We start from the raw sequence: 288,358 nt of genomic DNA on the forward strand, positions 1-288,358 counted from the left end.
CATTCACTTTCCATTCAGGTGTGTGCTATCCACTGGAATCTGATTAGATCTCAATATATAATATTTGGGTGTCTTTATCTTTCATCCCATCATCTTAATCGATTATATATTGAAGAACAAATACACTTTTTAATAAAATGGTATAGTATACACTGGCCTAGTATGCAGGGTTACAAGAGTCGCACATAATTTTGTTCTTATTTTCTAATAGCACACATAGCACCATTTATATATTTAGGAGGCTATGGTGGAAGGACAAGGGACTTGGGTTCGAAGTTTGGCCATCATCACTTATAAGGTACATATAGTACACCTAAATTTACCAAGTTTGTTAAAGTGTACTGTTAAAGTGTAAAGTATACACATAACTGTATTGTTTAATGAGCTTGAGGGGAAATATTTAACCTCTTTAAGCTCAGTTCTTTTACCTACATAATAAGGGTACTAATAATGACCTCTAGGATTTTGTGAGAATAAATGTATGTAAACTGCCTGATATACAGTAAGTGCTCAGTAAAGGTTAATTTCTTTTTCTCCTCCTTCTCTTTATCTTTGTATTCTTTCGTTCTAGTGGTGTTTTTTAATCTGTGCAAATTTCCATATTATTTAAAACAACCCCCCACAGATTAGACCTGATTGAGTGGTTCTGTTGTCATAAATCTGAAAGTGCTGGAATGAAAGTGTTATGCCTATAGAAAACTCATTTTTGAAGAAATATTTCTACTCTACCCTTATATGCTGCGATAAGCTTACTGTATTGCCTGAAGTCATCTGTGGATGAAGGAATTAAATACCTTTGCCAAAATGTAATGGTGATACCAGGAGTGGGGGAACCAGTGAGTCTAAACAGGTGGGGATAGCCTTTCTCCTTGGAGAAATGACCAGTTGGGGGAAAAATGTTTTTAAACTTCACACTTACATTGGATTTGTGATATAATCCTGGTGAGAAATACTGTCTGAGTGGGCCATCATTGCTAAAAAGATGCCTTATTGATAAGTAGTGTTAGACAGTGAGACAAAAAGAAAGAGTAACATTTTAATAAGCCATAATCAAAACAGCTCATATTTGTTTTTATAATTTCCTTATGAGATAGTAATATGTTCCAAGTCCTTTCCACCTATACCTAAGTGTGCCTACTGTGTCTAAGGCACTGGAATTCGTGTTCCGTAACCAGGACTAATTCGGCCTGAATAGCACTGAAGGGATGCAGAATTAAGAGGAGAATTTCTGGGGCCCAGGGTAGAAAGCATAGGAATAGCCTTGCAATGGACAACCTATTCAGCCAGAGCCAACATGAGGACAGAATTCTAGGAGGAAGGTAGAATTTGAAGATGAGGAGAGGTCTACACATAAAGAATAAGAGTAAACTGAAGATAAACTTCACTAATTCATAATATCATTCAGTACAACCTTGATATGGATTTATGGTAAGCATTATCCTTTTTTAGAGATAGACAACATGATATAGTGGAAGGATCACAGGATCAGAAATAAAGAATATCTTTGATAAATCCTAACTTAACCACTTGCAAGGTATGTGGCCTTGTGCTAGCCCCTTGACCTGTCTGAGCATCAGTTTTCTTAGCTGTAAAATGGAATGAATAATTCTTGTTCCATTTCACAAAGGGGTTAGTTAAAATGCTTTGAAAATGACAGACTATTTAAATACCAGCCATTATTGTAGATGTGCTTAAGATAACATCAACGACATCTCTCTGGATCCCTATGGATAGTTAAAAGTGACAGCATTTTTCCTCTTTACCCTCAGATATAGGAGAAATAATAAAGGATTTTTTTAGGTTTGCTTTTTATTCAGGCATTTATTCACAAGTGTTTGAGCATTTAAAGGAAAGGAAGGATAAGATGCTGGTGAACACTTGGATATTATTTTCTGTATCACTGAATGTTAGAAATGATTATTGATGATCCTTTTTAATAAAAATTGTTACCTGAACTTTCTACAGGGGAGTTGGCAGAAAAATTTTTTTTTTTAACTTTTTATTTTATATTGGGGTAGAGTTGATTAACAGTGTTGTGTTAGTTTCAGGTGTACAGCATAGTGATTCAGTTATACATATACATGTATCTATTCTTTTTCAAATTATCTTCCCATGTAGGCTGTTACAGAATATCAAGCGGAGTTCCCTAGCAGAAAATGTTTTTGACTTTTTTTGCCAGTGAAGCATATATCCTTTATGGCTTGGCTTTAATGAATACTTTGTGCATTCAACAGAGATAACATAGACCTTCTGATATGATATTTATTGAGTAGTCCTTGTAAAAACTACTGACTTAGGCACTGTGTAGAAGGGAGAGGAAAAAAAGAACGTTGTGGGTAAACAGGATGTTTATGAACGTTCTAGTATTTCAATTAAGTACTTTCTATTTCCAAGCAAGATGTTTCCCATGTTATACAGATGCTGTCATAGGTTCTAGAAGAAGTTGTCCTCCATAAAGATAGCTGCCATCCTAATTGTGTTAAGTCATCCAAATAGCTTTTATCAGAATTATTTCTGCCAGTAACCCGGGTGAGGAATCAGGGACTCTGGTGTTTTAGTAGTCAAGAAGCCAAGGAAGATGAGGCATCTTTCTCACTAGTAGCATAAGAGAAGAATATATGCAGCTGCATACCCAGGGATACATATCCTCACTTCTTTTTTTTTTTTTTTTTTCTGTTTTCCTGTCAACATTAGAATGCTGTGCTGTTTCCCTCCCTTTCCTCTTTTGTCTACACCAGACAAGAGAAGGGAATTTAAGGAAATGCACAACAAAGTGGTTAGAGGGAAGATGGAAAAAGATACATGTTGAGTTTGAGTGTGCTCGAACACTGATGGGATGTGCTAGGGAATATATGGAGGGAGGAGTGGGTAGAGACAGTAAGAAGGGACTCTGAGGACACCAAGTACAGAGGACAGAGAGAAATAAAGGATGCAGACGAGATAGAAAGACCTAGGGCCCAGAATGATAAGGACCAAACATGGACCATTTTGTTTGGTAATTGAGCTCATTAGTGCCTGAAGCCAACTAATTTTCTTCTTCTCCTGCTAATGGTTCAGATCTCTGATTATGTTTTCTCTGAAAGGAAGTGATGGGACTCTAATTTGTAGAAGAGCTTCTATAGGGAAGGTTTGCATAGGCAAAACTGTGAAGTATTTAGTTTGTATTTTTGGGAACTGGTCCTCTTTTTTTTCTGCATTTTTAATGTACTTCAAAAGCATATCAATTCCCTCATGCTCTTTCTCCATCACATCTCTCTTTAATAGAATCTATCCTGAAGAGAGGTCTGTTATAGTCACTTACTTTGCGATAAGCATGATGATTGGTAATTGTTTTCTAAGGTTTTTTTTTTTTTTTTTTTTTCCCCAAGGTCGGGGTGGGGAGTGCCGGGAGACAGATGAATACATCTCATGTTAGAATTCCACACATCAAAACTATTGGCAAAGTAAGTTTAAAATAACTCTCTAGGGCTTCCCTGGTGGCGCAGCGGTTGAGAATCTGCCTGCCAATGCAGGGGACACGGGTTCGAGCCCTGGTCTGGGAAGATCCCACATGCCGCGGAGCAACTAGGCCCGTGAGCCACAACTACTGAGCCTGCGCGTCTGGAGCCTGTGCTCCGCAACAAGAGAGGCCGCGATAGTGAGAGGCCCGCGCACCGCGATGAAGAGTGGCCCCCGCTTGCCACAACTAAAGAAAGCCCTCGCACAGAAACAAAGACCCAACAAGCCAAAACTAAATAAATTAATTAATTAATAAAAAAAAAAAAAAAAAAAATAACTCTCTATCTTCTAAGAGAATATCTGATTGAGAGGGAAGGTTGTGTAGTAGTTCAGGAGATGAGTTTCGAATTTGCCTTTGGGCAACTTGATTTCCCTGAGGCTGTTTTTTTGTGCAGAAAATTGAAGTACTAATAATCCCCATCTCATAGATGTATTTTAAGAATTTCATAAAAGAAGTTTTTTTACACTAGAAACTGTTCAATATATTGTATGATTATCATCATTATTATTCTCCAGCTCCTTTTGGCTGTGGGCACTAAACTATAAACTGGATATTCACTGTTCCCCAGTTTCTGAGACAATTTGGCCTAAAATGGTTTCTGACTTAATGGTGTAGAATGTGGAATTGTGTGAATTCCACAGATGAATCTCTGTTACGTCTGAAGGGAGCAGGCCGAAACACAGCCATCCCCTAACGTGACCTCTGATTTTACCTTTTGGAGAATAGATAGGGGCAGGGGGTGTGTCCTAAATCTTGCCATTCACCTTTCCTTTCCTCTGAGGTTTCCTATTAAGGGAGTTGTACATACAGAGAGTAAAACACAGTGAGATACCAACCACCAATTTATTTCTGGCTGAACAAATACTCAGTAGACTCTTCGGAAGGCTTTTTGGTTAAAGCTGCTTTCGAGAACCTGGCTTTGGCCAGGAGACGCAAGTGAGGAGTCTTGCTTAATCTTCCTTCCCCTTCAGTCTAAGATGCTGGGTTGAGAAGGTCAATTTTTGCTCTCCCAGCCTCAGGCAGGGATGATGGGAAAGAATGGAGGAGAAGGAGCATTTCCAGGTTGGTCTTTAAAGAGCAGCCCCTACTTGACAGCTCACCGCTGAGAGCCAATGGCAGAGAGTGGCAGGTGTGATAGCCACACAGACTCATGAACTAGGAAGAGCGCAGGCGAGACCTGGGTCTCCCTTAGCACCCAGTTATACCACCTATCTGCAAAAGAGGCTCAGTGACCAACCAAACTGAATATGGATTCTTTCTGTGGGTAAGAGGAAAGATAGAATATGGCAGGAACACGGTGGCAGGCACTGTCTCCTTTATAAAAACAGTGTAAGATTTGAAATATTATATCCATTTCAAAAGCTGAGTGGATCATTCAAAAAGAACTGAGTCAGGGTCTATACAAAAATTATTTTAGCTACTTCTATCACTCTGGCCCCCATCGCCCAGACAAGTATTTTCCTGAGTCCCCACTAATTCTAAAAAAAATAAACAATTTCTATAAAAAAATAGATCTGAACAAAATTAAGGAAATAATGAATAGAAACCACATATGTGAGGAGTTATCAATAATGAAGAATGAATAGCAATCCATTTCTCTGAGCTAGACGGCATCATGGCACACTTACAAAAATTAATAACAATACAAAATAAACAGAAACAATAAGTTAAAGCTATGGAGAGGATCTCATTATATTATCATTTTATATATATAATGCAGTGTTGTTTACAAAAATATAATAGATAACATTCTGGTATATATTATACATTTCAAATTAGTGTTGCATTAATAATTAGTACTCAATAATCTATAATTTTAGAGTCACTAACATATTCTTTTATTTGCACCTGTTACTTTAAAAAAAATCACTGTCAATTTCCTCAGAGATCTATCCATGCAATTAGTATTTTCGTGTTGACTTTGAGCCTTTATAAGGTCATATGTTCATTTTTCAAAGGAAAAAAGTATTTCCACTGTATAGAAAGATGTCTGTGGAGAAAATAAATCTCCCATAGGCAAAGTTTTAATTTCAAAACGTTAAAATACCCAGACCCAGCTAGTATTAGGAAAAATCACATCATATAAGGAATTAGCACCAGCAAAAGAGTAAGGATTCTGAAGGCCATTTCCAAGGCAAGAGCAGCACTGTTGAGGGTAATCTCAAAGGATGACTGACTTCAAAGAGCGGTGAGGTTTTTCTGCTTCAAGTACAGGACAGAGCATGGAGCAAGACTGATTGTCATGTTTAAGTATAATCAGGGTGAGAGAAAAAGTAAAAGGGCTTTTTAAGAGTTGTAGAAAAAGACCTTAAGACAAAATCAGTGGATATTAGAGCTTTTGTTTCATAGCAATATCTGCTTTCATTTATACACATTCCTGATTAATACAAATGACATGGTTACTTAGTGACATGAAAGTCGCTAATTTTCCTGTTAGTAGAAAATACTGCTAAGTGTGCAAATATGAAAACATCCACTGCTTGACTCTTAATTTACTCTGCTAACACATCAGGTTTTTGTTTTTTAAATTTTATTATCAGTGTGAGCAACTAGCCTCCAGGCATCTAGGTCAGCTCTGTTTAATTATTATTCCAATTAATTCATTCGATAAATATTCATTGAATGCCCCTCATATATGGGACACTAAGATATTTCTTAATGACACAGCAGTGAATCAATAGATAAAGTCTGTGTCTTCCTGATGCTTATGTACTAGCAGGTAAGATGAAATAAATCAAATAAAGAGTGATACACATCCACATGCTATTAGAACATATAGAATGGGGTTTCTAATGTCTGGAATGAGGACTGGTCTTTCTGAGACTGAAGTATGAATCAGAGTTAAGTATGGCAGGAAGCGGGAGGTAATGTAATTAACTTGGTACAGGACATTGAATTAAACACTATAGTAGATAGTTATAAATACTGTAATTCTGCACTTATGGAGCTTACAATTTAGTAATAATACTAATATCTAAATTTATTGAATATTTATTATATGCTAGGTATTGTGTTAGAAACTTCTTTGTATTAATTTCTTTAATCCTCATAACAACTTTAAAAACCATTTATAGATGAGGAAGCAAAGGAGCAGAGATGTTAAGTAACTTATGCAGATCTCTGAAGTAGCAAGTGGCAGGCCTAGGATATGAACATAAATTGTGTGGCTCCAAATCTTGTACTCTTAATAAGTACATAATTCTAAGAGAAGATCAACACATATAAATGCAAATATGCAATTAACGTCAATGCAAGGAGTGACAGGTATAAGAGAATCCTACATGGGAGTTCAGAAGAACATCTAGGGTGTGGTTTGGCCCAGGTGGAAAACCATTGCCATAGTCTTTTCTTTCTAGCCTCTCTCTCTGATGCACTTTCTATAGGCATGTTAGATAATGCACAATCTTCCCTTGAAGTGAGGTTGTTCTCTTTGACTGAAAGAAGACCCATGACCTCTGGATGCCTGCCATATAGTCTGCAAATAAAAAAGTTAAATTTGAAAACTTATGTGTCTCTTAATGGAAGTCCATTCCACTTCCTACACAAGAGTGGGTTGCTAAAGCTCCTGCTAGCCGGACCAAAACTGTTCTCAAAAAGCATTTCTCAGTCTGTGGAAAAGCTTGAGCATTACTGGTTGACATCTCAAAGCGATGCTCTAGTGGACCCTGTGTTGCATAAATTTAAGCACACGTGCATCATAAAGACTAAAATTTAACTTTGACTACCAAGGACAATGAGGGGATCTTCTAATATTATTTTCAATTATATTGAAATGTTTCACCAATCACTATCCTTAAACACTTTATGTATCTGGAAATACAGGTTATTTGTTGAAACTTAATCTCACTGGAAAGCTTTGATGCTCTGTAACAAATTAGAAGTAATTTAACTAAACTGTCTATGCTGTACATTAATATTAAGCAATTACATTAAATGGAAGCACTGTGAATATGTTAATTGCTTTCATTAAAAAACTGATTTCCTTAATTACTTTCTAGGCAAATATTCTCTCCTAAGCTATTTAACTATCTACAATACTCATTCAACAGGTAATGGGGGTGTCAATATTTATTAAATACATATTATTAAAAATCTATTTTGCTTTGCAAGTTTAAAAATGTATTTACAAATCCAGAATTGAATATGGTTTTAGGAGACTATTTTGATTTGAATAATGCTATAAATTTTATTGGGTGAAATAGTATCTCTCATTTTTTATCCTTTAGTATCTAAGGCTTCTGAGAACACCCACTTTCTCTCTTCTAAAGAAAAGGTCTCTCTTTTTTTTTTCTAATTTATTTTTATTTTTGGCTGTGTTGGGTCTTTGTTGCTGCACGTGGGCTTTCTCTAGTTGCGGCGAGCAGGGGCTACTCTTCATTGTGGTGCATGGGCTTCTCATTGCGGTGGCTTCTCTTGTTGTGGAGCACGGGCTCTAGGCGAGTGGGCTTCAGTAGTTGTGGCACACAGGCTCAGTAGTTGTGGTGCACGGGCTTAGTTGCTCTGCAGCATGTGGGATCTTCCTGGACCAGGGCTTGAACCCGCGTCCCCTGCATTGGCAGGCGGATTCTTAACCACTGCGCCACCAGGGAAGCCCGAAAAGGTCTCTCTTGTCTCAACATCAGTGTTGACTGCTGTTCAGATCTTCATGGTTTCAATCTTGCTAAGAGCTAAGGTAGCCCTTCAAGTTCACAGAGGAGGAAGGCTTAGGAGATATATAGGGGGTGCATGAATAAAGAAGATGTAATACATATACATAACATATATATATATATGTTTGTCTGAAAATGAGAGGGGTTTCTCTAATGCTCAGAACATTGGTCTGATCAAGGAGTACCAAGAATGAGCTAGAATTTCATACCAGCTTTGCAGTATGGAGACTTTGAGTCAAATCAAGTTAGTTTAAAGAAAACGAGAAAATGCAGTATCCCTTGTACTTGTGAGTTTCAGGACTGAAACTGATATACACTGTGTTATATGAATTAATTCCAAGTTTTGTAGTTTCTCTATATTGTTCTTTCTGGAATAGTGGTATCCTTTAAACGTACAATTTCTGCTAGACTGGGGACAGTGACCTGGAAAGCTGGCACTTTCAAATGGAATGTGATGTCCCAGAACATTTTCTATTCAGCTTTGCTAAAGACATGTCTTCACTTGGCTTTCCGTGTTCGTCCCTTTCAGGCAAGTGGTGAGCTGGTTTCACCGTGACCCTTAGTTTTGTGTGTGTGTGTGTGTGTGTGTGTGTAACTGTAGTAGTGATTATTGCAGATTAATTGACTCTGGTAAGCAGTTTCAAAGCTGGTGACTATGTACTTTTTTTCTTCTTCTCTCTGTTTCACCTGACAGTTTCTTTGAGTTAATTATTTGCACTACAGGAAAATTAAAATGGTATATGCAAGCAATTCATTGTTGTATCAGCTTTCTAGTTTTGCCTTTGACCAAATTTCACTGTATGTATTTGATAAATATTCTGCATAGTGTGCAAGTTTGGGATTGGTATATTTCAACTTCATTATAGATGGAAGTTTAGCCCCTAGTTTTTGTTCATTTAAATAGGTTTCCATAGTTTTTAAGAATATGTGTTTACTCTGCTACTATTTTACCAAAGTGTGTGTGTGTGTGTGTATGTGTATGTGTGTGTATGTATGTGAATACCACCAAAGACTCAGTTTTATTTTAAAACAAGTATTTTTCACCCCCCACCAACACCATATTCCCTTTCCTGGGAGCAGCCAAAGCCAAAGGCAAAGTAACAATTTGAATACAATTTATAAAATCATGCTTCTCTTATTTCTCATACTATGGTTTTTGTTTTCATATCTGGTTATTTGTTCTATGCATCCTTTTCTCCTGTTCTAAGTCTGAATCACTGTCAGTTAGCAGTGCTTGGTCAACACTCCTAATTGGTTTTCTACTATATTGGAGCTCCACCTCACAGATTAGCAAAGCTCTCTCTCATTTACAGCAGTTGAATAGTGAATGAGATTAATGAGGTTCAGTTAGATTTCTACTGCATCTTAATTTTGGTACCTATAAAATAAAAAAGATGAAGGGTTTCTAAAAAGGGACCACAGACCACATCTTGAAGCTCTATGAGCTGCTTATCCCTAAGGCTGACATTGTTTACTTCATTTCACTGAGATCAGAGTGCTGTAATTTGAACCCAGGTCTCTCTTATTTCAAATACATTACATTAGATTCTGCATCAAGTATTTTCTTCTGTTATTATCATGGGATGTCAAGAACTATATTAATTGAGACTTACCATGTGGGTGTAACTGAGTGTGGAATAATAATGTTACTGCTTCTCAATAACTGGATTAATTTGATACAAGAACGATAGAGTCTCGATTTGGTTCAAGATGGCGGAGTAGAAGTACATGCTCTCACTCCCTCTTTCGAGAGCACCAGAATCACAACTAACTGCTGAACAGTCATCGACAGGAAGACACTGGAACTCACCAAAAAAGTTACCCCACATGCAAAGACAAAGGAGAAGCCGCAATGAGACGGTAGGAGGAGCACTATCACAATAAAATCACATCCCATAACTGCTGGGTGGGTGACTCACAAACTGGAGAACACATACCACAGAGGTCCACCCACTGGAGTGAAGGTTCTGAGCCACACTTCCCAACCTGGGGATCTGGCAATGGGAGGAAGAATTCCTAGAGAATCAGACTTTGAAGGCTAGTGGGATTTGACTGCAGGACTTTGGCAGGACTGGGGGAAACAGAGACTCCACACTTGGAGGGCACACACAAAGTAGTGTGTGCGTCGGGACCCAGGGGAAGGAGCAGTGACTCCAAAGGAGACTGAACCAGACCTACCTGCTAGTGTTGGAGGGTCTCCTGCAGAGGCTGGCGGTGGCTGTGGCTCACCAAGGGACAAGGACACTGGCAGCAGAAGTTGTGGGAAGTACTCCTTGGCATGAGCCCTCCCAGAATCTGCTGTTAGCCCCACCAAAGAGCCCAGGTAGGCTCCACTGTTGGGTCACCTCAAGCCAAACGACCAACAGGGAGGGAACCCAGCCCCACCCATCAGCAGACAAGCAGATTAAAGTTTTACTGAGCTCTGCTCACCAGAGCAACAGCCAGCTCTACCCAACACCAGTCCCTCCCATCAGGAAACTTGCACAAGCCTCTTAGATAGCCTCATCCACTGCAGGGCAGACAGCAGAGCAAGAAGAACTACAGTCCTGCAGCCTGTGGAACAAAATCCACATTCACAGAAAGATAGATAAGATGAGAAGGCAGAGGGCTTATGTACCAGATGAAGGAACAAGATAAAACCCCAGAAAAACAACTAAATGAAGTGGAGATAGGCAACCTTCCAGAAAAAGAATTCAGAATAATGATAGTGAAGATGATCCAGGACCTCGGAAAAAGAATGGAGGCAAAGATTGAGAAGATGCAAGAAATGTTTAACAAAGACCTAGAAGAATTAAAGAACAAACAAACAGAGATGAACCATACAATAACTGAAATGAAAACTACACTAGAAGGAATCAATAGCAGAATAACTGAGGCAGAAGAACGGATAAGTGACCTGGAAGACAGAATGGTGGAATTCACTGCTGCAGAACAGAATAAAGAAAAAAGGATGAAAAGAAATGAAGACAGCCTAAGAGATCTCTGGGACAGCATTAAACGCAACAACATTTGTATTATAGGGGTCCCAGAAGGAGAAGAGAGAGAGAAAGGACCCGAGAAAATATCTGAAGAGATTATAGTCGAAAACTTCCCCAACATGGGAAAGGAAATAGCCACCCAAGTCCAGGAGGTGCAGAGAGTCCCATGCAGGATAAACCCAAGGAGAAACACGCCGAGACACATAGTAATCAAAGTGGCAAAAATTAAAGACAAAGAAAAATTATTGAAAGCAGCAAGGGAAAAACGACAAATAACATACAAGGGAACTCCCATAAGGTTAACAGCTGATTTCTCAGCAGAAACTCTGCAAGCCAGAAGGGAGTGGCATGATATACTTAAAGTGATGAAAGGGAAGAACCTACAACCAAGATTACTCTACCCAGCAAGGATCTCATTTAGATTTGATGGAGAAATCAATAGCTTTACAGACAAGCAAAAGCTCAGAGAATTCAGCACCACCAAACCAGCTCTACAACAAATGCTAAAGGAACTTCTCTAAGTGGGAAACACAAGAAAAGAAAAGGACCTACAAAAACAAACCCAAAACAATTAAGAAAATGGTCATAGGAACATACATATCGATAATTACCTTAAACGTGAATGGATTAAATGCCCCAACCAAAAGGCATAGACTGGCTGAATGGATACAAAAACAAGACCCATATATATGCTGTCTACAAGAGACCCACTTTAGACCTAGGGACACATACAGACTGAAGTGAGGGGATGGAAAAAGATATTCCATGCAAATGGAAATCAAAAGAAAGCTGGAGTAGCTATACTCATATCAGATAAAATAGACTTTAAAATAAAGAATGTTACAAGAGACAAGGAAGGACACTACATAATGATCCAGGGATCAATCCAAGAAGAAGATATAACAATTATAAATATATATGCACCCAACATAGGAGCACCTCAATACATAAGGCAACTGCTAACAGCTATAAAAGAGGAAATCGACAGTAACACAATAATAGTGGGGGACTTTAACACCTCACTTACACCAATGGACAGATCATCCAAAATGAAAATCAATAAGGAAACAGAAGCTTTAAATGACACAATAGACCAGATAGATTTAATTGATATATATAGGACATTCCATCCAAAAACAGCAGATTACACGTTCTTCTCAAGTGCGCACGGAACATTCTCCAGGATAGATCACATCTTGGGTCACAAATCAAGCCTCAGTAAATTTAAGAAAATTGAAATCATATCAAGCATCTTTTCAGACCACAACGCTATGAGATTAGAAATGAATTACAGGGAAAAAAACGTAAAAAAGACAAACACATGGAGGCTAAACAATACGTTACTAAATAACCAAGAGATCACTGAAGAAATCAAAGAGGAAATCAAAAAATACCTAGAGACAAATGACAATGAAAACACGACGACCCAAAACCTATGGGATGCAGAAAAAGCGGTTCTAAGAGGGAAGTTTATAGCTATACAAGCCTACCTAAAGAAACAAGAAAAATCTCAAGTAAACAATCTAACCTTACACCTAAAGAAACTAGAGAAAGAAGAACAAACAAAACCCAAAGTTAGCAGAAGGAAAGAAATTATAAAGGTCAGAGCAGAAATAAATGAAATAGAAACAAAGAAAACAGTAGCAAAGATCAGTAAAACTAAAAGCATATTCTTTTTTTTTTTTTTTTTAAAGCATATTCTTTAAGAAGATAAACAAAATTGACACAGCATTAGCCAGACTCATCAAGAAAAAGAGGGAGAGGACTAAAATCAATAAAATTAGAGATGAAAAAAGAAAGTTACAACAGACACCGCAGAAATACAAAGCATCCTAAGAGACTACTAAAAGCAAATCTATGACAATAAAATGGACAACCTGGAAGAAATGGACAAATTCTTAGAAAGGTATAACCGTCCAAGACTGAACCAGGAAGAAATAGAAAATATGAACAGACCAATCACAAGCACTGAAATTGAGACTGTGATTAAAAATCTTCCAACAAACAAAAGTCCAGGACCAGATGGCTTCACAGGTGAATTCTATCAAACATTTAGAGAAGAGCTAACACCCATCCTTCTCAAACTCTTCCAAAAAATTGCAGAGGGAGGAAAACTCCCAAACTCATTCTGTGAGGCCACCATCGCCCTGATACCAAAACCAGACAAAGATACTACAAAAAAAGAAAATTGCAGACCAATATCACTGATGAATATAGATGCAAAAATCCTCAACAAAATACTAGCAAACAGAATCCAACAACACATTAAAAGGATCATACACCATGATCAAGTGGGATTTATCCCAGGGATGCAAGGATTCTTCAATATACGCAAATCAATCAATGTGATACACCATATTAACAAATTGAAGAATAAAAACCATATGATCATCTCAATAGATGCAGAAAAAGCTTTTGACAAAATTCAACACCCGTTTATGATAAAAACTCTCCAGAAAGTGGGCATAAAGGGAAACTACTTCAACATAATAAAGGCCATATATGACAAACCCACAGCAAACATCATTCTCAATGGTGAAAAACTGAAAGCATCTCCTCTAAGATCAGGAATGAGACAAGGATGTCCACTCTCACCACTGTTATTCAACATAGTTCTGGAAGTCCTAGCCACAGCAATCAGAGAAGAAAAAGAAATAAAAGGAATACAAATTGGAAAAGAAGAAGTAAAGCTGTCACTGTTTGCAGATGACATGATACTCTGCAGAGAGAATCCTAAAGATGCCACCAGGAAACTACTAGAGCTACTCAATGAATTTGGTAAAGTTTCAGGATACAAAATTAATGCACAGAAATCTCTTGTATTCCTATACACTAATGATGAAAAATCTGAAAGAGAAATTTAGGAAACACTCCCATTTACCATTGCAACAAAAAGAATAAAATACCTAGGAATAAACCTACCTAGGGAGACAAAAGACCTGTATGCAGAAAAGATGAAAGAAATTAAAGATGATACCAGCAGATGGAGAGATATACCATGTTCTTGGATTGGAAGAATCAATATTGTGAAAATGACTGTACTACCCAAAGCAATCTACAGATTCAATGCAATCCCTATCAAATTACCAATGGCATTTTTTACGGAGCTAGAACAAAAAGTCTTAAAACTTGTATGGAGACACAAAAGACCCCGAATGGCCAAAGCAGTCTTGAAGGAAGAAAACGGAGCAGGAGGAATCAGACTCCCTGACTTCAGACTATACTACAAAGCTACAGTAATCAAGACAATATGACACTGGCACAAAAAGAGAAATATAGATCAATGGAACAGGATAGAAAGCCCATAGATAAACCCACGCACCTATGGTTAACTAATCTATGACAAAGGAGGCAAGGATATACAATGGAGAAAAGACAGTCTCTTCATTAAGTGGTGCTGGGAAAACTAGACAGCTACAGGTAAAAGAATGAAATTAGAACACTCCCTAGCACCATACACAAAAATAAACTCAGAATGGATTAGAGACCTAAATGTAAGACCGGGAACTATAAAACTCTTAGAGGAAAACATAGGAAGATCACTCTTTGACATAAATCACAGTAAGATATTTTTTGACCCACGTCCTAGAGTAATGGAAATAAAAACGAAAATAAACAAATGGGACCTAATGAAACGTAAAAGCTTTTGTACAGCAAAGGAAACCATAAAGAAGGTGAAAAGACAACCCTCAGAATGGGAGAAAATATTTGCAAATGAATCATCGGACAAAGGAGTAATCTCCAAAATATATAAACAGCTCATGCAGCTCAATATTAAAAAAACAACCCAATCCAAAAATGGGCAGAAGACCTAAATAGACATTTCTCCAAAGAAGACATACAGATGGCCAAGAAGCACATGAAAAGCTGCTCCACATCACTAATTATTAGAGAAATGCAAATCAAAACTACAATGAGGTATCACCTCCCACCAGTTAGAATGGGCATCATCAGAAAATCTACAAACCACAAATGCTGGAGAGGGTGTGGAGAAAAGGGAACCCTCTTGCACTGTTGGTGGGAATGTAAATTGATAAGCCACTATGGAGAACAGTATGGAGGTTCCTTAAAGAACTAAAAATAGACTTACCGTATGACCCAGGAATCCCACTACTGGGCATATACCCAGAGAAAACCATAACTCAAAAAGACACATGCACTCCATTGTTCACTGCAGCACTATTTAGAATAGCCAGGTCATGGAAGCAACCTAAATGCCCATCGACAGATGAATGGATAAAGAAGATGTTGTACATATATACAATGGAATATTACTCAGCCACAAAAAGGAATGAAATTGGGTCATTTGTAGAGACGTGGATGCATCTAGAGACTGTTATGCAGAGTGAAGTAAGTCAGAAAGAGAAAAAGAAATATCGTATATTAACGCATATATGTGGAACCTAGGATATGGTACAGATGAACCAGTTTGCCGAGGAGAAATTGAGACACATAAGTAGAGAAAAAACGTATGGACGCCAAGGGGGGAAAGCGGCAGGGGGTGGGGGTGGGGGTGTGATGAATTGGGCGTTTGGGATTGACGTGTATACACTGATGTGTATAAAATTTGTTGACTAAGAAGAAAAAAATCAATAAACTTAAAAAAATAAAAAGAACGATAGATTCTCACAATTTAGCCATTTTTTTAAACAGAAATTACAAGAAATTATCTTGCAAGAAATTCTGTCTTAAACTTTGATTAAAACAAGTATAATGAAATAGATTTTATACACATAAAACTCAGGGCTCAAAAAGAATGACACATTGCCAACTATGTATGAACTTTCTGTTAGCAACTTTAGTATGTATATCCACATTTTTACTTTTAAAAAAAACCCACCTCCTTTTCCCCAATTAACATTGGGGCGTATTGAATAATGCTAACCGGATGTAACTTAGTGATTCTCCATAACTATTCCTCCAACAACTGCTTGAATACAGGGTAAAATCAAGTACAAAATTCAGGTTCACTTCAATTACTTACCAATTTTTTAACGACAGGTGACTGGAAAGATCAAAATACACAGACATTTTTAAGACCTTTGAATAACTTATAAATGCTGTTGGCAATACTTTATTAAGAGGGGACTATGTTTTTTCCTAGGCAGTGAGTTGATCTGGTATTCTAATCATCTCAACTGGAACATTGAGATACTTATAAATATTTTTCTTGGTCTAAATGTAAAGACTTTAAAAAACTTCCAAATTATATTGGTTACAACTTTTTTTGTACAAATATGACTTTACTAAACACATTTTTATAGAGACTTGTGTGTTATAAACCAGAATAAAAAAAGAAATCAACTGTATGTTTCAAACCAGTTGACTTGAATATCAATCTATGGCTTTTTAAGTTCTGAATAGTGAAACCTGAGATGCATTCCTGTAACTGATGGACTGTCCTCCTGGACTAGGGCTCATTCAAATCATGCTCCTAAATAAGCTTCCAGTTATCACAGAGACATGCAGAAGAGAAGGGATTTCACATTCAGTCAGGGTACATACAGGAGGAGAAAATTCTTCCTGTATAATGGAAATGATAACCTTGAAATACTTGAGCACTCATCCTTGAGAAAAGCAGAAAGACCCAATCCTATAATATGATGAGTCTGTGAAGCCCAAAATCATAGAGGAGATTTAATTTCATAGCATCTGGCAGAAGAGCATCAAATGGTCACTCTAGACTCCAGTAGCTTGTTAATTGTCCTCATTTTATATTTAAATTCATACATAAGGCTTCTTTACATGAGTGGACCTTAAATATAGGTAATCTGTAGGCACAATTCTTTACAAAATATTTAAACAAAATTTCTAAAATTTTTCATGGTTTTATCCTATTGCACAGATTCCATTTCAGTTACAAAATACATGTTAAGCTGAAAGGTGTGAAATTCTTTTCTAAGCCACTACTATAAATTATATGCCAGAAATATAGGGTCACTTTCTCTGGTCATAGCAATAGGTACTAAGTTAACTTTTTGAAAGCACATTTTTAGAGGATACATGGACATCAACTATCACACTGCAGCAAGACCAAAGCAGCCTATAGTATTGATGCATTCCTGATACAGTCAGTAATTTCCATATAGGGCAGGGTAAGACAGTAGAACCCAAACTACACATGGAGTCAGATCCAGATCTGAGTCCTAGCTTTGCTAATTTTTAATTTTTAAAGAACATTGGGCAATATTCAGTATATGGGAAGGTTTCTTTTTTATCTGCAACATAAAGAAAATACACATCATAAAAGGTTGTACTGTGAATGCACTGAGGTGAGGTATAATATACAACTGTAGGGCAGGCAAGACTTTTTCCCCCTTTACTTCACCCCAGAGAAGAGAAGCCCTCTTAGCATTGATTGAATTTGAGGACACAGATTGGATCACATTTACCAGTGAGAAACTCTGCGTTAAAATGCCTGTACATAGGTGTGACCTTTCCCATCTCTGCAATGCAATGACAAAAGCCCAATCACCCGACGTTTTTATCCTATGTGACAGCAGGGGATATAGAGCTTTTGGCTTTGCTAGGACTCAGGCCAGTTTTTACTGTCGTGGGCTCAAATATGCTCCTTTTAGTTGGAAGATCACACCTCCTTTGAGTATGGAGGCTGACTGGACTGTTCTGTTTTAGTTAAAAATAAATTAGACCTAGAGTTGAGGATAAAGAGTTGTGACCACCCCAGGTTATTAAAGTTCTCCCAAGCCCAGCTAAAAATAGCCTGTGTCCCTTGGTCTATTAGGCATTTTCCATTGTTTTTTGCACATAAATATGCTTTGTGGATGCTGTAGAGAGAGGCAATTTTGGTATTCCTGGATCCTCCCCTACTGACTAAATACCATAGTATTATATTGAATAAAGTGTTAATTCTTCCATTAATACCAACACATGTCATGGTGGGTTGCTTTATGTATTTCTGGTAATAATCACCACTACTATTTGTTATTAATATGACCATTTCATCCTTGATTTCCTAATATGCTGGAGAAAAGTATGTTATCCAATTAACTTTACGCTAAACTATAGGACATTTAGCTCTTATTAGTCCTTTGCCTGCTCCCTAAGTGTTAAAGTTCCTTAATGTTCCTTCCAGGTCTTCTCTTTTCACTTTCCAGCATCATCTCATCCACTTTTATGACTTTAATTATCAGCTCTTCACTGTTTACTTCCAAATTTGTATTAATCTATTATTCTATCTTAATCTCCTCTTTGAGATTCAGTTTTATATTTCTCTCTGACTGTTGATGTATCTACTGGATTTCCCATAGGCATCTTAACATGGCTAAAGCCAAATTCCTTTTTTATTATGACTGATATGTATTTATTTTCCTGTTTTAATGATATCAGTTAATAGCTTTATCACCTTTCCAACACTCCATCCCATTCCATTCCATCCTAGCCTCTCCCAAACCATTCCACTCCATTCTGTTTAATTCCATTCAATTCTCATCTGTTCTATTCCCTCTTCTTCACTTTCACATTCATCCAGTTGTAAAATTTCACTTTATTCTGTTTCTGAATAGAGCCACTACTCTGTTTGACTATCACTGCTTTACTGTAGATTCTCATCAAATGTGGTCTTGTCTATTCCAAGAAACTACTTCCTGCCTCTAGTCTCCTCCCATTCCAATTTTTCCTCCATTTTCTCCCAGTTATTTTCCTAGAGAAGGAGGTGGAACTGTTAATGTCTTGCTTAAAGTCTCTGTTTGCTTCCCATAACCTACTCAATAAAATCTCAGTTATTTATCATCTTATACATGGTGTGTAATTATCTGTTGTCTACCTAGTCCTCTGGACTCACTGCCACAATATTTATCTCATTGACCGATGACTCAGAACATGACATTCCCAAAACCGAGTAAATTTTCACAGATTATTCCTTTCCACCTGGATAGGAATTCCTCTCTTTGCCTGGCAATTTCTGTTCATCATTTGAGACTCAGCTTAATTTCCTCCATTGTGAAGCTCTTCCTTATTATTCCCTAGTCAGTCACTCACTAGGCACTTTAAACCTGTATTACACCACTGCGATATTGATCAAGTACATAGCCGAATTAAAAGAAATATTTATTTGTTGGTGGATTGGTCAAGTAGCAAAGAATTTTGCCAGTTCTCCTTAATAATTTTTACAGAGCTGATTCTAAAATCCCTACTTTTATCCCCAGCCCCCTCCCCTCATCTTAGCTCCCTAGCTACCCTGCAGATCCAACACTTTATAAGGCAACGTTTTCAAAAGGTCACATAGGTCACGTGTAGATGTATTTTAAACACTGAAAATGAAGATAAAAAGTATTTGAATGGATAAAAATTCAAGAGAATTTATTTTCTTCAGCATTAGTTCAATATGTCAGTTTTTAAAAAATCCATATATCTTTTCTTCAGCTATATTGAGACATAATTGACATATTATGTAAGTTTAAGGTGTACAGCATGATGACTTGACAAATGAATCTATTGTGAAATGGTTACCAAAATAAGGTCACCTCACGTAATTACCATGTTTTGTGTGTGTGTGCGCGTGTGTGTGCATATGTTAAGAATGTTTAAGATTTACTCTCTTAGCAGTTTTCAAGTGTATAATATAGGACTGTTAACTGTAGTCACCATGCTATAACTGGAAGTTTGTACTCTTTACCAGTATCTCCCCATTTCCCCCAACCCCTAGCCCCTGGCAGCTACCATTCTACTCTCTGTTTCTATGAGTTCAGCTTTTTTAGATTTCACATATAAGTGACATCAACGATATTTGTCTTTCTCTGACTTATTTCACTTAGCATAATGACCCCTTTTATGTTTCTCATGTCGTAATTTACCTATTTTTATGCTGTGTAACAAATTATTGTAGCTATAGTTATTTTTAATACTTTTGTCCTTTAAACATTTTACTAGAGATAACTGGTTAATACACCACATTGTAGCATTAGAGTATTCTGAATTTGACTGTATACTGACCTTTATCAGTGTGTTGTCCTTTTCCATATGTTTTCATGTTACTAATTAGAATCCTTTTATTTCAGCTTGAAGAACTTCTTTCAGCCTTTCCTGATGATTTCCCTCGGCTTTTGTTTGTTTGGGACAGTCTTTGTTTCTCCTTCAGTTTTGAAGGATGGCTTTGCTGCTGAGAATATTCTTGTTTGGCTTTTTTTTCTTTCTTTCAGCACTTCAAATTCTTTATTAGATAAATTGAAGATCTCCATGTCTTGGGGTCAGTTACTGGAAAAATTTTTTTTTTTCCTTTGTTGGTGTCACGTTTCATTGACTTTTCTTGTTTCTTGAAGTCTGGCATTGCTGTCTTCACATTTCAAACAGCAGTCATCTCCTCTGGTCTTTACTGCCTGACTTCAGGAGAGAAGTACCTTCCACCAGCCCTGCTAGTGATTGCAAGGCCTTCTCAGTCCTTCTGTGGACACACCTGCTCCGTACTTCTTGCTCCCTCTTGTGGCAGAATCCTTAAGTTTGTGTGCTGTCTCTCCATCCTGTGGAGCCTGGTCGTGTGCTGGACAACCTCCCTTTTGCTTCCCCGAGGGCGGTCTCTCCTGGGACCACCGAGTCAGGCCAGCTTTCTGCGCATGCTCAGCTGGTGCGGGCTGCAAAGCCCGCTGGGGCCGCCCTTGGGAGCGCGCACACGGGGAGTCGGCCGCCGGGTGGAGGGGTGTGTGGGCGAGGCCTGTGAAGCGCTGGCGGTGCCCCTGGGCCTGCACAAGCGAAGTGTCCCCAGTGGCTCTTGGCCAGGCCTCCCAGTGGAGTCCCTGACACGGTTAGTAGGATCCCTGTCCTCTTCATACGTCCCACTCTGGGCCGCGGCTGCTCTTCTCCCAGCCGCCACGGCTCCCCCGTTGTGCAGCTCATGACTCAGTACCCCGATGAAGTGAGAGAGAAATGGGCTTCTTTGGCAGCATCCTGCACAGCTGGGGAGAATGGGCGTGCGCTCACAGGCTCTCACTTTTCCCCACGCGAGAAATCATGGGCCCAGAAGTCCTCTCCTGGCACTGAGCTTTGCCGCCGGAGGGTAGGAATGAGGCTGTGAAGTCTAACTGTTCCTCTTAGCCTCTCCAATGCAGCCTATCTGGATTTTTATTTTTTCCCTTAACGTTGTGGTGGAACGTCTCAGCTGGACTCCTGGACATCCACAGAGGCTCTCTGGTCCGTGGGTGATTGTCTAATTCAGGGTTCTCCCAGGGTGCTTGGACCACAGCTGAGGAGCTGGAGCGGGTTCACGGGCCACATGTAGGTCCACACTGGAATTGGTTTGGGTGCCCTTTACCCAAAGCACACGTGGGTGAGGCTCCTCCCAGTTACCCTGGTGTGTGGTACTGTAGTGAGTCCTCAGAAGTACAGAGTTGTTTCCAGATCTACAGCCAAGACCATGGACATTGACTCCACCACCTGGGTGCTGCTGGGTGCCTTTCCCAAGTGGCTCTCCTCCTGCTTGGACTGCACCAATTTCCTATGTGGTTCCCACAAAGGCTCTTTTGTCCATGGATGGATGCCAGATTATTGTTGGTTGAGGGGGGACATCTTTTTCAGTTGTCTCGTTGACATCTCTCCCCTAATATGTCATTTTTATGTAATATGTTTGTGAAATGACTATTTAATAAGTATTGCTATTATATTTATGGGAAGCCATGCAATCAGTTTAGTATATAAAGTAATGTAACCTCAAAATCAGAGATTTTTAAATTCTAAACTGTGATCATTTGCACAATTGAGTTCATATTTTTGATGTTTTACTGTAAATTATTGCTGAGTAACACTGCATAGATTTAAAGCCAGAAGCCATAAGTTTATTTTGTAAATTGGTGTCCTTATGAAATTTTCTCCAAAACTGTTCAATAATATATTGAAATGGGCAGAAAGTGCTCAATGACTATTTTTAATATATGTGTGTATGAATGAAAAATTAAATGGATGAATGGATCCCTAGGATCTGTCTTGGGAGGTAAAATAAGGGTAACTAAGTTGAATTTCTCCTATTTTGACAAAGGCTAACTAAACAACTGGTATATTGCCAGAAAGTAATTTAAACTATGGTCATGCTGCAACAAGCATCTGTTTTATAAACAAACAAAAATATCTTGTTCAGATGGCTAAGAGGTATCTTCAGTTCAGAAATGACCAGTCTTTGATGAAATACTTCTAATTAATCTAATTGATTAATTAAATCCACACTTGAGGGACATTTTTCAACCAAAGCCTCCTAATTGTTTATCAGTGTGTGTGATTCACATTCTGCTTTATCTATGAGCGTCTTCTTGAGCTCCTTAAAGATAGCCAAAGGGAGAGGAAAAAATATTTTAGAAACACTTTAGAATGGACTTGAGTCAGTGGTAGAACAACAGTTGGTAAGTCACAGCACTTTCTAGAATAGAATGCAGATTTTTTTTTTTTTTTTGGTCAGGGCACATAGTTCCTCATTCATATATAATTAAGAAAGACCTTTTGATCATCCTAGCTGTCCCTGGAGCTCTCTTTTGTGTGTTTGTCCCCACTCTTGCTATTCATCTCATGTACTCTCTTTTACATCCTCAAAAATACCTTCTCCCTTTCCATATTCTCATCATATATTCATAAAGCATGATTCAGGCCTGTAAGTCCTGCTGACTGCAGAATACCACTTCCGTGCTGTATTCGCATTATATGATGGACACTGAAAAACTAAACAGATGACCTCCCACTCTCCTTAAAAACTCCCTTATAAACTTCCCTTTCCATTAATAATAACAGCACTTTTTTTCAGGTGACTAGACATTTTAATTTGCTTTAACTCTTGTTTTCTTCTCTTGTCAGCAAGACTGGCATTTTTTTACTCTAAAAAAAAAAAGTTTTCTCTTGTCAAATCTTGTGGCTTCAGCTATCTCTCATGTTTATTACACCCAAAGCCATACCTGCTGAACTCAGTCACATGTAAAGCATTTAGTTCATGGCTTGGCACCTGCTAAATACTGTCCAGGTTTGGGCTGTTATTGGTATATTATCATCATCACTATTATCACTCATTATTATTGTTATATCAGATTGCCTCAGAGCAAAGCAAATGCACGTAATCAAATCTTTTCACCTTCCTGTGTTTTTTAAAATGTAGATTAGTCGGTTTAATCCTAAAACTTACCAATCTTTTCCTCTTCATTCTCTATATTGAATTGCTATTAATTGTTTGCCAATCTCTGTCAAATCCTTGCATCCATTTTCTTCTCTTTGTGTGTACCATATTCATCTTGGTTTAAAGACTCATTTCATTTCATTTGGATTCTGCTGTAGACTCTCAGTTTTCTCTTTGCCATATAATTCATCTTATGTATGGTAACCAGATAATTTTTTAAAGCGTAGTTCCATTTATGTTACTTCTGTTCTCAAGAGCTTTCAACAATTTCCTTGCCTACTGAAAATTGTTCACAGTCCTTAACCTGACTTTGATGTCCTTAATATTCTGCTTCTGGGTGATGTTTCTGGCTTTATCACCTACCCTTTCCTCCTATAGTGCAGCTCATCTGAGTAGTATTTAATGCTCATTCATTCAACAAGTGTGTAGCAAAGACTTCAGGCAGGTTTCATCCTAAGTGTCCTAACACAACGTGAGTCAGAAAAACTTAAGATCACTGCTCCGTGACACACGTCACTTTGCTCACACCACCTCTGCTTCCACCTCTGAGACATTTTTGTTCTCATTTATCCACATCTTATTTATCTGATATGAAATAGATATTTTGCCTTCTTACTTACAAAGCATTCTGGTCATTCTGACTGAAAGCTCCCTTTTTCTTTTTCGTGTCCATTATATTATATCTTTTTCATCACACAGCATTTTCACTCTTGGTCTGCCTTCCATTCAGTGCAGGAAGATTCCCTGAACCCTGGACAAGCAATGTTGAAGCTTGAATAGTCTTTCTAAATCTGGGGGCTACTCTCTTTAACCACATGCACCTTTCACAACTTTCCAACTTGTATGTGGAACCAGCTACTACTGAGTCTACTGTTGCAGAAACTTATCGTTGTAAGATTAAGTGTAGAACTGCTGGCAACCACAGACACAAGCTGGTATAAGTGGACACTCTATACCATTATATGTTTTCTATGAATTTTGAAGTTTTTCCTCACTTAAATTTCTTCAAATAGAAGACTGCAAAAGGGCTGTAAAGAGGTGAAGATCAGCAGTTGCCAAAATTTTTAAGCCAAGGAAAGTATATTGTTTGAAATATCCATATAATTGAAGGAAAAGTGGTATTTTAGCTTGGCTTATCTTGTGTGATAGATCTCACTATCCACTTCATGGAATATGTGCAGACACAGCTTAGTTGCAACCCTGTCTTAACCACTCATCCTTTTTATAATTTCAGCAGCACAAATATACTTTTTCTTTATTCCCTCTCATATCATATTACCACATAGTCACCAATTTGCTGAAGAAGTAGTTTCAAAAGAATCCTGATTTGCAGAAGACAGGTTTCCTCAGGTCAAGGTTGTATATGTCCTAAAGTAAAAATAAAATCCTTTTCAATGATTAAACTCAGTGGAGCTGAGTGTACAGTTCAGAGAACTTTAATAGCCGTTTCTTGGTGAATGTAGAGCACCTCTTTCTGATTAAGTTTATATATAACCTGGCAAGGAGGCGAGAAGCCCTGCCTCATCTTCATTTACTGTCCACAGCGACTTAAAAGCAAAGCAAAGAAGCCATAGGTATTGCTATTGGAAAATTCTGCCTGTAAATACTGTTATATTTGAAATTATGTATAGATAATTCATTGGAACAAGCTAGTTAGTCCAATAATATTTTCTTGTTAACAAAAGTTATCAGTAGTAAGATGAGCCAGTTATAATGGTCAATTGTAATTTAAAATTGATCACTGATTCCTTTTTCAACATGTGTGATTTGTCAAGGGTAGAGGTATATCTGTAGTACTTAAGTGTGCAGTCCCTGAAGGCAGATAGTGGATTTGAGTCCAGTCTCTAAGATTTCCTCCTTGTGTGGCCTTAGATGGTTCATTCACTTATCCTTTTTCTAAGTCTTCCCTCTCTCCAGGGTAAAATAGGGATAGTAATTTTACTTATCTCAGAGTAAGTACTCTATAAATTTTAGCTCATATCATTTATTAAGGAGGCATTAGCTATATTGAAGGAATGATGATATCTTTCAACATTCTTTGTGACCTTTATATATATCTGCTGATTTAATGCATCTTTTTGAATCAAAATATATAACCTATTTTACCTTATTCATCTGAGAGCAGCACCATTTAAATATACAACTAGTGCTTCTTCTCCCAGGTAATCAGTGAACAGTAATGGGCATCCAGCAGTTAGAGAATATGGTTAATTACCTGACATGAGGTTTGACTTTCAATGCCAAATAGCATTTTTAGTGTATTTTTAATAGACTTTATTTTTATGAACAGTTTTAGGCTCACAGAAAAACTGAGTAGAATGTACAGAGTTCCCATAAACCCCTCTCCCACCAATAGCATTTTTATTGAAAGTTTAATTATAGACTGAGGGTTACTTGCTCTTGTGTAATCCAACATCTTTTTTTTTTTTAGTTTCCTAATAGATGTTATCATATATGTCCTAGTTGAAAACATAAAAAATAATTATAGTATTAAATTGAAGGAATCGATTCAGCGTATTTGTATTTCAGAGCAGTAAGAAATATTCATGAAACCTACAGAAAATCTGAATCATCAGAAAAACTAGTTTTAAATTTTTATGTATGTTGATGATACTCTGTTTATCAATGTACCTGTGAACATAAATGAAAATTTTGGATCAGATGACACAGTATCCATTTCTATAATCTGAGTTCTGGGATAGGTTAGAATACGTAATGTGACTCATTATAAAACAATTTTCACTTTTCATGGAAAAAGTGAATCAGCAACTCTTGTAGAATGTATTTGATTAAGGGGAAAGTATTTTACAAATGAGAAAAAAAAACCCCCAAAACATTGACTGGCTATACAAATGTATTCACATGTTAGCACAAGCAAAAATTCTCAATTAACCAACACATCTCTTCAGTCCCACTAGACATTCCTCCCAGGACAAGCTCTTGCCTTTTAGACTACCAGTGATTGCTGCCAGCTTTAGTGAGATCAAAAGGGCTGAAACTTAAACTAGCCATTCCCTCTTGTTTCTAAAAACACAGCTCAATTTCTGGTTCTCTGCTCTATAACAAAAGCACCCACCCTTTCCCTTGGGGTCATACTACTCTATTGGGGCCAACTCCCACGTCACCCCTGTTCTCCTGTTAGCCTCTATCCAAACAGTTTCAGACTTTTCAGCAGCATAAGTCTTAGTGGCAATGTTCTGTGAACTTTAGTACCCAATCCCTCATGAAATTTGGCTTGAATCTGTCAGTGGATATTAGGATGGATTTCATATTTAGAACCAGCACAACCATTGGTTACAAAAATTTTCCAGAGTGAGGCTTTTTAAAAGAATGTTTGAGAATTTCCAAGTAGAATTCTTTAATTGTTTTCTTTCCCTTTTATGACTTTTGGCAGGGGAACTGCATAGTTTTAAAATATATATATTTTTCTAATTTTATTATTTTGAGGTCCTTCAATATCTGTATGACTCTAGCTTTTGTGCATTAATTTTGATTTTTCTTGTGGCACTAATGGGTGTGTGTGTGTGTGTATGTATAATATTGTCCCAGAAAAGAGAAAAAATTATTTTCACATAGAGATAGTGTGTACGTGCACACACACACACACAACTTGTATAATCATTATGAAGAATAAGCAGGACTTTAGGGTGCAGTCAGAAAGTGAACTTATTCCTTCCTCCCACTACACTATTTCTTTAAATCTCTTCAGTCAACCATTTTTCTTCTGTCCCTTGAATTTTCATTCACATGACTTTTCTGATTATTCACATATACCGAAGATGTACCCCAATCACTTTTAGATAGAAAGTCTCATTTCAGTAACTGTGGAATCCAGTCCAGTGTAGAAATCATGCTGCAAATTCATACCGAATGAAAGCTTCTCATCTCTGCCAGCTTTTTCTGCTTCAGACCTGAAGCTGATGGTAGGATGAGAAAGGCATATCCTTTCCTTAATTTTCCCAATGGGCCCTTTTACCCTCTTACCCACTCACAGAGCAGAATTAGAAGGAATGGAGAGGAGAGAGGAGGGTGAGAAGCAGGGAAGGTCTCACTGCTTGGCTTTTATGGGACCTGGTGTGAGTTTATTCTGGCTGTGCACAAATTTAAAGCTCTCTCCCGTGGTTATTTTCATGGGTTTCATGCATATTCCCCTCTTGACCCTCTGAACACAGGTCCTTCAACTCAGAACCTTGCCTCTCGTTCTTTTGGCTGCTTTTGGCTGCACTGCAGTTTCTGCAGCAGAAAGTTCATCTCCAGTTTCTTTCTGCTGAGAACGTCTCATTTTTGCAGAATCTCTTTTGGGCAGAAAACTGGACAAGCTAGTGTAGCTACACAGATTCCACATCTAGGTGCTGGGGGATAGATAGACAACTTTAACTGCACTCATGAGTAGTACCATCCCTCCTTAAGCTTGTCTTCCAGAGGCTACTATAGTTAGTCTCTTGCTTTTAGACTGTTCCTTAAGTATGAGTTACCAGCTCTTAGTGTCACATCAGCTTTAGGAAACACATATTGTGCGCTCTCCAACAGGGCTTATTTATTGAGGTCCCTTTATTAAGCTAAGAGGAGAGGAAAGCAACCCTGACAACTTTCCAAAGAAATACTCTAATTTTCAACTCATAGCCTCTTCAACTTTAATGTATTTTCAAATTCGAGAAAGGGTTATAAAACCGGTTGCCAACAAGGTCTTCTTCAAGCACTCTGTGGGCAGCTAGCACCTTACTTTGGGTTGTGGGGAGTAATTCGCTGCTGTTGTTTTGGGGCTTCAGTGGAAAATGAGACAGAAAATTTCATTTAAATATTCTGTTACAGTGGTGTCATTCACTTCCTTTTCTGTCTTATTTACTTTTTCCTACTCCATCTGTTAATTTCTAAGAGAGTCCAACTTTGTTAATGATTTTATATATATATATTATACGTAATATATATACTTGTATTTTCTCTCTATTTCAAATATCAGCAAAATGGTAATCACATAACCTACGTGTTACCGTTTCTGTACATAATTACATGCCATTACTTCGTTAGTTGTTTCAATAAATGTACCTTAAATCTCTTTAATTAAACCCCAGGCTCTTTGAAGCAGAAACCTTGTCTTCTGTGACACTTGTGCTATAAAAATTTGGAGGAAAAATAAATTGAGTGAATCATTCTTTCATAAAACTATTATGGAATAAAAATATTGTAGCTTAATGAAAACAACATTCACTTGGAGTTACTACGCTGGAGTTTGACCTCCAATAGTGCTGTTGATTAACATCAATTAGGTCTGTGGGTTTTGGCGAGTCACCTTCTTCTCTAGACCTTAATCTCATTTTTAAATGAGGCGATTTGCTCAGATTATCTCTGTAGTTTCCTCACTTTTAAAATTATGTTACTTTTCAAAAAGTCTGTTTCAGAAAAAAAAAGAATAGCTCAAAATACAAATTTGCTCAAATAAAAAAGGGAATTAGTTAAAGCATCACTTGAAGTCTTATTCATAAAAAGCTCTAATAAATTTATTTCCTTTTTCATATTTGAGTGTGTTTTCCATATGTTTGAATTTACTGTGTACAGGTTAGGTTGTGAGATGATTCATCCCTGGGACAATTCAGTGTCTTAAGGTGTGGTCTTGATAATTGGCCTATTGAAATTTGACTCTTAGTAACATGTGTCAAGTAAATACTTTCATAATATGATTTTTAAATTCCAAATAATTAATATTAGATGAATACAGCAAAAGGCTCTTAGAAATAAACCACATTGGACCACTTTTAAGAAATACTCTTAAATCAACTTCAGACATGAGTTCTTATAGCTTAGCCACCAAAATAATAAGCACTTTATCAAACCTCTCTCTTCATAATTTGCACTCTTCTAAGAATTATTGGCCTCTAACAACATTCTCAAAGAGCTACCAGGCAGGCTATTAAAATGCAAACTATGGCAAATGTACTCAGAATATAAAACAAATTGTCACTGTTCATTTACATCCATTTTCACAATGCATTTATTTTATTTTATAAATAACTGATAGATTAGTGGAAAGAATACTTAACCTCTTATGATTTTGAAGAAAAGGGAAGTGTACCTTTAATAATCTCAGAGGAAAATATTTCCCGGAGATTGTGAATATCTAACATATTGTGCTATCAAAAGAAATGATTTTATTTTACATTCTTTTTTTTTTTTAACATCTTTATTGGAGTATAATTGCTTTACAATGGTGTGTTAGTTTCTGCTTTATAACAAAAAAATATGGAATGCTTCACGAATTTGCATGCCATCCTTGCGCAGGGCCCATGCTAATCTTCTCTGTATCGTTCCAAGTTTAGTATATGTGGTGCTGAAGCGAGCACTTATTTTACATTCTTATTTGACATTTATTTGGGGTTTATTCAAGAATTCTTTGAAAAACTGCTGGCATATTTGGACCTTTAAATACATTTAAGTAATGTTTGAAGTGATCGTTGTAGGAAATAGTTCCTGTTTTAGATCCAGTTGGGATCAGGGAAGGTTTTCCTGAGGGGAAGACATGAGAACAGAAACTCAAAAGAAGTAAAGGATTTTTCATGTGGACATTCGGGAGAAGAGCATTCTTGACCTCTGCATGAGAAAAAGGTGTGGGGAGACTCTGAAGTGGGTCTGTGTCACGTGAACTCAAGTAACAGCAAGGAGACCAGCATCACAGGGGCAGAGGAGCAGAGGAGAAATTTGAAGAGATAGCCAGAGGCCACATTTTTAAAGTTTTGAGGCTATGGTTAGATTTGGATGAACAATGAGAGGCCACTGGAGAACTTTAAGGAAAGGAGTGACAAGGCCCCTTTTGCTGCTATAGGGGATGAAGGGTAAGAGCAGGGAGAAATATTAGGGTCGAGTACCCATGAAGCATTTGTGTCAGCTGGGGTCTTCTGAGACACAAATGCCAAGCAGGATTAGGTGTTGCAAGACCTAGCTAAATAACTGTGAAGGATTAAAGGACAGGGAGCAAGGTAGGCAGGGAGAGCCTTCAGACAGCAATGCAAATGGAGACCTATGAAAGGAGAGGGAAGATCAGACTGCAGCATGGGTCTGAGGAAGTACTGGCCAGCCCAGTGGGGGTCCCCTAGTAAAAGTTGCCCTCTAGAGGAATCCTATGTCAAGCAAGAGTGAACCTGTTCTAGTTCCCCTTGCCCTGCTACTGAGCCAGTCACTGGAAGAGCCCGGGGAAGAGTGGCCTTGGAGACAGAAAGTGTGGCAGCTGGTAGCTGTCAGTCACTGTGCTCCTTGAAGGGAGATCTGATCAGGGCACCTTCATGGCCACCGCAGTGTGAGTAGTTTGGATTAGTGGTAGTTGTGGTGGTTGTGGAGGTGGTGAGATTTGGTTAGAGTTCTAACATATTTTGAGGAAAACAACAATAAATTTACTAAAGGATAGGATGTGAGGTGTGAGAAATTTTTGACTTGAGGTATTGGACGAATGGTTATGACAGTTCCTGAAATAGAAAAGATTTGGAAGAAATGGGTTGCAAAGTCAGGGAACTAGCAGGATGGTGGGGAAAGAAAACAGTTTTGTACATGTTAAACCTGAGATGATTAATAAGCATTCAAGTAGATTTGTTAAAATAGGTAGCTGGATAAATTTCACAGGGCAAATATTGGGCTGTGGGTATTAATTTAGGAGCCATAGGTGGGTAAATGACTTATAGAGTTATAAAGGTTATCTAGACGGTGAGCACAGCTGGAGAAGAGAAAATGGTAATTCGTGAGTCCTGGGTGCTTTACAAGATCTAGAAACCGGAATAAGGAAAAGAATCTAGCAAGATAGCAGAAAGAGCCAGATTGGAGTAATTAGTATATATAAGAAGTGAGGCTCTGACTCAGAGATCGAGCCATGCAGATGAAAAGGAAAGGACAGATTTGAGAAATATCCATCCAGGATAGTCAAGTAAAGAAAGGACTTCAAGAAGGAGGGAATGGTTAGTTTTAAATACTGAGGAGAGGCTGAAAGGATGATGACCTCTAATGAATCAGTGGGTTTGGCTCTATGGAGGTCAGTGATGACACTGACAAAAGTGGTTTCAGTGGAACGCTGGGTGAAAGCTTTATTGACAAGAATATAAGAGAGAATGAGAAGAAGGAAGTGGAGACAGTGAGCATAGAAACTGTTTTGAGGAAATCTGCTATAACAGGGAATCAGAAATGGGAAATTGGGGTTGTCCTGCCAAGGGAGAGGTTTTTGTTTTAAGATGGGTGATATTACGGCCTGTTTAGATGCTTCTAGGAATGATCTATTAGAGCATATTTTATGGTCCAGAAGAAAAAAGGGGAAATCTACCTGAGCAGGATTCTTGAATATTTGAGAGGGATCCAGAACATAAGTGAGACCAGTTTGGCCTTGGAAACAACAAAGGTCATTCATCTATTTTAAGCAAAGTGTACAGGTCAGATGCAGTTAAACTGATTTATTTGGTGTTGGAAGTTTGTAGAAGTTCTCTTCTGAGTGCTTTTAAATTTCTCAGTGACATAAGGATCAAAGTCATTATTAGAGAAAGAGCTGTAAAGTAGGCATGTTGGAGGTTTGAGGAAGAAAGGTATGAAAGTCATTTAGGAGGGAAGGACAGTAAATTTGATAAATAAATTTAATACTATTGTTGGGCAGTCCTGGGTGTCCTCTTGAAGTTTATTTCCTCACATTTAATGTGAGACCAGACAGCGTATGTAGTGTTTTTCTCCATTCATTCCAGTTACTTGGATGTTGACAAGTAATTGGCATAGGTTGTATTTAATTATTGTTGTGATTTTGCTAAGCATATATGACATAGGAAAAGGGGCAAGGAAATTGAGAGTAAAGTAAGGGAGTAATTATAATGATGGGTATGAGATTTAAGCTGGGTTGTGAAAGAATTGAGAGCATGAGGATAGGATAAATGGAATGTGGGTTTGCGGATTCAAAATATTAAAATGGGGCTGGGGATGGAAAGTGAGATAGACAGCAAGAAATTGTTCAGGGAGTGGGATTCTTCCTATTAAGATCATGGAGGAGATGGAGTGAGTTTGGGGTGTGCAAAAAGTCTAGGAAATGATCGTGGAAGATAACGTGGAAGGCTAGAGTAGTGGAATAAAGGAGGACAAAAACCGAGCATCCTGGATATTGATAAGATTGTCTACATGGATAGAGAAATCACCAAGAAGAGCGACAGTGAGAAAAATAGCAGGCCAGTGGCTAAAATTATCTATGATTAAGAGGATTATAAAAGACTGAGGAGTGTGACAGAAGGTCTAGTCTTAGGTCATGTGCTTTGAAGGAATCAGAGCTTTTAAACAGAGACCAGGGAAAATGGTCTTGAGGTGTCCAACAGTGCATAGGATGTCAGAGGGAAAAGCACTCATCTGTTGAGGGTGTATTGGTTTCCTAGAACTACTGTAGCACATTACCACAAACTAAGTGGCTTAAAACAACAGAGGTTTATTCTCACACAGTTCTTGAGGCCTGAGGTCTGAAATCAGTATCAAGGACAAAATCAAGTGTGAGGACGGCCATACTCCCTCCAGTGGCTCAGGGGAGAATCTGTTTCTTGCCTCTTCCAGCTTCTGGTGACTTCCAGCATTCCTTGGCTTGTGGTCACATCCCTCGAATCCTTGAGGCCATCATTCTGATGTCTGTACGCTCCATCTTCATACTGTCTTCTCTGTGTGTGGTAAAATTTCCCTCTGTCTCCTTCTTAAAAAGATACATGTGATTGCACTTAGGGCCCATCTGGAGAATTCAGTATAACCTCCCCATCTCAAAATTTTTAACTTAACAACATCTGCAAAGACTTTTTTTTCCTCTTTTTCCCTCTATAGGTTATGTTCACCTGTAAAGGAAGATGAACAGTCACCTAAAATGTGTCTCCAGTGTCAAGACTGATGACGCCACATGCAAACCAAGAGGATATGAAAAGATCCACTATTTATACAGTGGAAGTTTCTGAGGAGGGCAGGTAGGACTCTCAAGTAGGTCTGAAATGGCCTGAAAAGCAAGGGAAGGAGACAGGCCTGAGTTTCTCTTGTGGTTGCGGGGGCGGGCCAGGGTTGAGTGAAAATTTCTGTGTGCAAGAAGGGGATCGTGTGATGTGACTTTCCCACCAGCGCCAACAGAGGGAGCATTCATTCTGCCTCATCAGATTTTCCAGGTGTGGGTACAAGTGAAGAATGAGGGGTGAGCTTGATGACTGTCAGCAGTCAAACATCCAGAAATGAGGTCAGACTCCTCGTTACCATGCCAGGTAGCATTCCCAGGTTCCAGAGATTAGGGTGTAGATGTGGTGTAGAGGTCGGGGGAGGGGCAGTGGTTTTTCAGCCTACCGTGATGGGTTGTGCTACATAAGCATTGTACTCTAGTGACGATCTAGATTCAGGTACAATCAGAAATTGAAGGAAATGTTACAGAAGTTAATCCTATAGGAGGTTTTTAATGAGCCGAAATCAATTTGCCTATTCTGTCGGTTTTGTTCATTGCTTTGTTCCCAACTTTGACAACAGTTCCTGGAATATAGTTGGCATTCAATACGTATTTTCTGAATGAATGAATGGATGAAAAATGAACATCATTTCTGATAAACAGAAATCGTTAGAAAATAACAGCAGAAGGTCGGACTTAAAGTTTAGGCATTTGCACAAAGTACATACACATTATTTTTTAAATGTTGTATAGTGGAAGGAAGAAAGTTTGGAGCTGGCGTATTACTTTGTGGAATTGGGTTATATTCTCACCCATATACTGACCCAAGGAATGAACTCTGTTGACCAGATCGAGAATTCTGAGGCAGAACACCCTACTTCTACCTGACATAGCTGTGTTTTGTTTATCTTACCATTTTCTGTCCTCATGTCTCCACACAGATGGTCTTCTGGCCAACTACTGTGTTGTAGATTGCTGCTCTGGCTTCCTAACCACTGAACACTTAATAGATAAGTATCACACACAAAAAGTCTCCCCAGGTGTAGTGTGGAAAGGAAAGCTTATTTTAAAAAGCAATTAAGACATTACGTGAAAGACACACACACACACACACACACACACACACACACACACACACACACACACACACACACACACACACACACAGAGAGAGAGAGAGAGAGAGAGAGAGAGAGAGAGAGAGAGAGAACAGAGATACAATATCACAGGGGCTCTAGCTAGAAGGTATTGGACCCCTGAAAGGTGAGGGGAAGAGAAAGAGAGATAATTAATCATAGCAATAAAGTAAAACCAAAGATGTTTCTTGCACATTCTCTTTTTATCCTCTAGAGATTAATTACAATAAAATATAGCCCCTGTATCTTCACGTTTTCTCACAGTGGGCACCCATTTACCAAATGACTCATTTCCAAGGTGTTCCACTCTATTTCTTTCCTCTTCAGAAACATCCAGGAAATGATGGCTCAATTGCCCTTAGCCAATCTTTTTAACCATTCCTATGCCTTGTGAGACGGCCCATCTTGAATTCTTCTTGTTCAGTGGCTGCTAAACAAAAAAGTAAGCTAGGGAACAAACATGTCATCTCAGCTGTCCTTCCCCACGCATTCAGGGATATAAGCAGTTCATTTCATCATACAGGGTGGGTGCTTTGCCAGTGAGAAGGTGTCCATTACCTCTGTCTTGTTCTTCTGTCCTGCACATCATGATACCATTATTTGACGCCTTTAAATCTGATGAAGTCTGAGAGACTTGTATAGAGGCTTCAGTTCTGTTGCTTGGCATGATACACTGTGATAGTTTCGGTTTTTGTCCTCCTGTCAGTGTGTCAGTGTCTTCCTCAGGTGAGTGCCTTAGCCTCCAGGGCAGGCCCCGGACCTTGGCCAGAGTTTCTAGAGAGAAATCTGCTCTAGGGCTTGCTCACGGGCTCAGAGAATCTTTCAGAGCCTTCAAGGTTTCAGTTTTCTTTAGTCCTGTTCTGCCCTCTCTTAGTTCCGCATGATTCTGGATCTTCCTGGTTTGCATTATTGGTTTTCCCTTTTCATTTTGTCCTGCTCTGGGCTTTCTATTTGTGACACCATGGGGTTGTCTGAGCCCCAGCGCTGAGTCTCACATCCTGATCCCTTTATATGTTTGGCATTGTGAATCCCTGGGGTGAAACAGGGACAATATTTCTCTGCAGCTGCGGATTGAAGAGTAGCAGTCACGAGGGAAACGATGCCGCCCAGGCTCTTTCAGAGAAGGAACCGTGTTGATCCATCCGCAGCATCTGAGAGGCTTATGGCCCCCGCAGTGTAATCCTTTGTGGACAGCGCTTACAAACGTCCACTCTTTTAGTACTGTGTGGTAAAGCAGAGTCACTAGGAATGGCCATTTCCCAATTTAAAATGTCCTGTTTCGCTTGGTCTTCTGTGGTACTTTGGCCACTGGTTATGTACAAGGATTTCAGCTATTCTATTTTCAAACAACCATGGTCTTTTAGATCTAACTATCAATTTAATGGCGCCAATGACCATCAAAACAAGGAAAATTACACAGTAAGTCTGTCTTTCTTTCAGAAAGGGAATCATTTTGCATTCATTGTGGTACTGGGCATAGTCTTTTCCCCCAACACTTCTGTAACCATCATTCACACAAGAGGGCGAACTAGGAATGCAAAGGCCATTTTATTTTCAGTGTCTTGCTTCAAGTAGGGAAACTTTCTATAGCATCATTTTTAGTACAGAGTGAACCAAGCAGAAAGTAATAGCTTTCCAGAAAGAGAAAAAAAAGAGTAAGCCTCACAATGGTGGTGAATGATGTGCACATGGAAAAGGAGTAGACACACAAGCACACAGGAGAGGGAAAACTTTTATTATACCTCGGATCTGTGTGAAGCTTTCATTTGGTGGAGTTCAAAGCACTTTAGAATAGTACTTTTATGGAATAAGGAGAAAGGTAGCATGAAGGAAAAATTAAGGAAATAAAATGTTACTTGATTCAACTGTATATTTTAAGGGGAAAAATTATGATTGAATCGTACCAATGGAAGTTTGGATTAAAAATCCGTTACCTAAGATGGATGAACATTTTCAGGGCCCCAAACTATGTGGTAGGAGGACAAAACAAAACAAAACAACTGATTGTACCAAAAAGGATGAACGCTTATATTGTTGTCATTAGTTGTTAGGTGCCTTTTAACATAGAAAGGAACTAAACTTGATTTCAAAAATAGCTTCATAATGAGGTTTTAGAGACTACAAATTTGAAGTTTCAACAGGCAGAATGAAACTATTCAACTACTCTCCCTGTAGTGTAAAAGCTCAACAGACATTTACTGCGTTCCAATCTTCTGATACTCTTCTAGGTCCTAGAAATCCAAAGATAAATAAAAATACGGTACTTGACTCTGAAATGGTTCCAATGAATAGAAGTGACAGACACATAAACACATATGTGACGCATAAACAGTATTTTTCATAGCATGGGATATGTGTTGTGACAGCGATATTCATAGTGGGCTCTATGAGCAGAGAGGTGCACTTATTTCAGCCTGTCATGAGCGTTCAGAAGAGCATTCCTGAAGGAGATGGTCGTTGAATGTGGTTTTGAAGGAGATTGAGTCTGATACATGAAGACAAGTGAAAAGAGTGTTTCTGACATACGGCAATGTAAGCAAAGATAAAGAAAGATGAAATAGCACAATATATAATCAAGGATTAAAAACAAGCCACTGTTACTAGTTTGTGAAGCTCATTGGGGGAGTGGTAGGAAACTGAAGCTGGCGCTTGCTTTGTATGCCATGCTAAGGAACTCAGATTTTATCCTCCTTGATGCTACTTGCCTCCAGACATTTTTGATTATACATCCATTTTAGTAAAACTTTTTTGAACAGTCACCTCTAGTATATCTACATGTATTTATAAATATCATGCATGTTCTGTTGTCTGTGTATTAGATATTAGTAATTTATTTCATTTTGTGGGATAAAATAAAAATATGTGAAGTTTCTAATATTTTCTTCTACGTCCCAGTTGTCTTTTCAGTCCCCTTGAGGACAGTCATCTAGGTTGTTTACAGGTTTTTTGGGGAGGGGGCGGGGAGGGAGTGAGGTGGTCAGATTTGCCTTTTCTGTCATTCATTCTGTCCACGTGTGGAGGATGGAGTTGTGGTAAACAGCGTTGATGAAAGGAAGGCTAATAACCAAGGTATTACAATAGAGCAAGCAAGAGAAAGTGAGGCTCTGACTCAGAGCAGTTGTGGAGATGAAAAGGAGAAGGTAGATGTGAGAAATATTTGGGCGTTAGAATTGACAAGTCCTGCCCATTGAATGGGGGTGAGGAGTGGATCTGAGAGGTGAGGGTAGAGAGATGGGAGAAGGAAATGAGTAAATTTTGTTTGCATGACCAAAAGAATAGCGGTGATGTTGAATGAGACAGAGAATTCCGTGGATAAGCAGATTCAGGGGTAAGAAATTGAACTTATTTTTATAGAGATTTGTTTCCTTTCAATTTTCTCTATCCACAATCTTCCAAAATTTGTTGTTTTAATCTTCCAAAATTTGTTGTTTTTCTACTAAACAACCTGTATCATTCTCCTTTCTTTCAATGTGAATACATTGTCTTTCTCTTGCAATCCAAGAGCCTCTTTTCCAAATGCCTTCTTGTTATTTATAATACGTCTTTTATTCTAGTTTTATAGATGAATTATTTTCCCTAATATATTATTTTTAGTCAGCACAGACTCTGTTACTGTTTAGAAATAAATGACCTCATAGTTTTCGTGGCTTACTATAAATAAATTTATTTTTTGCTCATGTAATTTCACTTTTTTTCATGTGCTTTTATCCCAATGTACATTTCAAAGTGGGTCCCAGACCAAAATGACCATTCAAGTGCAAGTGATTTATTTTATAGGTGATCCCAAGAGAATAAGAAAGTGAGACAGGGAAGAATAAAAAAGCCACAGAGCCTCCATTTTCAAGCGAGTTATCACTATGGACAACTGGAGTTTAATCTTCCTGTGGAACTCTAGATGCCAGAGTGAAATATGCACCTGAGTACTCCCACCCAAGGCTCAAGGGAGTTGTGATAATCATACATCAATTTCCATCAGCCATTGGTTGAGGCTGCACCAAAGAGCATTTATTCTCCAGTATTTTAGGTCTAGAGGGAAAGTGGCCAGAATAGCTTCAGAGTCAGAGAAAAGCCTGCACGGAAAAAATGCATGTGCTGGCATTTGTAAGTCGGAGAGGGCTACGTTGATGTGGTGAGGCTAAAGGGATATGGAGAGAAACCCACTAAATCCATCAAGGAGTAAGCAAGAAATGAACAAAGAAATAGGAAAAAACACTGCTGAGATAATTTAATAATTTTATTTTACCACTGTTTCCTCCAAAATTTGGCTAACTCCTTCTTCTATCATCTACTTGTGATAGCTAATGCGGAAATTTTACAGCATGCATTAACTTGAATCACACATTTGTAGTTACTAGAACACATCTTACTTTTTATATCTCTATGCTGTTTCCCCATTTATCCCTGATTTCTCTGTGTATGAAATGACTCATTTGTCAAGACCTACCTTAAATGAGATTTCCCTAAACTTTAGTCAAAATCAATCACTCCGTACTGGGTGCTCTTACAGAATTTTACCCATATTTTCATTTTGTCATCTTATCACATTATATTATAATTTACAATCCGCTTCTTAAAAAATTGTGAACATCCTCAACGTATGTATCGTTCCTTACTCATTTTTACTTATCCTGCAATTGCCACTCAAAGAAGGTTTGCACACATAATAAGCAAATACATAAATAGTCACAACACTTATTCCCTTGCAGTTAAGAAAGCTAATCCTCACATTCTTCAATGTACTTTTGGAAATGTCTTAATAAATATTTTTTGTAAATATGGAGCATTATTATTATATATGTTAAGGAATTTATCATTATATAGTTACATATAAAATCACTTATTTTATCAAATGAGCATGATTTTCAGAGTTATTTAAGAGAAAATTAATTTTTTTAACTTTTTATTTTATATTGGAGTATAGTTGATTAAAAATGTGTTAGTTTCAGGTATACAGCAAAGTGATTCAGTTATACATGTATCTATTCTTTTTCAAATTCTTTTCCCATTTAGGTTGTTATGTAATATGAGCAGAGTTTCCTGTGCTATACCATAGGTCCTTGTTGATTATCCGTTTTAAATATAGCAGTGTCTACATGTCAATCCCAAACTCCCTGACTATTCCTTCCCCCACATTAACCATAAGTTTATTCTCTAAGTCTGTGAGTCTGTTTTGTAAATAAGTTCATTTGTATCATTTTTTTTTTAGATTCCACATATAAGTGATATCATATGATATTTCACTTTCTCTGTCTGACTTACTTCACTCAGTATGATAATCTCTAGGTCCATCCACGTTGCTGCAAATGGCACTATTTCATTCTTCTTAATGGCTGAGTAATATCCCATTGTATATATGTACCACATCTTCTTTATCCATTCCTCTGTCAATGGACATTTAGGTTGCTTCCATGTCTTGGCTATTTGTAAACCGCTGCAATGAACATTGGGGTGCATGTATCCTTTTGGACCATGTTTTTCTCTGGATATATGCCCAGGAGTGGGATTGCAGGATCATATCATAGCTCTTTTTTTAGTTTTTTAAGCAACCTCCATACTGTTAAGAGAAAATTAATTTTTCAACCTCTAATAAATGTTACAGGATCCTTAGGAAGAAAGCATTCATGAAATTAAGCTTAAAGTTGTTATTTCTTACTTTAAAGAACAAGATTTAATAAAGAGATGTAAGGAGTAGTCACAGTTTAAGAGCATCCACTTCAAATTGTAGAAAAGAGTTAACTATGCTATCATTTAACTTTTTATATGAATAGCAAAATGATAGAAATGAGAAACTTGGAATACTTGTGAAGAAAGTATGGAGAAACAGTTCCCGTTTGGTGTCTGTTCTGTCAAAAGTTTTGGCTCTGCTCAGTATATCTGGTGGTAAAATTCTTTTAAATTCTATCTAATTTAAAAAGCAAGGTCAGTGTTTGTGCCGCAGCATTTTCTTTGCAACAATTTGTTATAAGAGGAATTACACTGACAAATCTCATGCAACACATACGTTACACAGAGTGTCCTGAAGAGTCAAGAGTTTTTTAAAGCAGTCATTGGGGCTACATTGTCATAATTAAAGTTCTTAGGCAGTTTTGCCACCATCTCAAACCACCTTCAATTTTTTCTTTCATAGTAGTATTTATCATTTATAAAAGGAGTTTCAACCTGTCTTTTTTATACTGTAGAAGGTTCATTGTCAGAATAGATTGGTCCCAGAATTACTGGAAGTGGTCTTGGGCAGCAGCAGAGCTATGCTGGGGCATGTATATATTTATTTTATGTATAGTTTTACCCGTATCTTGAAGCAGAACTGCATGTGCTGCTCTCAGGTTTGATGAATGAGGTGTGGTGCAGACAGAGGAAAGGTGAATATCTCCCAAAGCCAGACCTCTGAGGTTCATAAATTATTTGTAGAATACTTCATGTGCTGCTGCAGTGGTCAGGGCCAGTTTCTAATACAGAGAGAAGAGCTCTCTAATCACACCCTTCCCCTCAACAGAGAAAAGACTGGCATTTAACAGAAAACTGTAAGCCAAGAACAGGATAGGAGTGTGTCTGTAAGGGTAAATCTCCACTTAGGACGGGAGTTGCTTATCATTTACAGACCTTGAGAGTTTCCTGCCAGTTTCATGAAGCTACATAGTAACAGCAATAGCATCTTAAATTTATCTAGTATTTTTTCCATAATATCCTGAAAATAGTTTTAATCTATTACCAGCACTTGATAGATCTTTATAACAATAAGTAGAAAAAGGGCATATACTACCTCTGGGTTCCATATCAGAAAACTATTACTATTTTTGAGGGGTCAAAAATATGTACGTTTAAACATTTTAGTGCCAGGCCAGTAGTTGGAATTGACCAACAGCATTTTAAAATTTAGAAAAATAGTCAGTGATTATCCCATTGGGTAAGAAACTGAGACTTAAAGCACTCTGCAGTATCTAGAGGTTTTCTGATCCAAAAATGCAGATGGATGCAAATAATCAAATTATCATTTATAGTCTTTATTATTTACAAACATAATTCCTATAATAAAAAGCAAGTTAAATTATCAGTGTGGCCATGCCATAGTTGACATGGTATTTAGACCTCCCAACAGCATGTGCAGGAAACAAATGAAATAATCATTTGTTGATAGAAATCTGATACAGTTGCTAAAATCATTGATAGCAGAGTCCAATTTTAGGCATCACATTGCATTGCTTCAAGTTTAGACTCGACTTCAGAAGGTTCATTTGAGTGAAAGCATCTGTAGATACTTAACCAAGAAACATATAGTTTATTGTTTAATGGTTCCAGAACCCCTCAGAGGTAGGTTTTATTAGCTTATGATCTCTGTCGAAGAGAGAGCTTAAGGCTTCCTCCTACAGCAACCACAGAGAGTGGGAGTTCCTAGGGGCCAATGGCGCATGATCAGTTTTGTGCACACCAGGAAGTTGTAGGTTGGGGCGAGAGAGCAAATAGTTAAAATTCCCTTCTCTTTGGGGATCACTTACTGAAGTTCAAGGACTGGTGCAGTACAAGGGACCTGAGGCTGCCTCCTACAGGAAAATCCTCCTCTACAGAAACATCCAAAAGAAAAAAAAAGGTTATGGCTCGAGGGCTGCCTGGGGCACAATACAGCCTGCGGTTTATTTGGGAAGTAGAAGTTAATAATTAAATTATATCAGCTTCTTGGGTGAAAGGACCTTGTCTGTTTGGCAGATGTTTAAGGACACTGACATTTATGTGACTCAGAATAAATATTCATTAAAATGGTAAATAAACAAATGAAAGCTACCTGCATTTTGCTGCTCTTCAGAGAGGCCCATATATTAATGACTAGCTGATTTTCTAATTAATTTAAGGTGATTTTCTCATTGATGTTCTTGAACTCACTCATAATTGAGTATTCTAAACTTTAAGAACACATATGTGTAATGTTATACACTTTAAAAATAGGGTTTAGTAAAGTAATTTTCATTTTTAATAAAAAAATGCCAGCCATAAACATTTGAATTTTTTTTCTAGAATTAGTCCATTGTCTAAAAATTTATTCACCCTTAGACTGGCACAGTGATTCGCAATCAGGGGTGATTTTGCCACCCAGGATACATTTAACAATGTCTGGACACATTTTTAGTTGTCACAACTTGGGGGAGAGGGTGTTAATGGCATTCAGTGGGTGGAAGCCAGGGACGCCGCTACACATCCTGCAATGCACAGGACAGTCCCCTCAACAAAGAATCATCCAGTACAAAATGCCAGTGTTGCCACTGTGTTATTTAATCTCTAGAATTCATAGCTGGTAGATTTTCATTGTGAATTGCACACTTCTTTTTCCTTTTCCTCTTCTTTTCCTTACCTCTATGCTACTTTTTCTTCCTCACTTAATAAAGGTAAGAGAATCAGTGATCCCGTACAAATTGCTCACCTTCCTTATTAGTCCTATCAGAGCTCTATTTATAACACAGTGCTTACGTTCTGTTCCTGTCACATTGCCCATATTCAGCTTCTTCCACAGTTAGAGGTTCAATGCTCATTACCAGGCCCTTGGCTACAATTTTTCATGTTACAGCAACACGTGGCTCACTGATGTTTGTCCCATAGTAGATTTTCAAGCAGTTCCCATGGAAACAACGTTCCCTTATCTTTGAAGATTCAAAACCAGTTTGTGTTGCCTTTGTACTTGAATAAAACTACCATTTGATATAAAATTCCTGGGTTGCACTTTCTTGCTATAAGAATTCCATGGGTCTCACTTCTCCTAGTGTTGAATCCTATGACACCACTGCTTCTGTGACAACAGATTCAAGTTGATGTCAGGCTCACTAGACACAAACAAGTTTTAACCTGATACTTCATGTACCTGTCTTTATAGAAAGATACAGAACATGGGATACAAGTGGCACAGCAGCTTAATCTCAAGGGGAGGCTCAGTGGTGCCTTTTGCCCACTCACCTTTATGGGGCATGTGCGGTTGCCACAAACAGAAGTCAAAATGCTTGGAGGTCACCTCGATACTGAGAAGCCACTGCCTTGATTTCTCACCATCTTTTAAGTTGTTCTAGACGCAAAGGCACAGAAAGAGTGGACTGCTTGGTTCCAGTGGGCTACCTGGAACAAAGGAACACAAGAGATGAAGAAGACATTTCACCTTTATTTTAAATCTGTAATTTCCAAGTGTGCCTGTTAGCTTTGGCTGTTTAAGAAACGATCCCTAAAAGTAGTAGCTTAGAAGAACAACGATTTATTAACTCAGAGTTCTGCTGAAGAGTTCCAATGGTCTGGGCTGGGTCTAGCTAATTTCATCCAGGCTTGCTGCCAGCTGTGATCAGCTGGCACTTTGGTTGAAGCACTGGCTGGTCCAGGTAGCCTACGCACAGGTCTGGCGGTTGGCTCCCTCTGGGGCCATGAGTCTCATCATCCCGCAGGCAGGACAGACCTCACATGGCAGCTCAGAGTTCCAGCAGCATCAAGAGAGGACTAGTGCGCTGAACGAGCATTTTTCTAGCCTCTGCTTGGGTCACAGTTACTAGCATACTGTTGACCAAAGCAAGTCACATGGCTGAGCCCAGAATCAGAGTGGGAGGACGCTCCACATTTACCACCAGGGCAGCAGTACGATGAGAAGACAGACCCGAGGTCCTTCCCAGCAGGAACTCTGCTTACACTGCTGTTTAGACACTGAGGCCAACTTGACTCTCCACCCACCCACCTCACACTCTTCTGTTTTTTTAAGGCTGCTCAAAGGATTCCTTTCTTCACTTGATAAAGGTTTATCGATTTTACTAGGATTTGTCCCAGTGCTGATTATTCTCAGTACAGTTTTTCTTGGGACATGGGGTCCACAGTTACTATCTTACGCAGATCTTTTATTCAAGACAATCTTCATTTACTGTATCTTTAAAAATGTGTTTTGTTCCCTAATTTCTTTTTATTCTTTAAGATGCAATTTATTTAAGCTGAATCCCCTTTTCTCTTGATTTTCATACTTATTTTCTCTCTAATCCTCTTATTTCTTTCTATTCTACTTATTTCTATTTTTAATGCCTCTTACCATATTTTTAACAGTGTCCTGAGTTCTCCTTTCAGATTTTATCACTGTCTGCTTCCTCACCATCTTTTTCTTGTGCTTACATATTCTATCCTTTTTGACTTTTTTGGCTCAGTGAGGTGACTGTTTCATTATGTTGTATTTTTGTTGTTGTTCATTAATGGTAAAATATTTGGTTGCAATTTTTAGCTGCTCAATGGCCATATATATTTTTTTTCCCCAGTGAACTCTCTTTACCTGCTATTTGTTTTCTGCTCCTGTACTCTGTTTCTTTTATATTTATATATAAATATATACATCCTTTATAATTAATTCTGACTACTCATTTTGAAATGTGTTTTCTTTTTCCTGGGGCAGCTCTTCACCATAGGTGGAGGAAGGCATTTCACAGAGAAGTTAGAGCCATGATTTTTTAAATTTAAATTTTATTTTTAAAAATTAATTAATTATTTTAATTGAGATATAATTAACATGTAACATTGTGTACGTTTGAGTAGGTTAGAGCCGAGATTCAGATGTGGAAGACCCGCAAAGTGAGGTCTCCTGTCAGGCAGCTGTTCCTTTCCTCCAGCCCTGGGGCCTGGCTGTGACACCTTCGGTCACAAGGCAGGGCATTCCCTCAGTTCCTCTGCTGCCTCAGGGACAGTCTGCTCTTCCAAATATCGTGCATGCGAATGTATTCCAAATATTCCACGATTAACCCTCTGTTTCTAAATCTCACCCTGGAGCAGGGAAGATTGGTAGACGGTTCATGCCTGCCATTCCACTGTTGTGGGTGGGGAATTTCCATCTTGCCCTAATTTAGGATGGGCCGCTCACATAAGAAAACTGTTCTTCGCTGGGCTTTCTGGTATCTGTGGCCCCAGTGTCAGCTCTCTGCTTCTGCCGCCAGCAGCCCTGCTTGATTTGCACTGTGCTTGCAGCCTCCCTTCTATTTCGGCTTTTTACCTCACTGCTGTTTTTAATTAAAATGGACATTTCCTTTCTGTTTCTAATTCTGTGGGTTATTTTCAGAAAATGCTGTCTCTGTACCCATTTCAAACCGCACACACCCCCCCTCTCTCCCCCAACCCCACAATGACCCCCGGTTTTCCAGGAGATTTCGTAGCTTCCTCTTCCAGGCCTTTCTTTTTTTCAGAGGTGGCCAGGAATGTTGTCAGAATTGTATTTTCCAAGAGCCCTTTCTGGTTCTCTTGCTCTTTTTGACTGTTTACAGTGTGAGAGTGTGTGTGTGTGTGTGTGTGTGTGTGTGTGTGTGTGTGTGTGTGACACATTACGTATAGAAAGGTGTGCAAAATTTAAAGGTACGGTTTAACAATTAGCAGTAAAGCCAGTACTGTCTAACAACCACACAGGTGAAGAAACTAAGCCCTGCCAGCGCTTCAGCAGTCCCCAGGGTCACAGCACTCTCTTCCACCCACCCAGCTCCTCAATAACTCTCAATAGGCAACCACTTTTCTGCCTTTAGTGTAATCATGTTTCAACTGATTGAAAGTTCAGTATGTGAGTGAACTTGTTGGCAAGTGGATTCCATAGTTCGCCAGTGTTCTGATAGGGCTTCTTCTATTCAATTCCTTCAGAAATGGAAGCCCAGTAGTCTTACCTGGAAAGCTCAATGTGTGGCTCCTTTGCATTTCAACCGATCCCCCGATTTTTAGTCTCCTATCCTCTGATCTACCACGTGACTCGAGGTTGTGACACTTTCTGAGATTCTTTGGGTGAATAATATTTCTTCTCTTCTGGTACTTAAAGTGCAATGTTCTTTATTCCACTAAATCAATTACCAACTAGTCTGTTAAATTCACAAAAAAATGTTCAACGTCCTGTCTGCTATTATCACTTCTCCCATTCTTTCTGTGCTTGGGGGCTTATACATTTTTAATTTCTTTGCTCTCCTTTTAGTTGGTTTTCTTAAGGGAGAGCAGATAACGCATGTACTCAAACTACCACATTTAACCAGAATTTTGAGCAGGGATAGTTCAAAGGAAATTTCATATAAGATTTTCCCTTTTTCTTGCATTCTCTTTCTAGAAGCTCTTTAATATTTTTATTACTTGTAACTCGTGTGTGTGTGTGTGTGTGTGTTTATGTGCGCACCAAGATAGGATATTGAAAGTTGTCAAGTTTCAGAGTAGTAATAGTGATCAAGTTTATTTTAGTAGTCAAATCAGATGTTAACATTAAACTATAAGTTTGGAAGATTTAATTCATGCTTTTTGTCCCCCTGAATCAATATAAGATGAACATTTATAGTTCCAGTGCTAGATATGAGATTTTGCAGATGATGTATTGTAGAACAGACACCTTCAAAGGGAAAAAAGTGTTATAAACTTGTAGAGTTCTGTTACCTTGTACACTTTTCTCCTAACCTAATAAACTCAGTAATTGCCATCACTAGGATTTTGAGATTTACCCATTACTGGTTCTTCCTTTCTTCCTAAAGCATTTGTTTCACTGCCTCATTTTGTTGTCTTGAATTAATGAAATCCAGTTCTACAACCACAGTTTCCTCAGGTGTTAGCACCAGGGCTATCCTCCCGACGTCATCTTCTTTCTATCTGTTCAACTTCTCTTTCTGGGGACATTTCCAAGTTAAGGTTATTAACCTTACCTCATGCTTCCCCTTTCCCTCGTTTTGTCCGGTGTGGGTAATTCAAATGCAGATTGTTTTGGTCACAAAACCCACCCCCTCGCGCACTGAATAGCCTTTCATCTGCTTTTTGCAGCAATCAGTCCATCCTGGAAGGCACTCTGACATCTTTCTGAGTCCGATGGCACCTACCTCTGCCATATTAGCACACTCCCTGTTGCCCTTGGATCTGAACTTCAGTGAAGCCAGCAATAGATCTTTTTTTCTCTCTTTGTTTGACTGCCCCTGTGTCTCCTAATTTTTTCAAAGGTGAAGGGAATGATGGGTCTTAAAGTACAGATATAATTTTTCTTTGGCTTGATTTTGGAAATGTTGCTTCCAACAATGTATTTCCCCACTATAAGCATCCCTTTCTAGAGAATGTTTTGGGAGATGGTATGTTGTACAAAGAGTGTGTGTGTGTGTGTGTGTGTGTGTGTATACACACACACACACACACACACACACACATACATATATATATATTTTTAAATCAGAATGCTCCAGGCTTAAATGTAGGCTCCACCTCTCACAAGCTGTATAATCTTGGGGAGGTAGGAAACTCTCTTTACTTCTTTATCTATGGGACAGGGCTCCTATCTCCAAGGGTTGTTGGAAGGATTAAATGTACTTAAAGTTCCTGGTAGATAGGAGGCACTGCATAAATAGTGACCGTTTTATCATCTGTGTAGAGGTTAACGTTTGCCAGGATATTTTCGGATTACATACTCTGTAATTCAGTACTGCATTCATGCATTTACTCTGATAACACTTCCCTAGGGCACTGAGAAAAGGCTTCAGGACTGCCTGAGCCCTGCTTAGATATTTTTCAGCTGTTCTGGCTCTTAAAAAAGAAAGAAAAAAAAAAAATTCAGGTTTTTAAAAAGAATTAGCTCATTTATTTTTCCTGTGTACTCTCCATTTCTGAGGGGAGGCCCCACAAATCTTCTCTCATCTACAGCTCCAAATAACCACATGATGCATCATTGTGTCTCGTAAGGGCAGAAGGGGCTAAAGACTTGGCAGAAACCAGGGCTAACTGTTCTCCTGTTTTCCAATATTCCCAGGCACCAATCTTTGTAACAATCCTGAACTGTTTCAGCTTAGTGCTAAATATTGGGTTCTGGCCTGATAACCAGATCGTATTCCACTAAAAGGTTGCATTTTCTGATTTCAATATTTAGGCTGTTAAGTGAAATCTCTAAATCCCTCGTCAGAAAGTAATAAAATTGAAGATGATCTTTTCCCAGATGGATCCGCATGATCATCATAACATTTGGAGAACTCAAAGCTCAACATCAAAGCAATTAGTAGGGAGGGTGTGTGTGTGTGTGTGTATGAGGGTTTGTGTGTGTATGTTTAATTGAACATTAAAGTCATTTTTCAAAAAGATTATCATCTCTGGAAAACTTTTCCTTCCTCAGAATTTAGAGAGGTATATAGCTCATTTTCTTTTACTACATAATCTGTCTTTGGCATTTTAAAAACAGAAATACCTTTTTTTTTTTTGCTAATACTCTTTTTTTGATTTTTAGTTTCTCAAAGGAAATTCTGCTCTTTGGAAACAAATTAACAGGTACAATTTTTGGTTAAATCCTTATAATTGTCTTTGGTACATCCATGCTTTTAAAAAACATATTTAAAATTTGAAAATACATTTACTTAAGATAACCAAATTGTCTTTACTGAAATGAATAGCTGTTGTGTTCCAGGTTCTGGTTCTTTGTTTTTGCTGATTTTTTTTAAGGAATCTTGGATATTTTCTATACTCGTACCTGGTGTACACAGACTTGTCTAACTCACCTGTCCAGGCAAGTCCAAATAGTTATATTTTTCACTGTTGTTGTTGTGCCACATATTTGACTCCCGGTCTTCTTCAGAAGAGCTGGCTAGATCTCTGCTGTAGTGTAAGATTTATTGTCTCTGAACTGCCACTGCTTCTGAGCTGCTCACACCCATTAATCAGTCTGACTTGCTGACCTTGGTGCGATCTGGAACTGTGTGCTTACGTCAGATCGGTTGTAGCTAGTCTTTATCCATTATATTTCTTGGCTCTAACTTCTCTGTACAATCTCAGTGTAACCATACTGGCAAGTATCTGGGTAGCATTTAGCCTTGAGGGGTTCTATAAGGGAAAGTTCCAACGGGCTTGGATTATATACCCTATAATTCAGAGCCAAATCTGTAAAAGTTTCACATGCCATTTATATTCTGGAGGTGCTTCAGAACTGTCGATTTCAAATAGAGAAGGACAGGCGCTCTGATGGTAGTGTTAAGTCGTGGAAAGCTAAAGCAACGAACACCCACATTTAGCGTACCCTTGCCTTGGATTACAGGCTAGCGTTGCATGGTTGCATTTCACCTCATTTGCCTGTGGTTCACTGATTCTGACATCTGATTAAACTGATCAGCCACAACCATCACTAAAGCAACTGCTTGCCAAACACAGTTTGCAAAACAAACTTAGTTTATACTTGTGATTTACTTTATTGCTTCTATTCGGAAGTGTGAATAAATAAGGAATGCGAAATTGAACAGAATTTGAACTAGGAAACAGACCACAGTTTTATATCATAATATGTACATGTATAATAACCACTGTGCATTTGCTTTTTTCTTACTTTGTGAGTCTCTATAATTTCAGGATGCTTGTCATTTTTAGTTAATTCAATCTTGCATGTTTTCTTTCAACAAAACTTGCTATTCAATTTAATTGTCTTTTAAAAAAAACTAAAAGTGCCTGTCAACTTTCAAGTCATACAATGCTTTTGTTAACATCAATCTTTGTTAAAGCAAATATCATTTGAAGATTCAAGCAACATATAACTTGCAAATATTTGATTAAAATAGTTTCAGTAATGGATTTTTAGCTTGAATATTTCAAGACAATAAATCAATATTTTCTCTCAAACTCTGATAACATATTTTAAAAAAGAAGTTCTTCAAAACAATAATGAAACTCAAGGAAAAGTAATCAATAAAGCTACTGATGACTCTAGTTGACTTTAATTTAGAAAGCAAATCCAGTTGTTTAATTCAAATAATTAGCAGAAAGAAAAAATGGAGGATTTTAATTTTTCTCAAGAAAATGCTTTCTTATCATTGGTGAAACAGTGAGTTTAATCACAGGCATTTTTTATTCTATCATTCTTTGATTTAAGAAAAAGTGTGTGTGAAGGGGACGTGTTTAGTTTTTATTTTTTTCTAACACATCACGTCAGACTAGTTAAGACATGCTTTTGAACATGATGCAAAAAAGTATCTGCAATACTTGCCACAAAAGTAGTCACCCCCATTAACCAAAACGCCCTTATGTGGCAGGTTAGTATTTATGCATCTCTCCTACAGTCCTTATTCCCTTCTTCCTTCCACTGGGAGGGGTCTTTGTTAAAACAGAGTGAAGGGGCCAGCCAAAGCTTTGTTGGTATAGTAGATATAATTTTCTGGACAAATTTCATGAATGATAAAAACGCCAGTTTATTTCTTCTACAGCTGAGTGTCATTTTTATTTTGAGAATCCCATTTCATCAGGTAGTAGACACTTGGTGTCCATTAATTAAGAGTTTCCTTTGGCGATTTCAGTACCCTCTTTCTCCAGGATCAAATCTAACTTCTCGGAAGCATTTCTTACGCCAGGTATGCAGGGTGGAGGGGCCTGTCGTTCTTGGTCATGGTCCTGTCTCTGTACATCGGCATCTGCAGAGATGGACATTTTCTCGTTCGGTCTCCCCAGCTGCCAGTTCCCCGCTGAGCCCCCTCTTCTCTCACCACAAGCCCCTTTTATATCCATATCTTTCCTTCAGCTGCTTCTTCATCCCTTTTTGGCAAACAGAAGTATTCGGCTCTTTCCCTGGCTCTCTAGGGCCTTAGGCCCCCAGGTACAGGTCTCCGTGAACCTTTGGCCCAAGAGCTTAGACACACCACACAGTTTACTCTTATTCCTGAGTCACATGGTGTCCCAGAGGGCCTGCTGTTCCCCTGGACTCAGGATTAGGGCACCCCTGAGCTCTCATATTCACCAAACCTGTCTGGGGGTCCTAGTGCCCTCCCAGGAGGTATCTGGGGACCTTCATGGCAGTCAGTGGAGTGGAAACAATTAAGGGGAAGATGGAGTGGGTGAGGCAGGGAACAGTGGCAGCGTCCTGTGGGACATGAGTCTTCATGCTCATTCGTGGTGGATCTGTACAGGCAGAAGAGGAAAAGTAAGGTCCTGCTTCGAAGCACCCTCTTGACTCAAGGTTTCTTTGTGATTGGCCTTAATGAATTTTTTGTTTTTTGTTTTCTTCCTTTTAAAGGATTATATCCTTCCAAAACCAGCCTGTGGAACTGAAGTAACTGAGTATGTGTAAAAACAAGTCAAGGTTTATAAAATTCAAGTGAAACTTTACATATCATATATTATTTATGTAGACTCATCAGTCTTGACTCCTTCAAGCCCTCTTGTCTACCCTCACTCTAGTTTCAAACTCACACACATATATACGTGGGTCCCAGTCACCCTGACTACTCAGTTCCTACACCACACTGTGTTATCTCCTGTAGCAAGGATTTTTGTCTAGAACATTCTTTCTTTCTACCCACAACCCATGCTTCACATGGATAACTTCTGTCCATCCTTCAGATCTTCATTTTGGGTAATAGGCTTAGGAAAATCTTTCCTAAATCCTTAAGTTCAAGCCCAGAAACCCTTATATGTGTGTCCATAGTATCCCATAGCATTTTGTATGCTATTATCATAAATTTAATAACGTTATATATAATTGCCCATATTCTCCAATAGACTAAGCTCTGAGGGCAGGTTCCATGTCTGTTTTGTCCACTGTTCTATTCTCGTGCCTAGCACAGTGCTTGCTTGAGACGTGGTATAAGTTTTGAAAAATACGTATTGCGTATAGCAAAAATCAGAATCAAAGAATCAAAGCAAGTTCCAAGAAAAGTTATACATTTGATCTAATGACATTAAGAGACTGGCTTCAGAGAACGGTGGTATACAGGTCTTAGATATCAGGGACAACTTCTGTTTTGTTGTTTCCTGAATATATAGTCAGCTAAACATATAGGCAGCTAAAGAATTGTGGACGTGGCCTAAAAGAAACCTATTAAAACTAGGCTGTATTGATGATGACTTTACAAATAGATATTGATGGGGACCAAATATATCATGTTTTCTTATTCAGTTTATTATGTGTAAGTACAGTTTGCATTAACATAAAATCATATGAAGAGGAGGAAGCTTATTTCATAATTTTGTAATTATAATAAGAGAAGACCAGTGAATACAGTGTAAAAAAATAATTTTCCTACAGCAGATACAATAAATATTTCACTAGCAACTCAGTAGGACAAAGAAAAAACATTGTCCTGAAGGTGAAAAAGGAAATTTAATGTCTACAATGAATGTAGTACTTCATATAAAATAAGAAAATGCTGAATTAGCCCCTGATATAATTTCATCCTCACCCAAATCATACAAGTTGTTTATTATCCTTGTTTGAACAGGTAAGGAGACAGTTGTCAAGAATTTATTGCTAATAGAAGTTGTGTAATAACAACAACTTTCACTTATTACATTCTTATTATGTATCAGGCCTGTGCTAAGTGATTTATATTTATTATCTTTATATTTATGACAATCAACTAGCATAGATATTACCATTATTCCTTTTTTACGTATAAAAAATTTAACCTCGAAAGTTTAAGAAACTTGGTCAAGGGCACACCTCTAGTGAATGGCAGGGCTTGGATTTGAACACAAGACTGAATCTTTCCACCAGATACTTTCCAATCTAGATGAAGAGTTACAGTATGGTCTCGTTATCAGTTAATCTCATTTTCATGCTCATTTTTGCTTCCTTTGGCTGCTGTATCAAATTACTACAGACTAGGTGGTTTGAAACAACAGAAATTTATTCTCTCACAGTTCTGAAGGCCAGAAATGTGAATTCAGCATGTTGGCCAGGCTGTCCTCCCTCCCGAGGCTCTAGGGGCGATTTTGTTCTTTGCCTCTTCCAGCTTCGGGTGGTTGCTGACATTCCCTGGCTCGTGGTTGCTCCGTCTGATCTCTGCCTTTGTCTTCACATGGCCTCCTCCTTTGTGTGTCTCCTTTTCTGTCTCTTACAAGGACACTTGTCATGGGATTTAGACAGGAGGTCATCCAGAATGGTCTCATCTCAAGATCCTTAACTTAATTACATCCGCAAAGACCCTTTTTCCAAATAAGGTGGTATTCACATTTTCTAGGGATTTGCACATGGACATATTTTGGGGGGATTCAACTTCAGTCCGCTACACATGCCTTGAAATTGTTTTATAGGCAAGACCACCTAATAATAGGGACCTTTAATTAAACTCTGATGGATGATCTCATGTCTAAGTTATTTTCCAGTCTACTGATTATTCAATAATGTAGAACAAGGTTCTAATAAAGTTATTTATTGCCCTCAATACAGCATAGAATTTTATTTTCATTTTATTATCATTTTAACTCTTAGAAGTTTTTGATTCTTTGAAACAGTTATTTTTGTTTACAAAAAGCATCATACAAAGAAAAAGTCTATGCAATATTAAAATAATAAGTGTGAAAAATTTGGGATAGTTTGAAAAATATCAATTTTTCTTTGAGTGTCTCAAATATATTACTTCCTGCTTAAATACCCAAGGGATCTGACAGCATAAGGAGAGATTATTATTTATTACAGAAGGCATGCTAAGTTAAAAAAGTTAGATAAAATTTAACTTCTCACATTCAAAATAAAATTTTGCATTCAAACAACAGATTTGAAAGCCAGACTCTGTGAGAAAGAATTTCCTACACTTCCTTAGTCTGGATGATTGCAGTCATGGAAATGATAGAATTTATTGCTCAATGTGGAAAAGCTTTTTCCACCATGATGGTTAAGTCTTAGGTTTGTTGTTCTGTGTAGAAGGAGGATATGATCAATGAGAATGGGGGAAAGGCAACTCCTTTCTAATCCTGGAGGATGGAGACAAGGAGATGAAAGCCAGGAAAATGAGACAGGCCGGAGAGGCAGTCAGTCAAGCACGTGTCCTCCTGTCCCTTCCCTGGACTCCCGCCCACGTGATGAAAAGCAAGAGGAGGGTCTGCTAAGTTGAGGGAATGCAAAGCACAGAGGAGACTCAGGAGATCTGACACTTTTGAGGATCTGCTCTTTAGGGTTCTAGCACCATGTGAGGTAGACCCCATAGTTAAGTGGGACATGTATACACTATTGAAACTATGTATAAAATTGACAACTAATGAGAACCTACTGTATAGCACAGGGAACTCTACTCGATGCCGTGTGGTGACCTAAATGGCAAGGAAATCCAAAAAAGAGGGGATATATGTATATGTATAGCTGATTCATTTTCCTGTACAGTAGAAACTAACGCAACATTGTAAACTATACTCCAATAAAAATTAATTAAAAAACAAAGACGGGCTTCCCTGGTGGCGCAGTGGTTAAGAATCCATCTGCCAATGCAGGAGTCACGGGTTTGAGCCCTGGTCTGGGAAGATCCCACGTGCTGCGGAGCAACTAAGCCTGTGTGCCACAACTACTGAGCCTGCGCTCTAGAGCCCACGAGCCACAACTACTGAAGCCCGCGAGCCTAGAGCCCGTGCTCCGCAACAAGAGAAGCCAACGCAATGAGAAGCCCAAGTACCACAACGAAAGAGTAGCCCCCGCTCGCCGCAACCAGAGAAAGCCCGCGATGAAGACTCACCACAGCAATGAAGACCCAACACAGCCATAAATAAATAAATAAATAGATAGATAGATAGATAAATAAAATAAATTTTTTTAAAAAAAGGAGGGAGGGGCCGTGTGGGTGGGCAACAAGGGTCTACTTTGCCCTTTAAGGCTTTGTCACAGATATATGTAGACACTGCTTTATGTGCTTTATATTTAAATACTTATTTAATCTTCACAACAATATGAAGAACTTGGGGAATGCATTTTTTAAAATGGTGAGACTTACCCCAAATTACACTACTAAACAGAGAAACAGATTATACACTAGGCTATTTGGATGTAGTGCCTTTAATCACTGTGCTATATGGCTGGATATGAAGCTGTTATCTCAAAATATTAACACGAAGACTCTTTAAATTATTGGATCTAATGTCAGTTTCAACCAGATTAGACATTTAATTTTTTATGCTGTTTCATGGATGGGGTATAATTGAGAGGATGAAGTGAATTATAAAACAATAATAGAGGAATTTCCTCTACAAATGTGTTTTCTGCATATATAAACAAATATATAAATATACACATCTGTGTGTGTATATATATATGTATATACACACATATTTATATTCATACACACACACACACACACACACACACACCCTGAATTTCCCTTACCTTAGAACTTTTATAGCTATCTGTTTATATATTTCTTTGGAAGAGGATAGTGAGCAAGACTCCCCTAGAGGATGACAGCTGTCTGCATGGGCTCCTGAGTCACCAAGACTGACTCTATCCAACCCAACTTAAACTTCAGAGTGAATGTTGAGTCCACCTGCTTTGTGTGTGGTGTTCTGGCAGAGTTCAACAATGCAATTCATTTTGAAAACATTTATTGCACACCTATCATGGGATGGCTCATTTCAGACTTCGGGATATGTGAGTAACATACATTCTAAGGTGGGGAAAACAGATAATAAACACAATATAAAATAAAGAGAATTTTAGAGGGGGTTGAGTGTTACTGGAAGAATACAGCAAAAGGTACAGAGGATAGGAATTAGAGAATTTGGGATTGCCATTTCAAATAGAATGGCCACTTTAAAAATGTTTTCGAGTGTTGCAAATGTATTCAATGACATTTTAGAAAATCTTGGACAGTAATGTAAATCCAGAACTAGAATAAATAGTTGTAAAGAAATAAACTGAAAATCTAAAATTAATGTATTGGAAATATTTTGAAACTTTTAAATTATAGTAAAGTCACTGAAATAGCTTACTTTCGTAAAGGCTCCTACTTTATTTTGTTCTCAAAGGTTAGGCAAAAAGATATTTAAATCTTCAGAAATGCAGCTCAGCTCTGTAGAAATGAGAAAGTGGTGCATCCAATTATTGATAAGCAGGCCGAGTGCTGAAAGACCAGGCATCTGAGCCAGTGCTTCAATCAAGGCACGTGGTAGATTGACTGCAGCAACGGCTCAATTTGTTCACACCCCTATATCCATGCACTTTGGCAGTGCCCTCTCATGCAGACTCTAGGATTGGATATCTGATGGCTTTGACAAATGAGTCATTAGCAAATATGATGCATGCAGAGACTTGAAAAATGCTTGTGCATTAAGGCTTGTTTATTGCTGCTCTTGGAGCCGTAGATCACTAAGCAGATAAGCCCAGATCAGCCCTCTGGAGGATGAAAGACACCCAAATAACAGTTGATTATCCATCAGATATCTGAGAGGCCAGGCTATCTCAGCTGACCCACAAGCTGACCAAGGTTATCACAGATGCTTAGATAAGTCTACCTGAGAACCGAACTGCCCAGCAGAGTCCAGTCCAAATTGTCTACTCACAGAATAATGAGCTAAATAAATAGCTGTTGTGTTAAACCAGTAAAGTTAGGATGGTTTGTTACACAGCAAAAGGTAACTGACACAGTCTATTTAACCACTTCAGTTCTGATAGCTCATCATAGGATATTTTAGCCAAGAACTAGTTAATCTTATTCATAGGCTTTTATGTTTTTCTCAGTTGGAAATATTTCATAAAGACAAACTAGTTGCTATATAAATAAAATGATACATCATTATGCGTACTTTTTTGTTATTTATGTAGACAGTGAGCAAATATAATTGTTTGGACTCCTAGGAACATTTACAAGTTCTAGGTAGACATTTATCAAATTTTCATTGTTAGGTCTAGGCACACTCTTCCCCCACTGCTTCCAAAATAGTTACCTGCTTATTGCACATCTACGGAATGCATTTGTCAATTCAGAGAAACAAGACCAGCAGTTATGCTTGATTATACAGAATAAATACATAGTATGAAAATTGAAATTAGACATGCTTATTATAAAATGTGATGATTATTTCCATTCCAGCACCAAGCTGAATAAAACACCTGTTGATCTGGATTGAATTTCAATTTGCTAAGGTTGATGTGAGCCAACCTCTGTCCAGCAACGTTTGAATAGAAAAGCTTGCAAGGCCAGTAGCCTATTCATCGCAGGTGATTAAAAAAAAAGTCAGTAAATTACTTTTTACTACAGGAGAAATTTCTGCTTCATATGCCAACAAAGAGTTGAAATGCCAGAAGCAGTTGAGGACTAAATTACTAAACACTTATCTTATCACATCAGAACGGTAATTCCAGTGCTTGATTACAACAAGCAATCCAACTGCATGAATGTGGACTGCAAGGCACCCAGGCTTTTATATTCATTAGAAAAGTGATTGATTCTGGGAAGTTACCACTAATAAAGCTACAGTATTTTCTCAATATTTTAACAGAGCTACAGTATTTTCTCTGTTATATGGGCACAGACACATTGTTTGATCAATGACATTGAGCAAAGGAAAAGCACTCATTGCCTCTAATCTCTTTTCACATCCTTCTGAATTGTACCATCAGTCCCAGCAGCAGCATGGCATGTACATTTGGACCCCGTGTAAGCCTAATTTGGACTCCTCTGTGTACAACAGAAAGTTCTTATTTGGCTTCACAAGCTGTATATAATTTTTTTTCCTTTAAACCTTTCTTGGTGTTATTTATTTATATTTATATTTTTGGCTGCGTCGGGTCTTAGTTGTGGTATGTGGGATCTTTGTTGTGGCATGCAGCATCCTCTGTTGTGGCGTGAGCACTCTGAGGCGCATGGGCTTCTCTCTCTGCTTGTGACACGTGGGCTCTCTAGTTGTGGCCTGCATCCTCAGTAGTTGTGATCAGTGTGCTCGGTAGTTGTGGCGCGCAGGCTTAGTTGCCCTGTGCCTGTGGGATCTTAGTTCTCGGACCAGGGATCGAACCCGAGTCTCCTGCATTGGAAGGCAGATTCTTAACCACTGGACCACAGGGAAGTCCCCTGTATATAATTTTTGATAATAAAATTACATTGTTGAAGATATTTTGAAGCAGAATCTAATGTCACAAATGACCATAAAATAATACAAAATAGTTAATCAAAAAATTTTTAATTTACACAAAAGTATAATTTCTTGTTGTGATTTGGCTTCAGCAAAATCATCTGTAAGTTATGCAGTTTTCAGTTATCAGCTGCTTGAACTTCTATGCAAGTTAGTGTTTCATCTAAGAACATAGCTCTATAGAGTTTCCATAAAACAGTTTTTAATTAGTTTTACTCAAAGAATGTTGTTCCATAGTAGGTATACTAAATGAAGTTTTCATAAATAAAATTAAGATGGAAATCCTAGTTACTTTTTATATTATTGAAAATGTGATTTTAGCTATTCTATGTTTGTTTGATTTCCACTGAAATATTAGAATCAATTTGCTAGTCTCCACAAAAATCCTGCTGGTGTTTTGATTGGCATTGCACTGATTCTATAGATCAATTTGAGAAAAGTTTACATCTTAAAAATATTGATTTTCCAATCCATGAACAAGGGTATATACATCACCATTTATTTAGAACTGTAATATATTCTCACAGCAAGGTTTATAGTTTCCAGTGTGAACACTTCCCACATCTTTTGTTGAATTTATCAGTAAATATTATATATTTTGGTGCTCTTATACAAGGTATATTTAAAATTTTAATTTTCTGATTATTTGTTGCCAGTATATATAACTGCAGTTGATTTTTGTATATTGGCATTGCATCGTAGCCTGCCATCTTGGTAAAGATGCACTCATTAATTGTAATAGGGATTTTCTAGATTCCTTAAAATTTTTATGTGCAGAGGAAAAAATTTAAATATCTGCTCTTCAGAAATTCAGTATTCTTAACTGAATATGAAAAGTAAAATACAAGTGAGATACAGTATTTGTAATACTACATATATCTTACACAGACTTATATTCAAAAGGTATAAAGCATTTTTACAGCTACATGAAAATAATAATAATATTGATAATGATAATGATGATGGTGATGATGATAGGACAATTGAATATAGGCAAAAGATTGAAGCAGACACTTCACAATGTTAGATACATGAGCCACAAGCAGATGGAAAGCTGCTTGACATTATTAGTTTTCAGGAAATGCAAATTAAAATCACAATGAGATTTTACACACACCAAAGTAAGTAAAATTAAAAATCCTAAAATAACAAGATTTGGCAAGGATGTGGAGCAAACAGAATTCTTATATGTTGCTGATGGATTTGCAAAATGGTACAACTACTCTGCAGAATTGTTTACCAGTTTCTTACTCTTAGGTATTTACCCCAAAGACATTAAAACATATGTCCGCAAAAATATTTATAGAGACATGTTCACAGAAGTTTTATTCATGATAGCCCCAAATGGGAGACAACTCAATGTCCATCAAATAACATGGAAAAACAAATTGTGGTATAAGCATACAATTAAATATTCAGCAGTAAAAAGGAACAAACTATTGATGGTTGTAAAACACATGAATCTTATGTTATTTTAGATGTCTCTTCCAAATAGATGGATTGTTTTCCAATTCAGTAAGACAGTCTTTGCTAGACTACTGAAAACTTCAGTTGGTAGGTTTATTTGAAGTTTTGATATAATGATACTTATTTCTAAATTCTATGTTTTGGTGGTATTTAAAAGCACTGCCTCTTGAGACAGACTGCATGGGATTGAATCTTGCCTCCTCTCTTGGACAGTTATTTAATTTCTCTTCTTCTAAGGTTTGTATCTGTAAAATACAAATAATAATAATAATAATAGTAGGTGCTCAAAAGTTTATTGTGATTATTAAATGAATTGGTATATTTAAACATGTTTCAAACACTGGCAAATAAAAAATACTGTATAAGGCTTGGTTATTAGTATTATTGAACCTTCTATATGTCTTGCTTTTCCTGTGTTTCTTCTCTCCCTACTCCCCTCCCTTCTGAGTCCTTATGAAATGATTAAAGTTTTTAATTTTCTTCTCCTTTATGATTAGGAAGCTATGTCTTACATTATATTATTTTAATAGCTACTCATACATTTTGAGCATTCATATATAAGTCCTAAGGTTAATAAAATCTTTACTTTCTTCCCCCCAAATCCAAAGGCCTTAGAATACTTTATTTTCCATAAACCCTCTCAGAGTACATTTGCAATTGTCCAATTTTTAAAACTTCTAGCTTTTATAACCTACAAATTAAACCTTATTTAATATTTTACACAGTATATTTAGATTATCCTTATATTCCTTACTTTCTCTTCCTTGTTGGATTTCAGACCTTCTTTATGGGACCAGTTTCCTTCTTTTTGAAGCAGAAGTTATTTTATTGAGGGTCATTTAAAAGTAAACTCAGTTTCTCTTCATCTGTATTTTTTTCTCGTTCTTGAAAAATATTTTACCTGTGTAAACAATTCTAGATGGACCACTATTTTCCCTGAACATATTGAGGGCATTTCACTGTATTCTGTTGATAACCTAGCTGTCAGTCTAAATTGTACTTTAGTGGGATTTGTACTTCTTTCAGGTACCTGTGAGCACTGTAGACCCAGGTCTACTTTATATTCCGATTTTCAGCTTGTGTACTGAGGTCCACACCAACACTGTAGATCCAGGTTCCAAACCAAAGGCAGGTCAGTGGACTTCAAATTAACAGGGGAAATGTTTTTAATTTTTCTTCCATCCTCATTCACGTGGAGTCAGCAGTTAGGTGGATTGTTTTTCAGTTTTCCCAGGGTTCTGGCTTCATGCAAGTGGTCTCAGATTGGAAACTCTGGGCCACAGGGATCTGGTCCAGGATGCCCTGTGGTCCCAAGGGATCTTGTGGCCTCAGTGCTCACTTTCCTCCCTGTGCTTGTGCTCTTGCCTAGCTCCAGCCCACACAGACTGCCTGTTATGAAGTTAATTGATGAGGTTAGAAAACAGAACGGAATATATGAAGAGTATCCAAAAGAAATCACTCATAAAATCATTGGTACATTTAAAAAATTATTAGCGTATAACAATGCTAAGTAGTTTATTATACTGTAAGTATGTCCAATTTGTTATTATTAGTTTAAAAGTAAACCTGCTAATACTTCTCCCAGAAATTCATTACTGCATTGGATTCCTCTCATTTGAGCATAGCTAAGATTATTATTTAGATGTTGCGTGGGCATGACAATTCTCAATAGCTATTTGATTCATTCTAATTAATAAATGCCTATACTCTAAATGTGTTAATAGGGCTCCCTAGTTTCTTTCTTTTTTAAAATATTTATTTATTTATTTGATTGTGCTGGGTCTTAGTTGTGCCAGGTGGGCTCCTTAGTTGTAGCTCCAGGGCTCCTTAGTTGTGGCTTGCCAGCTCCTTTGTTGCGGCAGGTGGGCTCCTTAGTTGCAGCTTGCCGCCACCTTAGTTGCGGCATGTGAACTCTTAGTTGTGGTATGTATGCGGGATCTAGTTCCCTGACCAGGGATAGAACCCGGGCCCCCTGCATTGGGAGCACGGAGTCTTATCCACTGAGCCACCGGGGAAGTCTCAGGGCTCCTCAGTTTCTAATTCATTTATTTTATTCAACAAATATTGAAGGATTTTCAGCAGGGGAGCAACATAATCAGGTTTACACGTTGAAAGGATCACTTGGCAGTTTTAGGAGGCAGAATGGAAGCAAGAAACCCAGCTAAGATATTAGAGAAGGCTGGCAAGAAATGGTGCGTTACGGGCCAGGGTGGCAACCGTGGAGGAGGGGCAAAGTGCGGTTATAGGATCTCATGAGAGCAGACTAAATAAGTATGCAGAGTCAGATTGCAGGAGGATTTTTAGTACCTGGGGCAGAGTTTTGTTTCATTTTTAAATACAATGAAAAGTCACTGGAAGATTTTAAGTGCACAATCTCACTGTGTAATCTGACTCACATTACATTAAGGTTATTCTGTCTGGCATGTGGAGAATAGATCATGGTAGGGAAGAGGGGAGAGTGGAAATTTGGGACCAATGTAGGAAGCTATTGCCAGATGCTAGACAAGAGATGATTGCAGTGAGGAATGGGATGGAGACAGTGGAGACGGAAAAAGTGAATCTATACAAAGTGTACTTTGGAGTTAGACCAGATAGGATAATTGGATATGAAGGGAGAGAAAAATGGAGAGGGAAGGATTTCTGGTTTTGGTAACTGGGCTATAGTAGTTCAGTAAATTATAAAACTATAACTATATATATATAAACTAATATATACATATATGTACTTTTAATACTCTGTTTTGCTTTGATTTAATGGGATTGTACTATATGCATTACTCTAAGCATGACTTGCTTTATCACTTAACATTTTAAAGTGCTTGATGCATAGTGGGCTTAAATAATATTTTATTGAACTGAGCTGGAACACTTCCTAGAGTTTATTCTTATTTCAAGGATGTCCTATTTCTAATCCACCGTTTGTATAGAGTGAGTTTCCGAAACTTTTAAAAAAACTGTCATGCTCTTATTTGAAACCTGTCAGTGGATCTTCACTGTGCTCAGCATAAGACCAAAAGACCACAACATAGCACACAAAGTCCTTCATCTAAGTAGCTTTATTTTAAACAACTTCCTAACCCAAGCTGTCCCTTTTTCCTTCATTCAATATTGTGGATATACTGAGCTAATTATAGCTCCTCAAATGTGGGACTCCTTAGCTTGGAATACTCTACTTCCCCTCTTACTGTTATCACACATTGGTGATTTTTCTTTTCTAGTTTCCCACATCTAAGTTAGATGCCTTTCTATGTGTGCCCTAAACCATGGGCCCTCCCCTATCATAGTGGTATCTCATCGTCCTATAATTGCCTATTTTATATTTTCCCCATTGGACAATACATCCCTTAAAGCCAGAGATTTCTTTCCCTGTAGTTTTATCCTCAGGACCATGGTGCCATACTAGGAGCTTGATAAATACATTACACAAATAAATGGAAATTATTATACGGCAGAGAATAAAGGTCCTAAAGAAAATATGTAGAATGAAAAGAGCACAAGGCCTGGGGAACACTAATATTTAAGGAATGGGGAGGATCATAAAATATGAGGGAAAAAAACAAAAGGAACTCCTGTAAAGATACAAGGAGAATGTGCAGAGTTTTTACCACAGTGGTCCAGGAAAAAAATAGAATTTTGAGAAATGAGTGATCAATAATGTCAAATGCATGTAAAAGTCAAGAATAATGTCTGTGAAATATATAATAGATTTGGCAATTAAAAAGACATTAATGACTTTATGAGAGCAGTTTCAGTATATTGGTTGATACAGAAGCCAGATGATGGAGCGCTGTGTAATAAATGGAACAGAAGAAGTCGATGACAGCACAGCACGGCTGTAACACAGCGGGAAACACTTTGCGTTCTGTGTCATCCTCCTACTCACTGCTTTCTATGGATGGTGAATCCTGGTGACTAGCAGATGTTTAATTTCCGGAGTGCAAAAAAGTCATGGCTTTTAACAGACCTGAAAATAACAATGGGTGATGCAAATTTGGATAAGCTTGTAGAAGAGACAAACTGCGAATGTGGATGAGCCTGTAGAGAAGACAAGAAAAGGGAAGAGATGTGGAAAGTCTCTGAGGTGGAGAATTCTCAACTGAGGGAAGTTTGAAGGACTGGATAAAAAGGAGGTTCACTGAGGCAGTGGGTGGAACTTTGCAGCAGATACCAGAGTGGAAAGATTGGGCAGAGATGTCTGTGTCGGCCATGAGACTACGCCTCACAGACCTCCAGCTACAGAGAGTGCTACTGACCTAGAGCCTGGCTGCTGAGCTCTGAAATCCATCTTGGATTTGTGCTGTGACCACACTTCCCATGGCCTGCTCACCAGTCAGTGACTGAGGGCTGCAGGGATACTAAGGAGACGTGGGCTGCTCGTGGCCGACTTCGGCTCAGGGACACCCCTGTGGCCTTGCTGAACCTTCTTTAGACTTGACGGCAGTAAGATGCTTCCTCCCAGCCTTCTCCCGCTCCTTTACCATTTTTCTCTCACAGGATTTTTTCCTAACAAAATCCTTGCATACTTAGTCCTGTGCTTCTCAGAGGCTCCAGAATAACATAATAGCCAATGAATATTTTCACTTTTGAAGGGAGGTGAATTGCTGTTGTTTGTGACAGACCCCTCCCCCACTCATGTTTCCTCAATAGATATTCAGTAAAATATCCATTTCTCACTAATGCTCACTGCAGTAGGTCTTCTTTGGGGAGGAGGGATAAAGTGAAATGATGAGTACTGTTCAGGAATGTCACAGGTTAAGGACAGAAGCTGCCCAGTGACATTAAATTCCTTGCGTTAAGTAAAACTGTGAGTATCAAGGTGATGCTTATTTTGTTTTATTAAAGTATAGTTGATTTACAATATTGTGTTAGGTTCAGGTGCACAAGGTGATGCTTATTAATGCTGAAGATGCAGTTATATCATTCAGGAATCTTACTTTATACATCACAGAATTTATGTGGTTCCAGATTGTGGAATATCCTGAAAGATAGAAGGCAAATAATAAATCTATAGAAATAAAGCAAAATAACAGTGTGTAGGATACAGCTTCAAAGATGAATATTAGAATATGAGGTCTCCAGGACACTTTAATTACCACTGACTACCATCTCCTAATTATGAATGGACTAAGGATACATGGCTTGTTCAAGGTGATGCAGCCTATAGTTACTGAGCCATAAGTAGTAGCCAGTCCTGAGCCCCTGTCTGACAGACATCTGACGTCTAGTGCCCTTTTGAACATATTAGTGAGAAAAAGGGCAGCCTGTTAAGATTTCACAAGATCAAATGTATGAAAAGAAGAAATATGTGTGGATACAGGGCTATACAACTGCATTCATTTATTTTTCCTTCGTTAAAGATATCTGTGACTAATTGAGGGATGACTATGTAGTTGCTCTTATTTCACCTGAACTAGCAATTCCTCATAAGACGCACAAGAGGGAAACAATGAAATTCTATTTTTACAGATGATGAAAATGAAGCTCATAGAGAGGTGAAGTACTCAAGATTATATAGATAAGCCCACTTCTTCCAAACTCTACAACAGGGACTGGCTATTGAATCTTAGGTACCTTTCAGAGCTTTCTAATTTTCTATCTGAAAGCCCATCTAAATTGGCTTTAGATACCTACTATATACTTATATTTTCATATAATTTGTTTATCACAGACAAAAAGTAACAGATGTACTTAATGACTTTGAAAACTTTTAAACAGGTGGGCCTCAAAATATGTGAAATGAGCATATTGCTGTTGTTTATTATAGTTTTCCTTCTTTCTATTTTTGATGAAAATCCCCAAGGCCTTTGGATACTTAAAAAAAAACAACAACATTTGTTTATGTTCTTTAATATAAATAATTTTTTTAAAGTGTTGATTTATGTGGTGTCCAAAACAATGATTCTGAACAATATAAGCAGATGTTACAAATCCTGGACAAGATCTGGAAATGTGTTGTACTGTCTAGCAAGCTGTTTTTGTTTGAATCAAGTATGAAAGTTAGCTTAAAACTTTAATATATACTCCTGGTTTAAGTATTACCAATATATATTAATACTGTTTTCTAACAGTTGTAATTTCCTTTACTCAACTCCCTTGACTGATACCTTTTATTGAAGTATTCACTGCTATCAGGAGAAAAAAGAATGCAGTTAAGCATGTGTACAGAAATATATAGCCATAGGCTAAGATGTTAAGTAAACTAGATCTGTTTTTTTTTTTCTCTCCTTCCTTGTGCTGTGGCCTTCTTTAATTTAAAACTCTACTGTTCTTACTTTTACAATTTATGATATAGTTAACTGTATGTATATTTTATAGTGACGAGGGTCTGAATTTTCTCATCCCACCCCTTCTACCATGACCAATCCCTATTGTGTCCTCAGTCACAGATATCTAAGGTGTTTGAAAACAACAGGAAAGAGCTAGAGAAATGGTAATGTCCTGAGATTGTGCTATAAATTATGGCCAGTATTAGCAAGAGGAAGTTCCTTGGCTTGGTAGATGTGTTCCTATAAGTTTTAAAAGGAAGGTGGTAGATGGCTGCCATATTCTCTCCTTATTCTCATGACATGAGGTCTGAAACCAAATTCTTCTAAGCCTAGCAAAGGAATTCCCAGATGAAACTGAATGACAGGCTTTCTGAGATGAAGGAAAAGAGAAAAAAAGTGAAGCCATATGATGAGAGAAGAGGGGCAAAGAGACTGAAGAACTGTGAAACATGGGAGAAGAACATGGGAGCCAATCCCTTAGACTTGCTATGAATGATAGATAACTTGAGGAAAATCAGTAAAGGACACTTTGCACTATTTCCTGAACTCTCTGTGTGTATTTGATCGGTATGTAGGTATGTGTTTTCCTTCCTGGTATGGGATTCTATCTTCCTTCTTTTGAGATATAAACACACCTATGAAAGGCTTTCATAATTAATGAAACAATAATTAGGTATTTAAAGCATAACTGAATTTTATGAAACCTTATAAAATTAAGTAGCAGAGGAATTTAGTTGTAACACCCAACTCCTTGATTTTAACCATGAAAAAACTTATATTCAAATAAGTGAAGATTTTCCCAAGCTCATGGTAGTAATGATGAGTAGATCCAGTACTGGAGCCAGTCTCCGATTCCTAGTTTTCTTACTGCAATAAGGGGTCTTAGTCATTTTGGGCTGCTCTAACAAAATACCATAGCTGGGGTGGCTTATAAACAACAGAAATTTATTTCTTACAGCTCTGGAGGCTGGGAAGTCCAAGATCATGGTGCCTGCAGATTCGGTACCTGCTAAGAGTCCTCTCCCTGGTTCATAGATGGCCTCCTCTCGCTGTGTCATCACCTAGTGGAAGGGGTGAGGGCGCTCTCTGGGGTCCTTTTTACAAGGGCACTAATCTCATTCAAGAAGGTTCCACACTTATGACCTAATCACCTTCCAAAGGCCTCACCTCCTAATACCATCACATTGGGATTAGGATTTTCATGTATTAGGGGATACAAACATTCAGTCTGTAGCATAAGATTTTTTTTTCTCTTTTGGTGATGAAACTAACCAGGTAAAGTAAAAAAACCTACAGTTCCTATGGTGATTCACACACTTCCTGGACAATGGAGTAAGGGAAAATGTGGCAAGGAATCCTCGAGCTACCTTAGAGTGGTTGACACGTTGGTGAACAGGAGTGGAAATTCAGGTGGCATGTGAGAATTCAGGGGTAGAGAATGATGACTCGCACACAGAGAAAGAGAGAGGGAGGGAGGGAGAGAGAGAGAAAAACCACAAAAGTTAGGAAAGCCTCTAGCAGGTAACATGTGTAGGAAAATTTGGGGAGAGGGATACATGTCCAGTCGGGCTTCTTTTGGAGCTTTCTACTTACAGAACTTTCTGCGCAAAGCACTGGGACGGTCATTTGTCTGCTAATGCTCTACCCCAGTCCTTCCCTTCCGTGCTCCTCTCTGTATCACAGGGGTCAGGATATCTGCAAACTATCTTTTCCAGACTCCCTTGGGGAAGATTTTCTAGTAAGTTGTTGACAGTGGAAGGCACTGGCAGAGATTGGAAGGGGGGAAGAAGGGCAAACCAATATTTTCAGCCACTGTTTTGCTCCTGGAAGTGTCTTTGGCAAGTGTCAAGCGAATGCTGGGCTGGGCTCCCGCTGGGACAGCACTGGTCCTACAGCACCTGCTGTAGCAGTGGACGCTCCAGCAGCTCCAGCAGCCCAGGACTGAGTCCTGCAGTGTAAGAAGGAGGGCGGGCTCCCGGCTTCCAGCAGCGATGGCTGAAGGAGGAACTCCAGCACCCCATAGCAGCACAGCCACTGGGACTTGGTGTCATACCATTTCCTTTCTGTATTTATCTTCACCCCCAGGCGTGGTACAACATCTTGCAGTTGCTAGTAGCAGGAAGCTCTGCAATTACCAATTTCTGGGGGACCTCGTCTCTCCTTTTTAAAAAAAATTGCTCATTTTTGTTCTTTTTGGTTACCTTTTTGTTACTTTTATAACCAATTTTCCAATCCAATTTGTTTGAAATACATAGAGATGTCTTTGTTTTTCTAGGTGGAGGTGAGTAGACACAAGCAATATGTGATACTCCTATGTCCTGCTCATAAAACTAATATACTAAAGTTTTACATTATTCATTGAGAATCCTGCTGTTCCTAGGAGAATAGCAGTATACAAAGACTCGTTTATGTGGGGCTCTGGACTCTGTCAGCTTACATTCCTATTATGCCAGTTTCCTTAGAGTATATAAATAGTGAATATAATTATTATGATTAAGTACCTATGCATTTTTATATTAGAGCTCATTGTGTTGCTTTTTTAGTCCATGTTCTTTCTGTGTGGAACTTATAGATAAGGTAGATGGACAACTATGCAGTGTGACTGAAGGTATGAAAGTCTCTATCTGTTCCAAAATATTAATTAGATTTAATAGGTGTGTATTCTCTAGTGAAAGAAATATATAAACTATTATTATATTAATTATATGCTATATATTTATATATTAGTTTAAAGAATTGTTGTAAAAATTATTAAACCATAACAACCAAAATAATTGTATGGAATTACATAGCAATAGGTAGGTACTATCTTTAATGAATATTATGGTGATGAAAGAAGGAGAGTGAACAAGTTCTGTCAGTGAAGACAAAAGCTTAAGAAAATTCCAGTGAAGGAGAACTCTGTAGGCAAAGATTCAGTGGGAGTAACGGCCAGACACAGGGCAGAGGAAGATCAGAAGCATGGTCTCACTGGAGAGGGGAGTTATGCGGGTTGAGATGGTATCTAAGATCCCCAGCAGTGAGGACACTGCTTTGCATTTAAAGTTTTTTGTTTTAAGAAAGGCCGTGATAACAGGATTTTATATGGGGGAGCAACACATTGTCTTTATCATTATACACATAAGGGATTTTCTGGTAAAATGCTGTTCGGCATTTAGTTAGGGGCAGGGCCAGCTAGGTCTTGAATGCAGACTCAGAAAAGGGAAGGGAAAGGATGGGAGGGGAGGACAGGGGAGGGGAGGGAGGGGGAGGACAGGGAAGGGACTGTCACTTGACCAAAAACAATGCTGCCTGATCACTTAAAAATTGAGATTTGATTTATGGGAATGTACATCTAGATATGTATGGAATTGACACATGTAATCATCATAATATGTGTATTTCCACTAATTAAAATTTTCCCTAGAGCCTAGAATTAAGTGTGCTCGCAAAGTATGTGAGCATGTATACATGTACGTATGTGAGGCAGGGTGCTAGATATCTATCTATCTGTCAATCATCTATCTATCTGTCATCTATCATCCATCTGTCTGTCTGTCATTCTATCTATCTATCTGTCTGTCTGTCTGTCTGTCTGTCTGTCAATACATACCATGTCATATAGCAGATCATTTCCAGGTGGGCTGACAGCAATGTACCATGTGAATGTAAGGAGGTTCCTAAACTTGTTTACTTGGGCCATATGTACGCTGAAGTTGAACAAGATTGTATGTTTTTTTTAGCCGTATGGAAAACAGAGTGGTTTAGCTTTATGTGTTGAGCCCTTGAGCCAGGCACAGTGAGGGACACAGAGAGCATTTGTGGGGCTAGGAAACAGCATTGAGGAGAATGGGTCCCTGGAAGGATGAAAAGAGACTTGGGAAAGAGTGGGCATTGAGGAAAACAAAGACGCTGATGGGGAGGATCAGGGACCCTGTTCAGTTCATGTGTGACTGACTATAGACTATTCGTGGAAAAGCATGAAAAGTTATTTTTTAGTGTTGATGATGATTACTTTGAATACAAACATAGCATGATTATGATTATCTATTCAAAGATTATGTTGTGAGGAAAAAAATCTCTGATGTTCTTCATCAAATTGAGGTTAAGAAAACTCAGCCTATTTCCTAGTTTACCTTTTTGTTGAGTGAACAATTGAAGCGTAATCAGTATAAAAACGAATTTCTAAATCCTTCACAGCCACAATGATGTTTTAAATCTCAGTTGGAGAAATTTTTATCCCAAATTGTATTCCACTGCTTCATAGGAATGTATTAAATGCATTTCAAAGATTAATGAAAATAGTGAAACATGCATAAGTTGAATAAATATGTCTTGTATTACTGTGGTTAGTAGTCTTCTTTCTTTTTTTTTAAGTTAAATGTTGCCTCAATCTGCAAATTTTATTTATTTATTTATTTATTTATTTAACATCTTTATTGACGTATAATTGCTTTACAATGGTGTGTTACTTTACAATGGTGTGTTACTTTACAATGGTGTGTTGCTTTACAATGGTGTGTTAGTTTCTGTTAGTTACAATGGTATAACAAAGTTAATCAGCTATACATATACATACATCCCCATATATCCTCCCTCTTGCGTCTCCCTCCTACCCTCCCTATCCCACCCCTCTAGGTGGACACAAAGCACCGAGCTGATCTCCCTGTGCTATGCGACTGCTTTCCACTAGCTATCTATTTTACATTTGGTAGTGTATGTAGGTACATGCCACTCTCTCACTTCATCCCAGCTTACCCTTCCCCCTCCCTGTGTCCTCAGGTCCATTCTCTATGTCTGCATCTTTATTCCTGTCCTGCCCCTAGGTTCTTCAGAACCATTATTATTATTATTTTTAGATTCCATATATATGTGTTAGCATACGGTATTTGTTTTTCTCTTTCTGACTTACTTCACTCTGTATGACAGACTCTAGGTCCATCCACTTCACCAGAAATAACTCAATTTCATTTCTTTTTATGGATGAGTAATATTCCATTGTATATATGTGCCAAATCTTCTTTATCCATTCATCTGTCGATGGACACTTAGGTTGCTTCCATGTCCTGGCTATTGTAAATAGAGCTGAAATAAACATTGTGGTAGATGACACTTTTTGAATGATGGTTTTCTCAGGGTATGTGCCCAGTAGGGGGATTGCTGGATCCTATGATAGTTCTATTTTTAGTTTTTTGAGGAACCTCCATACTGTTCTCCATAGTGGCTGTATCCATTTACATTCCCACCAGCAGTGCAAGAGGGTTCCCTTTTCTCCACACCCTCTCCAGCATTTATTGTTTGTAGATTTTTTGATGATGGTCATTCTTACCAGCGTGAGGTGATACCTCACTGTAGCTTTGATTTGCATTTCTCTAATGATTAGTGATGTTAAGCATGCTTTCATGTGTTTGTTGGCAATCTGTATATCTTTGGAGAACTGTCTATTTAGGTGTTCTGCCCATTTTTGGATTGGGTTGTTTGTTCTTTTGATACTGAGCTGCATGAGCTGCTTGTATATTTTGGAGATGAATCCTTTGTCAGTTGCTTCGTTTGCAAATATTTTCTCCCATTCTGAGGGTTGTCTTTTTGTCTTGTTTATGGTTTCCTTTGCTGTGCAAAAGCTTTGAAGTTTCATTAGGTCCCATTTGTTTATTTTTGTTTTTATTTCTATTTTTCTAGGAGGTGGGTCAAAAGGATCTTGCAGTGATTTATGTCATAGAGTGTCCTGCCTGTTTTCCTCTAAGTTTTATAGTGTCTGGCGTTACATTTAGGTCTTTAATCCATTTTGAGTTTATTTTTGTGCATGGTGTTAGGGAGTGTTCTAATTTCATTCTTTTACATGTAGCTGTCCAGTTTTCCCAGCACCACTTATTGAAGAGGCTGTCTTTTCTCTATTGTATATTTTTGCCTCCTTTGTCAAAGATAAGGTGACCACACATGTGTGGGTTTATCTCTGGGCTTTCTATCCTGTTCCATTGATCTATATTTCTGTTTTTGTGCCAGTACCATACTGTCTTGATTACTGTAGCGTTGTAGTATAGTCTGAAGTCAGGGAGCCTGATTCCTCCATCTCCATTTTTCTTTCTCAAGATTGCTTTGGTTATTCGGGGTCTTTTGTATTTCCATACAAATTGTGAATTTTTTTGTTCTAGTTCTGTGAAAAATGCCATTAGTAGTTTGATAGGGATTGTATTGAATCTGTAGATTGGTTTGGGTAGTACAGTCATTTTCACAGTGTTGATTCTTCCAATCCAAGAACATGGTATATCTCTCCATCTGTTTGTATCATCTTTAATTTCTTTCATCAGTGTCTTATAGTTTTCTGCATATAGGTCTTTTGTCTCCTTAGGTAGGTTTATTCCTAGGTATTTTATTCTTTTTGTTGCAATGGTAAATGGGAGTGTTTCCTTAATTTCTCTTTCAGATTTTTCATCATTAGTGTATAGGAATGCAAGAGATTTCTGTGCATTAATTTTGTATCCTGCTACTTTATGAAATTCATTGATTAGCTCTAGTAGTTTTCTGGTAGCATCTTTAGGATTCTCTAGGTATAGTATCATGTCATCTGCAAACAGTGACAGTTTTACTTCTTCTTTTCTGATTTGGATTCCTTTTATTTCTTTTTCTTCTCTGATTGCTGTGGCTAAAACTTCCAAAACTATGTTGAATAACAGTGGTGAGAGTGGGCAACCTTGTCTTTTTTCCTGATCTTAGTGGAAATGGTTTCAGTTTTTCACCATTGAAAACGATGTTGGCTGTGGGTTCGTCATATATGACCTTTCTTATGTTGAGGTAAGTTCCCTCTATGCCTACTTTCTGGAGGGTTTTTATCATACATGGATGTTGAACTCTGTCAAAAGCTTTTTCTGCATCTATTGAGATGATCATATGGTTTATCTCCTTCAATTTGTTAATATGTTTTCTCACATTGATAGATTTGCGTATTTGCAGAATCCTTGCATTCCTGGGATAAATCCCACTTGATTATGGTGTATGATCCTTTTAATGTGCTGTTGGATTCTGTATTCTAGTATTTTGTTGAGGATTTTTGCATCTATGTTCATCAGTGATATTGGCCTGTAGTATTCTTTCTTTGTGACATCTTTGTCTGGTTTTGGTATCCGGATGATGGTGGCCTCGTAAAATGAGTAGGGGAGTGTTCCTCCCTCTGCTGTATTTTGGAAGAGTTTCAGAAGGATAGGTGTTAGCTCTTCTCTTTATGTTTGATAGAATTTGCCTGTGAAGCCATCTGGTCCTGGGCTTTTGTTTGTTGGAAGATTTTTAATCACAGTTTCAATTTCAGTGCTTGTGATTGGTCTGTTTATATTTTCTGTTTCTTCCTCGTTTAGTCTTGGAAGGTTGTGCTTTTCTATGAATTTGTCCATTTCTTCCAGGTTGTCCATTTTATTGGCATATAGTTGCTTACAGTAATCTCTCATGATCCTTTGTATTTCTGCAGTGTCAGTTGCTACTTCTCCGTTTTCATTTCTAATTCTGTTGATTAGAGTCTTCTCCCTTTTTTTTTTTGATGAGTCTGGCTAATGGTTTGTCAATTTTGTTTATCTTCTCAAAGAACCATCTTTTAGTTTTATTGATCTTTGCTATTGTTTCCTTCATTTCTTTTTCATTTATTTCTGATCTGATCCTTATGATTTCTTTCATTCTGCTAACTTTGGGGGTTTTTTGTTCTTCTTTCTCAAATTGCTTTAGGTGTAAGGTTAGGTTGTTTATTTGAGATGTTTCCTGTTTCTTGAGGTAGGATTGTATTGCTATAAACTTCCATCTTAGAACTCCTTTTGCTACATCCCATAGGTTTTGGGTTGTCGTGTTTTCATTCTCATTTGGTTCTAGGTATTCTTTTATTTCCTCTTTTATTTCTTCAGTGATCTCTTGGTTATTTAGTAACATATTGTTTAGCCTCCATATGTTTGTATTTTCTACCGATTTTTTCCTGTAATTGATATCTAGACTCATAGCATTGTGGTTGAAGAAGATACTTCATACGATTTCAATTTTCTTAAATTTACGAAGGCTTGATTTGTGACCCAAGATATGATCTGTCCTGGAGAATGTTCCATGAGCACTTGAGAAGAAAGTGTAATCTGCTGTTTTTGGATGGAATGTTCTATAAATATCAATTAAGTCCATCTTGTTTAATGTATCATTTAATGCTTGTGTTTCCTTATTCATTTTCATTTTGATGATTTGTCCATTGTTGAAAGTGCAGTGTTAAAGTCCCCTAATATGATTATGTTACTGTCGATTTCCCCTTTTATGGCTCTTAGCATTTGCCTTATGTAAGGAGTAGTGTCCTTCTTTGTCTCTTGTAATAGTCTTTATTTTAAAGTCTATTTTGCCTGATATGAGAATTGCTACTCCAGCTTTCTTTTGATTTCCATTTGCATGGAATAGCTTTTTCCATCCCCTCACTTTCAGTCTGTATGTTTCCCTAGGTCTGAAGTGGGTCTCTTGTAGACAGCATATGTATGGGTCTTGTTTTTGTATCCATTCAGCCAGTCTATGTCTTTTGGTTGGAGCATTTAATCCATTTACGTTTAAGGTAATTATTGACATGCATGTTCCTATTACCATTTTCTTAATTGTTTGGGGTTTGTTATTGTAAGTCTTTTCCTTTCTTGTGTTTCCTGCCTAGAGAAGTTCCTTTAGCCTTTGTTGTAAAGCTGGTTTGGTGGTGCTGAATTCTCTTAGCTTTTGCTTATCTGTAAAGGTTTTAATTTCTTTGTTGAATCTGAATGAGATCCTTGCTGGGTAGCGTAATCTTGGTTGTAGGTTTTTCCCTTTCATCACTTTAAATATGTCCTGCCACTCCCTTCTGGCTTGCAGAGTTTCTGCTGAAAGATCAGCTGTTAACCTGATGGGGATTCCCTGGTATGTTAATTGTTGCTTTTCCCTTGCTGCTTTTAATATTTTTTCTTTGTATTTAATTTTTGATAGTTTGATTAATATGTTTCTTGGTGTGTTTCTCCTTGGATTTTTCCTGTGTGGGACTCTCTGCGCTTCCTGGACTTGATTGACTATTTCCTTACCCATATTAGGGAAGTTTTCAACTATAATCTCTTCAAATATTTTCTCAGTCCCTTTTTTTGCTCTTCTTCTTCTGGGACCTCTATAATTTTAATGTTGGTGCATTTAATGCTGTCCCAGAGGTCTCTGAGACTGTCCTCAATTCTTTTCATTCTTTTTTCTTTATTCTGCTCCGTGGTAGTTATTGCCACTATTTTATCTTCTAGGTCACTTATCCGTTTTTCTGCCTCAGTTATTCTGCTATTGATTCCTTGTAGAGAATTTTTAATTTCATTTATTGTGTTGTTCATCATTGTTTTGCTCTTTAGTTCTTCTAGGTCCTTGTTAAACGTTTCTTGTATTTTCTCCATTCTATTTCCGAGACTTTGGATCATGTTTACTATCATTACTCTGAATTGTTTTTCAGGTAGACTGCCTATTTCCTCTTCATTTGTTTGGTCTGGTAGGTTTTTACCTTGCTCCTTCATCTGCTGTGTGTTTCTCTGTCTTCTCATTTTGCTTAACTTACTGTGTTTGGGGTCTTCTTTTCACAGGCTGCAGGTTCATAGTTCCCGTTGTTTTTGGTGTCTTCTTCCAGTGGGTAAGGTTGGTTCACTGGGTTGTGTAGGCTTCCTGGTGGAGGGGACTGGTGCCTGTGTTCTGGTGGATGAGGCTGGATCTTGTCTTTCTGGTGGCATGACCTTGTCTGGTGGTGTGTTTTGGGGTGTCTGTGAACTCATTATGATTTTAGGCAGCCTCTCTGCTAATGGGTGGGTTTATGTTCCTGTCTTGCTAGTTGTTTGGCATAGGGTGTCCAGCACTGTAGCTTGCTGGTCTTTGAGTGGAGCTGGGTCTTAGCGTTGAGCCAGAGATCTCTGGGACAGCTCTCGCTGATTGATATTACATGGGGCCCTGAGGTCTCGTAGACCAATGTCCTGAACTCGGCTCTCCCACCTCAGAGGCACAGGCCTGACACCCGGCCAGAACACCAAGACCCTGTCAGCCACATTGCTCAGAAGAAAAGGGAGAAAAAAAAAAAAAAGAACAAAAGAAAAAAAATAAAAGAAAATGAAGTTATTAAAATAAAAAATAAAAACATTATTAAAAATAAAAAAATTAAGAAGTAATTTAAAAATAGCGAGAAAGAAGAGAGCAGCCAAACCAAAAAACATATCCACCAATAATAACAAGCGCTAAAAACTATATTATAAAAAAAAAAAAAAAAGAAAAAACAACGGACAGTCAGAACCCTAGGACAAATGGCAAAAGCAAAGCTATCCAAAGTCACACAAAGAAGCATACACATAAAAAAAAAAAAAAGCATACACATAGACACTCACAAAAAGAGAAAAAGGAAAAAATATATATATATATAAAATAAAAAAAGGAAGAGAACAACGAAATCAATAAACAAATCTACCAATGATAATAATCTCTAAATACTAAACTAAGATAAACATAAAACTAGAAACAAATTAGATGCAGAAGGGAAACCCCAAGTGTACAGTTGCTCCCAAAGTCCACCGCATCAATTTTGGGATGATTCATTGTCTATTCAGGTATTCCACAGATGCAGGGTACATCAAGTTGATTGTGGAGATTTAATCCGCTGCTCCTTAGGCTGCTGGGAGAGATTTCCCTTTCTCTTCTTTGTTCGCACAGCTCCCAGGGTTCAGCTTTGGATTTGGCCCTGCCTCTGCATGTAGATCACCTGAGGGCGTCTTTTGGGAGGTCTGAGGTCTTTTGCCAGCATTCAGTAGGTGTTCTGTAGGAGTTGTTCCAGATGTAGATGTAGTTTTGATGTATTTGTGGGGAGGAAGGTGATCTCCACGTCTTACTCCTCCTCCATCTTGAAGGCGCCCCCCCATCTCTGCCGGGTTAGAAGTAGTCTTTCTGAAAACAAACAGCAGGTTCTGGGAGACAAGTAAACTTGATAGTACATTTTTAGCTGCTACATTGTTCCAGGACCTTGTAGGAGGCAACGTGAAGGGAAGGTGGAAGGGGGCGGGGTGGCATGGGAAACAAAGGGACACTGCAGAAGCCCAGAGAGTCTTCCTTACCTGCCCTCACATGCTTCTTTCCTCTAAGCCCGCTTTCTCCTGCCCCATCCCTTCTCCCAGATCCGTATCTAATTGACAGAATAGGAAAGAATTCAGTTTGTTACCAGTTCATGCAGGCATAACTAGCTTGCTTTGTTTCGAAAAGTTTCAGGCCTTAATTACATAAGCACGTGAATGGGGAAAACCAAAGGCCACAGAAGATATCCACCTATGTTTTTCCTTCTTCCCTGACCATCCCAGCACACATTTAAGACCTTTCTTGATGGCATGCATTTCTCTTGCCATTGGTATTTTTGTGTAAGTGCTGGGCACACTTGGAAGAAAAACTTCAAAGGAGCAACACACAAAGCAGGTATGGGCGAGGGTGGAAAGCAGAGAAGAGTGGTTTACTTGTTTTGCTTTGGAAGAGGTCAGAGACTTCACTTGATTGGGTCTTTTCAGGCATCAGGGAGATGCCAACTTCTCTCCACTGGCCGTGATCTAAGTATTTCTCCAGGCACCATATCATACAGCTGTTTGTGTTCTGAGAGAGAGATAGTAATCACCATATTTACCCTGGAATAATATTTCTGTCTATACCTCATTAAAAGTGAGGTTAAAGGTTAATGAGGACATTGTGACCCCTAACTCCAGGGTGACTGTATTATCCTCCCAGCTGTGGATGAACACTTCCATACTTCTTTTGTCAGCACTGTTTACTTTCTTTATCTCAGTACTCCCAAATATTTCTGAGAAGAACAGAAAGGTCTTGACAACCTTGACTCTGTGTGACATGTGAGATAAAGGGTAAAGATCTGTATAATTATATATATATATATATATATATATATATATATATATATATATATATTCTATTTTATTTTGATGTCCAGGTCCCAATCTTATTCTCAGAATTAGTAGTACAACATCTTTTAAAGCCCTCATCATGGTATTTGCCTGCCAAGATAATTCACAGAATATGCCTTCCATTTGTTATTCAGATAGTTCTCCTTGCAATTGCCATTTACTGATTCCCATCTGTTAGAGGTTTTTCTTGTACCCGATGGCAGTTGAAGCAGATTGTGAATGTAACAGAAAATGTTTTCTTGGCACAGAAAAGGGGTATTTGTTTTAATTGACAAGGTGTAACACTTATGAGATGAAAATGAATTTTAGCCATCTAATTTATTTTCATTCAGTCGATTTAAGACAATTATTGGCGTTTAGGCATATATACAGGAACCTCAGGAAATTATGGAAAAGACAGAAAAACAACTCTCAGGAAAGTCAATTCAAGCTTACTGATCTTAAAACTTTCAGGGAAATAGCAGATTTGGAGAATGGAGAGGCAGAATTAGGGTGGCCGTGGAAATTCTTAATGCCTTATGTGCTACTATAATTATCTATTTTTTAGAAAATAAAGAAGTGTTATTATTTTAGAAAAAGCAATTTCCCCTGCTCAGCAATGATAAATAAATCATTTTGTTACTAATGAGCCTGAAGTCACTGCTTTCAAATGAGAAAAAAAAAAAAAATCAATCCTCTGTTTCTTCTTAAGGATGATCAGATTGATGAGCAGTTTTCATCTGATAATGATTTTTAAAATCTTATTTCTTGGTACCCTCATGAGTAGTAGAATATACTGAATAGTAAAATGCTAAACAATTTTTGAGATTAGGCACTGTTTCTGTTAAACTTATCACAGTTAATGAGTGAACTGAGGGTACTAGATTCATACTGGATTAGATTAGTTTACAGGGATATTGGAAGATGCCCCAAAAGTCATTAAAAAAAGGTAAATTGAAAAGTAGTAAAAAGAAAGTAAAGTTGAAATTAACTATTCTGATCAGTGGAAGACACTGTATTTTCTCAAAGACAATAAAAGTGGTAGCAAAATTCTCATGAGATCATTTTATCAAAGAGAAAAAGGGAATACAAGGAACCTATTCTATCTCATGTGTAACCCAGTGAGTCTCATTAAATCATTGTATGATGCTAAAAAGGGAAAGAAGTGTCTACACAATGTGTCCTCTTTTTCAAGTTTGGAAAATATTAGGTATAATTTGAAACAACCCAAGGCTAAAGGTACTATGGAAGTAGGAAGGACAATTTTAATTGATACTAATAATTTTAAGCCCCAAAGGACACATCAAATGTCCCTTGAGGTTCACAGTTTAAGAAAGCTTCTACTATATATTCTGTCTTCTTGTAACAGTGTTATTCAACCGTTTATCTACTTCCTGGAAACCTTTGCCTTCATCTGAGAGATCATTTGTCCAGAGCTCTTTACCAGTCTTTTTAATTGGTTTAGGAATAAGGGTGAAAAGAGGAGAACAGGGAATTGGGACTTTGGGAAAACTTCTGTAAGAAGTGTCCCCTTGAGACCACTGCATTTCATGACTAAGCAGAGAAATTAAACCGTGCTTTCATGCTTTTGAATTTTCAAAAGCAAAACTTCTTATACTGAAATAACTGTTTATAAATGCTATATACAAATAGAGGATTTTTTTTTTCCCCTGTCAGTTTGATTAATGCTGTTTGGACTCTTGTAAACCACCTAATAATTTACTGGGGTCAGAGTGTCTACAGGGACGGACCCTGCACATTCCAAACCTGGCTTCATGGGGTGCTGGTATTTAGAGAGTACTCCTTAATATCTTTTTTCCACTGACCTTTCACGTCCTGTTAATTGCTTGTACAGTAAGCATTAAAAGTCAAGGCTGGCAAGATCAAGGAAGCTGAAGGGAAAAGATGAAGTTTTCATTCAAAGAAGCACAAGGATGAAACAAATAACAGGGACCATGTCAAATGTGGACCAGGTGGAGAACAGGGAATGTTGTTACCAGACTGTTCAGGAGAGAGAAAGTGGGCTTGTTCAGCTGGACCCCAAGGGTAGCCGAGGAGATAGTAGTCACCTCCAGGAGCCTTGCTCTGAAATTACTGGGACCCTTCATAACACTTCAAATTTCTAAACGCAGGATAAACCATTAATTCATTGTTATATTGTTGAGAAGATTCAAATATCAGATGGTATCAGACTGGTGAGTATTTATTTCTAATCTCAAGGTTCCGATTCCTATTCTAAAAATTTCTATTTACTATAAAACTTATAATCCTTAAAATTCAATCTACAAAGTCTGAGACGAGGTTGGATTTACATTTATAAGTAGAAATAAGGCATGAGTGATTTCTTTAAAAAAATCACATAGCTCAATCTCTGATATTTGTCACATAATGTTTATAGTGTTCCTTTCTATAAATTGATCTTCAATATCCTCTGTCATAAAAGGGAGAATTAGTGAATTTTCCACTAAATTATTTTGGGTTTAAAGTCTCTTATGCCGAATAGGAAAACTTGGTCAAAATTAACTTTGACCATAGAAAGGAGACACTTAGCTATTGATAGTAAGCTATTGAGAAGAAGTTGGAAATTTACTGAGCAGAAAGGTCTTTATTCTCTTTCTTAATTGCTGTATCATGAGATTGAATTGGGGCCACCATCTTCTTTCTCTTGGACAGAAAAGAATGTGTTGCGTTTTTTTTCCCATAATCAGTTAATGCCTTCATAGCATTAAACTGAGCAGAAAAGCTTTTGGGACAAGATCCTTAAGCTTACAGATAATTAGTAATAAAGTAAAGAGGGATTTCTCATGTGTTTACATGGAGTGAATAAATGAGATAAAGGAAGCAGGATCATAATCTTGAGAGGAAACAAGGGATAAATTGGGGAAAATATAATCTATATCTAGTTCTGTTAATACCGTATTGTATTATGTATGCAGGCTGAGCACTCATTTAATAAGTCTAGTATTGCAGTCAAATAAACATACTGTTAATCTGATATATATGTAAGGCCACACATAACTGTTACAACACTATAGAGTAAATAGGCTTGAATGGCACGGCAGTTCACCAAGATGCTGCCATTACCTTGCTGTTCAACATCCAAACCCTGATTTTCAGATTTGTCTTCTTGCCTTGCTGTAGTGATGGAACTTTAAAAATGCAGATCTGCTCTTGGCATTCTCCTGCTAAACACCCCCTATGGCCTCCCATCTCTCTGAGGACACAGACCAAACCCGTAACAGCCGCCACGTTCAGGTCCTATCCACTGCTTTGGTCTTATCACTCTTTATTTTCTGCGTCAGCTGTAAGGAAATTCTGTTGGTTGCTCACACTGTCCCTTGTCTCAGGGATTCTGAATACACTGTAATTCTCTCCTCTGACAGTTCTCTTCATGAAGCGAACAGCTACTTATTCCTTAAGTTTCACCTTAAACATCGCCTTTTTCGGGGGGAGGTGTCCCCTCCCATGGCAGACAAGTCAGGTCCTCGTGTGTACGTTCTCATGGCAGTCCTTATTTCTTTGTAACACAAATTATATTTATTTAGTATATGGCTTGCCCACCTTGAAGCCTCTGAGTTGCTTGAGGGCAGATTTTCTATACATGTTTGTTGCATTAATAGATGCATGTTAGATCTGTTCTATTTATAATCATTGGTCTAGACACAGTCTCAGAACCAGTTGGTGATACTAAGTACAATTTACTTTCTCTATTTTTCTTTTATTTAAAATACATATACACACTTGTAGACATATATATGTGTATGTATACACACACACGCACATGCACACATTAATTTATGTAGTATATATAAGCACACATGCACACACATCTTGTTTTCAGTTTTCCAGAAGTAAAATTTCAGAGCTGCAGGTCCCTCGTCTCCCACCTTGCCCCAAGACTCCACTCTGATCTCATTCACCAGAGCCCCCCAGCACCTGGGGACTGAGAAGCGCACACTGGAAGCCCCTGCTCTCCTCCCTCATGCCAAAGGACCAGGAGCCACTGCATCACAAGGTAGATGGCTTTATTCTTGGTGGAGGGAGGACAGACAATAGGACAGACATCAGGAGGGAGTATGGACATTCAGATAGAGGCTTGCTGTTGAAGTGGAGCTCTGAAAAATTGGAGCTGTCCAGACGCCACCCTCTGAAGATTGTGCTGTGCACCCTCAGTTAATAGTTAGCAGGTAAAAGGAGGGGACTTTGGGCGCTGGTACCTGTAGTCTGTGAAGGCTGAGGTGGAAAAGCAAACTGTAACATCAGGACCTGAGCTGCCTGCACCCCTATTTCCTCCTCCCACTTAGTAGGCAAAAGTGGGTACAAAAGAAGAGCAAATAATAGGAGTCACTTGACATTATTGTCTACAGCTGACCTCATTTATCTTGAATACTGGAACAGCAGAAGGAAGAGTCTTGGGGAAGAAGGTAAAGGCTTAGCACGTTCAGGAGGCTGCATCGGACCTCAGTGAGGCTCGCTACGAGGGGCATCCGGCGAGTGACGGCGATTCCTTCATGCAGCCAGTGTTTATCTCGCTCCCACCATACGGAAGGCACCATGATAGACACTGAAACCAACAAGGAAGAAGATGGATATGGAAATCTCTCTGTCTGCAATGAGTATCCAATGAAGCTGAGGAGAGAGCAATGTAAGGCAGGAAGAAAGATTACGAGAGAAAAGGTACGAGAGAAAGATTAAAATGCAAGCTATGATACTGACAGAGCCACACTCCAGGGAGATCAGAGGAGGGGGGTTAATTCTGACCAAGGGAAATGGTGGAAACTTCAGTGAGAACATGAAGTGGATCTTGCAAGGTGATGTGGAAGAAAAGGAGTAAAGATAGCGCAAGGAAGAGCACGAGCAAAGGAAAGCTGTAAACTGTCTTCACATTTTCAATAAATAAATTCAGGGAATAAAAGTTCCTCAGCTCTGGAGCACAAATGTCTAGACAGAAGGATTTGGAAAGGAACTTAGAGAGGTGGATTTGGGCCAGATCACACAAACCTACAAGACCTTGGAAATAAGACTAGAACTTCCAACGTTATATACCACAGGCAGTGCAAAGCAACTATAGGTTTTGTGTGTATGTGAGTGTTGAAGATTTGGCTAAGCCACTCCATGGTATTAGTGCCTCAGGGTCCAGTTTTTTTTTTTTTTTTGGCCAGGCAGCCTGAAGTGGCCTTATACTGATACTAGCCTCTCAAGCACATGCCTTAGACAGCAGCCCTCCGATTCGCAAGCACATGTAAGTTGCTGCTATGACTTCCCCAACTGCTCTTGGGAAACAGTCTTCCCACTTCCCAGAGCCTGGTTAATCACCTCTCCCCCTTTTTGGTTTGAATTGACCCATGTGGCTTTAGCCCGGAAACCCTAAAACACCCCACCCACGGACCCTAATAAAGGCATGTGCCGAGGTTCTGCCTCTCTCTTTGTCTTCATTCTGCCTTGGCCTCCCCGTGTGGCTCCTCAAGGCATGGCAGGTACCTCCTCCATGACCTGTGAGTAATACATCTATTTCAGTTTCCCTTGTGTTCTGTTTTTTGAGCAGTGACTCACTATCTGGTACCCTGTGTTCCACTTAAGAATTATTAATATGACAAATTCCTAACAGTGTGTGTGTGTATTTAGGAAGACAGACCATTCATTCCCTCCCCCCACCCCCAGATTATCTAATTCTTCCGTTTCACCACCGTTTTTTTAATGAGTATTGTGGATCAGACACTCTCCTAAGAAGACAGATATGGTCTCTTCTTATATTCTGTGGAAGGAGACAATAAATACATAAAATAAGCACAATAATTATCGTGATTACATGAGAGTGACAGGGGCGGGGTTACAGGCAACTTTAGACAAATGGTTAAGAAAGGCCTTTGGGGAAGGTGATTATTAGAAGGGCTTAGTTTATGAATTCATGGCTCCATGAGGAGATGTCCAGTAAAGTAATTCTTCTGGCCATTATTATCTTATTTCCCTTTTAGCCCACCTCTTGGAGTAAGAATGACTTAAATTATTGATTAGATAGAGAAAAGAACATCTTATCTTTACTACTTCCTTTTTTTTTGGCCCAGCCTGCCTGATATCCAGGAAATCTTCTCTCTTCTCCTGCCTCCTCTTATGCAGTAGCTACTCAGGCTTCCTTTGTCCTTGACAGGTTGTATCGGAGAGTGAGGTGAGGCCTTACATTTAGGGTCAGTTTAATTCAGGTTGGAAAAGGGTAGGATGCCTGATCCTATTTTCAAGGCAAGCTGGGATTTTCAAAAATAAAGCTGAAACTTTTATTGACATCGCTCAGATCTGCACCCTGGGAAGGGCTGTCTACTCTGAGAGGCCAGGTCTTCTATATTTTGAGAAGTTAAAACTTGAGAATTTCATGTAAAACTCTTGATTTTTAACTGTTAGCAGTTAATTTGAAAATGTACACGTACTATGCCTCCCCGAAAAGCAGAAACAGGACAGACCAATAAAGGCAAACAGTTGAGGGTCAGGTAGAGCTAACACTAAGGAGTGTGAAGGATCGATCAGAGACATGAGCCTAAGCAAGGAGGCCTGTTAAGTAGTTACTGTAACAGGCCGAGCAGGGCCTGGTGAGGACAATGGCAATGTGAATACCAAGGAGGGAGTCAGTATTAGATAAATCACAGCCACTGACCTGACTCCTCCTGAGAGGAGAAGCAAAGCTTAAGTTTGGTGAATGGGAGAATGGTGATACCATCAGCTGCATCACTGAACCCCAAGAAAGAGCAGATCAAAGAGGAGGGAGATACTTGCACTGGCCCATTTCCCTCACACGCTCAGCAGTGTGTTCAACTTCATGCTCCGGGGCTGATGGAGCCCCCCCTAGATCACGGGCACTGGTGCCCCCTCTGTCAGTACAAAGGAGCACAGTGACATGGGACCTGCATACTCTGATATATTATGTCAATCTCAACCAGAGAGAAATGTTATTAAATAACAGGAAGGAAGAATATTTGCCTAACAGGTAAGGTACAGAACTGATCTTAGAGTGACTTAACACTGGTTAAAAATAAAGAGGCTACAATTTTTTTTGTTACTGAAGAGCATTTTAAATGAGTCAATATTAAAATGTGTAGCTCTCCCCAAAGCAAACAAAAGAACCACTAGTCTCTCTCATAATTAAATGATTATATAGTTTTATGAGAGAAGATTAAGTTCTGCTTTTAAATAGAGATGCTGGGTAATATGAGTATAAGCCAAATATGGAGGATTGGAAATAAAAAAATATCAGTATTCCCAATTCTATAAAACTTGTGTCACCTGATTGAAGATAATAAAATATTTTGTGTATTTTTTAAAAGAAGATCATTACTAGATGTAACAACTATTGTAAAATTAGTCAAATTTGCACTCTTGGTTTTCGATTTTCAGTTCTCTCCAGAAAGTACAATTATTCTTAGCAGTGACAAACATAAGTCTCACAGGATACATGCAAGTCTTCACTTTGATTTACAAGCTTCAGTGTTAATTAAAATAATGCAACTATGCTAACAGTCTGGAAATCCTTTGACAAATACCCATGTAAATGACAGATCTGGCACATGTACAAATAGATGGAGGCTTGCCTGATTTTCAAAAGGTATTTTACAGACTTGGCCATATAATTCTTAATCTGTAACTGCTCATTTTATCCTGCAAAATGTTGTCAGTAAAATCCTGGAGAGTAACTGCTCCAGAGTACAAACTGAGAAAATGTGTGTTTGTTCCTGTGTGTGTCACTCACTAAAGATGTGATTAGGTCTATTCTAACAATCTGTATTTTTATTTTAATTTTATTATATGGATGTATTTTTAAACTAATAGATTTAAATAAGAGCATAAAATAATAAAGTTAATGTAATTATTAATGAACCCTTGAAACCAAGAGTTGGTTCTTAGAAAGATCAACAAAATTGACAAAATTTTGTCCATTTTCTTAGATTGACTAAAAAATAAAAAAGAGAAAGCTCAAATAACTAAAATCAGAAATGAAAGAGAAGAATTACTAATAATTTGACAGAAATAAAAAGGATTATTAGTACTGTGAACAATTGTATGTCAACAAATTGGACAACCTAAATGAAATGGACAAAATGGAAATATAAAAATTCATCCTAAAATTCATATGGAAATTCAAAAGACCCCAAATAACCAAAACAATCTTGAAAAATAAAAACAAAGCTGGAAGTCTCACGTTTCCTGATTTCAAAACTAACTGCAAAGCTACTGTAATCAAAACAGTATGGTACAGGCACAATGGCAGAAATAGACCAATAGAATATAATAGAGTCCAGAAGTAAACCCTCACATATACAGTCAAATGATTTTCAACAAGGGTGCCAAGACTTTTCAATGGGGAAAGGACAGTCTTTTCAACAAATGGTTTTGGGAAAACTGGATAATCACGTGCAAAAAAATTAAGTTGGACCCTTACTTTACAAAGTATACAAAAAGTAATTCAAAATAGATCAAAGACCTAAGCATAAGAGTTAAAACTATAAAACTCTTAGATGAAAACATAAAGTGTTGTGGCATTGGATTTGGCAGTAATTTCTTGGATATGACTCTAAAAGCACAAGATAGCAAGGAAAAATACATAAATGATTACACCAAAATTTAAAACTTCTGTGCATCAAAAGTCAAAATCAACAGAGTGAAAAGGCAACCCACATAATGGGAGAAAATACTTGCAAATCATATGTCTGATAAAGGGTTAACATCCAGAATAAAGAACTCCTACAACTCAATAACAAAAAATCAAACAACATGATTAAAAAATAGGCAAAGGACTTGAATAGACATTTCTCCAAAGAAGATATACAAATGTCCAATAAACAAAAGAAAAGATGTTTAATTTTACTATTCACTAGGGAAATGTAATAAAAACTATGAGACGTGACATCATATCCATTAGGGTGGCCACTATAAAAAAAAAAGATAATATCAAGTGTTAACGAGGTTGTAGCGAAATTGGAACCCTCATGTACTGTTTTTGGGTATGTAAAGTTTAGCTGCAATAGAAAACAGTATGGTGTTTTTTTCAAAATACTAAAAATAGAATTACCATATGATCCAGCAATTTCACTTCTGAGTGTATACCCAAAAGAACTGAAAGCAGGGATTCAAAGAGATACTTGTTCGCAGCAGCATTATTCACAATTACCAAATGGGGAAAGAAACCCAAGTATCCATGGACTGATGAATGAATAAACAAAATGTGGTATATACATACAATGCAATATCATTCATCCTTAAAGAGGAAGGAAATTCTGACGCATGCTACAACAGAGATGAACCTTAAGGACATTATACTAAGTGAAATAAAACAATCACAAAGGAACAAATATTGTATGATTCCCTTTATATGATGTACTTAGCCAAATTTATAGAAACAGAAAGTAGAATGGTTTCCAGGGGCTGGTGGGAGGGGAAATGGGGAGAGTCACGAGTACAGTTTCTGTTCGGGATAATGAAAAAGTTCTAGAAATGGGGTGTTGATAAGTGTTGCACAACAGTGTGAATGTACCTAATATAGCTATAGGCTTACAAATGGTTAAGATGTTAACTTTCGTAATTTTTATGTTATGTTTATTTTACCATAATTTTTTTTTAAAGTTATGAACTTTAAGAAATTTAGCAACACAAATTAATGAGACAGCATGGTGTTATGGAAAGAACAAAGCCTTTTAAGCTAGAAAGACCTAATGATTGAAATGATCCTGCTACCTTCTAGTGTTGTTACTTCAGGGATATTGCCTTGTCACTTCGACGCTTGGATTTCTCATGTTATTGTATGACTTCCTTGTAAGAGTATGATAAGGAGTAATTAGGATTATGTACTTATAGTCACTGATACAGCACCTGGCTCTTGATAGATGTACAGTAATGAGTATCCCTTTATATTTGCCCCAGGTAACAGCATGGTGTAATTGACTACAAATAGGTCTCTATGATTTAAATGCAAGTATCAGCGTAACTTATGTGAGCTAATACATTTTTTACAGCATATTATGGTTTACACAGGGCTTTTATATAATGTTATTTTTATAACCTCTCGAGGTAGGCATCATCCGTCTTATTTTACCAATGGATGGTTTGGAAGTGAAAGAGGTTATACGATTTGCTTTAGATCACACATTGCCATGATTCAACAAGATATTTTCCTACTGCGATTTCAATTTCATTTACATTATACAGCGAGGAAAGGTAAAAAAATTCAAGCCCTATGTGAAACCATACCTTGAGAAGAAAATTAACTTTTGAAAAGTAGGCTTGTCTGGCTGATTAGGGAACTTAAAGTCAGGGATTATATCTTATCTTTTAGTCTTACTCTGAGCCCACAGTTTAAATCCTTGGGTATATTAGGCACTCAATAAACATTTGTTGAATTGAAATGGTAAAAACTATTGATCTGAAATACTATGTTTGAGGCTTGTTTCTTTATGCATACTGCTCATATCATTTATGTAGCAATTTAAATTTTTTATTTTGTATCCTGACTGTATTTTCATAAAAATTCATTAAAATGCTAAAATTTAACGTTGATAAATTGTATCTTGGGGAAAGAATTGAACAAACATACTTGCCTGGTATAATTACCATAAGTGGAGAAGCTTTGACAATGTGATATAATGAAAAGAAATTTTGGATAGTAATCAGGAGAACTGGTTTTCCATTCTGTGTTCCAGGATTAGCTCTGCTCCTATCCAGCTATCCTTGAGCAGAACATTTAAATGCTTCCTGCCTGAATTTCTACATTTGCCCAGTGGAAATGATAATATTTATTCTGCCTATGTTGTAAGCGTGATTTTTCCAAATCATGAGATGCAGTATAACATAGTGGTTCAAGTCACTTACTAGCTTTGTGATCATAGGCAAACCTCTTTACATCTCTGTCTATAAACAGAGATAATAGTGTCTGCCTTCTAGTTTACTATGAGGAGCGAATGAGTTACTATTTATACAGCATGTAAAACAGTACTTGACATATGGCAAGTACCCTGTAAGTGTTCTCTAAATAAAATTTTATGTGTGTGTGTGTGTGTGTGTGCGCACTTTAAAAAGTATAAACATATATTTGTAACATCAAGGTCAACTAGTATTTTTCTCCAAAAATGCTGCTCTGGTTCGGTATATGCATTCCAAGTACTTGAGTCAGTTTCCTCATTTGAAAAATTGGATTAAATTATCTTTTATTTAATTTGTGTTTCTGACCATTAAATACTCTCCTATCTCCCCTGCCCAATAAGATAGAGATAAATATAGAAATCTAGTATGAAGCTAGAAAAGATATACTCTTTTTTCCCAATAAAAAATGAAAAATTTTAAGTAGGAAAGAAAGAAGACAATAAGACTGTGGAAGCCAGCTGATTCATAGAGTGTTGGTTGTTCAGTCCAAGATTTAAAGATGCATGGAATTCTCACATTGGAGTCTTCAGAGAGCTGAAGAAGAGGAAAGAATCCATGAAAACCACAGCCAATAAAAGATCTTCCCGTTCCTTTAACCATACCCAACCTGACTCCAGACACAGGCTGCCTTGAACTGGGGAAGTACTATAGCACAGAAGAGGAAGGAGGGGTCTATCTTGAGCAGAACACAGCTGCATAGCTAACAACGGACTTCCACCATTAGCAGATACTGTGCCCAGTACATGGAGGTAGCATTGGGTAGGATTCCTGAATGGCTTGGGTCTAAAGATTGGCTTCAAATGAAGAAGGCTTGGGATTTATTTATTTATTTAATACTGAGGTATGATTTACTTACAGTAAAATGTTCACTTTAATGAGTTCAGGCCAATTCATATGAATTTTGATGAATCTCAAATTGTTTTGTGGTGGGTATTACTTTTCTTTTAAGATCGAGCTAAGCTGGAAGGAAAATCTTGCACACCATAAAAGTTGTCCAAATTTTCAAGTGTGTTCTAACATTCTGATGAATATTCATAGAAAACATTTGACTTTCAGTATTTTAAGTGGCTATTTGATAATTTCAAGTAGGAAAACCCAAATAAAGGTTTTCACTCACTCTGCAAAAGTTTACAAAATCAAAACCAAATGAAGAGTGTGATAAGTTACATTAGTTGGACAACAGAAGCCCACTGTGATGGAATAATGGGCTAGGTGGTGAGGTAGCTAAAGGAGGGAAGAGAAATGGTCTCCGCTCTAAATAGATATTTGACTTAGTTTCTAACATTGCCATGAAAAATTTACTTATTTAATCATTGTAGTCTTTGGTCTCTTTGTGATTAGATGATACTGGAGAGGAAGGCATAACTAGTCAAGCATGAAACTGTGGTAGGAGACATACATAGTATGTGCTGGTTAATTGCTTATACTCATATCATGTATTATTATGACATAGCTTCTGCTTCTGAACTTGTTACATACTGAGCTGTTCAGTAATCAAAGAAGAAAACAGGTGCTGGTTCAAAACGCTGACCCAAGCAAAGCTAACTTTTCTATTTTTCCATCTGAAGCCATTATTTATAATTCTGTCCTATTTCAATGGTAAAGAAGTCCGTAGACATCTGAAACATGAGTAAAGTTCAAATAGGGTCAAATTCCAGAGGGCAAAGCATTATTTTTCCTTCTAACCCTGTTACATGTGGTCACACATGCTTATGCCAACCCACACAGTAGAGAATAAGGGCTGCAATTTTCATTATGATCACTAATTCCTCAAAAGTTCATTTAGAGGGCTGTTGGCCTTTTAGAGTCATGAATTAAGCAGAATAACAGAAGGTAGCATGTCAAAAGACCATAAGCAGGCCCCAGGCTATATTTTCAGTACCAGTTCTGCATAATGTTTCCAGTTGGTATGCAATCATGCATGAACTTAAAAAAACAAAAAGCTATAACTTGTTTTTTACTATAATCAAAATTGTACCTACAGTTTCAAAGTACTTACACCTTTGAAAATGGCATTTTAAGGACCAAACATTTTCAGTATTCAGAAATAAACCTTGTGAATGTAAGTGTAAGACTTACTGCTGATCTGTATTCATACCTACCATGGATTATGTAAATACTGTAAAACTATCCAAACATCTAAACTTCAGATGTGATTCCTAATTCCTCATACCATATGCACTCAACTGTTCTGATTTCTTTTAAAAAAGGAACCATGACAATCATTAGAAAAAACTATATATTTCTGAATAAACACAAGATTCCTTAACATTGGTACTTTCCTACAGCTTCAGAAAACACCTGCAGTAGAAGCCTATACGGTTAATCCGAGGCTGCAGGGGTGGGCAGGGGGAGACCTTGGCACTTTGAAGGTTGTCCGAATAATCTTTACAAAATAGAGATTGACATCACCTGCCGAGGCTACAGAGTTCTGACACAGGGTAAGAGACTGGAGGAGGAAGAGCTTTGGTATAATATCTGAGTGTAATAAGAGAAGGTAAGTAATCAAATAAATACCCTGTTCCGAACAATGTCAAGAATGCTGCTGTGACTGAAAGCAACACATTTGTGGCAGCAGTGTTAGCCATAGCATGCCTCTTTGTTCCTCTTGTGTTCAGCATCCTAAGAATTAAAAAGGGAGTAGAAAAGCGCTAACATTTATGGAGCAGCTGCCCTATGTCAGACACTGTAGAAGGTATACACAAACTCATTATGATCAGTCTCTGCAACATCTCTTGCAATCAGTAAATTATAGTCACCATTATATGAGGGAATCAATTGGGGATAATGGCAGTACTTGACTAAACCATAGGGGAGGTATAATCCTGGTCTAAATAATCCCCCCAAATTCTCCATTTTAAACCATTTTGGCTGCAGTGTTGGGAATTTTCCAGAGAGATGCAGAGAAAGACTTAAGGACGTGGCAGATTCTAGTGTGTGTTTGTATGAAATAATACATAGGCTATCAGTCCTGGCAGAGTAGAGAAACTAGTGAATCCAATAGCAGATTTACAGCTTGATATAAAATGGAGGGAGGCAAGAGGTTGGAGGACTAAGTGAATTCATGGAGAACAAATGGAAATACGGAAGTTGAAGGAGGGCGTAATAGTCAAGAGGCAAAGCCATGTAAGTGATAAAATGATCCAAAGTCTGACATCGGATTTGGGTTGCTGAAGAAGAACAGATGTAAATTATTTAAAATAAATAGAGGTGGTAAAGTACTTACCCCATGTGACTCATTAGGGACATAGCCTGAAAAAGATTTGGGTCATTTACATAGTTCAGTGCTCCATGCCATAAAAATGGTCAGTGTCTCAGAATCCGTTATGTTCATTAAAATAGAATTGTGCACATATCTTGGTATCTGACCATTATCTTGTAGAATAATAACATAAGTTACATTCTCACCACTAATTTAGGATGACTTGATTTTGTTTCCAAGTTCGTAAAAAGATGATTTTTGATTTTTGTTGGTTCATATTTTGAAAAATGTAGTGATGTAAAGTTTAATGTAGCAAAGCTATAGTTCCAGAACAAAGGTTATATTTTACTCACAGATAACTTCAGTTTGCAGAGTCAAGGATTATGTGAATGAGATAAATTTTATATGAGTAACTATTTTTTTTTCATTTTCAATAAATTTATACAACTTATTTTTCTTCTATAAAATATCATCAATCACATTGAAAAGATTTTGGAAATATGCTTTAGAAGATTATATTCACAAAAATAGATCTTGAGGCATCTCACTTGCCTTATAATTCAAGGTTATATTTCATTTTTTTAGTGCTCAAGTTAATTTTGTCAATTAAAAAAAAATGACACTAGGAAATAGTTTTATTTTAAAATATATTTCCCTTTATCTGTTCATGTTAACTTGAAGAATGAAGTTTACTTACATTTTTTAATATATCATATAAAGCCAGTTATACTTAGGTATAATTATCAGAGAAATTAATTCTTCCTGCCAGTAAGGGATCAAGTATACTTGTTTTTAACATATGAAATACGAAAAATTTATAGAATAGATTGCTATTAAATGAGGAAATCTAGTTATCATCAAACTTTCATTTTAAAAATTATTTTTATCTGTTTTGTCCTAAGTTATATACTTTTTCTTCCGTTATTTATTGTGAAATTACCTTAAAACAAGATAAGACAATCAACCAAAATTAAAAAAAAATAATGGCAGAGCCTCTCCTTGGCTCTTTCTTATTCTCTATTCCATCTCGCCTTCACAGTTCTTTTGCTTTCAGAGGTGGCCAAAATACTTTGGATATTTATGCCAAAGGACATAAGTCTGTGATACTATGGATCCTGCCAAGTTTTAAGTTTTTTCTTGGGCAATGTAACTTAAATTGAAGGAAATGGACTCTTCTAGTTCGTGGTTCTTAGAAAAGTATACTTTTTCTTTCATAAAATGCCCTATTATCTTTCAGTTCAGCAAACTTAAATGTTATCAACTATCCTTCTATAGTGATCTCAGTCTTAGAGGGCTAGCTCACTATGTAATGCATAGTTTGGTTCTTAGATAATAAATAATAAAACTGTTCATACAGTTGCATTTGATAATCAGTGTGTAGCTAGAAGCATTGAATGTTTCCCATTAAATTAATCTTTCAGTTTTGTCTGTTCAAGAATGTCCTGCTGGCCTTGCACTTTGTATATTAACGTTCCAGGGCTCATGCTCACTATAAACATGCTTGGGACCTCTAAATATTTGTTCGTTTTGCGTACCGTGAATTTGTATGCACATTTTTGGAGACAGGAGATGACAGTGATGTTTGATTGCATTTAAGAAAAATCAGTCAGGTCAGACTGGGAGGCCATAATGACCAACATGGTTGATACACTTAGTGTTTACTAAATATTTGCTGACACTTTGTTATCATTGTTTCAAGTATTAAGACAGTTTTCTGGACCACATCCCAGTGACAGTGGGTTCCTTCACATTCACAATTCTGGGAGGAGGCTCTTCATGTCACTGTTCCAGAAATCCATAAATCCATCCTGCCACAGAGAGAATGTTGTTGTAAAACAATCTGCAGCACTTTGCTGCTCTTTTAGTGCAGCACTAGCACCCGTAGAAGAATAATTCCTGGACTATCTTTGTATGTTAATTAACATTTCAATTCTATACACATTCAAAGGAATAACTTTTAAAAAGACAACTTCAATTCTTATTAAGATTTAAAATTTTTGTAAAACAGTCAAATGCAGTCAATATGCTGATCAAATAAATCAATTTTTCCTTTATGGTAAGGGACCCTGAATTTCCAAGTCATATTTTAAATGTGGGCTTAAATTTGAGAATAGTCATCTTAAAGTTGGCCTAGAGACCTTCAAGATGGCAGAGGAGTAAGATGTGGAGATCACCTTCCTTCCCACACATACATCAGAAATACATCTACATGTGGAACAACTCCTACGGAACACCTACTGAACGCTGGCAGAAGACCTCAGATGTCTCAAAAGGCAAGAAACTCCCCATGTACCTGGGTAGGGCAAAAGAAAAAAAAAAAAACAGAGACAAAGAATAGGGACGGGACCTGCACCAGTGGGAGGGAGCTGTGAAGGAGGAAAGGTTTCCACACACTAGGAAGCCCCGTCGCAGGTGAAGACTGTGGGTGGCGGAGGGGGGAAGCTTCAGAGCCACGGAGGAGAGCACAGCAATGGGTGCAGAGGGCAAAGCAGAGAGATTCCCGCACAGAGGAGCGGTGCCGACCAGCACTCACCAGCCCGAGAGGCTTCTCTGCTCACCCGCCGGGGCGGGTGGGAGCTGGGAGCTGAGGCTCCGGCTTTGGTTGGATAGCAGGGAGAGGACTGGGGTTGGCCGTGTGAACACAGCCTGAAGGGGGCTAGTGCACCACAGCTGGCCAGGAGGGAGTCCAGGAAAAGGTGTGGAGCTGCCGAAGAGGCAAGAGACTTTTTCTTCCCTCTTCTTGTTTCCTGGTGCACGAGGAGAGGGGATTCAGAGTGCCGCCTAAACGAGCTCCAGAGATGGGCATGAGCGGCGGCTATCAGCGCAGACCCCAGAGACGGGCATGAGACGCTAAGGCTGCTGCTACCGCCACAAGGAAGCCTGTGCGAGCACAGGTCACTCTCCACACTTCCCCTCCCAGGAGCCTGTGCAGCCCGCCACTGCCAGGGTCCTGTGATCCAGGGACAACTTCCCTGGGAGAATGCACGGTGCGCCTCAGGCTGGTGCAACGTCACGCTGGCCTCTGCCGCTGCTGGCTTGCCCCGCATCCGTACCCCTCCCTCTCCCCTGCCTGAGTGAGCCAGAGCCCCTGAATCAGCTGCTACTTTAACGCCATCCTGTCTGAGTGAAGAACAGATGCCCTCAGGCGACCTACATGCAGAAGCGGGGCAAAATCCAAAGCTGAACCCCAGGAGCTGTGCGAACAAAGAAGAGAAAGGGAAATCTCTTCCAGCAGCCTCAGGAGCAGTGGATTAAATCTCCACAATCAACTTGATGTACCCTGCATCTGTGGAATACCTGAATAGACAACGAAGCATCCCAAAATTGAGGTGGTGGACTTTGGGGGCAACTGTAGACTTTGGGTTTGCTTTTTGCATCTAATTTGTTTCTGGTTTTATGTTTATCTTAGTTTAGTAATTAGAGTTTATTATCACTAGTAGATTTGTTTACTGATTTGGTGGCTCTCTTCCTTTATATATATATATATTTTTTCCTTTTTCTCTTTTTGTGAGTGTGCATGTGTATGCTTCTTTGTGGGATTTTGTCTGTATAGCTTTGCTTTTGCCATTTGTCCTAGGGTTTTGACTGTCCGTTTTTATTTTGTTTCTTTGTTTTTAGGATAGTTTGTAGCACTTGTTATCATTTGTGGATTTGTTTTTTGGTTTGGTTGCTCTCTTCTTTCTCTCTTTTTAATTCTTAATTTTTAAATTTTTAATAATTAAAAAAAATTTTTATTTTAATAACTTTATTTTTTCTTTCTTTCTGTCTTTTTTTCTCTCCCTTTCCTTCTGAGCTGTGTGGCTGATAGGCTTTTGGTGTTCCGGTTGGGTGTTAGGCCTGAGCCTCTGAGGTGGGAGAGCTGAGTTCAGGACATTGGTCTACCAGAGACCTCAGGGCCCCATGTAATGAAAAACAGTGAAAGATGTCCCAGAGATCTCCATCTCAACGCTAAGACCCAGCTCCACTCAATGACCAGCAAGCTCCAGTGCTGGACACCCTATGCCAAACAACTAGCAAGACAGGAACACAACCGCACCCATTAGCAGAGAGGCAGCCTAAAATTATACTAAGGTCACAGACACCCCAAAACACACCACCGGACGCGGTCTTGCCCACCAGAAAGACAAGATCCAGCCTCATCCACCAGAACACAGGCACCAGTCCCCTACACCAGGAAGCCTATACAACCCACTGAACCAACCATACCCACTGGGGACAGACACCAAAAACAATGGGAACTACGAACCTGCAGCCTGTGAAAAGGAGACCCCAAACACAGTAAATTAAGCAAAATGAGAAGACAGAGCAACACACAGCAGAAGAAGGAGCAAGGCAAAAACCCACCAGAGCTAACAAATGAAGAGGAAATAGGCAGTCTACCTGAAAAAGAATTCAGAATAATGACAGTAATAGTAAAGATGATCCCAAATCTTGGAAATAGAATGGAGAAAATACAAGAAACGTTTAACAAGGACCTAGAAGAGCTAAAGAGCAAACAAACAGAGATGAACAACACAATAAATGAAATTAAAAATTCTCTAGAAGGAATCAATAGCAGAATAACTGAGGAAGAGGAACAGATAAGTGACTGGAAGATAAAATAGTGGAAATAAACTACTGCAGAGCAGAATAAAGAACAAAGAATGAAAAGAATTGAGGACGGTCTCAGAGACCTCTGGGACAGCTTTAAACGCACCAACATTTGAATTATAGGGGTCCCAGAAGAAGAAGAGAAAAAGAAAGGGAGTGAGAAAATATTTGAAGAGATTAAAGTTGAAAACTTCCCTAATATGAGAAAGGAGTTAGTTAATAAAGTCCAGGAAACACAGAGAGCCCCATACAGGATAAATCGAAGTAGAAACACACCAAGACACATATTAATCAAACTATCAAAAATTAAATACAAAGAACAAATACTAAAAGCAGCAAGGGAAAAACAACAAGTAACGCATAAGGGAATCCCCATAAGGTTAACAGCTGATCGTTCAGCAGAAACTCTGCAAGCCAGAAGGCAGTGGCAGGACATATTTAAAGTGATGAAAGAGAAAAACCTACAACCAAGATTACTCTACCCAGCAAGGATCTCATTCAGATTTGATGGAGAAATTAAAAGCTTTACAGACAAGCAAAAGCTAAGAGAATTCAGCACCACCAAACCAGCTTTACAACAAATGCTAAAGGAACTTCTCTAGGCAGGAAATACAAGAGAAGGAAAAGACCAGCAATAATAAACCCAAAACAATTAAGAAAATGGGAATAGGAACATACATATTGATAATTACCTTAAATGTAAATGGATTAAATGCTCCAACCAAAAGACATAGACTGGTTGAATGGATACAAAAACAAGACCCATATATATGCTGTCTACAAGAGACCCACTTCAGACCTAGGGACACATACAGACTGAATGTGAGGGGATGGAAAAAGATATTCCATGCAAATGGAAATCAAAACAAAGCTGGAGTAGCAATTCTCATATCAGACAAAATAGACTTTAAAACAAAGACTATTACAAGAGACAAAGAAGGACACTACATAATGATCAAGGGATCAATCCAAGAAGAAGGTATAACAACTGTAATTATTTATGCACCCAACATAGGAGCACCTCAGTACATAAGGCAAATACTAACAGCCATAAAAGGGGAAATCGACAGTAACACAATCGTAGTAGGGGACTTTAACACCCCACTTTCACCAATGGACAGATCATCCAAAATGAAAATAAATAAGGAAACACAAGCTTTAAATGATACATTAAACAAGATTGACTTCATTGATATTTATAGGGCATTCCATCCAAAAACAACAGAATTCACATTCTTCTCAAGTGCTCATGGAACATTCCCAGGATAGATCATATCTTGGGTCACAAATCAAGCCTTGGTAAATTTAAGAAAATTGAAGTATCAAGTATCTTTTCTGACCACAACGCTATGAGAATAGATACCAATTACAGGAAACAATCTGTAAGAAATACAAACACATGGAGGCTAAACAACACACTACTTAATAACCAAGAGATCACTGAAGAAATCAGAGGAAATCAAAAAATACCTAGAAACAAATGACAATGAAAACACAACGACCCAAAACATATGGGATGCAGCAAAAGCAGTTGTAAGAGGGAAGTTTATAGCCATAGAAGCCTACTTCAAGAAACAAGAGGGGCTTCCCTGGTGGCGCAGTGGTTGGGAGTCCGCCTGCCAATGCAGGGGACAGGGGTTCGAGCCCTGGTCCGGGAAGATCCCACATGCCGCGGGGCAGCTGGGCCAGTGTGCCACGACTGCCGGACCTGCTCTCTGGAGCCCGCGAGCCGCGACTGCTGAAGCCCACGTGCCTACGACCCGTGCTCTGCAGCAGGAGAGGCCACCGCAATGAGAAGCCCACGCACGCAACGAAGATCCAATGCAGCCAAAAATAAATAAATAAAACAAATAAATTAAAAAAAAAAAGAAACAAGAAACATCTCAAATAAACAAACTAACCTTACACCTAAAGCAATTAGAGAAAGAAGAACAAAAAAACCCCAAAGTTAGCAGAAGGAAAGAAATCTTAAAAGATCAGATCAGAAATAAATGAAAATGAAATGAAGGAAACGATAGCAAAGATCAGTAAAACTAAAAGCTGGTTCTTTGAGAAGATAGACAAAATTGATAATCCATTAGCCAGACTTATCAAGAAAAAAAGGGAGAAACTCAAATCAATAGAATTAGAAATGATAAAGGAGAAGTAACCACTGACACTGCAGAAATACAAACGATCATGAGAGATTACTACAAGCAACTTTATGCCAATAAAATGGACAACCTGGAAGAAATGGACAAATTGTTAGAAATGCACAACCTTCTGAGACTGAAGCAGGAAGAAATAGAAAATATGAACAGACCAATCACAAGCACTGAAATTGAAACTGTGATTAAAAATCTTCCAACAAACAAAAGCCCAGGACCAGATGGCTTCACAGGCAAATTCTATCAAACATTTAGAGAAGAGCTAACACCTATCCTTCTCAAACTCTTCCAAAATATAGCAGAGGGAGGAACACTCCCCAACTCATTCTACGAGGCCACCATCACTCTGATACCAAAACCAGACAAAGATGTCACAAAGAAAGAAAACTACAGGCCAATATCACTGATGAACATAGATGCAAAAATCCTCAACAAAATACTAGCAAACAGAATCCAACAGCACATTAAAAGGATCATACACCATGATCAAGTGGGGTTTATCCCAGGAATGCAAGGATTCTTCAATATATGCAAATCAATCAACGGATACACCATATTAACAAATTGAAGGAGAAAAGCCATATGATCTCAATAGATGCAGAGAAAGCTTTCGACAAAATTCAACACCAATTTATGATAAAAACCCTCCAGAAAGTAGGCATAGAGGGAACTTTCCTCAACATAATAAAGGCCATATATGACAAACCCACAGCCAACATTGTCCTCAGTGGTGAAAAACTGAAACCATTTTCACTAAGATCAGGAACAAGACAAGGATGTCCACTCTCACCACTGTTATTCAACATAGTTTTGGAAGTGTTAGCCACAGCAATCAGAGAAGAAAAAGAAATAAAAGGAATCCAAATCAGAAAAGAAGAAGTAAAGCTGTCACTGTTTGCAGATGACGTGATACTATACATAGAGAATCCTAAAGATGCTACCAGACAACTACTAGAGCTAAGCAATGAATTTCGTAAAGTAGCAGGATACAAAATTAATGCACAGAAATCTCTTGCATTCCTATACACTAATGATGAAAAATCTGAAAGTGAAATTAAGAAAACACTCCTGGGCTTCCCTGGTGACACAGTGGTTGAGAATCTGCCTGCTAATGCAGGGGACACGGGTTCGAGCCCTGGTCTGGGAAGATCCCACATGCCGCAGTGCAGCTAGGCCCGTGAGCCACAATTGCTGAGCCTGCGCGTCTGGAGCCTGTGCTCCGCAACAGGAGAGGCCGCGATAGTGAGAGGCCCGTGCACCACGATGAAGAGTGGCCCCTGTTTGCCGCAACTGGAGAAAGCCCTAGCACAGAAACGAAGACCCAACATAGCAATCAATAAATCAATTAAAAATAAAAAAAAGAAAGACTCTTCATTTCCGCCTCTTCCCCTTTAAAAAAAAAAAGAAAGAAAACACTCCCATTTACCACTGGAACAAAAAGAATAAAATATCTAGGAGTAAACCTACCTAAGGAGACAAAAGACCTGTATGCAGAAAATTATAAGACACTGATAAAAGAAATTAAAGATGATATAAATAGATGGAGAGATATACCATGTTCTTGGATTGGAAGAATCAACATTGTGAAAATGACTCTACTACCCAAAGCAATCTACAGATTCAATGTAATCCCAATCAAACTACCACTGGCATTTTTCACAGAACTAGAACAAAAAATTTCACAATTTGTATGGAAACACAAAAGACCCCGAATAGTTAAAGCAATCTTGAGAAAGAAAAATGGAGCTGGAGGAATCAGGCTCCCTGACTTCAGACTATACTACAAAGCTACAGTAATCAAGACAGTATGGTACTGGCACAAAAACAGAAATATAGATCAATGAAACAGGATAGAAAGCCCAGAGATAAACCCATGCACATATGGTCACCGTATCTTTGATAAAGGAGGCAAGACTATACAGTGGAGAAAAGACAGCCTCTTCAATAAGTGGTGCTGGGAAAACTGGACAGCTACATGTAAAAGAATGAAATTAGAACACTCCCTAACACCATACACAAAAATAAACTCAAAATGGATTAAAGACCTAAATGTAAGGCCAGACACCATCAAACTCTTAAAGGAAAACATAGGCAGAACACTCTGACATAAATCACAGCAAGATCATTTTCAACCCACCTCTTAGAGAAATAAAAACAAAATAAACAAATGAGACCTAATGAAACTTAAAAGCTTTTGCACAGCAAAGGAAACCATAAACAAGACAAAAAGACAACCCTCAGAATGGGAGAAAATATTTGCAAACGAAGCAACTGACAAAGGATTAATCCCCAAAACATACAAGCAACTCATGCAGCTCAATAGCAAAAAAATAAACAACCCAATCCAAAAATGGGCAGAAGACCTAAATAGACATTTCTCCAAAGAAGATATACAGATTGCGAACAAACACATGAAAGAATGCTCAACATCATTAATCATTAGAGAAATGCAAATCAAAAGTACAATGAGATATCATTTCACACCAGTCAGAATGGCCATCATCAAAAAAATCTACAAACAATAAATGCTGGAGAGGTTGTGGGGAAAAGGGAACCCTCTTGCACTGTTGGTGGGAATGTAAATTGATACAGCCACTATGGAGAACAGTATGGAGGTTCCTTAAAAAACTAAAAATAGAACTACCATATGACCCAGCAATCCCACTACTGGGCATATACCCTGAGAAAACCATAATTCAAAAAGAGTCATGTACCAAAATGTTCATTGCAGCTCTATTTACAATAGCCAGGACATGGAAGCAACCTAAGTGTCTGTCAACAGATGAATTGATAAAGAAACTGTGGCACATATATACAATGGAATAGTACTCAGCCATAAAAAGAAACAAAACTGAGTTTTTTGTAGTGAGGTGGACGGACCTAGAGACTGTCATACAGAGTGAAGTAAGTCAGAAAGAGAAAAACAAATACCGTATGCTGATACATATATATGGAATATAAAAAACAAAACAAAACAAAACAAAATGGTCAGAAGAACCTAGGGGCAAGACAGGAATAAAGATGCAGACCTACTAGAGAATGAACTTGAGGATATGGGGAGGGGGAAGGGTAAGTTGGGACAAAGTGAGAGAGTGGCATGGACATATATACACTACCGAACGTAAAATAGATAGGTAGTGGGAAACAGCCGCATAGCACAGAGAGATCAGCTTGGTGTTTTGTGACCACTTCGAGCGGTGGGATAGGGAGGGTGGGAGGGAGGGAGATGCAAGAGGGAGGAGATATGGGGACATATGTATATGTATAACTGATTCACTTTGTTATAAAACAGAAACTGACACACCATTGTAAAGCAATTATACTCTAATAAAGATGTTAAAAAAAAAGAATAATAAAAAACGTCCTGTATTAATAGAATAATTAAAAATAAATATATCACAAGTTTCTTTAAATTGATGCTACTGTAAGTGAAGTGTTTTCAGAATCTTGTGAAAATCCCTCATAATTGTATGGTATTCAGTAACTTACAAAGGACTTTCACATGCAGATTTTTCATGTAATTTTTACAGTAATGTTTTGAGGTGAGCAGAGTGAGAAATCATATTTACAAAGTATCTATGGAGATGCCATTAATGGTACCTGATATCCCCATTTAACATAAAAAAAGACCTTTAAAAATATGACTTTTATTAGGTTTCCAAATATATAAATGAGCCAGTACCATCATACAAGTGTTTTGATTTCTTGTCTAGTGTGCCTCACGGTTTCCAAGACTGTCTCTTCATACATTTTTTTGCTTCTATCATTGTTATAAAAGTAGAAAAATACTGCCTGGGCCACATGGAAATCAAACTTAGTTTCATCTCACTGAAATATGTCTATATGTTAAAAACTGCACTAAAAGAATCAAATTATATGAATTATGTTTATCTCTTTTCCATTTTTTCTGCTATCAACTTTTTATTTTTATTCTGTGATAGGCAGAATAGTGGTCCCCCAAAGACATCCACATCTTAATCCCTGGAACCTGTGACTGTGTTACCCTGCATGGCAGAAGGGACTTTCAGATGTAATTAAAGACCTCAAAGTAGGGAGATCATCCTGGATTATTTGGGTGGGCCCTGTGTCATCACAAGAGTGCTTAAGAGTATAAGGAGGAGGCGGAAGACAGAGGCAGAGTGAGATTTGACTACCCGAGAATGGTCAGAGGGATGCAACATTGGTGGCTTTGAAGATGTAGGAAGGGGGCCAGAAGCCAAGGAATGTTGGTGGGCTTCTAGAAACCAGGAAATGCAAGGAAACAGACTTGTTCCTAGAATATCCAGAAGGAAATGCGCCCCGCTCCCCCAGCTAACACATTGATTTTAGCCCAGTGAGATCCTTGCTGCACTTCTAGCTTATAAAACGGTAAGATAATACAGTTTTGTTGATTTGAGCCACCAAGTTTGTGATAATTTGTTATGCTAGCAATAGATACAAGGGTCATTCACATAAATCTAATTACATACAGGAATATGTAATACCATACAGGAATAATTAGGTATTACTCTCTTGTACTCAAGCTTACTTGTAAACAAAAGTGACTTTTTAGTTGTTCAGGGCTGTTGTACTGATTCCCATAAATTCATTAATGATGTTTTTCTTGTTACCTCACTCAGGAATCTGAAAGAAGAATAGTATGTGATCTTGGACACGTATCGTAAATGCACAACCCATAAGGTAAAATGCTAAATACTTTTTTGATAATGTAAGGCTGACTGGATGAAATGTTTAACTGTGGGAGACACTCTGGAGAGGGGGCACCACCACCTTAGAAGAAGCTTCTGTGAGTCATAACTTCTGTCAAATGTTTACCCACCAATAATGGAAAATATCCTCTTGGGGATCTTAGACTTGTTACCATGGATGTTGTTTGCTAACATTGACTGTTTTCCCTAACTGCTTATAGAAACTCCATGCTGCCATCCCTCTGTTCCCTCAGCAGAGTACTTTTGGGCCAGCAGTTATTTCAGACATTTCTGTGATTTCAGATGTCTCTGCATATAACTGTACTTGAATTTGAGAATTTGTTGCACAGAGCTTCCAGGCAGGTAGAAACATACAGCTCCAACTTTTCTCCTTTGGGCAACAACATGAGAGAAACTTATAACATCCAAATTAGTAAAAAAAAAAAAAATGTTATAAAGCCTGATTTTCTCACACTTCTGTTTTGTAACACTCATCACACCATAGGTTTCTTTTATAAAATGTTATTCCTTATTATTAATTCCTCATTGATTTTAAAGGTGACTTTTAAATTGCTATATCCTGGTGGCTAGGACAGTGTCTGGTACATGGTCAGCTCAAATCCTTTGTGTGTCTTGCAACAGGATCTCAGCTGTGACCGTTGACTTCATTTCCAGCAGGCTTCTTCTTTCTCAAATCATTTATGGAACTGTCTTGAGCAATACCAATGACTTTTCGGTGTTTCTAGTGCACTGCATTTTCTGTTTTTGTCACTGCCATCTCCTCTCTCTGCAATACTATTGTCGCCCTACTGACCTTGCCAGAATGAACTCAGAAAAGCTTTTGTAAAGAAAGCCACAGCTGTACCCCCTTCCCCTCTGTCCCCCACCCCAGTTTCAGTTAAGTTTAGTCCCATGAGTTCTCATCCCTCATGTGTAGTCTGATCTTCTGTCTGGCCACACTATAAATTATTTGAGGACAGGGATTATATTCTTTCTATATCTATCTATCTATCTATCTATCTATCTATCTATCTATCTATCTATCTATCTTCCTTCCTTCCTTCCTTCCTTCCTACCTATCTACCTACCTACCTACCTACCTACCTATCTAGTATTTCTACTTCCCTGCACAGTGCCTGGTGCCCAAAAGACATTCAATAAATATCTGCAAAATGATGATTAAACATTCTTAAAATTTTGTATGAAGTTCGGTCTGCAGGAAGTAACACGTTGAGCTCTTGGAAGGCAGGGATGGGTCCTAAAATTAATTGTCCTCTTCTCATAGAACTTACAGTACTTCATGCATAAAAGTTACTAAACAAATAAATGAACATTAAATGTAAAGCAAAGACTAGTACAGCCATTAGGCCATAGGCTTCAGTGACAGAAATCGGAGCTCACATTCAGTCTTGGATGACGGACTGGAACCGTAAATCCTCCACACAGTTCTCGGCATCCATGTCTTTCTTCCATACAGGATTTGTTTTTTTTCTTTATTTACTCCTACTTCGCTAATTATATTTTTCTATTTCATTTTTTTCATCATCTGTCTTGCTCTTCTTTCTCTTCCTCTGAGTATGTGTGTAGACACACATATGTCCCATGCATGTTTGGGAGTAAATATGGGTGGTTTGCTGACCACAAGACCCTTTGAGTATAATTAAGAAAAGTTAGAAGCTGAGACTAACAGTGAATTCAAATGGATTCCAACAATACAAACAAAAATAAATTATACAAAACATAAGAACGGTTAAACAGACTGACACTAAAGTTGTTATAATTTGACTTTTTCTTCTTTCAAGACTTGAACATTCTTATCGCTCTGTTTTATGCTTCGCCAATCTCCCCTTTTCCCCTCTGCTTTTTCTCCCCTTTTCTCTTCCACAAGTCATCTTTTCAGTGGTACTTCAGCTTGTTAAAACCAAATTTATTTTAGCTTTTAAATGGTGAGAGAAAAGAAGATTGTTCTTTGGAATGGAAATCAGGGCAGGTGCAAGACGTTCACAAAATAAGTGCCCAGGTCATGGGGCTCCCCTCCAGCACTGTGGGAGCTGCAGTCGTGAGTGTAGAGCTAATTCCTGTGATCCCGTCAGAGGCATGGGGGGAGGGAAGGGCAGAGAGGAAGGAGCTTTCAAGAGAAATATGATTGAGTTCTCCTCACTGTGTCCACGTTCTTTTTTCCTATCATGTCATCACCCCTAGATTTTCATATTTCTGTTGACTGCTCTTTAAGATACACCAATCTCACTGTGCATTTATCCTCCATTTTCTCTTGTTACCTTGATGCCACTGGGGGGAGAACATCCCTGCTGTTGATGGTTTCCACAGATAAATAAAATAAGCATTTCTCAATACATTTAAGGAACTGTTAGAAATCATAGGTTTCCAAGTAGTAAATGACTGGTTAATTCAACCAATATGATATGAAGAACACATTTTAAAGCAGAAAAACAAAGGACTCATTCTGTACTCTTTTTATTTAATTACACTCCTCTCAGAGCGCAAATCCAAATTTAGAACACCTTGGGCAATTCCTCTGAAAAGCAGAAAACCTTCCTTGGCTTTCTCTGAGATACTTTCAGCCCTTTCATAATAATTGATGTCATTTAACATTGCTTTAGTTTTAATTAATAGGATAGGATCAGCCACTTACACTGCTTCTTTTCTTAACAAGGGCCAGTACAATGTATATTCTTTACTGAAGCTGACTTTGCTTTTTAATGATAACTGAAATTTTAATAATTTTTGGACGGGTCATTTTGACTTGCAAACAGTTTGAAGAGTCTATCAAATGTATAGAACTTATGACATGTATGAAAGGACTTTATTTGCAAGCACCTGAGGAATGATAGCATGACTCCCTTCACAATGCAAATCAAGTCAAATTTACTGACATTATAAAAATGCTAAATTATCTACTAAAAACAAGGAAACAGCTTTAAAGTCCACTAGCCGATGACACGGCATTACTTCAAAATAAAATAAATTTGTAATATGTCTTATTCTACTTGCCTTTAAATAGCAGGCTGGCATTTTCACCAAGCATTAAAAGACCGTGGGTAGTCATGACACTTAGTACTCCAGACCTTATTTTCTTTTTTAAAATAAAGTGTGTACACAGTCTAATGTGAATTAAGAAAGAAACCTATTCTTTGAATAGCATTCCTGCAGTTAAACATGTTTTATATAGTGGTCTGTAATTGTGGAAAAACTGAACTGCGTAAATAACAAAAAAGTCTAAGTAAAGTGATATTATTTTTTACTGATATAGTTGGCAAGGATCAAAACCAAAATAAAATGTACAAGAGAGAATGAGAAACGAGGGATCCTCATATACTGCTAGTGGGAGGGTAACTTTGTGTAAACTATCTAGAATACAATTTGTCAATATATGTTAAATAATTTTAAAATGTTAACTCACTTTGTAACCACAGTTCCACTTGTAGGAAATAAGTATAGGTGGACAGTTATGTCCATAGAAAAATATTCACTACAATGTTACATATGATAAAATTGGAAATAATCTAAATGTCCACTAACAGGTACATGACCAAATACATTTTGATAGTGACATTAAATAGAATCTATTAGAAACTGTTTTTAGAAAATACGGTAAATGGCATGGGGATATATTCAAAATTTGTAAAAGAGGATAATTACAGTATATGAAAAGGAACTACAAAGCAAAGACTTGTACTGATTCAAAATGGCACCCAGCTCAATTGGCTCTTGCCCCAGAATTAAGCCTGGAGAATTGTCTTCTAAGTAAAGCAGATCCTGTACATGAGGGCAGTTCCTAGTGTGGATATCAGACTCGGAGAGAAAGTGAGAACAGAGCTTCGGGTAGCACTGGCTTCCTCAATATGCAGTACGGGAAAAAGAAGGAAAATGCGAAGAGCAGCTTACTTCAAAGATGAAATACTCGAAAGCCCTTTACCTCAGAGGAAAATCCTCCTGAAATTGGAAACTACATGGACTCCCAGCCTCCTGGCTGCCTTCTCATCACCACTCGCCTTACAGGCAAGACCCCCGTGGTCACCTCTACTCACAGAGAGCTGCTGCCAAGGCCCGCACTGGGAGAAAGGCCTGTGAGGAAGCCAACCCATACGGTTGCCACAGAAACCATGCCAGTTACAGATACTACACATTTTAATCACTCGGTAGTAAATGTGACTGACCAGCCAGGAAACACCAAATGCTTGAGGAAAACCAGCAGTATGGAAGAGAAGCATCAAAATTGAAAAAAATAAAGGAGGGAAAAAAAAAAACAAACAAAGGAAACAGTACATATTCACCTAGGCTATTTTTTCTTATCTTGAATTGAAACTGAATAGTTTGATCTAAAAGCAGATTTCATGTTAAGGGAAAAAACAACAACAACAACTACTACTACTCAATGAACGCTTTTCTCTCAAGAGTCCTTGATTCTTCTGATGACCAGTTTAATTCCATTCAAGCTCCCAAACTAGGTGCCAACTTCCTGGGGCAATTAATTGGATTTATAAGAGTTTATGTCCAGGAGGAATTTTCAGTCTGATGCCAAGTAATTGACGACTGAATTTTTTTCTGGTTTCAATCCAAGTATTTATTCTTAACATGGTAAAACTTTAGGATTTGTAGTATTTGCATAGTTTCCAACTGTTTCCATTGCTGCAAGACATGGGCCATCTATAAATTTCGTGTGATAATCACTGACATTTATCTTTGTTATTGTCACCTGGTATCTGCATCAATGTCAAAATAAGAGTCTTAAAAAATGAAGGTCTGCAGTTTTACTGGCCCAGCAACAGAAGTTTTACTGCATAAACCCTATCTGTGTGACAGAGAATAGGCAACAGAAGCATCTCTGACAGCTGTTGCATGATGGAGTAGGAAAAAGGTCACTTCCTGCAAATGTTAGGGATTTTAAGAATCCCACAGGCATTGGAGGGATAATTGGACTCAACAAGCAATCAATCATATTTGAAGCATGTGAAGTATATCTAAAGACCAAAGGTCAGGATTTAATGTCCAAATTCACCCAATTGTTCAGATGGTCTGGAAGTAAAAAGATTTAATTTCAGAGACATTTACGTAGAGAAATTTACGTGGAGTTGAATATAAAATACAGAGGTTTTTTTCTATTTTCCTTTAAAAATCTTTGTAGACAAAGTAATATGATACATTAGAAACTAAAAGATCCTCCCCAAATTTGATGACTTATTATCAAAGTAATTCATATTAACATATTAACGTTTTTAACTGATTTTTTTCTTAAGAAGGATTCCCTTTTTTTCAGAAACTAAAGAGTTTAATAGTATATTGGCTTTAATTGCTGTTAATAATTTTAAGAACTAAATTAAAGAAGTAATAAAAAGTGATAATATGATAATCACTATTTAGCATCCTACTAAGACATTTAGTTGGCAATTTAATTTTAGATCATCTGGGTTTCTTCTAGATTCATATATTATTAAATGAAGTTTTGCTTAAGCTATTGTACTAAATATTGGGGAAATATGAAAATAAAAACTAGTGTGACTGTGTCCTTCAAGACCCTTAAAATCCTTCATTGAGTGTGGCAGATTCCTAATTGTCCCTAAATATCCTTTGTCCTCTTATTTTTTTAATTGCAACTTCTTATTTTGAAATATGTTGCCTTCCAGAAGTTGCAAAATAGTAGAGAGAGTTCCAGCATATCTTAACTCAGCCTCACCCAATGATCATATTTTATATAAACATAGTACCTGGTCAAATATGAGAATCCAACATTGGTAACTACTCTTACCTCACGTTCAAACTTTATATAGATTTCAACAGCTGTTAAATGTACTCTTTTTCTTTCTTTCTTTTGTTTTCTGTGTATAGTTCTTTGAAATCTTATCACAAGGGTAAATCTGCTTGACCATCTTCACACAGTCTCTATTAAAATTAGGGTACACAACTCTTCCATCAGCACCAAGACATTCCTTTGTGTTACTCCCAATCACACCCTCCTCCCCAACCCTAACCTCTGGCAACAACTGACAAGTTGTTCATCGCTATAATTTTGCCATTTCAAGAACATTATATAAACAAAATCATATCACATGCAGCATTTTGAGACTGGCTTTTTTTCATTCAGCATAGAGTCCTTGAAATCCTTCTAAATCATGTGTGTACCAATAGTTTGTTTCTTTGTATTTATTGCAACACAGTTTATCTGTTCACCAGTTGAAGGACTTTGGGGTGGTTTCCAGCTTTTGGCTACTACAAATAAAGTGGCTATGAACATCTGTGTACATGTTCCCATGTGACTGTGCTTTCATGTCTCTAGGATAAGTACCAAGGAGGGCTGGGTTGTATCATGTGTGTTGTTAGCTTCATAGGAAGCCCCAAACTGCTTTCCAAGACTATGTGATATTTTACATTTCCTTCAACAATGTGTGAGAAATCCAGTTGCTCTGTAACCTTGTTAGCACATGGTAATTTCAGTATTTTAAAATTTTGGCCATTTTAATAGGTATGCAGTAATATCTCATGTAGCTTTAATTTTCATTTCTTTAATGGATGATGGTGAACATCTTTTTTTCATATGCTTATTTGCCATCTCTATACCGTCTTCTGTCTATTTTCTCATTCAACTGGTTTTTTTTTTTGAGATTAGAGAATTTTTTAATATATTCTGGACAAAGATTCTGTCTCAGATATATGATTTTAAAATATTTCTGCCAGTCGATGGCTAGCTTTTTTTTTTAACATCTTTATTGGAGTGTAATTGCTTTACAATGTTGTGTTAGTTTCTGCTGTACAACAAAGTATACATACATCCCCATATCTCCTCCCTCTTGCTTCTCCCTCCCACACTCCCTATACCACCCCTCTAGGTGGTCACAAAGCACCGAGCTGATCTCCCTGTGCTATGCGGCTGCTTCCCACTAGCTATCTATCTTACATTTGGTAGTGTATATATGTCAATGCTTCTCTCTCACTTTGTCCCAGCTTACTCTTCCCCCTCCCCGTGTCCTCAAGTCCATTCTCTATGTCTGCATCTTTATTCCTGTCCTGCCCCTAGGTTTGTCAGAACCTTTTTTTTTTAGATTCCATATATATGTGTCAGCATACAGTATTTTTCTCTTTCTGATTTACTTCACTCTGTATGACAGACTCTAAGTCCATCCACCTCACTACAAATAACTCAATTTTGTTTCTTTTTATGGCTAATATTCCATTGTATATATGTGCCACATCTTCTTTATCCATTCATCTGTCGATGGACACTTAGGTTGCTTCCATGTCCTGGCTATTGTAAATAGAGCTGCAATGAACATTGTGGTACATGACTCTTTTTGAATGATGGTTTTCTCAGGGTATATGCCCGGAAGTGGGATTGCTGGGTTGTATGAAAGTTCTATTTTTAGTTTTTTAAGGAACCTCCATACTGTTCTCCATAGTGGCTGTATCAATTTACATTCCCACCAACAGTGCAAGAGGGTTCCCTTTTCTCCACACCCTCTCCAGCATTTATTGCTTCTAGATTTTTTGATGATGGCCATTCTGACTGGTGTGAGGTGATACCTCATTGTAGTTTTGATTTGCATTTCTCTAATGATTAGTGATGTTGAGTATCCTTTCATATGTTTGTTGGCAATCTGTATATCTTCTTTGGAGAAATGTCTATTTAGGTCTTCTGCCCATTTTTGGATTGGGCTGTTTGCTTTTTTGATATTGAGCTGCATGAGCTCCTTGTATATTTTGGAGATTAATCCTTTGTCAGTTGCTTCGTTTGCAAATATTTTCTCCCATTCTGAGGGTTGTCTTTTTGTCTTGTTTATGGTTTCCTTTGCTGTGCAAAAGCTTTTAAGTTTCATTAGGTCCCATTTGTTTATTTTTGGTTTTATTTCCATCTTTCTTGGAGGTGGGTCAAAAAGGATCTTGCTGTGATTTATGTAATAGAGTTCTGCCTGTGTTTTCCTCTTGATGGCTAGCTTTTTATCTTCTTAACAGGTTTATACATAGAGCAAAAGTTTTTAAGTTTGATGGTCCGTATTATCAATTTTTGTCTTTTATAGATCGTGCCTTTGGTGTCATGTCTAAGAACTCTTTGTTCTTAGCATGGGAAAATCTTTTCTTGTATTTTCTTCTAGAAGTTTTCTAGTTTTCCATTTATATAGATCTATGATCCATTTTTAGTTAATATTTGTATAAGATGTGAAGTTTAGGTCTGGTTTTGGAGGGTAGTATTTGGAGTTTGGTGGGAGAAGTGGCCAAATTTCAGGAGGAAGAATACTGGTGAGTGAAAAATTTCAACAGTACATAAAGAATAAAGTTTCAAGATAGTGACAGCAGAATAAAGGAGATTGGATGGCAGTCAAAATAGTAGGGGCACATGAAGAATTGAACATGTCAGAAGATAGAAAGGAAGGAAGAGTGAAGAGAAAGATTCAGAGAGTGTTCTGAAAGGAAACAAAAATTTTAAGAGTTATGTTCAAAGTACCAAAAAATTTCTGGTTCTTAGACTTGCCTGCAATTGGACTGGGCTATGTTGGTTGAGATTTCATACTACAGATATCCCCATATGTATTATCTATCATACTTAAAAGATAGCATTCTGGATCTCTCGTTTGCTCAGAAGAGTTATCTCTATGGTGAAATTTCAAGTCTGTTGAGGAAGTTTATTATAACTTCAGAACAATTCAAGAAGGGGGAATAATTTTGACTTCAAGGTGCATTTTGCTGATTCTGAAATTCTTTTGTGTGGCTTTTTGTTCAAGTGATCCTAACCCAAAAGCAAAAGAAGGATAACGTTTTTCAATGTGCTCTGAAGGTACTTAATAGCATTGGAAATGTAGATAATAGCTTATAAAATATTGAGAGTTCTTAAAATTAGACTAAAAGGGAGACTCAAACAATTCTATTCATAATTTGGGGAGAAATGCAATAACTAAAATTTCCTGAGTCACATATTCTCAAAAATAATTGATCTGGAATAAGTACATTTCTTTTTGCTAGAGACAGTTAAGTATAGAGGCTTTGATCAAGTACCACTTGCCAGTTAGTTATCCACGTATCTGAAATAGATGAAATTTAATAAAGAGGCCATGAAGAAGTCACATTAAGAGGCAGCAAGATAAAGTACCACCGTAAAATCTTGGTAAATTTGTTAAAATAACAACAAATGGAAAAATGAATAACTATTTCCTTTGAATTTTAAGGCCTATTTTCCCAAGAACCATTAACAACATTACAGGTGTAAAGTGAGAACTGATTAATTTATATGGGAAATAATATGGCAGAAAACAATTTCTGCTTTCATTCTTCTTTCCCTCAGTAGATTTGCAATGATGAGTGTTTGCATTTCCGTGAAAGGTTGCTTAAACCAATAAACTTGCTCTTGGCAGCCCATGTCAAACAAGAGCACCATTGTATCACTTACTGATTTTACTAGTGTTAGCTGACTCGTAGAAACTAAAACTAATAGACGTTACTAGAATTTATACATACACACACCCACACAGAGAATTTAAGAATCAACTATTTATCTTCCTACCTATATTTTTCAGGAGAAAGAAGAAAAAAGGATGCACTCATGGGCTAGAAACTATTTTTTTTTTAATTTTTTTTTAATTTTTTTATTTTTATTTATTTATTTATTTTTGGCTGCGTTGGGTCTTTGTTGCTGCGCGCGGGCTTTCTCTAGTTGCAGTGAGCGGGGGCTACTCTTCGTTGCGGTGTGCGGGCTTCTCATTGCAGTGGCTTCTCTTGTTGCAGAGCACGGGCTCTAGGCACGCAACCTTCAGTAGTGTGGCACGTAGGCTCAGTAGTTGTGGCTCGCGGGCTCTAGAGCACAGGCTCAGTAGTTGTGGCGCATGGGCTTAGTTGCTTTGCGGCATGTGGGATCTTCCCCGACCAGGGCTCGAACCCGTGTCCCCTGCATTGGCAGGCGATTCTTAACCACTGTGCCACCAGGGAAGCCCTAGAAACTATTTTTTATCGGGAAAAGAAGAGACATCATTTTCAACCTGAATATTTCCAATAAACACTTTGCTGTAAATTATTGAGATGGTTCTACATAATTACCTTGTCCTATTTTTCAGGACATATAGGAAGCCTTTGCCACAACTTAAATTTTTTTCTTTCAGTTTTATCAAGGTATAATTGACATAGAGCAATGTATAAATTTAAGGTATACAGCAGAATGACTTGACTTAATATCTTGTGAAATGATTACTACAGTAAGTTTAGTTAGCATCCATTATCTTGTGTAGATACAAAAACAAAACAAAAAGTTTTTTTTCTTTTTATAATGAGAAATTTTAGGATCGACTCTTTTAACAGCTTTCAAATATACCATACAGCAGTGTTAACTATAGCCATAACGTTGTACGTTACATCCCTAGTACTTATTTATCTTATAACTGGAATTTTGTACCTTTTGACTACTTTCATCCAATTCTCCAGCCCCATCTCCACCTCTGGTAACCACAGATATGATCCCTTTTTGTGAGTTTTGTTGTTGTTTGTTTGTTTTAGATTCACACATAAGTGGGATCATACAGTATTTGTCTTTCCCTGTCTGACTTATTTCACTTAGCATAGTGCTCTCAAGATCCATCCATGTTATCTCAGATGGCAGGATTTCCTTGTTTTTTGTGGGTGAATAATATTGTGGCTGAATATAATTACATATATATATATGTGTGTGTGTGTGTGTGTGTGTGTGTATGTGTGTATATATATATATACATTTTCTTTATCCATTCATCTGTTGATGTACAATTAGGTTGTTTCCATGTCTTGGCTGTTGTGAATAACGCTGCATTGAACATGAGGGTACAGATATCTCTTTGACATAGTGACTTTGTTTCCTTTGGAATTATACGCAGAAGTGGGATTGCTGGATCATGTGGTAGTTCTATTTTTAATTTTTTGAGGAACCTTCATACTGTTTTCCGTAGTAGCTGCACCAATTTACATTTTCATCAACAGTGCACAAGGGTTGCCTTTTCTCCAAAGTCTCCTCAGCATTTGTAATTTCTTGTCTTTTTGATGATAGCCATTTAACAGGCATCAGGTGATATATTGGGTTTTGATTTGTATTTCTCTAATGATACCAGATGTTGAACACCATTTCATGTACCTCTTGGCCATTATATATCTTCTTTGGAAAAATGTCTATTCAGGTCATTTGCCTATTTTTAATTAGATTATTATTACTACTACTATTATTATTTGCTATTGAGATGTATGAGTTCTTTCTATATTTTGGATACTAACCCCTTTGCAGATATATGCTTTGCAAATATTTTCTCCCATTCCATAGGCTGCCTTTTTACTTTGTTGATCATTTCTTTTGCTGTGCATCAGAGCTTTTTAGTTTGATGTAGTCCCATTTGTTCACTTTTACTTTATTGCCTTTGCTTTTGGTGTCAGATCTAAAAAATCACTGCCAAGACCTATGTTTTCTTCTAGGAGTTTTATGGTTTCAGGTCTTACATTTAAGTCTTTAATCAATTTTGAGTTAATTTTTGTGAGTGGTGTCTACAACATTTTAATATTTGTAATAAATCTGAACATATAGCAATATCATCCAAATTTATTAGGGAGGTTAAAATGTAATAGTCAAATCTCTAGCATAGGTTAATTTGAATGTATAGTTCTCTTAAGACTTTAAAATTTGTCCTCATAGATCTGACCTCCTAAATGTGGAAAGTAAGCATAAATGTTAACAAACACTTTTCAAATATTATTTGAATAGGTTCCAGAATAGCTACAATGCTCAGAAATCGTCCCGTAACAGCTGGACCTGCTTCAGTTTATTTATGCTCTTACTTTGTAAGATTTTTGGATTCGGACTGAATTATATCAGGGACTAGTTGATATTGACTTAATTGTTGTCTTGCTCACAAACCAAGACCACACTTTTAATGTTGCCAATAGTGTACAGAAGCAGACAACCAAATTTTGGAATGGGTAGTTTCCCTACATTAACTCAAATTGATTTTGTTCTTCCCAATGCTGATAAATATTATTTTGGAATGTAATAATAAAATGGAAATTCTATAAATATGTTTAGTTGAAAATATCCAAAGGATAAACTATAATTCAATGGAATATATAAAGTTAGAGTTCAGAAATCCAGACATTAGGTTCAAAGTTCCTCTGACTATTTGATTACCTTAGTTTTTCTAATATAATTGAGATTCTTCTTGACTATACAGATGAGCTATGGAAAAGTTGTAAAATTAATATAAACATTTGAAATATTTTGTTTTTGCTCACTTTGAAAAGACTTCCAGTTTAATTCTAAATAAATATCAAGTTTGAGAGGCCGATTTAAGGCAGGTGTATCATTACTTTCTCACATGGTTTTTCAAGTCGGTAAAAAGTATGCAAGAATCTGAATGTTCTTTGCAACAGTAGCTTCAATTTTCATCAACCAAGATCCAATCTGTATCAAGGTAAAACTTGCCCCATTAGATCTGTTCAACAAAGCCATTAAACAACTTTTGGTGTTCTTGCTTTTTCACATTTAGGACACTAAACTTTTACAGAGAAAGACTGTTTGAAGCCTTCCTACTTATTTCCATTATTGTACAAGTAGGATTACTAAGGCTCAACCTCTCTTGTAATTCTCAAAGTTCTCAGTGCAAATTACATGGCAATCTAAAATGCCTTTTGCCAGCTTTGTGACCTGATTATTATTTAGAGTCTCTCCAGCAGTGAACTTGAAGATCATGCAAATGTGTTCTTTGGGAAAGTCACTGTGTACCTGAAGAATCTGTTTTGTAGGAAGCCAACTCAGATTTATCACCAGTCATGAAAATTCTTTATCAATGCTTTTCCATAAAGCAGGCCTACTAGTTCCATTTTAGCTCCCACAGAAAGCTGATCAGGAATGCTATTATTAAGCCATAAATGCCTATTTTAAAATATGTTGCCTATGTTACTATACTATATTGTATCATTAATTCATGTAATATTTCCTTTGGTTTTAGTATCTTCTGTGTCATAATCAAAACTGAAATAACTCTGGAAATGTAAAGTGTATAGCATATATCTAAAGTTGAGAATCAGAATAAACCTACAACATAATTTGAGTAAATACATACAAATTTAACTAGACAGGAGTGACCATGTATATTCACGACATGCAGTATTCACAATGCTGAACAGCAATAGTATTTGCCAAGATAGTCACAGTTCCTAGAAGAGTGAGATTAGCTGCAACTATAGACATCCATTAGTCCAATTTTTATTAAAAAAAAGACAAAAACAATTTGTTTGTTTTTTTTCCCTTCAAAAACAATTCAACAGGGTAGCTTTTTTTAGATTCTAAGATATACTAGTGACCGAATGTCAGTCTGTATTCATAAGGAGTGGAGCCAAGTGGGAACAAGGATAAGCAAATAATTCCAATTAGTGAGATAAACTATCAGCTAGGAATTTATTCAGGGTGCTGCTGGCACACCTTACCCAGCGTTATTTTTCAGGGAAGATGTTGAAGATCAAGAGATATTCAAGTAAGAGCTAACTAGGCATGAGGTCCTGTAAGAGACAGGGTGCTCCGGTCATAAGGAGCTGTAGGTTGAGGATGGCTCAACGTAGGTTTACAGTCCTATCATATCAGACTTAATAAGGAGTTTGGCCTTCATGCTGATGTTGAGATATATCACTGAAGGAGAGTGAGATGATCCCATTTGAGTTTAGAAAGATCATTGTGGCTCAAGTATAAGGAATGTTTTAGAGAGAATAATGGAATTAGACCAGTTCAGGTAAAAAATGATACTGTCTTACACCATGGTAGTGATGGAGAAGAAAAAAAAATACATAAAGTACATTTATATCTCATCTTATTCTGTTACAACTATTGTTTTTTATTAGAGTGTACAGATGTTACTTTTAAAATATTCTATGATTCTGAGGAGCCACTTACTTATAGATCCTCTTGTATTATTTGTAACAATATCGTATTTATCTCTGAAGCACACATTCTCTGCTGTCATCTTAAATTCCCAGGTTGTTTGATCCGATAAAACATTTATCTTTATCTTCCAAAACGTGACTAAATACTGTCCCCAAAGTCACATGATATTTCATATTTGTGCAAACACATTTTTGTGCTGAAAGATAAATAAAAATAAAGGCTTAGATATTTGATTTTGCTGATGTTAAAAATGATAAAGCAAAAGGAGAAGTAAACAGAGTTTAAGAAAATGTAAAATGTGTATTGTGAAAACAGACGTATCTGAAAAATGAATTGTTTAAGGGAAATACAGGTATAAGAGGCATGCCTGAGAAATGCAAGAAGAAAGGGGATTAAATAAAAATATAAACTTTTAACTATTGCCTACTCATAACAATACCATGATTTACATCATATTTTATATATGTATATATATATATACATATAGAGAAATGATGAGATTGTTATTCCAGAAAGCAGTATAACCTAGTAGAAGATTTATTCAGTTAGAAAAGGGAAAATGAGGTTCTAATACTGACTTCAGTGCTTCAGGCAAGACATATAACCTCTCTGGGCATCAATTTCCATACCTGTAAAATGATCAAACGTACCTCATGTGTAAGTGTATAAAAATGAAATAATAGTTTTGAAAATGGTTTTGAGAAAAAATGTGCAAGAGATTTTATAGTGACTCATTGTAGGGAGTGACTTTTTTTAGGAGTCACAGAAATACAGGGGAAACAAAATTCATTCCAACTAAACGAAAAAAAAATTTACTGGAATAGTAGGTTTTTAAGATTACAAAAATAACCAATTTTATATGAAAACTATATCTGAACCCATGAAACTTCTATAGAATACAGGAATCCATAAAGTTATATATTTTAAAGTTTTGCAGTCAAAGTAACTTCCTTAATATTTCTTATGCGTTTCCCATATACATGTGCTTCACACATGCTCCTTATTTTTCAGACAAGGGCAGTGTTTTCATTATATACATTTACATTGTTATTGTAACTATTTTCTAGGTCTGTCAATAAAATTTGGACTCACACATTGATAACACGTTTGTGCAATTAAATTTTAATTCTCACTAGTAATTCTAGCTTTTTTGAATATACAAATCATCTAAATTTATTATATTATTGCTGTAACACCTCATACACATCTTGAGACCATTTAGGCCCCAAAATATTAGATTTAATATTCCAAGAGTCAAATGTAAATAATTCTGAATTACTAGTCCAAATGGAAGACTCAGATAACTTCTGGAGTTTAAATATGCAAATAATCAAAATATATAGATTTCTTACTCTACTCTCCTGCTACTGAATGTTTCTTTAGGTTGCTGTTAGAAGCAGGGTTTACAGTGTTGTGCTTCAGTTCCTGTTTATTCTCCTGTCAAGATGCTCATTAAAAGCAAAACAATGAAAACTCAGTGAGAACTAAGGGTGATAAAGTGCCAGCATAATTTGGAAGCTGGAAAGTGTGCCCTTGAACACATATTAGTTGGCTTAGCGTGTAATGTGTAACATCTCTGTTGGTTTTCTCTCCTCACTGCTGTGTCAAGACACTGATAGAAGTGGGAGCCGGGAGGGCCAGAGACATACCATCACTTGAGTTCAAATCTCCTTCACTTCCACATCTGTTCAGTTATGTAGTTCTATCAATACTGCTAGCAGGATAGACTTAGAGAATGAGATCAGCATCAACTCTCCACCAGGAATGTAGGTGAATATGATACGAAAACAGAGGTGGCTGTCAGAGTGGACCATGTGTCTTTTCCTAGCTTGACACTTGGTCTCGTAATAACCTTGCAGAATATTGGAGAAATCAAATTTATTGAAGGGATAGGATGGGAAAAGAGAATTACACTATTAGAGAGAAAAGCACTTAAAATTATACTTAGGTGCAGCATTCCCAACCTCTGTGCCGTAGATAAGTTAGTCATGGGCTGAGACCTCAGCAGCAGAGTGACCAGGCAGGAGCTAGTGTAGCCTGAGACTCCAGGTCATCGTCACAGGCCATAAGTACCTCCTTTTACCCTAGGGTGTCCTGCAAAAACGCTCATTTTCTGAGACTGTCATAACACCAACAAAAGACGTTTTATTTTTTTTGTTTTCCACATCCCCATATTGCTTGTTTAAAAAAACAAAAAACAAAAAACAAGAAAAAACTGGTTACATAAGTTATAGTGCATTCATAGCATACCCTGGAATACAAACAGGGATGAAAACATTATTGAAGCAGCTCTGTATAAGGATATAGAAAGCATGTCAAGATATATCTTTAGAAAGCTAAAATGTACATGCATGCAGCAGTGCCATCTCTGTAAAATTAAGCAAGCACATAAAACACCAAAAACTAATTTATAATATAAAACAAAACACTCAACTGTACACAGTATATGACTTTTGCCAAAGTTCGTAAATTAATACTTTCCAGAGAGTCTTTCAGAGAATACACTCAGTTCCCATCCTCAATCCCCTGCCTTCGGGAGTGCTTTTTTCTAACTTCTGCCTCAGATTCTCCAGCCTCCATGAGGACAATCTACTCCCTGCAACCAAGGCTAGACTTACTCCCAACAGAAATCCCTCACTTGAGCAGGTTATCACGAGGTCTGGTTTATCATTCTAGAAGAAGGCCCCCTGGTGGTAGATGTGGGGGAAGGCTTCTAATAGGTAATTTTGTGGTTACTTCGTATCCCTCCAAATAATATTTGTGGTGTGGGGAGATGGTTTTGACACACCTGATTTCACAGAAACATGTAAGTTCTAAGAATGACCTAGAAAATGGATTGTCATAGATAGGTTAAACACTGACTTGAGACACTAGATAAGATAAAAATAACAGAAAATAAGACACAGTGGTCTTGGCAAGCAAGCCCTCTGTGATTCAGAAATCAGTAACGTAAACTGCAGTGATCAGCTGGTATTACAGGAATCAATCAGTCTCCTCCAGGATGGGGTCATGCTCCTGATGTAGCATTATATAAGTGAAAAAAGTAATGACTAGGCTTCCTTTGCCATCAATTCCCAATCCCCTTCAAGGAACAATACTTATATCTCCAAATTACTGCAGTGAAGTCACATTAAATACATCTGCTCTCTAGAACTTTATGATGTGATACTATAAAAAGTAGTTGGGTTGCCCATATAAGAATGAAGAAGGGGCTTCCCTGGTGGCGCAGTGGTTGAGAATCTGCCTGCCAATGCAGGGGACACGGGTTCGAGCCCTGGTCTGGGAAGATCCCACATGCTGCGGAGCAACTAGGCCCGTGAGCCACAATTACTGAGCCTGCGCGTCTGGAGTCTGTGCTCCGCAACAAGAGAAGCCGCGATCGTGAGAGGCCCGCGCACCGCGATGAAGAGTGGCCCCCGCTTGCCGCAACTAGAGAAAGCCCTCGCACAGAAACGAAGACCCAACACAGCCATAAATAAATAAATAAATAAATAATTTAAAAAAAAAAAAAAAGAGTGAAGAAAATAAGTAGCTATAACGAGGATACGACTTATGTCCTAACAGTACATGAAGCAGATGGAGTACAGATCTTAGCCTTTCTGCTTTTCGGTTCTTAGAGGCCAGTCTGGACTGATGCCAGTGCAGGAGAAGTTGTCCTGCACTGAACATCACCATCCATCTCCTCCCCAAGTGTCATCCTGCCCAAGCTAAACCTCCGCTCATCACTTATATGCTGCCAAGGGAAAGTGAAAATTGGAAACTTGTACGTGTTCCCCAATAGTAACGTGCCTGAACAATCATATTTCATCCATTTTCAGATCTATTACTTGTTCTCTCTACCAAAAAGAATGTTCTATTATAACTGTTTTGATTATGAACTTGCTTCTACTCAAAAAGTTCTATTATTATGAGAAAATGCTTGAAAATGGCAGAATTTGTGGTGAAGAGGGAGGCCTTGATAGTGTGCTCTAAGTTTTGTAAAAAATGGTATAACATGTTAAAACTTGTCCTAATAGACACTGCGAGATCACTTAGATACCATTTTAATTTAAGGACTGTGTGTGGCTTTCCCACAGCTCCAGTGCCATTTCTAGTAAAATGAGATTTCCATGAAAGACATTAAAAATCATGTTGCATTTAAATAGTGATATTGTTTCAATCTTTCATCAGGCTGGGTCATTAGCATTTAGAAATTTTGACATTCATATAGAACATTTTGTATCAAAAAAGTCTACATTTGCTTCAATTCCAGAAACGAACTACTTTTCCATGCAAGTAGAGTTTCTCTCAAGCCAGCTAAGGTAATCACACATCTTCCTTTATTCTTTAAGACCACTGTGCCCTGAAATAGCTCCCCTGAAAGTCTGACATAGTTATAGAAAGATCCATAAAATGTCTTATTAAGGGATTTAACCTCACCATCATTAATATGTAAATATGCATTTCTCTTGGGTTTAGAAATTAACCTATTATGCTTTTCCTGATACAGAAGGAGGTAGTCTGGAGAGATCTGAAAGAAATGCAAAGGCACAGTTAATTTATTAACAGAGTTCTCAGGACAGATTGAGGGAGAAAAGCAGCTACAGTTAAGCTTTCATTTGATGCAAGGCTAGCACAAGGACATTTGTGCCTAGAGGTAGAAGTAAGGAAATAGAAAGATCTGTAATAATTTTGCTGCTGATCTAATCTAAATACATGCTTTATTAAAGTGTCCTTCTGAAAAATTCATATTTCCTATAATAATAATTTACATTTATATTATTTTTTATTTTACAAAGCAATTTTACATATATTATGTCACTGAACTCTCACAATACTGTTTGTTAGAACAAGTTTTAGCTGTTTAACAATGAGGAAATGGAGCTTAAGTGACCTGCCGTAGTTACATACATATTAAGTTGAAGAACAGGGTCATGTACCCTATGTCTTATGTTTTACTGAGTTATTTAAGTATCATGCTATTGTCTTAGGAAAAAAACTTGCTTTATGATCCTGTAAAAAACATTTTGGGGCTTCCCTGGTGGCGCAGTGGTTGGGAGTCTGCATGCTAATGCAGGGGACACGGGTTTGAGCCCTGGCCTGGGAGGATCCCGCATGCCGTGGAGCAACTGGGCCCGTGAGCCACAACTACTGAGCCTGCGTGTCTGGAGCCTGTGCTCCGCAACAAGAGAGGCCACGATAGTGAGAGGCCCGCGCACCACGATGAAGAGTGGCCCCCGCTTGCCGCAACTAGAGAAAGCCCTCGCACAGAAACGAAGACCCAACACAGCCAAAAATAAATAAATAAATTAATTAATTAAAAAAAAAAGAAAAGATGACTACTATCTTTCTTTTTTTAAAAAAAAAACATTTTGATACTCTTTGATACATAAGATTCATTAGTATGGTCATATACCAGATTTCTTTCAGTGTAGAACAACTAAATTGAGAAGAGTAAGAATAATATAATTTAAATTCCTAAAGGCAACATTTAGTAAATATCTAATAGAAATCAGATATACTATTAAAATCAACATGTACACACACAAGCAGCCTAAATTTTAAGTTACACAAGTAGAGAATTGAAAAGTATATCTTCCACCTGCCTCTTACTGCCAGCCACAGAATCCCAGCCGATCACATCTCCCTAGAGAAGATATCCCAGCATGATTTCTTTTTGTTTTCCTGTCTTTTATTTTTTTACCACAAATGATTTCATCCTACGCATGTCAGTTTCAGCCTTTCTCATATCACATAACCACACACACACACACACACACACACACACAGACACGTACCCTTCATTCCATATCAGCACAGAAAGATCTACCTTACTCATTTTAATGGCTGTGAGAATGTATAATAATTGAGTTGACCAGATGGACATTTAAGTTATTTCCAAATGAATCTTCTTGTACAGACATCATTTAGATGGTGTGTGAGTATGTCCATTGGACAGACTCCTAGAAGAGAAATTATTAGGCCAAAGGAATTACGCATTTTCAATTTTGAGAAATACTGCCAAATTGCCTCTAAAATGGTTGTATAATTCTGTATTTCCACTAGCAATGCATGCGAGTGCATGTTTTCCTCACACCCCCATGAATATATTGTGCCATTAATTTTTAAAAACTATACTAATATATTTATAATATGTCATAAAACTGAGGTATAATTTGTATAACTGAGGTTGAGATTTTCCCCACATGCATCTGGCTTTCCCAATTGTTCACTGGACTATTGGTCTTTTCCCAGCTGATTCATATGAATGCTGGACATATTAAGAATATCAACTCCTTAACTGTTAAAAAGAGTTACCATTTTTTCCAAATTCTAATTTATCTTTTGTTTTGCTTGTAGAATTATTTTATATGTTGATTTTTGTATTTTTATATTTTATTTCTTATATATTTTTGAACTTTTTATCATTAAAACAGCCTTCTCCAATACTGTAAAACTTCTTCCACAATTTCTTTAAGTTTAATATTTTGTATTTAATATCTGTAATTTATTTTGTTGTAAAGAGTGAGGTGTGTATCTCACTTTATTTTTTTTTTCAGGTGGTTATTATTTATTATAATCCACCTTATAAAATCAACCAGTTTATGCCACTTGAAATGCCACCATCATTGTGTAATAAATTCCCATACATTAACATTTTACTAACTAATAAAATTACATCACAATTCCTCTCTCCCTTTCTTTCTATTATCAGTCTAATATTTTGTATTGCTCTTTTAAAGGTATTCCTTACATAAAAATAATTATGTTTATTTAGGTATGCATGTTTATACTTATTTATAGTGTTGATACCACATAAGGCTTTGGAATCAAAATATACTAAATTATTTTGGGATTAAATTCAACAAAATATAATTATGTTCCTCTGCCCACTTCCCCAAAATGTTAATATAGTTTAAAATAAATATGAAACAATATATACCTTATGAATAAAAATAAGAAAATCACTTTTTAAACAGATGATAAACAGGTTTATTATTTTAGATTCAGTTATTATAGGTTAATACTTAATTTCACTTCAAACTTTCTAAGAGCTAAAGCAAGGAAGGAAACATGCTGAATGTGTAAGTATTATTTTATGATGAAGGAAGTTTTTTTTCCTAGCAATTAATTCTAAGTAGAATACGGGACCCATACAGGGGATGCCAAATAGTATAAATAGTTAACCAAACCTTTCCAAAAAATAGATGTTCAGAAATATTTCCAAATGGATCATTTTTATGTTTCTCCTATACGTAAGTTGAGGAATGAATATTAAAGAATGCATCAACAAACATATTTCTTCAGGCAAGGAGGTAGCATTACTAGCCATGTCACTTACTGATAATAAAAAGATAGTATCCCCTTTAGACTTTGTTTCTGAAAAAAAAAATAATGCGATCATCTGTTAAATATAAAATTGTGATGACATTCAAAGGGTCTATGTTTGTTGATGATTTAAAACGTAAAATCATCAAGTGTTCTTCATCAGTCAAAGGGTAATTTTATTTCTACAGAGTGGGCTATAGATCTGCCTCTGGTACTTTCTCAACGATTAAATGAATTTTCTTGCACAAATATTTAATTAGATTACCAGAATATAAAAGAAACAATTTTGTCTAACAAAGTTAGAATTGTGCTGTTGGAAAACTTAGTATCTCCTATTTAAATTTTGAAGGTTATCTGAGAAATTCAACTTTCAATTTTTTTTTTTCATGGCTGGTATTGAAATATACAGGCATTGGAAAACAGGTCTAATTGTTTTTTAATTAATTAATTTATTTATTTTATTTTTATTTTTTTGGCTGCGTTGGGTCTTTGTTGCTACGCACGGGCTTTCTCTCATTGCGGTGAGCAGGGGCTACTCTTCGTTGTGGTGCACGGGCTTCTCATTGCAGTGGCTTCTCTTGCTGCAGAGCACGGGCTCTAGGCGCACAGCCTTCAGTAGTTGTGGTACGTGGACTTAGTAGTTGTGGCTCGCGGGCTCTAGAGTACAGGCTGAGTAGTTGTGGCACACGAGCTTAGCTGCTCCGCAGCATGTGGGATCTACCCGGACCAGGGCTCGAACCCATGTCCTCTGCATTGGCAGGCGGATTTTTAACCACTGCACCACCAGGGAAGTCCCAGGTCTAAATGTTTCGAAGACTATTTCTGATTCTAAACAGTAAATTCATGTCTTTGACATAAAGAAGGATACTTTGTTCTCATTTCCAGTACAAGACAGCTTCCAAGTCATCTAATAGCTACCTTAAAGGATCTAACTATAGTTAAGATATAGGAGATGTAGGTTACATTCCTTTGATTACCATGGTTTGGAATTAGAATTTTATTTGTTAAAATATTTCCTTGGGCTTCCCTGGTGGCGCAGTGGTTGAGAATCTGCCTGCCAATGCAGGACACACGGGTTCGAGCCCTGGTCTGGGAAGATCCCACATGCTGCGGAGCGGCTGGGCCCGTGAGCCACAATTACTGAGCCTGCGCGTCTGGAGCCTGTGCCCCGCAACGGGAGGGGCCGCGATAGTGAGAGGCCCGCGCACGGCGATGAAGAGTGGCCCCCGCTTGCCACAACTAGAGAAAGCCCTCGCACAGAAACGAAGACCCAACACAGCCAAAAATAAATAAATAAATAAATAAAGTAAACAATGCGTTTAAAAAAAAAATACATTTATAAAAAAAAAAAAAAAATTTCCTTATGCTTATTCTAGCTGCCCAACCAGGAAGTAGACGGTGTTAAAACAGTTGTGGTCTTGCATCTTTACTGAGCTCGTACAGTGTTATGGTAGATGATTTCTATCTGTGGCTTTGTAATTTTGTGACGATAGATTTTCCCTTTAAAAAAAACAACTGTATTATATTCCCCTCTAAGGTAGTTCTATCTGTGTAGTTACATCATAGAAAGTACATTTGATGAGATTTGAAGGACTCTTTAAGAATAGACCCCAACGTATTCTTGCAGTGCAGATACCTTGGGAGACAAGTTAGTAAAAATGAAATAATTACTTATAGTCCAAAGACTTAATGTGAATTTCTGTATCAAATCAAAGCATATCAGTAATTCTCAACATAGAATAAAAGAGAGGAGAGGGATTTATATATAAAGAAAATAATCAGATTTAGTTATCTAAATGGTCTGCCTTTATCGATTGTGTTCAGCTACTTAAAATGTGTAATTCTATCCCAAAGGTAATTAGTCCCTATAATTTACTTAAACAATGTACTTTTAATCAAGATTTCAGTCTCACTTGATGTTCCTGAAATAATGTGGAAAGTAAAATGGAAAATTAGAACATTTATTCCACATGGAGCAACGTAGGGGACACTAAATAAAAGACTTCAAAGGCCCTTTTACATAACTAATTACTTTGAATGAAACAAATTTCAAATGTGAGAGACATATAAATGGAGATGCAGAAAAATGTTTATTTTTGTTTCTATTGTTTATTATGACAAACAGAGAAGAGATTTTAAACAAAAAGGAATAAAATCAAATACTTTAGAAAAATAGAGAGTACTAAGAAGTAATTGAAAATGGCTTTGCTTATCCATGAGAGTTATTTGGTAGGGCTTTCAATCTGAGGTGAGAAAGTAAGAGATTGGCAGGATGAGGCATGGGCGGGTGGGGTGACCGGTGGGGTGACTGGCATCTACAATTCCAGGGCATATTCCAGTGCAGGATTAATACTGAAATGCAATGGAGCTTCACTTTACCAGCACATACTATAGGGTAGTATTGATTTAAAGTTACTTTAACTCAGGTCCATGTCAAGGTGCATAATGACTAGTACAGAAAATCCTTACTGGGTAGTATGTTCTTGGATGAGAACCATGGAGTAGTTTACCTATTTTTTGGCCACAAGGCCTCTCAACTCTGTAAAGGTGTGGCTGGTGGTCACTGCTTGCTTCTAAGCAAGTTCATTGCTTCTACTCAATTTACCAATTAAATCTGATCTTTCTTTGGGATCAAATAAGTGAGCTGTTGGTAATAAATAAAAGTACTGACCAGGGGATAGATGGATAGCCAGTGAAGAGAAGAGATTACCTGAAAAAAACAGAAAGAGGGACTTCCCTAGTGGCTCAGTGGTTAAGAATCCGCCTGCCAATGCAGGGGACACGGGTTCTACCCCTAGTCCAGGAAGATCCCACATGCTGCGGAGCAACTAAGCCCCTGTGCCACAACTTCTGAGCCTGTGCTCTAGAATCCACGAGCCACAACTACTGAAGCCTGCGTGCCTGGAGCCTGTGCTCCGCAACAAGAGAAGCCACTGCAATGAGAAGCCCGTGCACCGCAACGAAGAGTAGCCCCTGCTCGCGGCAACTAGAGAAAGCCCGCGTGCAGCAACAAAGACCCAACACAGCCAAAAATTAATTAATTAATTAATTTAAAAAAAAACAGAAAGAAAATACAAAAATAGCGAGTATCTCTAAGAAGTTAATTATACTTCATGAAATAACTACTTCTTAAAATCTGTAACTGTCTGAAATAAGAGTGATGCCTTTTTGTGTGACTTTGGGGTATCTTTTTTATCAATCACAATCTGCTTTATGTGTCCCTAAGAACACGTACTTTGGTAATTAAATGTGGCAGTAGGACTATATAAATGGGAAATATTTTCACAGTTAATGATTAGTTTACAAAAGTAATGATTATATTTTAATTACTTTTTGAGTGAAGTTCCCGTATTTTATCTTTAAGTGGGATATATATATGTGTGTGTGTGTGTATCTAACAGTGCTTTTCTATGATGTACAAAAATCATTTGGTATGAAGTGTCTGGTCACTGTCCATATTTTTGTAGCATTAAATCATAGCCAATCACTGAAGCCACTAGCTGGCAGTTACCACGTCCCGTTTTAAGTTTAGAGTTCTTCTTCATATGCTGGAGGGTCTCAGAATAACCACAGTTTTCAGTTGGATCCAGAAGAATCATGGAGGTCCTCACATTAAATAGGTAGATGCCAGAATTTCAAAAATCATATGTGGACAGTCAAGTGCTTTTCTCAGTTTGCTACATAAGTCAGCCACAGGCTAAACAGTCCAATCTTTTTATGTTACAAACATTTTCTAAACTGGACTCTTTTGAGAGTGGAAGAAATCACTGCTAGTAAGTATGCTGGGACACAAACGTCATGAGGGCTTATCTCAGGCTAACTAGAACTTGAAACCACCTTACTTACCAGGGAACTGCTAGTTGTCTGCTTCTGTTTTGAGAACTTAAATATTGGCTTTGATATTTATATTGATCTTTAAAGCAGGAAATTTACCACATGACAATTTCTTTGGATGAAATGTAGATTCACCATTTAGAATCATGCCTCATCCTTTCACACCATATGTCCTACCAATGTCTTGCCTGCTTTTTTATGTTGATTGATAGAAAACCCAAAACAACATGTTTTTACTAATATTTTAAATAAGAGACTTGAAACAAGGTAATAGGACCTCCGAAAAGCCAGGCCTTAAAAAGCATAAAATTGCAAGTTGCTTTGTTGTTGGTCTTCATCACTAAAATGATGTTGATGATGACAAGGTTTGCTGTCATTTCACGGGTGAATGTTATATGCCGAGTGTCGTGCTATGTGCTTTTCATATATTAACTTCATCTTTCCAACAGCACTATGAATCGTCCACATTTGCTTTATTTTACAAAAAAGAAAAGTCAGGCATAGATACTGTTAATTAATTTGCCAGAGCAGCCCAGCTAGTCACCCAGTGGAAGCTTATGCATTCAAATTGGGATACAGTTCCAAACTCCATGCTCTTTTCAGTAAACTACACCACCTTCTTGTAATCTTTATTAGAAATATTATAATTCCTTCTGACACAGCAGTATGGTCAGCCTTGTTTCCATGGCTGAGCTTTATATTAGGGGATTAGTGAGGACACACATGGGGTCATCGGGAAGCAAAACATGATGGTCATTTGCTGGTGCATGAAAAAGGAGAATGTCCACATTACTACCAACATAATAAAGCCCCATGTAGCTAATCCACAGCAAATAATATTGACAGGAGACAATAACTCATGGAAATTGATGTGGGATTGGAAGATAAGAAATTCTTAGTAGTTGCTTTGACAGCCTGAAATTCTCATGGAGTTTTGACATTGAAAATTGTTTTACAGTGTTTAATCTTGTTTAAAGCATAAAAGAGGATAGCACTAAAAACTTCTCTTGAGAAGTAGCTGAGTTTTGAAGCTTTGCTACTTAGAATTGGTAACAGTGGAAGATACAGGGTTGGGAAAGTTGAGATTTGTATGTGAGCAGAGTAAAGAGAACTGAGCTTTGGGATAAGCTAAAAGGTGAGACCACAAGAGGGAGCTAGCAAGGTGATGGAGGGCTTGGCCTGACATGCCAACTTCAGCAGGTCCAGCCTGCAGTTTGAAGGGCAACTTCCAAGGACACTACACAGGAAAAAAGATAGCACAACTCAGCGCCTACAAATTTGGTGATGGTTTGGTCACGAGTTCTGAGATTCAGAGGTAAAATCAATACTGTTGCACTCGGCAGTGATGTGTTCTGACACATGACCAACAGCAGAAGAACTTTTAGATAGAAAAGAGGTGAGTCTGGCCCATGGCTATTAATAGCCAAGGAATGGTTGAAAGTAAAAGCATTTTTATAAATCAGTAAGAAAAGACAAATTTCGGTTAAATGTTCTTTGAATGCATATTAAACATACATTACAGTCTCAAATGGCTACTTGGACCAGGAAAGTAATATATGAATAAAGTGAGCCAAGAAAAGAAAAATAGCAATTGCTGGCATTTATGGTAAACTGATATCTACTAGTCATGGCTAAAAGAGCGGTCATTACATCCAGAAGATTCCTGTCTTGTAAGATGTGGATTCCGTGTTGCCAAATAGTATACTTTTTCAAAAGAAGCCAGGTTACTATATGAAATTTCCTGATTTTTAAATGTGAGATTATTCAGTTAAAATTTATTGCAGAGGTAAAAACAGAACACTACGACCCACAACAATCATTGCAATAGAAATACATTTGCTGAATGAATTTGTCTCATAGGCTGCCAGTTTAAGACTTCTGATCAAATTTTTGAAATTATCTTTGGGAGACCGGTTAAGGGAGGATTCAATCTGAAAGGAGCCACATGGCGTTTTGTACGAGAATGTATAGACTTCAAAGTGACTGAGTCCGAGTGTGCACTCAGAATACAGCCCAAGGGAGAAAGAAAACCTATTAAGAAAACACATTAATGTTACTACCTCATAGAAGGAAAAATCACTCATTTGCTATCATGCAGACATATACGCACAGGATTGCTGTCTATAAGACCAAATCAGCCTATAAGACTAAATCAGAAAGAGTAAATAAAAAGAACAGAAACAAAAGTAAGAGAAATATAACAACTTTTCAATTTCTTATCAGACAAGGATTAGAAACCCAGTGATAATGATAAAGCAAAAGATAAAACAACTTCCATATGTATCATATAGCAAATGTGGGTATTAGTCACAGTTTTCACGTTAAACTGCAGATTTTATAGATGTATTAGCTGCAATAAAATTTGCTTAATCTTAGCACTGGTTGTGATTTATGTTTTGTTTAGGTAAGTTCCTGAGCTCTCTGTGCCTAAATTTCTTAAATAATTAATAAAAATAACAGAAATAGTTTAGCTCATGTGCTTGCTTTGAGAAATAGATAAATGTAATATTATGTTTTAAAACCATATTAGGCATTATAAATACTTAATGTCTACTGGTGATTTTATTTTTGGAGAACACAGCAAGTGCCATATGAGAAATGTAAGTATAGCTATTGAAGTATAGCTTCTTTTGTGTCAGTGACAAAAGAAGATTAGTCTTTTCTCTGGGAGTTTGGAATTAGCCTTGCTGAAAATATCATTGCATACCAAATTAGACTATAGATTGTATTTCTGTCAATGAATGTTTCCCTTGGTTGTTGTCTGAGTAAAACAAATTGGATGTAGGTTCAAGGTACATCATTCAGGTGCCTTCTTTCAACAGTAATTAGGGTCTTACTCACTTGAAACCAGATAATTACATTTAATATAATCTTAAAAGAGGCCCCAAGGATTGTTTTCCATTGATGAATGCATAAGAAATGGAACAAACTGACTTTCCTGACCACTGAAGTTAAAGAGAACTAGGAACAGAAAAGAATGATGAATCTAAAATTTAGTCTCATAAGACTGATCGGGATGAAATTGTTAATACCTTGCAATGTTATATGCCACCTATTGATAACTTTGACGTCTTCATCATTCACAACACTTTTGCCTAGGCTACCAAGATCTGTATATTTTCAGTGTGTTTTGAAGGTGACAACAGTTTGAAGACTATGGAAAATAAATACATATATTTGGGAGAGAAAGATAATCCTAAGTTTAGATATATGAGACAGGTCTATATTTCTCACCAATAGCATTTCCTGATTGTCTCTAATTCCTGCCCGGCTTGAAGTTCCTTAATGTAGAGTAATTATTTGCTTAGAGAGTGGTGAGGCTCTTGCCTTCAGACATATTTAGCAAGTACCATAACTTTTACTCTCTTAGCATAATGTTAGTTCCATGTGTGATTAAAAAAAAGTGCATAATGTAGTCTGTTTTTATGAAGATCACAATTTTGTTTACTACAAGGAAAAATTAGAGATAGCTGTACTTGGTAAAAATGTACTAGAAATTACGAAAACTCATATTAGTACTCTGAAACCTCAGAGCAGTATTATATGGTTAGTGTCTAAATCTCGACTCACTTTTCTAAAGATGTCTTTAGTTGGCAAAGCTAGATAGTTGTATTATGTAAAGTCTTCTTGGGCTACTATTTTTGGGTTAAATTGAGAGTGATATTACTGTTGGAAAGGGAAAAGTACTCCCCAGCCCCCCAAAACTCAAGTGCCTTTAACCTAAACTAATGCCACATAAAGGAGCTTCATTATACAAAACAGAGTTTAGATGCAGAATCTACTTTTACATGAAAACAGGGCAAATGTACTAGAGTCTTCTTCCGTCACAGCTACTTCAGTGGAATAATGGAAAGATCAGGGGCTTTTTAAAAAAAAATATATATATATACTTATTTATTTATTTGGTTGAACCGGGTCTTAGTTGCAGCAGGTGGGCTCTTAAGTTGCGGCAGGCGGGTTCCCCCAGTTGCAGCTTGCTGGCTCCCTGGTTGTGGCATGTGGGCACCTTAGTTGTGGCTCACTGGCTTCTCAGTTGCGGCATGTGGGCTCCTTAGATGCGGCTCTTGGGCTCCCCAGCTTTGGCATACGAACTCCCATTTGTGCCATGCACGTGGGATCCAGCTCCCCGACCAGGGATCAAACCCGGGCCCCCACATTGGGACTCAGAGTCCCAACCACTGTGCCACCAGGGAAGTCCCAAGAACAAGGGCCTTTGAATGAGATGAATCTGGACTTGAGTCATGTTTTGTGAATTAGGGCAGGTTTCTTGAGCATACCAAGCTTCCATTTCTTAACTATAAAATGGCTTAATAACCTCACCACAGAGTATTGTGAAGATTAAATAAGAGTGTGCATGTGAAAGTGCTCAGCAATTAGATCCTCAGTAAATGTGAAGTCTAGACTTCTATTACTCTCGTAGTTGTTTGCACAGAGTTTAACAAAAATTATTTTTCATTTCATGTGTTAGCTTTGTCTCTCTATTGATTTAAATTATCATTGAGGAAATAGCCAACAGGTACATAAAAGATGTTCAGTATCATTAATCATCAGGGAAATGCAAATCAAAACCACAATGAGATGTCACCTCACACCTGTTAGAATGGCTGTCATTAAAAAGATGAGATAACAAGTGTCATCTAGGATGTGGAGAAAAGGGAACACTTGTGGGAACTGTGTAAGCCACTGTGGAAAACAGTATGGAGGTTCATCAAAAAATTATAAATGGAATTATGATCCAGGAATTCCACTTCTGGGTATATATATATATATATCCAAAGGAATTGAAATGATATCTCAAGATATCTGCACTCCCACGTTCATAGCAGCATTATTCATAATAGGCAAGAGTGGAAATAACCTAAGTGTTCATTTATGGACGAATGTGTCACCAATCAGTGTCCTTGGCCTCCTTAATCAATAGAAATTGATAAGAGGACAGACGAGAAATTCAGGCAAGGCTTTACTGGGACTCCCGCTGCGGCGCAAAGGAGTGACAACAAGTAACAGGTGCTCACTCCCTGAGGGGGTGAGGGTAGGGGTGTGTCCAGGGGTCTGGTCGGAGGGGGGGCTTAGGTGGCCTGCCTACCCCCTTGGTGGTGCTGTGTGCAGGGGGCACGCTCAGTTGCCTGCTCTTGCTCTCGACTCCTCAGAAGGGGCAGTTGGGTTTTTGGTCTTTTTGTATCTTGTTGTTCATAATTTGTCCCAACTGCACATGCATGCATTTATTTTTAGTCCCTTACAGTTTCTTTGTATTTTGTTGCTCAAGGAGATGTTTGTCCTGGTGTAAGCACTGCAGCAAAGTGTCTCAGGTCCCAGCCTGCCTCAAATGGATACAGAAAATGTGAAATTATATATATAATATGTTATGTATATGTAGTGGAATTATATATACATATATAATGGAATTGTACCCATACATAAAAAGGAAGGAAGCCTCTCCATTTACCACAACCTCTACAGACCTTGAGGGCATTATGCTGAGTGATACTGAAACAGAGAAGGACCCTATGATCCTTACCCACCATGTCCTCAGCCTGCCTTTTGTCTGTAGAAAAACTTCAGCCAAAGCATAAGTTTAATCAGAGAAGTGAGAAAATGCAGAAACAAAGGAAAACAGTCAAAGGAGACCTAATAATAATAGTTTAGTCATTAAGCAAAGTCAAGGACCTCTAGTTCCTCCTCAAGGGCTATAGATCATATTCTGAGCTGTATCCTGTGAGCTGTCTTGTAGATACTGAAACCCACACCAGGTGGGAGAAGTTAACTACATGATGACAGGCTGTAGCCATGACATAAACTGCCACAATTCTGAGAACTGGCCTCAAAAAAATGGGAACAAACCGACCCTGGAACTGAAGACTAACTGTACTTAAAACAATCAAGATGACACTGATTAGACCACTGCATGACCAATTTCAAGATGACGGTCAGAGCTGACTCTGCTGTTTCTGCATGTGGCCCCCTCCCTCCATCTATAAAAGCTCTTAGACTCTTGCCCACTGATTGTCAGTGGCGGGGGAGTCAGCCTTTGGACAGGAGTCCGCCCGTTGCTGGCTTCCGAAATAAAGCAAACTTTCCTTTCCACCAACCTAATGGTGACTATAGTTAACAATACTGTATTATACATTTGAAAGTTGCTAAGAGAGTAGAACTTAAATGTTCTTCCCATAGAAACAAATGAATGTGTTAACTACCCTCATACACATGTATATGTGTATCAAATAATCACATTGTACACCTTAACCTTACACAATCTTATATGTCAATTATATCTCAATAAAGTTGGAAAACATATAATTGAGGATAATGATAATGTCTTACTCTTCTCTTTAATACGAGTATTCAGTCCGTTACAACAGTGTGGTCCGGAAATATTACTTACTAGCTTGAGAAATAGACAAGTTCTCTCATCTGCTGACTGATACTGTTTCATCTATACCTATCTATTTTTCATCTATCCATTTATCTCAGATTTTTTATACCATGATATAAATATGTGTACTTCAGCATTTCTGTATTTATTGTGAAATTTGGTATTTTATTCCTTAAATACTTGAACAAAATCTCAGCAGTGCTATATATAGTAGAGGCTCATGATTGTAGCTCATTAGATAAACAGTTTAGTTTCTTTTCACAATGATTAATTCATTCAAATAAATTATAGAAGAAAACATATATATTTCTTCTGAAAACACAATTAGAATCAAAATTCAAGTTCTAAGCTGATAACATTCTCATTAATAACAATAAAGCCAACAGCATTTATTTAGCCACAAAAGCAATTGACTTATCCCAGAAAGACTTTTTATTTGTTGGGTTTAAATATCTCTTCTCATATGCAGCAACTTGTACTTTATTTAATTACTCAGATAAAGAGGCTTTCAATTTCCATTTATAAAAAAAATAGCTGTAAAGACTGTTTAAAGAAAACAAGTAACAACAGTAAAATGTTTTATGGTGAGGATTTCAAAGCGATTTTAACAAAATTCCATGACAGATAAAGTTCAAAGTGATAAATTCATGTTCCTGATGACATAGATTTCTAGAAAGGGAGGTAAATCCAAGGTCTGTATACATAATCATGGAATGATAATGTGCTAAAGAACTCCTGCCCTGTAACCCCAAAGAAACGCAGCATCCTAAATGGCTAAATTCACATACGGTGAAGAGCAGAGGTGAAAAAATACTGATCACAAAACAGTTACCAACACTCTCTTTCACACCCCCCCCCCCCACCAGAAAAAGGAGTAATCCAGATTTACCAGACAGTCATGGAATTTTTTTAAAAAGCAAGGGTGTTTTTCCTTTATTTACAACTGCAATTAAAAAAATTTTCTGGAAGGATGAATATGTGTATAAGAATGTTTTATCAAACATATATACTATTTATAGTGAAATGGAAACAAGTAATCTTGATAGAATTTAGAAGTTAAGGATTTTTTTTTTATTGGAGTATAGTTGATTCACAATATTGTGTTAGTTTCAGGTATACAGCAAAGTGATTCAGTTAGACATATATATTTTTTCAGATACTTTTCCATTATAGGTTATTATAAGATATTGAATTCCCTGTACTATACAATAAATCCTTGAATCTATTTTATATATAGTGGTGTGTATCTGTTAATCCCATACATTTCTAAGTTAGAAAAAATCATCTGGCTTCTGTGATAATATAACTTCTACTTATTCTCATTTTCTTTTCTGTCTTCTTTGTAGACTACTCAGTGTACACATTGATGTTGCTCAGGTGTGCTACTTCCCTTGACTACTTGCTCATCCCATTCTGTGGATTTAACTATCTCTTTAGCCATATATATGAATAGACAGATGACAGAGAGAGAAAATATCAGAATCCAGAGTCTCTGTAAGTATCATTCACAATGTTGGATATAATCCTGTGTTACTGGATATACAAAGAAACGTTAAAATGTGACTAATACTCAAAACAAAAGGCAAGCAATGCACGACTCTGTATTATACTAAAAACCACTGAAATAAACACGTTAAATGGGTAAATTTTAGTTATGTGAATTATATCTCAATCAGGCTGTTAACAACAGTAGGCAATCAATGGAGTTAAACTCTGAGATGATCTGTATGGAATTAGCAGACAAGATTTTAGAAGCATTTGTAGTTACTAGGCTCTGCTATGTAAAGAAAAATGTATGTGTAATGAATAAACACATAAATCTTTGCAGAAAAACTGTAACGTTAATTTAAGTACCGAATGGAAATTATAGAAAAAATATCTATGGAGATAGACATAGATTTAGATGTACATATCTATGTATGTATATATCTATATCTATACATATACCTATATTGTAATTTTCAGCCCGGAGTTTCCACTTGAGATTTAATAGTTACAAGTGTCATTGGCCATCTTCCCTTTGTCCCGTATGCACCTGAACTCAACATATTTAAAATTGAGCTCAACATCTGCTCTAGAACTCCACCTCCTGCCATACCTCTGCAGAAGCCGATCATAACAGATTCCACTCATCCAACCAAACTGGAAACCTGAGATTTTCCTTTGATCTCACATTCCTCTTCCGCACTCACATCTAAACATCACTCAGTGCACACAGATTTTACTTCCTTAGGTTTCCTTACCTGTTTCCTTTCTTCTCCATCACTACTAGATCCAGCATGGATAACTGGAAAAAAAATCTCTTTTGTTCTCTACTGTCTTTCGTCTTATTTTCTTTATTTTTTTAAATTAATTTTTATTGGAGTATAGTTGATTTACAATGTTGTGTTAGTTTCAGGTGTACAGCAAAGTGAATCAGTTATACGTATACATGTGTCCACTCTTTTTTTTTTTTTTTAGATTCTTTTCCCAGATAGGCTATTACAGAGTACTGAATAGAGTTCCCTGTTAGTTATCTATTTTATATATAGTAGTGTGTATATGTCAATCCCAATCTCCCAATTTATCCCTCCCCTCCTTATCCCCTAGTAACCATAAGTTTGTTTTCTACATTCGTTGGTCTTATTTTCTTTAAATCCACTCGCCAAACAAATCATAATTATAAACTCACATATAACCATATCACTCCTCTTCAGTGACTCTACATTTTCTTTGAAATTAATTCCAATCTCCCTTGCACTTTCACACACCCTTACTCAAATGAGAGGCAAAGTAGAACTGTGTTATACTTTCATTCCAAGGAGGGTTGATTTGATATACCAGTTATATATGTGATTTTCTATACTCGATACAGTCTCTGTACGTTATATTCATTTTTTCAAAATGTTTTCTCCTTAGTTTAGAACGCCCTATCTCCTTCTGCCTCACTTGGATAATTACTCTTCATCCTTTAAAACAGAACTGGTAACCCTACTTAGCAATTCCTGATCCTTCAAATCTTAGATTGTAATCTGCATTTTGTTCACATCATACCCTTTGATTTACACATGCCATTATACTTAAAGTATTAGATTTTGGTCATGTGTTTTGGTCTGACGATTCCATGAACTCCTTAAACTCAGAGAATATGGCTCATTCATCCTTGTATTTTCAGAACTGCAAATTGAGCCTGAAATGTTAGGTGATCAATAAATGAAATGAATGAAATGATGCTGCAGAGAAGGAGAGACAACTGGAATTGTCAACAGCAATAACAGAGAAGTGGTCATGATTATTTTCAAGAGGGAATGAGAAGCTTTGTCTTGGGAAGCTGATACTGAAATACTGAAATGGCAATAGATTTTTTTTATAGCATTTCCTGAGGACCTAAAGAGCATGAATCAATGTTGAAATAGCACAGAAAGTCCAGTTAGTGTAGTATCTTTGGAATGCTTTGAATTGCAGTCTCTTTATACACAAGAATCTGAACCTGGGCCGTCTGGGGCTTACAAAGAATGAAGGTCCCCTCACTTCTGAACAACTCTGTAACCGTGCACCACCTTTGGGAACAATCATCTTTTGAGAAGATCTGTTTTATGACTGAGATACAGAGAATACAAGTGATTCTCTCAATTGCTTAATAACAAAACAAAAACAAAAACCTTATTACCAATTAGACTCATTTTCTCTAAGGAAAATAACCCTTTCTCCCAGTGCTTCGTGTGGAAGAAAACAGAAGTGAACTAACTTATATTGATTCAGTACATAAATAAAACATGGAATGATTTGGCTACAGAAAACGCAGGTGTGAGGATTATTTAAGTTCCTCTTATAAAGAAAGGTGATGTCTTGACAGTGGCTTGAAATATTTCTCTTGAGAAAACTTTACAGAAAAACCATATTACCTTTTGGCTAATATTAAAAAAAATAAAAACTGAAAAATTGGTATATAAATAAAATTAGGTGCATATGTTTCCATTTTCCTTTGAAAATATATCCCAAGCTAGAAAATGGTGATTTAATAATATTAGGCTATATCTATCTAATTTAATCTAATCTATCTGTATGTGTGTATGCACAAATATTATTTATGTATCAGTGAGTATCCCTTTACTATTCTATTTTCTTATGCTACTCTTTATTTAATAACTTATTTTGAACTTTAAAAGACTAAAGTTTTAGAACTTCTTTCAATGAAAGTCTCAAGATTATTACCCTAGTTATTCTAATAAAAATGAAGAAAACAAGGCACCTTAGAAGACTGATGATAATAGCCATTATATAGCCACGAGAAAGGAAAGGGGATAGCAAAATATCTTACAGAATTAATAAAGTTTAACTAGTATTTCATGTTATACTAAAGGCATTCCACTTAAAGTAAAATTAAATGGCTCAACTAGCATAAAAATGCCACCAAAGTTGAATAACAAAATGTAAGAGTCAGATTCATTAGAGCTGGTTTGGGTCTTAAGAGTTCAATTCCTGAGCCATTGTCTCTGCCACCTTAGTTTTACAGTGACATTTTCAGTGTGCAGTGCTCACTTGTTGGATCTTCATCTTCTCTCTGAATGATTTATGGTAGTCAGCAGCCATGAAATTGCAGGAGGGTCTCTTATAAATACTTCCATTTACTGAAGGAAAATAGCTGTACACATTTGTATAACACCTAGTATAAAACAAGGCAAAATAAGGAGTTACCCTGGACCTGCTGAGTTTCTTTCTTTCTTTCTTTTTAAATGGAAATACTCCTATCTGGGCAAAGGGTGAATATGGTTTCTTAAATGAAAAGCAACTGTGTGGGAAACTTTTATCTGTGGAACTGCTGAAACGATTAAAACACACTCATGTACACAACCATTGAATCTTTGTCAAACAATTAGCTATAAATTAACTTACTGAAGGAAAGCACATGCATTGCATGTATACACATCTACATATATACACATATATTTGCATATTTAATCTCCTTAGTTGAAATCTTTTTCTCCTTCTAAATTCAAACATGCCCTAGAAATGAAGACGCCATTTTATGAAGGAAGATGAAATAATCCTTGAATATTAGATTTTTTTTAATTAAAGAAGAATTCGTGTTAAAATAAAGGGAATAATCAGTTCTTGAAGACCTTGGGTTATTTTTGTTTGTTTATTTTTTCTTTTCCATTATGGTTTATTATAGAATATTGAATATAGTTCCCTATGCTATACAGTAGGACCTCGTATCTGTTTTATATATAGTAGTTTGTATCTATCAATCCCAAACTCCTAATTTATCCCTCCCCTCCCTTCCCCTTTGGTATCCATAAGTTTTTTTTCTGTGTCTGTGAGTCTGTTTCTGTTTTGTGAACAAGTTCATTTGTATCATATTTTAGGTTCCACATATAAGTGATATCTTATGATATTTGTCTTTCTCTTTCTGACTTTCTTCACTTAGTATGACAATCTCTAGGTCCACTGAAGTTGCTGCAAATGGCATTATTTCACTCTTTTTTATGGCTGAGTAGTATTCCATTGTATGTGTATATATATATATATATATATATATGTGTGTGTGTGTGTGTGTGTGTGTGTGTGTGTGTGTATATATGTATGTATATATATATACATGTACATATATATATATATAAAAAACAATCTTCTTTATTCATTCATCTGTCTGGACATTTAGATTGCTTCCATGTCTTGGCTATTGTAAATAGTGCTGCAATGAACATTAGGGTACATGTATCTTTTTGAAGTATGGTTTTCTCCAGATATATGCTCAGAAGTGGGATTGCTAGATCATATGGCTTAAGTTTTAATTTATTTAAACCTTCACCAAAAAGAAAAATGTAAATTATTCTCTAGGTTTCTACTTAGCACGTGAGTGAGTTCTAGGAAATTATTTAATGAAATTAAGACAATCAAAATTATCCTGATATAAAATAAAATCATTAATATAATATTTTAGTAATGTATAACTGAATTTTATTTTAGTAAATGTTAGAATAATTATATATACATTAAACAACAAGCATCTTAAAATGTGGCTTTAAAATGTGTGGTCAGGGGATTTTCCAGCTGCCACATATCCTTCCAGATGCTTCAGTTTTTTGATCTATTCCGCAGTTTGGGAATGAAAAAACTTATTCTGCAGAAGTGCAGTTGCCTGCATTCCAATGGTTTCCTCCAGCTGTGCCAATGTTTGCAGCTCACGTCCACAGTGTCTTTGCTGATCAAAAACCTTGGCCTGAGTTTTAAAATACTGATTATAATAACAAAGACTAGAAGAGCTACTTTTAGTTACATAAATTTAGAGTTGAATAGTTACAATTTGTTTTTGTATGGTTATTCAGATGAAATTGTATAACACAGTAATGAAACTTAAGGTTAAAAATTAAAGGCCAAAATAATATTTAAATAAGATGTGAAACATACAGCATAATCATAAAGGTGGAGACTAGTTTCCAAAAGTCACTACAGAAAACTGGTCTCATTAACTTATAATGAGTGCTATGTATATAAAGATACATATGCAAAATAAAAGCTTAGATATCTTTACCATGAACATTTGTAAGACAAATAACCTTTTCAGCAAATGTGCACAGGGGATATTTTGAAACTCACAACACTTGTCAAGAGGAAATTAATTTCCACTTGAACTAAGGTAATGTGAGTGTCAAAAATGCCCTGTGGAAATTTAATCACAAGATAAAAGATCATGCCTAAGAAGTAAATTTGCATATATAAAAACCATCTATAACACAGACTAAATGTTGTTTCATCACAACCCAGTTTAGTAAACAATCTGGCTGTGTGACCTTGGGTAAGTCATTTAGTTTCAGTGTCCTCATATAAATAACTGATATGTGAGGATGTACTGAGACAGGCATTTGATAATAACAAAAATAATAAAGCAAATCTACAATGCATTATTTTTTTAATTAATTAATTAATTTAACATCTTTATTGGAGTATAATTGCTTTACAATGGTGTGTTAGTTTCTGCTTTATAACAAAGTGAATCAGCTGTACATATATATATATCCCCATATCTCCTCCCTCTTGCTTCTCCCTCCCACCCTCCCTATCCCACCCCTCTAGGTCATCGCAAAGCACCGAGCTGATCTCCCTGTGCTATGCGGCTGCTTCTCACTAGCTATCTGTTTTACATTAGGTAGTGTATATAAGTCCATGCCACTCTCTCACTTCGTCCCAGCTTACCCTTCCCCCTCCGCATGTCCTCAAGTCCATTCTCTACGTCTGTGTCTTTATTCCTGTCCTGCCCCTAGGTTCTTCAGAACTTTTTTTTTTTTGTTAGATTCCATATATATGTGTTAGCATACAGTATTTGTTTTTCTCTTTCTGACTTACTTCACTCTGTATGACAGACTCTAGGTCCATCCACCTCACTACAAATAACTCAATTTCATTTCTTTTTATGTCTAATATTCCATTGTATATATGTGCCACATCTTCTTTATCCATTCATCAGTCAATGGACACTTAGGTTGCTTCCATGTCCTGGCTATTGTAAACAGAGCTGCAATGAACACTGTGGTACATGACTCTCTCTGAATTATGGTTTTGTCAGGGTATATGCCCAGTAGTGGGATTCACAGTGCATTATTTTAGACATGATAAGAAATATTTATGTACACATATATATCATATATATGCGTATGTGTATAGATATGAATTATTTGCTTAACTAATGATGGTCATACTTTATTTCCATATTAAACATATATATACATGTACTTATGAAAAGTTTAGTTGCTAGATTTGTTAATATTTTATACTTTTATGAAATACTCCTCAAATCAAATGAAGAAGAATCCCATAGAATCTTTCCTTCTGTGGAGTATTAATGAGAAAGATTTGTACAAAATTTTAAAATGACTATTGAAAAAATATTGAAAAGTGATGAGGATCTTCTCCATAAATAAGGTAAATTAAAAATGCATGGCCAGAGCTTTGGGATGTTTATGTAAAACACTATTAATTTTTATAGTTGGAAATCAAGCTGGCAGCATTCAATAATCATGTCTTTTTTAGACTTCTAGACTTCATTGGTTTGGATGACTAAGATATACAGTAACAATGGGTTTGTACATATACATATTTACCTTTAGACATAGACCAAACGAACAAACATGCAAAACCAAATGAAATAAAAGTTTGTCAAGATTTGTTAAACTGTGAAATAGGATACAGTCTCATTATAAAAGCATTATAAAAGCAGAAGACAATTTTTATTTTATTTCAATTTGCCAAACCATTCTTTATAGGCCTTCATCACAGCAACATTCTGTGGCAAGCAAAATCAGGACATTCATATCAGTACAGGGGGGGAATCAGAAATGAATTCTGCACTTATTCTAATTTCAGGGATCACAGAAAGAAAATTAAAATTAAACTTTAAAGCTGAAACACTCAAGACTAGACTAATAACAACATAAAATTTTAAAAGTTAAAATAATTCAAAATTTTACGGGTATAGGAATATCATTGACTTAACTTGACTCTAATTTCATAGTATGATAAACCAACTAGTGTTATCAATGGGATTAATTCAGGCTGTCACTAAAAATAACACTGATTGAACATTTCATGATTTATCCTTTAGTCTTCCTCTTTTTTTAATTGTTGTTAACAAGCTTACTGCTTGGCAATGAATGAATAAATGTATAGCTCAAATGCAGTTTTCTTTAAAAAACTTGGTGGCTATTTCCTAGCAAAATTGTGCACTTCTTGGTATATTCATGCTTTCTAATCTTTGCTTCAATATTCTGATTATGTGGGTTTTTTTCCTGTGATTCTTCTGGAGTGCAAAGACCAACTTCTCTCTTTGTCTTTTTATACTGAACACAAAGTATGGTATTGGCATATTAAAGGTGGTTAAGAAGTATTTGACAAAAGAATTAATGAGTGAAGGAATAAGTGATTGCATAGTGACACTCATCCTCAGACAGTATCAATTAGACAATTACAGACTCGAGCTTATCGTTTTATTAATTCACAAATAGAGATAGAGTGCTTAATATAAATACAACAAATGTATCCATAGCTACCCATCTGCTCTCAATTTAAGATATCATTCATGAAAGTAAATATAGGAGGTAAAGGAAGCAGTGCCCAATGGTACACGATGTCCCCGGCTAGAGATATGTGGGCAGGAGATTTAAGGTCATTATGGGCTCCGTAAAAAACTACCTATGTGACCTTGGCTGCTTAACCTTTCTGGTTATCAGTTTATTTGTAATATGAAGAGGTTGCCTTAATGATCTTTAAATTCCCTGTATGTCTAACATTTTACTGCTATGATTGATAGTTGTATTGTTCAGGCACAAGCTCTGTAGGGTCCTCATCACATGTTGCTTGAGGCACAGGCATAAAACCATTATAAAGGATATCAACGAGGGAAACCATAGTTCTAAAATTATTTTCTGTGCAAAATACAGTAGAAACACAGAGGCAATGAAAGGTCAAGTGGTGGTGGTAGTGTATGGAGGGGGGAGAGAAAGTTTGCGTGTTCAAGAGAGGTACTCCCAAAAATCCTGACACTAAAACTAGGTTTTTAAGAATGAATTTTGCAGGGACACAGCAGGGGATGTAATGGGATGAATCATTCCTAATGTCAGAAACAGCATGTGCAAAGAAGAAAAGTTTGAAGCAGTGGGAACATAAAGGAAATTGGAACTAGTTTGGTTTTGTTGGAGAATTAATTTGTGTGACAGGTTGGAGATTGGAATTGTAGTTTAACAGCCAGACCTAAAGAATCTTGAATCCCATGCCTGAGGGTGTAGACTTCCTTATTTGTGCCCTGTGAACCATTACGAGGCTTTGACATAGGAGGGACAGGACAGAACATTGTTTACAAAGATCATGATGACTGCTGTGTAAAGACTAACTCAAAGGAATAAAACCAGAGGCAGTGGGTCTTTTAAGAGGAAAATGAGGTGAAATTTCAGAGAGAGATGGCGAGGTGGTAAACTGGAGCCATAGCAGTGGTATGAAAAGGAGGGCATGGTGAGAGATTTACAAGAAAGAATCAATCAGTGACTTTTGGTAATAGATTTGGAAATCAGGGAAGAATTACAGGACAGAGTAGAAATTTTTTTTTAGGTTGGACAGCTGAGAGCAGATGACTTCATTAACTGAGGTGGGCAACACAGAAGCAAAAACGTGTTTTCAGAAGAAAGATGAAGACTTTGGTTTTAAATATGTTGAATTTGAAGTGCCTTTGTAACGTTGAGGAGGGAATAGCCCATTGCAATTAGACTAATATCCATAAACCTTACTAGCCTTGCCTTAAAAGTCTAACATGATGCTGCTACTCACCCTCATTTCCTACAATCCTCTCTTATCCGGCTCTAGCCACACACCACTATTTTTACAGTCAAACGTGTAAAGCTTTTCTTCTTCTGAGCTTTTACACTTACTGTTTACTCTGTTTAGAACAATTTCCCCCAAAACATTTATAGAGCTGGTTTATGTTTATTAAGCTCCAGTTATTATGTCTCAGAATATCATCTTCTTAGAATCACCTTCTAAGACTATCTCAAAGTTGCTCATTACCTCAGTCATCTTTATCAGCTCCTATTTTGTTTTCTGCATTGCTTTGTCCAAAGGGGAAAATCCTACCTGTGTTAGTTACTGCTTGGCCCAATAGCAATAAATTATCATGCTATGGGAACATGGTTGTTCTTAAGGAACCATCAACAGATATACATTCCAGTATCTGTACATACATTAATATATATATAATCATATGTATATATATGTGTATATATATATTCATATGTGTGAATGCGTGTACATAGAACATTTCTTAAAACTTAAAACTCAGAAGAAAAATCACCTTTGTATAAAATAAATCAATGACTAAAATAATCAAATATAAATCATAACTCTAATAGATATATAATTCTATAAATAATCTGTATGTATATGTAGCATGTATATCATTTACTATAGGTAAAAAGAGTATAAGCATTTATATTAATAAGTATTTATTTAAATTAAATCAGTATATATTATATAATTAGAAAAGGCTAAATTAGCCTATTATCCTTCCAACTAGATACTAATAAAGACAAGGTAAATTTTTAAGAATGGTACATAATGAAAGTAATTTTACTCTGCCCTTCAGTGTATTTGCCCTACCTCGCAGCTGTTTGCTCTGCAGATTTTTTCTAAGGCTATAATTCTGTCGTGGGGCAGAGTGCACCAAAACAAGCAGAAAGGGTCACAACCCTCTGTCTAACCTTTGCTATTTAGACCAAAGTCCCAAACCTTTCGAAAATGTAAATTGTCCTGGCCTGTTCACTGAGAACACCAGAATATATAGCAGAATTATTTTTTGTAAAATCTAAATCTACTTTTTTTTTCCCTTAAGCACTTCTCAAGTGTTAAATTTAAAGACAGTTAATTATCATCTGTTCTTTAGAGCCCAGGAAAAACAATTTAGTGCTCAGTAAAATGAGCATGCAATCTGCCGTATTACTCTCATTTTTTTTGATAGGTAAGAAGAATTTACACATTCAAACAAGAGAGGCAGTTCTGGAGAAGACTGAACTATAAGAATAGGGGTTGACATTTGCTCAACCCAGTCATAAAAAGCAGTTGGTAGAAATTTCTGATCTTTACCTGACTGTTGAAAAGTACTGATATTTCTAAGAACACAGCAGGGAACATAAAACACAACAACCAAAAACTAGCACCAGGTGTAACATTAACTTTCAGATAATACATTGGGCTACTAATTTTTAGTGACCTTTACTAAGTTAATCAAAACAGTTTCAATAAATCCATTTTTGTAGGAATAGAGAAAATATCAGTGATGTGCAAACTCATATCTGCAAATTGATGAGAATCTGACTCCAGAAGATCCTCTCTGCCACATGTTCATCAAAGCCCTGGGGTACAGCTGTTGATGCTTCACAGAATGTGGTATGAAACTCCGCAAAATGAATTGTTATAGGACTAGGAAACTGTGATTTATGAAACCTACCACTTTCTTTTGTGCATCTTTTTTTTTTAAACTTTATTTTACAGAAAAGTTTCAGGTTCACAGCAAAACTGAGAGCAAGGTACAGAGATTTTCCATATACCCCTCCCCCGACACACACACAGCCTTCCCATTGTCACCATCCCCCACCAGAGCAGTACATTTGTAACAACTGATGAACCTACATTGACAAACCATTATTGCACAAAGTCCTTAGTTTACATTAGGGTTCACTTTTGGTGTAAATCCTTTGGATTTTGACAAATGTATAATGGCATGTATCACAAAGTGTGAACACTTGCTACATACTTTAGAGTGGTTCTGGCTGCACCAAAGCCTGTTGAAGTCAATTATTTTAATAGGGGCCAGTCAGTGTCTTTATACACAGTAAGGGCATTGCTGTAATCTTTCACTGTGTGCAAAAGGGAAAGCACTGATCTTTCCACGCCATAGAAGAAGTCCTGAAAAGGATACTGTGGTATAAAAAATACCCTATATGTACCATTGGACTTGGCTTTCACCTTGAATATAAACCATCAGCAATGATCTCAAACATTATATGTATGTATATTGTGATATATATAAATGTATACATACTATCTCATCCAGTTATTGTTCATGGCAGCACAATGGTTCCAACCACTTTTCATGAGAAGCAGCTAAAAAAGACAGTTTTTGGTTTGTTTTTTAGTGCCCTGGATCCTACTTCCAAACACAAAAATGAGTTAATTAATGTCCCTTGTGATTTAAGACACGGTAAAGTGTCAAAACTATTTATTTCTGGGAAAATAAATCATAACATAAACATAAACAAACCAAGCTTTCATCTCAATTACGTAGTCATTGGATTTAGGGCCACGTATTCCCTGTGGCCACACTGACACATTCCCAGATCTACCCTGTGGAGGGGAAACTGTTTGCCTACTCTCTGTATCATTGCCACTGACTGTGAATTCCTTGGCTGTGGTTTGGAGTGTGTTTACTCTCACACTGTCCCCTGCAGGCTGCATTGCCCAGGCTATCGTGTGCGTTGACTTCACTCTGGTTTCAACCACTGTGAAGTGGGAAGGAAGGAAGAAACCAAGGTATACCCCCTCCTCCTTCCTCAAGTTGGTGCTCAGACAGTGGCTGCATTTTTCTGTGGGTCCCTCCAGAAAGATCCACTGTGGTTTCAGTTTCCACCAGATGATCCCTTTCCCCAAGGTCTAGAAAATGCCTTTTCTTTCTGAGACTCCAGCTTAGGGAAAAGAATGCCTTGCAGGTGTTCCTGATCTCTGGGTCTCCTTATGCTCACATGATTGGCTTCTCACCCCTCCATCACCCTTGCAGCCAATTCCCAGAATTAAATTTTCCTTGTTTTAGAAACAGTAAAAGGTTTCTGTGTTTTTGGTTTTTGACTGGATTGTGACAAATATACTCTGTATGATGATATCCTAGGAGTCACATTTCACTGGATATATTTCTATGGTGTCATTTTTAAGCATTGTGGATTATGGTTCTTTTTTGAGACTGAAAGTACTAAATTGTACAGCTTGCATAGTAAATTGAGAATTAAATGAGTATTTTTTTCCTAAGAAAATAATATTTCTATTATAAAAATATACAGCAGCGTAACGTTGATAATTAGTTCTAATATATATTGAGAACACATATATAAGTGGATTGAAAGCTTAATTCATGGAAACTACCATGTGATATATGATTTCCATATATATTTCATTTATTCTGGTAATAACCCAACAGGGATATTAAGTAACTTAACTCATCATTATAAAGTTTGTAAAGTAGCTCCAAACCACATTCAGGCTGTTTGAGTCCAAAGCCTAGAATATTTCTATTCTGTGAAACTCAAAAGAAAAGATATTTCCTCAGAGAAAATATCTAAACGACAGTGACAGAATATGAATGTACACTATGTGTAATATGGAAATTTTTCTTATTCTTTAAAAATTTTTTCTTCACTATATTAGAAAAACTCCTTGTAGTATTTTAAGATTAATGTTTCCCTTCCCTCAAAGAATAGAGCAAAACAAATTTTGTTTTTAATGACTTGAACCCTGAATTTAATAAGTTTTAAGCCTGCAGTATGAAATTAAAAGAAGAGAAGGATAATGTATTTTGGAGTGAGGATGAGTTTAAATGTAGAACCTCATGAAACTGACAGAAAGAAGCAAAGGAAGTTTATCAGGTGGAAAGGAGAGACCTGGGAACTGATGATGGGGAAGACTTTCAAGGGAGAAGTTCTACCGTTTGGTCAGAGTCTTAAGAGCAGTTCCAGTGCAGGAGCAATTCAGAATGATAAGGAAGTTTAAAATCAAATCATCTTTATTGGGTTAGAACAGAAGTACAAATTCACTGTCTTACTCCTGGACTGTATCCTCTATCAAAATATAAAGTGTAGAGATCTTGGTTATCTGGATGTTATGCAGAACATCATTCTGGTTCACTAAATGATGACATCACCTCAATTAGGCTTGATAAAATGAATTGCAAATAACCAGAATGCCTTGGTAAGATATATGCATTATAGACGGTGGCAGGTAAATCTCATGAATTCTTTCATGAGAATTTTCCCATTCTCTCATGGAGAATCAGCCTTGCCAAATTGGTGACGTTTAGAGGTCCAGTGAACTGGGGCATGCCATAAAGTAGAAATTGGATATTGCATCTTCTATCATTAAGAAAGATGCCCAGGGAAGACCTTCAAGATGGCAGAAGAGTAAGACATGGAGATCACCTTCCTCCCCACAAATACATCAGAAATACATCTACATGTGGAACAACTCCTACAGAACACCTATTGAACGCTGGCAGACCTCAGACTTCCCAAAAGATATATATGGTTTTTTTTTTCCTTTTTCTCTTTTTGTGAGTGTGTATGTGTATGCTTCTTTGTGTGATTTTCTCTGTATAGCTTTGCTTTTACCATTTGATGTAGGGTTCTGTCTGTCCGTTTTGTTTTTGTTTTTTTTTTAGTATAGTTTTTAGTGCTTGTTATCATTGATGGATTTGTTTTTTGCTTTGGTTGCTCTCTTCTTTCTCTTTTTTAATTACTTTTTAATTTGTTTAATTTTTAATAATTTTTTTAATTTTTAATTTTAATAACTTTATTTTATTTTATTTTTTTCTTTATTTATTTTTTTCTCCCTTTTCTTCTGAGCCGTGTGGCTGACAGGGTCTTGGTGCCCCGACCAGGTGTCAAGCCTGTGCCTCTGAGGTGGGAGAGCCGAGTTTAGGACATTGGTCCACCAGAGACCGCCTGGCTCCATGTAATATCAAACAGTGAAAGCTATCCCAGAGATCTCCATCTCAACGCTAAGACACAGCTCCACTCAATGACCAGCAGGCTACAGTGCTGGACACCGTATACCAAACAACTAGCAAGACAGGAACACAACCCCACCCGTTAGCAGAGAGACTGCCTAAAATCATAATAAGTTCACAGACACCCCAAAACACACCATCGGACATGGTCCTGCCCACCAGAAAGACAAGATCCAGCCTCAACCACCAGAACATAGGCACCAGTCCCCTCCACCAGAAAGCCTATACGACCCACCTTACCCACTGGGAGCAGACACCAAAAACAACAGTAACTACAAACCTGCAGCCTGCGAAAAGGAGACCCCAAACACAGTAAGTTAAGCAAAATGAGAAGACACAGAAATACACACCAGATGAAGGAGCAAGGTAAAAACCCACCAGACCAAACAAATGAAGAGGAAATAGGCACTCTACTTGAAAAGGAATTCAGAGTAATGATAGTAAAGATGATCCAAAATCTTGGAAATAGAATGGAGAAAATACAAGAAATGTTTAACAAGGACCTAGAAGAACTAAAAAGCAAACAAACAACTGATGAACAACACAATAAATGAAATTAAAAATTCTCTAGAAGGAATCGATAGCAGAATAACTGAGGCAGAAGAACGGATAAGTGACGGAAGATAAAATAGTGGAAATAACTACCACAGAGCAGAATAAAGAAAAAAGAATGAAAAGAATTGAGGACAGTCTCAGAGACCTCTGGGACAACATTAAATGCACCAACATTTGAATTATAGGGGTCCCAGAGGAAGAAGAGAAAAAGAAAGAGACTGAGAAAATATTTGAAGAGATTATAGTTGAAAACTTCCCTGATATGGGAAAGGAAATAATCAACACAAGGAAGCACAGAGAGTCCCATACAGGATAAATCCAAGGAGAAACACACCAAGACACATATTAATCAAACTATCAAAAATTAAATACAAAGAAAAAATATTAAAAGCAGCAAGAGAAAAACAACAAATAACATACAAGGGAATCCCCATCAGTTTAACAGCTGATCTTTCAGAAGAAACTCTGCAAGCCAGAAGGGAGTGGCAGGACATATTTAAAGTGATGAAAGGGGAAAACCTACATCCAAGATTACTCTACCCAGCAAGAATCTCATTCATATTCGATGGAGAAATTAAAACCTTTATAGACAAGCAAAAGCTAAGAGAATTCAGCACCACCAAACCAGCTTTACAACAAATGCTAAAGGAACTTCTCTAGGCAGGAAACACAAGAGAAGGAAAAGACCAGCAATAATAAACCCAAAACAATTAAGAAAATGGTAATAGGAACATACATATCGATAACTACCTTAAAAGTTAATGGATTAAATGCTCCAACCAAAAGACATAGAATGGCTGAATGGATACAAAAACAAGACCCATATATATGTTGTCTACAAGAGACCCACTTCAGACCTAGGGGCACATACAGACTGAAAGTGAGGGGATGGAAAAAGATATTCCATGCAAATGGAAATCAAAAGAAAGCTGGAGTAGCAATTCTCATGTCAGACAAAATAGACTTTAAAATAAAGACTATTACAAGAGACAAAGAAGGATACTACATAATGATCAAGGGATCAATCCAAGAAGAAGGTATAACAATTGTAAATATTTATGCACCCAACACAGGAGCACCTCAATACATAAGGCAAATAGTAAGAGCCATAAAACAGGAAATCGACAGTAACACAGTCATAGTGGGGGACTTTAACACACCACTTTCACCAATGGACAGATCATCCAAAATGAAAATAAATAAGGAAACACAAGCTTTAAATGATACATTAAACAAGATGGACTTAATTGATACTTATAGAACATTCCATCCAAAAACAGAAGATTACACTTTCTTTTCAAGTACTCATGGAATATTCTCCAGGATAGATCATATCTTGGGTCACAAATCAAGCCTTGGTAAATTTAAGAAAATTGAAATCGTATCAAGTATCTTTTCCGACCACAATGCTATGAGTCTAGATATCAATTACAGGAAAAAATCGGTAAAAAATACAAACACTTGGAGGCTAAACAATACGTTACTAAATAACCAAGAGATCATTGAAGAAATCAAAGAGGAAATCAAAAAATACCGAGAAACAAATAACAATGAAAACACGATGGCCCAAAACCTATGGGTTGCAGCAAAAGCAGTTCTAAGAGGGAAGTAAATTTTTTTTTACTTTGTAGAAATTGTCCTGTCTTTGCTGGAAATCAGAATAAGATAAAACAAGTGAGATTTTAAAAAACAATGTGAAGGTGAACTGTTTAGTTCTTTGTATTTACTACTTTTTCTGGTCCTGTATTGCAAGTTCTGAAAATAGATAAAGATAGTGCATTTTATGTGGCCTAGTTCTGAATCTATATGAACACGATAGATTTGTTTGAAGTTACAGTCTGAACAAGTGAAAAAAATCAACACAATCTAAGAAGTATCAGATAGCATATTTGAAATAAGTGAAAGCCTTGGGAAAAATCTAGATGTACAATATTTATTTTTCTCAATTGACATTTTCAACAATTTTTGCTTTTATTTGCTTTTATTAAAAAATGATCATGGTAATGTGAGAATGAAGTTAAATAGTGCTAAATCCACATTATTTAATACCACCAACACTACCATCCTATGTCAAGTCCTATAGCTCAAAAACAGCCACTTTTATTTATTTTTCTGGTATTTAGCAACATATTTATTAATAACATAGGTATACTGCTGTTTTCTGATTTAGCAATTTAGACATTTATCCATTATACCCATTTTCATATTCTATTATAATGGATAAGGACTCAACTCTTTTTATTGGAATTTCAAATAGAAAAAGACAAATCTCTTAGTCATGAAGTAGATTTGTTGCACCATAAAATGTCAGTGTTAGACTGGTTTTTATATTTTATCTAGTTTAGCACTAACACTTGAATTTTTTTCTAACCACTCCTTCTCAGAGGACATCAGCTTCTGCATGATTTCCTCCAGTTTCTGTAAAATTATAACTCTCAAGGTTGTCCGTTTCATAATACCACAGCTAAAAATTCTCTCTTTCACTCTTTGCTTTCATATTAAAATTTATATTCCTGGAACTTACCCCTCTTGATCTAGAATTCCAAATGGAATTACTACTATTCTGTCTGACAGATATATAAATATTTTTAAGACATATTCATTTTTTTCTTTAATGTTAAATATTATACATTTCTTATACACATGTATTTCAAGTCCTCTTTCCACCATCAGTGCTATCCCTAAATGTTTAAAGTTTCTTGATCTCACCCTTTTAAGTGTGATTCTCAGAGTGCACACTAAAAGTGTTATACCAGTAGATGTTTCACCTCTCCTTCCTCACTCACAGTGTTTTAGGAAAGCCACATGACAATGTTCACTCATCTTGAGCTTATACGCAACCAAAACACTTCATAGAGTGCTTTTTGCTGAGTCTAGATTCCTTTATACTGAACTCTTGAAATTGATGTTTTGGACCCAAGTACAGTACCAAATATTTTATCCATGTTACTTTGTCTTTCTAGTTAGATCTGACATGTTGTGAAGTCTGAGACTCTTTTGAATACTGATTCTATCATTTGGTATGTTTCTCAACATTTCTATGTTTGTGTCAACTGCAAATGTCCCAAGCCTTCCATTGCTACCCTTATCTGAGTCATTAATAAAGACATTCAGCTAGGAGTCAAGGACAGACTCTTTAGGTCTCTCCCTGCCAGGTTGACAGTGACTATTTGATAAATATTTCTGAAAGTTGGGTTGTCTAACCACTTACAATATGTTTAAGACTTTTGAGACTAAGAAAGTCCAAGAAACCAACAAACAAAAAATATTAATGATTTTATAATATGTTAACATAAGAAAGAAACAGTATCTTAGAGTTAAATAATTGTTGTGATTTCATTACACTACTAAAAATTATCTATAGGCTTTGGGAAATGCGAGTCAAAGCAGAACAAATACTCACATTCGTAGTGACATTATAACTGAGCTATAAACCTTTGGAGGATAACGACCTTACCTTGCTCTGTGTGTGTGTGTGTGTGTGTGTGTGTGTGTGTGTGTGTATGTGTGTGTGTCTGTGACAGGGACTTATGCATTGAAGGCTAGAAAGTACCCAAGGTGTTTGTTCTTTATTACAACATGAGTTAGAGATGCATGATAAACAGACAACCAACAAATAATTGAATTTTGAAGTGTGTGAGAAGATGCTCTGCTGTTTGGGAATTATTGTTAAATGAGTGTAAAGTATGACTTTCAGGAAACTTGTCATCTAGGTAATATCTGCTTTTATTGGCAAAGAGATTCTCTCTCCCTGTGATGTCATTATCAAATTTTGACAATTTCACAATGTGTCCATATATGCATTAAGGTATTTCTTATTTCCTTCTGTTTAAGGTACTATGTCTATCTCTTCCTGGAAATAAAGGTTGGACAGACCATCTGGGATTATAATGAGAGCAAAAAATTCTCTTTAAGCTGGAGACACTACAGGAAATGTTTCTTTTCCTTTGAGCATTTTCCTGGTGATTGGTTTATTCCTAAATGCATGCTACTGACCTTGTTTCCATCTTGTGAGTAAACTGGAACTGAAGATAAGATTTGGAATAAATGTGTGCTTACTTGCTTATTATCAAAATGAAAAGCTTATATATTATACCTGCTAATGAGTAAATCTTGTTGGTTAGTTCTTAAAGGGAAATTACCTAAAATGTAAGTATTGGTGAATATTTTAAAATGTAAACTACCATTTTTTTTTGTTTATTTCTTTTTTATTTATTTTTTATATTGGAGTATATTTGAGTTACAATGTTGTGTTAGTTTCAGGTGTACAGCAAAGTGATTCAGTTATACATATATCTATTCTCTTTCAGATTCTTTTCCCATATAGGTTATTATAGAGTACTGAGTAGAGTTCCTTGTGCTATATAGTAGGTCCTTGTTGATTATCTGTTTTATATAGTAGCGTGTATATGTTAATCCCAACCTCCTAATTTGTCTCTCCCTCTACCCTTCCCCTTTGGTAACCCTAAGATTGTTTTCTAAGTCTGTGAGTCAGTTTCTGTTTTGTAAATAAGTTCATATGTAACAGTTTTTAGATTCCACATATAAGTGATATCATATGATATTTGTCTTTCTCTGTCTGACTTACTTCACTTAGTATGATAATCTCTAGGTCCATCCATGTTGCTGCAAATGGCATTATTTCATTCTTTTCTATGGCTGAGTAATATTACATTTATGTGTACATCTTTGTTCATTCACCTGTTGATGGACGGGTTGCTAACATGTCTAGGCTGTTGTAAATAGTGCTGCAATGAACATTGGGGTGCATGTATCTTTTCAAAGTATGGTTTTCTCTGGATACATGCCCAGGAGTGGGATTGCTGGATCATATGGTAGCTCTATTTTTAGTTTTTTAAGGAATCTCCATACTGTTCTTCATAGTGGCTGTACCAATTTACATTCCCACCAACAGTGTAAAAGGGTTCCCTTTTCTCCACACCCTCTCCAGCATTTATTGTTTGTAGACATTTCGATGATGGCCATTCTGACTGGTGTGAGGTGATACCTCACTGTAGTTTTGGTTTGCATTTCTCTAATAGGTAGCAATGTTGAGCACCTTTTCATGTGCTTTTTGTCCATCTGTATGTCTTCTTTGGAGAAATGTCTGTTTAGGTCTTCTGCCCATTTGTTGATTGGGTTTTTTTTTTTTTTTTTGATATGAGCCGCATGAGCTGTTTGTACATTTTGGAGATGAATGCCTTGTCGGTCGAATCATGTGCAAATATTTTCTCCCATTCTGTTGGTTGTCTTTTTGTTTTGTTTATGGTTTCCTTTGCTGTGCAAAAGCTTTTAAGCTTTTAATTCAGTCCCATTTGATAATTTTTGTTTTGATTTTCATTACTCTAGGAGGTGGATCCAAAAAGATATTGCTGTGATTTATGTCAAAGAGTGTTCTGCCTGTGTTTGCTCTAAGAGTTTTATAGTATCCAGTCTTATTTAGGTCTTTGATCCATTTTGCGTTTATTTTTGTGTATGGTGTTAAAGAAAGTTCTAATTTCATTCTTTTACATGTAGCTGTCCAGTTTTCCCAGCACCACATATTGAAGAGACTGTCTTTTCTCCATTGTAGTCTTGCTTCCTTTGTTGTAGATTAATTGACCATAGGTGAATGGGTTTATTTCTGAGTTTTCTATCCTGTTCCATTGATCTATAAGTCTGTCTTTGTGCCAGTACCATACTGTTTGGATTACTGTAGCTTTATAGTATAGTCTGAAGTCAGGGAACCTGAATCCTCCAGCTCTCTTTTTCCTTCTCAAGATTTCACAAAAGCTTTGGCTTTTGTGTTTCCATACAAATTTTAAGATTTTTTATTCTATATCTGCAAAAACTGTCATTGGTAATTTGATAGGGATTGCATTGAATCTGTAGATTACCTTGGGACCTACCATTTATTTTATTATTTCTCTTTAACCAACTTTATTTTGTTTTGTTTTCTTTTAATTTTTATTGGAGTATAGTTGCTTTACAATGTTGTGTTAGGTTCTGCTGTACAGCAAAGTGAATCAGTTATACATATACATATATCCCCTCTTTTTTAGATTTCCTTCCTGTTTAGGTCACCACAGAGCACTGAATAGAGTTCCCTGTGCTATATGGTAGGTTCTCATTAGTTATCTATTTTATTCATGGTAGTGTATATATGTCAATCTCAGTCTCCCAGTTCATCCCACCCCACCCTTCCCCCCTTGGTATCCATACGTTTGTTCTCTACATCTGTGTCTCTATTTCTACTTTGCAAATAAGTTCATTTGTACCATTTTTCTAGATTCCACATATAAGTGATATTATACGACATTTGTTTTTCTCTTTCTGACTTACTTCACTCTGTATGACAGTCTCTCTCTAGGTCTCTTTATTCAACTTTAGGAAATTAAAAACTGTGCTATATTTTATGTCACTTAAATTTTGAGACATGTGATTACATCAGCACTGCTCTGGTTTATGACAGAAAGAAATATTCAAATGTCTTTTTTTTAAAGAATTTTTTACCACATCATTCACTATTTTTTTAAATTAATTAATGTTTTATTTATTTTTGGCTGCTTTGGGTCTTTGTTGTTGCACACAGGCTTTCTCTAGTTGTGGCTAGCGGGGCTACTCTTTGTTGCGGTGCACATGCCTCTCATTCTCTTGTTGCAGAGCACAGCCTCTAGGCGTGTGGTCTTCAGTAGTTGTGGCTCATGGGCTCTAGAGCACAGTCTCACTAGTTGTGGCACATGGGCTTAGCTGCTCCGCAGCATGTGGGATCTTCTCGGACCAGGGATTGAACCTGTGTCCCCTGCATTGGCAGGTGGATTCTTAAGCACTGCACCACCAGGGAAGTCCCTCAAATGTCTTGATCTCTAATATTCTGATTGCTTAGAGAGAGCTCCAAAGCAAAACAACATTTTGAGTGTGGTATAATACGGTGAATCAGGAGGGAACTTCTCTTATGCATGTTTATGTAGACCTGGAAGGGAGTGGAGGATTTGTATTGGCACAAATAAATGGAAGGGGATTTTCATGTATCAAAGAAATAGGTGAATAAATACATAGGAAAAATATAAGGGCACATATTGTCTTGCAAAGAAACCATATTGAGGAGGCAAGCAAGAAAAGAAATCAGATAGGAAAGAATCATAGAAATGTTTCAAAGACAAACTAAGTGAACAAGGTTAACAAAGGAATAAAAAGGTTTAACCAAACCACACAAAACCCAAGACACTATTATATGACAGTATACTCCCCAAATATGGAACCAATAAGAAATATTATCAATAGACCTGGTTGCAAAGAAACATAAATTATTTTACAAAATACAGACGTTTGGCAACATGGCATTGCAGATTGAGAGAAAACATTCTTATTCCCTAAGAAGTGGTGATCTCAAACTAAGACACAGTGTCTGTAATACTCTAGAACTGGTAGATGCCTCCTGCACTATCGGTAAACTTCAAGTTTACCTGTCTCCCCACCTTTCCCCTAAAGATATTAGAGAAAGTTACGGGGAATCACTCTTGGAAGATATTTCCATTTGAAGTGAGTACCTTTGATTAAAGGGTTCCATCAGACTGTCTGACTTTCACAGAGGCAGTCAAGTCATCCAAAGCCACATTCACTCTGTATTTATGGGATTACCTTTGCCTATCTGTGATTCTTAAAAAGAAAATGCTTCTTTAGGTTAATGAAATGCAGTGGAAATGGCAGCCAAACCCCACAACTTTTGTAGTTTCTGTATTGGGGAGACCATAGATCTATTGGGAAAAATAGAAACTGCAGTAGATCAGTCCATAACTTTAATATTTATGAGCTCTAGGTGCTAACTCTGAACAACTGAATTCTATATTGAGTATAACTGGTAGACAGGGTTTGTAAAATATATGTGTATAGGTTCCCTTGATAATGATTAATTATTTTATAATGACCACAAATTGGTTGTGTATTCAAATATAAACATAAAAATTATTTCTTTTTTCTCTGCTAATTCAATCCTATGGTGTTATATTTACTTGTGTTTATTTCCCTCACAAACCTTTATGGAAACATTAATTAATGTAAGTCGATTGTTTAGCTTCTAATATTATTGGAGACTTTTAGTAGGCTTAAAATCAAGTATATGTGTTTACAGTACAATCGACACTTCAAAAATTTCTTTATATATAAAAACTATAAAAGCTCTTAATCATGGCTTGTTCTGTTTATAATGGATTGGATTCTATTATCATAAAAGAAATTACTTAACTTTACCACCTCAGAAAGAAGAGTCACAGAGTTTGCAGTTTCCAGCTTATTTTTTTTTAGAAAACAAAAACAGTAAGCTATTTTATAAAATGAAATATACTACTCTTTAAAAATCTGGAGGTCTGCAGATAGTTTGTTTATTTGAGTATATGACTGAATTTTCTGGGCAGCACACTTTGAAAACACTGGGAAGAAGAAAAAACAATTCAATTATTGGATAAAAATTTTTGGAGGGGCCTGATATTTCAAAGTCCAGGTGTTGCCATCATTTTATGCCCCCTTACAAGCAAGCTAAACATCAAGAGATGTTTTAACCAGCTAAAATTATAAATGATTTGTGAATACTGAGCCGTTTATTTCTGATGTCTGTAAGAAACCAGATATTAAATCAAGGTAATATGAAATTCTCTTCTTCAAAATCCTTCAACTCTGAATCATAGATAAGAGGACTATTCACATGTAGGGACTTACAGAATGACAGCTCACTGCATACACAAAGAACCAGGAGGGTGAGTAGGATTGGGGTCCTATTGCCTCCTTCAGCTGGAGTCTGGAACCAAGTGTCAAATGACTGTCCTTGAAGGGGGTATATATTGTATGCTATAGTGAGCTCGTGGTGTGACTCAGGAGGAACCATCCAGGGCTAACTGCTACCCAAAAACCCAGTCAGATATTTAATGCCCTGTATGTTGGAAAGCTTCATGGACTCCAGGTAAATTCAAAGAACTAAACACGGACCCTCCTGCCAGTCCAAGGCACTCTAGTTCATGCAAAAATACTACGTGTCCACAATGCATACTTCATCATTTACAGATTATGTTCCTATTCATTGTCTTTTTTAATCCTCAAAACAATCTTGGAAAGACAATCTTGGGGATTGAGAGAAGTTTAACTGACTTGATAAATTCGTATAGAAGATGGTAGAGGAGTATTGCTAACCTGCTGTGTGACATGCTTAAAGAGTTTCCTCAGTTGTACAAATAGTGTCTATAATACTTGTCCTATCTCCCACTCATTGTGATCATAAAATATGTATAGATGTTTCCAGATTTATTGAGCTCCATAAACTCCTAGGATCAAGCAATAGCTGGGAAAGGTCAGAAAGCCCCTGAGAGCTTGCACCTTCTTGGGGAGAGAGGAAGATTGACATGAACCCTTTGCATGCTCAATTTCAACTGGGAATTTTGGCAGTCTTATGAAAAGTCTGTCACATTCTTGAGAGCAGATTTTTGCTTTATTCCAGGCATGGCTTAGTCTAGACTGAATCATCTGGACCCCATTCTAGTGTGTCTCACAGTCTGGTGTGGATCCAGGGCCTCCAGAACCAGCACTGGCCATCATCAGGCAGTACTGCATTGTTTTCTCACAGAGTTCAAGGTTGCAACCCCCAAGGAAAGAAATGGAAAAAGTCAGACAACTTTATGCTTCTTGCATCACTTTGTTCCTATGAGCATGGATTGTTTGCTTCTACTGGCCTCTGAAGAAGCATCCAGGGCTTTCTGGTCTGCACAAGACAAGAGAAATAGAAGGTAAGAATATTATGCCCTGGAAATACCTATGCTCTGTACCCACAGAGCTCTACACACACATCGTGTGTGTGTGTGTGTGTGTGTTGGGTAGGGGGTTGGGGGAGGTAGGAGGAGGAGATGGAAGTTGAGAGAAAGGTATTGAGTTAAAAAATAACGTTTTACACAAAGCAATGTTTGCACTAGGTATTATGTACTAATTAAAGGACTTAGTCTTTCCCCAGCAGCTTAGTGTTCAATAGAAAATATAAGCGAGAAAGATGATGTATAGGTTAGTGGTTGCCTATGTGCCCATGGCAGAGAGAAGGGGAGGAGGGATGGGAGTGACTAATCATGGCTAAAGGTTTCTTTTAGGGATAATGCAAATGTTCTAAAGTTAGATTATGGTGATGGATGCACAACTCTATATACATACTGAAAATTATTGAATTGCACATTTTGGCAGGTGAGCATTATGGTATGTAAATTGTATCTCAGTAAAACTGTTTAAAAAAAGAAAGTAAATGGGTGAGGGTGGTCAGTGGTCAAAGGATTAAAAAAGGGAATTCCCTGGTGTTCCTGTGGTTAGGACTCTGTGCTTTCATAGCAGTGGCCCAGGTTCAATCCCTGGTTGGGAAAATAAGATCCCACAAGCCACGTAGCACAGCACACATCCCCCCCCAACCAAAAAAAAAGATTAAAAAAAGCAAAGAAAAGATGATGGGGATTTTTTTTTTTTTTTTTTTTTGCTAACGCAAGGTAGATTAAGGGAGTTAGGAACCTGTTCTCAGTCTCTGCAAGGCCTTTCGAATCTGTTCCGTTCTTTCAATTCATTATGTCTCTGTCTTAGTTCAAACCCTCATTCAGGTCTCTGTCCAGTACTTACACATACATAATAGCATGTGTTTCTTGGTTGACTTCTAGCTGATTTGTTGTAAGCCCTCTTAATCAGACTGTTGATTTATTTCGATTTTGAACTGTTTTTCTTACCCCTCTTCTCTCTCAGGTTTTCCTAAAGCACAGGTCTGATCATGTTATATTCTTACGGAACATTTCACAGGACTCAACATTGCTATAGAATGCAGTGCAGACTTTTAGCTTCATCTGTGATGCTCTCTTCCTGGTCTTATTTTTCACATCATGAAAAATACCAAACCACGACTCATTTTTGGCATACAAAACTGCTAGCCTTTTTCTTAGAACATAGCATACTCCATTTTTCCGCTTCTCTGCTTTTTGCCCTTCTCCTAAATGCTGTCAAAATTTCACCCATTCAGCTCAAATGCTTCCTCCTACATAAAATCTTCAATCACACACATCAGAATTGCAACCTAAAAAATTACATGCTTCCTTGTATTTTAATTAGTTGTGTATGTGCCTGCTTTTCTACTGTACCTATCTATTCAATAAATTATTAAGTTGAATTTTCAAATAAATATTAATCATAAACCTCTTTATTTGTAAAAATAGAGAAGATAGATTCCTGTAGAAATGATGCAGAACAAAATTCCATCAGAGCCAATATGGACCTTCGGCCTAATGTCACACATGCATCTTTAGGCTCCTGCTTTCTTTTCTTTTACCCCTTATGCATTTCCAATCCACTCGCAGCCCTCTCCCGTAGGATCCTAATCACTGAGAAAGCTCTAATTCTGTCAGCCAGGCTGGTCACTGCCAGTCTGCATCTACTGCAATGCACTTTTTATTATCCCATTCAGGAACAACTCTCAATCTGAGACTAAATTGTACAGATGGAATATAGGGGGGTAATATGTCTCTTTGCTGGAAACTGTACAACATTGAGCCACTCTAGGGTATTGATTTATGAAAATTAGATTCCTCTGAATATACTTCCTAGGGGCATTTTCATCCAGCTCATCTGAAGACCAGGCCTCTGCTTGTGTTGTACGATAAGAGATGCTAACGGTGAATATTTCTGAGCAGTTAGCCTGGGAAGTGATTACCAAGAAGAAAGTGAGAATGACTGGGGGGAGGGGATGGGTGAACAGAAATTTGGCATTTTTTTTTTAAGATTCCTACATTTTTTGTGACTAATTCCTGTCCAGTTAGAAAATATGACATGGATTTCAAGCCTTAGCAGGGCACAAGAATCATCCTGTATAACTTTTAAAAATACATATTCTCAATTCCTACAGTGATTATTTTCAGAATGTCCAGGGCTGAGGCCCATGTACTGTTTTTAAAGCTTCTCAGATACTTTGGAAGTAACCCGTCCTTAGATCGGCTGGGAACTAATGAATCTTTGGCATATACTTAATGACATGTTTTCTGATTTACCAGAATACAAGCACAGCTCGTTTTATTTTGCTTCAGTTTATTGTGCTTTGAAGATATTGCATTTTTTTTAAGGTTTGTGGCAACTTGGCATCAAGTTGAAGGTTTATGGTTTATGAAGGTTTATGGCAACTTGGCATCAAGCAAGTCTATTGGCTCTATTTTTCCAACAGCATTTGCTCACTTCAGGTCTCTGTGCCACATTTTGGTAATTCTCAAAATATTTCAAAGTTTTTCATTATTATTATTTGTTAATGTGATTTGTGGCCAGTGATCTTCGATGTTACTATGGCAAAAAGATTACGACTTACTGAAGGTTCAGGTGATGGTTAGCATTATTTAGCAGTAAAGTATTTTTTAATTAAGATGTGTACTTTTTTAGACATAATGCTATTACACACTTAATAGATGACAGTATAGTGTAAACATAACTTTATATGCACTGGGAAACCAAAAAAAAAAAAAGTGGCTCACTTTATTGGGATACTCCCTTTATTGCGGTGGTCTGAAACTGAGCTTGCAGTATCTCTGAGGTATGCCTTTATTGTCCAGACTTTAGAATATCTTTCTGAAATTTCTTGAGGATGAAATCCTCATGCAGAAAGGCTTTTAGATTTCATTCTATGATAGTATCAGAGCATAAAATATAGATTTGTAGATTTTCTGAAATGGACTTTAATTCAGTTGGTTTTTTGAATCTAACCTGAAGAACCTTAAAAATTATTCATGCCCTTAATTATTACACATATATATGTGTATGAATTAATCCCAAAGTCTCAAAATATCACAATTAGAATAAATACAAACATATTCATCATACTTTGTAATAATTAAATACTTTTTTTAGAAAATGGAATTCTTTAAATTTTTATCACCCCTGAAAGTACTAACAATTTAATGTTGTTCTGTTGCCTTTTAAATGAGCTAATAATGCAATTTCTAACTTGCCTTGCTTTATAGTGTCCATTGCTTCAAAGACAGAACAATTTACAAAAACAGAAACCCCCAAATAAAGGATGAAATTCATAAATTAAAACATGCAGACATTATATTTGAAGGGCACTTAGACTTTATAAGTCTGTTTTTCCCTAGAATACATGAAATTCTTACCTATCAATCACCTGTGAGAGTAAAATTTAATGAACTTTTTAGACTAATTTCTACCTTATCTATCTTTAAATGACTGTATTTAATCAGAAAGGAAATAAAAATCAGTACCTACTTGGAGTAGGTTGAATTTAGACTTAATTTTCATCCCTACTATTATTTAGTCTAGATTTTATTTATTTAACATAGATCTTTAATGATTATTTAATTGATTTCATGTGTGAGTTTATTCTATAATGAGTTAGAGGAAGAATATGTGCCCCTTTTTGATTAGTCAAAATATTTTTATAGCACACATTTCCAAATTGTAAATAAATACAGAAAATTTTAAAACATTTTTTAATTGAGAGATCCTAGGTTATTGCCATTTCTTACATGAGTAGAAATATTTTTCTTCAAAGATATTGCAAGACCTCCTGCTAATCATGATTTAGAATTTTAAGTAATCAATATTTATTGTTTAGGAACCTATAAGATTGCTTTTATATTTAACTTTCTTTTTTGTTGTTAAGAAATTATTTGACTTTTTAAAATGAGACTTTTTAAATTTATTTTTTATTGAAGTATAGTTGTTGAATTATAATGTTGTGTTTAAAGTTTGACTTTTGACTAAAAGATTTCATACTCAATTTTCTTCTTGGTACTACAGAATGATTTTTTTGGAAGAATATAATGTACATATCTAAATCAGAATTAGTATTTTCTCTCCTTTTGAGGTTATGTTAGTGCTGGATTTTCAACTAAGCATAAGCTGAGGGCACCATCAAAACAATATAAATATAGCTATACTTACAGTGATATAAATGGATAGATATAGATAAGAGAAATGATTAGATGTTTGATATCATTTAAGTATTTGTTATGAGAAAAATCAGAAATACAGAACTAATTAAATATATTTCACTTGTTTTACAGAGTGGTTTATCTTGATTCAAAATTTGAGGTCTAGAGCAATATCATCTTTCCGTTCTTAAGAGTCTCTATAAGCATAATTGGGCTCTTGGTCAGTTGTTTCTATCTTAGATTCCATGGTATCCGTATGTTTATCTATAAAATAAAGTGGAGAGTTGAAACTGTGATGCCTAAAACATTCTTTATTCCTTAAGCAAGTCACAACTCTTGTGATTTCATTGGAAAAATAGAAACCTGAAGAAGTATTTCTGTAACTTTATCAGAGGAACACAAATCAATGTATTTAAAGGAAAGCTTAACTTGAGTTTAGACATGTAAATCAGTTTAGGAGACATTGTGTAATATCTAGTGTATCCAAGTTTTGATACTTGACAGTTGACTATGAATTGATGTTTCTACCTTGATTTAGCTAATAAATTTCTCGTCATACCTACTATATTCCAGGCAAGGGGCTAGAGATATCATGATCAACAAGGCCACGTTCTTGCTCTTGGGAATCTCACAGACTTGAGTTTCTTCTCTAATAAAGCCAAGCTCTATAAAAAGAGCTAGTTTAAGACACTGCAGATTGGGAACAAAGATGGCAGAGTAGAAGGACGTGCTCTCACTCTCCCTTGCGAGAACACCAGAATCACAACTAGCTGCTGGACAGTCATCGACAGGAAGACACTGGAACTCACGAAAAAAGACACCCCACATCCAAAGACAAAGGAGAAGCCACAATGAGATGGTAGGAGGGGCGCAATCACAGTAAAAGCAAATCCCGTTAACTGCTGGGTGGGTGACTCACAGACTGGAGAACACTTAATACCACAGAAGTCCACCCACTGGAGTGAAGATTCTGAGCCCCACGTCAGGTTCCCAACCTGGGGGTCGGGTCTGGCAACGGGAGGAGGAATTCCTAGAGAATCAGACTTTGAAGGCTAGTGGGATTTGATTGCAGGACTTCGACAGGACTGGGGGAAACAGAGACTCCACACTTGGAGGGCACACACAAAGTAGTGTGTGCATGGGGACCCAGGGGAAGGAGCAGTGATCCCAGGGGAGACTGAACCAGACCTACCTGCTAGTGTTGGAGGGTCTCCTGCAGAGGCTGGCGGTGGCTGTGGCTCACTGTGGGGACAAGGACACTGGCAGCAGAAGTTCTGGGAAGTACTCCTTAGCGTGAGCCCTCCCAGAGTCCGCCATTAGCCCCACCAAAGAGCCCAGGTAGGCTCCACTGTTGGGTTGCCTCAGGCCAAACAAACAACAGGGAGGGAACTCAGCCCCACCCATCAGCAGTCAAGCAGATTAAAGTTTTACTGAGCTCTGCCCACCAGAGCAACAGTCACCTCTATCCACCACCAGTCCCTCCCATCAGGAAACTTGCACAAGCCTCTTAGATAGCCTCATCCACCAGAGGGCAGACAGCAGAAGCAAGAAAACTACAATCCTGCAGCCTGTGGAACAAAAACCACATTCACAGAAAGACAGACATGATGAAAAGGCAGAGGGCTATGTACCAGATGAAGGAACAAGATAAAACCCCAGAAAAACAACTAAATGAAGTGGAGATAGATAGGCAACCTACCAGAAAAAGAATTCAGAATAATGAGAGTGAAGATGATCCAGGACCTCAGAAAAATAATGGAGGCAAAGATCGAGAAGATGCAAGAAATGTTTAACAAAGAAAGACCTAGAAGAATTAAAGAACAAGCAAACAGAGATGAACAATACAATAACTGAAATGAAAACTACACTAGAAGGAATCAACAGCAGAATAATTGAGGCAGAAGAACGGATAAGTGACCTGGAAGACAGAATGGAGGAATTCACTGCTGTGGAACAGAATAACGAAAAAAGAATGAAAAGAAATGAAGACAGCCTAAGAGACCTCTGGGACAACATTAAATGCAACAACATTCACATTATAGGGGTCCCAGAAGAAGAAGAGAGAGAAAGGACCCGAGAAAATATTTGAAGAGACTGTAGTCGAAAACTTCCCTAACATGGGAAAGGAAATAGCCACCCAAGTCCAGGAAGCGCAGAGAGTCCCATACAGGATAAACCCAAAGAGAAACATGCCAAGACACATAGTAATCAAATTGGCAAAAATTAAAGACAAAGAAAAATTATTGAAAGCAGCAAGGGAAAAACGACAAATAACATACAAGGGGACTCCTATAAGGTTAACAGCTGATTTCTCAGCAGAAACTCTAAAAGCCAGAAGGGAGTGGCATGATATACTTAAAGTGATGAAAGGGAAGAAACTAAAACCAAGATTACTCTACCCAGCAAGGATCTCATTCAGATTCGATGGAGAAATCAAAAGCTTTACAGACAAGCGAAAGCTAAGAGAATTCAGCACCACCAAACCAGCTCTACAACAAATGCTAAAGGAACTTCTCTAAGTGGGAAACACAAGAGAAGAAAAGGACCTACAAAAACAAACCCAAAACAATTAAGAAAATGGTCATAGGAACATACATATCGATAATTACCTTAAACGTGAATGGATTAAATGCTCCAACCAAAAGACACAGCCTTGCTAAATGGATACAAAAACAAGACCCATATATATGCTGTCTACAAGAGACCCACTTCAGACCTAGCGACACATACAGACTGAAAGTGAGGGGATGGAAAAAGATATTCCATGCAAATGGAAATCAAAACAAAGCTGGAGTAGCAATACTCATCTAAGATAAAATAGACTTTAAAATAAAGAATGTTATAAGAGACAAGGAAAGATGCTACATAATGATCAAGGGATCAATCCAAGAAGAAAATATAATAATTATAAATATGTATGCACCCAACATAGGAGCACCTCAATACATAAGGCAACTGCTAACAGCTATAAAAGAGGAAATCGACAGTAACACAATAATAGTGGGGGACGTTAACACCTCACTTACACCAATGGACAGATCATCCAAAATGAAAATAAATAAGGAAACAGACGCTTTAAATGACACAATAGACCAGATAGATTTAATTGATATTTAAAAAACAGCAGATTACACTTTCTTCTCAAGTGAACATAGAACATTCTCCAGGATAGATCACATCTTGGGTCACAAATCAAGCCACAGTGAATTTAAGAAAACTGAAATCATATGAAGCATCTTTTCTGACCACAACGCTATGAGATTAGAAATGAATTACAGGGAAAAAAACGTAAAAAACACAAACACATGGAGACTAAACAATATGTTACTAAATAACCAAGAGATCACTGAAGAAATCAAAGAGGAAATCAGAAGATACCTAGAGGCAAATGACAATGAAAACACGATGATCCAAAATCTATGGGATGCAGCAAAAGCAGTTCTAAGAGGAAAGTTTATAGCTATACAAGCCTACCTCAAGAAAAAAGAAAAATCTCAAATCAACAATCTAAACTTACACCTAAAGGAATCAGAGAAAGAGGAACAAACAAAACCCAAAGTTAGCAGAAGGAAAGAAATCATAAAGATCAGAGTGGAAATAAATGAAATAGAAACAAAGAAAACAATAGCAAAGATCAATAAAGCTAAAAGCTGGTTCTTTGAGAAGATAAACAAAATTGAAACAGCATTAGCCAGACTCATCAAGAAAAAGAGGGAGAGGACTCAAATCAATAAAATTAGAAATGAAAAAGGAGAAGTTACAACAGACACTGCAGAAATACAAAGCATCCTAAGAGACTACTACAAGCAACTGTATGCCAATGGACAACCTGGAAGAAATGCACAAATTCTTAGAAAGGTATAACCTTCCAAGTCTGAACCAGGAAGAAATAGAAAATATGAACAGACCAATCACAAGTAATGAAATTGAAACTGATTAAAAATCTTCCAACAAACAAAAGTCCAGGACCAGATGGCTTCACAGGTGAACTCTATCAAACATTTAGAGGAGAGCTAACACCCATCCTTCTCAAACTCTTCCAAAAAATTGCAGAGGAAGGAACACTCCCAAACTCATTCCATGAGACCACCATCACCCTGATACCAAAACCAGACAAAGATACTACAAAAAAAGAAAATTACAGACCAATATCACTGATGAATATAGATGCAAAAATCCTCAACAAAATACTAGCAAACAGAATCCAACAACACATTAAAAGGATCATACAGCATGATCAAGTGGGATTTATCCCAGGGATGCAAGGATTCTTCAGTATATGTAAATCAATCAATATGATAAACCATGTTAACAAATTGAAGAATAAAAACCATATGATCATTTCAATAGATGCAGAAAAAGCTTCTGACAAAATTCAACACCCATTTACGATAAAAATTCTCCAGAAAGTGGGCATAGAGGGAACCTACCTCAACATAATAAAGGCCATATACAACAAACCCACAGCAAACATCATTCTCAATGGTGAAAAACTGAAAACATTTCCTCTAAGATCAGGAACAAGACAAGGCTGTCCACTCTCACCACTATTATTCAACATAGTTTTGGAAGTCCTAACCATGGCAATCAGAGAAGAAAAAGAAATAAAAGGAATACAAATTGGAAAAGAAGAAGTAAAACTGTCACTTTTTGCAGATGACATGATACTATACATAGAGAATCCTAAAGATGCCACCAGAAAACTACTAGAACTAATCAATGAATTTCGTAAAGTAGCAGGATACAAAGACAATGCACAGAAATCTCTTGCATTCCTATACACTAATGACGAAAAATTTGAAAGAGAAATTAAGGAAACACTCCCATTTACCATTGCAACACAAAGAATAATAAACCTAGGAATAAACCTACCTAGGGAGACAAAAGACTTGTATACAGAAAACTATAAGACGATGAAGGAAATTAAAGATGATACCAACAGATGGCGAGATATACCATGTTCTTGGATTGGAAGAATCAATATTGTGAAAATGACTATACTACCCAAAGCAATCTACAGATTCAATGCAATCCCAATCAAATTACCAATGGCATTTTTTTACGGAACTGGAACAAAAAATCTTAAAATTTGTATGGAGACACAAAAGACCCCAAATAGCCAAAGCAGTGTTGAGGGAAAAAAACGGAGCTGGAGGAATCAGACTTCTGACTTTAGACTATACTACAAAGCTAGATTAATCAAGACAATATGGTACTGGCACAAAAACAGAAACATAGATCAGTGGAACAAGATAGAAAGCCCAGAGATAAACCCACGTACCTATGGTCAACTAATCTATGACAAAGGAGGCAAGGATACACAATGGAGAAAAGACAGTCACTTCAATAAGTGGTGCTGGGAAAACTGGACAGCTACATGTAAAAGAATGAAATTAGAACACTCCCTAACACCATACACAATAATAAACTCAAAATGGATTAAAGACCTCAATGTAAGACTGGACACTATAAAACTCTTAGAGGAAAACATAGGAAGAACGCTCTTTGACATAAATCACAGCAAGATCTTTTTTGATCCACCTCCTAGAGTAATGGAGATAAAAACATATATATACAAATGGGACCTATTGAAACTTCAAAGGTTTTGCACAGCAAAGGAAACCATAAACAAGACGAAAAGACAACCCTCAGAATAGGAGAAAATATTTGCAAACGAATCAATGGACAAAGGATTAATCTCCAAAATATATAAACAGCTCATGCAGCTCAATATTAAAACAACAAACAACCCAATCTAAAAATGGGGAGAAGACCTAAATAGACATTTCTCCAAAGAAGACATACAGATGGCCAAGAAGCACATGAAAAGCTGCTCAACATCACTAATTATTAGAGAAATGCAAATCAAAACTACAATGAGGTTATCACCTCACACTAGTTAGAATGGGCATCATCAGAAAATCTACAAACAACAAATGCTGGAGAGGGTGTGGAGAAAAGGGAACCCTCTTGCACTGTTGGGAATGTAAATAGATACAGCCACTATGGAGAACAGTATGGAGGTTCCTTAAAAAACTAAAAATAGAATTACCATATGATCCAGCAATCCCACTACTGGGCATATACCCAGAGAAAACCATAATGCAAAAAGACACATGCACCCCAATGTTCATTGCAGCACTATTTACAATAGCTAGGTCATGGAAGCAACATAAATGCCTATCAACAGATGAATGGATAAAGAAGATGTGGCACATATATACAATGGAATATTACTCAGCCATAAAAAGAAACGAAATTGAGTTATTTGTAGTGAGGTGGATGGACCTAGAGTCTGTCATACAGAGTGAAGTAAGTCAGAAAGAGAAAAACAAATATCGTGTATTAACGCATTTATGTGGAACCTAGAAAAATGGTACAGATGAACTGGTTTGCAGGGCAGAAATTGAGACACAGATGTAGAGAACAAACGTATGGACACCAAGGGAGGAAAGCGTCCGGGGGGGTGGGGGTGGTGGTGTGATGAATTGGGCGACTGGGATTGACATGTATACACTGATGTGTATAAAACTGATGACTAATAAGGACCTGCCTATAAAAAAATAAAATTCAAAAGAAAAATATACTGCAGATTTTGTGAAGGTAGGCACTCACTTTATTTATTTATTTTTGGCTGCGTTCGGTCTTCGTTGCTGCATGTGGGCTTCCTCTAGTTGCACCGAGCGGGAGCTACTCTTGGTTGCAGTGTGCAGGCTTCTCATTTCAGTGGCTTCTCTTGTTCGGAGCATGGGCTCTAGGTGCGCCGGCTTCAGTAATTGTGGTGCACGGGCCCAGTATTTGTGGCTTGTGGGCTCTGGAGCACAGGCTCAGTAGTTGTGGCACACGGGCTTAGTTGCTCCGCAGCATGTGGGATCTTCCTGGACCAGGGCTCAAACCTGTGTCCCGTGAATTGTCTGGCAGATTCTTAACCACTGTGCCACCAGCGAAGTCCCTAGACACTCACTGTAAAGAACAGCCTGTAAAACTCTTGAGTCCACCTGATTACTTTCTTGTACTCATTGAAGTTATTAAGTACCTGATAAAAAACACCAAGAGGTTGCACTATAAGGAATATTTCACCTAAATATGCAATATTAGACCAATGAACATGGACTGTCATATTTCTAGCATTATGGAGAGTTCTGGGTTAGGTGCAGGTGCCCCTTCAAGAAAACTTTATGTTTCAGTCTCAGCAACAAAACAGCACTTCATGTGTTACTTATAAAGGAAGATTTATTACCTTCATATCCTCTTAATAATTTATTTCTTCCTTTCATCAGGTATAATCTCATACCATAGCCCTTTGGCCTTAAAGAGTAATTTAATCTTCTTAGCTCAGAAAACCTTTTCAGCCAATCCTTGACACTGAGTAAAAAGTACATAGTTTCATTAAGAGTATGCTGTACTTGAAGTTCAGCTTCAGTTTATTACGTATCTGCAGGAGCTGTGCGGGTAGAAACCAGATCCTTTGGCTTCCAACTTCCTTGTGAATAGACTTCCTTTAAATAAGAAAGAAGACAAAAAGAGACTGAAGTAGGTCCTCACCAGGGCTTGAGGCTCAGGAAAATGTTGTTAACAGGAGATAGGAGGTAGCCCTTGACGAGATGTAATTTACACTGATCTTGGGAGATCTCGTATAGTAAGAGAATGTGGATTCACTTCATCCACAAGTTGAATAAGGAGGTCTGTTGTTCTACTAACAAAGATTCATCTTTAATTATTTGCAGTTGTATTTTTCCTGAGGAAGAAAATGATAATGTTATCTACCTATTTCTGTATATATTTATTATTTTTATTTAAATTAAGAGTTATGCTACAGAGTTTCTCATGAATAAAAGGAAAATATCTGAAAAACAGTTATATTACAAAGATGAAAACACAAATGAGTATCCTGAATTTTTCACGAAAACTCACCCAGAAGGCACTACGTATTTTGGAATCAGATGGCATGGATGCCTCAGGACACATAAACAATGTAACTGAATCGAAGAAATTTCAGAAGTCTTAGAGCCTTAAAATATTTCACCTTTTGGAAAAGATTTATTGAAGTAAATAAAATAATAAAATTTGGCATAAATTGAAAAATATAATGGGATGGAAGCATGGAACATCTATGATTATTATTAATTATTTTTTTTTAAGTTTAGCTTTATTGAGGTATAATTGACAAAATTGTAAGATACTTAAAGTGTACACTGTGGTGATTTGATATAGATATACACTATGAAAGGATTCCCCTTATCAAGCTAATTAACACATCTGTCACCTCACATATTTATCACTTTTTTTGGTGAAATGATTATTCTTGATTAAAGAATCTGTCAATGGACACTTAGGTGTTTTCCTCACCACCAAGTAAGGTGAAACAGAGAAGCATATGAACATACTATGAGAAGGTCATTCTAAACAATTTGCAAAAAACTTGAAGTATTTTCTTTATCATTCATTCGTTTCTTCATTCAATCTAGATATATGTATAGAGTGAAAACACTGATTACATATACACATATACACATAGGAGCTAGAGGATACAATGATAAAGAAGTAAGGTTTCTACACTCAAAGAGATTAAGATATAGCAGTCAAGACCTGTATAAAACAAGCATCTTTATAAGGCAGAATATTAACAAGAATCTAACATAGATGTTTATGGAAGGAAGAGAAAACTTTCCAAGAAAAACAAAATAAGATCTATTAAAACATGGACAGAGGATCTTAAACAGACAGTTTTTCCAAAGAAGACATCCAGATGGCCAAAAGGTACATGAAAAGATGCTCAGCATCACTGATCATGAGGGAAATGAAAACCAAACCATAGTGAGATATCACCTCACACCTGTTAGAATGGCTATTATCAAAAAGACAAGCAATGACCAGTGTTGGTGAGAATGTGAAGAAGAGAGAATCCTTGTGCACTGTTGGTAGGAAAGTTCAGCCAATATGAAAAATAATATGGAGGTTCCACGAAAAATTAAAAATAGAACTACCATATGGTCCAGCAATTCCACATCTGGGTTTATATCCAAAGGAAATAAAAACAAGATATTGAAGAGATGTCTGAACTCCCATGTTTATTACAGCATTATTCACAATAGCCAAGAAATGGAAACAGTGAAAGTGTTCATCGATGGATGAATGGATAAAGAAGATAGGAGTTACACACACAACACACACACACACACACACACACACACACAAAATGGAATACCATTCAGCCATGGGAAAGGAAATCGACCCTGAGGGCATTATGCTAAGTGACATAAGTCAGAAAGAGAAAGAAATATACTGTTTGATCTTAGTTATATTTGGAATCTAAAAAAGTGGATCTCTTAGAAACAGAAAGTAGAATGCTGGTTACCAGGGGTTTGGTGGGGTTGGGGGGCGGGATGAGGAAATGCTGTCTAAGGCTACAAACTGATGACTAATAGATAATATAAGTCCTGGAGATCTAAGGCACAGAATAGTGATTATAGTCAATGGTACTGTATTATAAATTTCAAAGTTGCTAAGAGACTAGGTCTTAACTGTTCTTACCACAGCAAAGAAATGATAATTATGTGACATGAAAGAGGTGTTAGCTAAGGCTAAAGTGGTAATCACACTGTGATGCTGAAATGTATCAAATCAACATGTTGTACACCTTAAACTTACCCAATGTTTAAGTCAATGCATCTCAAGTTTTTAAAAAAAAGGAAGAGAGAAACTTCAAGGGCAAGCATCACTGAAAAGTTACCCTATGAAAAGTGCTTTGAAGGAAGCATAGGACTTTGAAAGGTAGATGTTTTGAAGGAGGGTATTCCAGGCAGGAGTAAAAATAGCACAAACAAAGCCAGGGACACAGAAACATACAGGATATGTTCAAAGAAAATGAGTAACAGGCTGTAGATTTAAAGTACATTCAGATAGAGATCCCTGCGTGGAGCGCCGCAGCAGCGTGAAGACGGCGCCCTCGTCTCTGTCCCGGCGGGTGCCCTGTAGGCCTCCAAGTGTGTGTCAAACCAGCTGCCTGCCCCTCAGGCCGAGGCTCCAGAACAAGCACAAAGCAAATGAGCTTCTCCCACACGCTCTGGGCGGTCCTTGGTTTGCTGCTTCTGTGCGGGGCCCTGGTCAGGATAATGGATTATTGTTGATCCCACCAGTCACTTGCCAGATAGACTCAGATCTGCCTCTGCGATGCAGCTTGCTGCAGGGAGGATACATAGCTGGTGTTCCTGGGCCCCTGGGGTAAGTTGCCAGCCCGTGTTGGAGGTCTGCTGTCGCACAGCTGTGCTAGTGACTAGGGGAAAGGTTTACAGCTACTCAAAGAAGAACCGGAATAAGAAATTTTCCACTTGGACTCAGGTACCAGCAAACACATTCAGAACAAACCAATCAAAATAAGGGATGAAGGTTGGCATTGTCAGAGAATAATTATCCATGAAGGGAAAAAAAGTCAACTATTTGGCCGTGTGGATGAAAGGCTCTTGGTGCTCCAGCCAGGCATCAGGGATGTGCCTCTGAGGTGGGAGAGCCAACATCAGGACACTGGTCCACAAGAGACCTCCCAGCTCCACGTAATACCAAACGGCGAAAATCTCTCAGAGATCTCCATCTCAACATCAAGACCCAGCTTCACTCAACGACCAGCAAGCTACAGTGCTGGACACCCTATGCCAAACAACTAGCAAGAACACAACAGGAACACGACCCCATCCATTAGCAGAGAGGCTGCCTAAAAATATAATAAGGCCACAGACACCCCAAAACACACCACCAGACGTGGACGTGCCCACCAGAAAGACAAGATCCAACCTCATCCACCAGAACAGAGGCACTAGTCCCCTCCACCAGGAAGCCTACACAACCCACTGAACCAACCTTAGCCACTGGGGACAGATACCAAAAACAATGGGAACTACGAACCTGCAGCCTGTGAAAAGGAGACCCCAAACACAGTAAGATAAGCAAAATGAGAAGACAAAAAACCACACAGCAGGTGAAGGAGCAGGGTCAAAACACACCAGACCTAACGAATGAAGAGGAAATAGGTAGTCTACCTGAAAAAGAATTCAAAATAATGATAGTAAAGATGATCCAAAATCTTGGAAATAGAATAGACAAAATGCAAGAAACATTGAACAAGGATGTAGAAGAACTAAAGAGGAACCAAGCAATGATGAAAAACACAATAAATGAAATTAAAAATACTCTAGACGGGATCAATAGCAGAATAACTGAGGCAGAAGAACGGATAAGTGACCTGGAAGACAGAATGGTGGAATTCACTGCTGTGGAACAGAATAAAGAAAAAAGAATGAAAAGAACTGAGGACAGTCTCAGAGACCTCTGGGACAACATTAAACGCACCAACATTCGAATTATAGGGGTCCCAGAAGAAGAAGAGAAAAAGAAAGGGACTGAGAAAATATTTGAAGAGATTATAGTTGAAAACTTCCCTAATATGGGAAAGGAAATAGTTAATCAAGTCCTGGAAGCACAGAGAGTCCCATACAGGATAAATCCAAGGAGAAACACGCCAAGACACATATTAATCAAACTATCAAAAATTAAATATAAAGAAAACATATTAAAAGCAGCAAGGGAAAAACAACAAATAACACACAAGGGAATCCCCATAAGGTTAACAGCTGATCTTTCAGCAGAAACTCTGCAAGCCAGAAGGGAGTGGCAGGATATACTTAAAGTCATGAAGGAGAAAAACCTACAACCAAGATTACTCTACCCAGCAAGGATCTCATTCAGATTTGTTGGAGAAATGAAAACCTTTACAGACAAAAGCTGAGAGAGTTCAGCACCACCAAACCAGCTTTACAACAAATGCTAAAGGAACTTCTCTAGGCAAGAAACACAAGAGAAGGAAAACACCTGCAATAACAAACCCAAAATATTTAAGAAAATGGGAATAGGAACATACATATCGATAATTACCTTAAATGTAAATGGATTAAATGCTCCCACCAAAAGACACAGACTGGCTGAATGGATACAAAAAGAAGACCCATATATATGCTGTCTACAAGAGACCCACTTCAGACCTACAGACACTTACAGACTGAAAGTGAGGGGATGGAAAAAGATATTTCATGCAAATGGAAATCAAAAGAAAGCTGGAGTAGCAATTCTCATATCAGACAAAATAGACTTTAAAATAAAGACTATTACAAGAGACAAAGAAGGACACTATATAATGATCAAGGGATCGATCCAAGAGGAAGATATAACAATTGTAAATATTTATGCACCCAACATAGGAGCACCTCAATACATAAGGCAAATACTAACAGCCATAAAAGGGGAAATCGACAGTAACACATTCATAGTAGGGGACTTTAACACCCCACTTTCACCAATGGACAGATCATCCAAAATGAAAATAAATAAGGAAACACAAGCTTTAAATGATACATTAAACAAGATTGACTTCACTGATATTTATAGGACATTCCACCCAAAAACAACAGAATACACATTTTTCTCAAGTGCTCATGGAACATTCTCCAGGATAGATCATATCTTGGGTCACAAATCAAGCCTTGGTAAATTTAAGAAAATTGAAATCGTATCAAGTATCTTTTCTGACCACAACGCTATGAGACTAGATATCAATTACAGGAAAAGATCTGTAAAAAATACAAACACATGGAGGCTACACAATACACTACTTAATAACGAAGTGATCACTGAAGAAATCAAAGGGGAAATCAAAAAATACCTAGAAACAAATGACAATGGAGACATGATGACCCAAAACCTATGGGATGCAGCAAAAGCAGTTCTAAGAGAGAAGTTTATAGCAATACAAGCCTACATCAAGAAACAGGAAACATCTCGAATAAACAACCTAACCTTGCACCTAAAGCAATTAGAGAAAGAAGAGCAAAAAAACCCCAAAGCTAGCAGAAGGAAAGAAATCATAAAGATCAGATCAGAAATAAATGAAAAAGAAATGAAGGAAACAATAGCAAAAATCAATGAAACTAAAAGCTGGTTCTTTGAGAAGATAAACAAAATTGATAAACCATTAGCCAGACTCATCAAGAGAAAAAGGGAGAAGACTCAAATCAATAGAATTAGAAATGAAAAAGGAGAAGTAACCACTGACACTGCAGAAATACAAACGATCATGAGAGATTACTACAAGCAACTCTATGCCAATAAAATGGACAACCTGGAAGAAATGGACAGATTCTTAGAAATGCACAACCTACCGAGACTGAACCAGGAAGAAATAGAAAATATGAACAGACCAATCACAAGCACTGAAATTGAAACTGTGATTAAAAATCTTCCAACAAACAAAAGCCCAGGACCAGATGGCTTCACAGGCGAATTCTATCAAACATTTAGAGAAGAGCTAACACCTATCCTTCTCAAACTCTTCCAAAATATTGCAGAGGGAGGAACACTCCCCAACTCATTCTATGAGGCCACCATCACCCTGATACCAAAACCAGACAAAGATGTCACAAAGAAAGAAAACTACAGGCCAATATCACTGATGAACATAGATGGAAAAATCCTCAACCAAATACTAGCAAACAGAATCCAACAGCACATTAAAAGGATCATACACCATGATCAAGTGGGGTTTATCCCAGGAATGCAAGGATTCTTCAATATACGCAAATCAATCAACATGATACATCATATTAACAAATTGAAGGAGAAAAACCATATGATCATCTCAATAGATGCAGAGAAAGCTTTCGACAAAATTCAACACCAGTTTGATAAAAACCCTCCAGAAAGTAGGCAGAGAGGGAACTTACCTCAACATAATAAAGGCCATATATGACAAACCCACAGCCAACATCATTCTCAATTGTGAAAAACTGAAACGATTTCCTCTAAGATCAGGAACAAGACAAGGTTGCCCACTCTCACCACTATTATTCAACATAGTTTTGGAAGTTTTTGCCACAAAATCAGAGAAGACAAAGAAATAAAAGGAATACAAATCGGAAAAGAAGAAGTAAAGCTGTCACTGTTTGCAGATGACATGATACTATACATAGAGAATCCTAAAACTGCTACCAGAAAACTACTAGAGCTAATCAACGAATTTGGTAAAGTAGCAGGATACAAAATTAATGCACAGAAATCTCTTGCATTTCTATACACTAATGACGAAAAATCTGAAAGTGAAATTAAGAAAACACTCCCATTTACCATTGCAACAAAAAGAATAAAATAGGGCTTCCCCAGTGGCGCAGTGGTTGAGAATCTGCCTGCTAATGCAGAGGACATGGGTTCGAGCCCTGGTCTGGGAAGATCCCACATGCCGCAGAGCAGCTGGGCCCGTGAGCCACAATTACTGAGCCTGCGCGTCTGGAGCCTGTGCTCCGCAACAAGAGAGGCCGCGATAGTGAGAGGCCCACGCACCGCGATGAAGAGTGGCCCCCGCTTGCCACAACTAGAGAAAGCCGTCGCACAGAAACGAAGACCCAACACAGCCATAAATAAATAAATAAATAAATAAATAAAAAGAAAAAAAGAATAAAATATCTAGGAATAAACCTACCTAAGGAGACAAAAGACCTGTATGCAGAAAATTATAGGACACTGATGAAAGAAATTAAAGATGATACAAATAGATGGAGAGATATACCATGTTCTTGGATTGGAAGAATCAACATTGTGAAAATGACTCTACTACCCAAAGCAATCTACAGATTCAATGCAATCCCTATCAAATTACCACTGGCATTTTTCACAGAACTAGAACAAAAAATTTCACAATTTGTATGGAGACACAAAAGACCCCGAATAGTGAAAGCAGTCTTGAGAACAAAAAATGGAGCTGGAGGAATCAGGCTCCCTGACTTCAGACTATATTACAAAGCTACAGTAATCAAGACAGTTTGGTACTGGCACAAAAACAGAAATATAGATCAATGGAACAGGATAGAAAGCCCAGAGATAAACCCACGCACATATGGTCACCTTATCTTTGATAAAGGAGGCAAGCATATACAGTGGAGAAAAGACAGCCTCTTCAATAAGTGGTGCTGGGAAAACTGGACAGGTACATGTAAAAGTATGAAATTAGAACACTCCCTGACACCATGCACAAAAATAAACTCAAAATGGATTAAAAACCTAAGTGTAAAGCCAGACACTATCAAACTCTTAGAGGAAAACATAGGGAGAACACTCTATGACATACATCACAGCAAGATCCTTTTTGACCCACCTCCTAGAGAAATGGAAATAAAAACACAAATAAACAAATGGGACCTAATGAAACTTCAAAGCTTTTGCACAGCAAAGGAAACCATAAACAAGACAAAAAGACAACCCTCAGAATGGGAGAAAATATTTGCAAATGAAGCAACTGACAAAGGATTAATCTCCAAGATTTATAAGCAGCTCATGCAGCTCAATAACAAAAAAACAAACAACCCAATCCAAAAATGGGCAGAAGACCTAAATAGACATTTCTCCAAAGAAGATATACAGGTGGCCAACAGACACATGAAAGAATGCTCAATATCATTAATCATTAGAGAAATGCAAATCAAAACTACAATGAGGTATCATCTCACACCAGTCAGAATGGCCATCATCAAAAAATCTACAAACAATAAATGCTGGAGAGGATGTGGAGAAAAGGGAACCCTCTTGCACTGTTGGTGGGAATGTAAATTGATACAGCCACTATGGAGAACACTATGGAGGTTCCTTAAAAAACTAAAAATAGAACTACCATACGACCCAGCAATCTCACTACTGGGCATATACCCTGAGAAAACCATCATTCAAAAAGAGTCATGTACCACAATGTTCATTGCAGCTCTATTTACAATAGCCAGGACATGGAAGCAACCTAAGTGTCCATCATCAGATGAATGGATAAAGAAGATGTGGTACATATATACAATGGAATATTACTCAGCCATAAAAAGAAATGAAATGGAGGTATTTGTAATGAGGTGGATGGAGTTAGAGTCTGTCATCCAGAGTGAAGTAAGTCAGAAAGAGAAAAACAAATACAGTATGCTAACACATATATATGGAATCTAAGGAAAAAAAAAATGGTCATGAATAACCTAGTGGCAAGATGGGAATGAAGACACAGACCTACTAAAGAATGGACTTGAGGATATGGGGAGGGGGAGAGGTGAGATGTGACAGGGTGAGAGAGTGTCATGGACATATATACACTACCAAATGTAAAATAGATAGCTAGTGGGAAGCAGCCACATAGCACAGGGAGATCAGCTCGGTGCTTTGTGACCACCTGGGGGGGTGGGATGGGGAGGGTGGGAGGGAGGGAGATGCGGGAGGGAGGAGATATGGGAACGTGTGTATATGTGTAGCTGATTCACTTTGTTATAAAGCAGAAACTAACACACCATTGTGAAGCAATTATACTTCAATAAAGATGTTTAAAAAAAATAAATAAATAAATAAATTGCAAACAAAACAAAACAAAAAAAGTACATTCAGATAAGTAATACATAATGAGGTAGAAAGGTGAATTTCAGTCAGATTTTAAGAAAATTAAAGATAGCTTAAAAATAGCTTGTTCTCTACAGGAAATCCACAGAAATTTTAAGTTACACTTAAAGAAGAGAATGGCTAAATGCAGGGACATGATTTAGGAAATTTGGCCACAGTCCAAGTAAAGGAAAATGAGAACTAAATCTAACAAAACACACTGAGAACGGAAGAGAGGAAAGGTTAAAAGGAAGTCACCAAAAAAAAAAAAAAAACCAAATCCACAAAGAATTTTTTCCTTCCAGTTTATAATTGACATATAGCAAGTATAAGTTTGAGGTGTACAGCATAAAGATATGACTTGCATACATCATAAAGTGATGACCACAATAAGTTTAGTGAATGTCCATCATCTCATATAGATACAAAATTAAAGAAATAGAAAAAAATTTTTTGTGATGAGAACTCTTAGAATTTCCTCTATTAACAACTTCCATGTATAATGTACAACAGTGTTAATTATATTTATCATGTGGGACATCACTTCGCTAGTACTTACTAATCTTATAACTGGAAATTTGTACCTTTGACTGCCTTCCTCACCATTTCCTCTTCTTCCACCCCCCTCACCTCTGGTAACCACAGATCTGATCTTTTTTTTTTTTTCTATGAGTTTGTTTGTTTGAGAAATCAAAGAATGTGAAAACCAGAGTTAGAAAGACGAAAAGGAAAGAGCAGCATCAAGGATTACTCTTAGGTTTCAGGTAGTGATTACTTAGAGAATGACTGTACTATGAATAGAAACTGAAAAGAAAGAAGAAGAAAGTAACTTGGAGTAAAGGACCATAAAAATGATAAAATCTGTTTTGGTTATGCTGATCATTTCAGAATATTTAAGTAAAAATAATAAACAAGTATGTGGATATATTATTTTGAAGCATGAGACAGGTCTCTGGGATCCTGAAGAAATAAGATCTGTTCACCTAGTGGCAGACACCAGTAGTATGCAGCAAGGAGATAAGATAGACTCTTGGAGATGGGTGCTCTTGGGCACTAAGTGGGGATAATGGCTGTTAGAGCACATATTAAAATATTTACATCATGGTAGCTTGGAAATTTAGTAAGTTGAATATCATTTACTCAGTAAATAATAGTTTTTATTTTCTCTATAGAAGCAGTTAGTGGATGGTCAGAGAGTTAAAAATATGATGTGGAAGCAAGGGTGAGTGAACTTCAAGAAACAGAGATGGTTACCATGGTCGAAGAGTAAAGAGAAGTCAATGAAAGTGAAGATCGGGAAAGGTTCACAGATTTATTATTAAGCATTTGTAGTGAAAGTTAACCGACAAGAAGTGAGAGGACGATGGGATAGTGGGGAAAGCACTAGAGCTACTCTTTCAAGAGGTTTGGTCTCAGGAGGACAAGGCAAAGTGATACTTTGAAAGACTGTCAGTACGAGGAAATGATTTTCCCTAAGGAAAAATTTAAGCCCATTAGTAGGGAGAGCGTTAAGAAGAAAGGGAAAAACATAGAAAATGGTGATTTAATAGAATGAGTTTTCAAGAAAGGAAGAAAAGGTTAATGTCAAAGTCCAGATGGACAATTTAGCACTAAACGTTGAAGGAATTATGGATGTTTTCTTCTTTTCTCTGAGACAGGAATGAAGAATAAGATGCTAGTTATAGATGTGAGCAGGAGTGAGAGGGAAGTGGGACTGAACAAAAGGGATTTATAGTGTAATTAGCACTGTTTACCTACTTTCTCCAGAAATGCTGACATAGTCAGAAAGCAGTGGAGGTAGACCATAAGGACTACAGAGATTTGGGGTTTATTAGAAAACAGGTAGCAGAAGTCAAACAAGTGAGAGCTTTTACAGTATTAATGAGACCATTAAAGAGGCTCCATTATGGATCTCACAGTCTAAGTTAAGGAGAAAAATGAAGTCAAAAAAGAGGTTGACAAACCAGAAGTATAAAGATGATTCAAGCAAGTAGACCTCACAGTGAGAACAAAGTTCAAGTTAGTTGCTAATGAAGGCAAAGAAAGAGTGGAAAGTAAGATGGATCTGTCAGAGAAGGAAATTTCAAAGTTCAAAATCCATAATATTGATCAAGACTCAGAGTGAGCAAAAGAGTAAGCTCTTATTGATCCAGAATGTTTGAGGCATGAGATATCTGATTAAGTAAATATACTGACTTAGAATTAGCATTACAGATGTAAAAATATCTATGTAACATATTCCTACAAATAATTAAATACATGGGATTTTGCCAGATGAACTATTATTTTATTCCCAACAGTCATGGAAATATCTGAAATGTTAGACATCCGAGTTCCAAGTCAGTATTAGTGATAAGTTTAAGTAATACGAAGTAGTGTATATCTATTTATATGCCTATCTTTCCTTATCTAATTATCTACCTATATATGTATACTTTAAAAAAATCTGTGTCTATATCTTTAAAATATTCTGGGTAGACCTAGGTGTGTAAAAGCTCTTCTTACAAGTTGCCATCTTCCTTAACAGGTACATTAGACTTTGCTAGGAAACTGAAAAGAAGGATGGTGAGTTGATTCTATATTCACTCAGTGGTATGTATCATATAAATTTAATGCAAAGCAAAATGTACTTTAGTCGGTCATTGGAAAACCAAGAGGCAGAAAGGTCTTGGAGGACAACATTAATTGGGTCTTGGAGGACAACATTAATACAATAGAAAAAAAAAAAAAAGACAATAGGATAATCAAGGGCCATAGTAGGTTTTCTTTCCCTGGGGAAGGCTGAACTAGACATGGATAAAGTCAGTTGAATGCAAAGCTCAGACCCCTCTCTTTTCTTATTTTTCAACTATTTACTGTGGTATTTTCTACATTATATTTTTGATATGCAAAGGGATATAGAGCATGGGTAGTCAATTTTCACAAAGTAAATAATACATATAATTCAAACTTTACTGAATAAATAAGTTCAATCTTTAATGAGTCAGAAGAACTTCCATGATGAGGGTTGAAGATAGATTGCTTCTCAGAGAAATTAAAGCTAGTCTATCTTAATTCATGCCAACCAATCTATATTGTGGAAGTCAATTTAACACTTAGCACCAGGCATTTATAAGAAAAAAAAAATAGAGGCATAATTGTTAACTGTGTCAGACAAGGAAGGAAGTGGCATAAACTATTTTGTCATCTATATTTCAGTGGTTTGCACTGGATGAGGTGCCAAAAGGCTTGACATTAGTTGTTCTACTGGACCACAACTTGGGTAAATTACTTGAAGACCCCCCCAAACTAAAGTCTTTTGTGTTAAGGAAAGGTAGCAGTAGGGTTTGTTTTTTAGGAGTACACTTGGTTAAGGGAAACTAAATTCCAGTGAGCACAAGAGCCAAAAATATAAGAGAAATGTTTCCCTCTCCTGGAACAGTTCAGAGAGGGGCAGTTCAGGGCTGGTAGGTGGCTCTGCCATCCTCAATCAGCACCAAGTTCAAACCAGAAGACGAAGCAGAGGAGAGAGCCCTGGGCAAATATCTTTAAAGAGACAACAAAATGACTTGGAAGTAGCAAATATCACTTTCATTAATATCTCACTAGCTTAAAATTAGTCCCTGGCCACAACTAAGGAAGGAAGAAAGCATGTGTAATACAGTCTTTAATAAAGTATCCATGGACAAAATGAAGACAGTGAGGGTGGACGGTGGGGACAGTTGTTTTCTCTACCACTTCTCTCAGTCGGCAGAGATGTGTGCTAATTTCAGCAGCTCCACTTTATAGCTACACCTTGGATGTTCTCTGTTTTTGTTTTTTAGTGTTTTTCCCATTTTCTCATCCTTATTCTTTGTAGCCAAACATGCTTTTGAGTCATTTATTTCTGTTCAAGTTGTTATACCTGTCTTAGTCTACTTAGGCATGACTATACAGAGAGAATCATAGAGCCATATAAGATTTCTATACTGTTTACAATTACAAGACATTTTCCCATCTTTTTCTCTACTCAAGAATATCTTGTGAGCAAAGCAGGGCAGGTATTATTATTTCTATTTTTTCAGATCATCCCTAGATCAGAAATTTTTCATGGCAGACATTCAGTTTTCAAACATGCGTTGAAAGGCCACTGTGTCAGCTGTGGGGCATGGGGATGGGAAGCTAAAACAAGTTATTTGCCTACCAGGGGCTTCCAAAGTAACACAGAAAAAAGAAACATAATTCATTGCTGTGATACTATGGTAACTATGATACCGGTAGAAGATACAGTGAGTAATGGAAGGTAGAAATGGTTTCAGTACTCAACGGTGAACAAGCACTCAGGTTATCTGCATTTGATTCCAGTGCTGCTTTCATGAGAAAATGAGATTCTGGTTATAAATGCTATTGGAATTCAGGAAAGGAAAGAACACCAGGGTATGCTAGAACTCAGAGTAAGTGGGGTTTCATTTTGGCTTTAGAGACTAGGTTAATGGCTGGCTAGGTACAGGGAAGAAGAGGGACCATTCTGAAGAAGGTGATTATATTTGTAAAGCATGGACTTGGCAAGAAGCAGAGCATTTGGGGATGGAAAGGAGTTACCAGACTGACAGAGGCAGAGCATGTGAACTGGGAAAAAGGAAGAAGTAAAGCTTCACTCAGAGAATGGCACAAAATTGTAAGTGACCTTTAATGCCAGATAGGAGAATTTGCTCTTCATGCAGAAGGCAAGAGGGTGTAGGAGTTTCCTGAGCAGATGAGTGACATAACAATAGCGGTATTTTAGGAAGATTATTATAGTGGAAGGATGGATAAGAGAAGGAGTGAGTATGGGCAGGCTTAGCAAATGAAAGTCTCGGTTTCAGTTTTAGTGGCCAGAATTGAGAAGAAAGGGTAAATCGAGAGACATTTTGAAGAAAAAAATGGCTGAACGCAGTGACAGATTGCCTCTCGGGAATTTCAAAATGAAGAGTGTCAAAAATTACTTTTCTCTTTGTACTCATTATACTTTTCATCTCATTGTACTTTCCATTAATTCTTTATGACCTGCCATTTAAGCAACAAGTAAGAATAATTTAAACTTAGGAAGAAATGTGACTATCATTTTCTGAAAAGTACAATGAAATGAAAGATGTTAAAAGTACACTGCATGTAGTAAGTGCTCAATAAATGTTCATGAAGCAATTAAATTTTAAAATTACCAAATATATAAAGTAAACCTCTCTTTAGGAACTCGCTTTTGGATCTAGCGTTGTCACACTTCAGCTAAGTGAAGCATGAAGTCTAGAACAAAAAAAAAATGAAGATTTTAAAGTGTTTTAAGCAGTGAAACCAGAAACTGCTTCACAAATGTAAGAAAAGAAATTGACACAATCAACTTGAAAAGTGATATACTGAAATATAAATGAGAAGTACCCCATCTAACTTTTATAACAGAGGTAAAATACTGGATTGACAAAATTATCTATGTATAGATTGGTAGCACTAGAGTTCATTTAGAAAAGAAACCATATCTCAAATGAAACAATATCTGTTTAGTGACAAGAAAATAGAAATGAAATATTATCTTTGTAAATGTTCTATATATGATAGTAGCTGAATTATTATTATGAACAAAAGGTAAGTGAGAAGAAAGACACCCTTAGGTCATTTCATGGGATTAAAACTTTGAATGACAAAGAAATTAATTACAAATACAAAATTCCAATATGTTTAAATCCAGATTATTTCCACAAAATATATAGGCAAGTTTGTTGGAAAATGGCTTCAATTAGCATAATGAGGTGTGAAATAATAAAATCATTGCTTGATTGTTAAATATACCATTTTGCTTATTCAGGACAATATATATCTCAGTAAAATTTGATATTTATAAGTTTATAAAGGTATTTATGGACAACTACAGGAAAATAAGAGAAGCCAAACCAATCAATAATATACAAATATATTAATTTCATAAGTAAGAATATTGCCACAATCTCCACAAAAATTTCTTAGCAAAATATTTCATTTATATTACACATTCAATTAAAATGTTGAAATAATTTTGAAACATACAAAATTGCTATGAAATGCATCTCTAGTAAGCTAGATGATTTGGAAAATTTCAATTATATTATTCATATGTATTCTGAAATGAGCTATAGAAAAATATCTCCAAAGTATGTATATACCTATGAACTCATTAATTTTCTTCATTTACATGTTCTGTTCAGTATGATTTTGTTGAGTCACCCTGGTATTTGTTGATGAATGCAATAAGTTACTCCCTTCCAAAACTTTCTAATGAAATTTATAGTTGGAATTAATCTGATTTCATATTCTTACAAAAGTGTTTTGTTCATATCTCTTTTAGAAGACTTACATAGACATTCTGCTATGAATTAGTCTTCCCTGGAATTTATGAGAAACTCATTCAGTCCTTGTTGAATAAGTATATTAAATTTTGAATCCTCTTTCCTCTTTTCCTGGCACCCTGAATATAGAAAGTGCTCAGCAAATAAATTTGAGTCTCTTCATATTTTGGCAGCGCTCTCACCAATATTAAATAACATGCCTATAATTAGATACATAATTTAGATTTTAAATTTCTTTTTTACACATATTAAAATATTTTAAATGCCAAAATAGATTTGAACCACCATCAAATTGTCTTGGTTTTACTAAACATAAAATATAGATATTAAGTCTAAAATAAAAATATTTTATCTGGAACTATAGTTATTAAATGACATTTTAAAAAGTTTAATGTCATGTTTTTCCTAATGTTAAATTTAAAAATTCATTGAAGCTATTTTTTCTTTTATTATTTTCTTGGATGAATATTTGACATAATGAACTCAAAACACAAATCCATGTTTATTTTCATGTCCTTCTTTGGTTTTACTTTAGTATTCAGGTTCTTTGTTTATAATTTAAAATATTTTCCTTAAATAAAAATGTGTATGCAAATCATTTTAAGGTTGAAACTAGATGTAGCTTCCAGTGGTCATTGACACTACTCCCTCATTTTAAAATAAGCTAAAGGATATTTGAATACTGTGTCTTTATCAAGAATATTTATCAGTTGGTTAATGTCAAAACCAGTGCTTAATTATTTCCAGTCCCCCTTTTTTCCCATTAAAAACTTAAGCACTGAATTATGGTCCTGAATATATTTATTGATATATTGTGTATAAAGAGATAATTGAACTTTTAATTTGTCTTCTAAAAGAAGATTTGTTCAATACAATAAAAACACACAAAAGTCAGTTGCCCTGAGTGCATTCCCTTCAGAAGGATATATTTAAAATGACTTCAGGTGCTTCATTAATTCATTCAGTTTCCTACATTGTCTTTTAAGTTCATAAAGAAGTGATGTCTGCCTTTTGGTTTTAAGATACAGTCTTTTCTCATTCTGGTTTCCTCATTTCTGTTTTCCCACTCCAATAAATATATGAAACCTAGTAAGGACCAAAAGAGAAAATGCTGATGGTGAAATAATATTTCAGGAGCCCTAAGTGTGAATTCCAGAGACATATAATTTTATTTTATTATTATTACTATTATTTAACATCTTTATTGGAGTATAATTGTTTTACGATGTTGTGTTAGTTTCTGCTGTATAACAAAGTGAATCAGCTTTACGTAAACATATATCCCCATATCCCCTCCTTCTTGCATCTCCCTCCCTTCCACCCTCCCTATCCCACCCCTCTAGGTGGTCACAAAGCACAGAGCTGATCTCCCTGTGCTATGTGGCTGCTTCCCACTAGCTATCTATTTTATATTTGGTAGTGTATATATGTCAATGCTACTTTCTCACTTTGTCCCAGCTTACCCTACCCCCTTCCCTGTGTCCTCAAGTCCATTCTCTACGTCTGCGTCTTATTCCTAGAGTCTGTCATACACAGTGAAGTAAGTCAGAAAGAGAAAAACAAATACCGTATGCTAACACATACATATAGAATCTAAAAAAAAAATTAGTTCTGATGAACCTAGGGGCAGGACAGGAATAAATCAGATAAATAAATCAAATCCATAGTAAACATAATTTTAGATACAGTATGCATGCCAATTAACTGTTGAGCTTTTCTTTCTTTTCAATTCATCAGTAATAAAACTCTACCAGAGACACAGCTCGCAAGCTAGTTTAGTAAAATTTCTTAATATTTGAAATATTTATAGAACTTAGTTTATGGTCATGTTCACCTTTAATCCTTATTATACTTATATCAGAATTGCCTTATTATATATCACACATGGAAAACTTAATTCTCAGAGGAGTTAAATCATCTACTCCAAGTGGCAAAATTGGTATGCGTCTTAGTTGGAATTTAAACTCAAGTTTTCTGTATAAAAACATTGGATAGTTAGCAGTACTTTCGGCCAAGTCACCTGTTACAGGTAATTACAATTTGCAACTTTCCTAAAGATTCTTCTCAAGGAGAAACATTTAAGTTTCTAGATGAATAAGAGGTTACATCTTAATAACCTTCAAAACATATCACTCCTCCCTTAAAATAAGCCTGCAATTGTCAGGCTCCTGTTGGTTAATTTCCTTTGCTGGGAAGACTTGATCCCATTTTCATTGCTTTCCTGCTGGCAAGAACCTGCTCATGTCAAATCATATATATTAGAGCACTTTTGATTTTCTCTATAATTCATCTATTTTTTTTTTTAAGATAGCAGTATGTGCCCATGTTAAAACTGTAACCTTCAGAATAGGAAAGAGATTTAAGAACAACACAAGAAGACTCTTTTTTCCCCCTATAATTAGAACGGTCAAACAGTGGAATAGGTTTTCTCTTAAAGAAGTATATATCACTGTGCTGAAGCTGGTGCTGTATGACCATGTGTAATAGTCATGAGAAGAAATATGCAGCAGTTGAGAGGTGGGTCTAGATTAGTGCTTCTCAAGATTTTCTTATCCAAAGAATCATCTAGTGAATTTATTAAAAGGTGTTTGTTTTTTCTTTTCCTTTGCTCCTGGCTATCTGTATATTAGCTAGATCCTTAGGTGGTTTTTATAACCTGGCATTTTTGGAAACACTGCCCTAGAGAGTCACTAACAAAATTTTTAGTTCAGAGAAAGTGGTTGCTTTAGGGCTAGGAATGTTTCTAGTGAGGGCTTTAAGTTGTGCTTAAGCCATGGATCCGAGCTTGAGGGTTGAAAATGGTTAATGAAGTTCATAGGATCTACAGTGTGAAAACAAGAAAGGAAGGAAAAGAGGAGAGAAAGAAAGAAGGGGTCAGTGAGGGATGGAGGGAAGGAGAGAGGAAGGGAGGAAGGAAAAGCTGGACTCAAATGGAAGAGGGATATTTAATACTTATTGAATGTATGTACTAAATTTCAGAGGTATTGAAGGCAGAGTGAAAAAGAAATTAAATATGATTCAAATCCATAGTAAACAAATTGGATCCCTGGGCAATTTTTTTCTTGTCCTCTGATGTCAGAAAGTGTTTGTGTAGTGGGAAAAGAAGACAGAACATTTGATTTCTACAAATCTAGAAAATTCAAGAAATGCTTGATAGGAGGTGAACAGGAAACCAATTACGAAATACCCAAATATTTACAATATCTTGCTGGTTTTTTTTGTTTTTTTAATTAAAGATCTGCTGAGATACACATATACTTCTATTTTGTCATAACGTTTCGGTAAACTTATTATTCAAATAATTTCAATTATCAAATAATAATTTCTATTTTCAGAGAGGCTAAACAGACTTTAAAGATGACCATATGTTCCAAGACTGACATGATTCTCAATCCAAAAGTATAAATAGCTTTTCTGAGTAGCTCTTAGAATGTCAGCCATATAAAACAATCAACAAGACACTTGTCTCTTTATATACAGTAAAATATACTTAGATAACATTTCTGCAAGACAAAAAGTTGAAGTTTTTTTATTCAACTTTATTGTTTACGAATAATACCTCACAATACAATTTGTATAGTGTAACCAATACCAACTTTATAGTGAATTTCTCTCCTGAGATGATTCAATTTCAGGGAGAGATCAGTTACCCATATACATGTATTTTCTACATATACAATTTGCTGTGCTTAAATATGAAAGTATTATAATGATTCATTTTGTTTAATGAACTCAAAATACAGCTAAATATATTATTGAGCATAATTTTAAGACTTAGTTTTCAGGCTTTGTATGAGACTTTTTAGATTAATATAATTTTATTATACATATTTTATTATACAGTTTGACAGTGTGTATGCTTAGGATATTTAATATATAGCACTCATAGGCAAATAACAAAAGAAATTTCCTAAAACAAAGCATCTTATTTAATGTTTTATCACTTATAAAATACTTGAATAGTTTTCCACAGGAAAATTCTTATTCTGGGTTTCTAGTATTTGTGAAGTTTAAAAGTCTTCCGAATCTCCTGGAAAGGTAGATAATAATGTTGGCTTAAGACAGTATCTAGAATCTTCTCAGATTCAAGTAGAAACGCTACAGGATTCAAAATGAACTCCTTTTTTGTTAAGTTCTCAGATTCAGTCTTACCATGGTAAAGCAAAGAGTTTCTAGAGATTTCTCTTGGTGAAATCTGAGCTTTGACCACATTCCTAAGTCACTGATGTATCTCAACCCATATATATCTTTGGAGGAAATGCCAAAGACAACCTTTTTAATGGTTTGTTTCTCTCATTTACATACTAAAAAAATCATTGAGCAGCTATTATATAGGGTTTTTTTTTCATTTTTTTTTGTGTGTGCAAAATACTAGGAATAAAAAAATGATATGACATGATTACTATCCTTCAGGAGCTCAGAGTGTCCTGCAGAAAGACATACATTAAAAAAAAAAAAATTCTAAAAAGAAGTAACTCCTTTTTTCATACTAGAGATACAAATGAGGTAATATTTACATTAAAACTTAAAATTACAATAGATCCAAGCCCCTCAATCCTTTTCCCGCTTCGGGTTTTGCCCTCTGTAAATAGCTCTAAAGTAATCTAGAGATTTTTACAGTGGAGCTGGGCACCTTCAAATGTCACAGCTGTCAGGCCAGGCCTCTATTGTGTAGGGTTGGAGGTTGGGGAGCATATCAAAGGGAGGTGAATGTGTCAACCTTACTTTTATTCTGTTCCTAGAAAACAGTTTGCTACCAGAGTGTTAAAACTTCCCAGGTCCTGCTTACTTGGTTCACAGACACGCAGGTTCCCTTGGGCACACCTCACCAGCACGTGCACATGCTTGTCACAGGCTGTGTCCAGGCCAGCGAGCCCCTCTGCCCCAGGTGCAGGGCTGGCTCAGGGGCCTGGATTTGTTCAATTCACCCTGTGTGGTGACTAATCTTTCATGCGCCTTCTATCATTAAATAACCCCATAGAGATGAATTTGGAGTATATTCTCTAATTCATGATAAAGAAAGGCAATGGGAAAAAGTATAAAATAGCTGAATTTCCCTTCAGTCTTTTTCTGCCATCCCTTTGTACCAAAACCATTTCTGTTCTCACATTGCCCTTTAAAATGCTAGTTACACCATTTCTTTATTTTTATAGAGCACTTTGCAGTTTATGAAGCTAATCCATATGTTCTTTCCTGAGTAAGAAACTAACACTTTGGTGTGAACTAGTTTAAGGCTTTATCCTCACTAGGTGCAGGGTGCAGATAAGTCAAAATGACGAATATTTTATGACAGTAACAATAGTTAATTTTTAAAAGCATTTACTATTGACCAGGTAGAGTCATAAGTAGGTTACATGTATTGTTTCATGTAATCTTTAACACTAAGGAGTAACTATCATCATTCTCTTTTACAGATGGGAAAATGAGGCAAACAGAGAGTAAACTGTGAGTGTAGGAGCAGAGCCCAAGCATTAATGCCAGGGCCTGTATACTGATCTCTGGACTACATTGCCTCCCTAGGTAAATTTTCAGGCATCCAGTATTTGTGTGAGGGCAATGGTGTTGTGCAGAGGAATGATCAGGCCCCAAAACATACCATGTGGGTGACTGCTTAATTCTAACGCTAATCCTATGGGTGGCATTCAGCTCTATAATACATTAAGGGAATAGGGCTGACTTACTGAGAGGTGTTCATTGTAATCTACCTAAAACCAACAAGAGACAGAGAACATAATATCTTACAGTCACTTCAAGGTAAATTAACCAGCTAATAAAAACATGTAGTCATTAAGATCAATTATTTCAACAAAGATTAGAAACTGGTAAAGGGCATAAAATACAGATTTGATATCTGAAAGCATCAGATTATAAAGTTTTCCTCCTACAAAATGACGTAGATATTAGCAAAGTCCACTAGGTAGGAAAGAGTTTTCTATTGTTAGCCTCATAGCTTATTCTAATACAATTAGATCCTCAATAATAGTTAGAGAAGGAACTAACTTCTCAGACACAGGCAGCTGCAAACTAGCTAATTGGGTTCTGGGTCAGTGGGTCTTTTTCTGCATGTTTACTGTATATAATAGTGTTTCTCTTGAGGAAAATGCATTGCAACACCTCACTGATTTATTGTCTTTCTACATATTGTTAGTTCAAGGTCTTTGGCATTCAGTGAGGAAATTATGGCACATCAGGGTACATAGAATATTCTACTTTCCAGAGAAAGGTCAGGAGAAAAAGAAAAGAGAGAATATAAATATAAAACCTTTAAATCAAGACTAAATCCCAAAGTTATTCCTTGGTTTGTATGGCCATCAGTCAATACTAATCAATCGCAATTAGTCAGAAGAGAACTAAACCTTAGAGCTGCTGAACAGATGGGAAAAAAAGAAAAGAAATGAAGCCACCTTCCATGATCAGACAAACAAAACCACATGACCGTTCTCTTCTCACTGATTTTCCTCTTCATTAAGATGTGTTCATTTGCTTTCTTTTATTTTGAAGATTCTGGTTAGAATCTTGAAACTAGAATTGTCTTCCATGCAGTATTTTGCTCATTATTCTTCTTATACTGAGGTGAATTCCAGACTGGCTTGGGGAAATAATTGTTTATGCTTTAATTATCCATCTCCAAATGCAAATAACCCATAGACCTCTTTTTAGCTCATTCTAGTATTTCATATCCCAAGTACTTCAGCAAATATTTACTCTGATGACAGTATGGAGTATGAAATAAGTTTAACACATAATTCTTGCCTTCTCATTTGTTAAAATCAGGAGAACTGAAGCCAATACACAAGATCAATAGCAAACTTCATTAGGGTGTGAGTAGTCAAGAGAGTTCAGCCAAGAGGTAGAGCTTGACTGTATTTATGAGACAGATAAAATTTAGATAGAGGAAAAAAAACACAGATATTCCAGTTAAGAGAATAGACGAACACTAAAGCAGACTTGTGGAGGCTGGAATGTGCACTATGCGTTTGTGGGAACAAGTAGGACCTTATCAATCAATCAGCATATTGTAGTTATGCTGAGAGAGGCTTCATTCCATTCCATTCATAAATGGAAAGTGTACACACTATATATATAATATACACATTTTATATATATTTTAGGTATATTTTATATATTATATATAATATACATTTTATATAAAATATGTATTATATATATATATACACACATATAATCTTTTAAATAAGCTTCGAGCTCCTTAAGCATAAAGAGTATATGTCTTGTGTCTAATAGATGCCCAGTAAAAATGGTTGGATAGATGAATGATTACACATCCACACACAGTTTGAAAAGCCAGATAAGACTAATATGTTGAGGCCCATGGCAGGCAAAAACCCTGAAATTTTATCTTAAAACCATAGAAAACAATTGAAAGTTCATCTTAAAGTCCAACTGTAATCTCCCTACTTTATTTTGCATCAATTTAAACATGATCATAATCATTCATCTATTTAACCAATATAATTAAGGAGCTTAGAGCCTAATAAAAAGGAATACATATAGAAATGTATTTATAACATGGACAATAAGAGTAATGCTAAAGATATCCATAGGTAGAAAAATGGTGCTGCACTGAATTTAATCGGTACTGGGTGTGGTAAGGGATGAGGTGTCAGGAGTATTATTTAGCCAGATGAAAGAGAGAGAAGACACAGAAGTTACAGAGGCAAGAGTTGGTGTCTGTGAAACTAGGAGTTCGGTATCTTTATGTTGGACATAGATAGGAAGAGGAATGAGATTCGGCTATAGAAGTAAACACAACCCAGATCATGGAAGCCTTTATACACCAGTTAAGAGATTAACTTCTTCTTGTGGTCTGTAGACAGTCACCGAGAGGTTTCAGGAGGGGAGAATCATGGCAATTTGAGTTGTAGAGAAATAACTCTCAAGGCTAGTAAAAGAGAGAGTAGAGAGGGACACGACTGGAAAGGGAACATGTAGCAGGAATAAGCACTGTCCCCACTAAGGCCATGATCTCCGTACAGCTACCACGCACACACTGACCTGACTGCCGTCTTTTCCCAGTACACTCTTCTCCCATATTTTCTTGGCTAACTCTTATACATTCTTTAAGTCTTTGCTCAAATACTACTTTATCCATGAGGCTTACCCTGATAGCCCATTTAAAGTTTTAATCCCCTCACCTCCACATTTCTGATCCTCATTATCCTATTCTATTTATGTTAGTCTGTGGCACATACCAGCTTCTGGTAACTAATTTATTATACTTATTGTTTATTTTCTGTCTCCTCCAACTAGAATGTAAGCACCAGAAAGGTAGGGATTTTTTTTTTTATGTTTTGTTGTTCAAAATAAACTCAACTTTAGAAGAATGACTAGCATATGGTAAACACTCATTAAATATTTGCTGAATAAATAAAAGAGATAAAGATGAAAGGCTGGAGTTAGGAAATACTGAGAACTGATGAATTATTAGTAATGGAAGGATGAGCCCAGAACCCCTTCATTTTCTAACATAGGTGACCAGGTAGATTGTAATTTTACTAATAAAGAAAGAGACTGTTGGAAAAGGAACAGATTTAGAAAGAAGATGGTGAGTTCTGGTTTGAATATGTTGAATTTGAGATGCCTGTGGGATGTGCTGGTGAGATGTCCATCTGGAAGCTCAGAGGAGCAGCCTGGGCTAGTAAAGGAAGGTTAGGAATGTTCTGCACGTAAGTGATCGTGAAGACAGTAGCATGGATGAGATTACCCTTGGAGGATAGTGCACAAGGGGAGCTGTGGACCAAGGACCAGACTTAAATAAATATCAAATAAAAGATTTATAGTGTCATAAGTAGTAGATGGGGAAGTATTATCTTTCTATGAGAAGATTTAAGGAGTAACTGGAGGTGGTGAGACGATGTGGGGCAATCCCAAGAGGGGAGGCAGTTGATTCATTATCACAGTACCACAGAATGCCCTAGAGCTTAAATTAGTGCATAACCAATTATCCTGATGGATCAAAAAAGATTTCCCCAACCCTACCCACATTGGGCTGTGCTTAGAATGAGCTTGGTAGTTTCCCCTATGTTTTTCCAAGGCAAACTTGCAAACCCTGAGATTCTTTATATTTGTCAGAAAGAATGAGACCCAAATTCCTAGATTGCCTTTATCACTAAATTCTTTTGATTCTCAGCTAAGTGATATTCAATTGGTGTATATCCCTAAAACTACTGGCACTCTGGGACCATGTAGCAGTGTTCTGGAACATTATAACCAAAGCTCCATTGTCTTTAGAAATGGCTGGATTAATTTTATGAGGCTGAAAAGGTTACCCAGGGTTTAAGATAAAAAAGGAAAGTGTATTTTTTAGTTTTACAAAAGATTTTTAAAATAATTTATACTTTAGACCGAGTATTATCTTGTGATTTATATATGCATATATATATTGTATGTAGCATGAATATTTCCTGAAAATCAAAAAGCATTATGAATTCATTTGATTCTTTTTGTTTTCTTCTGCATTCTTCTCCATCTTCACAGGATTATTATGACATTCCACTAGATATGGTTTCGACAGGGTGAGTTACTGGATTCCCAAAACAATAGCTATGTGTGAAATATTAGATTTGTCTTATTTCTAAAATAAGGACAGTGACCACTGTCATCTGGAAGAGTGCCATTTCGAATGATTAAATTCTGGCAGACTGGAGAGAACAGGTGTATTTTAATTAAATTATTTTTCAATTTAATCTGACACAGTGTGTAGCAGAGTCTCTATGGCTCTTCGATCTTTTCATGGAGGTGAGAAATTCTGAAAAAGGTAGGTCTGATACTCAATATTTTCTTATTTAAAAAATGGAAACATACAGAGAGAGTTTAAAGCTAGAACTATTTGTGTATTAAGGGATATGCAAAGGAAGATTTGAATTACTCAGAGCAACTTTTAGATTGAATAACTACTAATATCCTTGAGAGCCTGTTTTTAAGAGTAGACAACACTGGATGTTTAATAGTAAAGGGATCACATGGTACAGTGCCATCCTGAGAAATGTTATTATCCCCAAACTGGGAAACTGAGTTTGAGACTCTGTGGGTCTCGAGAAGCAGAAAACATTACAGTGTTGGGGACGCATGTATATGAATGCTATAAGAGGCTGAAAAGCCACTTGGCTAAAAGTGAAAATTATGATCTATATAAATAAAATTCTCTGTTTAGTCCAGGAATAACCACACCTGGAAGAGTGTTGGGAAAGGTAAAGTAGACCAAAATGCAAGGGGAAGGGAATGAGAGGGTAGGACAGACTCATTGGGCACCCAGACCAACCTCTCACCATGAGTTATTGTCTCATCGAAGAGTCAAAATGAGGCATGAGCTCAATACTGCAGCTTCACAGGGCAGCTGGAACCATGGGCATCGTGAAGACTATGTTGTCTCTTTCTCTGACAAGAATCTCCTGTCAAGGCAGCTAGGAGGCTGGGGAAACTTCTTAGTACCCCACTTCCCAAGAGCCTTGGGGGACCTTTTGTCATACATATGAAGGCCCATGTACACTTTCCATCAGTCCATTATTACTGATAGTAAATACCACTGATCACAAGTAAGATGATTAAACTGCTGAAAGTTGTACATATAAAGATTACAGCTGTTTAGCTGCAGTTAAATAAGCAATATGCTACACTACTAGATGTAAGGAATGAATAGGTTGGAAGGGAGAAAATAGCAAATTTCCATCAAGCCTCTTTCTGATATGTATTTTCTGAGACCATGTTATAGGAAAATGGATGATCTCTAAAAGTAGAGATTAAAAGTTAGAAAAGGCAGTGATGGGCAGGTAGTTTAATGGAAGCCTAAGGTCTGCTTGAACAAAGAAAGAAGAAAGTGAAGCAGTTACTCTTTTCTTGCTGAGTCAGTGAAAAGAAAAAGGGAAATCCATGTTACAGAAGAGACTGAAAAAGAATCTCATAAAAATGCTTCTCAAATACCCAACTAGATTGTTGTGTTTTTTAACCTGAGAAGAAGCTGAAATACCAAAGAGAGGTCAGAATTCTGCTGAGACATATTTGAGTGGTTGAGGTTAGGCTTATTGGGGTTGCACAAATTCTTCTGCTTAGGAACTTTTAACTTAAGAATGTTTATAGATAATAACAGTCACTCACCAGAGTATAAGCTTGTCAACTCTGCCTACCATCAGCAAATGCTTTCATGATCACACTGTTATTTTAGTCTCAGCCATTTTGCTGTCTCAGGCCATGGCTTTCAAATTTTTTTACCACGACCTACAGTAAGAGATATATTTTACATCTTGACACATAAATACAGAAATATATAATTTAAGTGAAAGAATCACTAGATAATACCACATGGGAGGTACTTTGATATTTCCTTTTTTGCTGTTCTATTTTATTTAATTTTATTTCTGATTATAATTCACTGATGTTTACTCATGGACAAGTTATAGGTTGTGTGTGATCTGCAGTGTGAAACACACTGTTTTTTTCTTTTTAATTGAAGCAGGTTTGGCTTATAAACTTATTTCTTACAAATAAAACAACATAATGCAAATATATTTTACAGACATTAAAAAATAAGAATATAAAACAGTGATATCTTTCTGATGAATCTTAATTAAAGATTAAGATGTACCTTTGATCACTTGTACCATGGATCACTTACGTGGGTCCCATTGGACTCATGAACAAGTGGATTTATCAACCACCTGATGGATGACACTGTACATCTAGATTATTAAGGGGAAGTGTCAGTCCAAATGAAGATCTATTATACTGTATTATTTTGGTCTGTTTCTACTCCTCGTTTGTGTATTAATATATAAAATTAAAATTTCAATTACAATTTTCCTTATTTATCCCAATTTTACTTGAGAAGGCAAGTTATATTTGCAAACCAATTCACTTCTGAGTACATTAATATAACCAGAGGTTTACTTAGAAATAAGAGTTAATTCTGGAAGTTACTACAGCTTTATCTCTAATCTCTGAAGCCACTTTTTGTAGAATGCCTATATCTGAGACATAGAAAAATATTTCCAGATAATTTTTTATGTTTCAATTTTTATTATATTAGATATATTTTTTCCAAGTATGTAAAACATCCTGAGGATGAAATCAAAGCAGTTATTTGCATAAATCTAGAAAATACATTTAGTTAGTAATGGCAACTGAAGAAAAAATTGTGATGGGGTTAAGTTTTTCATAAGTTTTTTTTTTTCCTTTTCCCTGGGTATAAATAGTCTTAATGGTTTGGTCAAGTTGCTTGAATTTGATTTATGCTGAAATAACAGTTGGGGTCAAAACAAAGCTTAGTTCAAATTCCATAGAGTGGGGAATTCCCTAAGTATAACCAGATTTACAATTCACTCTCACATGCAAAACAACCATTATGGCTTAGAAGAAATAGAAATTACAGGCTAATAAGGATATGGACATGGGGCAATTTACTAAAGAATCCAAGAGTATCTATCATTTCTTTTTAAAACTGATTAAGAATGAATCCAGATATTCCATATATATGTTTTAGCATACAGTATTTGATTTTCTCTTTCTGACTTACTTCACTCTGTATGACAGTCTCTAGGTCCATCCACCTCACTACAAATAACTCAATTTCATTTCTTTTTATGGCTGAGTAATAATGTTCTAAATGAAAGTTTTGATTAAATTATTTCGTTCATAAACAATTAGGCATGATTAAAGTGAACCAGAGTTCGGAGAAAGGGAAAAGAATAAATTATTAAAAGAAAGCAACCAATTTTGGATAAAATTGGTTATTAGAGAAAACAAGGACAGGAGATTAGGATGGAATGGAAAAAAGGAAAATCAGAGAATACCTAACCTCAGTATATAGCTAGAAAGTAAGCCTTAGATGAAATAATTCTGTGTGTTCTTGTTTAATTTTACAATTAAAGAAGGATAATTCTATGGAATTTGCATGTTATTCTTGAGACTATTTCAAGATTTTTCTCCAAATGCATTGTATATTAGCTGATGAAAATCTCATTTTTGAGATATCTATGATTTAATTAGGTTTCTGAAGTCACTGGTTGTCTGTTTTCTTTGCACTTAAAATGATATCCAACTCAAAAAAGAGAAGATGGGGTAAGAATCAGCATCTCTAAAAATAACTGCCTTTGCTCAGATCATGTTCCTCAAGCTTTTGGCTTAAGGCCGAAGTCAAATGCTTGACCTACATCAAATCAAATTAAACATTTAATTTTGGGTATATTTGTACATACATTGTCAATGGCAAATTAAAGTTTATGAAATAGAAAACACCCAAAGGTAAATAAAATCAAAGAGAAATTTGTACCTTGACATTTTCAGTGAACTTCAGAAAAATTCAAAAATTTTCAATAGTATATAAAGTTTTGTCTTCAAAAGAAAGAGAAAATTAACAAGAGAATTAGAAAGAAGTGAATTAGCTGGATGAATGATGAACAGAGCTGTATGACTACATATTTCTAAGGCTGCATATAAAAATGAAGTTAAAGTAGCTTCCCCCATTACCAACATCCCCCATTAGAGCAGTACATTTGCTATAATTGATGAAACTACATTGACACATCATTATCACCCAAAGTCTATAGTTTACATTAGGGTTCACTCTTGGTGTTGTATGTTCCATGGGTTTGTGCAAATGCATGACATGTATTCATCATATAGTGTCATACAAAGTATTTTCACTGCTCTAAAAAATCCTCTGTGCTCCACCTATTCATCCTTTCCCACTATAATGGCTGGTAGCTACTGATCTTTTTATTGTCTCCTTAGTTATGCCTTTTCCACAGTGTCCTATAGCTGGAATTGTACAGTATATAGCCTTTTCAAATTGGCTTCTTTCACTTGGTAATGTGCACTTAAGTTTCCTCATGTCTTTTCATGGGTTAATAGCTCATGTCTTTTTAGCACTAAATAATATCCACTTGTCTGGATGTATCACAGTTTGTTTATCCATCCTCCTACTGAAGGGCATCTTCGTTGCTTCCCAGTTTTGGCAATTATGAATAAAGCTGTTTTAAACATCCATGTGCAGGTGTTTAGTGGAAACAAGTCTTCAGCTCCTTTGGATAAATACCAAGAAGCATGATTACTGGCCCATATAATAAAAGCATAGTTAGTTTCTTAAGAAATCGCCAAACTGTCTTCCAAAGTGGCTGTACCATTTCACATTCCCCCCAGCAAAGAATGAGAGTTCCTGTTGCTCCACATCCTCATCAGCATTGGTGTTGTCAGTATTCTGGACTTTGGGTCGTTTCATAGGTGTGTAGTGGTATATCATTGTTACTTTAATTTGCATTTCCCAGATGACACATGATGTGGAGCGTCATTTCATATGCTTATTTGTCACCATCTATATATCTTCTTTGGTGAGGTGTCTGTTAAGGTCTTTGGTTCATTTTTTCATTGGGTTGTTTGTTTTCTTCTTGTTGAGTTTTAAGAGTTCTTTGCATACTTTGGATAACAGTCCTTTATCAGATGTGTCTCGCAAATATTTTCTCCTAGTCTGTGGTTTGTCTTCTAATTCTCTTGACATTGTCTTTTTCAGTGCAGAAGTTTTAAATTTTAATGAGGTAGTTTATCAATTATTTCCTTCATGGATTGTAGTTGTAGTTGTAGGATTTGGAGTTGTATCTGAAAAGTCATCACCATACTTAAGTCATGTAGGTTTATCCTATGTTATTTTCTAGGAGTTTTATGGTTTTGCATTTTACATTTATGTCTGCGATCCACTTTGAGTTAATTTTCGTAAAGTGTGTAAGGTCTGTTTCTAGATTTATTTATGTATTTATTTTTGTATGTAGATGTTCATTTGTTCCCCACTTAGAATTTTGAAGCCTTCAAATACAGAATGTTTAGCAAGAACTTTAATATATTTGAATGCTTCTGTCGCTATTTTATGCTGGATTTTTTTCATAGTGACTAAATTTGTCAGAAGGTCACTAACTGTTTCATAAATGGAAAGCAGAGCTTCCAAAAGTTCATTGATGAGCTTGACATACATTTTGTCTCATTTTCAAATAAATGAATAAAGGCTACAAGAAGCATCTTACTTTTTTCTGTAAAAAGCAGAATAAGCTATCATCTTTTCTCTTGTTACTTAATATATTAAATGTCTTTCTAATGGCACTGGAAAAGATATGATTTAGTCACTGAGTTTCAAATGATGTTTTATCCAGTTAAAATCATTTAAATACGAATCCTATATGTATTTCTATCAAAGTGCATGGCTACAAAAAATAAAGCCAAAGTATTTTCACTAACATTTTCAAATGAAGAGAAAATCCTGACTGTATAATTCACCCCAGATTCTAATTTTGTACCCAGAAGTACATCATAATTTCTTACTTATTATTACTATATGTAGTTGTGTTAAACCATTTCTAAGCATCAGATTTATTTTTAATGTTAGAGAAAGCAATACATGTGATTAATGAAAACATTTTCCATGTAATATTAAATATAGCGGTTGTAAAACTTGGTGTGTCACTTCCATCCCAGCCTACTCCTGCTCCCCCCAATTCCACCAGCTTCCCAATAGGATTTCCATAAAGTGGCTTATTAGAAATTTTAATTGGTATGCAATTAATTAAAAGGTTAATTTGGGTACAAATGACATCTTTACAATGTTGAATCTTTCTCTATGGACAAGGTATAGCTTTCCATTTATTTGAGTCTCATTTTATGTCTGTCAGTACAGTTTTATAATTTTTTGATATAAATTTCAAGAACTTAAAATCATTGCGTTATCATCTCTAGATATTTTCTACTTGTGACCTTGATGAGATTTCATCGTGAACTATAGAAAAAGAGATACTTATTATCAAGAATTGTGATGAGTCTGAGAGTTTACCCTGCTTACAAGCTAATAATTTAGGCTGCTTCAGTTTCTTGAACGCTGCTGGACATGAGGCTCTTGGTCAGAGACAAAGAACAGTTTATTACTCGCAGCAATAGCCAGAGTCTCAACACTTCACTCTAGTTCCCTGAAATCCAATTTCCACAGGGTGTTGTGAAGAGGACCAGGTGACACCTGCGTATGCAATTGATTGCATTTCAGCAAAAAAATGAGATTTGGGAACCCCTACTTCTTATTGCAGGGCATTAAGCATTTCTGCTGTTTGCTTTGGAAGGGGGCATTCTCCTTTCAAGACTGTAAACAAACCTCTCCTTTGCTTGGAGGGAGTTGTTACCTCTGTCTTTCAAGGCTATATAGGCTAGACAAATATCCTTGAAGAGATTTTCTAGAATGAAGTGCAAGGTAGTATCTTGTACGATGTTCAGAAATGTGAGTTTAAGTAAAATTTTCTAATTCATGCCACAGAATCATGATATACTAAAACTATTAGTTTGTATTTTCCATGTGTGAAAAGAAGATTTTTTTTTCTGAGTAGAAGTGGATTGTGCAGGCAGGTATATATTAACCAGATGAAGTAAGGAACTGAGGAATCTTGGTAAAGCAGGAATATTTGTCTTTTGTTTAATTCTAAATCCCTACTATCTATTAAAGTGCCTGATGTATAGTAAGCACTCAAATAATATCTGTTGCATAAACACATGAATCAAACAAGCTATTCATTGTTTTTATCTTCCTGATTCCTCCATTTTTACCTTTAAAATATTTTTTTTCAGAAAAAAAAAAAGGATTTTCTTTGAATTACTTGTAAGTTTGGAGGGAAAAAAATGCTTTTCAAATGACCCAAGACTCAAGAGTGTCTTTCACGACTTCATTATAAACACACACACACGCACACACCAAAAAGCATAATGAAGGGTGTTTAACGAGAACCATCAAAGCTGGTATGAGTATCTAGCATTTCATTGTAACACCATAATCTTATAGCCTGTAATTACTGAATAAAGTGATCTTTGTCAAACAAAAATTTATCATCTCATTCCTTTACTGAAACTTTCAGAGGGATGTTTATCTTTAGGATAATTTTTAAAATCTAGGTCATGCGATTCATGATCTAGCTTCTGATGCCATTTTGATAAACAGTCTATGATAAACTTTTCTAAACTACTTTTCATTCCTTGAATATGTGCTTTTTCTCTCTAACTCTCTGTCTAGCTCTTTCTTCTTTGTCTTGTTTCTCTCTTGTTTCTGGGCCTTTATACCTAATATTCCATGTCTTTAAATCATTTGTCCTAAAATAATTAAATGTCAATTCTGATTTGAAATCTCCCTTGAATCCTAACTAGAATGAGAGGGTCCTGCCTATGTATTTTTCAACCACCAAGTTTATACAATATAATCATTGATCTATTTTGTCCAAATCCTTTCTGGAGTGTGAATCACTTGCTTTGTCTTTTAGCATTTATTCTAATGATTAGAATAGCATTTGAGAGCCCTGGGTGCTCACTGGTTGTGACACCTATCACTCCAAGACCCTTACTTGGATTGGACAATGGATGTTCACAATTATTTTTTCCTCAACTCAAGAGACTGACACCTTACAAGCAGTTATCGTTTTACTTATTATTTTTGAACATCATCAATAAAAGATGGGGTTGAAGGTTAGGGAGGTAGACCTTTACAAAAAAAAGGAAATGGGTAAGACATGAAAGAGGGCAGAGAATTATGTTGCATGTTTCATTAGCACTGCAGTATAAAACATCTATCTGATGTAGTGAGAATGAGTAGGTGATTGCTTTTTTAAAAAACTCAGTTAAAGTGAGAATTTAAAAAAATTAGAGCTAAGAAATCTGATTTGAATTTAGGACATAAGATTGTATATTTATTCTTTATTTTTGCTTTAGGGCCAAGAATTTTCTTCTGAGTACAGGTTTGTTGAAAAAAGTGCTGTGTGATTTTACTAAATAAAACATAGCCACAGTGTATCAACCAAAATATATCTGATTTTTAAAAGAAGAATGAGACTTTAAAAGTACTTATAGCAATTTACGTAAAGAAAAAATTCCTTTACTTTTTAATGATTTCCCTCCATACTAATTCCTCATTCTGGCCTGGAATTCAATCAAAAATATGTTTGTTTCAAACTTATGGTTCTCGGGGTAATGGGGGGGAGGATAAATTGGGAGATTGGGATTGACATATACACACTACTATATATAAAGTAGGTAACTAATAAGCACCTACTGGATAGCACAGGGAACTCTACTCAGTACTCTGTAATGGCCTATATGGGAAAAGAATCTAAAAAAGAGTGGATATATGTATAACTAATTCATTTTGCTGTACACCTAAAGCTAACATAACATTGTAAATCAACTATACTCCAATAAAAATTAAAACAAAAATAATTCTAAAATAAAATATGTTCTTAAAAATATGTTTGTTTCACCTTGACAGTGTTTACAAAGCACTGAATGTAGTCTTAAATACAAATATCCCTCTTCACATTTGTATCTCATTAATTTATACACTAAGTGTACAATTATATATAATAATAAATACAGTGCATAAACAGGCTTGGGAACATAACCAATTTACACTAACAATGCACCGACACAATACGCTGTTCATTAACTTTGTCATCTCAGCTTCAATAGGGGAAGGAGAAAGAGAAAACACTAAATATTTTTTAATAAGCAATACCAACTGTCTCATTATGATGATCATTAAAACAGCTTTCTTCATTGATAAAACTGCAAGAAGACCATAATGCCCGGTCAATTACATTGTCCTATTCTCGAGTATGTGCTTTGCCCCTAGTAATTTATACTTAGGTATAAGTATTTTGGTTATTTTAAGTTTTTTGTTATCATAATGTTGAAAATAATTAGTGGCTTACCATGTTTTCTCTAAGATCTTATGGTAACAAGCACTTTTTCCCTCTATATTAAGCTTATTAAATTTGCTTTCATTGAAATTTCACACATATACATACATACATATATATATATATATATATATATATATGCAGAAGCTGCATTATTTCATCATCACAAGATTCAACACTGAATGAAGAAATACAGAATACTGGTTAAAATTTGTAAATGATAATAGCTATCATTTATTATTGAGCCCCAGATATTTAAAAATATTATTTCTAATCTATCCAGCAAATCTGCAAGAGGGATGTAAGTACTCTTATTTTGTAGGTGAAAAAAGTGGGAAACAATTTAGTTAAATAATTTAAGTGGATCACATAGGTAGCTGTTTGCAAATGCTGTTTTGAATCTAAATTCTGTGTTCTATATTTTCTGCTAAACATGACAGCCTTTTGAAAAGACTTTCAAGCAGAAATTTAGAGGAAAACAAATCAAACAAATCAGAAAATAGCAAGGCAAACAAATTAAATAAGATTATATTGGAAATAACTAAACACATTGTGGAGACGACTTCTCCCCATGAAGGATTAACAACTATAGGAATTGCTGAGAGTAAATGACTAGATACCTGGAAAAAAAGATATGAAACTGCTTTCATTGCATTCTTCGAACTTTGAGAAGTTGTGTTTTCTTCTTCTTTTAGTTCAAAAAAAATTTTTTTTTAATTTCATTGAGACTTTTTCTGTAACCTTTGTGTTACTCAGAAATATACTGTTTTGTCTCCAAGTATTTGAGAGTTTTCTAGCTATCTTTCTGCTAATGATTTCCAGTTTAATCCTATTATAGTCTGAGAGCAGACAATGTATGATTTCTATTCTTGCAAAGTTGTTAAGGTGTATTTTTTGGCCCAGGACGTGGCCTATTTTGGTGAATGTTCCCTGTGAGAGTGAGAAGGATGTTCTGATTTTCTGTGTACTGGGCTGTCCGTTTCTCAGAGGGGTGTCGTAGTCTCCAACTGTAATACTGGATTCATCTAGTTTTCCTTTAACTATCAGTGTTGGCCTCACATATTTGGACACTTTCCTGTTAGGTGCACACACATTAACAATTGCTAGTCTTCTTGGAGAACTGACCCCTTTATCATTACATAACCTCCCTCTTTATCCCTAATAACTTTCCTTGCTCTGAAGAAATTAATACAGCTACTGTTGCTTTCTTTCGATTAATGTTAGCATGGTATCTCTTTCCCCATCCATTTACTTTTAATCTATATGTGTCTTTATATTTAATGTGGGTTTTTTGTAGATAACATATAGTTGGCTCTGGTCTTTTTTTTTTTAATCCAGTTGATTAATCTCTGTTTTTTAATTGGTGTCTTTAGATTTGACATTTAAAGTGACTGTTGATGTAGTTGGATTGATATCCATCATATTTGTTACTCTTTTTTATCTGTTGCCCTTGTTCTTTCTTCCTATTTTTGTCTTCCACTCTTTTTCTGCCTTTTATGGTTTTAATTGAGTATTTTCTATGATTCTATTTCCTTTCCTTTCGTAATTCCATACAAATTATACTTCTTATTTTTATATTTTTCAGTGGTTGCCCTAGAGTTTGCAGTGTATTTTACAACTAACTCAAGTCTACTTTCAAATAACACTATTAACACTTCATAAATTGTACAAGTGCCTTATAGTAACAAAGCGTTCCTAATTCTTCTCTCTTGTCCCTTTATCGATGTCATTCATTTTACTTATACATAAGTGTATATATATATATAATATATATATATATATATGACTGCATAGATTGTTGCAATTATTCTTTTTAAGAAACTGTTATCTGTTAGATCAATTAAGAATAAGAAAAGTAAAAGTTTTTATTTTACCTTTACTTACTCTTTCTCCAGTGCTCTTTCTTTCTTTATGTAGACCTGAGTTTCTGACCCATGTCATTTTTCTTCTCTCTCAAGAACTTGTTTTACATTTCTTACAGAGCAGATCACTGGCAACAAATTTTCTCAGTTTTTGTTTATCTGAGAAAGCTTTTATTTCTCCTTCACTTTTGAAAGATGATTTCACAGGGTACAGAATTCTAGGTTGGTGATTTTCTTCTCTCAGCACTTTAAACATTTCACTCCACTTTCTTCTTGCTTGCATGGTTTCTGAGAAATCAGAAGTAACTGTTTTATTTGCTCCTTTATAAGTAAGGTGTTTTTCTCCTCTGGCCTCTGGTACAGTTCCCAGAGATAAAGCTCACAAATGCAGGGCTCCTCCTGTGACTGGCTCTCCTGGAGTTTTTCATTTTCAGACTTGTCCACACTGAGCCTCCAGCCATACTTTAATTACAATGTAGTCTTCCTACCTGGGGAGGGGTTCTAACAGAAGTTTCTGTTCAGCAGTTTCTGCTCATGTTGGGGTTCTCTGTGTCTGCCTGTCTGTCTCTCCAATTTTGGGGGCAGTGATTTGCCCTCTGGCCTCAAGTCTCTGACAGATCTTAGAAGAGCTGTTGATTTTTCAGTTCGTTCAGTTTTTTACTTGTTAGGCTGGAGTGATGACTTCTAAGCACCCTACATGCCAAACCAGAAACTTAAAGTTATGTGTGTTGTTTTAAGTTGCTAAATGTGTGGTAATACTGTTCTGCAGCAACGGATAAATTATTAACAAATTAAAACAAAAACATATGACTATCTTAATAGTTATAGTAAAAGGAACAACAAAATTAAAAACTACTTTCTGTTAAAAACTCTCTACAGGCTAGCAATAGAAGGGAATTTTCTCAGTGTGTAAAGGGAATTTACAAAAATCCTGTGGTTCAGAAACAAGGCAAGTATGTTTTCCCTCTCCATTTCTATTCAACATTATATTGAAAGTTCTGGCCACTGTATGAAAGCAAGAAAAAATGAAATGCCTGTAAACAAGAAAGAGAAATAAACCCTGTCTTACAGAAGGAAAAAAAGTTTTTTTTTTTTTTTAACTTTGCAGATTTCTAAGCAAATGGGTAAAATTTCTCACTAAATTTCTCATTTTCAGCCTAGGCAGAGGCATACATAGATATATCTTATTTATCTCCAGAGTAGAGAAACCAGCAATGAAAGTTCTTAGTCCAGCAAAAGGCACCAAGATAACCAGTATGTGAACTCATGGGATGATAGGAATAATAGACCTAGCTAAGATAAGAACAAGGATTTGACTCACTTCCTGATAATCCAGGGTGGAATTTTAGAAAGAATATTCTCTTTAAATATCTGAACACACATAAGCCCTCCTCCCTTTCAACCCTCATAAAAAGCAAACAAAAAAGCAAACAGAAAACACCAAAACCAGTTGAGAAACTCAGTGTAGACACAAACATTTCAAAATCAATTCCAGACAAAGCTCAATTTATAAAAATATGTAAAATGTGACATAGAATTATATTCTCATGATGAACTAGAATTACTCTCTTCCCCTTCATGATTCTTGTCAAGATACAAAAGGACTGTAAAGAATGTGAATGTGGAAATAAACAAACATTTTCTCTTTCCCTTGGCAGCATCCTCTGACTGATAATCCAATTAGAAGGAAAAGGAAGAAGGGAAAGGATGAAGTTTTTTACTTACTCTTGATAAAAACAGCAGGAAGGAGACTGGCATCAGGGAAGGTAAGTTTGGACTTAACAAGCTGATGCTCACTGCTATAATTACCTACTGTGTCTATTTTTGATCCTGCCTACTTTGAGATACCTGATATCATAATGAACTGTTGATTGTGCTTACGAACATTTCCAAGGTGCTCATTTACTACTTCTTTTCACTTGGAAATGCTGTTTTGTGTACTGAAATAGCTTGACCAGCTGGAAATAATTCTATATCATTTCAATTTAATAGAGATAGACTTTGCCTAAACTCAGTTCTATAGAGGTTTGTTGCAACTTGCAAAACCATATCCTGGAGAAGAGGGAAAAAAATCCATATTGTGTATATATAATTCCCTTCAAGCACATACTATCCTGATACATTTGTTACCAGAAACAACTTTATGATTTGTGATTGGCAACCACATTTTGAAAGAAAAATGATTATCCCCCGAAAATTAGCAATAAATTTTTATCCTAAAAACCATAAAAAGCTTTACAAACAATATATCAAACTCTGTAATATCTTAATAGACATATACCGAAAAAACTAAAAATGAATTTCTACTCAAGAAGTTTTTGTCCTATTCTCTCTTAAGAAAGCCCAAAATTGAACAGACTAGGCAAGGTTCCAGGACTATTATTAAGCAACTATTACGAAGCAATTATTACCTTAGATGAACCTCTCAATAAATGACATTTATTAAGCAACATTAGGCTTTGCGACTTGGAGAAATGCTAATAGTTGTTTTAAATTTATCCATAATGAAAATTAATGGAATTAGCAATGATTGATCATCTGCTAGATACGTGGTCAGCATAAACTCCTTGTTGATAATTTTATTTCTCCCTCAGATTTTGAGGGGAATCTATTATTATCTTATTTTCACAGGTAAAATAACAGGCTCAGGGAGATTAAGGAATTTAACCAAGGTCACAGAGGTGATCAAGGGCAAAAACAGGATTTGAACAATGGTTTATCTGATAATACAACATACAGCTCTTCTTGTTCACTGTATTTCCTTTTTGCCCTAAGATACAGCAGATAAGCAGTTTCAAATTTGGCAGGTCTAACTGGACATTTTCATCGAGGAGAAAATTCCAGGACATTTGCTGTTACATTAACTTGAGGGTCTGAGAAAAACTTCATGTTGAGAGCCAGATCTCCGTGTTCCAGCTTCAGCTCACTCACAAACAAGCCCTGTCCCTGAAAGGTAACTGCTGTGTGCAGTCTGCTGTTTAATGCATCCAGTGAGGGCTCACTTTTAGCTGTTTGTATCTTTTTGGTTCTAGAATATCTGTTTGTTTCTTCCTTAAAAGTCCACTTCCATATCACAATTATTCCTTATTTATTTATTTCATTTCCTCTGTTATTTAAAATATTTAAAATCGTGATTTTAGTTATTTTAGATATCTTGCCATAACTCCAATATCAGAATCATCTGTAGGCTTACTACTTTTGTCTTTCTTTTCTCTTTTGATTATTGGTCACATTCTCTTGCCTCTTCACATGTGTGATCATTGATACTTTTTATTTTAAACCTACAGTGTATATAAAAGACTGTAGATTATTTTATTTTCCCCAGAATGGTCCCCTTTCCTTTGTTAAGCAGAGAGGATAAGAAGCTGATCACCAGGACACAATTAGAAACCAAGCTGGATCTGGGCTGGGTTACAATTATCACTACTACTCAGTCTATTTCTAGTTTGTTTCTAGTCTTTGTATGTGGGCCTCATGAATTTTTTATTGAGAGCCTGGCAGGTGGCTGTCCCCTAAGCCCCAAAGATTGCAGGACATTCGTTACTGCCTTTTTTGGGGTTTTTCACTTAACTTTTGAGGTTTTCACCCTCACAGCTTTAAAATCTTACAGGTTATTATGAGGAGAGAACTGGCTATGTGTTTGAGGAAGGGCCTGTTCTAATTATGTCAGACCAGCTATGGTCCATCTGGTGAGAGTTTATTGATTATGTAATTGTGGTTTTATTTCACATTTTTCAGTTTACGAAAGAGTTGGCATCTCTTTACAAAATGTACCATCATTTTATTGTTCTCTCAACTGTGATATCCTTATTTTATTTTGCACATTTAAAATTATGTTTCTTGTCTTTTCCTTATAGATTGAGAATCTCTATATATTTTGAATATCAGTCCTTTGTAAGAGATATCAAATGAAAATATAATATTTCCAATTTCATGTTGTTCTTTCATTCTCTTTATCACAGTCTTTGATAAACAGAAGTTCTTAGTCCTAAATTAAGTGTTCATATTAATTAATTTATTGGCTTTTTATTCTCTTTCATTGTTTTACTATTAACTTTTCATTACCATATTATCATAATTGTCATTGCCTTCTATTATATAAATATGTAATAAAGCAACCCCTCTCACCTTGTTATCGTTCTTCAAGAGGACCTTGATTATTCATGAATGTTTATACTTAATATATACTTTACATATTTAGCTTTCAAATTACACTGAAATCCTATTGGATTTTGATTCCATTGCATATAGAAACATTTGGGGAAATCTGAAACTCATTTATATAACCTTTCAAACCATGAACCTAGTATATCCTTTTATTTATTTAGAATAGGTCTTCTTAGTATCTTTTAATAAAGTTTAAAATTTTTGCAGGTATTACGGTCATTTTAAAATACACACTATATTTTTAATACTCTCATAAATGGAATCTTATAAAAATATTTTTGTTGCTTTATAAAAACACATTCTTATATTGATTTATTTTCACTAGTCTTTCTAAAAATTATTATTATTTTAATAAACTAAGATTCCTTTGGATTTTCTACACTGACAATTATGTCATAGTTAAAGAAAGACTGTTTCTTCTTTCTAATCTTTCATACTTTATTTAATGGTTAGATTCTATATTATTCCTCAAATATTTGATATACCTCACTAGTACAACCATCAGTGGCAAGAGATCTTATTCTTCTTAAATCATCTGCTCTAGAAACTTATCTATTTCATCAAAATTTCATATTTATCAGTTAAAATTGATGATGTCAGTTTATTATTTATCAGTTAAAATTGATGATGTCAGTTTATTATGTCCTTATTGATTTTTGTTGTATTGTTTCTAATCTATAACTTTCTTTTTCACATTTCTTAAATTGCATGCTTAGTTCATTGATTATCAGTATTTCTCCTTCGATAATATGCAGTTGATACCATAAATTTCTCTCTGAGTACAGTTTTAGCTGCATACCATGAGTTTTTATGTTTTGTATTATCTACTTAAATATATATATATATTACCTAGCTCTAGATTTTTTTCTAATTTCATGATTTTTTGAATTTCTGAATCATCCAGAGGTATGGCATTATCTTTCTGATATAGAATTTAGCCTAATTTTACTGGTTGTTACTGAGAGAAATCAATTGACATTTGGCAAAATTTGTTTATAGAATATCTTTTGTCAGGTTTCATGAGTGATTAAAAAGAATGTGTATGATTCAACCATTGGGTGTGATAGCTTTTTGATCAAGTTAGCTAATTCTGTTGTTTAAATATTGTAAAATCTCTTTTTCTTTTGCCTGACCAATCATATACATAAAAAGCCATATACCTTCACTGAAGAAAATTTGGGAAATGTAATAAATCAAATGCAGCAAAAATATTACTTGTAATCTCACTATCCGGTGATAACATTTTAATTTTATTTTTTAATTCATCACTTAAACCCCTTCTGAAATGTACTATATTATACACAGATTTCAGATACACACAGAGATAGAGATGGAGATGGAGATATAGACCACTAACCTCCTCCCTTGAAAATGTGCTACCACAGCTTTAGCCAAAAGAAGTCCCGCCTGTATGTCTCTAAATTTTAGTGCCTTGTCACTCTACTATTGATGTTTCTAAAACGGCTACATAGTCACTAAAGAAGACTAGTTCTCCCTATTACAGTACTTGCTTTCTGCCTGGGCAATGTCTGGATAAAGATGTAAAGTGGAACCAGAGGTTTTGGTAAACCCCATGCATGACTTCAATGAGAAGCTCATCAAAGGAAAAAAAGTAGAGGTCACAATCTCTTTCTTAGTTTGAAGTCCTTTCCCCTTAGAACAAACACCCTCTTTTCCCTTAGAGACTAACTTTGCACACTGTGTAAGACGCAGCCTTGTTCAAATAGCAAAAGGTGTTTTTACACCTTCCCTCACTAGCAATGATTACATTACATTTGAATAACTTAAAGAGGACTCTTCAAGTAATTAGTGTCATTCTTTGCCTGATGTAGATTTTCAAAAGTGAATGGTTTATTAATTAGCTTGCTATCCAAAAGTAAGTTCTTTTTTGTTGTTGTTGTTGCTGTTACTTCAGTGGGAAAACATGGTTTTCCTGTCAAATTCTCACTTAGTCTCATAATAAAATCGTTTTGTACTGTTCATTTCATCTTAAAAACCAGGTTGCTAATAAAATTTAGAATGATAAAGGATTAATTAGCACCTGTCTGAATCCTAAAGGGATTTTTATGAACTATGTTGATTTCTCTTTAGTAAGTTTGTGATAAAGCTAATGAGATGTTTTGAAGAAAAAAACCATTATTCTGACACCTGTGAAACATAGTAAAGAAGACTTCATTCAAAGGGACTACTACAGTGGGGGTTTTGCACTAGGGGAGAGAGAAGGGGCTCAACTCCAAATACAGCAAGGAAAAGTGGGGACTTAGAGCGGAGGGCAGATTTGGGGGGATGGAAAATTACCAAAAGGGTAGGCTAATTCTTGCTAAACTGTCCTAACAGGATTCTTACTGAAGGCAGGCTAGAGTGATCAGACATCACCTGGGGGACGGTGGGGAATGAGGAATTTGGTCAAGAATCCGGGATCATCAGACATCAAGAGTAGGGCTTCTCTCTAAAGTGACCTGACAGGATTTTTGCTAAAACTGGACTCTACAGGGACAGAGACTGAAACCTGAGGTTGGGCCTAGTGGAGCAGAGAGCTCGGAGGACCCGAACTAAAGTTTGGTCAAAGGAGAGAATTTCTGTCAGGGTGATAGTTTTATTTGCACAGAGATTGATGGCTAAGCCTGCTGCTACCTGATGTTCCAAAGAACAGTGTAAGCAGAATAAATTAATATAAATGTGAAACAGTTAAAATTCAGTTAAGACAATGACAAAATAAAAAGCCATATAAAATGGAGGGGATATTTGTAGCAAGATTCTGCTGTATATTTGTATAATCTAGAATTGTAATGTGATAGTCCTAAAGAGAATGTTAGGGTTCATAAACTCATCCTTTGCACTTTCAAAGCAAATAAAGTGTTGTGACTGGGTTAGAATCTAAGTTATTCAGTTCCACAGGCTACTACTTTTTATACAATAGCTGGTTAATCTTCTATTTTCAGTCTGGTTTATTTATAACACACTGTAACCTTCAAAACATTGGAAATTATCTTTGAGCCACTCATTTGAGCCATATGAGATAAGACTCTTGAATTTCAAAGTTTGGGAGATAAGAAGAGATGTAATAGGTTTTTATAAAAATAGAAAAATTACTTTTAGATTATCTCTGGTTTATGCATTTAATCCCACCTATGTTGTCTGAATGAAACATCACCTAAAAATAATTTTTTAAAGTTCAACAATTTATGGATGAGTGGTTCAAAATGGCATACTAAGGAAAACTGAGCTATCCATTCATTTATTCAATAAATATTTATTTGGTAACCAGTGGGTCTTGGGGAATGTATTATAGGATATATTAAAAAACAAAAATTTTAAAGTCCCTGTTTTCATGGAATTTGAGATTATTTGGGGACTAGAGAAAAGAAATAGATTTCAAAAGTATTGATGTTAGTTATGTAAGATGAGTACACGATTTATGGAAGTAAACATTAGAAGAAGATAACTCAAATAGAGGTACCAAGGACGTTTTTCTTTTTTTTTTTGGTACAGAGTAATTATCAGATAGAAATCTTAAGCACTGATAAGAGCTAACTACATAAAAAGAGGATGGAAAGAAATGTGTTACTAACAGAAAGCCATAGGTGAGAGCAGAGTAAGGTCAGATGGTGGAAGGAAGTTTGGTTTGACAGGGGCCAGGTGTTTAAGGTGTGAGAGATGGCAGTAGAGAGGCAAGAAGGACCCAAGTCAGGCAGGGTCTTGTAAAGCACAGTAAGGACTATAAAACTGAGAGCAGTGGGAACCACTGACATTTTTAAGCTAACATGACCATATTTACTTTATTTAGAAATATCTGTCTAGCTACAGAATGGATACTAGGACGTAGAGAGAGAAGAACAGAGCAGAGACACCTATGAGTATGCCTGCTCTGGTGGTCTGGACTCACTTGGGGAGGTAGTATCTGTAGGTATTTGTGAGTCACTGGATGGGGTGAGTGAAAATGGAAATGTAACCAGTGGCAATTTGATTTTTCATATACTTGAATGGATGTTAGTCTTCCTTGAGATAGAAAACACAAAAGAAATAATGTAATAGAGGTCGATATAGATTCGGTTTTGGACATATTATATATATTGGACATATTTGGACATATATATATATGTATATATTTTCTATGGGATATACAAATGAATCTGACCCATACGTCACAAAATACAGGATTTAAAGCTCAGGAAAGACATAAGAAATATAGAAAACACACAGCAAAGTGGCAGACATTAATCCTGCCTTATTGGTAATTACATTAAGGTAAAGGGATTAAAAACTGCAATCCAAAAGCAGACATTGACAGAATGGATTAAAAACAAACGAACAGTATCACAGGCATTTGCGTAAGTCTGAACTCATCAAATTGTACATATTAAATATGTGCAGGTCTTTGTATACCAATTATACTGCAATAAAGCTGTTAAAGTTTTTTAAAAACAATAAAGCTGAAAAAAAAAAGTTTGGCTGGGAAGGGAAAAATAATAAACTAAAACAAAAATAAAGTTTAATAAGGGTCTATAGCTTAGTCTTTAGGATTGTCATCAAAGTGGAAAATAGTGTCTTTACTACCATATATCACTCTATACCCAACTCAGAGACAAGCAGTACTAGTAACAGTGTGATTCTGACCCATTACATAAATTCTCAGGTTTCTGGTCTATATAAAGAGGATTGCAGCCTTCAGAACTCTCAGGCTTTTACAGAAGGAAGTTTTCTATATTACTTGTAACTTGAGATACTTGTAACACAGAGAGGGGGGACAAACACCATTTAAAAAATTATGCGGGTTTGTGCCTCTGTTTTTTTACTTCACCCTAAAAAGTAAATACACGGTGGCCTGAATGATCCAGCGACCATAATGCAAGAGCCCATTCCACTCACACACATTCCCCAGCTACCTGGTGGCTCTCCTAGAGAAGCGTGGACGATCGCTTAAAATGCTTTGGTTTCAAGGATGTTTAGAAGCTCTTCATTTCCTCCCAAAGAATTCAAGGAGACATTGAAATTGCATTTGTAATTATTTCCCTTGGGCTTACCGTTTCCCTCTCCCTATATCCTCTTACTTAAAATGTAAATTTTTTTGGAAAGTGATCTCTCGACAATTTAATGGGAATTAGTAGACGAAATCTTTTTCTTGCATGACTTTCTACACTAGGGCAACATGAAAGCACCTTAGATGGAAAATAGAGTCAGAATTGAGCTGGGTCTGGGTCAATGGGGACCACAGTAATCTTCTATTAATTCTTAAAGCTCCCAGGACTAATTATGGCCACAAATATAAACACTCTGGAGGGAAAGAATAAAGAAAGCAAGCATTCCACACTGATTTTGATCCAGGTGCATTTATGTACATTTTTGAGAGGCAGTCTCAGCAGTGGCTAGAAGTGGGGTTCTGAAGTCAGACTGCGTTTTTTTTTTTTTTTTTTTCAATGTCCTTATGTATCTTTACTACATACAAGAACCTTTCACATATTTTGACCCTCATAATCACCCTGCGAGGTAGGCAGGTTTCAGTTATTCATTCTAAAGAGGTATTCTATTTTTGTATTCTTATCTACATATCAGCAGAAGAGGAGACCACAGAAGCATATATGTCGCTTGCCTAAAGCTGTTCACTGGTACATGACAGAAGCAAGATCTAATCGATTCTCAAACGCTTTCTGCTAGATCACCCTTCCCTACTTGTGAGTAATGTGCCCCTGGCCTCTCCTGCCTCATTTTGTAGCCCTGATTTATGTCTTTGTTTTTTATTGTGAGTAATATGTTTACAAAAAGTCAGAAAAATTATAACACTGAAGAAACGGAAACCAGAAGTGAGGTGGTCAGTGTGCAAGACTTACAGCAAGATTTTTATGTCAATTTAGCTCAACACTTCTAGTATATTCTGCCACCTAGCCAGAGTGAAATCTCTTGTAGATAAAGACAGACATCTGAGGGGGCTTCCAATTCATTTTGATTTTCAAATAGAGGATTTTTATTGGACTCAGGTAAACAGACTGTTGTTACATAAATAAATAAAACAGAAGACATGGTACAGATTTTTTTACAAAGCATACTTCTTGGGGAAAATATAATTAAATAAAATTCTCGTCAAAAGGTCTTGTGCACTTTGAAATTTAAATTGCATGGTGAGCTTGGATTGCCAATATTTTTCAGGCTGTTTCTTTCCAGAGTTGATGGTGCCTTCCATTCATTACAGACAGAAAGAGACTATGAAGCTTTAGAAAGTTAAGTGCAGGTGTACAGCTGTTGATCCCAGCCTAGAAGATATACTTTATATAACCAGCAAGATTATCCAAAAAGGGGGCTTCCCTGGCGGCGCAGTGGTTGAGAATCTGCCTGCCAATGCAGGGGACACGGGTTCGAGCCCCGGTCTGGGAAGATCCCACATGCCGCGGAGCAGCTGGGCCTGTGAGCCACAATTACTGAGCCTGCGCGTCTGGAGCCTGTGCTCCGCAACAAGAGAGGCTGTGATAGTGAGAGGCCCGTGCACCGCGATGAAGAGTGGCCCCCACTTGCCACAACTAGAGAAAGCCCTCGCAACTAGAGAAAAGCCCTTGCACAGAAACGAAGACCCAACACAGCCATAAAAATAAATTAAAAAAAAAAAGATTATCCAAAAAAGCCCAACTGTGGCACCATGTTGTTAGAGTAGTTTCAGAAAGATTAAGTCAAGGGAAGGGAGTTTTATTTTTTTGCACATCCAACGCTCATGGTGCTTTTAGTTAAACACACAGTCAAGAGAATAAACTGCAAAGTAATTAAGAGGAGGTCTGAACCCAGATTTGTTCAGCTTGCTTCTTAGAATAGTTAATATTAACTGACCTTTACATTAAGATTCACTTAACTTGGCAAATGCATGAAAACTAAATTGCATAAGCTTTTCTAGACTTACACTCACTCTAGGATTAGGGAAAATGATGCAAGTCTAAGAAACATTTTGTTTAATTTTGAGATGTTTCATAAAGTCAGACTATGAAAAAAGTTGACTTTAAAAGCAAGAGCCAAACATTTTGTTTTTCTTGAAATATGATAATTTCAAGAAGTAATCGATTATTTTAATAAATAAAATCAGTAGACATAATTACTCCTCTAAGCATTTCTCTTGAAATGAATGGGTAGTGATAATTTGTGAGGATATTTTCATTGACTTTGTTATATCACCTGACAGTTTAAGAAACATCAGAAGATATTGCTTCAAGTACTCTTATTCAAATTCAGCTTAGCATTGTATTCCTACTTCAAGGGCCCCCAATTCCTAGAGGCTCGGTTCAAAGACAAATAGATGATGAACGGTTGAACCACAGAAATAGGTGGAGACAATGTCATGTCTTTAATCCAGACCCAATTAAATAGTTTTAAATGTTCTTTAATTGCATGGATTGAAATTGGAGTTTTCCTCCTGCCTCTCCTACACCATTTTGACACGATTCCCCGAGAAAAATCAGAAGTAGAGAAAGGAGCTCCCTTTATTCACGGTGATAATGCAACAGAGTGCATTAACACCAGGTGTGCAGCCCTGGAAAAGCATGGACCTATGTGGTTCAGCCTCAGGGAAGCATGGAGCTTGGGATAAAAAGGTTAACAGCTTAAAAAAATCATTTTAAACAAACTCTGTCCTTTGTTTTCATGCTTAGAAAGATGAAAGGATGTAACACATAGTCCATGGCAATCTTTGCAAAAGTCTGGCTTCTCACATCCTCATTTGTATCCATAGACTGTGAGGTCTGGAATCAGCCAGGCCAAATTCACTATCATTCACAAGTGCCAATGATGAGCTGGGTGTTTTACGTATCAGTAATCCTCACCCCAGTGATCACAGTATCCCCAGTTTTCAAAGATGAGTTAACTACAGCCGAGAAATGTAACTTGCACAGATTCACACAGCCCCAATGTTCAAAATGTGTGATTTCAAAACTCACGCTTTAAAAACCACACTATGCTGACTCTCATCATTCTAAAAGCCCAATTTTGTAATTTGGGAAAGAGCCTATTTCAAAATGTTTCTAGTTCTCAAATTCACTGACAAATATTTTCATTTCCTTCTCTCTCTCTCTCTCTCTATACATATATACACACACAAACACACACAGACTGTGGAGTACAGATATGTATATCTATAGCTATAGATAAACATATATGAATATAAATATATATTTGTTTCTCCTTCATTATCTCGTTTTTATGTGTGCTTTTTTTTTTTAATGGGCTGTTAGCTCCCTTTTTTCTTTTTTTAAAAAATATCCAGTTTATAATCATTTCACTTAAAACAGTAATTGTTAGCTTTGCTTGTTCACTCCTGGAATCACAACTTTTCTCTTTGTCTCTGGCTTTGCATTATTTTTCCATCTGTACCACATCTCTCTTGTGCAGGAGCCAGAGTAAAGAGAAGAATATTTAAGAGGAAGATAATGAATAGGAGAATGAGAGTTCATGTTTACTGAATTTAATTCTCCAAAATTTTCAATATTATTATATATATTTTACTTTAAAGAATAGTATAGATCTATTTATTATAAAATGTTACCCTAAAATTTGACAATAAGAAGTGAAAAATCTAAATGCAAAATCAACACTTTTCAACTGCTTAAATAAGAGAAAATGTAAAAAGAAAATATTTAAAACATTTAAAATAAGTTAGTTTTTCAATGGTCATAAGTTTTAGAAAAGATAAATAATTCATAAAAGCTCAAGAGATTTACTTCTTCATCTTTCTTAAACGTATGCAAGAAATTACTTTACTTTTGAATCAGGAAGGAATAAACAAATGAATTGCAGGACACCCAGTTGGTGTCAGAGAATTGGTGTAAGAATGTAACTTCCTAATAGAAAATTTGCCTATAAAACACAAGAATTTAAACAAACATTTAATCTTTCATTCATGGCCAATAACTTTAGTGTCAGTCACTATTACAATATTTAAATATGGTCCTTATTTTTGGAAAGAAATATTTTAATATATTATAATAGTGATTGAATCTAAAGTTATTGGCTATGAATGAAAGACTAAGTGTTTGTGTAAATACTTGTATGTATTTACATGAACAATTCAATTCTGACAGTAACTAACTGGACAGACCCACAGGTTAAGAGCAAAATCCTTCACAAGAATGCCCCTACTTTAGATGCCAGCTGCAAGTCTTGGATGTCTCCAAGCCCCCTGCACTTCAACCCAGCCAGCTACAAAAAGGGGCTTCCCACAACCCTCTCACATTTGATATTTTGCTAAAAAGACTCTGTACTCAAAAAAGCAATATACTTATAATTACCATTTTACTATAAAAGATAAGAATAAACAGCCAGATAAAGAAGTGCAAATGGTAAGGTCTGTGCACAGTAGCTTCTGTACCTGTAGGGTCATTGTCTACTACTGTCCCAGTTCATGGTATGTCCATGAACCAAGAAGCTTCTCTTGAGTCTTGAGTTCAGAGTTTTTATTGGGAGTTCATCACCTAGGCAAGATCAAGTAAATCACTGGCCAGGTACTTGAATTCAATCTCCAATCTCCACTCCCTCCTCAGAGGTCAGGCTGGCCCAAAGTTCCAACCCTTAATCATATGGTTGGTCTTTCTGGTGACCAGCCCCCATCCAGAAGCCAGATAGGTAACCCCCCCCCCCACCCAAGTCACTTCATCAGCATAACAAAGACACTCATCACTCAGGCAATTCCAAGAGTTTTTGAAGCTCTGTGCCAGGAACTGGGGACAAAGATTAGAGACAATTTTATTATACCACAGATGCTCATTATGTGTTCATTTTATCTAGTCTCATAATTGATATAGAGCTTTTAATATTTTGTTCTGCCATATGTACTTTAATATTCTTCCATTTTTGGAAGAATACAAGGCAATAAATTCCTTATATAAGTTTCATATATAAGGATGTCTGTATACATCTATATATAGAAATACAGATTAGACAGAGAGATGGATGGATGGGTAGACAGACAGACAGATAGACTAGAGTTAGATAAAAAGGAAAAGAAAAAAGAAAAAAAGGTTCATAGCTTCTAAATGTACAAAAATGCTTTTCTACTGGTAGCTTAAAATTATTTAGTTACAGTCAAGATGATTTAGGGTGAGACAACTAAGAGATCAGAACAGACCAAGATGCCAGGAACTTGAACCTGAATTACTCTTCTGCTCCAACTCTAGAGATAGAGGAACCTGGAGGACCAGCAGATGTACGAGATGAAGCATCCTTGGGTGTGCCTGCTGGACCCCTGAAGTCATGAACATACTATGAGACTACATGTGAAAACAGCCTTGGAGAGCTTTCCAAAGCAGGAGGAGATGCCAGCACCCTCACAGAAACCAAGACTGGCATTGGAATATGGGCCATTTAACCATTAGAGGTGAAAACTGAGAGTGTTTAGAATATAAAGAATAGAAGCCTATGGTTTTCTCCTGGCCTGAGGAGAACTAGTTTTCTCACACAGTCCTGGGCAATTAGAACCCCAAGCATTCTGTGATTGACTGGTGTGTCAGTGCTCTCTACATAAGCAACTGTTTTATTGTCTGGTCTTGTCTGAAACTTTCCTCTCCTCATTCCAGCTTGTCGTCATAGTTGCAGCCTGCCCTGATTGCATCTTCCCTGATTTCAACTGCCTTATATATGCTGTAATTTATCCATGAGCTAGACCATTGGCCTACCATCTTGGCTACATATTAGAATCAATGCGTAGAGCTCTAAAAACGCCCATGCCTGAGTTCATCCCCACAGTACTTAAATCAGAGTCCCTGGAAATGAGGTTTGGGCACTTGTGTGTGTGTTTTTTAAAAAGCTGTCTGGTGCACTGAACTGACAGGGTCAGCCTTTACATGTAGTAGTTATAAAAGCAACACAAGTTAATAGCAACATTATGGTTAGTTTCATTTTGTTACAAGATACCAGGCTAAATTTAACCCCACTGCTCAGTCCAGGGGATATGAGAATGAATAACCACAATCCATTTTTTGAAAAGGAGTATATAATCTCCCAAAGTAAGATAATGTTTTCTTTCCTTAAATTAGGGAAAGCTACACAACATCATTCAAATCAGGCTCATATGATCTTTTATGAAAGATATCAGTGGAGCACATTTTCAGAGGCCCCTACATTGCCTAAATTAGTGCAAGATCAATTAAAAAGAAAAGAATTAGAGCAATAAAATTATAGTTGTTGAAGTCAAAGATTCTTTACACCGTAATGACTGATCTTTTAACAATTAAGACTAAGAGACAGAGAATGTTTCCTAATTAGTGTATCACCTCTGATATGTCATAGGCTAGCTGGGCCAATTAGGGATGGATCAAAGAAGAATGCAGACCCCACAGAGGCAGTTCAGACTGATTCATTAATCTTGCACTCTTTCAAACATTTTTATAAGTTTATAAGTGCTTGTCATTCTAGATTGATACCAGGTACCATTCTAGGCATTGGGGATGTAGTGATTAAGATAGAAAATAAAGTTCGGGACCTTATAGAATCTACATTCTTCTATAGCAGTCAGGTAAGAAAAAAATGAATGCAAAGTATAACAGTAGGTAATAATAATTCTATGAAAAACAATAAAACAGAATAAATGGATAAAGAATGATGCAGGGAGATGGTAATTTAGAAAGGGTTGCTAGTGAGGATTTGTCAGAATGGGTGATGTTTGCCAGAGTCCCGAATAAAATGAGAGAAAGTCACACAAATATCTGACAGAAAAACACTTGGGGACAGAAATAACAAAAAAGTGTAAAGGTCTTAAGGAGGAAATGAGCTTAGAATGTTTAAGGGACAACAGAAGCCCGTGACTAAAATGTAGTGAGTGAGATGCAGACCAAAGGAAGATGCAATTTGAGAAACAGCTAAGGGCCAGTTCATACAAGGCCTTAGAAAACCAAAATACACCGAAGAAAGAAGGAAAATAGAGAGCAACCAAGCTCCCATGTATAATTACTCCAAGTTGATTCATCTTAACATTAATTTTATACAATTTTAATGAATATGATGTATAAAGAAGAGGTACAAGGTCAAACAGATTTAGGAAATACTGGGTTGAAAAATATTAAGCACGTTTCTTTGCTGTACAACTCCTTAGGACATTTTATAATCTGATTTGTTTTATATCTAAGACAGAGATTTTTCACATTTATTGTCCTTGGCCCAAACACCATAAAAAGATCTGCATCAAGAAAGATAAGTAGCTAAAAAAGAGAAAAAAAATAAAAAGGATAAGTAGCTGACACAAAAACTAGATCTGCAGATCTGCAGTTTAGTCTTTCTGTTATTCATCACTTGTCAAAGGAATATACAGAGACAACAGCATTTAGGAAATGAATTAGAGTATCTGCAGAGAAGTTTTTTAAGGACATTCAGCCTTTAGAAGGGCTGGCTTGCCAATTAAAACAATTCAATAGGTATTTAGTTCTTCAAATGTTTCTTCTGCCATGTTCTCCCTTCTCCTGTGTTTTCAATTACACAAAGTTTAGACTGTATGGTATTGTACCACAGCTCTTGGATGTTCTTTCAGTTTAGGTAATTTCTATAGGTTTCTCAAGTTCACTAACATTTTCTTCACCTTTCTGGAGTCCACTAACAATCCCTTCAAAGGCAATCTTCACCTCTGATGAAGTTGTAGTTTTCATTTCTATTATTTCCATTTGATTTTTACTAAAAGTCTTCCTCTCTATGCTAAAATTATCATCTGGTCTTGCATGCTGTCTACTTTTCCCATTAGAACCTTTAACATACTAATCATGGTTATTAAATTCCTTGTCAGATGTTCCAAGACTTGTGGCGTATCTGTCTGGTTTGGATGATTGCTTATTTCCTTGAGAGTGTTGTTTTGTTTTGCCTTTTTGTATGCTTTCCAGTTTTTGTTGTTGAAAGCCAGACACCTCTTTTAGAATTGTAGAGACTGAGGTAAATATTTTTCACACTTGGAAATGGGCATGCCTTTATTTCTGGTAGAGTTGAGCTAATCTAATTAGGCACTGAGCAGGTTTGAAGTTTGTTATGCTATGGCCACCCTCAGGGCACTACAGTTTTAAACTTCCTCTAGAAATACATTGTGTTTAGCGTATGAGCTGGTTTGCCAGGGGGCTTTTCTACAATGTCCTCTCCATCCTCTAGCTTTTAGTTCTTCCTGGTGAGCTACACCTAAGAGAGGGTCTATCTCTTGCCTATAAGTTACATGTCACCTGCTGACCTGGCAATGAGTGTATGTGTGTTGCGGGGATTGTAGGGGGTGCGACCTCCGATGTTCTGAAAAAGCCCTAGTTTTAGGCAGACACCATACTCTTAAATCCTAGGGTATTCAGACTTCTCAGTGCACTGCTCCTCCTGCAACTGCAGCTATAGGCCTGGATCCTCATGTATCTCTCCCTTCCTCCACTCCTCTCCCTCACCCCACACACAGATAAAGGAATTTGTTCCACAAGGGAGTTAGTGGAGAAGGATCCTGGTGAAATTCCTCACTTCTCCTTCAGTGGCTACTGTTTTCCTCCCCCAGTTCTACACAAAGGAGACTCTTAGGATTCTCTCATTACTTCTCTGAGTGCCTAGTAGGATTCATGTAGAAAAGTTTTGCAAGAAGTTGTGGACTCCCTCTGTACCTGGGGCCCCAGGGTCTTCACTCTGTCTCGGCAGGGTCTCCACCAATTTGCCAGTCACCTTAGCTGAGCTCTTCTTACTGGCTGCATCTTGCCCTGGTAGGGCAGTGCTGGCATTCCGTCTTCTCCCTGCTGGTGCCTCTCTCTCTTTAGATTTTGAGCCAGCTCTCTGATGCGTTCCAGAAGAGTTGCTGTTTATCTACTTTTGAAGCTTTATGATTATTATTGTTAAGGTTGAAGCTACACTCATTTTTCAGCTCTCTGCATGCTAATGTGGAAACCAGTCAAAAGGCGAGAGAGAAAAATTGCCAGGGATATTGAGGCTATACCTAGTTTATTCATCATGGAAAAACAATAGTTTTCTTATATGCCTATCATATCTGCAAGTGTCATAATATAATCAATATTGCAACAGTCAGGGATAAAACCATTTTCTTTATACAGTCAGTAACTTACAGGATTGGTGACCTGAGGCCTCACTGATTTTATGGACTAGAGCTAGACAGAGTGACTGTTTTTGCCCGTTTGCTTATCTTAGGGCGCACAGTAAGTCTCCCTCGTGCCGGCTGTGGACTACGGATGTGCACACTTACTTGTAATTAATGCAGGGGGGGCAGGTGTCACAGTTGCTCTTATACCCTCCTAGCATCTACTTAAGCCTGAGCTTATAATTATAATTAAGGTGACTTTTTTTTATTAAACTGCTCTTATTTTATTACAAGGTTTGAGTTCATTCCATAATCGGCCTTTTCTTTGGGTCTCCAATGTTCCAAAAAAATATGTCATTCAAGATTTAAGGGAAGACTCCTGATTCCTCACTAATAATCTTGCTACTTAAAATTAGAAGAAAGATAAGCAGCATCAGCCCATTTATAAAATCTCCTTGTCTCAGCTTTTTCATGTTTAAGATAGACCATTCAATACCATTCATTAGTGATATTCTTTGTGATCAGCATACTTTTCAGTGGCCAGATCCATAGGCATCAAGCCTTCAGCATTGCAACTGTCATCCACAGTGACCATATTTATAGGGGCAGCGTCTACTTTTCTATCCCACAAGAGTATACAAGGCGTGTATGTCAATTCCACTATATAAAATAGATAACTAATAAGGTCCTACTGTATAGCACAGGGAACTCTCTTCAATACTCTGTAATGGCCTATATGGGAAAATAATCTAAAAAAGAGTAGATATATGTATATGTATAACTGATTGACTTTGCTGTACACCTGAAACTAACACATTGTAAATCAACTATACTCCAATAAAAATTTTTTAAAAAAAAAGAGTATACAGGGCATTCCAGGGTCCTCACTATCTCCTCTATGAAAAGGTTCACCTACTAAATGTATTGTGTGCTGTTTCCTTTCTACCTGAGTCCTTCATGGTGCATTTTGTACCTCTTTTGTACCTGGTCCAAGATCTGATCTCCACCTCTCCTGACCTGCCATGGCACTTATTTCCTCTAATACATTCTGTGACACTCGATTATATTCTGTCTTCTGTCCTTCTCCAAACATTTCATGGATCATGTCGTTCCAAAATTACTGGAGTCCCTAAGGCAGGAAGCATGCCGGTCTTGTTTTGCATTCTCGTGCTCCCTTGCACGTTGTCAGGCATATTGCGAGCATGTGACAAATACTGGGTTGAAATAAGTTGAAATTTCTTTACTGAAGAGAGTGAAAGAAAGAGTGGGAGAGGAGCTTTGGTGATTGATATCAATTACATTAAGCATAACAGGGAAAAGAATCTGCCGACCATTATCATTCTCCAGAACTGGAGTAAATAGGCTGAAATTCCTATAAAAATCACCCCCGCTGGTTTCTGCACTCCGGGGTTACTTGTCTGCCCTTCTGTCTCCCGGAAGCCAAGGTTGTCACTGCACATTCCTGAGGCTCTGCTTTCTGTCTCTTCCTCATTTCTTCTCCTTTCTGTCACTGAAGATATTCCGCACTCTCACAGACACTGCTGCAGGTTCTCTTCAGTTTCAGACCTTTTCTCAATTTCCCGTGATGAGGCGGCTCCCTTCACAAGGCACGCAGAGCCGGGCAGGGTCAGTTTAGCTCAGCTTCATCCCATCGCCGGGGAATTAGCGGGCTTCCAGAGCCATTGTGCTGGTGATTATGTTCTGCGGTTTGATGCTAAGGGTGACTCAGAAATGACATGATGGAACTGCTCAAAGTGACAAATGTGGCATCTGCAGCAGAGCTCACCACAGAGCTGTCAGTGTCACCTCCGTCCAGGCTGCTGCTGTATCCACACTGGCACCCTATTATCCTCATCTCCTGAACAGCGCACTGCCTTCATCTGGCTTATTGCTTCACATCTCAATCAGGGAATTAGTAGACAGCGTGTCTCTATGATAACAGAAGCCGATGACAGCTTTTGCCACCCTCTGCCACTGAACATATGTTGGTGTAATGGAGGATTTGCGTATTATAAATTGCTACAAGACCTCAGGCTTCTGCACATTTATGATTGTTCCTAGTATGATATTCACTGCAGAGTTGTTCAGAATTGCTTACTGAGGTTGCTGAAGACACAGTTCTTGTCTAGCATGCCTTGTTGGACTACTGCTGAAATACTAGTCTATTTCACAGCCTAAAACATTGAATCACTTGAGTAAAAAGCATTATTCAACACTCACTTGGTTTTTTCTTTTTTGTTGGTGAACTTTAGTTGCTTGTAAAAAGAAATAAAGCTGGATCTACTGTATATCTAGCTTCGATTTACTGGCCAGAACATTATCAATTATGTTTTGACCAACAATATCATCACATCTTTTCAGAATTTCTCCGGGGGGAAAAAGAAAATAAAACAACCACAAAACAACCTACTTATAGCTGCCAGATTCTAGGTCTGCTGCTTTATATTGAAAAATGAGAAATTTGGCTAAATGAAACTAGATTACATTCATATGAGTTGAAAAGAGTAAAATGAATAATTCTGGTAAGAAGTTTGGATATGATTAATTTAACATTGAATCACAATTACAGTATGGCCACTTAAGTTTTAAAAAAACATTCTTTTTTTATGCTATTTCAGATAAAACAGAGTGGCATGGACTTATATATACTACCAAATGTAAAAAAGATAGCTAGTGGCAAGCAGCTGCATAGCACAGGGAGATCAGCTCACTACTTTGTGACAACCTAGAGGGGTGGGATAGGGAGGGTGGGAGGGAGATGTAAGAGGGAGGAGATATGGGGATATATATATATATATATATATAGCTGATTCACTGTTATAAAGCAGAAACTAACACACCACTGTAAAGCAATTATACTTCAATAAAGATGTTAAAAAAATAATAAAATTTAAAAAAAGAAAAACAAAAAAACTAAATACCTTAAAATAAATAAATAAATAAATAAATAAAAATAAGGTACACATTTAAATGTAAGTTTTCCCCTGAAGAAAATGTCAGCAAGCCAACTCCTTAAAATTCACAACATATGGTGTTTTGAGTAGCTATATTAGTCAGCATGTAAAAGTAATTTATGATTTTCATTAAAGAAACTTGAAATTTACTTATTGGACACTAATACCCACATCCAGGAAATCTCAAACCCAGGGAATAAGCGATCGTTATTCTGGAAATCCTGGGTTATTGACAGCCCTGCTCTACTGCAGTCATTTCTATCGTTTGTGGATGTCCAGGTGCCAGCAGACCTGGCCCTTCCTTTCCGGGCACATTCACTCCTGGGGGAGGCTTGGACCTTCTCTGATTACCTCCTCATGAGGAGTTCTCTTCTGTATCTTCTGTCTCTGTCTCTATCGCTCTCTTTCTCTTTCTTCTCTCCCTTTCTACTCCTCCTATTATATGTATGTTTGCTTATTTGTACAGTTTTATTTACACACTTGAGTTCATTTTATATCCACCATTGGGTAGCTTATTTCGCTCACTCCTAACAATATAAGTTTTCTCTCCACTTCTGTAAATGCTGTGTAATTTCATTCAATTTATCTGCAGGATAGTGTTCCATTGAATGGATGTACCTTATTTATTTTTGCAAAATAGAATAAACATGTTTACATTTTAAAAGTAATGCATGCACATGGGAAAAAGGATATTGAGCTGGACAAAAGAGAGTAAAATAGAAAGCAGTCATCTCCTTTCACCGATAGTTGTACTCTTCACAGACAACAGGGTTAACAGGTTTTAAGTTTTATGGCAGTTACTACTGTAATGGAAATTATTATATCTTTTCATCTGTTTCCCAATTTGTCAAATTTATATAGTATCTCTTCACCTTTAACCCCCCACTGTGATGAGGAATTTAACACATTTATACTACCTCCCCTTCCTTCTCTGCCTTTGGATTTTGCTGCCATTATCATCATCATCATCATCTTCATCCTTGTCATCATGATCATCATTGTTATTATTAGTTGTAATATTTATAAACTTGGTGCTTTTCTTGCTTGTTTTTTATGATTTTAAATAATCCACTTAATTGCTATTGCTCGACTTATCAAATTCGTGGAGTTTATTTTTATGTTAACACAATCCTAGCTGTTATTAGAAACAAACCCCACATCTCAGTGGCTGAGCACAACGGGAGTTCATTCTTCATTCACAGCACTGTCCAGTCTTTGCATTGGATGTCTCTTGTGGAAAGCTTTTTTCTCCTTAAAGCTTTTATGCTTTTCTGTTTCATATTAGAGTACTGAAAGTTCATGATATTTTCTCCAGGAATCATTTTTGTCTCTTCAGACTTTTCTCAGTGAAAACTTATATCTTTTTGCAGCTTGGGAAAAATTTTGTATATAATTTTTAATAATCTGTTCCTCCCATTGTTTTAATTTTCTCTTTGACAACTTCCTGTATTTCTACAACTCAATATTTCTATCCTTTTCCATTTCTTGTCTTATTTTTTTCTACGCTTGATCTTCTCAAGTTTCCTTTTTAAAATCGTCTTTAAATTCAGAATTTCTTTTATAATTTCACAATCATATTTCAAATTTTAAGAAATCATTTTTCTCTGATCTTGGTTTATATCTCCGTTGATGTATGAAGTACCTTTTTCAGTTTCTGAATCATATACTTTGAAAAATTGCTTCTGAATCTCTACCTGTTTCTTCTATACTCAATTGTTCTGTAGTTTCTTGTGACTGTCATTCATAGGGTTGCTTTTTCTCAAACATCTGTTGATTTTCATAGTTGAACATGCACATTTATAAGTGAAAATGTTTGATTAGTGTGATTATGCTGCTTTCCTCCGCTGTTGAGAAGTCTTAGTTGCCCAATAAGCCTCTCCCTTGAATGGGGGAATGACCAGTAAATCCAGGTAAATTGAGCACACTAACAGAAGATTTTTTGTAGGGTGTGTGTTAGAGAGTGGTGCAGATTAGGTTTCTCAGAAAGCCAGCTCTGTGACGTAAATAAGCATGAGAAATTGGGATTTGCTCTCAAGATTAACTCCTGTTGGGAAAGAAAACAAAATAAGGGGGTGCAGGGTAAAGGGAGAATTTGGGCCATAATTCTGAAAACTTCAGTCAACTCCACAGGGAGTTCTAAACCTAGAGAAGCTGTTCATGGTTGCCTCAAGTTGGCCAAACAGGTTAGGTCTTTATAGTCTTGTATGTACCAGTCATTGGAAGGGACAGACTGCTGGAAGAAAGGGGACATGATTTTGGTGAGCAGCTTTCTTCAGCCTAAGGTGCTCCCCCAAAAGTGTAGACAACTGAAGCCCATTCTTGAGTGACACTCCCAGCACTGGGGGAATGAGTTTTTCAATCCCAAAAGGATTGTGTCACAACACGGTATCCTTACAGGAGCATGCAGACAATTTGGGGACGTCCATATTGCACAGTAAGGAGAGCCTTGGTCTGGAGTGGAACTTTTGCTTTTTCCTCTCTTTCTATTAGGGAGAACCAGTGTTCCATCAGGCTCTGCTTCTTTCTGGAGTCCCACCATCTTCACTAGGGATCTCCCTCGACAGGTAGCCATCTTTATGGAGAAGGTCACAGTCTTCTTTTTGAGGTCAAAAACAATGGCTACCACCCATTCTGTTTTCATGGAGAAGGGAGACAATTGTCTCAGAAAACTCTTTATTAAATTATCCTATGATCACCCCCATGTCGCTTTACTGTTCCTTTTGTTGGTTTACTCCAGAGTGGGGGAACACCCATATTTTTCTCTGAAGTCGTGGGTGATGGCTTCATCTTTCTTTAAACATTAATCCCATTCCATCTGCTATTTTCCTGAAACTTTAAAAAAATCTAATCTAGTCCTAGCACAATTTCTCATGTTTCTGCACTGCTATGTCTTTTTATTTCTTAAGCCTGCATTTTCATCCTTTTCATTCATGAGCCGGAAGCCTATGTACTGAGTTCTCATCTCAGTAGAATGGAATGGATATCGGTTATGGTCACAGACAGATATCTCACCCAGCTCTACTACTTATGACCTACATGACTTAAGACCAATAATATAGCATCTCTGAGATTCAGTTTGTTTTTAAAGTGGGAATAATAATATGTACTACTTGGAGTAGAGGTAAAGATACAAAAATGTTTAGCACAATGCTTGGCACATAACCTGCATGCAAGAAATGACTGTTCTTTCACTCCCTTTATATCCCTCATAGTGACTGTCAATGTATCTTATGTTCTTATTGAAAAGTAAAACTTTGATACTTTAATATGATCCAAAATCTATCAGAAAACCAGAGTGCAAAAAACCTTAAAGATTCAGTGAGGCCTGGTATATTTTTAACGTGGCTTAACAATGTGACACCTTAGGCAATGGTGCATTTAATATTATCACTGCTGAGTGCTACCTTGAGATTTCACAAAATGTAAACTGTAATGTAATGGTCACCTGTAATGGTCACAGCATTTTACATTACAGCTTTCTTGCTTAACACCTTGGCTTTTAATAATGTTTTATCTCTTATTCTTTATAAAATTGATTGATTAAAATAAAGATAAACTAGTTATTACCTGGAAGCAGGAGGTCAATCACAGAATAAGACAAGATGTATTAGATTCAATGAAAGTTTCTCAGTTGTGCTACTTGGATGGCATTAAAGAAATATCACAGGACATGGTCAGCCATTTTCTTGCCAGATATTTGACTTCGCTTTAAGCCAGTCACTTCCACATTTAGCCTCAGTGTCCTCAGCTCCAAACCCAGAATAATATTTTCTCTTGTATTAGTTTCCTTGAGCTGCTGTAACCTTTCACAAACTGAGTGGCTTAGACAGCAGAAATTTATTCTCTCAGTTCTGAGGCTAGATGTCCAAAATCAGTGCCAGTACTGTTGGTTCCTTCAGAGGCTGAGGGAAAATCTGTTCCATGACTCTCTCCTAGTTTCTGGTAATAGCTAGCAATGCTTGACATCCCTGGACTTATAGGTGCATCGCTCTAATCTCTGCCGCTGTCTTCACATTGCTGTCTTCCCTCTGAGACTCTTTTCCTACGTCTTCATATGGCATCCTCTTCTCTGTGTGTCTGTGTCCTAATTTTCCTCATCTTATAGTGACAGCAGACATTGGATTAGGGCATATCCTGATTCAGTATGATCTCATCATAACTTGACTATATCAGCAAAGACTCTATTTCCCAACAAAATCACATTCACAGGTACTGGGGATTAGGGCTTGAATATATCTTTTGGGGGAACAAAATGCAATCCATACCATCTCCTAAACTTAGAAATTTTTATAGTGGTTATGTTAGTTAAGATGTTTTGTGTCGTGCAGCAGAAACCCAAGTAAGCAAAAGATGAAATGTTGTAGGAAGGATTCTGAAACATCCCTCAACTGAGCTGGACATTATGAACAGAAGGAAATTGAGGACAGTAATATTAGAGGGTAACGTGAAACTCCTCTCTTCTTGTCTCTGCTTATTCATATACCTCTGCTCCAACCTTCTCTCTAGTTATAACTAACCCTCACTTCTTTCTATTCTGTGTAACAGAAAATGGTTACCAACAGCTTCCCAGGCTGAAGAGAAATGTCAGACAGAAAGATACTAATATGAACCGCTCTGTAGACAGAGTGGGGATGGGGACGTAGGGAAACCCAAGGAAGCTTAGGGGGAGAACCTTGCCTATTGACCTTATTTTTCTCAGTGGAGAAGGCAGTTGACTTATTTTCTGAGAGAGAAGAGATCTTGATGGTATTTAAAAAAAAAAGCAGTTGATATTAAAGTTTTGTGAAAGTTGTTCAGAGGAATGAGAGTCAGTGATGAAGAACCATAGGATCAAGGGTATGTTGGTGCCCAGGCTAACTGGACACCACCATGTTAGTGGACCAGTCTTCTCCTGTATGCTTCCATCAGTAATGGTCAAGAACTCCAGTGTATTACTAGGTGAGTATATAAGATGAATACTAGATGAACCCATCATCCCTGCATAAACAACGCAAAGAGATATTTCAGTTCATTTAAACCTGACTGCTTTACAGTTATCTTCATGGTAAAATGGTCCATCACAAAAGTGATATATAAAATTTTAGTCAAATAATTTTTTTTTTTTTTTGCATTTCTTTGTAGATATCTCTAACCCTTAGCTTCTAAGGAAAAACGATGTTATTTTTTCATAAGTCAGGGCTTCTGGGTAAATGGGGTTTGAGTTACCATTTTTATAACCTGAACTCACACAAAAAAATTGGTGTTTAATTTCTAAATACGTATATGGGTGCTTATTTCATCACTGGAGAAACTTAGGTTAACACCTTTTGTTCTTTCATAAATCCGATGTCTCTTTGGCAGTCACAGAGAGCAGGAGGCAGCCCAAATTCTTGCCTCACTGGTTCATTATTTTTTAATGAGATAATTAAAAATTACATTCTACCATACTGAGAAGCATGCATTTTCCAAAACTTTAGGGTTTTTTTTCCCCTCTTTTTGGTTTGTTTGCAATAGACAGTCTAAATAGAATATGACTTAAAAATCAATTCGAAGGAAGCAGGGGCATGGTAAATTACTTTCCTATGACCTTCTTTTCTATCTTTCCTTTTTTCTTTTTTCCCTTCAGATGAACTCTTCTCCTCTCAATATTTTTTTAACCTACCTACCCTGACATCATCTCCCTTTTTCCACTTTTCACTTTTTCACTTCCCAAACGGTCCTAGTCTAAGGGTAGATCTTTCTAAAACCTCTGCCACAGTTACGTGATTAAAATCTAGTGAGTTTTTCCCCTTTCTTCTCAGTAGGTACGGGTATGACCACCGACAGAGAAAACAGTGTCCGTTCAATGTTTAGCGAGCGTAGTTTTGTTGATAAAGGAAGGTAGAGAAAACAGTGTCTGTGTGATGAATAGTTTTCATTGTTATTTTTTTTTTTTTATTTATGTTCCCTAAAGCGGTGTTCTCCAGGCAGAATATTTGATTGCAGAAACAGGAGACGTGCATTCTTCTCCTAGCGTTACATTGATTTTCTGTTCTGATTGAGGCCTTTGTATTTATGAATGTAAAATATGTTTTAAGAATATCTGCCTTTATTGTATATGCATATTTTGGGGTCGGTCTCTTGATTGGGGTGGCAGTTTGCCTTTTTCACAGGAAAATGTGTGAATGTAGGCTTCACATATAATTGTAAGCAGTGAGCTTTCCAAGAAGTCATTAGCTTGTGGGTATTAAATGGGTTGCAATTGTGGCAATTACTGGATTTTTTCCCCCCGAGATGACAGTTTTGGGAGTCTTGGTGAGTGTCTGAAGCAAGTGTGGCCAGCTGTCATAGGGGTGACATTCTTGGGGACATCCAGTGTTTTTTTCTCACCTTCTAGCCATTGGGAACCAGACACCACCATTTCCTCATGAGGCACTACTGTTGCCTGAATCAGCCATGACTCAAGCTGCTTAAGCTGCGAGGGTTTCTTATGTTTGGGGAGGATGAAGAAGGGCACTGCAGTTGTCCCCTGTGCCCCACTGGCAGAGCCGACCCAAAGAAAATGGACATTGGATGGCGGCCCAGAGACTTTTCAGGGAACAGCCGCTTTAGGTTTTTGTTAACAGCACCTCCCTACCCTGAAAGGCTTCTAGTATCGGAGGCCACATTATACTCAGAATCTCTGCACACTTTCACTGGCTAAGACTTTGACTCCTTCACTGTTTTCATGCCCTTAGGATGTGTTACCTCCTAGTGAGATCTGTCTAACCCAAGTCAAAACAGGCATCTCTGTATTCACTGTAATCTGTACGATGCTGATTCTGTACTATGGGAATATAAAAATAAGGATCTAAATGTGTGTATATATACCTACACATACTATATGTGTTGTGTGTGGTGCGTATGCCCCAGTATATGTTGCTTTTTAGACGATGGTAGCTTTTATTTGAAAATGATCTTAAATTTATAGAAAAGTTGAAAAATAAGAAAAAGAATACCTACATGTCTTATGCCCACCTATTTTTAACATTTTGTATCCATTTGTGTTTTCCTTTCTCTCTAAGTACATCTGTGTGTATTTCATAAGAAATCAGGACATTCTCTAACAGAACCACAGAATAGTTATCAACCGTAGGAAATCTGGCATCGACACAATCTTTTTATCAATCTACCATCTGTATTCTAATTTTTCAAATGACCTGATACTGTTCTCTGTAACATTTTTTCTGGTTCAGCACAATATCTAGTCCAAGATCAGATACTGTTTTTAGTTTTCATGTCTCTTTATTCTCCTTTAATTTGTAATAGTCTAGAATACTTCCACAAGACTCTTTGTCTTTTATAACATTGGTTTTAATAATTTTCTGACAATTAGATTCAGGTTATGAATTCCTGGCCAGAGCACAGATGGGGTCACATGATGCTCACCTGTCCTTCATTGATGATATCAATTCTGATCACTCTGTCAAGATGTTATCCAATTTCTCCACTATATAGTTAGAATATTTTTTAATGTAACTAATCCATGTGGAGACACTTTAAGACCATGCAAATATTCTACTTCTCATCAAAATATTGCCCTGGACTTAAAATGCATTGATAATTCTTGCCTGAACAAATCATTTCTGTGATGGTTGAAAAGTGATTTCCCAGTTCCCTCAACTCCTTACACATTTACTAGTTGACATTTCAACGTTCTACTGTAAGCAAGGGAAATGCTGGGTCTTAGGTCAATTTGTATTATTGGACCTGAATTTGTGTGTATACATGCACACAAACAGAACTATATAATAAATATTATTAACTATATAATAAATAAATATATATATAAAAATCTATATTATATATATGTATATATAATGACATGCCCTTTTGTTTTATACTACTTGTAAGACCTTTTTGTTCTCATGTTACTGGACTGAAAAATCTCAGAATGTTCTTCCCAGCAGCTTGGCCCTAATTTCAGCAAAGATCCAATAATGAAAGCTCTAGTAAAGTTCATATTCTTAAAATATAATTCAATTTTTAAAATTCATTTGAAAACATTTAGTTGTGGCTATGAGATATTAGTAGAGAAATTAGCACTGAAACTCATTTGCCACCAGAATTAAAGAAAAAAGGCAAAACAGATTTTATCTTAGTTCTATGTTCATAAAAGAAATAAACATGACTAATATTTGGACCATTTACAAAAATACAGCTCTTGAATTTGTGAGAAAAAAGCTGATACTCCTTTTTCATCAGTTATTATCTAATTTACATTGGGTGTATGTGAACCGATTTAAACACTGATTTTAGCATTAGATATGGACCAGGAGAGGGAAAAATAAAGGCATTAAGTTAAAAGAAGCATTTCAAGCACTTGAAAAATACTAACCCCTCTGCTTTTGGTTGATGACATGTAGATTTGCCCTTCTGTTCTTTTTGCTCCTTTAGTCATTAAAGTAAAATAAAAAAGAAGGCACTTTGTTCTACTTAATTCTGTTGAATGCTCTGTTGTCTGACAGTTAAATGTCTCACAGGCTATAAAGCATTAGTTTCTTAGCTGCTCCTCCCTTAACTCTAAAACACCTCACAGTCTCCTGCCTGTGCATCTGAGCAGCATGAAAAGAACTACCAAGGAGAAGCCAAAAGAGAGTAAAACTTTTTCTCTGAACAGAATACTTTAATGTATTAATTTGAAAGAGCTCCATAGCACAGCTATTTTAAGGCCAAAGTACAGAGCAAAAAGTTAATAAAATTATTTTTGTCACTATTCAGCTAAACATGTTATTTGCATTGTTGAGAGTCACCATACAAATGCACAGAAGTTCGTACTCCACACACGCCTGTCTTTTAAACAAAAGATAATTTCCCCTTGAGCAAGGACATAGAGTTGAGTTCATTACCGGAATCAAGTATGGTGCTATGGGAATGGGAGCACTTAGGCCAAACAGAGTAGTGACTAGAGCCGGCTACTAAGAACCATTTGCTGCACTCACTTTCCTGGGTCCAGAGAGCACTAAGGAGGCATGAGAGCTGTCAAGCTCTGGCAACAGCCAGTGAGAAGCTGATAGAAGAAGTGAGGGGTGCTTAAGGTTGTTCTGGATGTAAATTGGGGAAAGGATGGCACATTCTCTAAAACCTCCACTTTCACATTAGTAAAGCTGCCTCTCTCTGTCTTCAGTATTCATCAGCAAACTGTGGTCCAGGTTTGCCTTTTATAGTTGTTAGGAAGACTCAGAAGCATGAAGTGAGTCCTCTTAACGTAACACATTGGCCTGTCCACCAAGACTCAATCTCCATTCTAGGCAACTTTCTTCCTCCTTGCCGATGTTGCCATAAGCAAAAGAAATTCATTCCTAGTTCACTGAGTTTGAGTCCTGACTGAAACTGACCTTGTCAAATGATGAAACAAGGAGGCTGTTAGACTGAGGTGGCTGTAATGTTGGCAGCCCCTGTAAGCAAACCCAAACCTAGGCCTGCAAATGCCTCAGGTTATGAAATCAAGATGCTAAGGAAAACCAATCACGAACAGCCAACCAAGTTTTAATCTATAGCCAATCAACAATGTCTATACTTTGCTTCTGCTTTTTCTCTATACGTCTCTCTCCAGTTTCTGTGGGTGGAGCACTCCTAACCATGTCTGGTTTAGCACTGTCCAAATCCAATCAAGTTTTGCTCAAATAAACTCTTAAAATACTTAACATGTCTTTTAACAGTCTTGAGATTTTTGAAACATTGATATGAAAGATAAAGAAAAATGCAGAGCCCTGTCTTACAGGAAGCAGAGGCTTGAATATAGCTTTGAAGGCTATCTTGGAGGCAGTGGAGGGAAGTGCCACCCTGACCGGATCTTCAATTATGCAAATGCAGCTTAGAGATCACAACAAGAAAGGAATCTCTCTGAAACGTTCTATTCTAAGGAAGAAATTGCTCTATATAATAATGGAAAATGGTGTCTCTGTATCATGTCGAGCTACTTTTTATTTTGTTCCCTTGAGAATGCTTTTACTTTCTCATAAGGAGTGGGATTGTTCTGTCTCTGAAAAGTGTTGCTTGTTTTTTTGAGATGTGCTTTTTTCTTTTATTTCAGTTGCATATAAGAGACTGGTAGCTGAGGACCTGGAAAGATGAAAGCTCTCTTTACATGGGCGATTGTGAGTCTGTTATAAGTGGTGCTGAGCCAGGCCCTGGTGATAAAGGGCAGCATGATGGGCACAGGAGCAAGTCCCCTTAGACCCACAATGGCATTCTCACAAGGGCCACTCCCTGCAGAGGAATATCCCAGAGGCTGTGTCTGTTGAACAGCTGGATGAGAAGCAGATAGCAAACAGAAAGCCAGAGCAGGGGAGACATAAGGGGACTTCTGCCCAGAACACATAACACACAAACCTAGAAACCTGCAGAAATTCCAGTGAGGGCAGCTGAGGGCTTGCTGGTGGGTATCATAATACAGGCACTAATATGAATGTGACTATTTTTTTTTTTTTTGGTCATGTGGATGAAGGCAGGGTTCCCACTTCTTTGTTCATTTGGGTAAATGCTTGGAAAGGTCCTTTAAATATGAATGTCATGCCAGGGTTAGGCGCAACGTTAAACAGTTTATTTTAAAACATGGCATCATGTCAACGTTCACCATGCATCTATTGTTTTAAAATAATTTGACAGTTTAGCTGAGCTATAACCTGTGAGAACTCCCAATGAAGGAGGTAAATAACAAATTATATTGGGAGTTAGGGAACTTGAGGGAAGAAGCAGGAAAATGTAAGAGAATGGAAATTAGAGTATTCCAGTGGGCACCAGTGTCACCACTGAGAGTCACTGTAAGAAATGACATGTCTGGAAGGGAAGGCCAGAAAATGGGGACAACTGCACTAAGTGTAAATTTCATTATAACATTTGGTCTCTGGCCAGTCTGGAATTTACATTCACCATTAGTTTCTGAGAAAAGCTCACAAATTTTACCTAAAAGCAAAAATCAAATAAAAAGACAAGAAGTCTCCAATCCACTGTAAACCTTGTAATATTTCAAAATTAAATCTTAGCCCCAAGTCAAAGGCCTCCAGAGAGATGGTCCAGCTAAACTTCAGGGTTCAAACTGATGCTGATGCTGATGGAAGCAGAGGTGATGTTGATGGGCTATTCGAAAGAGATTGGCTTCCTATATTAAAGCCCTGCCAGCCATAATTTAAAGGGACAGAAGTCATTAGTTTGCAGTGTTACTCTCTCTGTACCAATAAAGGTTGTATTTGCCTTTCTTTGCAAGCCTCATCGCTCTGTAACTCAAGATCAGCCAGTGAGTGAGACCTGTCTTAGTAACAGTGACAACCACAAATCTCAGAGCATAAAGCTGTACACATGCATCTAGTCTTCTGAAGGTTAATCAAGTTGAGTTGTTTTCTAAGCTGCACCTGTATTCTCAGTTCTGCCTAACTGAGAAGGGCAAAATACTATGGTCTTTTATGGTCCACAAAGCTTATAACTTTTGTTTTCTAATGAGAGCAATCATACATTTAACTCAAAAAGGAAATTGAAGTTATAGCCTCTTGTTTAACTGAATCAATCATTTGAAATTTGATCACAAAGAAATCAAGCAAATCTTGCTCTGATTTGTTTGGATGTAATCTAGCAGTCAGCTACTAAATCTGTGCCCTTTGGAGAAGAGGTAAATTTAGCTTGAAACACCCAATTCCACAGCCTGTGTAATCCAAAGCTCTCCTCGTGATGTATGTGAATTACTGTGAATTTATGTTCTCATGGTCCATTTCCCCGGACTCCTGTGTCTGTGAGTGCTGCTTCTGTTATATCTCATTCAACTCTAATGAGAACTTTCTTTGTTAACTGATTTAAAAAAATCCACTTTCAACAAGCATTCAGTGAAATTAGCGTACTTTACCAAAAGTAATATTTGGTGGTTGTAGAAGGAATCCCATCGTACATAATTCAGTTTTCCAACATCCTGACTTCTCTTTTTTCTCCCACTGCTGCCTCTCCTTGCATCTCTTTTCTTTTCCTTTCTTATTCCTATAGACTCCTTTCTTAATAATGACACAGGTAGCAGAGCAATCACCTTTTTCAAAATTGAGATATAATTGACATATAACATTGTGTAAGTTTAAGGTGTAAAATGTAAAACCTTTATCAGTTATATGATTTGCAAATATTTCTTCCAATTCTGTAGCTTGCCTTTTCATTTTGTTGATTGTTTCTTTTGCTGTGCAGAAAAATTTTAGTTTGATATAGTCCCACTTGTTAGATTTTGCATTTGTTGTTTGTGCTTTTAGTGTCATATCCAAAAACTCATTGCTAAGACTGATATCAGGAGCATTTTGCCTATATTTTCTTCTAGGAGTTTTATGGTATCAGATCTTATGTTTAAGTCTTTAATCATTTCAAGTTAATTTTTGTGAGTGATATAAGATAGAGGTCCAAGTAGTTATCCAGTTTCCCAACACCATTTGTTGAAGAGACTATCCTTTCCCCACTGAGTGTTTTTATATTGTATAGCACAGGAAATTATACCCATTATCTTGTAGTGAATTTTAATGGGGTATAATCTGTAAAAATACTGAATCACTATGCTGTCCACCCAAAATTAATATAATATTGTAAATCAACTATACTTCAAGGAAAAAAAAAAAAAAAAGCAAGTCTCTCAAGCATACCGTGGCAGTAAGACCCATGATTAGTGATGAATGTGACAAATAGTCACTTTTTGCCCTTTACTGAGGTAGGGACACTGAGTAAGGAAAACAAAGAAACACTCCTGTGTGTTTATTTTACTGTCATGCTACTATCACACTCACAACTCTTCTGATACCAGATGCATGGGTTTTCTACATGTCAAGCAATTCTGTGACACCAGCTGTGTGTCCTACAATTCAATTCAGACCTGACGCTATCTACCTGTAGTTAGTGTCAGATCCCACGGGTTAAGGGTTCAGTTGCAGAAGACTGCCCCCACTTCAGATGCCAGTTGCAAGTCCCATGTTGTCACCATATTTCTGACCCACTGACTATAAATCCTGGTTTCCAAGATCAGCTCCTTCGGTTCGACAGTTTGCTAGAATGGCTCACAGAACTCAGGGAAACACTTACTTACGTTTATCAGTATATAATATAATAAAGGCTATGATAAAGGATACAGATGAATAGCCAGAGGAAGAGATACATAAGGCGAGGTCCGAAAGGGTCAGGAGTGCGGGAGCGTCTGTCCCCATGGAGTTGGGGTGTGTCACCCTCCTGGTACATGGATGTGTACACCAACCCAGCAGCTCTTCGAACCCCGTACTATTGGGATTTTCATGAAGGCTTGATTACACAGACATGATCAGTTACTAACTCTATTTCCAGCCCCTCTCTCCTCTCCACATAATGGGGGAGGAGGCCGAAAATTCCAAGCCTTTAGTCATGGCTTTACCTTCTGGTGACCAGCTCCCATCCAGGAACCATCCAGGAACCTACCCACTCAGAGTTGCCTCATTAGATCAAAAGACATTCCTAACACCCAGGAAATTCTAAGGTATTTTATTTTATTTATTTCTTGTTTTTGTTGTTTTTGCTAAATATATTTTTATTCTTGATCACATTAATTTTTTCAAATAAAGATATGTTGTACAATTTTATAAGGAAAACAGCAAGTGAAATAAAGATATTCTTAAATAGATAAACACTGGACCTATTCATCTAGAGTGAACCTGTACTCCAAAAAAGTTAAAAAAAATTCTTCATACTGAAGGAAAATTATTCTAGAGGAAAACACACAAAAGAATTATAATCTACTCTCTTCAGTAGAATTAAAGCCTGCAACAGTCCACAATTTCCTTGGGTGACATATGAACCTAACAAAAGCAGTCTCTATTAGAAACTCAGCAACCATGTCCTCTAGATACACTACCCAAAAGCGGATAAACAGAATACATGAAGAAAACATAGTGTCACAATGTGAGATAATTCTTTTTCTAAACGCGCTAATTTATAGGTTGCTCTATCATTTGTATCATTCATTCTCCTCTTTAGATTCTCTTCCTTTTATATAATTATGTAATAGTCTTTATAATCCCCATTTTCCAAACCTTGTTCACCAAACACCCCCTCAACCCCATCTCTTCATAGAAAATATTCTCTGAGAAATAAAGGGAATAAAAATTCCAACCATTCCAAATTTCTTCTCCATCCAATTTTTCCTTTTAGGGAACTATTACGTGAGATAGGAGATGAAATTAATGGGTTAGATTAGAGGAACAGTCATCTTTCTCAGCTCTAGAAGGTTTTCCTTTTGACAGATGCTTTCTGGCTTTTTCAAAAGATATCATACAATAATCATGGCCCAGACATTGAAAATTTATGGAAGTTAATTGAGATTATCCAAAATAAGACCCTAGAACTGGAGTAAGGAATTAGAAATTTTCTAAATAGTTTGTCCTGTATTCATGGATATAATAAGAGTTAAATTTTTTTCTCAAATTGCAAATATGTAAACATCTTTCTTGATATTATTTAACAGGGAAATCTAGATTCTGTCTGCTGTTCTCTTACAATTTTTTGTCCCTTTCTCTCCAAAGCCTAGAACTAAAGCTTGTTGCTTGACTAAATTCTTGGAGATAAAGTGTATCCTAGTACACTGAAGAGGAAAATAAGATCAGTTGCAGCTGACCTTACTGCCAAATGCCAGTGAAAAGGCCATATGTAGTTGGGAGAATTGGACCCTTTAAACATTGTCCATGTTGTACTTGTAGAACCACTGACTTGTATAAAGATAGTTTTGGAGACCATTTGATAGTGGAGATGTGAGAGAATCATACAAGTCAGAAATCATTTTTGATTCCAAGCAACAAACAAACTGTGCCTCAACAATCTTTACAGCTAGTGTCTTAAAGAGATTAAAGTTCAGTGGTATGAGGCTGATAGAAAGACCCCTGACATCTAGAATAATTCCATGACACCTATGCACTTCTGAAGAAATATGCTCCCCCAAAAATGTAACATTTATTCAGCCCAATTTTCCAATTCATAATCCCTGATTTGTGACTGGCTAGGGGAGCATCTATTTATGAAAAGAGATCCTCTTTGAATCAGTTTGGGGAAAAGGAAGTCACTTCATATGTGAAGATTGCGTGACTTTTTTTTCTAGTACCTTTCTACTATTTCAAAGCTCCTAGGATCAGGCACCTGTTTCTGCTTTTGACAAATGTTCTATTTTCCTGCAGGACCTTTGTCTTATTTAATGCTACTAAAAATGTGTAGAACTTCATAGTTTCTCAGTAAATATTTATTGAATGAATAAATGAACAGACTCAACATTTCATTAAAGGAGCTAAGAAGCACAAGCCAAGTTAATTTCTTAGATACTGGGCATCATAGACCAAATTACATAGAAAGAAGGCTGGGAGATAAGAGTTGTACCCAAATGTTATAATCTCATTGAAACCATTTGAGAAATTACTCCTGCATTCTAGCACAGGTTTGCTATTTTGGACTTTCATAGTTCATACTCCCTGTCTTCACTTCTCTGAAAATGGATGATCCTTTATGTTTCTAGATTTTTTTCTTAACTCCTCAATTTTAGCTATTTCATCAGCTATTTTAAGAGGATACTCTTCATTTATTCATCTTTCCCTTATAATGCATGCCAGTTTTTGCAGTTAGATATCCCAGATGCTACATTCTTATAAAGCTGCAAAATTTTCTTTATTTTTAAAATATTTATTCAACTAATATTCTTTATTGCATATAATGAGTTAGGTGAGGACATGGAAATATCTAGTAAGATAAAAGGAGTTTTATTTATATTATTAGTCTGACCTTAAATTCTCACTTTGTATATTGTGCATTAAAATTTTTTTGTATTAAACACTTTACAAAATTTTAAATAAAACTTATTAAAAACACCATAGATCACAGCACAGCTTACTAAGCCTTTTGTAAAAATGACATAGCATTTTTTTTAAAGCTAATCAAGAGCAGGTTAATAGTAAATAAAGTAAAATAAATGTTATTTTTGTGATGCTAGTAGTTTCCAAATTAATCATATTTAATAATGCAGTATTTGAAATATGTCATGGAATGTAGTTTTTAGGGAATGGTTAGGCTTAGTTTTTTCTAAGTTTAGTTATCTTAACCATTTTGGAAAGCTAAAAAGTACCTGTAAAGATATATATCTATTGATTATAATTCCTACATCTTAATCTTCTTATCTACCTAGTTCTTGAGGACTCAAAAGTAGTCAGTTTCAAACAATTTATAGCTAGATCTTATTGCACTGGGTTTGACAACTACTAGCTCAGTGTGTTTCCCACAGGCATAGAAACAACTAAAGGAAGTCCCAAGGAGCCAAGTCAGAAGGTTATTTGAGCTCCTCCACTTAACTTTGCATTCCTTAAGGAGGATATTTATTGAGCCCAATTCATAGAGTGAACTTTGTGATCGAGACAACCACAATTAAATCAGGTGGGTTATACGTAGAACTATGCTCACTTTTGTGTGGTAATTGTCACGTTGCGTGATAAAAATATGAACTTCTTTGTTCATTTTTCTTAATTTATATTTTTATATGGATTTAAAATCTGAAGATTTAAAGTAATTTTTAAATAATTTTTAAGACAATATAAAAGCTTATGTTTTAAAAATTTCACCTTTTGAATAGTGTATAGCATAAACTTACTTCAGACCACTTTATAATAAAAAAAATGAAATTATCTTGGCAAAGAAGAAAAATTGTTTCCTTATAAGACAACATGGCTGCTTATACTATATTTCAATCAGATATAATTATTTTAATTTGAAAGCTGCAGTTATCTATCTATCTATCTATCTATATATATATATATATATATATGTCTATCTGTCTATCTACTTATCTATATCTACCTATCTTCTCAAAGTTCGTGTATTTTAAAGTGGAGTTTATCAACTCTCTTTAGCATTTTCTTGAGCAAATAATTCTGAAATGTATAAACAAAACCAGATAGATAGAGAGGAATTATATGCTCTATGAAATGCTAAAGAGAGTTAGTAAACTTCACCTTAAAATATACAAACCTTGAGAAATTTGTTAAAATATACTCAAAATGCATTAAATTAGAAAATGTTTCCACAGAGAGCTAACAATGAATGGACATGTAAAGGCAAATAGTTTAAACAGTCTTTTGTCTTATTAATTGGCATGATAATGCTTTAATAAGAAAACTCTCATTATTTCCAAAACATACTTTGTGCAGTGTAGTCTATTATTTTAAACTATATATTTTTATTTGAAGTCATAAAACACGCTATGGAATTTAAATTATATTAAAATTCAAAAAGATACTCTAAATTTAACATATGTTTTTTTAAAAAATGTGTGTGGCTAAGGAATTTTTGTTTTAAATACATTTGCAACATAAAGTCTGATTTCTAAGAATCAAAGAGGAGAACGTTCCTAGGCACTAAAAATAGCATTTAAAAAAATAAACTCAAATTATTAGCATGTCTGAGTTCAAATCCAAGAATGATATTAAAGAAAAAGAAACAAACAGAGAGAATAGGAGATAGTGTTTCTTGCTATGTAATAGACAGAAGTAATGATTTCTAAGAAATTTTAAAAATCATATAGTATGGAGAGAACTTAATCAAGCTGGTCCTTAAATTGCTCTTGACATTTTTAACAATAATGAAAATTAATGCCAAGATACTCTAAGAAAAGTAACTCAGCCTTTGTCCTGGACTCTTTCCATAGTGAACATCAAATATTTTAGGAAGTAAGTCTGTAAGCTCTGACCATATCTGCAAGGTCACAATAATGCAGCATCTTCAGTCAGGCCAGGTTGCTCATCCTAGTGAGAGGTGGCAACACCTCAAAGGGTGACTGGCCGTTATCACCAATAACTCTTTGGCTACAAAAGTACCTTTGATGGCTAGTGATCTATTGAGGCTTTGCCTCTTCCCTCTATTTCTTCTCCTTCTTTTTCCTCTTCCTTCTCTTCTGTCATTTTCTTTAAATAGATTATACATTCTCGTGGTAAGATCAGTTCAAAGGTTTCACAAGAGAAAACAAGATCTTATTCCTCACTCGCATTTCCTAGAGACAAAAATTCTTACCAGTTCCCTTTTATCCTTTCACACCTATCTTGTACTGAGATGGGTATCTATACATACACTTCCTATTTTATTTAAACCCTAATTCTACCTTATTCTGCATATGGTTGTGTACTTTTATTTATTTACTTTTATTACTAAAATGTATTTTGGGGGAAGATGCCATCTTTTTAAATGTTATACATGTATTGATTCATATGTATATATGTCATATAGTATATTACATATGTCATATAGTATACTATAATGAATAAAGCTTTATTTGGGGGGGCATACATCAAGACATAGTAATTTTCATGTACATGTATAAATACATCAGCAAATGCATTTCAAGATGTGGAATTTCTGGTTCAAATTCATGTGCATTCTAACTGTTATAGGTGTTGCCATATTGCCTCTATAGAGTTCTTACTACTTTATACTTCTGTCAACAAGGTATGAAACTGCTTTTCCTCACATTTTTCAAGGCAAAGTATTAACAAAGCTTTTGGTATTTGCTAATAAAGTGAACAGTTCTCTCTCGTTATATTTTTACTTTATTTTCATGTTATAACAGTGAGGTTGGGTAACTTTTTATATCTTCTTGTTCTATTTGCCCTTTACTTTCTGTTGGGCAATTTCAAATGTCCATAATGCTTTGGCAACCTAACACTACATCTCACTTGAGTTTTGTCCTTATATGGATATTGGGATTCCCTGCCAGAGAGTTCTGGTTGATGTTCCGCGAATATAGTTATGTTCATAGGCTAAATTATTTAGGTTGTTTAAAATAATTCAAGGCCCATTACCACTCTTTTCAGCAGTGATTCATTGAAGATCAAACAATGCAGTTAACTTTCTAAATATTCCTTCACTTAAATAATTACATACATTTTTACTCTCGAAGTCTTTTTAAAACTTGGTTATACCATGATTTATTTGCAATTAATGAATCATCTTAATCTTAACCCTATGTGGAGTGAACTACTGTAATGATGTGTAAGATAACCTGTGTGTCATTCTGATTTTTCTCAGTGGTTTAAACCAGAAAACTGACAGTTTTCTTTAATTCCTCCTCATCATCCACCCTAACATCTTGTCTGAGTTTCTTTGATTCCATTGATAGCATGGAATATCTCAAATCCATTTAAACTCTCTCCATCTTCATGCTACTCCATTGTTCACGGTGATGTCCTCTCTCGCCATCGCAGTATTGTGCGCAGGCTTCTAACTGGCTTCACCACTGCCATTCCTGATTCTCTATTCTCCCTCCACAGGTCAGTCAGGGTAATCTTTTCAGAACACATATTAGTTTACATTCAAATGCTTTCTGTTGAACTTAGGCTAAGTTTATTAATTTTTAGCTTAAGCTTTAAGGGTCCTACCTAACTTTCTAACTCTAATGTATCCCTTTCCCCACCCCGCCTTGCTCACTGTACACTCTAATCACACTGGAATTTTTCTCCTCTCATGCATATAAATCTCTTTATCTTGAAAGATTTTCACTCATTCTGCCTTCAGCCTAGAACCCTCAAGATCCTACTGTTTTTGTCAGGTCTCAGTATAGTGTGGTATAATGCTATAATATACTCAGAAATAGCATAATTTCTTCTGAGAAGCATTTCCTGACTCCCTGTCTCCATTTGACATTAGGAGTCCTATATTTTTTCTCCAAAGCACTTCCCACAATTAGTAATTATATATATTTGGGGGATTGGTTTGTTTAATGTCTTTCTCTCTCATAATGGAAGAACTAAGTTTTCTTACTCTTGCTGTTCATAGTATTTCCATTGCTTACTACAGCCCAGGTAAAGAGGCACCACTCTTTACATTAATAAAGTACATTAATAAGTTAATGACACACTTTCTCCCTTCTAACAGTCAATAAAACTGCAGTTTCATAGTGTATGACCAGTCAAAAAACATTTTTTCTAAATTGTTTTTCTATTATCTTGAAGCATAAAATTTTGAAAAACCTTAATGGAGAATGATTTAAGTGATTTCTTTTTGAATGAGAATACATATACTAATACTATATTTTATAATGATTTTCAGCTTTTAATATAAGAGGATTGTACCAACATTTTATATATAATGATATTGTCACTTATGTGATTTGCCAGATAATATCCTATGAATAAAACATTTTCTAATATTTTTTATCCAGAGTTATAGAGCACACCTATTTCTCATTAATCCTAAAAGAAAAGTTGGATGGCAGTCCAACTAAATAAGCCTTTTTTTTCTTTCTTTTTGTTCTCTAAATAATGTAAATACATTTATCATTATGGTTTGGTGTAGTTAATTATCTTTCCACTATACATTATTTTATTAATTTGGCTTCTTACTGACTATTCCCTTGTCTGGGTCCATAGATTAATTCATTTATTAACAAGTCTACTGATACTTCTAAAAGAGCTATCCATCTCTGTGAAGACATGACATTTTACAGATGCTTATATCCTTGAGGGTAGAAAGAGAAGTCAAAAGGAAGAAAACAGAAAGAAAAACTCATTGCTCTGCAAATGACATATTCACCATCCCCCCCAAAGAAGTGCACTATTCTTTAACATAAAAAGTGTTCTAATAAAGTGATAAACTGAGAACAGGTACCAAATCATCTGTCTTACTCTTATCTGATGTAGAGATTTCTGTGAAATGAATGATTCATTTGTTGTTGCTGTTTGTGTTGTTAAAAATTGCTTTTGGAGGTATTACACAAAGGAGTTTTTTTAAGACACTCATATTTCAGAAAATGTAGCAATATTTTCTTAATTGTAAACTGTGGAATAACATGGAAGTTGATATTTCAGTTGTGGGAACTCTTTGTTCTTTCTATATGCATTAAGATTAATGAACCCCTAGGCATAGTGTTTCAGAGTCTTATTTTTGTCCATTTCTACAGCCGTAATCAATATTTACCTCTTCATGAATTATTCTCACTTGATATCTTAAAAATCCAGTAACTTCAGTACTAATATATAACAGCAAACTTCTTAGAATATTGCCCCTAATCCTTCCTCTGTAAATTCTCAAGTGTGGTCCTCCACAAGTTATTAACTTTTCCTATTCTCTTTTCAATAGCTAGTTTTAGAATAGAGCAATGCTTTGGTACTAAGAATATACAAGGGCTAGATTTTACTAAAATGGATAAAAACTAGCAACAATTTATATGTGAAATAAAAATGTAAAGATTAAGAAAACATAAACATGAAAAATATTAAAATTTATATGCAGTTTAAAAATTATTATTGTATTGTTCAAATTACAAATATGACTATCTGTAATAATAAGTATACTATGGTAAAATGCCAGTTAAATAAATAATTTTACTGAGTTTTCCTTTATGAAGTAATACTTTTTATGATGAAAGGAATTCCTTTAGACTTAAAAAGAAAAATGTATTGTTATTTATACAAACACCAAATTGAAAATGTTGTAAACATAACGAAAATCACATTGGAATTCCGTGTCCTTTTGAAAAATTTCCCTTTTAGTTCTGAGGGATGATGGTATCACATTAGTCCCTTATTAATATTAGCATAAATAACTACTAACTTTTTAAAAATATTACTTGTTCATACGTATAGTTCAGATGAAGTCTTATCTCCATTTTTAGATAGTATTTTAGCTTGTAGAATCATATTGAAAATTAATTCAGGCAGTGTAATAGTTTGCAAGACCCCAAGGACACATTTACATGCTAAAATAATATAAGTATTAATTTAAAATGTACTTTTTCACTTGAAAATTTTAACTTTACTTATTTAAAGCTATTAACTGAAACATACATAGGAAAACCTGAAGTTTCAATGGAAGAATATACAAAAAGTAACAACACATCACAAGGTTTTAGAATAGACACATTATTTTCAACTGTATCAGAAGTTACAAAGTGTTTAAAAATATGTCTATATTTGTATAATGGATATAATCTATATCAATCCAACTTACAATTTTTTAACTAATTACTTAACCTCCCTGTGTCACTAATATCTCACTAATAAAATGATGATAATAATACTCATATTAATTTAGGTAAGGCATCTAAAAGTTTTAGAGTAGTGCCAGGCATTTAGTAAGCTCTCATTAAAGATTTGCTATTATATTTATTATTTATTAGATGGTCAAAGAGTTCTCAAATAAATAGTGAGAATAGAGTTTCTCAAATCAGCATTATACTTCGGTATCAACATTTTAGCCTTCTTCAAACTGTGCTTCATGTGGGAAAGAAACAGGATTTTCTTCATCCCATTCAATGACCTTCAATAGGAAAGGAAACAGCATGGATTACCAGGAAAATGCCTCACAACCTGATGAGCTAACATGCTTTGTTGCATTTTCTCAAGTGCACCTAGTGAAGGAAAATATGATAATGTGAAAGACATTTCATGCTTTGTAAACATTTGAAAGTGGATTTTACAGGGAAGCCTGTATGTTAAATCAAAGATAGTCACTTGAATCAGTAACCACTCAGTGAGCCATTCTAAGCTGAAAAATGATTTCTGGGGAAGACTCTGCTCTGACTAACGTAGAGCACTAATGTGAGAATGAGGTATTCTTTGTATTACATGTTTAAAAAAGGTGTTAACATCATATTATGAGGAGTAACTCTTTATGTAACTGTTGTCAACGCTGATAGCAATTTGGTGGCCATATCCATCTAGATATGACACCTTATGGAAATCATTTATGAACTATGGAATAAGAGCTTAGGTTTTTTTTTTCCCCAGAAACTTTAAAAAAAGCTTTATGGAGATGCAATTTACAGATATAAAATTTACCTAAAGTATACAATTCAGGAGACTTTAAAGAATTGTGCAACTATCACCATAATCTGATCTGAGAACATTTTTGTCACCCCAGAAAGAAATCCTTTATCAATTAGCAGTTGCTTTGTAAACCCTGCCCTGCATCTAGTGGGACAATCATGTCATTTTTGTGCCTTATTCTATTAGCATGTTGCAGTGAACTGATAGATATGTAGACCTTAAGCAATGCCTCATTACTGGGAGAGTCCCAGGTGGTGGGTTTGCCAAATGTTCCTTCAGGTGTTTTCCATAAGATGCTATGGAAAACCCGAACAAACTTTTTGGCCAACCCAATATATCATCCTTTTTATGCATTGTTAATCAGCATTTTGTTGAGGAGTTTTATATCTGAATTGATAAAAGGGTATTTTTCTATAGTTCTGTTTTCTTGTGATGTCTTTATCTGATTTTCATATTAGGGTGATGCTGGCCTTATAATTTGGAAGCGTTCCCTCCTCTTCTATATTTTGGTAAAGTCTGTGAAGTATTCATAATACTTTTTTAAATATTCAGTAGAATTCACCATAGAAACCATCCAGTTCTGCATTTATTTTTCTGGGAATTTCCTAAATTATGAATTCAATCACTTTACTTGTTTGTAAGTCTGCTCAGATTATCTATTTTTTCTTGACTCAGTTTCAGTAGGTTGTGTCTTCCCAGGAATTTGTCTATTTCATGTAGGTTGTCTATTTTGTTGACATACAGTTGTTCATTATACACTCTTAGGATCCTTTTTATTTCTGTAAAGTTAATAGTAATGCCTCCTCTTTCATTCCTGAATTTAGTAATTTGAGTCTTCTCTCTTATTTTCTTAATCAGCCTACTCCAAATTTCATCAACATTTATCTTTTCAAAGACTCAACTTAGATTTTGTTGATTTTCTAGTTTTTCTCTTCTCTATTTTATTTATTTCGACTCAAATACTTATTATTTCCTTTCTTTTGCTTGCTTTGTGTTTAGCTTACTCTTTTTTAAAAATCAACTTTCTTAGGGTAGGGGGTTAGATTATTGATTTGAGATCTTTCTTCTTTTTAGTATAGGTGTTAACAACTATTACTTTCCCTCTAAGCACTGATTTTTGCTGCATCCTATAAGTTTTGGAGCGTATGTTTTCATTTTTAGTCATCTCAAAGTATTTCATAATTTCCCTGTGATTTCTTCTTTGATCCATTTCCATTGGTTAATTACAAGTGTCTTATTTAATTTCCACATATTTGTAAGTTTCCTAAATTTCCCTCTGTTTTATTTCTAATTAAATTACACTATGGTTAAAAAAAAAAACCTTTGTATGATTTCAATTTTTAAAATTAATTCAGGCTTCATGGCTTAACATATGGCCTATCCTGAGGAATGTTTCCTGTACACTTTAGAAAAACGTATGTTCTGCTGTTTTGGAGGTGGAGTCTTCTATAGATATCTGTTAGGTCTACTTGGTTTATACTATCTTTAAGACTTCATTTCCTCATTGCAGTCCTGTCTAGCTGTTCTATTCATCATTGAAAATACAGTATTGAAGCCTCTATTATTGTTGAATAGCAAATAAAGTACTGTTTTTCTTCTGGCATACCAAATAAATTACTGTTTACAACTGTTACTTTTATATTTTGCATCCTGTTTTCTATTTACTTCATCTCTCTGCTTTTGTAATTTTTTCACACCTTTATTATAATTTTAGCATGGTTTCTTTGAGAGTTCAAAGGTAATGTGCAAGATCATTCTACTGTCTTTACCGCTGATTCCTCATCTGAGTAGCCACTCATTCAAAGAATATTTACTGGCATGGCCCGACGCCATCTTGAGTTGAGTGTCCTGTGAGGAGCTTCAGAGCACGTTGCGAGCTGAGGTGTTGGCTCAGCTATTTCACGAGGAACTCTGGTCTGAAGGGCCGGGGGCAAGGCCTCTGCACGGGGCTCGCTATGAGCACGTGAAACAGACTAAGCACAAAGGGAAAAAAGGTGGATGGGCTAGTCCTGAAGTGAGATTGCCAGATTTATGTCCTTTCCAGATGAAATGTGGATTCTCTAGCAACAGGGGGTGTGAAGAGAGAGGACCTTCAAGATGTCAGAGGAGTAAGACGTGGAGATCAACTTCCTCCCCACAAATACATCAAAAATACATCTACATGTGGAACAACTCCTACAGAACACCTACTGAACACTGGCAGAAGACCTCAGACTTCCCAAAAGCCATGTGGCTGACAGGGTCTTCATGCTCTGGCCGGCTGTCAAGCCTGAGCCTCTGAGGTAGGAGAGCAGAGGTCAGGATACTGCACCAACAGAGACCTCCCGGCCCCATGTAATATCAATCAGTGAGAGCTGTCCCAGAGATCTCTGGCTCAATGCTAAGACCCACCTCCACTCAACGACCAGCAAGCTCCAGTGCTGGACACCCCATGCCAAACAACTAGCAAGACAGGAACACAAACCCACCCATTAGCAGAGCAGCTGCCTAAAATCATAATAAGTTCACAGACACCCCCAAAACACACCACCGGACATGGTCCTGCCCACCAGAAAGACAAGATCCAGCCTCATTCACCAGAACACAGGCACTAGTCCCCTCCACCAGGAAGCCTACACAACCCACTGTACCAGCCTTACCCACTGGGGGCAGACACCAAAAACAACGGGAACTACAAACCTGCAGCCTGTGAAAGGAGACCTCAAACACAGTAAGTTAAGCAAAATGAGAAGACAGAGAAACAAACAACAGATGAAGGAGCAAGGTAAAAACCCACCAGACCAAACAAGTGAAGAGGAAATAGGCAGTCTACCTGAAAAAGATTCAGAGTAATGATAGTAAAGATGATCCAAAATCTTGGAAATAGAATGGAGAAAATACAAGAAACGTTTAACAAGGACCTAGAAGAACTAAAGAGCAAACAAACGATGACAATAACACAATAAATGAAATTAAATGCAATAAATGAAAATTATAAATTCTCTAGAAGGAATCAATAGCGAATAACTGAGGCAGAAAAACGGATAAGTGACCTGCAACATAAAATAGCAAAAATAACTACAGCAGAGCAGAATAAAGAAAAAAGAATGAAAAGAATTGAGGACAGTCTCACAGACCTCTGGGACAACATTAAATGCACCGTCATTCAAATTATAGGGGTCCCAGAAGAAGAAGAGAAAAAGAAAGGGACTGAGAAAATATTTGAAGAGATTATAGTTGAAAACTTCCCTAATATGGGTAAGGAAATAGTGAAGTCCAGGAAGCACAGAGAGTCCCATACAGGATAAATCCAAGGAGAAATACACCAAAACACATATTAATCAAACTATCAAAAATTACATACAAAGAAAAAATATTGACAGCAGCAAGGGAAAAGCAACAAATAACATACAAGGGAATCCCCATCAGGCAAACAGCTGATCTTTCAGCAGAAACTCTGCAAGCCAGAGGGAGTGGGAGGACATATTTAATGTGATGAAAGAAAAAAACCTACAACCGAGATTACTCTACCCAGAAAGGATCTCATTCAGATTTGACAGAGAAATTAAAACCTTTACAGACAAGCAAAAGCAAGAGAATTCAGCACCACCAAACCAGCTTTACAACAAATGCTAAAGGAACTTCTCTAGATAGGATACACAAGAGAAGGAAAAGACCTATAATAATAAACCCAAAACAATTAAGAAAATGGTAATAGGAACATACATATCGATAACTACCTTAAATGTAAATGGATTAAATGCTCCAACCAAAAGACATAGACTGGCTGAATGGATACAAAAACAAGACCCATATATATGCTGACTACAAGAGACCCACTTCAGACCTAGGGACACATACAGACTGAAAGTGAGGGGATGGAAAAAGATATTCCATGCAGATGGAAATCAAAAGAAAGGTGGAATAGCAATTCTCGTATCAGACAAAATAGACTTTAAAATAAAGACTATTACAAGAGACAAAGAAGGACACTACATAATGATCAAGGGAACAATGGAAGAAGAAGATATAAAAGTTGTAAATATTTATGCACCAAACATAGGAGATCCTCAATACATAAGGCTAATGCTAACAGCGATAAAAGGGGAAATTGACAGTAACACGATAATAGTAGGGGACTTTAACACCCCACTTTCACCAATGGACAGATCAACCAAACTGAAAATAAATAAGGAAACACAAGCTTTAAATGACACATTAAACAACATGGATTTAATTGATATTTATAGGACATTCCATCCAAAAACAACAGAATACACATTCTTCTCAAGTGCTCATGGAACATTCTCCAGGATAGATCACATCTTGGGTCACAAATCAAGCCCTGGTAAAGTTAAGAAAACTGACATCATATCAGGTATCTTTTCTGACCACAACGCTATGAGACTAGATATCAATTACAGGAAAAAAATCTGTAAAAAATACAAACACATGTAGCCTAAACAATATGCTACTAAATAAACAAGAGATCACTGAAGAAATAAAAAAATACCTAGAAACAAATGACAATAAAAACACGATGACCCAAAACCTATGGGATGCAGCAAAAGCAGTTCTAAGAGGGAAGTTTATAGCAATAAAATCCTACCTCAAGAAACAAGAAACATCTCAAATAAACAACCTAACCTTACACCTAAAGCAATTAGAGAAAGAAGAACAAAAATCCCCCAAAGTTAGCAGAAGGAAAGAAATCATAAATATCAGATCAGAAATAAATGAAAAAGAAATGAAGGAAACAATAGCAAAGATCAATAAAACTAAAAGCTGGTTGTTTGAAAAGATACACAAAATTGATAAACCATTAGCCAGACTTATCAAGAAAAAAAGGGAGAAACTCAAATCAATAGAATTAGAAATGATAAAGGAGAAGTAACAACTGACACTGCAGAAATACAAACGATCATGAGAGATTACTACAAGCAACTTTATGCCAATAAAATGGACAACCTGGAAGAAATGGACAAATTGTTAGAAATGCACAGCCTTCTGAGACTGAAGCAGGAAGAAATAGAAAATACGAACAGACCAATCACAAGCACTGAAATTGAAACTGTGATTAAAAATCTTCCAACAAACAAAAGCCCAGGACCAGATGGCTTCACAGGCAAATTCTATCAAACACTGAGAGAAGAGCTAACACCTATCCTTCTCAAACTCTTCCAAAATATAGCAGAGGGAAGAACACTCCCCAACTCATTCTACGAGGCCACCATCACTCTGATACCAAAACCAGACAAAGATGTCACAAAAAAAAGAAAACTATAGTCCAATATCACTGATGAACATAGATGCAAAAATCCTCAACAAAACACTAGCAAACAGAATCCAACAGCACATTAAAAGGATCATACACCATGATCAAGTGGGGTTTATCCCAGGAATGCATAGATTCTTCAATATACGCAAATCAATCAATGTGATAAAACATATTAACAAATTGAAGGAGAAAAACCACAGGATCATCTCAACAGACGCAGAAAAAGCTTTCAACACCCATTTATGATAAGAACTCTCCAGAAAGTAGGCATGGAGGGGACTTACCTCAACATAATAAAGGCCATAAAAGACACACCCACAGCCAACATTGTTCTCAATGGTGAAAAATTGAAACCATTTCCACTAAGATCAGGAACAAGACAAGGTTGCCCACTTTCACCACTATTATTCAACATAGCTTTGGAAGTTTTAGCCACAGCAATCGGAGAACAAAAAGAAATAAAAGGAAACCAAATCAGAAAAGAAGAAGTAAAACTGTCACTGTTTGCAGATGACATGATACTATACATAGAGAATCCTAAAAGATGCTACTAGAAAACCACTAGAGCTAATCAATGAATTTGGTAAAGTAGCAGGATACAAAATTAATGCACAGAAATCTTGTTCATTCCTATACACTAATGATGAAAAATCTGAAAGAGAAATTAAGGAAACACTCCCATTTACCACTGAAACAAAAAGAATAAATACCTAGGAATAAACCTACCTAAGGAGACAAAAGACCTGTATGCAGAAAACTATTAAGACATTGATGAAAGAAATTAAAGATGATACAAACAGATGGAGAGATATACCATGTTTTTGGATTGGAGTAATCAACATTGTGAAAATGACTACACTGCCCAAAGCAATCTATAGATTCAGTGCAATCCCTATCAAACTACCAATGGCATTTTTCACAGAAGTAGAACAAAAAACTTCACAATTTGTATGGAAACACAAAAGACCCCGAATAGTTAAAGCAATCTTGAGAAAAAAAAACAGAGATGCAGGAATCCTGACTTCAGACTATACTACAAAGCTACAGTAATCAAGACAATATGGTACAGGCACAAAAACAGAAACATAGATCAGTAGAACAGGATAGAAAGCCCAGAGGTAAACCCATGCACATATGGTCACCTTATCTTTGATAAAGGAGGCAAGAATATACAATGGAGAAAAGACAGCCTCTTCAATAAGTGGTGCTGGGAAAACTGGACAGCTACATGTAAAAGAATGAAATTAGAACACTCCCTAATACCATACACAAAAATAAACTCAAAATGGATTAAAGACCTAAAGGTAAGGCCAGACACTGTAAAACTCTTAGAGGAAAACATATGAAGAACACTCCATGACATAAATCACAGCAAGATCCTTTTTGACCCACCTCCTAGAGAAATGGAAATAAAAACAAAAATAAATAAATGGGACCTAATGAAACTTAAAAGCTTTTGCACAGCAAAGGAAACCATAAACAAGACGAAAAGACAACCCTCAGAATGGGAGAAAATATTTGCAAACGAAGCAACTGACAAAGGATTAATCTTCAATATATACAAGCAGCTCATGCAGCTCAGTATCAAAAAAACAAACAACCCAATCCAAAAATGGGCAGAAGACCTAAACAGACATTTCTCCAAAGAAGATAAACAGATTGCCAACAAACACATGAAAGGATGCTCAACATCATTAATCATTAGAGAAATGCAAATCAAAACTACAATGAGGTATCACCTCACACCAGTCAGAATGGCCATCATCAAAAAATCTACAAACAATAAATGCTGGAGAGGGTGTGGAGAAAAGGGAACCCTCTTACACTGTTGGTGGGAATGTAAATGGATACAGCCACTATGGAGAACAGTATGGAGGTTCCTTAAAAAACTAAAAATAGAACTACCATACGACCCAGCAATCCCACTACTGGGCATATACCCTGAGAAAACCATAATTCAAAAAGAGTCAGGTACCAAAATGTTCATTGCAGCTCTATTTAAAATAGCCAGGACATGGAAGCAACCTAAGTGTCCATCAACAGATGAATGGATAAAGAAGATGTGGCACATATATACAATGGAATATTACTGAGCCATAAAAAGAAACAAAATTGAATTATTTGTAGTGAGGTGGATGGACCTAGAGTCTGTCATACAGAGTGAAGTCAGAAAGAGAAAAACAAATACCATATGCTAACACATATATATGGAGTCTAAAAAAAAAAAAAAAAAAAAAGGTTCTGAAGAATCTAGGGGCAGGACAGGAATAAAGACTCAGACATAGAGAATGGACTTGAGGACACAGGGAGGGGGAAGGGTAAGCTGGGACGAAGTGAGAGAGTGGCATGGACATATATACACTACCAAATGTAAAATAGATAGCTAGTGGGAAGCAGCTGCATAGCACAGGGAGATAAGCTCGGTGCTTTGTGACCACCTAGAGGGGTGGGATTGGGAGGGTGGGAAGGAGACGCAAGAGGGAGGGGATATGGGGATATATGTATATGTATAGCTGATTCACTTTGTTATAGAGCAGCAACTAACACAAGAATGTAAAACAATTATACTCCAATAAAGGTGTTAAAATAATAATAATAATAAAAGGTGTGAAGAGTGAAGGAAAAAACCAAAGAATATTTACTACTGTTCCTTGAGCTGGGGATACAATGATGAATATCGCATACCTACCATCAGGAGAGTCTAGGAGAAAGACATACATGGAACTAATAGCTAAATAATTAGTACAGCTATTATTTTTACTATCAGTAATAATACTATTATTGTATATGAGCTAGACTGGGCCTAATGTGTTTTATAAATATCTCATTTTATAATCTGGCCAGATAGTATAGTGGATAACATCATATTGTCACTAAAGAAAACGAGACTGTGGTCAAGTTACTTAAATCTTCTCTGCCTCAAGTTTCAGTCAATAATTGTTCTTACGTTATATGGTTATTATAAAGATTACCAAAATTAATAGATTTAAGGCATTTAAAATGATGCTTGATACAGTGTAAGTACATAATACAGGTTCACCAAAATAAAGCAAAGCAAATAAACAAAAAAATTGTACAGTTTCTAAAGTGCTGTTGTATGGTAAGCCTTATAATATAGTAAGTGTGAAATAATCAGACTGTTTAGAAAGCTGTTACACAGTATCATAAAAGGTCATAGAGCTCATGCTTTTTCCTAGATGGAGGAAACACTTTTCAGTATTAATTCCAATAATGCAGTTGATCCTGTGTTTTAAAAGACTATGAAAAGAATTCAATTTTCCTTACTCTTTCCATTTATTGGGTGCTTACTTCCATGTTTACTTAAGTATACTCAGTATTTTGCTTATATATTAACAGACAGGTATTGTTTTCATTTTGGCAAATGAGAAACTGAAGCCCAGAGAAGTTATGCTGCCAAATCAATATCACAAACAGCAGAGAGGATATGCCCTGTTGATACTGAGAGAATCAACCAAAGATGCTCTCCCAGTAAAAACCTGCATTCACTCTCATAATGATATTTTACTTAGTCTGGAGGAAATATGATTTATCATTTAGGCACTTAATGGTAAAGATAACAACAACCGAAAATCATCAGCACTGGGGGAAAGATAACATTGTGGAAAAAGGCACCAAATTCAATAAAAAATAAAAATCCAAAGCAAAAGATGTTAGAAAAAAGTCAATGAAACTATAAGTATAATTAGAATTCTTGCTGAGATTCCAGTGAACCTATTTTTAAAAATAGATTCAGATTGCTATAAAAAATAACAGACATTTCTTGGATAATAAAATCATTATATATTAAATGAAAACCAAAACTAACAGGGCCGAAGAAATTGAACATAGTTGAAAATCAAATTAATAAGCTATGAATTGAGCTGAAGCATTCTCTCAGAATGCAGTAATAATGAAAATAATATGAAAATTATAAGGAGAAGATTAAAAGACAGAGGAATTGTATTTAACTTGATAAAAGTTATCTTCCATAAACCCATAAACTATCATATATACTGTGTAAACTTTTCCATTAAAGTCAGGAATAGACAAAGATGCTATTAGCACTCTATCACAGAACTAGACATTTAAGACCATGCAAGATTAATAAAAAATAAAATAAGGGAGGAGGCAAAACCTTAATTGTTTGTGTTAAAGTGTCTGCCTAGAAATTTTAAGTTAGTTAACTGAAAAACTTGTAGGACTTCAGTTTAGGAAAGTGGTCAGATATTAGATCAACATGTACCAATTAACAATTTCCTCTGGTAGAGCAGACTAATTGGATAATGTGATGAAACATATTCCCATTCACTATAGCAATCAAGATTCTTAAAAAAAAAAAAAAGGAGAGGGGACACTAAGCCTAACACAAAATATGCCAGACAATAAGAAGAAAACTACAAACACAATAAAAACTATAAAAATTATAAAAACCTACCAAAAGACATGCCCAAATACTTGGATAAATGGAGAAACAGACCATTTTTTGGTTGAGAAGAAGCTGTCAAATCTCTACAAATTAAAATGTAAATTTAGTGCAAAACCCCATTGCAGTCCCAACAGGATTTTTTATGGAACTTGACAAGCTGATTCTAACATAATTCAGAAAAGAAAATGTTCAAAAAGAACTAATAATTTTTAAAACAGTTCAGTGAGTGAGTAATGACCCTACAAGTTAGTAGATCATACTCCAATAATTAAAGCAATCAACTTAGATACAGGAATATGCAAATAGATCAAGATAATAAAATTTAAAAGTAGAGAAACAGTTACAACATACATGAGAATTTTATATTTAAAAGTTTTTGAGAATTTTGTGAAGTCCCTGAAATTCCTCTGCATTGGTAATTCAAAACTCAAATAGATGAAAGCATTTATTATTGGAAAAGCATGGAACTAAAATTAAAAGAAAATGAGTTCTAGTCTTTCCGTTGATACAATGCTAATGACCCTGGATGAGTCATGTAACTTCTTAGTCTACCAGTGTTACTGAAAAATGAGAATAATCTAAAAGTCTTGTTTTCCCAATCTTTAATGTTTTGGGGAGAATCAAATGAAATCAGCTATATAAAAATCTTCCACAATTTATAAAATAATATATGGACGCAATACTTTTTGGACCAGAGTTTTTTTTCTCTTTCTTATGTAGGCAGAGGAAAACTAGGGATTACACACAAAATGGTAATTATTGGTAGAATAGAACATTGGCATTTACAAGGTAAAAGTCATTAGATCTTTGCAAATTTCCAAATCCATGAACAGTACTCTAAGATAAACTTTTTCCAATAAAATGCAAGTTACTGTTGTATGCAAATTTGAGAGAGGAGAGAGAAGAAAGTCAAGAGCTAAGTTTTAGAGTTAATTGGCTTTGGGACAGCCAGTTAAAATGTTGAGTAAATAACTAAATACACAACTACAGAGTTTGTAAGAGAGACCCAGTTTGAAGGTATAAAATTTGGAATTCATCAGTACAGAAGTCATATTAGAAGCCATGAGATCATCACATAGTAAGTGAGTGCCAACAGAAAAGGGAAGATGCTGGAGGACAGAGGTAGAACGATTAGAAGTTAGGGAAAATGGATGAACCAGAAAAGAAGACTGAAAATACATAGCCAAAGAGGAGGGAGGAAAACCAAGAGGTTGTGGATTTTATGAAGGCAAGTTAAAACAAACAAAAAAAGGATTCAATACAAGAAAGCAATCAACTGCATAAAATGCTGCTGATAGGAAGAGTAAGATGAAGATTGAAAACTGATCATTGACTTTAGCAATGTGAAGGTCATCGGTGATCTTGATAACAGTTTTGGTGGCATGGAGAGCATATTCAGCTGACTGTGGGCTTCAAAGAGAACAAAAGGAGAGGAATTTCAGACAGAGAGCTGTGCTTTAAAGGGGAGTAGAAGAATGGAAAGTAGCCAAATGAAGATGTGGAATAAAGGGAGAGTTCTTGTTTTTATAATGGAAGAATTTTTCTTAGGTGCTGATACAGAATGATACAGGAGAGAGGAAAAAGATTAAATTTCAGGAGGAGGAACAATTACTGGAGCAAGTCTTTTGAGTAGGTGGAAATTTATGAATCTAATAAATAATTGAAAGAGTCGGCTTAGATGAGTTCATATTGGATATTCTGAGTTCCAAATTCTAATATGTAGAACTATCCTGTTTCCTTCTGGCCAGTAATTGAGATATGGAGGAGGAAAAAATAGACTTTTCACAAATTACAAATTACTATTTATCTAAATGTATTTGCTTTAAATTAAATTTCTAGCTGGTACACATACAGCTCTGATATCCCAATGATCTGTGAGGTTTATCAACAGGCCTACTAGAATAGCAAGCTGTTACAAGTATCTCAGTTGCTAGGCAAGTAGCTCAGAGTATTTGACTAGGTGACCCAATCACATTTCAAGGTGACTCACCTAATCTAGGAATACTTCAAAGTTCCAGTTTCTTGACAAAAAGAAAGAAAGAAAAAAAAAACAACTCTGAAATCTCAATTTGATGAACTCTATAAGACTGATAAATACTATCAGTTAAAATATTTATAACTGTAACATCACAGTTAATACTTAACTCATTTCACACAGGATATCCATGCTAGAAAGTTATTAATATTTGATCCCTTAAATCTGTAAAATTGAGAGTATAATGTTTCTTGAGATAGTGCTTTGAGATAGTGCTTTGAGATAGTAATTTGTGCAAAATACAGTCTGATTATATTTTTAGCTTCTTAAAATGTATACCAAAATAAAAACAAAGAATTGCTACAGTGACATCACATAAAAAGATAAGAATGTAGATGGAAGGAAGGCATTTACCAGGTAATAGAACTTGTATTTTGCCTCCAAATTGACCAGTGCTACATTCATTACTTTAAAACAAGGGAAAAACGACATGGTCTGTCTTCCAGTCACTACTACTGCATACCCAAATTACCGCAAGATTTAGTAGCTTAACACAACAAGCATTTTCATAATGTCACATGCATTATTATGCAAGTTGGGATTGGGGTGGTTCTTTTGCTTACGGCCTCAACTGAGGCCACTCAGTGGCATCTAGCTGGTGGATGGAGTGGTCTAGAGCAGGGGTCCCCAACCCCCAGGCTGCAGACCGGTATCGGTCCGCCGCCTGTTAGGAACCTGGCCACAAAGCAGGAGGTGGGGGGGGGGGGTGAGCAAGTGAAGCTTCAGCTGCCACTCCCCATAGCTCCCCATCACTCTCATTACCAACTGCAACATCCCCCCCGGCCATGGAAAAACTGTCTTCCACGAAACCAGTCCCTGGTGCCAAAGAGGCAGGGGACTGCTGGTCTAGAGGGTCCAAGACAGCTTCACTCAGAAGTCTGGAACGTTGGTAGGGATAGTTGGAGTATTGAGCCCAGAGGGAGATTTTCAATCAGACCACCTACAGGTGCTCTCTCCAGCCTACTGATCTCAGGGCAGTTGGACTTGCTACATAGCAACTGATTTCCCTCACAGTGAGCATTCCAAGGGAAGCAGGAGGAAACTGCATGGCTTTTATAAGCACCCTCAGAAGTGACCTAACGTGACTTCTGCTGTATTATATTGGTTGAAGCAGTTGCTGGCCCACTCAGATTCAAAGGCAGGGAATGTAGACTCCCCAGCTCTCAATGGGAAGAATGCCAATGAGTTTGTGGCCCTTTAAAAAAAAAAAAAACCCACCACAAACCATCCTCAGAGGTAATCAAATTAATTAATTAAATACTCTGAGTTAAAAATCAGCTACAACTTCAGAGAATTTTCAGAAGAAAGATGGGATGTAAGTAAGTTCAATGAATAAAAATTATAAAGTTAGTTTCAACCTCCTGGAATAATTCTGAAATTAATTTTATCAAACCAGTGATACGTCTTCCTTTGATAGGAATACTAGAATGATCCACAGGACTTAAGATATTTGATAGAGTCTCTATGATAACCCTGTGGAAAAGACATAAGATGGATACTATCAATATTACAATTAGGTAGGTTAGTAGTAAGTTCCCCAAGATTTGTTGTGAATTCAGAGGGAGCCTAAGAGGCATAGAAAACTTATTTGTTGCTGCCACAAACTTGGAGTGGACTGTAAAGACATAATCCAAACTCAAGTTATACCTGATAGGCTAGAACAGAATTTCTCAGAATGCATCCTGAAAATATTTGTCCAGCTGGATGCTCTGTTAATTATAGGTTTCCATATTCAATGCATTTAGAAATATCACTCTCAGCTTTTGGAGGGTAAGAATGAAAGAAACTGTTAAATTTGAAGTACAAAAATATTTTTTACTTTATGTTATTCTGACCAAGAAGCCACACTTTTGCCCCTCTTTTGGAAAATTATTCACTCACTGGGAAATGAGCATGCAAAATGTTTTGTAAAGTTAAAACAGAAAAATAGAACTTAAAAATAATATCACAATTATAACCACAAGCTAAGGACATGTATATAGCTTAGCAGAAGTGAAAAAGATAAGGAACAGAATTGATAGGAAATTCAACATGAGTACTAGGTTGTGAGTGCCAGAATACCTGACATTTCTTGCAATTTATTAGAAATATAAATCCATTAGAGATGAGTTAAGGTCATTGATCTATAATATATTGGATAGAGAATTCCTAGAGCAGCTTAATTCTGGGTTCTCCATTATAAGAAGGATATTAAGAAAGAGGCTGAAATTTATAGAAGAACAGATTCGCTGATGAGGGTATTTAATCCACGTCACTTGAGAAATGTTTTAATGATGAAATAGAATGCCTCAAAGGGAATCGATTCCCACTCACAGGAAGCTTCTAACTATCACTTGGATGACAGCTCTGTCATTGGGCCCAATACATGGATTAAAATACTAGAGGTATATATAAAATCGCAGAGAGATGTCAGCTCAACATTTATAAAACTTACCCACACTGTTTCTCACTTTATCTCTCTTGACCTGCTCTTCTTTATTGCCTGATTCCCTATTTCCAATGTAACCAAACATTGTCCCTTGGCTTGCTTCATTTCATTAAGACATCTTTGCATTCTTTTTTCTCTTATTTTGACCCACAGTGCTGTTGGGGCATGACTTTTTTGACTCGCCCCTAGGTCCTTTGCACCACTGCTGTGAGTCGGGGGCACTCTCACCTCCACCTCCTCCCCCAGCATTGTAGAAATAATAGTACGTTCCACTTAGCATCTTCATTGAAGTAGGGTTTAGTAAAATTCTCAAATCTGATAACAGTTTGAAAAGATTGTTCTTGAATGTCTTTTCCATTTTATATTTTAAAATATCTTCAGTGGACTGAACTTGACACTACCTCTAATGTCTTCTCTACATCTTTCTCCTATGAGCCAGATCTATCCTCCCTAGAAAATATGTCAAAGATGCCAGCAGTTGACAACAACTTTGAAACCATCTATTCCAGGATAGGTGTTTTCCAACATGGAAAAATGAGGATCATTGCCAATAAGCAGGGAAATAAGACAATTCTAAGTCATATTGACTCCCTGACACAGCCTGATTGATTGGTGTTGCTGCAAAGACCCATGTTACTATGACCACACCAACAGAGTTTCTGATGGCAAGCATACGATTGGGTATGGATTTGGTTAGGCAATTTCCCTTTCAGACAAGAAGCACTGGACATTCATGGTGGTGAATGCTGTGCAATTTGACCAATTTCAGGGGAATTTCCACTGGAGATCCTCTGGAGATAATGCTTATAGTTTTGACAAAGATGAAGAAAATTTCAGAAGTCTATCATCAACGTTGTCATAGAATCACTTCCTTTAGTGATTCCCACTGTTATGAAGATGCTTGCATGTTTGCTGGTTTCTTTGTGACTGAAATCATCAATGAGCCAACCGTCACTGCTATCTATCACTTATGGTTTGGACAAGATATTGAGGCCAAAATAAGTGTGTTAATCTTTGACCTGGAAAGTGGTCATCTTGATGACCTTACTATTCAACCTTACTATTAAGGTTGAAATATTTAAAATCAAGTCTACGACTATGTGCACTCTTGGGTGGACAACCAAATAGTTAACCATCATTTCATCACCAAATTCAAGTGCAAGTGTAAAAGGACATTGAGACAAAAATGTTGTTTCTTGCCTCTGTACAGTTTGTGAGCATGCTAAAGTACTCAACTAAAACTCAGACCAGTATTGAGATAGATTTCCTGTATAAATAAGTACATAACTCATGAACATTTGGAAGAATTGAAAGTGGACATGAAGCCTGCCCATAAAGAAAGCTTTATGCTTGACAAATCATAGTTAAGACATTATATGTATCCCCAACTCTCAGAAACTTCTGCAGGACTTCTTAAATGGTAAATAACTAAGCAAAAACATAAACTTCAATAAGAATATTGTTGATGGAGCAGCTGCCCGGGAAGCCAAGTTGTCTGGAGACAAATGAGAAAATGTTAGGAATTTCTGTCTCTGGGTGTCACTCGTCTTTTCCTTGGCGTTGAAATTGATAATGAAGGCATAATTGTTCTTATCAAGCATAACGCCATTTCCACAAAGGAAATATAGGCTTTCACTTTGCATTCTGACAACTATTTGGATTTATAAAGGTGGGGAGGCAATGATGAAGAGAAAAACTTACTTGGAAGGTTTGACATCCCAGGCATTCATTATGAGCTACATGGCATTGTTCAGATTGAAATCACCTTTGATGCTAATGCCCATGGTATCCTTAAAGTATCTGTGGTGGATCAGAGGATAGGAACTGAAGAAAGAATTATAACCACCAATGACAAAAGCTGCTTGAGCAAGGACAATATTGAGCAGATAGTCGAGGAGTTTGAGAATTACAGCCACTGAAGCTGAGAAGCACAGAGACAAGATGCCTTCAAAGACTTAAACTGAATCTTAAACATCCAATATCAAGGCCACAGGAAAAGATGAGAAACCTCAAGGAAAGATTAATGACCAAAATCAGACTTCAGGAAAAGATGAATTTGAACATCACAAGGATGACCTGCTAAATAAAGGTCTGCAAACCCTTCATTATCAAGCAGTTTCAACTTTAGCGGATATGCTAGGAAGGATGTCTATCAGCTTCCTGTGGGACAGAATTCCTTCTAAAGGTACCTCTTCTGGACCCACAAATGATAATGACTAATTTTCCACTTAGTCAAAATCTCTTGAAAAACCAAATTTTAGCAAATTCATTCATGGAAATTAAATCATATTTAATACATAAACCATGTATTACAGTTACTGGGCCTTCTCAGCACTTGACTGTACACATGGAGAAAGTTAATATCATTGTACTTTATCAGTGTTTGTGTAAACATGTAGACAATTCATTTCATGCCTTAAATAATAATTTAAATAATTAAATAGATAAAATAATTCAATTAAATTCATGCTTTAAATAAAGGTGCACCTAAATATATATCTACATGTTTACACAAACACTGATAAAGTACAATGGTACATAGATAAATGTATATATATTTTTATCTATTTCCTATACTGCGGATAGTAGTGCTGGGAAAAAGGAAATTAAGGAGAGAAAGGGTGAATTTATCCCTGCTTTTCTTATAACAGATGTTTCCAGGAATCTTGGAAAGATATATGCTCCTTAAAGGCACTCCTAAAACATAATCTAATTTTTTAGAACATAAATTATTGAGACTAAGTTATTAGAGTTAATCCAAGCTATATATCCATCTAAAAACTATAATGAACAATGGATATAAAGTTTATTCTTTTTAAGTATTAAGGAACAAAAGTATGTATACTATTTATTTAATATCTGTCTAAAACCTATCAAGATAAATGGATATGAAGCTTACTCTTTTAAAGTATTAAGGAATACAAGAATACAAACCATTTATTTAATAATTATTTATGGCATTAGATACTATGCTTTATATCATAATTCCCTTTAACACTTAATTTAGTCTTCATAACGACCTTGAGCATTGGCTACAATTATTTATTTTATAGGTGAACACAATGAGACATGGAGAGGTTAGGGTGCTTGATCAAAGTTACATAGCTAAGAAGTATTTCTTTTAGAACATAAAATCAGGCAGTTTTACTCCAAAGTTTATGTTCTTAACTGATTTCTCCATTGTCTCCCTTTGGATCATAATATATCTGAAAACAGTTGTATATATTCATGATCAATGGTCTGGTATGTAATATGATGATGTGTACTGCATTTACATAACATTAATGTTGTTCCACTTCCAAGATATTAAAATTGCTTACAGGGACTTCCCTGGCGGTCCAGTGGTTAAGACTCCAGGCTCCCACTGCAGGGGATGCGGGTTTGATCCCTGGTTGGGGAAATAAGATCCCACATGCCATGAGGCATGGCCAAAAAATAAAATAAAATAGCTTACAAATCTTTCACTGATTCATCTACAATAACACTACAGATTACACTATAATTGAACTGTTGAACAATCATAATTTCCCCCAAAGTACTGAAAAATAAAAATACCATATTTTACACTAATATCCTTAGAAAAATGAATGATGTCAAATTCAAATGTCTGCTATTATGACGCCATCCCTTTAGTTTTCCAAGAGAGGCTTGAGGGATGGACTAAATTGAAATCTCTCTTTTTTTTTTCCAGCATGTGTCCTACATTAGGCACACAAATAAAATAAAAATCATTAAATAAGACTCTCACTGATATTTGAAAAGGCACATTTATTATTATTATTAGTAGTAGTAGTAGTATGGCATAATATCACAGCACCATTAAAGACACTGCCTTGAATGAAATGCTTGGAAAATCTGAAACAGACAATCTGTGTCTCGATGATGGGTCACTGACCAGCTGAGGAGCTGCCTTTTGTAGGAGATTTGTGATTGAGCTCTGAACAGCCTGTGTTCACTGAAGAAGCCCACTCAGCTACTGATCTAAGTTACTGTTTATGCTTTCAGATATTTACTAGGAATACAATGTACTCAAATTGTAATGTGATACCTGCAATGAGAATCATATCATTTATATCACATTGAGATTAAGAAGCCGTTAAAAATCTGTCAAGAAATGTGACTTTCATGCCTAATACCTTACTTTCAGTTTTCTTTCCTTCTTATATTACTTGATGCGAGCTTAAAAAGGAAAGATATTTGCGATACACAGCGCATAATGGTTTCAAAAAAAGCCGAAGTGTTACTTCACACGTTGGGACTATTTCATGGTAAAGCATGAGAAATCAAATAAAATTATCAGATAAAATTGTTCACTGAAAATATCAGTTTCTAACAAGATGAAAATCCTCTGAGTTAAAAGATGATAATGGTTGCCAGAACTGTAGGAAATCAAATGTATATGCAATTTAAATGTAAACAGGGCACATTCTTTGCTCCTGTCCAGCAATGCAAACCCTATGAAAAACATGTCACTTAGTTTAAGAAAACACACCAGATATGGCTATGCTGAAAGCATCTGAACATCTGACTGCAGACTTTTTAGAATCTATTAATTTTGAAATCTTTTTGGTAAGGAAAATGAGTAGTAATATCAGTATTAAAGCTAAGGAGGATTTTCTTAAAAGGTGACAAAATCCATTGCTTCAAGTTGAAAGGCTTACTTTCCTGGATATGGAAATTAATTTATTTGAAATTATGACAGAACTTATGATATATTCTTTAAAGAATAAGAAATTTGGAATGATCATAATATAGTAGGGCATAGGACTCATATTGAATTTTTGAAGAATGCAGGTGCTGTCATGACCTGCTTTTAAGGGTTATTCTCTTTCACTCATAACAGTCTAGTTACCATATATATAGATTTAAATATTGTAAAATCATCTGTATTTGAAAAAAAATTTTGCTTATTTATTCTATCAGGTCTTGCTTCTTTCTACATAGCTTCCCCCTTACATGTTGTTCATTTTCTTCTAATTTCCTTTCAGATGATTTTATTTTTACTAAGAACTTACAGATGTACAATTAACAATTACCTGGGAATTAAATATCATATATGAAATAATTTTAATAAAACAATTATCATAATTTTATTATCATTAGTCATCAAAATAATTCCAAAAAAGAGCTCTTCTTTTCTCGTATTATAGAACCATTTATATGAGGATTATTCCTATTACTGGCAAATAACATTTTACAATATAATGCTGTGCTTACTAAAGGCTAATCAGTATCCTGGAACAAATGTTTCCATCAACCAGACTTTATTTTCAACTAATGGCAGAGTATACATGACAGCATGGTGCTGGTAAAGTGAAATCATTCTTTTTCATTTTGCTAATAATAATTTGTTTCATAAGTTTAGGAGACCGTGTCTTTGGTCCCAATTGTCTATCCTGAAATTTTAAATATTAGTCAAAATTACAATGAGAACCAAATTGAGAGTGTAGATGGTTTTAAGTAGAACTGAAAAAATACATAATGACACTGCTAATTAAAGGGGATGTATTAATGTGGTATATTTTATTATTTAGATTCGTATTTTAAAATCATAGAAAAATAAATATAATAATATGTGCTACTTTTTCAAAATTAATGTTAATAATTTAAGTAAAAAATCAATAAGTCATGTTGTTTGTAATGATATTTTAAAGGTTTGATAGTTACAATATTCATAAGTATAATTTAATGATTGTTTATGATTTTATATTTACAAAAAGCCCCATTAAAAATGAGGCTATTTTGATATCATTGAAAATACTACTTCTGACAAAAATAGTGAATTCCAGTAAAATAAAATAAAATGGCACATTGACCTTTAAGGATATTATTTTAATTTGTAATATAAGGCTAAAGAGCAAAACAAATTGGTTTAATGAAAATTAATAGTTTTATTTTTCAACTTTGCTAGTATTTTAGTATTGCTGGTACATATACATTTTAGGAAAAAGAGTTAACATAAGATTTAGAGGTTAGTATTTTAAATCTTTTTTTATTGAGGTAAAATTTACATATCTTGTGTGCATAGACCTTGAGTGTGCACTTCAATGAGCTTTGGTAAATATATAAACTCATGAAACCACCATCAAAATCATGATATAGAACAATTTCATCACCCCAGAAGGTCCTTCACATCCCTTTCTTCAGTTCCCATGGCCCAAAGGCAACCGCTGTTTTTTTGGGTTTTTTTAAAATTTAATTTTATTTATTTTTATACAGCAGGTTCTTATTAGTTATCTACTTTATACATATTAGTGTATACGTGTCAATCCCAATCTCCCAGTTCATCCCACCACCACCACCCCCAGCTTTCTCCCTTGGTGTCCATACGTTTGTTCTCTCTCTACATCTGTGTCTATTTCTGCCTTCCAAACCGGCAACTGCTGTTTTGATTTCTTTCATCACACATTCCTTTTGCTTATTTCTACCTTGATTCAATTAGCATCATAAATTTAACACAGTAATTTTTAAAGTTATTCTTGTTGTACCATTTTTCAGTATTCCTAAATAGTATCTCACTATATGAAAATACCATTATTTTTTAGTTATTCTCCTGTTTTGGGGTTTTAGGTCAGTTCCATTTTTTAAAAAAATTTATGAATATAAGTGCTGTAAACCATCTTGAACATGTCTTTTTGCGGCCCTATGTTTTAGCTTTTTGAGGATCAGTATCTAGAAATAGAATTACAGGATCATAGAGTAGATATAGATTTAACTGTATAAGAAGCAGCCAGTTTTCTGGAGTCACTGTACCATGTGAAACTTCCACCAGGAGGGCATGGGAGTCCCTGTGGCTCTGTATCCTCACAAACTTTTAGGTTTTGGACTTTTAAATTTTAGTCATACTAGTGCACGTGAAATGATACATCTACAGTTTAGTTTTTCGATTGGAAATTAGTAGAGCAGCTCCTGGGTTAACATGGTCAACTGGTAGTGTTTTATGCACCTATATTATATACACAGTTTACAAACCGTAAAGTTAGTGTTGTAAATATGTTAAATATGTTTTAAATGTACATGCATATGTTTAAAAATATGCCTTATATATATGTTAAAACACTTCTTGAATATTTAAAATTCAAAGTATATTTAAAAAATATAAGCAAATAAGGAAATTTTGAGGAAGATACTCACCAACAAAATATAGAATAGTTCTAAGAAGAGTAACAGAAAGAATTATATCTTGATTTTGAGGAAATTTCCATGAAGTGTAGCTTTGAACTATGTATGGTATAATTCTGAATTATACACAATTTGCCTTTTGAAATGGAACACGCAAAATAAGCCAGTATCAGAGAATTCAGCATTCACAGCAGAAGAATATCCTTGGTCCAGGAGAACCACCATGGATAAGTACAGAAAGTTGTATTTCTTTCAAGGCTCAGCTAAATGAATATATTTAAAATATATTTACTACAAAAGGAGAAGAAGGAGAAGGAAGAGGAGGGGGAGGAGGAGGAAAAGGAGGGAGGTGGAGAGAGGAGGGGGAGAGGGATGGGAGAAAGAAGAAGAAGAACTTAGAAACCAGCTGCTGTGAATTTCAAAAGCTGCAAAAAGACAACCTTTCTCGGTAATGTCAACAGAAATGGAAGAACTGCCTGAGATATAAACGTAACAGTCTGAGTTACCAGTCAAAAGTAAAAGGTACTAAAGGGAAATCAAGGAAGAAAAGAGAGAAGATAAAGGCAATAAAAAAGATTATTTTACATAGTAAAAAGAAGAACTGATTATGCAGAAATCCAATGGCTTCCCAATTCACTTGGAGTAAGAACCAAAATTCATAACTGTCCTTAACTATAAGATTTGGTCCCCATTACCTCTTTGACCTCAACTTCTACACATCTACATTTTCTCCCTTATTTGTTAAGCACAATTTTGCCTTGGGGCCTTTGCACATGCTGTTTGCTCTGCCTCAAATGCTCCTTTGCCTGATATTCCCACTGCTGGTTTCCTCAGTCTTTCCAATCTTTACTCAGAAACTTTCAGTAATAAGGTATTTCTTAGTCATCACTTCTAAAAATCTTACACAACCCACACTCACACCACCACTTTAAATCCCCTTCCCTCTTTTAGTTTTTCCCTTTGTTCTTATCACTGCTGAATAGTACGGATAACATACTAATCTTTGGTAGAAAACTATAGCAGCAGTTAACCACATTTGGAATGTATCTCTTCTTCTCTTCCTTTTTTTCCTTCTCCAAAGCCACCTCTGTCACCCTTAAGTTACAAAGTAGTTTCACAAAACATCTTTTAGTTTCCTAAAAATCTAGTGTTTGGCCTGGGGTTGAACGCCTGCTTCCAAGGGAAGGAAAGAGACTGCCTATCAGTCACTCCTACTATTTAAAACTATTGTTTTAAATTTAAAACAGACAGCAGAAATTTAAAAGTGAAGAAATTAAGTTTGGAAAATAATAAACAGAATTATAGTTCAAAAGGTTCATTTTATAAATACTTAGTCATCCAATTAGTTGCTTCTAGTTTAGGCCCACATTATTTACAGTTTTGTGCAAACACTAAGGCACTTCTATAGTCAGTATATGTTGAAAGTAGATTTAAGTCCGGATTTTTTTGTTTTTTTTTTAAGGCCGCACCATGCGGCATGTGGGATCTTAGTTCCCCAACCAGGGATTGAACCCGTGCCCCCTGCATTGGGAGATCGGAGTCTTAACCACTGGACTGCCAGGGAAGTCCCTAAGTCTAGATTTTTGCTTCATATTATTTCTAAGATATCAGAGTTTAGGTATATGGATGGTGGTAGTTAGATGCACATCATATTTACAGCTAAGCTGACAAACAGATTAAGCGGTCTAAGACACAAAACATGTTTATAATCTATTTAACAGAATATCACTATGAATCTTTTAAAATCCCCCAAAATTTTAAATGTAATTACATATGTAAATCTTTTTTTCTAATATTAATTCTAGTTAACTGAATCTTCTCATTAAAGGTATAAACCATGTAACTATTTTGGCAAAACATCAGAAACAATGTATTTACAAGGATTTCATCTGATATAAATATTATTAGTGAAATTTTAGGTATCAAAAAGAAATACTTGCCAGACATAAGCATAAACTCTGGCTTAATTCCATTTTTATATTATATACTTATAGGAAAGAAGACCATTAAAAAGTATTTTAAATAAATACAATAATTTGGCTTCACTGTTTTAGTAGTAATTCTAACTTGAATATCTGAACCATTTTTGTGAGTTGAACTGGTATATATATTAACTAGTGACTGTTTCAAATTGATTCAGATAAAATTATAGCTTACATTTTCATTTAGGAAATTTGAGAAACCAAATCTAAAAAATCCAGAGTACAATGCCTCATCAACTATTTTGGTTGAAAGCAAATTTATCTTCTGGGAAAATATTCATATCTCATAAATGTAGGCAAGATAAGATTACACACAGTGAATTTGAATCCGTTAACTATAACTCTCCTTCAATTGCAAGGTAGACAACTATTTATACGGAAAAAAATATGTTTGGCTCAACAAGATTCTGAAACGAAAATATCTTACTGAAAAGATTCAATTGAAGAGGAACTGATTGCTTTTGTGGTACTGCTACTAGTGAGGAAGAATAAAAATGTTTATTTTATCCTTTGTATCCTTTATATAAAACTGTCTAGGTTTCCTTTAGAACAAGCAATGCAGAGAAATCTTGAGTATGACAGTATCTTAAAGGTCAGTGAGTCCAACCTCTTCAATAAGGCGGGGAGTTCTGTAATATACCAGACAATGATCTTTTCGTTTGTTGTATCTGACAATGCTGTAATTTTCTTCAGATGCCTCTCATTCTTCATGCTCACCATCCTCATTTCCCTCAGCAGTCTGGAGCTCTTAGTTACCATTTTCCAGATAATCATCATCTAATTTCCCAAAAGGTGCACAAAACTGAACAAAATGTTCCAAATGTGTTCACATCAGTGCACAGGACAGTAATACCACCCTAAACTAGAGCATTTTTGACATGGAATTATAACTGGATTAATTTTTTACAGGTATGCCTTTGGCATCACAATGAGTTTATCTTTTTTTTCTTTTCTTTTTTTTTTTTTTTTTTGAGTTTATCTTTTGTTAACCTCCTGGACTCTATATTTGTATAGTTAAATTTAAATGGAAATGCAGGCTTTTCTATTTATTCTGATTCAAGGTCATTTTGTTTGTATATCAAATAAAAATTTTATAACCATCCACACTGTCTTTTTCTCATCCAGATTGTATCAGACAAGATCAAAAAGGACACACAACTGGAGATTTTGCTCCAGATTCACATCAATCCTACAGTCAACACTCTCAGTCTTAATTAACCTGTATGATTATCTAAACCACATCTTTGATCACAAAGTTATTCATTAATTCACTCAACAAATATTTATTGTGGACCTGCTCTCTGCCAACAACAGTCATACTTGTTTTTTGCAGCAATATGAAAAAACAGACTAATCACTTGTGGAGTTTATATAAGGTTAACAAATAAATGCCCTATCAACTGTAACGTATAACACTTGTCTTGTCTACCAGTTTGCTAATCCTATTAAAGGAGAAAGATTAGTTTAATATGATGTATTCTTACTCAATTCTTTCTTAACTTCCATAAAATGCTCTGTTCACTTGCATTTTCTGGACTTTAAAAAAATCAATACAAATTTCACCAGTATACACCTTATTGGTTTGAATATTTGAATATCTTGTCATCTCCCACATATAGCAATCACCATTATTCTTCCCTGGTGGTCCTGCTAAATAAAAATTAATTAATTGTACAGATTGATAGTCCTAGGCCACCACATTTCAGTCTGCAACTTCCATTGAAAAACTCAATATTGGAATTAATTCTTATGTTTTCCTAGTCAGTTCACTCATTTTTCCCAGTTGCTATTTCAAATATCCTCTTGTCACTTCAAACCTCATACATCTACAGCCTCCTTTCTCTCTCAGCTCCTATTTCTTGGCGAAAATAGAAGCCATAAACCGTGAACTCCTTGTAACCAAACCTATACAACTTCCTGAATGTCTTCCCTCCCAGGGGACTCTGTTCTGCTTTACTCTTTGTCTTTCATATATTTTCAATATTCCTCTTTATATTAACTTCTTTCTTAAACAAGCCCAAGTCTCTCTATGTGATTTTTTTCTCTTTTGAACAGCTACTGTGCTATCTCTCTTTTCACCCTCACACCAAATTTTTTTACTAACTCTTCTTCAACGCTGCTCAGTCTGTCTTCTGCCCATGACTCCATGAAGCTGCTACACTATGGCTGTTAGTGAGCTCCTTGCTATTATATCCAGTAAGTGTTTCACCCTCTTTTCTACAAATAGCTAATTTCTTCATCTAACAATATGATCTTTTTGAAACATTCTTTTACTTTATTATACAAGCCACTGTGCATTCTTGGTTTTTCTCCTAAAAATCTGACCCCTTCTTTCCAGTCTGCTTTGTGGGTGCCTCTTTCCGAAACCAAACTGTAATTAATGGTGGTCTTAGGGTTCACCTCACACTTTACATTCTCCTTGAGCTACATTTAACATTGATATATTCCTGAGAAAATATTTACATCACTAGTCTATATACCTCCCTTGAACGTTCAAGTCTTATAGCTAACTGTCTGATGGATATTTCCATTTGGGTACCACACAGAAACCTCCAACCCAATATGCCCAATACTGAGCCCGTTATCTCACTTCCACTCCTACTCCCTCCAAACACACACAATTGTTCCACCTTTTATGTTCTATTTCAGTGAAAGATATCACCATTCAATTAGAAATCTTGGAGCCATTTTCAACTCCTATGTCATTCCTCATATCAAAACAAGCATTAAGTTGTGTCAGTTCTGCCTCAAACATAGTTTTAAAATGTTGATATTTGGCAGTTCTAAACCATCAATCCTTACTTACATTTTTGCAGTGGCCTCTTAATTAGCCTCCTTCCCTCCAATTTTTCTTTTCCTCCTTTCTCTACAGTGATGGCAGCGCTTTTTGTAAAATGTGGATCTGATTTATTTGATCACTTTCCTGCTTAAGGTTTCCATGCATTCCCATTACAAGTAGAATACAATTTAAATTCCTTGACATGACTTATAAGGCAAAAATTGTAGGGGGGAAATATTAGAATGGGTTCAGACAAGGAGATGGTAAACTTAGTGTAATCCAAATTTTAAAGAAAATTTCTCTTTACTTGTCCTCATTCCAATACCCTTAAAGCATCTGACCTCATTATCAAAACATTCTCAGGAAATGAACTTATATTAGCTAATTATACTTTGGAGGGAATTTAAATCAATCTTATATCTTTCCAAAGGTGATTGTTTTTAAGCCATCTCTACTGTCACTTGAGGGTCAGAATTTTCTTTTGCAAAGTGTCCTTCCAGTGTTCATGAAATTACATTACATTCCCTCCGTGTTGCTTTAGAAATAGAAAGTGGAGAAACTTTGGATCCATAAGTGACTAACTTGAATAATTGCAGGTCTGTAATTCCAATATCTAAAAGCTCTGTAAGTCATACATATCTTAATAAATTTGTGGCAAATTAGGGCAACAAAACCTATTCCAATCTGGCATTAAGCTATTCTTGGTCTTTGTCCCAACTACTATAAATACTAATACATTTCATTGCATAAATATTAATGTTAGAAGTAGGGTGTTGCCCAGGACCCTGAGGTATTACTTAATATACGATATATACCCATTATTGCCTTTCTAAAATCTATAAGACATTGGTATCAAGGCCACTGGATAAGGAATTCTGAGCTTGTACTAACCTTAATTAAGCAAACCAGAGTCTATCAAACTTCAGGTTTGCATGATTTATTTCTACAAGAAGAAAGTAGATCTCCTTTTGCTTTAATATGAGATTCACTGAAAGAAAGTGATTAAAAGCCATTTTACTTTTAGAGACTAAGTTAACACACACATTTTCAAGGTATCTATTTTATACAGCTGGGGTGACTTTAGTGCCTTACAAGGTCTAACTCTCTTCCAGCTTGTCTTGGCCCATCAATTGTGACTCAGACAATTAATGCCACATTCACTCCCTTAGTCTTCAAAAACCTCATAGGTCCTAATACAGTTTAAAACCAGCATTGCATAATCCAAGTGATTTTTGGACAATCATCTCTCATAGTTGCTGGATTACAAAGATCAACTATTTCATAGCTTAGAAATTTCAGGCTCAATAAGGTAAACTGATATATGTGAGGGCTTATAAACTATTCTTGGTGCCCAGCTGGAATAACAAAGCCCTCTGAAAAATTCACCACCTCTCCGAGTGTGTGGTCTTTTAGGCATCAACAGATTTGTCTTCACAGTTGCTGCATTTCACTCACTACAGATACCGATGTAGATCCTGGCCCATGTTACCCAACATACACTTTATGCTGCCCTGACACTTAGCACTTAGCAATTCTCAGGGTGATACTTTTCTATTTCCCTGACACCACTACCACCCTCAATCCCATTTTACTTTGGCTTTTATTCAAGGGCCTCTGAAACACAGTCATCAAGATGTCCTACAGAGATTAGCAATGTGCTCTACCTAAATAAAATAATCCTAAATAACCAAAGACTCTCAAGTGGTTTATGAATATTGATAAAAATTCATGTAGACAGTCCTGAAAAGTTTATAAAAGCCCTCCAATAAAGGTGTTTTTAGGTTTTCATGCTTTAGAGGGTTTCCTTTAAATCTGAAAAACAGGTGAATGTCTGAAATTAAAGCATGCATAATAAAGCTGTCCTTTATGATTATGCTCTAAAAAGAGAAGTTTTTATACTGCATATGTTCTATGACTTTCTCCTAAGTGTAAACTAATACTCTTTTAAAAAGAAATAAAGGAACTGAACAACCTAATAATACACACACACACACACACAAGTTGGATGCTTACCTATAGAGTCTGGACTTGATTTTTATGAATCTACATAATTCCTTGTCCCCTGATGGCTTATTATTTGTAACATAGCAATGAATGCTTGCTGTTACTATTGAAGAGATTTTACTGGTGTTTCAGGCTTTGTTTTTTATTTCTTTTGTTTTGTTTTATGAGAGGATTAAAATCCTAAAGAAAACTATGCTACTTAACTAACTGCCAGCTTTATGTTTCATGAAATCATTTTTATAGCATTAAGAAATATGAAGTAAATATCTAAATAAACTAAAAAGCTTTAAATGACTTAGAATTTATACTTAGTGATCTATTTTGTTACTCACAATAAATGCCTTGGTTCAGAGCTACTCTTTTTTCTTGCATATCCAAAACTTTGCCCTTAAAACTTGTAAGAGACCTAAGCTAAAATAAATTTTATTATAAAATCGAGATAGTTTTGTCATTTACAAATAAAGTGAACATGCAGTAGACATTCAGTATACTGGGCTGCTCAGAGACACTGAATCAATTGTGTTGAGACTCATTAATTTACACAATTGGAATCAGTTCTTAGCTCATAAGAGAATATTTAAAGCAATTTTAAAACAAATGAGTAATTGTGAAAAGAAATATCACATCATCTTCTCAGCTTGAAACAGATATAAAAATGCAAATTTAATCCCATAAGGTAATCCTGTAAATATTGCTCGTTACAGCAATCATACAAATTAAAATCAATTAAACATTCATGATAACTATATGTAAGAATTGAACCCACCTATGGAATAACAATTATATAGGGGATGCTTTTCAGTATTGCTGAAACTGGATTTCATTTTTCAGTGACATGGATTTGAAGAAACATTAATTCAGGAAACCCTAATCAATAGGATTAAATGACAGTCAAATTAGCATAAAATCTTCAGAGTATTTGCTCATAATCAGTGAACATCTTATTCAAGTATTTCAGGAGCCACAGGATGGAGATGGTAGAATGGTCTGCAAAAAGCTTCAAAGGATATTGAAATCACTTAATTATGACACATAAATTCATATTCATTAAGTAAGAAAAGCTCATGTTAATGCTTCTCCCATTGATTAGTTTAGCCATACAGAGTTAAGTAGAAAATAGCTTCTCTTTAAGGCATCTTGCCCTCATGTAACATAGCTGCAGTGATCATAACAAGCTGAGGAAATATGTTGTGGACATTTAAAAAAAATTAGCCTATATTTTGGTTGCCCTGAATAACATTGGGAAGAAAATAGTTGAAGTGTAAATTTGAAAACTGAGTAAACCCTTCATTGTTTATTCATAAGAGATCATAGAAGGAACAAATACTAGTTACATATGTAGTCTTTATTGCAAATGAAGTTGAGTATGAAAAATAACAGCAGAGAAGACTACTATAGAAAAATCCTTGGTTATGAGGTTCAGAACATAAATGTAAAGTCTAGGCGCTTTTTCCTTTAAGGCTTGTTGCTGTAAGAATGCTAGTTTGGCCATAATACAAATGACATTCTCTGAGATGCTTTGTAAAAACAGAAAAAAAAAAAAAAAGGATTTAAATTATTGCCCACTAAGCAAGCACTGAAGGCCAATTTCAATGAGAAATAGTTTCAAAATGCTGAGTTAGGGGGCCTCCAAAAAGAAATAGAGGAAAAGAGGGTGGGGTTTCCTAGATTTCCCTGGGTTGCTTAATTTCTCTAGGTCACAACCACTACATCTATAAAACATAAAGAGCCATGAAGATATTTAACTGTATAGAGATTTCCTGAGGCAATATCTCTAGGTCCCTTTCAATGTGAGGTATGTAACGTAACAAGGTTCTAGAATCTAGAATAAAATGACAGTTTGATAAGAGGTGAATAACTGAATGATTATTTCTGATAAAAAGACAATATTAGAAAGAACAGGAATTCAGGGAGGGAGCATCTCCAATTAGTTAAATTAAAGGAGAGTTTATTTCTATCAACCTATTAAAAGAACATGCATCCAAGATAAAAATGAGGTTTGTTGAAACTTATGGTTACCAAAGGGGATAGCAGGAGTTGGGGTGGGGGGGGGAGATAAATTAGGAGTTTGGGATTAACATATACACACTGCTATATATAGAATAAACAACAAGGACCTACTGTATAGCACAGGGAACTATACTCAATATCTTGTAATAATATGTAATGGAAAATAATCTGAAAAAAATATATATATGTACACATATATATGTATAACTGAAGCACTTTGCTGTATACTCTAACACAACATTGTAAATTAATTATACTTCAATTTTTTTAAAATGACCGTTTAATATGGTCATAGAATTCAAACAGAAAATAAATGAGGTTTGTTGAAATCGATGCTGCTGAGAAGCCCATCGTGGGTGACTACTGAAGTCTGAGGTGCAAACTCAAAATGGAACCAAATATAAGATAAGGTAAAATAAATAAAACATTGCCTCATCCTAGGCACAGAAGACTAGATTTCCCAGCCTCTGTCGTGGTTATGTTGTGGAGAAGTGATTGAATTCTGACTAATGGCATGCGGGTAGGATTGATGTGGTCCCCTCGTAAGCCTGACTCTTCAGAGCACCCAGAACGATCCTACTGCTCTCTTTATCTTTCCTGTGATGCCTGCGAGATGCAAGTAGTCACATGCTCCCTATTAGACTCATGCGAGCAAAAACTTTATATTGCTTTTTGATATGGCAGTTTAACACTTTAAAAAAATTACTTTAATATTATTTAATTTATTATTATTATAATAAATTACATCATTTTCTCTTTTGATCCCCTTGACTATTTCTCCCACACCCACCCTCTGCCTGTGGCAACCATTAATTCTTTGTGTCTATGAGCTTGTTTTTTTTTTAGATTCACATTTAAAATAGATCTTACGGTATTTGTCTTTCTCTGCCTGACCTATTTCACTTAGCATAATGCCTTCAATGTCCATCCATAGCAAGATTTCATTCTTTTTTATGGTTGAATAATATTCTATTGTGTGTGTGTGTATGTATCTATCCATCCATTAATGGACACTTAGGTTGTTTCCATATCTTGGCTATTATAAATAGTGCTGAAATGAGCATGGGGGTGCAGATATCTATTCAAGTTAGTGTTTTCATTTTCTTTGGATAAATACCCAGAAGTGGAATTTCTGGATCATGTAATAGTTCTATTTTTAAAACTTTTTTGAGGAATCTTCATACTGTTATCCATTGTGACTGCACCCATTTACATTCCTGCCAACAGTGCCTGAGGGTTCTCTTTTCTCCACATTCTCATCAACACTTGTTATCTCTTGTCTTTTTGATGACTGACATTCTGACAAGTGTGAGGTGATGTCTCATTGTGGTTTTGATTTGCATTTCCCTGATGATTAGTGATGTTGAGCATCTTTTCATGTGCCTGTTGGCCATCTGTATGTCTTCTTTGAAAAAATGTCTATTCAGGCCTTCTGCCCCGTTTTGAATCAAACTTTTGTTTTGTTTTGGTTTTTTGCTATTGAGTTATATGAGTTTTTACATACTTTGGATATTAACCCATTTTCAGATATATGATTTGCAAATATTTTCTCCAGTTTGGTAGGCTGCTTTTTTATTTTGTTGACAGTTCCTTTACCATGGAGAAATTTTTTAGTTTGATGTAGTCCCACTTGTTTATTTTTGCTTCTGTTGCTTTTACTTTGTGTTAGATTCAAAAAATCATTGCCAAGACCAGTGTCAAGGACTTTACTGTCTGTGCTTTCTTCTAGAAGTTTTATGGTTTCAGGTTTTACGTTCAAGTCTTTAATCCATTTTGAGTTAATCCATGGTGTAAGATAGTGGTCCAGTTTCATTCTTTTGCATGTGGCTGTCCAATTTTCCCAATGCCATTTATTGAAGAGACTCTCCTTTTCCCATTGTATGTTCTTGGATCCTTTATCATAAATTGACCATCTAGGAGTGAGTTTATTTATGGGCTCTCTCTTCTGTTCCATTGATCTATGTCTGTTTCTATGCGAATACCATACAGTTTAAATTACTATAGCTTTGTAATAGGGTTTAAAATCTAGACTGATTGGGTAATATTGTCATTTTAACAATGTTAATTCTCCCAATCCATGAGCACTGAATATCTTTTCACGTTTTGTGTCTTCTTCAATTTCTTTCCTTAATGTTTTGTAGTTTTCAGTTCACTGGTCTTTCACCTATATCAATATATTTTAATAAATATTCCTCTGCTTAAAGAAACTATAATGAATAGTAACAGCTTCTACAATTAACTTCACCAGTGCATTGTTTCACTTATTTTAAAAAATAAACTGTTTTTCATCCTAACTGATGATTTCAATAATTCAGTAATTATCTTAGCAAAATCATTATGTTGTTATTATTATGATAACAATTATTAAATTTTGTCTATGTGCCAGGCACCATGGTAAATGATTTACCTATATCATATCATTTTAAATTTAGAAAGACTCTGTGAAGTGATGTTATAACAATGAAGCTCAAAAAGTTTAAGTAATATGCATAAGACACCCCAGTTGAAAATTCAGGTCTATCTGCCACCCAAATTCATACCCTTTGTCATTATATAATCAACATCTTAGTTTTCTTCCTTTGTGTGGATTACATATAACAATCTCATTTGCCTCTCATGTCCACCATCATCAGTCTTCCAACAAGAGTTTTATATATCCTGCAAGGAATTTGAGACAATCCTACTCTTTTGTTAAGGAGAAGCTGAAGTTAACTTCTCTGTGATTCAGCATCAAGGTGATTTCCCTTCTCACCTGCTCTGACTTTGGAAGAGCAATTTCCCAGCAATTGTGATCACACTCTTTCCTCCTTTTTTATTTTGAAGGTACTTCTGATAAGTTATTTTCTTTCAGAATAAGGTTCTGTGCATTTAATTTACCAACACCATACTCTTATTTTATATATTATATCAGGGTCTTATATTCTGCCCTCTTTACCTGTGCACCCAGAGACTTACTACTTCTGCCCCTGAACCCTTGATCTACAGTTTTAATGAAAATGTCCTTGCTGACAGACCTTGCAGGATCTGAACTGCTGACCTGGGTACTGTGGCCAGTTGCTGTCCACTAATTGTGCCTCCACTTGAGCAGACACTGCATCTTGGAAGTAGACAATTTATGCTAATGATTCTGAGCTTATAGTTGTCTTTCCCAGTCGTAAATTAATCTCTTCATTTAGCACAATTTTATGTTTATCCTCATGTGCCACATCTTTAACTAAACCACTGTAATCACCTAAGTCTGACGTTCTTCTTAAAACATCACTTTGTGTTTTCTAATCTAATCCATTTGCTAATAAATATTCCTCAGTAAAGGTGGCATTTAGGGTATTGAATATTATTTTTCATTATTCTAAAGTTAAATAACAAGACTTTCCCATTAAACTTGATACAAAAAACTAAAATGACATCTGGTGGTATCAAGTCCTATAGACAAGTCCTATAGAAATAAAAATATTGATCAGGAGGTTAAAACCTAGTTAATAGTTAATTTGATTCACTAAGGAAACCATATATGGCAACTGGTTCATCTCAGCTTATATGACTACATGACCAAATCTCCATGGATTAAAATAATAGACTGCTTTCAAAATGAAAATATTATTTGAGGCGAGGTATATAAAAGTCTACTGTGTGAGATATACTTGCTGATGCTCAGTAACATCTCCACCCTTTAGTCTCTCCCCTGATACCCAACAGAGAGTAAGGCTTTTCTAAGTCTGTTGCCAGCAGTGTTGCCATTAGATTTCAGCAATGTGAGTTAGCATATGATATCTGAAAGATAAAAGAGAAGAAAAACCCACTATTTTTGGTAGTATTTGCAGGGACATGAGTGAGCATCAGCAGATGGCAGATATGGGAACTTGTCCACGACTTTCAAGCACCCTCCACTGAATTAACCACTTCAGTGCTGCAGTTTTAGCAGTTTGGAATTTTCTAAAACAGCCTTTGTAAATTTTGCCCTTTGCATCTCAAACAGTTTTGTAAATTTCTATTACCTTGTATTCAATTTTTAATATTTTTTCTTTTTACAGAACGCTGGCTGACATATTTACTAGCATATCGTCTTGAATAACCTGTTGTATAACTTGACTGGTGACTTTAAGTGTGCTCCCAAAGAATGGATTTGTTTTGTGTGGGTGGGGATATCTGGAAAAGGCAGGAGTCAAGGTGTAACAGCAGCTACAGAATAAACACACTAGGCAAGAAAAAGAGAGAGGGTCAAGGAGAAGTATGTAAGCACTCACAAAAGGTGAGAGAGACACTAAAGACGATGCTTGCATACCAACACTCCAGGTTTGGGTCTGATGAAAAAAAAATGACAGGTGTACTCTAAGATCTTTTGGTTGAACACCACCTACAATACTCAATGGCAGAAGAGCCAAATTAGCGATTGGCATTATATACATAGAACAGTTTCCATCCTGGCATAACAAACAGAATATAGGGCATGCTATATAACCTGACTTAATAGAGTTACTCTTTGTTAACTATGTAATAAATGACAGAATTATGTCCACTGAAATTTTTTCAAAGGTGAGATAGCTTCACTAACCAATACCATTGCACACCAAACTAAGAAATAATCTTATTAGCTCATTTGAACACTCTACAACGCTAAAACTTGATCTTCTCCAGAATAACTGAATAAAAAATTTAACATCATATATATTCGATCACAAAAATCCAATAAAAGACAGTTGAAACAATATAATATTGAATTTATTGTGCAATTGTGGCTTTAGACATTCAGGTTTTTATCACATAGGGTGCAGCGACCTCGTCAGTCAGGATATTCAACAACAACCCTGGAAATGTCACCTCTTAAAATGTAGTTATACATAGATGCACACACATTTGCATGTGTGTGTGTGTGTATGAGGGTCAGGGTATGGAGAAATTGCCTGGGACAGGGCATGAGGGAATTTTTTGCGAGATAGAATGTTTTATATCTTAGGGATAGGATATCTATTTGCCAAAACTCATTGAATTGTGCACTTAAAATTTATGAATTCTGCTTTTCGCTATAGGTACATTTTTACCTAAAAAAAAGAAGACGAAAAGAAAGAACTCTAAACAAATATTGATTCTAGTTAGTAGGTTTGCTCTTGGTGATGGTCTTTATTAACAATTCTGAAACTACTTTCTATATTCAGGCTTGCGAAATGAATAAATTCACTGAGTATAATGGGAATCAGATTACTCGCTGTCAAGGAAGGGGACTTATAAATATGAAGAAGGGACTCAAATTTACACAATGTTTGTATATAAACACACAGCATATATATGAACTTATGAATTTTGTGTATATGCAACATATACATATATATTTATATATAGGTAAAGAGAAATAGATAATTGATAGACACAATAATAAATGTAGAGGTTGTATATACAAATATATTTCCTGGTCCTCTCCCCTCAGAGGGCTTAGACACATGAACCTTCCTATTGCCCAAATCTTTATTTATAAATAATATCCTTCATGAAGAGAAATCTGGGCTCCCTGAAGAAAGGGCTGATTCTAGAACTGAGGCAGGAACAGTACAGAAAGAATCAGGGACATTCTATGATTCTTGAATGTAAGGAAGTTCTCAAAAAATGACAGGGGCCTGTGAAAATACACAGATTAAAGACTTCCACTGGCTGAATCTGAGACAATCTGAATATGAAAATAAATAATAATAGTAATGGAATATAACCAATTAAATAAAATGTGAATCTACAAGTCCATGCTGATATAAATAAATGAATGAATAAATAGGTAAATGGCAAAGAAGGGAAAAGTCTTTCTTACAGAAGAATACCAACTAACAAATATAGAAAAAGGGATGGATTTACGAAATTATCAATGTATGTGAAAATAGTAGGTGAAAGTTTGATGAGGGACTGAACATTTACATGGTATCGTCCCATAAATTTCGTATTAATTAGAAAGCAAAAAAAATAGATGTTCTGGTGGAGAAGCTGACAGACATCACCTGAATCTAGTGACCAAGGTTAATGTTACTAAAATTGGGATAAACCAACATCATGTGCTTTCTTTATGATTCACTGAGAAGAACACACTGTTTTCTTGGCATTCCTGAACCTGCCACCTTAACCCCACCACCCCTCCTCAAAACCCCTGCAAACTAAAACAAGTAATGGGGAAACAGTAGATAAATCAAAATTGAAGAAAATTCTACAGAATAACTGAAATTCCTGGCCTTCATTTTTCAAAAATGCCAAGGTTAAGAAAGAAAAGCAGGAGAACTGCTTCAAATTGAAGGAGAAAAAAGAGACATTACAATAAATGCAATGCATTATCCTCAAGTAGATGTTGAACTAGGAAAAAGTACTGTAAAAGATGTTATTGGACCAACTGGTGAAATTTGAATGTAGACTGAAGAAGATTCAGAAAAAAATAATATGAGAGAGAAAGGGAAAGAGAAAATAATGCAAATATTAAAAAATTGGCAAATCTGAATTAAGGGTATATGGGAGTTCCTTGACTATTAAAGCAACTTTTCTGTAAGTTTGAAATTATATAAAAATAACAATGTCCATAAAAGGTGTAATTTTAAATACTCTAAAATTAACCAAATAACTGGGAATAACATAAATAAAATAAATATTTTAAAAGTCCAATATCCCTGTACACTATTGAGAGAAACTTCTAAAAATTCTTAAATAGATTGGAAGACTCAATAGTATAAAAATGTCAATTATCTCCTAACTATTCTATATATTCAATTAATTTCAAGTCAAAATGAAAA

The 288,358-nt window shown here is 36.3% G+C and overlaps 1 long non-coding RNA gene and 1 other non-coding gene across 2 annotated transcripts; both read right to left on the minus strand.

Annotated features, from left to right (window-relative positions):
• Positions 1 to 29,457: 29,457 nt before the first annotated feature.
• On the minus strand, positions 29,458 to 29,564 carry LOC132356764 (U6 spliceosomal RNA). Its single transcript, XR_009500041.1, has one exon. It is a non-coding gene; the product is annotated as a U6 spliceosomal RNA (small nuclear RNA).
• A 52,199-nt stretch (positions 29,565 to 81,763) lies between these two features.
• LOC132356498 (uncharacterized) lies at positions 81,764 to 209,466 on the minus strand. Its single transcript, XR_009499893.1, has 3 exons — positions 209,403 to 209,466; positions 207,690 to 208,370; positions 81,764 to 82,223 (listed from the first exon to the last, which is right to left on the minus strand). It is a non-coding gene; the product is annotated as an uncharacterized LOC132356498 (long non-coding RNA).
• Between the last annotated feature and the right edge of the window lie 78,892 nt (positions 209,467 to 288,358).

This window comes from Balaenoptera ricei, chromosome 21, assembly GCF_028023285.1.
Source record: "Balaenoptera ricei isolate mBalRic1 chromosome 21, mBalRic1.hap2, whole genome shotgun sequence".
Taxonomy (NCBI): domain Eukaryota; kingdom Metazoa; phylum Chordata; class Mammalia; order Artiodactyla; family Balaenopteridae; genus Balaenoptera; species Balaenoptera ricei.